The 283,010-nt window shown below is 40.4% G+C and overlaps 20 protein-coding genes, 1 long non-coding RNA gene, 1 other non-coding gene and 2 pseudogenes across 54 annotated transcripts in view; 15 read left to right on the forward strand and 9 right to left on the reverse strand.

Moving 5' to 3' along the window:
• The window catches only part of fbxo41 (F-box protein 41), a 71,616-nt gene extending 57,693 nt beyond the window's left edge, over nt 1-13,923 (forward strand). For all 3 annotated transcript variants that reach the window (XM_086295593.1, XM_086295595.1, XM_086295594.1), the window contains exons 6-14: nt 1,628-2,004; nt 4,743-4,981; nt 5,094-5,209; nt 6,121-6,273; nt 6,443-6,538; nt 6,632-6,750; nt 7,003-7,161; nt 7,330-7,445; nt 9,329-13,923. In XM_086295593.1, coding sequence (XP_086151719.1) covers nt 1,628-2,004; nt 4,743-4,981; nt 5,094-5,209; nt 6,121-6,273; nt 6,443-6,538; nt 6,632-6,750; nt 7,003-7,161; nt 7,330-7,445; nt 9,329-9,391 — 1,438 coding nt within the window. In that variant the 3' untranslated portion in view covers nt 9,392-13,923. The remainder of the gene's footprint in view (nt 1-1,627; nt 2,005-4,742; nt 4,982-5,093; nt 5,210-6,120; nt 6,274-6,442; nt 6,539-6,631; nt 6,751-7,002; nt 7,162-7,329; nt 7,446-9,328) is intronic.
• Nucleotides 13,924-22,678: 8,755 nt separating this feature from the next.
• On the reverse strand, nt 22,679-39,196 carry smox (spermine oxidase). Its single transcript, XM_086295589.1, has 7 exons — nt 39,081-39,196; nt 31,958-32,192; nt 29,871-30,097; nt 27,442-27,615; nt 25,545-26,265; nt 24,054-24,214; nt 22,679-23,267 (listed from the first exon to the last, which is right to left on the reverse strand). Exons 2-7 carry the CDS (start codon nt 32,163-32,165, stop codon nt 23,115-23,117), a joined length of 1,644 nt encoding a protein of 547 aa, XP_086151715.1. The 5' UTR covers nt 32,166-32,192; nt 39,081-39,196; the 3' UTR covers nt 22,679-23,114.
• A 21,207-nt stretch (nt 39,197-60,403) lies between these two features.
• trnas-cga (transfer RNA serine (anticodon CGA)) lies at nt 60,404-60,485 on the forward strand. The gene has a single exon. It is a non-coding gene; the product is annotated as a tRNA-Ser (tRNA).
• An 8,836-nt stretch (nt 60,486-69,321) lies between these two features.
• rnf24 (ring finger protein 24) lies at nt 69,322-100,769 on the forward strand. Of its 3 annotated transcripts, XM_086295592.1 has the most exons (7): nt 79,089-79,193; nt 79,391-79,433; nt 81,197-81,346; nt 87,703-87,745; nt 88,315-88,356; nt 93,486-93,565; nt 96,831-100,768. In XM_086295592.1, exons 3-7 carry the CDS (start codon nt 81,204-81,206, stop codon nt 96,970-96,972), a joined length of 450 nt encoding a protein of 149 aa, XP_086151718.1. In that variant the 5' UTR covers nt 79,089-79,193; nt 79,391-79,433; nt 81,197-81,203; the 3' UTR covers nt 96,973-100,768. The 3 variants fall into 3 exon arrangements, with proteins under 3 accessions (XP_086151717.1, XP_086151718.1, XP_086151716.1); XM_086295591.1 differs by lacking the exons at nt 79,089-79,193; nt 79,391-79,433 and adding an exon at nt 69,322-69,823 and having other exon boundaries at nt 96,831-100,767; XM_086295590.1 differs by lacking the exon at nt 79,391-79,433 and having other exon boundaries at nt 79,090-79,193; nt 96,831-100,769.
• Nucleotides 100,770-105,646: 4,877 nt separating this feature from the next.
• ccdc86 (coiled-coil domain containing 86) lies at nt 105,647-107,140 on the reverse strand. Its single transcript, XM_086295597.1, has 4 exons — nt 106,450-107,140; nt 106,132-106,261; nt 105,957-106,031; nt 105,647-105,824 (listed from the first exon to the last, which is right to left on the reverse strand). Exons 1-4 carry the CDS (start codon nt 106,977-106,979, stop codon nt 105,675-105,677), a joined length of 885 nt encoding a protein of 294 aa, XP_086151723.1. The 5' UTR covers nt 106,980-107,140; the 3' UTR covers nt 105,647-105,674.
• A 3,108-nt stretch (nt 107,141-110,248) lies between these two features.
• glb1 (galactosidase, beta 1) lies at nt 110,249-129,327 on the forward strand. Its single transcript, XM_086295596.1, has 16 exons — nt 110,249-110,467; nt 112,524-112,693; nt 113,035-113,185; nt 115,079-115,139; nt 115,225-115,319; nt 115,411-115,591; nt 115,753-115,811; nt 115,892-116,013; nt 116,868-116,908; nt 117,010-117,122; nt 117,301-117,375; nt 119,427-119,516; nt 119,601-119,714; nt 127,581-127,712; nt 128,013-128,252; nt 128,607-129,327. The coding sequence occupies exons 1-16, from the start codon at nt 110,411-110,413 to the stop codon at nt 128,835-128,837; spliced, it is 1,932 nt and encodes a 643-aa protein (XP_086151722.1). The 5' UTR covers nt 110,249-110,410; the 3' UTR covers nt 128,838-129,327.
• A 2,448-nt stretch (nt 129,328-131,775) lies between these two features.
• On the forward strand, nt 131,776-135,959 carry LOC147327733 (ecto-ADP-ribosyltransferase 5-like). The gene is made up of 5 exons (XM_086295618.1): nt 131,776-131,945; nt 132,103-132,198; nt 132,296-133,014; nt 133,478-133,525; nt 133,619-135,959. Exons 2-5 carry the CDS (start codon nt 132,139-132,141, stop codon nt 133,695-133,697), a joined length of 906 nt encoding a protein of 301 aa, XP_086151744.1. The 5' UTR covers nt 131,776-131,945; nt 132,103-132,138; the 3' UTR covers nt 133,698-135,959.
• Nucleotides 135,960-138,764: 2,805 nt separating this feature from the next.
• On the forward strand, nt 138,765-142,029 carry LOC147327734 (ecto-ADP-ribosyltransferase 5-like). 2 transcript variants are annotated; one of them, XM_086295616.1, is made up of 6 exons: nt 138,765-139,019; nt 139,147-139,232; nt 139,356-140,074; nt 140,931-140,978; nt 141,066-141,095; nt 141,215-142,029. In XM_086295616.1, exons 2-6 carry the CDS (start codon nt 139,170-139,172, stop codon nt 141,291-141,293), a joined length of 939 nt encoding a protein of 312 aa, XP_086151742.1. In that variant the 5' UTR covers nt 138,765-139,019; nt 139,147-139,169; the 3' UTR covers nt 141,294-142,029. The 2 variants fall into 2 exon arrangements, with proteins under 2 accessions (XP_086151742.1, XP_086151741.1); XM_086295615.1 differs by having other exon boundaries at nt 138,769-139,019; nt 139,134-139,232.
• Nucleotides 142,030-143,481: 1,452 nt separating this feature from the next.
• On the forward strand, nt 143,482-147,359 carry LOC147327735 (ecto-ADP-ribosyltransferase 5-like). 7 transcript variants are annotated; one of them, XM_086295598.1, is made up of 11 exons: nt 143,482-143,591; nt 144,381-144,457; nt 144,551-145,269; nt 145,547-145,594; nt 145,677-145,724; nt 145,819-145,866; nt 145,946-145,993; nt 146,085-146,132; nt 146,221-146,268; nt 146,375-146,422; nt 146,527-147,359. In XM_086295598.1, exons 2-11 carry the CDS (start codon nt 144,398-144,400, stop codon nt 146,603-146,605), a joined length of 1,194 nt encoding a protein of 397 aa, XP_086151724.1. In that variant the 5' UTR covers nt 143,482-143,591; nt 144,381-144,397; the 3' UTR covers nt 146,606-147,359. The 7 variants fall into 7 exon arrangements, with proteins under 7 accessions (XP_086151724.1, XP_086151725.1, XP_086151726.1 ...); XM_086295599.1 differs by lacking the exon at nt 146,221-146,268; XM_086295600.1 differs by lacking the exons at nt 146,085-146,132; nt 146,221-146,268.
• A 5,338-nt stretch (nt 147,360-152,697) lies between these two features.
• On the forward strand, nt 152,698-156,463 carry LOC147327736 (ecto-ADP-ribosyltransferase 5-like). 2 transcript variants are annotated; one of them, XM_086295614.1, is made up of 4 exons: nt 152,698-152,834; nt 153,979-154,077; nt 154,172-154,896; nt 155,176-156,463. In XM_086295614.1, the coding sequence occupies exons 1-4, from the start codon at nt 152,829-152,831 to the stop codon at nt 155,255-155,257; spliced, it is 912 nt and encodes a 303-aa protein (XP_086151740.1). In that variant the 5' UTR covers nt 152,698-152,828; the 3' UTR covers nt 155,258-156,463. The 2 variants fall into 2 exon arrangements, with proteins under 2 accessions (XP_086151740.1, XP_086151739.1); XM_086295613.1 differs by having other exon boundaries at nt 153,992-154,077; nt 155,176-156,461.
• A 757-nt stretch (nt 156,464-157,220) lies between these two features.
• LOC147327737 (ecto-ADP-ribosyltransferase 4-like) lies at nt 157,221-161,329 on the forward strand. The gene is made up of 5 exons (XM_086295619.1): nt 157,221-158,266; nt 158,430-158,515; nt 158,610-159,328; nt 159,879-159,926; nt 160,042-161,329. The coding sequence occupies exons 2-5, from the start codon at nt 158,456-158,458 to the stop codon at nt 160,118-160,120; spliced, it is 906 nt and encodes a 301-aa protein (XP_086151745.1). The 5' UTR covers nt 157,221-158,266; nt 158,430-158,455; the 3' UTR covers nt 160,121-161,329.
• Nucleotides 159,974-166,985, reverse strand: LOC147327738 (uncharacterized). 2 transcript variants are annotated; one of them, XR_015129880.1, is made up of 3 exons: nt 166,842-166,985; nt 165,259-165,377; nt 159,974-160,497 (listed from the first exon to the last, which is right to left on the reverse strand). It is a non-coding gene; the product is annotated as an uncharacterized LOC147327738 (long non-coding RNA). The 2 variants fall into 2 exon arrangements; XR_015129881.1 differs by lacking the exon at nt 159,974-160,497 and adding an exon at nt 160,522-161,568.
• Nucleotides 161,377-163,397, forward strand: LOC147327739 (ecto-ADP-ribosyltransferase 5-like). Its single transcript, XM_086295617.1, has 4 exons — nt 161,377-161,452; nt 161,555-161,650; nt 161,739-162,457; nt 162,695-163,397. The coding sequence occupies exons 1-4, from the start codon at nt 161,423-161,425 to the stop codon at nt 162,762-162,764; spliced, it is 915 nt and encodes a 304-aa protein (XP_086151743.1). The 5' UTR covers nt 161,377-161,422; the 3' UTR covers nt 162,765-163,397.
• On the forward strand, nt 165,298-169,974 carry cldnd1b (claudin domain containing 1b). Its single transcript, XM_086295620.1, has 5 exons — nt 165,298-165,443; nt 165,767-166,221; nt 166,534-166,635; nt 166,862-166,999; nt 168,591-169,974. Exons 2-5 carry the CDS (start codon nt 165,996-165,998, stop codon nt 168,809-168,811), a joined length of 687 nt encoding a protein of 228 aa, XP_086151746.1. The 5' UTR covers nt 165,298-165,443; nt 165,767-165,995; the 3' UTR covers nt 168,812-169,974.
• An 888-nt stretch (nt 169,975-170,862) lies between these two features.
• Nucleotides 170,863-183,066, reverse strand: LOC147327741 (N-acyl-aromatic-L-amino acid amidohydrolase (carboxylate-forming) B-like). 6 transcript variants are annotated; one of them, XM_086295606.1, is made up of 9 exons: nt 182,634-183,066; nt 176,431-177,232; nt 175,903-176,045; nt 174,803-175,029; nt 174,458-174,650; nt 173,229-173,322; nt 173,043-173,150; nt 172,114-172,226; nt 170,863-171,738 (listed from the first exon to the last, which is right to left on the reverse strand). In XM_086295606.1, the coding sequence occupies exons 3-9, from the start codon at nt 176,011-176,013 to the stop codon at nt 171,547-171,549; spliced, it is 1,038 nt and encodes a 345-aa protein (XP_086151732.1). In that variant the 5' UTR covers nt 176,014-176,045; nt 176,431-177,232; nt 182,634-183,066; the 3' UTR covers nt 170,863-171,546. The 6 variants fall into 6 exon arrangements, with proteins under 6 accessions (XP_086151732.1, XP_086151734.1, XP_086151737.1 ...); XM_086295608.1 differs by lacking the exons at nt 176,431-177,232; nt 182,634-183,066 and adding exons at nt 175,122-175,220; nt 175,669-175,770 and having other exon boundaries at nt 175,843-176,039; XM_086295611.1 differs by lacking the exon at nt 175,903-176,045 and having other exon boundaries at nt 182,634-183,064.
• On the forward strand, nt 182,457-192,390 carry LOC147327742 (inositol polyphosphate-4-phosphatase type I A-like). Of its 3 annotated transcripts, none has more exons than XM_086295625.1 (5): nt 182,457-182,892; nt 182,958-183,168; nt 184,211-190,485; nt 191,582-191,626; nt 192,185-192,390. In XM_086295625.1, the coding sequence occupies exons 1-2, from the start codon at nt 182,680-182,682 to the stop codon at nt 183,009-183,011; spliced, it is 267 nt and encodes an 88-aa protein (XP_086151751.1). In that variant the 5' UTR covers nt 182,457-182,679; the 3' UTR covers nt 183,012-183,168; nt 184,211-190,485; nt 191,582-191,626; nt 192,185-192,390. The 3 variants fall into 3 exon arrangements, 2 of the variants coding, with proteins under 2 accessions (XP_086151751.1, XP_086151750.1); XR_015129879.1 differs by having other exon boundaries at nt 182,752-183,168; nt 184,211-189,666; nt 190,386-190,485; XM_086295624.1 differs by having other exon boundaries at nt 182,756-183,168.
• Nucleotides 192,391-201,263: 8,873 nt separating this feature from the next.
• LOC147327743 (uncharacterized) lies at nt 201,264-204,716 on the reverse strand. The gene is made up of 4 exons (XM_086297405.1): nt 204,674-204,716; nt 202,927-203,927; nt 202,669-202,835; nt 201,264-202,444 (listed from the first exon to the last, which is right to left on the reverse strand). The coding sequence occupies exons 1-2, from the start codon at nt 204,714-204,716 to the stop codon at nt 203,152-203,154; spliced, it is 819 nt and encodes a 272-aa protein (XP_086153531.1). The 3' UTR covers nt 201,264-202,444; nt 202,669-202,835; nt 202,927-203,151.
• A 2,342-nt stretch (nt 204,717-207,058) lies between these two features.
• LOC147327744 (uncharacterized) lies at nt 207,059-209,920 on the reverse strand (annotated as a pseudogene).
• Nucleotides 209,921-222,465: 12,545 nt separating this feature from the next.
• Nucleotides 222,466-237,644, reverse strand: LOC147327745 (inositol polyphosphate-4-phosphatase type I A-like). Of its 3 annotated transcripts, XM_086295623.1 has the most exons (7): nt 236,614-237,644; nt 236,156-236,241; nt 233,718-233,901; nt 233,442-233,652; nt 226,026-232,374; nt 224,882-224,926; nt 222,466-224,323 (listed from the first exon to the last, which is right to left on the reverse strand). In XM_086295623.1, exons 1-4 carry the CDS (start codon nt 236,734-236,736, stop codon nt 233,599-233,601), a joined length of 447 nt encoding a protein of 148 aa, XP_086151749.1. In that variant the 5' UTR covers nt 236,737-237,644; the 3' UTR covers nt 222,466-224,323; nt 224,882-224,926; nt 226,026-232,374; nt 233,442-233,598. The 3 variants fall into 3 exon arrangements, 2 of the variants coding, with proteins under 2 accessions (XP_086151749.1, XP_086151748.1); XR_015129878.1 differs by lacking the exon at nt 236,156-236,241 and having other exon boundaries at nt 226,026-226,125; nt 226,845-232,374; nt 233,442-233,901; nt 236,614-237,642; XM_086295622.1 differs by having other exon boundaries at nt 233,442-233,901.
• A 632-nt stretch (nt 237,645-238,276) lies between these two features.
• LOC147327746 (uncharacterized) lies at nt 238,277-259,685 on the forward strand. 5 transcript variants are annotated; one of them, XM_086295628.1, is made up of 9 exons: nt 238,717-239,133; nt 240,181-246,067; nt 247,165-247,209; nt 252,941-253,030; nt 253,251-253,477; nt 255,171-255,266; nt 255,523-255,618; nt 255,695-255,723; nt 258,224-259,685. In XM_086295628.1, exons 5-9 carry the CDS (start codon nt 253,417-253,419, stop codon nt 258,263-258,265), a joined length of 324 nt encoding a protein of 107 aa, XP_086151754.1. In that variant the 5' UTR covers nt 238,717-239,133; nt 240,181-246,067; nt 247,165-247,209; nt 252,941-253,030; nt 253,251-253,416; the 3' UTR covers nt 258,266-259,685. The 5 variants fall into 5 exon arrangements, 1 of the variants encoding a protein (XP_086151754.1); XR_015129884.1 differs by lacking the exons at nt 252,941-253,030; nt 253,251-253,477; nt 255,171-255,266; ... (1 more) ...; nt 255,695-255,723; nt 258,224-259,685 and adding an exon at nt 247,671-247,876 and having other exon boundaries at nt 238,277-238,857; nt 238,923-239,133; XR_015129885.1 differs by lacking the exons at nt 252,941-253,030; nt 253,251-253,477; nt 255,171-255,266; ... (1 more) ...; nt 255,695-255,723; nt 258,224-259,685 and adding an exon at nt 247,671-247,876 and having other exon boundaries at nt 240,181-245,248; nt 245,968-246,067.
• Nucleotides 259,686-262,059: 2,374 nt separating this feature from the next.
• Nucleotides 262,060-264,921, forward strand: LOC147327747 (uncharacterized; annotated as a pseudogene).
• A 1,984-nt stretch (nt 264,922-266,905) lies between these two features.
• LOC147327748 (uncharacterized) lies at nt 266,906-269,311 on the forward strand. Of its 3 annotated transcripts, XR_015130037.1 has the most exons (4): nt 266,906-267,305; nt 268,073-268,957; nt 269,047-269,073; nt 269,165-269,311. XR_015130037.1 is itself a non-coding variant. In XM_086297578.1 (2 exons), the coding sequence occupies exons 1-2, from the start codon at nt 267,263-267,265 to the stop codon at nt 268,846-268,848; spliced, it is 819 nt and encodes a 272-aa protein (XP_086153704.1). In that variant the 5' UTR covers nt 266,906-267,262; the 3' UTR covers nt 268,849-269,311. The 3 variants fall into 3 exon arrangements, 1 of the variants encoding a protein (XP_086153704.1); XR_015130036.1 differs by having other exon boundaries at nt 268,073-269,073; XM_086297578.1 differs by having other exon boundaries at nt 268,073-269,311.
• A 534-nt stretch (nt 269,312-269,845) lies between these two features.
• Nucleotides 269,846-272,931, reverse strand: LOC147327749 (uncharacterized). 2 transcript variants are annotated; one of them, XR_015130038.1, is made up of 2 exons: nt 272,248-272,931; nt 269,846-271,696 (listed from the first exon to the last, which is right to left on the reverse strand). XR_015130038.1 is itself a non-coding variant. In XM_086297579.1 (2 exons), the coding sequence occupies exons 1-2, from the start codon at nt 272,548-272,550 to the stop codon at nt 271,469-271,471; spliced, it is 462 nt and encodes a 153-aa protein (XP_086153705.1). In that variant the 5' UTR covers nt 272,551-272,931; the 3' UTR covers nt 269,846-271,468. The 2 variants fall into 2 exon arrangements, 1 of the variants encoding a protein (XP_086153705.1); XM_086297579.1 differs by having other exon boundaries at nt 269,846-271,627.
• Nucleotides 272,932-279,631: 6,700 nt separating this feature from the next.
• The window catches only part of LOC147327750 (inositol polyphosphate-4-phosphatase type I A-like), a 12,669-nt gene continuing 9,290 nt past the window's right edge, over nt 279,632-283,010 (reverse strand). For 3 of the 4 annotated variants that reach the window (XR_015129882.1, XM_086295626.1, XM_086295627.1), the window contains 3 exons: nt 281,537-283,010; nt 280,396-280,440; nt 279,632-279,837 (listed from right to left, as the gene is read on the reverse strand). The exon at nt 281,537-283,010 is cut by the window's right edge and continues 4,817 nt beyond it. The gene's annotated coding sequence lies outside the window, so the exon portion shown is untranslated. The remainder of the gene's footprint in view (nt 279,838-280,395; nt 280,441-281,536) is intronic. The other variant, XR_015129883.1, reaches the window with a different exon arrangement.

Raw genomic sequence — 283,010 nt, forward strand, 5'->3', positions numbered from 1 at the left:
TGGGAATCACCATACATCCCACGATACGATATTACCACAATACTTAACGCACGATACGATATTATTGCGATTTTTTTTTTAAATATTTTGCAATATTCAGATTCTGTACATCAAGGTAAACTTTATCAATATTCATTTTCTCTAATATCAAAGTCTCGCACTCAGTCTTTCTCTCATTTCAGTCAGTTTTATTGTTGACAAACTGAACGGTTTGTATTACAGTCTAGTCCAACTTAACTGAATGCAACCATCTGGTACAATTATAGCTATTCTGAACTTTGAAATTTATGAAAACTATGCAGCCCATTCAGCAACTGAAGAATTGGAAAGTAAAGTAAAACAAAATATAATTTTACATTAAATAAAAAGTTTTAACCTTAATTAAAATAAAACATGTCTTAAATTAAAACAAGTAAACTGTCATGTTTATTGCTGCCAAAAAAAAGTTAAACACATTTGGACAGTGAAGGAATGTCAGGATTCTTGCTCAGAAAAAGGATGCTCTGAAGTCAGAGTTCCAGTCCACAAAAACCTTTTTTGTAACAAAATATCAATTTCTGCTGTCCCTGTATCGATACATTATTAGCAAACAAAATATCACGATACTACACAGTATCGATTTTTTCCACCACCCCTACTATTTATGCTGTCATGGTATCTTAGTTGTTTTGCAAATTTGTTACACTTACATGCAAAGTTTAATATTATACAAAGATAACCTGAATGAATGCAAAATCCAGTTTTTAGATTGTGATTTCATTTATTTAGGGAAATAAATGTTATCCAAGCCTACCTGTCTGAAAAGGTCATTGCTTTCTAAATAACTGGCTGTGCCATCTTTGGCAGCAAGAACTACAATCAAGGGTTTGTGATAACTGGCAATGAGTCTTTCACACGGCTGTGGAGGAATTTTGGCCCACTCTTGTTTGCAGAATTGTTGTAATTCAGCCACAGTGGAGCATTTTTGCACATGAGCGGCCTGTTTCAGGTCATACCAAAGCATCTCAATCAGATTTAAGTCCAAACTTCGGCGAGGCTGCTCCAGAACCTGCTGGTATGTTTTGGATCATTGTCCTGCTTCATAACCCAAGTGTTTCTTGAGCTTCACGGTGTGACCTGATGGCCGGGCATTTTGGTCAGTAGTGCACGGATGCCATTTTTGCCCAGCCTCTTTCTTATTGTTAAATCGTGAACTCTGACCTTAAGTGAGACAAGTGAGGACTGTACTTCTTTAGTTTTTGTCTGATGATCTGAAACATGTGTGACAAATGTGCAAAAAAACTAAGACTGAACTAACTTACTCCTTCAAATAGCTCCCGTAAAAAACAACCAAAAGACTCCCACAACTTGTCATATTTATGTTGCATTTCAAGTGTAAGCTTTTTTTGTAGACACTGTTAGTTACTTTTGGACCAATTGGTCTCTAGCTTCATTTTTAACAGATTGGTTTGATAATTAGGTCTCTGCATGAAAGCCAGCAAAGCTATTTTCTAATGTATAATTTTTGTTCAAAATTATTACCACAGTAAGTCTTGTTTTTAGATGTAAGATGGGTCATCTATATGTTAGACAATTCAATAAAAACAAACTCATGTAGATTACCCTCCCTTGTATTTTTTTTCTGCAGAGCATCAGGGAGGATCAAGTCTGTCTCGCAAGGCTCTGGAGGTTACGACAGTGATAGCGTTGAGATGCATCCCATGGAGGACTGTCCTGAAGCTCAGTACTATCACATGCAGTGCCGGTTGAATGAGGGGGGTTACGAACGCTCACCCGGATGCGGCTCGAGAAACTGGGGTCTTCGTAAACAGGCTATCCAGAACTGGCAGCGGCGACCTTACAGGAACAGCACTGAAGGCGAGGAGGGAGACGTATCTGATGTGGGTTCCCGAACCACCGAGTCTGAAGTGGAGATGTGGGAGCAAGAGAGGAGGGCTGTGGCGGAAGTCCAGCAGTCTGCTGCGCCCTATTCTCACAGCAGAGCAGCATACCGCCCCAACGCCGGTAAGGGCTCTTTGGAAAGTTGTTAATCTAAACAGATGGGTAACAGATGGGCGTAGCCACGGTGACAGGTCACCCATCGATTTCGATCGGATAGATATTTTACATTAAAAGTCTAAGGGGATTAACTCACTGTAGGACCTGCATTTTTTAGTACTTTGTTGGCTTGATTTTCAGGTCCCAGGTGTTGGTGCTTGTTTGTCAAGTGCAGGAAAATTAGTAGAAATCTCCATCCTGTAAATCCGACACTCCCTACAATTTAATATCTGGGAGCCAGGATTCAGAGTCGAGGCCTTGAAATGAGTCCCATAATAGAAATGACAGATGTAGATCTGGGTCAGCTTGCTGTAATGTAATATTGCAGGAGCTGCATCAGTGGCCGAAGCTCGTTCTACAAACTGATTGGGGTTTATCACTGAGGCCTTTTATCTGCTGCAGGTCTCGTGTGATATTCATGCAAGACAAGGAAAAAATCTATACCATCTGAGAAAACAAAGTTAAAGAAATTGTATTTAAATCAATAAATAACATGAAAATAGGTACAAATGATTAAAAATTCTAATATTGGACCACACATATGCTTATTGTGTTTGCGGTGCAGGTACACAGCTTCAGTTCAGTTGCGGTGCATCAGGGGTCATCAGGAAGATGGCTCCATCTGCAGTGTTGGAGCTAAATGCAGCTTCTTTACGTTTGCTTCCGATAAACAAAATAAATGAAGCAACGAGGGACAAGAAAAACGCACAAAGTTTAGGGTCTATAAATATTTCTAGCAGGCTCACAGGCTAATGTTATCCAACACAATTTAAAATCTCGAGTCCTTTTTAATGAGATGTTTTGCCACCGTTTCTGTTGTAGATGCTGAGAAAATCAAGTCAAACATTGCTGCAGGTGACTCTGCTGTTCTTCCTCTGTGTGCCTTTGTGCGTTGCGATATTTGTCTGTCATATTGTCTCAGTTCCTCTCCTCATACTAGGTTTTGTGCTCAGCAAAGCTAGGCAGCTGGTCTTTCCTGCACAACTTAAATCCACCACAGATTGTGCATTTCTCTCTTAACTTCTTGTAATGCCAAGATCTTTGAACTCACTGCTGTGGCCCCTCCATCTTTTCCACCTGCTGTTGCGATTTTAAATACCAGTTGGACTGGGGCGGTCTGCGAAGAAGCAAAACTGGGCCAAATCTCTGACGAATTCGTGTAAACTGCTATAACGGCCCCATTAACACAAAAGATTCCTCTCATCATGTTACTGGCATCCCTCTGCTCTGACGTAGTCCCTCTTATCGGGAGAGTCTCTGCCAGGTTGTGATGGAGGTTTATGTATCTACAAGCAAAGACAGAGTTGTTTTCCCAGCATGCAACACACAGTTTGGCTTCTTTTTTTTAGTTCACTTGGCAATCTTGAGCGTAGGTGGTGTGTGTGTGTGTGTGTGCGTGCGTGTGTGTGTGTGTGTGAGAGAGAGAGACAAAGAGAGAGTGAACGAAGAACAGTGAGAGTGTAAGCAATGGTTCGTAGCCCTGTTGGTTTCGAGCGGACACCTTCCAAGGCCAAAGACGAAATGAGTCATCTCGGAGCAATCTTGCTAAGAGGAATGGACACATGATGTCAGCCGATAGATAAAAATCCACAGAATGAAAAGATGAGAAGGTGAAAAAAGAGCAATGTTAATTAGTGTCCTTCAGAAAGTTGGCGCCACCGTGTGACAGAATGTTTTTTTTCTTTTTTAAAGAGGATTTAAAGTATTTTGTAAGAGTCTCAACTCACCCATCATTTCTTTTACATTTTGCTAGAAAAATGGGAAACAGTTGCAGTGATTTATTGAAATGTGCAAACATACATGGAAATAAGCATGCAGGGCAAAAACACAGTGTGTGTAACTTTACTGACCTTGAAAGTCAGAGTTTAACCTGGCCGCCTTTATTTTTCAACCTAAGAAGGTTCAGGCTGTGTTGAAATAGTGTTTAAAAAAATTAGGAATAGTTCTTCAGGCTTCTTAAAAGACATTCAAAGCGCTTCTTTGAAGGTAAAGTATTGTCAAAAATCAAAATGGTTCCTTGTCTGTGTTCATAATTCCCTCGGTTCTGACAAAACCCCACAGTGTAAATGTAGCCTGAAACAAGATTTCTGACAATGCTTCAGTGAACTGTCAGCTGGATTTCTTCCCTATATCTTAAGGATTTGACTTTCAGATACTGTTAATTGTTAATCTATGCTAAATAGTTATTTCCTCCACATGTCCAGCTTCCTCATTATGTTTTGAAAGTACACCATATTCCAATATGTTCCAAATTTTTGGCTAAAAGATCTTTGGGAGTCACCTTGTTGTTGCAAAAATAATATTTGATGCTTGTCAAAGTGTTAACTTTGGTATTTTTCTTAGATTCAACTAAAGAAATGGGTGCTTTACTAAGTTGCAAACACAGCACGGTTCCTCCCTTGACTAGCGTGCTTTCGTATGCTTGACTGATTCATAGGTCAGTGCTAAGTGGTTTAACACACAAACCCCCCCCCAAACATTCCTCTGAAAGAGTGAGTGAACGAGCAGATGTTTAGAAAGCTATTGAACTATTGTTTAAGACTACTTTCTTTAAAAAAAAAAAAAGACAAAGTCTGGCTCCTTCAAAGCAAAATATAAAGAAATGAGTGTTGGCTCAAGATTTTTGCACAGTACTGTATTTGCACAATAATTTTGTTAATCTAGTTAGATTAGGAACTGGATTAAAGACTCTTCTATTCCCACAGGTCGGTCTGAAGGCGTCTACAGCAAGCCATGCAGACATGAAAAGAGTCCTTCCAAATCCAATGAGGTGATCAGTCCAGAGATCCTGAAGATACGTGCTGCCCTCTTTTGTATCTTCACCTACCTGGATACTAAGACCCTGCTGAGAGCTGCCGAGGTCTGCCGCAATTGGAAGTTTGTGGCCCGCCACCCAGCCGTGTGGACCAGAGTGCTGCTAGAGAACGCTCGCATCTCTTCCAAGGTGCTTAGTGAACATGAAGATATTGTGATATATGTAACAGTCAAGATAACCATGTGCTTACTGTTATTATTTAAGGTGTATTTTCTTATGTACATGTATTTTTTTTTCTCAGTTTCTTAGCACAATGTCTCAGTGGTGCACTCAGACGCACTCTCTGATCCTGCAAAACCTTAAACCAAGACAGCGGGGCAAGAAGGAAACCAAGGAGGATTACCTGAAAAGCACACGGTGAGGCACACATCCAACATATAGCTGCCAAAGACTGCATGTAAAATATGGTCACTCCCACCACAGTGTCTTCCACTGCTTTGTGGATTCGCGTTTTGATGTTGTTGCTAACTTAGTTTCACCTTCAGACAAGAGGGTGGAATGCTAAGCTATCAGCTAATGTCAGCAAGCTATGGACTGTATGAAAAGCTCTCAGAGACGCAGTGGAGAGGTGCAGTTGAATGACTTGAACTGTCCGTGGTAAAATAATTCAAAGCTTTAAATCTTAACTCAAAAATGGATGAGTTGTTAAAAAAAAACTTCAGCTACAAAAACCAAAAATCTGACTTTTAGTATGCTTATTTTTCACTGTTGGACAGTTTAACATGAGAGCTCATGGTGACAACCTCAAGCAGGCCATGTGATAAAAAGCCCTGGAGCTCGCTGCTCGACCGATAAGCTCAGTTCCTCTTTTCAAATCCCTGCCTAGTGGCTCATTCACACCTGGTACTGCAGTGTGTGTTGTTTTGGCTTTATTAAGCATTGCTGTGCAAACTGTCAAACTAAGTGACATACCAAATGACTCCTCAAAGAGTGATTGATAAGCGGAAGCCACCAGGAGAAGGATAATTGATGAATACTGACATTTCCGTGCTGCCTGATTATGCTCGGCATGTAAAAGATCAGTTATGATTTCCTGGAAGTAGAAAAGCAGATATTTGATATGAGTGGACGAGTGGAACGTGGAGTGAAGGAAACGAATTAGAGTTAAGTAGGTGCTCCCAGGTTACGCTGATACAACTTGGATATGCTGCAAATGTTAGTGGACCCTTTTTTGTTATTTTCTATAAATGGTACTTTTGGAGTGTCAAAAGGAAAAAACATCACTTTCTGTCTTTTTCTGTTGACCTTCCCTTAAATCTCTGTCTAAGTGGCTGTCTGGAGGAGGGTCTAGAGGCGTTGTTAAAGGCCACAGGAAGTAACCTGCTGATACTGAAGATTTCACACTGCCCCAACCTGCTGACTGATCGCTCCCTTTGGCTGGCCAGCTGCTACTGCCGAGCCCTTCAGGCTGTAACATACAGGTAGACTCTCACACTGACATCCAGGTCCTGTCTTTTGTGAAATAACGTACACTCAGACCGCTCTATAAAAACAGATAGAAACTATCCTGCTTTTTATCCCGAAGTCATGCTCTAATCTGTATAATATTGCGTGCAATTTGGTTATTTGTGCATATTTATTCTGTTTCAGGAGTGCCACAGATCCAGTTGGTCAGGAGGTTATCTGGGCCCTTGGAGCTGGATGTAGAGACATTATATCCCTACAGGTGGCGCCATTACATCCATGGTAACACACTCCATCTCATACCCAGAAACTCTGTTAAAATATGGGATTGCAAACAAATGAATGAACATTTCAAACCCAGTCTTTTCCCTTCAGCCAACAACCCGCTCGCTTCAGTAACCGATGTCTGCAGACCATTGGAAGATGCTGGCCGCACCTCCGTGCTCTTGGTGTGGGCGGTGCTGGGTGTGGGATTCAGGGACTGGCCTCATTGGGTAAACTAGAATAATAATTCCACTCCTTAGCGATTACAAATTAGAGTTTGAGCTTAACTGATCTAATTACTTTGTGTATTTTCTTGTATTTGATGTTTTTATCCAAATGAGTCTTGTCCATTCTTTGTTGTCCTGACATTATTTAGTTTAAAAGACCTGCATTTCTGCTACAGCTCCTATAAATATAAGTGAGTCTTTGTGTCCTGCAGTAACCTCTGCTGTGTTTTATTTTGAAATCCTCCCTCTCTGCAGCGAGGAACTGCATGCGCCTGCAGGTGTTAGAGTTGGACCATGTGAGTGAAATCAACCAGGAGGTGGCAGCAGAGGTTTGCAGAGAGGGCTTGAAGGGCCTCGAGATGCTGGTGCTCACCTCCACACCAGTCACCCCGAAAGCCCTGCTCCACTTCAACAGTGAGTTTGAAAAAAAAAATAGATCAGGCTAAGTAGCTTTGCAGTTAACTAGTGTGGCTGTGTAGTCAATAATATTAAAGCAGAACTCTAAGCAGAGCCATGTTTTTGCTGTTACATTACTGCCGGTGTTGTTACTTATGTGTGTTAACGCTCCTTCCATTTATGTAGGTGTTTGCCGCAACCTCAAATCCATTGTGGTTCAGATCGGTATAGAAGATTACTTTGAGGACCCGAACAGCCCAGAAGCTAGAAAACTGTTTGATGAGATGGTTAACAAGCTCCAGGTAACAGCACCTTTGTGTCTCACAGTCCACCCACACTTCACATACATAGTTTGATACACCAGTTTTTCAACTGATGAGACATCCAGTACTGTTCAGACAAAATCAAGTTACAGGCATTCATTACTCAAGAGGAGGAAACCAACAGAAACCCAAACCTGCCTGCTAACCTCTCAGTTAAAATTAAATTTCCCATTTTTAGAAAATGCAGTGCATGATTGAGGTGACCTGTGGAAGTTCACACAGAGGTGATTTTAGTGACTTTAGATGCTGATCGCTGTTTGAGCCAGGCGAGCTGGTCTGAGTATTTCAGAAACTGCTTTTTTTACTCAAACATCCCCACACAACCATCTCTGCAGTTTACAGAGATGGTCTGGAAAATAGGAAATATCCAGTGAGCAGCAGCTCCTACAGTGAAGATACCTTGTTGATGTCAGAGGTTAGAGGAGAATGACCGGACTACTTTGAGCTGATAGGAAGGCAACCATGAGGTATGCAGAAGCGCAACTACAACAGCAGAACACCACACAGGGTGCCATCTCAAACTGGTTTCTTGAACGTAACATTGAGTTCACTGTAGTCAAATGACCTCCACAGTCAGCAGATCTCAATCCAGTAGAGGAACTTTAGGATGCAGTGGCAAAGGGGATTCACATCATGGACGTGCAGCTGACAAGTCTGCAGCAGCTGTGTGATGGTGTCATGTCAATATGGGCATATCATCACACCAGCACCTTGAAGAATTAAGGCAGTTTTGAAGGCCAAAGGAGGTCGAGCCTGCTACTGATGGAAACTTTATTCTGTGTTATTTCCTTCTAAAAACATGCAGCCAAACACAATGTGACTGTCAAACAAACCACGAGCACCAGAAAATGTGCCAAGATGGCGCCACCTTATCTCGCTGTTGTTTTGCATCTCTGTGTTCTTCTGCTGTTGTCGTTTTCCTCTCAGGCAAAGCTGACTATCACAGCTGACTTAGTGCTGTTCTGTCAAACATCCAGAATAAATAAAAAGTGTTTAGCCAATGAGAGAAAGACGTTTTTGTTTAAATAACTGTACAGTATCAGTTTGTATTATTGTTTGTTAGTGTAACTTTTATGTAGGAGTGAATATGATTTGTAATTTGGAAACATAACTCCTTATATACACCCCCCACTCTTTGTCAGCCCCCGTTATGAGTCTTCCTGAATGAGCTGTTACTATTTTACTAAAGTAACAGCCATTCATTCATCAAAGGTCGACTGTGCAATGTCAATGTCTGACATTGTAGTTACTGTATCTGGTAACAAAGGTCCTGTATACACATGACTAAGAGTTAGGTCAATAGTTGTTAAGTGGGTACAGTGCATCTATCTTTATCACAGTTGCATACCATTAGACCATGACTCAGTCCTCAAAGCCCCAGTGATGGTTTGTTGTGGATGTGCTGCTGCTATGCTGCCAAGATGCTCTGGCTGTTGTTGAAGCTTAACACACACACACACACACACACACACACACACACACACACACACACACACACACACACACACACACACACACACACACACAGCTGTAGAATCAAGAGATTTTTTTAGTTTGAGGTATTTTTTTCTTTTCTCTCCAAAAGGTGCAAACAGCTCTGATTCACTTTTATCCCTCCTTCCTCACGATTGCTGTGGAGAAAGAAACATCAAAGTGAATCATCTGTTCTGTCAAACAAGTCATGTAAAGGTGAAGCATAAAGGGCAAAAAAGGTGCATCTGTACGAAAATAAAAGAGCATGACGAGATGGAGATTTATAGAAGATAGACTATTTGGCTTGCAGGTATTTAGAGATAAGTCATACACACCGTGTGTCTCTACAGGAAACGAGATTATGATATCGCACTCTCTTTTACTTTCAGGCTCTAAAGAAGAGACCCGGCTTCTCCAAAATCCTCCACGTGAAAGCAGACAGTCTCTGCTAACGTCTTTTGTGCAGGTTCCTCAAGCCTTGGAGAGGGTGCCATCACGGCTCCAGTCAATCAAAAAGACCCAGCTGTTCCTGGAGTTGAATGCGTCTGCAGCATCGTGAAGTAGTATTGAGGGCTCAGTGTGCATTTTGCTAAAGTACAAATCTAAGACAGAAAAACTTGATACAGTTATCTCGTTAATATCGGTTAGCCAGTTTGACTTGCAGCGGCACTATGTATCAGAAAGGGGGGCTTGTTTTAAACCTGACAAACTCAAGAAACGCAACAGCTTACTCTAAATTTTCCTTTGCAGTAACCTTTTTGCTTTTTCCATTCAAAAAAGTGGTTTCTGTCATTGCACAGAGCAGATCCCTTTTATTGCAACCCTTGAAGCCACACGACAGCACTTTTTAGCTGTCCGCATCCACACAGTGCTCGATGTAGACTAACACCAACAGCTGACGGGCTGCAGACCATGATCACAGGCAAATGTGACTTCTCTTATTCAAGTTCACGTTGTGTTTGTGTCTGCGTGGATGACTTAAACACATAAATGGAAATTGTGACAAAGTACTGGATCAAGCCTGTACATTGAAACTGGACAATGGATGACTTTGAACACTTACTGCTTCCACCCAGAACAGAAATATGCTGCACCAGCTGCGGGTTCTGTGGACAGAGCGCAAAGGACAGCCACACACACACACACACAGACCTTCAGTCTTCTAAACACACAGTGATGCATTTTGCCTCCTCTTCTCTAACATCCTCTGTTTCCATATGTTTAAAACAAACAAAAACAAACAAGGTCACGAATCTTGTGTTTTTAAATATTTGGGCCTTTTCATCCCAGACAGCAGGATTTAATACCTGACGTTACCGGTGCCATTCGTAACAGTGTCCTCATTCCAGTGAGCGTTTTCTCCAATGTGCCATTAACGAGGGGGAAAGGGGGACCAAGTGTTTGATCACTAAAATCAAAAGCAGTGTTGACGTTTAATTTAAATGTGTGTGAATTTAAGGCGTTGTGTTTCATATGGGACAAAGTCTCCAGGTGTCGTAGAGTTTGGACGTCATCCGACTTTCTTCGTTTGCCACCTGAATCAGTGCCATTCCCGTTCACGGAGCTTCTCGTGGCCAAAGCTCTTGTGTGATCCCTCATTTGTATTCATTTAACATTAACGTCCTCTGCCTCCCTCTGCTGGTGATTCCATGCAGATGCAGCGCTGACGTGCAGCTGGCGTTACGTGACACTTTGTACCCTTTGCAGCATGGAACAAGGATCACCTTTTACTATTTTGCAGACATACGGGATCAGGTCTTCGGTGTCACCTTTAAAATTGGAAAAGCGACCTGACTACAGTTTAGCGTATGTTTTGGAAATCCTCAAGAAGTATGAGTAGCAATACCTGCAGTAGTTAAACTTACTGTGTTCACTTTCTGTGCTGCAAATAGCTTAAAAGGGAGGAGCTCCAGTGATTTTTATACAGCCAGATCACCCGTATACACACAGAGATACACACAGTAACACAGCCTGTGAAAACAGTATCTTAATATATGCCGAGGCTCTGCAGGAGCGTTGTCCTGTCTGAGAAAATAGAAATTGTGATCTGGTGGTTATCTCACATTTCTAACAGAAAACCTGGGATCTGAACTGTGGGTGTAAAAAGATGTAGGTGGTTACCAAAAAACTGTATTTCGGAGTGCTGCAATGGACTGTTTTATTTTTTATTTTTTTTATAGTTTTTGAAACTTGATGATTCTATGGACCAAAATTCTGCTGCACTGAATTTTAAATGTCTCTCTAATGAGTTCCCTGACTTTATGGAAGTGCAATACTAAATCTCTAAACGGAGCTCACAATCAGTTTTAAAGGGGACCTATTGTGCTCATTTCAATTCAATTTTATATAAATTCCCAAAAACATTCGCCTCAAGGCGCTTAATGTTGTGGAGTAAAGAAGAAACCACAATATTGGAAAGAAACCCCAACAATCATATGACACCCCCGCCTACCAGTGAGCAAGAACCTGGCAACAGTGGGAAGGAAAAACTCCCGTTTAAAGGGAAGAAACCTCCGGCAGAACCAGGCTCAGGGAGGGGCAGCCATCTGCTGCCACCGGTTGGGTGCTGAGGGTAAAGAGCGCCATATTTTTATTCTTGGGCTCTACTAGGTAGCTTTGCATGATTCACAGACAAAAGTAACTCCTTATTTTGCTTAATCTAAGCAAAATACGCCTTCAGAAAGATTCAGAAAGTCACGTGAGAGGTGGGTGGAGATTCTGAGCTCACAGTTATCTGCCTCAGATGACCGTATCAAGGATTTCCGCTCTCTCGGTGACATCATAAAAATGTCTTCTATAGCCTGATAAACTTTCAGAAACCAAACGTTTAGTTTGAAGCCTTAGCTTTTGGTTCACAGCGATTATGAGGAGCAGTATGAAAGGAAAGCATAGCAGGTCCCTCGCTATAAACAAATCACGAGCACAGTTCTGTAACAAGTTTCAAAATTAATCAAGAGACGTGCAGAACATGACTTCTTCTTCTACTCTGTCACTTTACACACCTTATTCGCCCGACGGCCCTGCCTCGCCACGCCAGGCTGCATCATTTGTGGGCGGAACAGCAGCAGAGCAGAGCAGGTTGACATTTTCAAGGAGCCCTGTGTGGGTGTCTGTCACGTGAGCTCTTTAAAATTCCCAGATAAACAAAGCTCTTAGCTGCTCTGCTTCACAGTCAGATATACGTACGCAGACTTGTATAACTGCAAATTGTTGTGACGACAATTCGGGAACAGTCGTGGATGTCCATTTCTCCGTGTTCTTCCAGTACCGCATATTTATTATCCCACACTGGTCACAGAATGTTTGCTGGGTGCAGGTGAAGGAAATGTGGAAATGTAAAGGTTTGCTGACACAATAGAGAAAACACAAAAGCACTTGTTGATTTTTTTCTCAGTTTTAGACAATCCTGCCTTGGTTATCAGCTACTCTGTACATAATGTTTGCTTAAAAAATGACCAACCTTTGATGTTATATAATATTAAGGTCATACTAACGAGTGGCAAAGTTGAAGTTTACAGGTGTTCACTCTGTAAGCGTTTTCTCTCCAAAGGTTGACGACAGACGAGCAGAGAGAATTATATTATGTATAACAGTAGTGTTGAAATTGCAGTTGTGTACTAGATACTTTATATTAAATGTGCATCAGAGTCATATAGAGATGGAAATTATTTAAGAAGAGGTTAAAGTTAATAATCAGCTATTTATTTCTATAAAAAAAGAGCGATGTGTAATACTGTTGGCATGTTTGTGTTCACGCATCAGTCATTGAGTTGCCTTCTTTACTGTTCTGCTACTGTGGCGAGAAAATTATTCGATGTTTAAAGAGCTTTGATTGCCTGCAGGTTAATAATCTTTATTTCAACCCGTCTGTTGTTGCACTAGTGAAAAACAAAACAGGATTTAAAAAAAAGAAGAAGATATTTCAGATGTTTATTATAAGAGTGTTGTTTTTAATGTTCAGCTATCTCGCAGTATTTTAACAGAAATATGATGCACTTTCCCCCCCTTTTATCGGCCGGCCGGTCGTCGGTTGTGTCGGGAGCGACGGCGGTCGGCCTGCCCGTCTGCGCCTTCTGATGGGCTACTAAAAAGGAACTCTTCGCTTACGTGTCGGTTTCATTGGGAAGGTGATTTCGGAAACACGATAAGCGATACTTTTACGATCTTCTATAAGTGAACAGACATACGGTTTCTCATCTGTCATACCTCTTCATGTTGGGAAGGGGAAAAGATCGACCCTGATTCAGCTACATTCAAGTGTTTTTTAGGTTACCGATATGACCTTACGCTCATCTATTTTGAAACGTTTTTAATTGATTTGCTTTAGTTTTGCTTTTATTTGCCGATTTCACGCGCGCACCCATCAGTACATCAGTTGCTTTATTTTGAAGTTGGCCTGCTGAGGTTGTTGCAGAGCCCTTTTGTTGCCCTCTAAACCTGCAGATTAGAGGTGCCAAGCGTGCTCCAGTGACTCCTTTTGGTTCGAGTTATGATCCTGTAGTTTTTTCATTGTTTTGAAAATGGAAGGTACTTCCTCATTCACTTTTGTTTTGTTTGTTTTATTTAAATCAAGTGTCCTCTGTTGCAGTTACCCCAGTTTATCATAGTGTGCAATAGAGAAATGGTGTCTGAGTGTTCATGTACCTCTCTGTACATATTTTATGTGTGATTGATTGTATTCTGCCCATTCATCTGAACAGTATTTTACACATTACCTCAACACTTAACTGGGCAATTAAGTGTGCCGTTTGTCTTTGTAATCTTTGTTTTCCTTTTATTTTTTGACCACCGGCTGATCCATGAACTTCATCCGATTTGCTTGAGACGAAATTAATTCTGTTGCTGGAAAAACAACAACAACAAAAAACCCAAATAACTTTCCCAAAACATGATCAGCCTTCTCTGATGACTGCAATAGATAAAAATGTTTTACTGCTCATTTTCACTCATTTTGTTGTCATCAATAAAAACTGCTTTAAATTGTACTGGCTCATTTTTTAAATAATTTTTTTGTCATTTTAGAATAAAATCATATCCTAGTAAGATTTTAAGATATGACTATGTAGTAGAAAATCCTTCAAAACAGAAAGATCACGGTTGGAAGACCTTACAGTACCTAGACCTAGACTCACAGGCCACTTTATTATCTACACCTTGCTAGAAACCAAAGGTGCTCTGTTGGATTGAGATGTGGGGACTGTGCAGGCCATTTGAGTACTGTGAACTCTTCATCATGTTAAAAAACGCAGTTTGAGATGATTTGAGCTTTGTGACACGGTGTGTTATCAGAAGATGACTACACTGTGGTCATGAAGGGATGGACATCAGCAGCAATACTCTCGTAGGCTGTAGTGTTTAAATGATGCTCAGTTGGTACATTTCTGGGCATGATGCACGTGACTGTATTAAATCCACCCCAAAATCAAATTTTACCATCTATTTTCTATAAAAATGTCATTCATTATTGTAAAATTAGAAATCTGTGACTTAAATTGATAAGGAACACCCGATGATGTGACTTGTCAACGTGTGCATACTAGGGCTGGGCCATATTATACCGTTCACGGTAATACCGGTATAATGTTAGGCAACGATAGGAAAATGAAATATCGCGATAGAATGGGAGTAAAACGCGCATGCGCGGTGCCTTTGTTTTCATACGCACATGGCCGATTGTTGAGTGAAACAGATGATCCAGAATTGGTTTGTAAAAATGGTGCAACTTCCGTGATGTGGAACTGGTTTGGTGTTTGTCCGTCAGATACACAACAAAGCACATTTTTTTGCAGAACATGCAAGCGGCCGTTGTTATTGTCGTATTTGTCGGACTAAGATGCTCTTAAATCTGGGAGTAATCTGGGTCCTAAACTCCGTATGCTTCAGGTCAAACAACACTGCAGCATCACTTAGAGTTAAAAACTGTCTAAATTCTTTCATCTTTAACCCTTGGTAGTACCTACGGCCATTTATCATCCACAGCGTTTTTTAATATTAGGCCATTTTCACTGTGTTGAATAGAATATAGCCAAACCTTCCAACCCTTTTTTTTTTCATTTTTCTTTAGAATTGCCGTCTCCGTTTATTCGATTAGCTTAAGGTGGCTAAGCTAAAAACCGCCATCCACATGAGGTCCTAGAGCCATAAATCGCCCCATTGAAACCCTTTATAAACGCTATTTTTCGCTATTTTTCACTGCACAATTATTACCGTTAATATCTGTGTGATGGCTTAGGTTTCGTTTTCATTCTGGACTCAAGGCCTTAGAATTGTAATTTTTTTATTTGGCCACCGGGTGGCTCCCTTGCTTCACATTTGACCCGGGGCTCGAAATCAGCGAGCCGCCGTAAAACACTACCCGGAAATCAGGATTCGATCGCGGCTTGGAAAACAGGATTCCCCCGCCGATCGTCTGGAGCGATGTCTCAGTCCCAGGGTCACTCAAGCGGGAATTTTTTTTTTGACTCAACCGGAAATGACGTATTTGTTGTCACGTGGTATCGACGTGTGTGCTGGTGAAAGGCGTCCGACGAAACATGACCGGAGCAATCGTCTGCACGTTACCCGGGAGGAGGCATGGATCCCGGGTTAGACAACGACGAGGGACCGCCTGGAGGACATAATTCGCTTCGGAAAAGAAAATTGTAAGTTGATCGAAATTAATTTTGGTGCTGATCTTTAGTCCATCTAAAGGCCTAATTATAATAACAATTGAATATTACCTCAAATGTTTTTTTTGGAAAATATTCAAGTTTTATGTTTTTTGGGGCAAAAAAGCAGTGCGCTCATGTGACGAAACCGGGATATAAAGGGTTAAAATCCGCGAAATGTAATTAAAACTTGACATGAATATTTCAAGGAGAAGTAGGTCTAAAAGATTGGCTAATTTAAAGTGGAATAAAATATTAATATATAAATTTTTTATAGCACTTTTTTGGGCGTGGTCGATTGGGACCGATAGTGTGTGCATTTTATGAAATGCGCTCCTGCAAAAAAAATAAAAGGCGATCGAAATGACTGTTGGTATCAATCTTTGGTCCACCCAAAGGCCTAATTAAAAGTACAATAAAATATAACTTTCAAATGTATTTTATGGAAAATATTTCATTTTTTCATTTTTTTCGCCAAAAACGGCCGTGCGCTCATGTGACAAAACCGGGATATAAAGGGTTAAAATCCGCGAAATGTAATTCAAACTTGACATGAATATTTCAAGGAGAAGTAGGTCTGAAAGATTGGCTAATTTAAAGTGGAATAAAATATTAATGTATAATCTTTTTATAGCACTTTTTATGGCGTGGTCGATTTTTGGCTCTAGGACCTCATAAGGGGTACTTTTTTTTAGACTTACCAAGGGTTAATAAAACGATCAGCATTGCTGCTTTACGAGGTGTAACTATAAAGTTTAACTTCCAGGCATCCATGAAAACAAAAGTTATTACATTTAACGGAGTTAGAAGTTAGCAGGAAGCTAGCGGAAGTTAGCTCGCTAGTTTCGCTAGTTACCTAAGCATGATATTGCATGTTCTGACTGAGAGATTTCTGAAAAAAATCAAACGTACAGCTCTGCTATCACTTCCAGCATAAATGAAGACAGGAAACTAAACAGCAGTGACGTTTGTAGGGTTACTGAAGTTGGGTTAGCTGGTATATAATCATGTGCTACGTGATCGCTAGCGACACAGCTATGTTAGCATAACATAAACAGTGAAGCTGGAGGACGAACACTAACACTTTTCCACTTATAAAAGTTAACGTGAAGGTTCTTCATGGTTAGAGACAAATGCAATCGCATGGCAGGATGCTGTAAACGGACCAAACTTCAGTCAGGAGAACAACTGAGATAATCCATCCACAATACGAGGTTAGTCATTAATATACTGCAACAACATGGGAATAGAGCAGCTGCCAGAGAATTCAACATTAAGGAATCAATGGTACAGAAGTGGAGGAAGCAAGAAGAATGAGTTTAATAAAGTTTGATTTATCTGACTGCTTTGTTTCGCTTAATGTGCCTTATAATCCCGTGCACCTTATGGTCCGAAAAATACGTACTGCACACTGCAGTTTAATGTTGCAAAGCACCTCTTTTTAACTTCAGTGGATATTATACATGGTTATGCTCAGGATATGTCAGCCCATTTCTACTGGAAATGCCTTTTGGTTAAACTTTCAGCAAGGAATTTGCATTTGCACTGTTAAATTTTTATAAAGCTTTAATGTACATAAAAACCAGCTTCTTGTTTAAGTGAAAATAAATGGAAGGTTGTCTTTTTGCGCTAGTAATGTTGTGGAGTTGTATTTTGTCTCGCATCAATTATATCGTCGGTTATATCGTTATCGCAAATTTTCAAATATATATCGTGATAAATATTTTTGGCCATATCGCCCTGCTCTAGTGCATACTTTTGAAAAGAAAAAAAGAAATGAAATAAAAGCACCGTCCCCACATGTAATGAGCCACTCAAAACAGCAGAGCAGATCACTTTAGCCTTGGCCTGGAAAGATGTAGCTGAATGGTTAAATCCTCTCTCTCTTCAGCCTCACGTGTTCCCTGCTGGACCGGGACTCCTGCCAGAACTTTGTCCCCATGTTTCCTCTCTGCTTTCTTACAGTCTGAATGAAGGAGGAGGAGGCTGAGTACGCTGCACACGGAGAACAAAGTTTCAGCTTTGCTGCCTCTTACACACAAACAATTTCCCAGCACAGACTTTTTTTCTTTTTTCTCTTTAGCTTTTGATTTTATTACTATAGTATGGTATAATCTCATATTTCAGAAGGTTAAGGAAAACATAAAAACAACAGACAATAATAATAATTTAAGGATATTTTATTGAAAGTGAAAATGGTACAAATATTCTGGAACCGTTCCTACAACAGCTAAATCATAATGATATATTATTTCTTAAAGAAAATAATGAAAATGGAACAATCACAACTTCTTATTGAAAGGTTATTGAAGCATGCAAAGCAGTGGCAGGAAACTTTGTGTGTGTGGGACTTGCATGCATTTCCCACGCTTACTGAAATGGCAGCGCAGGTGCTTTAACGCTCTCATGAGCCCCGAAACATCTCTCTTTTAACCCCTGTTTTAGTAAAAAAACAATTTAAAAACACCACAATCTACTATAATAAAAACAAGAAACTGAAAGGTCAACAAACATGAAAATCAAAACTTCGAACACCACAATAACAGTAAAATTGCCACAGAAACCATTATGTAAACAAACTGAGGACAAAAACTAAGGATATTTGTGTTTGGTTTTTATTTCTTTGTTGTCCCAAAGCTTCTTGCAATAAATCCTATACCGTTGGAAAGCCTGTTTACTTCCACTAAATGTTACCACATTTGTAAGCAAAATGCATTTGTGGGTTGAGCCCATGAAAAGCTCCCCAAATCTTCTCTGCCAATGCTGAACAGCTTATTCATGCTTGGTGTCCGTATTTATTGGAGGATTGGAAGTCTAAAGTAACAAGAGGGTACTGGCAATTTAACAGTTTATTCATTTAACACAGAGAGGCCTCAACAGCATGTGGAAGACACAACTGTCTGCCACCTCCTTGTCACCACCTTGGTCACACACTGCTGTGGGATGGGATCCCATTCTTCTTCCCCCATTTGCCGCAAGTCAGCCAGTGTGGTTGTACTGGTAACTCTAGCCCAAACTGCATGCCCACCCTAATCCAACAAGTGTTAGTGAGGTTGAGATCAGGACTGCAGGCAGTCATCTGTCTTCTCTACTCCCAAACTTAACGTAGTCTCTGATAAACCCCACTCTGTGGGGCGAGCATTGTTCAGTCATAGTGTGTTGAGATATGGGACTGCTGCTGGTTGCAGAATCTCATCAATATCTCTGCATTGAGGTTGGCTTCAATGATGACGAGCCTTGCTTTTCCATCACGGTAAAAGCTGTTAGCATATCAGTGAAGCAATCAGCATAGTGCTCTCCGAGCCTTCTCCACACACAAACACACAAAATCCCCCAGCTCATGCTTTGTGTATTTTCATCCATTTTCTTCCACTTATCCTTATCAGGGTCAGAGGTGCAGCTGGAGCCTATCCCAGCTACCGCAGGGCGAGAGGCGGGGTACAACCTAGACAGATCCAGGTCTGTTGCAGGGCTAACAGACAGACACTCGCATTTACACCTATGGTCAGTTTAGAATCACCACTGAACCTAACCCCACTAACTGCATGTGTTTGGACTGTGGGAGGAAGCTGGAAGTGAACCCACGCAGACAAAGGAAGAACATGCAAACTCCACACAGGCCAGATGGTGAATTTGAACCTTGTTCTTTCTTGCTGTGAGACAGCAGTGCTAACCACCGCGCTGCTCTTTATGTATTGTACTTCTAGTTTCAATTCTGTTAAGTGGAAGAAGTGAAAGCAATTACTAACATCCTGTTGCAAAGGGAAGCAGAGAACAGCAGGCAGTGGAGTTGACACAGGCATATGTGTTTTTCAAAAGTTTAGTCTCTGCTAGAGTGCCTGATGATCCAGCCCAAACTATAAGCGTTCAAGCCTAATCCTAAAAGCAGAGAGCACGTCTACTTTTGCCACAGCATTCTGGATGAATGTTTTTCAGGGAGCTTTTACAGCAACGTGATATAATAATGAATAACAGTAGTCAAGCCTAGAAGTAATACAAGCATGAACTAACCTTTCAATATGAGGAAGTGTGTTTCTATTTTAGCGGTATTTCCCAAATATAAGGTGTTGGTCTCTACATGCTATTGTGGCACACATTCCCAACTGTCAGCTAGAATACCACATAACAGCTCCACAAGTAGGGAGGAAGGAAAGCACAATATACATGCATGTAATATAAATTAAGCTAACAGGTGATAAAAAAGTAGATATATTGGTAATCTTTAAATGTATTTACTTACAAATCCTAGCTTTAGCTGATCTATTAAGTGCCCCACGTACAGGTAAATATACAGTTAATTGCATAATATTGAAAAAGGAAGAAGGGTTTCACTCATTTTTAATTACAAACCCACTCAGGGGTTTTCCACCTCTGCTTAGATGGGCTGAAAGTTGCCCAGAGGCTTGGTGCCGATTCACAAAAGATCAAGGTTGAATATTTATTCTGCCTCTTGCTCAAATTAAAAGACGATAGGAACAGGAGGAACTCATTTTCTCACACCGAGCCATCCATCGATCCAGCACATACATCAGACATCATTCACAAGCGACGCTTCGAGCTCAGTGCAGAAAAACACAGGTGTATAATGTATAAACCATTACTGCCTTTCTCTGAGGGATTGTCCTGACATTGTGTGCCTGCATGCTCACAGAGAGGCATTGAAGTGAGTCATTGTTAATGCTTTTAATGGTTTTCCTGCAGTTACAAGCAGAAAGTCTGTTGTGAAGGCCAAACCGCTGATGACTTCTGAAACGTGTTCTGGGAACTGCAGCTGAGCAGCAGGTCACCTTTGTTCAAATTCAAATACATTTAAGCAGCAAACGTGCACAAATATCAACACTATTATTAGATACCAGGAATTACGACTATCTAGTTTTATATATGGGCCTTTCGACTTTGTAATTTTACTGCTTTTACATTTTTCCAAGATTTGGGGAATGCATTGAAATGTTGTTTTGAATGTGTGCGTGATGGTCTTTGTGGATTGCACTGAGTGAGAACAGAATGCACCCCATGCTAGAGAACAGACATCTTTTCTCAGTCGTGAATTAAAGCTCCCTTTTTTTTCTGTGTGGCAGTACGAATTGTTCCACCTTGAAAGGAGCAATAACAGCGACTTCAGTCAGGCTCTGTCTGCACTTGCCCACACAGTAATGAGACGAGGTCTAATCAGACAAAGTGAAAACACCTGTGTGGGTGGCCCGTGACCATTTAGAGGCTTTAGTTCCCAAACAGTTTAAACACAAAATTAAAGAGCCTACACGGGTCGTCTGTTCATCTTCGGGGGGCGCGCCGTGTCCCTCAGCACTGACACGTCATTCTCACGTTTGAACTTGAGTCTATTCTCCTTCTCGTTCACCATCTGACGCTGCTTGATTTTCATATCTGGCAGCAAGTTTACATCACGAAGATGGATCTGTGTCCTTGCTGCTTATGTGGTCGTCAGTCTGTGCTTCAGCTGTTTCCCATAAGAGCCGAGCTGCCTGTAGGGTGCAGATTCGCAACCCTCAAATTATCTCGTCTCTGTGCTTTAACCCTGTAATGCCAAATGTTTGATGCATGGATTTCTGTGAGTTTTTGAGACTAAGAAGTTTTGGGGCATATAGGAAAATAAAAAAGAAGTGTCTGGGTTGAAAAAGAGGCATTGAGGCAAAAATCTGAAACACATACTGTTTGCAATACTTTGGAAATCAGGTAAAAGTCTCTGTGCAGAACTGATATGTAGTACTGTAGGCTTCTTTCGGCTGCTTCCTTAATGTGGCTTAAATAAAGCTGACCACAACTACAGATCTGCAGCCTAAGTAGATTTTAATTGGAAACTTCCAACCAAACATGTGATCAGTAATGGATTCTGGGTAACCATTCGTGACATGGTGCTTGTCAGGGTGCACCGATTTATCCTTAAAGCACAGAGGGGCAATTTTGAGTTACTTTCCTCTGCAGTTATTTTTTGTGCCGGTCTTGGAGTTCTCTAATTATATGTGAATGTTTTAATAAAATAAAACACTTTTCTGAACCATTTATCAATTCTGTGAGATTAATTCTGAACAATCTACAAGCAACTGAAACAAATAATGCACTGAACTGACATCTGCCTGCCAGACTCCACATAAGTTATTTTCTTCCATGCTCTATAAAGTCCAACAGTTAGCGTGTTTGTTGACATGGCTAGCATAAATTGGTGAAAGTCAATGTTGTGAACTTTTCCCCTTAAAGCTTCCCATATTCAGTGTTGGAAAAGCCACTTACTCTTTCCCCTAATGAAAAATAGCCTAAATGTTAAAAAACTTTTTTTTAAATGAAAAATTTAGTCATTTTAGCTCTCCTGATGTGATGAAACTTTTGTCGCTGACACATCCCATTTCTCAGTCTTTTAATATCCAATTTTGGTCAGCATGTGTGAATCGGTCTTCTGCTGCTTGTGGTGCATCTTGAGATGCTCTGCTGCATACCTCAGTTCTAACCAGTAGTTATTTGAGTTAATATTACCCCCCACTTAACATTAAAGCAGTCTGGCCATTCTCCTCTTACATTAATAAGGCACTTTTCCTCAGAACTGCCTCTCACTGGACATTTTCTTTTTCAGAGCATTCTTTGTAATACTTTAAAACATTTTTTTAAGTAGTTCCCTTAAATTTTTGAGTAAAATTCTAGCTGCTCATCAGTTTCTAAAATACTCAGACCTGCCTATTTGGCACCAACAATCGCGACAGATTCAGACCTACCATGCCTGAATCATGCAGTTGCTGTCATGCGATTAGCTGGTTAGATTTGTGTGTTAACAAGCGGTGAGGGTTTGTAGTTAAAGAGGGCTTGTTTTCATACGACCACCTGACTCTGGAAAATGATGATTGGTGGGGCGTAAACACAGAATTTAAAACCTGTTTTCATTTGTTGTTAATTGAAACCTTCCCTGGTCTTTTCCGTCTCTGATTAAGAGGATTGACAGTGTTGTCCAACAGAAGTGGAGGCTGGGCTGAGGCCTGTTCTAACACCATCTGTCACTTTGGAGCCTTTTTCCTCTTCTTTCCACGTGCACCACTTTGTGCTCCCTCTCACTCAAAATAATGAGAACATCTGCACATCCACTGGTGTGTTTAATAAATTTAATGAATCAAGAAAACAAAACAAAACCGTATTAAATGATGATAAAACTTTTATTTTGTTAAAACCTTCGATTTTTTTTGTTTAGTATTTTCATTATTTTCGAAATAACATAGCATTACGTACAGAAGGCACTTACAAAAACAAGTTAAATTACAGATGCTGTTATTATAAACATTAAATTACTGATTAAAAAAAGAATGATAAAGAAATGAAATGACAGCACCATTGGCAACTTCTGAACAGTACATCTCAAATAAAAATTTAGCATGATTCAAATCTACAGTACAATAGAAACAAAAGTCATTTGTTACAGGTGTAATAATGCCCGAGCTATGCTTTTAAGTATAACTTAATCATCAGGATGAAAAGCTTCAACTCAACAGGTTTGTATTTTTTTCACTAGTCAGAGGTTCATTTATTTTTATATATTAGGCTTCGTGGTTTCCGCGCTGTTCAAGTCCTGGTAAATCTCCATCAGGCGAGTGGCCTCTCTCTGCCCTGATAGCAAAGCACCATGGGTAGTGGAATAGTATTTTCTGTGGGTGGCCTCTCCAGCAAACAGGACCTGTAAGGGCTGAGCAAAGAGGGGAGGAGAGGAAACCAGAGAGGGAACAAAAATGAGATTCAATCACGATCCATCAATGTCATCATGTTGGTTTTTTCTGTTTCTCCTGAGGCACTCGCTCCTATTTCACTCCCTTGTTAGTGCTCCACATGTAGGAGGCTACAGAAACTTTCCTGAGGGCTCGGGATTTCACTTTGCCAGGGTTGTACACTTCAGCAGAAGGGGGTCATGCCGTTCCTTCAGCAGTGTCAAGTGAACACACGGATCCTCCACCCCCACACTCCTAGCCCCTTCTCCCTTTCACCCAGAATGCATCGAGTTTCATGGTCTAGACTTTTGGCCTGCAATCAGCACTTCGGACCCTCCTGACACCAGCTGTATTCACTCTGCACCAGCTGGGCTCTGACATGTATGTGATGACGGGGCCACACTGGGCACATGATCTCTGAGTGTGGCCGAAGGTTGTAAACAAACCATGAGGGCAAAAACACTGCCATCCCAAACGTCTACACTCAGAACAGTTCAGCTTCTAAGTAAAAAATATAAGATTTCAAACTATAAAATAATCAGTAAAACATTTTCTAGAAAGGGAACTGTGGAAATAATTATAAAGAAAAAGTGTAAAGTCAACATACAGTATATGGATAAAAGTGGTAAAATGGTCAATAGACTGGCACTTACATGGCACTGTTCTACTCAAAGAGTTTGTGTAGTGCATTAAAAAAAAAAAAGGATGTCTACTAATCAATAAATGACAACTAAATATCTAGCAACTGTAATGTAAGCAGTTCTTACTGGAGCCTTGGTGCTATTGGCATAAGGTAGTGGCATGGCCAGCTTTTCACAGTCCGCACCACTGGATCCGACTCTGGTGAAGGAGTAGGAGCCTCGGATGTACGGGTTGCTGCCCCATGAGGAGCGCAGGATGCGCCGGGGCTTTGGAATGTCGGGGTTCCCTGGAGATGGACGAAAGGGTGGAAAGACAAAGGAGTCAGCTGAGATAAAAAGACAATGACAGTCAGCAAGTCGACAATAGCTGCTCTTATTATCCGTCTCAGCTCTCACTGTGGCAGATCCAACATGTTTAGGAGCTACCATGTCAGTGGGTTAGGATGCTAAGATTTAAAAACCATCCCTAAATCAACAAAAGCAGAGAACGATAACTGATGGTTGACATTTCATGAGCCACCATCATCATCAGGTGTGAAAGAAAGAAATGTCTGTACAACAATTTCAAAGCAACTCCAAGTTGTTGAGATGTTTTTCAGATACCTCTAAAATGGTAAAATTATATGAAAGACCAGCAGCTAACCTGGACTAGCTTTTACACTTGGATGTTTAATCTGCCAACACAAATCAACTTGTGACTGTGTGCGAGCAGAGAGGCACCAGTGAGTGATGCAATTAAGCAAACAGCTGAAGGGATTAAACCACGCTGACCTAAATGAGGAGTGACTGTATGTGTTTGGCTTCTCTGTGCAAATTACAGTCCACTGACCTTATCATGAAGTGACAGTAAGTGTCTCTGTGACCTACTTCTGAGGTAGAATATAATCCGAGACCTTTCCTCTCTGCACTTCTTACCTTATGCAAGTTGCCAAACAGTAGTCCGTGTTACATTTTAGCTTCCAGTCACTTTGAAGCAGTTAGTCAGCCTTCTGTTTTTTCCCCCAGTTGCGCAAGATGTGACGTGCATCATGTAACTGGTAGCAGCAAGTACTGGATTGTTTGTGTATGTATAAAAGAAGGGATGGTTAAAAATCCCAGTGACAATAAATGACTCTCTGCCTTGTGCAACATCAGCTCTCTGAGCGGTGACACGAGACTGGTAAGCTGCTGTTCACCGAACACAAAGAAGGCACCAGAGTCATTCAGCGGTATTATCTCTCAGCCTTTCTTTGCAGAAAAAAAAAGGTGCTTACATCACAGCTGAAAGGTGACATCATTTCCTTTCTATGAAGTACAATGACCCAACCTCAATCATAGTACAAATGAGTCACTGAACTCACAGCCTCAGACTGAACCGTGTTAGTTTTAGATGACTGATTCTTAGTGAAGGCTTCACTAGAATTAAAGAAGGAGGTTACAGCTGAATTTGCCTGGTTTATTAAATCCACAGAAGTGAAGATTATAAAAGTAGAGATCTTTTATTTGTCCTCAATAGTTCTTTGTTAGTTAAACTAGATCCTATTTTAAATGCAGTTTTAAAAAGTCATAAGAATAGCATATCTTGTTATGAGTGTAAAACTGTCCAAGCTCTATACATCTGCGTCTACATGCCCTCACCTGTAAAGCGCCTCAGCAGCTCAGTGCAGGTCTCGGCCACCGTTTCGTCATCGCAGCGCTCCATGTACAGCGCCTCCTGCCCACAGATCCAGCCGCTCAGCATGTAGCCGTAGCGCTCAGGTGGATAGAGGACATCAAAGCTACAGATTTTTTTGTACCACAGCTCCTCGGGGTAGGCCAGCTGCTCCAGTTGGGCCTCGTCCTCCCACACAAATTGGATGCTGTTACACTCGGGGCTCCAGAAGGGCTCCTCAAACTCCAAGAATATCTTGTCGGTGGTGCTGATGCCCAACTTCTCGATGGCGAGGACCTTGTCCTCGGGAAGAGAGGGCGAGAACATGGCTTCGTGGTTTTGCTTCAGCACGCCCAGAGAGGTCGTCACGATCACGTGGTCGGCCATGATCCACTCCTCATCCTCGCACTCCACGCTGACAGGGTGACCCCGCATCACAGGCTGGCTGCTGTGGTTGTTTTCATTGTGGTTGTCGTCGCTGCTCTTAGTGATCACCTCCTGATGCTGGGCTGAGTAGTTCCAGTGGATGCAGCGCACCGGCTTGCGAAGGCAGATGGTGTGGGAGGGGATGTCCTGGGCCAGGAGCTCCATGATCTTCATAAAACCTTCAGGGATGACATAATGTGCCCCGGGGATCTCCGTCCACTCACCAAACTCACTCAGGGACACCTCGTCCATACTGGGAGAACTGCTTTCACAACTTTCCACCTGAAACATGATGCAACATCAACATAGAGGATCGGGTGTCACTAAAGTAGCAATGCTAACATTCAAAATCAAACCTCTGCAGCCATTAAAGTATTTACTGCGTGTCAGCAAGTCATCTCTGCAGCTACTGCACTCAACAAATCAGCATGAATTAACTAGTTTAAACATACTGGGAATACACAGGGTTTAGAGGACAGCTACACCTGCTTCTGGCTCATTAGCTGGTGAACCAGTATGGCAGCAGTTACCTAATGTTTGCCATTTGCTTCCCTGCTGCGTTTCTCCACATGCACTCACTTTATATTCACTTTGAAATATAAAGTTATACAGGCTATAACTTCAGTTCTATGAGGATGTACCTAGGCCACTAATGAGCTAGGTTAGCATAGCTTTGCTTGTACTACTTGCAGGGTTGATAGAAAATTAATGTTTTCAACAACTATGTGAGGCGACAGTCAATCAAGATCTATTTGTCTATCTAGTTGTGGTCAAGTAAATCTCCCTAGGGGACACATGACACACTGGGACTGTTATGCCATGTTATTGACTTCATCCCTTTATGAGCTAATTGGCGACAGAAGAGGATGGTAACAAAAGAGGAAGATGGAGGCAGAGGATCTGCTACTGCGATGCGACCGTTAATGGCAGCAGGTTAAAGTAACAGTCCCAGATTCTCATGTAGTCTCTAGGAAAATGAATCGCTCAGCCCAATTAAAACAATCCAGGGTGATCACTAAGCAGTATCCTGAGAGGTGGACTATGCAGGCTCACATTAAACTGGAAAATGTGATCATTGCTGTGACTTGTCACCCCAATTTAACTGATTAAAGTGAATTACAGGCAGCTAGCCCATGCTAAATGCTAACCACAGCAATGTTAGCCTACTTTATGAATGAAAGATTAGGGTTGCTATGGCAATCATACCAGACAGATGCCCCATTCCCATGTAAATGACGTATGTTAGCAAGATTGTTTTTATTTATCTGCAAGTTGTACTTACGCCGCTCACTGTGCCTTTTTTTTTTTTAATTTATAATATTTATTTGTCCATTGATAGCTACATGGATTATAGGCAGCGATAAGGAAACAAACCAAAGCTTCGGGGTTCATGAGTATCAGTTATTTTCTAGGACTCCAAATTTACAAATGTTTGTCTTCAAACGAAACAACGCACACCTTGAGGTACTGCTGTAGCATGGACAGTTTGACTTTCTTGGTGCTGTCAGAGTCATCAGGATCCAACATGATCTTCTTGCGGACCACGTCTCGTGTAAAAACGCCAACGCTGTTCTGGCTCTCAGCACAGACGGGTTTCCCGTTCTTGAAGAACTCCTGAGTCAGCTCGTACACCTAAACGAGAGCAAAAGGCAAGGAACGATGTAAAGAAAGCAGGGCATTGTGAAATGAGGAACTAAAAGAAACCCGTTTATTTCAGTCCAGGCCAGATTTCTGTACTTGCAGGACTAAACACTGGCATCATGGCGAAACACTACAGACAGAACAAGTTACAACACATTACAGGCCGGTAAAAAGCAGAACAAAGACAGCGGTAAAGGACACTATGAAGAAATGCTGGTGTGCTGACAAAATGTGCTTCCACAATGTTGATTATGAACCATTTCCTAGAAAGAACAGCCAGTAAGGACCACATCAGTTATGCATCAACATGTATTGAGTCAAAACATAACAGCGCAAAGCTGTTGTCTCGACTTCCAGTTAATGAATCCCTGACTTTCCGAATGCAGCCCATGTACTGGAGTTTAGACATTTCAGGTTGAATGTTACGCTTGGGCCTAAGTACAAATGGTTCCAACTGACTTCCTGACTCTACCTCAACTTCCCAACCCCCAAATTCCCCTTGTGCCTGATGGTTTCTTGCTTGATTGCATGTGTGTTGGTCATTTTCTTAGCTCTGATCTCTCTCCCAGCTCTGTTTTAAATCAGCATGTGCACAATGCTGAGCTATTTGCTGACTGTTACAAACTACTTTTCGTTTCACTCAAGGAATAATCACTGAACCACACCCGTTTTCACACCTTGGCTCATGTGATTAGGTAGAGGATCATCAGGGGGTCCCTTTTGTCCCTCTTTTTTTTTTTTGGGGGGGGGGGGGGGGGGGGGGATACTCCCACAGGGTTTAAAGGTAGAAAAGCCAAATGGCTGCTCTCTGGGACTCTAAGTTTAAATCTGGGACTCTCCACCATTTGACCCTAGAACTAAAGAAGCTTCTCGGATGAGAGGCGAAACATCTTCAAGCAACCTAAAGAAGTCCAGACGCTTTTCTTTCCAAGCTCCTTAAATCACTGAAGTTATTTTTGTTTTCATTGCTTGTGACATTTTTCTTTTTTGCTGGCTGCAGGTGCTGTGAGTGTAAACTGACAGGAGCACTGATCTGAATTTGGCTTTTATTAAATTCTGATTTTTGACATTTCATAGTGATTTTCTAGTGAAAAATGAAGGTTGATTTAACTTGATATACAATAAAAAAAACCTTTTAGATTGCTGCATAAATATATTACAAGTGAATGAATAAGACCTAACAGCTAATAGAGAGAGAATAATTAAACTATACCACATAAATATTAAACATATTCAACTTTATTCATTAAGGAAACAACTCAATATTACACATGTGAAAGGGACAGTAACCAATGCTGAACCTCAAGGAGAAACCCAGCACAGGGCATAAGAAGCAACCTTCATATGACACGGACCATAATCATTAAGGGTGACAGAGTGTTCACCCCTGTCCACATCACTCCTCAGCCTGGGCTGGATGATATCACAGTACACCGTGTGGTAAAAGGGAAGTGATCCTGTGCAACTTTGCGGGCCGCAAAGTTGCACAGGATCACTTCCCTTTCAAAGTCAAACCAATTTTTTATACGCATCACAAATACCAAGAGAGCTTGTGCAATCAAATGTGCATCAAAGCATGCACTATATTCACAAGAGCTGGAAAACTGGAGTGATTTGAACAGCATAGACTCATTTCACTGTAAGAGGACAATTCACCACAAATCTTCAGGTTTTAAAATAATGTAAAGCTCTTTTTTCTGCTCATATCTGCGAAGCTGTAAAATTCAGATTCGTCACTGCACAGATGCTGAAAAGAAAAATGTGTGTGTGCTGCTATACCTTCTCTCTGTAAGTGCTTTTCCAGATGTGACCTACTTAAACAACAACTTACACAACAGTAAAAAAAAAGAAAAAGAAAAAGTAATGAGCGTGAGAAGACTTGCTACAGTAAAATCACCTTGCTCACTACAATAATTTATTGAAGCTGTTCCAGCCTGTTTTTCCATGTCTGCACAAATGCGTTGCTCTTGTGCATCACTTAATCCACATTCTTATTAATCCAGCCTAACATATTCTGGATTTAAAATCATGGATTACAGCTAGAACAAAGTGAGCCTGCACAGTGAGTTTTTTCAATGGTTACTGCTGACCTTATATAATCTGGCTACTGCCGACAATATGTGGCAAAATTTCACTTGCATATTGAGTTGTTATGCAGGTTGAACATCCAGCATCTCTGTTCGTGCACACTTCCATTTTTGCATGCTGATGTGTGCATCCAATTGTGCCCAAATGTGTCCCCTCACCTCATTGTACAGGTCACTGAACTCTTCCACCAGGTCCTTGGGGATCCTCTTCCCGACATTGGTCTGGTAGTGAGCCACACCGTTCTTGGTGTACAGGCTGATGCGTCCCACACTCCTCTCCCCATCTGTGGTGTGTTCAAGCAGCCCGTTGTCCTCCGCCAGGTGGTATACTGGGTTCCCATTGGCACCATGGATCCAGGTAGCGCCAAGCTCCAAAGTTGCTTTTCCTGTAGTACAGAAAAATCAATAGAGATTAATTTAAAGAACACAGGGTCTCCTAAGTGCCCCTGAGTGATGCAGTATATACGGTCTTCTTGGCTCAAGCACAATCACTCTGGAGTTTTGGGTAATTATAGAGTTCAAAAGTAGGTCAACGCAATTAAAATACCAAAGCTAAAGCCCCAGTGGAATACCATGAATTTTCTTTTCTGAGGATAATAGCATCAAACCCACTGTATGCGTTCACTTTTTGATAAAACGACAGAAGTAACCACACGCACTCAAGCACACAAACACAGCACCTAACATATAGACTTACGTGTAACCGAATGCGTGCATGTTTTTTACATGTGGCTCCTTTTATGCGCACAGAGCCAGGCTCTTTTTATTAACCGCTCGTTTGTTCTTGCCAGTTAGAAGAATTCATCATGGTGGAAATCAGTGGAAGGCTAAATTTTTCTTGCCTAAGACTCACAGTTCAGTTGATTTTGTAAGATAATCACAACAACGTCACTAAAATATGTAGAAATGCATTTGAGGAAATGCGGTTTTTGGCATATTCAGGAAATCCTGATTGTGCGACTGTATGACTGATTAACAGCACAGTTTAACTGAAACTAACCAATCAAAGTTAAAAACTGACCATATGTCAAATATTGTCTTCTTGGGAAAACCTCAGCAGATTTTAAACTGTTACCTGGAAATTTTTTTTACCTAAATAGGGCAAAATTATTAACTTAGTTTTTCTGGCATAAAATTCAAAACCTTTTCTGTACAGTTATTGGGTTCATAAGGGGCCTTATGCAGGTCTGTATGTTTAAAATAAGATCAATAAGACGCTGCTAAGACGAACATGGCTAGGTCAGTTTACCTAATTAGCACATTTTGTTTAACAGTGAAGTGAAGTGGCTTCCTAAAGCTAGTAGCTAGCTACCTACAGAAACCATTTTGCAAGTTTTTGTGTTTTATTCATTCATCAAATTTTTTTTAAGCTTTTGGGCTTCATCCATAAAGATGGACGTAGCTTCCAGGTATGACAGGTGAAGTCAGTGCTGAAGTGCCTTATGGCATTTACACGGTCATCAGGCAAGGACCTTTGAGCAAACAGCCGCGTAACTACAGGGGCTGTTTGGCTATTGGCTCAGTTACTAGCTTCAGATTACATATAATAAAACATTTTGTAAATTATTTTCATTCTAAATGCCTTCTTGGGTCAGGACTGTGTGCATTTAGTGAACAATAAGACGGCAGCAGCGAAAATGCTCAGCTCACCATAACAGGACTTCATTTACGTGTGAGTGACGAGATGGTGGCTACGCCCAACTATTTTATTCACCGTTTATGTGAAGTTAAGCTAGATGCCCTCATATTTTAGCTAACAGATAAAACTGAAATCCATTTAAAAGTGCAACATGTAGCAATTTTCATATATTAAAACAGTTTGTAATGATCTGTTAGCTAATGCTAATTTAGTTGCTCATGCTGATAAACAGCCAGCTTTCTAATGTTGTCTTGAGTGGATAAAGTTGATTCAATCACACTCTCGGGGCTGATAAATTGCTGTTTTCCAATATCTTTAACAGCCAACTTAGACTCTTAATCACACTCGTGTGGGTAATGTGACTTCTTATTAACCAAACAAAATCAAAACAGAGAAGCTTTCCAAACGACTTAACCAGTGACCTCGTCCATGATCCATTCAAATGATTGCCAGTAAGCACAATGGTTTTCTAGAGACTTTGCCCCATCGTATAATATAACTTGACATAGAACTTCATGATTTAATCAACTGGAGATCTCCATTCTACCCGTTAACCCAATTAGTGTGTGATGCTAATTTTTGGGTTAAGACAGAAAAATCCTCCCACCGTGCTGAACGCTCTGAACTCTCCCGCCGATGTGGTCCGATGCCTCTAGGACAGAGACATCAGTGAAGCCGTTTTTCAGTAGGATCTTAGTTGCGGCCAGGCCAGCCAAGCCAGCTCCAATCACTACTATTCGAGGCTGCCGATGAATACGTAGGCCGCTACTAAGAGGATCATCAGTGCTGTCTGAGGAAATTTCACAACTTTGCATGCCGTCCAAACTCCTCTGCAATGAAGGCTGGGGACAGAGCAAAGAACAAGAACCAAGTTACAAATGATGACACTGACAGGAGGGTGACAAATACACATGTAAAACTCAGAAACTCCACATTATGTAGTTTTGCTATGTATAGGAAAGGTTAGGGAAACTACTGAGAGTGCATTTTTTACTTGACACTGGAACCTTTAGAGCAAAACTACCCAAGAGGACAATAAAGTCTAAAGCTATTTAACTCAAATTTGCTATGTACATGTAAAACAAGTGTAACAGCAACACAACATGTGTATATCTGTGCGTGCGTGTGTTCGTAAAGTGCCAATTTGCTCAGAGGTTCTACATCAAGAAAGATCAGCTTTAAGTCTGTCAAACTCTTAGCTTCCAAAACCCTGTTTTTAGAGCCTGTGGCGACTATCCATGTGATGATTTCAGTTTGAGGACTTTTCGAAACCCAAAACATTTACAGGTGTGCCCTGCACATCTGTGCTGTTGGCTGCCTGACAAACGTATTGCCTGGGCATGACTTCACCACCCTCAGGACGATGACAGAAGAAAAGTGGCAGGGTTTGTTAAAGGCAGTTACCTTGGAGAGGAATTGATGATAAATATAAAAAAAGACATATAAAAAGAATGGAATTTAAATTCTCTCTCACCAGTTTCACCTACAGAATAACAAGAATAACAAGGACGTGGTGAAAATAAGATAATAAAATGATCTTGTTCAGCGAATGTAGCATACACAAGACGATGATTTATTCACACTACCCAACCAAACCAGAACTTTTTGACCAGTAGACCTCAAACCAGAGTCAAATCTGGGCCTCTTTGGTGCTCTGCTTGTTGGTCTAAGTATGTTCTTGTTTTAACACAAAAATAAAGCCACACACAACCTATTTTACAACTGGTAAGTCCTGCTTATTGGCATTCCTGTGAATATAACCAACATTTACAGCTGTGTTTATACCTGTGATTAACTTAATGCCATGCGGCTAATGTTCTGCCTTCCCATAGTGTGTCTGTTTATTATTAAGCACAAGGCCAAATTAGAAGCGATGAGACAACCCTGTTATTTCCATCAGAGAATAGACTATACAAAGGCACAAAAGCAAACCCTTGCTCATTTCTTGCCAGAGTCCCTCTAATTTAACTGAAACTGCTCAGAGACACCGTGACTGTGAAGACATAACACACAGACGACCTTGTTGTTCAGCCACACAAGGCTGTTCGCTATCGATGTATGGACAGCTGTGGATGAGTGTGGGAAACAGCACGGAGGACATTCCTGAACGTCACTACAAACTAACACTGTAGTTCCTTATGGGAGATATATCGGTCAAAAGTTATCACCATTATATGATAACGTTTAGGTCTGTTTTCCTACTCCTGACTTGTACAAGCATCAGCATAATGTCTTCTGAGGTAACCCATATCCTGCCTGCCCCCCCCCACACACACACACACAAAACTCCCTGCTTTGTTACCACAGCAACACCGGAGAGAGTTCAGTACATAATATACTGTTTAGAAAATAGACAGAGTTTCGTTTAGCTTGAGGCCACCCAGCTGAAAGATGTACACGCACTCTACAGACCGCAAAAAGACATAACTGTGACACACAATAGGCCTCTGCACAGATATTAAACTTTGACTTGATTTTGGAGGGTTTTTTTGAGGAACTGTGTTGTAAGAAAGTTGTGAGCAGTGATAGTTCAGTTGCAAGATCAGCTGATCAAAGAACAAAAAGGCTGTCAGAGAGGAAACCACAAGCTTTGACAGAACATCTGTACGAGAAACGCTCGTATCCGACGGCTGAAACAGATGTGCGTTAAACCCTCAAATCTGCCCGTCAGTACATGACATGTGGCCTGACTTCATGATCCTCCTCGTGAATACAGGTCAGACTTCCTGGATTTGTAGAACAGGGGCTTCTTCCAATATTTACTATGTTTGAGGGGTTCTTTTTTCAGCAATGTTTCAAATCACGGAGCAACACTGTGAATAAAATAATTTTCTTCTTATTTTCCTCTCCCCCGTGGATGATGTTTATTTGTTTTGCTGGAATTTACAGATTTAGACTATAAACTGTATATAAAGACGGATGCAGCTGCCACGACATCACCCACTGACACCGTCCTGCCTAGAAGCTGAGCTTTTGCCCGCTGCTATCTGGGGTTTTTTTTTTTTTTTTTGAAAATGGGTGTGATTGGCATAGCAAACTGAGATACACCCCACAATCTTATGACAGCGACTTCTAAATCACAAGATAAGCTCGCCATAACGCTTATGCTTCTTTATTGTCCTTTGAGATGCTGGAGACCATAAAGCAATTAGAAAAGTACAGGGTGTATCAAAAAGAAACATCTGATTTCAAAGTGCTTTAATTCTGCAGTCGTTCACTGGTAACAATCGAAATACGTACTGTTAGAAAAACAGGATTTGGGATTTTCACGTGTTTTGAAATCAGATGATTGTCACACTCACAATTCCCAATCTGACGAGTGCAGGTTCGAGGCACATTTACATTGGTTTTACTTTTCAGACCAAGAAGCTATGTCTATCTTTTCTATACACTCTGTAAACTGGAACAATATTGTATATCCATTAGGGCTGCCACGATTTGTCGACTAGTCACGATTACGTCGACTATCAAAATCGTCGACGACTGATTTAATAGTCGACGTGTCGTTTGAAGCTTTGTAAGATCGCAAAAGACGCAGGAATAATAGCAGGATTTAAGAGTGTAATAACGGACTGAAACAGAAGATGGCAGCACAGCATGTACAAGGATGCCAGCTGCCGTTAAACCCCGAAGAAGAAGAAGCAGCTGTGTCCCAGAATTCATAGCGCGGCCCAGCTTAGTTTCCAACAATGGCGGTAGCTAGTTAGTTTTAATATTACTCTTATTATTCTTTCTGGGTCACAAAATAAACGTTTAACATATTTTCAGGCGAGAATGTAGCTGTGTAAACCTCAAATATCGGCTCAGTTTATCAGGACACCACATATTTTCAAAAGCGCTCCGACGTTTTCGGAGACGTCTGTTACCCACTAGCTCGATAGCTAGCCGGGGGCTAGGTCACTAGCGCCGTGAGAACACCGGACTCCCGGCAAATTGTTTTCAAACCCACCGCCGTCTTTCGCGACTCAGGTTAAATATATATGAGTCACTTAGATAAATTAAAAATGTTGTTGTTTGGCTTTTTTTTTTTTTTTTTTTTTTAGTATTTTATTTGTTCCTGAGTAAATCGGTTTGGCTGAGATTAAAGTTATAGTTTTTACACAGCTGAATAAACATCAAGCAGACAGCTGATCATCAGAAGTGTGAGATGCTGGAGAATATACTCCGGTGTCCTGTTATATTTTAGATAGCAAGGAGTTTATTAAACTTTACCGAAACAATCTGCAAATTTCATTAAAATTGAATAAACTATCATCTTGTCTTTATTTTTAGTTAGCACCTTAAAAGCTTAAAGCTGTAAGCTAATGATAGTTATATAAGAGCAGATGCTGCTGGTGCAATAAGCTGTAGTTTTACGTCCAGTGGATGATGATCTGATTAGTCGACTAATCGCATAAATAATCGGTGACTAGTCGACTATCAAAATAATCATTTGTGGCAGCCCTAGTATCCATGGACACATAATCTATTGATTTTCTCAAACTGTATTATTACTAACATATAAGAATATTAAGCGGTTAATCCATGCACAACGCTCGACTGACTCCATTCTCCATTAGCACTTGTGAACAAGCTACCAATTAAAACACTGAATCGCATCTTTGTAAGTATTAAATGAGTTTCAGTTTTGCCTTTTTCTCTGAAACTAATCCCAGCCATGAATGCTTTGAGCTGAGAAATGTTCCATTTACTCTCTGCACACAGAAACAACAACAACAAGAAAACAGTTTTAACAATGACACCAATCATCAGTTACATTCCCAGAATCTAAAATTGAAATATGAATTCAGCATCAACATGAATGGACTCATTCACAGGCTTTAAAAGAGGTTGGTGTTAGTCTGCTCTATGTATTTCTGGAACAATAATATATTCATGAAGGACTCAAAAATGTTTTTTTTTTTGGTTTTTTCGGTTTTTTAAAACCCAGTCGGGAACTACCATGTCTCTTTGCTCTGCTGCTTCAAAGGCAGTTTGTTTAAGAATGTGGTGTACAAATGCGTTTTTGTGGCATTATGTGATTTTGATTTTTTTTAAATTCTGCAGCTGTTAAGTTTGAACATCACACAGGAAACTGATTTGTGGCAGAAAACAAAACACAATGACAACAACAGAAAAGAGAAAAGGATGCTGGTGAGCTATTAGTTGGGTACCTTTTGGTTTATATCCTTCAGCCCATTGCCTCTGATCATATGTATGTATGTATGTGCAAAACCTTTTAAGCTAAATTCTTTATTTCACATGATGCAAATGTGTATGATGTTAAACTAGTTTCTACGGATGAATTACGCAAGCGTTTCCTCAGACACAGTCCACAGAAAACACAAGTAACTACGTGAATCATCTCCAGCAACCAATAAAGACCCACCTTCATGTGTGACTTGTACTTACTGTTTACATTATGATAAATGCCTCAGCTTCTCTGACCACCACTTTGGAGGAGACGCACATTAACACGCTGACCTTGTGTCAGCACTTTCCAATGTTGTATATGACAACATTGTGACAGTCCCAGTTGTTAATTTTTCAGAAATGCTTTCTATCTACCCTCTATATTCCAGAACTGGGACTTTACAGGCTTGGTCTCCCCCCTCCCCACTTCTCCACACACTCGGACTAAGACACTCAGACGTGGGGGAACTTGTGCCTAAAACAAGATCCCAAACCAGGTTTAGGCCATGTTGGAAATCATGTAAGGTTCATTTTCTTCTTTGTGCTGAAATGTAAGTGCAACATACCCATCTAGAATAACTCTGATGAAATCTGGCTTGACCTACAAAAGAAATCCTATTTCACTGTTAAAATTCACCTGAACGGATGATGATCTAATTGATGGAAAGCATTTAATCTCTCTCTCTCTCTCACACACACACACACACACACACACACACACACACACACACACACACACACACACACACACACACACACACACACACACACACACACACACACACACACACTGAACTGACAGATTGCGCATCACTCCGTGGTAGCATGTAATTCTATGGCTGGGTAATACACTCGCCACATGTCACCGCACCAGGCTTTACACCACTAGAGCAGATTAATGTGTGGCTTGGCCTTGGGTAGATAGACGGCTGAGGGTGGGGTGGAGTGAGGAGAATAGACGGGGAGGGGAGGGGGTAGGGCTACCATTGACCTAGAAATAGCAATCTACAGTACAGTGTGCGTGCTGGTGGACTTGTCAAGTTGCAGGGCGAGTCTTGGGCTGGAATGTCTTAAATCACGGAGTCTGAGCTCATTCGTGGCTCTCATCTTTACTGCTTTCCTCTCCGCTTTAATTGTGAACACAGCCCTTTCCAGCTGTGTCCACACTCACATCTGCATTTCCTCTTTTGGTCCCATGCGAGTAGTAGCATGGAAATGGACATTTCTAAATCCTTACATGAAAAAAGATGGGGGAAGAAAAATGCAGGGTAGTCGGGCGGGGGGTGTTGCCAAAGGCCAGACATTCCACACTTCTCTCCCATCTCTACATTTCCCAAGCTGGGAGGAAGGACCGGAGGCACCCCGCTCACAAAGACATAAACACTCCACCGACGTGCCCCTTTATACACCACACTGTTCTTCTCCAAATGCAGATAAAGAGGAGAGCCGTGCCCTAAGATGCTGCTGCATCCAATAATTAATGAAATCAATTAGAGATGCACAAAGAGGGTATACAAATGACCACTGATAGAGTCAAAGCATAAAATTCACAAATCAGAAAACATGTAAAGCGAGAAAACCAATTAAAGGTATTTTAAGCTATATTTGTAGGAAATCACGACAGAGGTTAACAACAGGTTTTGTTTTTGGGGTTGTCGAGCTGTAAAAATCCCCTTGATTTACATATAACATTTTTACCTGCAAGGACAACTTTATTTATTAAATCATTTTCATGGATTCATTGATAATTTTTTTTTTTTTTTTTTAAAAAAAGAAGGGGAGTACGAGAAAGTGAGAAGCTGATAAAATAGAACTCATCAATAAGTAAATGATTAAGAATAAAATTAATTAGGTCTAGAAAAAAATCCGATAAACTGAAGATAACGAGTTCAAAGATCATTAGAAAAGCAGCAGAGCAGAGAGAAGGTAAAAAATCTGTGGAAATCAGACTGTTTGATTCCCTGGTGGATATCCTGCTTGGATCAGCTGGAGTACAAGCCTCCCCCTGCCACGTATAGCTCAGCTGTGATGCCAAAGTGGCAGCAGTTTGAAACAAAGCAAACTCCGTTACTGCGTTACTTTAACTAATTATCTATGAAAGACAACACGTGATGGTGAGAACAACAACAAACATACAACACCTGAAGGCACCTCAAAGCGGACATTTAGCGAGAAGCAAAAACCCACCTTATTCCAGCCTGAGCACTTTGTCCCGACACACACACACACACACACACACACACACACACACAGAGAGAGAGAGAGAAAGACCTGCGATACATCAACTAACATCTGATGTGCTCGTCCACCGGCGAGCTTAAACACAGGCAGCAGTGCCCGTTCATATTTTCTCAACACAAACAAGTGGGTCACGTTTTGTGTGTACGGTTGCCTTCAGGACCCCCTGAGCTGTCACAGTGTTTCCACAGATAACAGAGCCTCTTTCCACCCCCTTACGTTAACAATTAAAATCACGGCGGTCCTCTTTACCGTCCCGCTGCTGAATAATAACTTGTCAAATATGTCAGTTTTTTCCCTTTAGTAGAAGAGCTGGTTACCTGACTCTCTTGGTCTTTAGCTGTAAAACCTCAGAGCGCTCCGTTTTCCTTTGTGCCGTTTTTTCCTCAGACCGGCTGCGCTTTGTATTTATGCCTGGAAACCAGAAGGAGCCAGTTTTTCCGTGGCGCTGCCTCCTCATTAATAATGCAGCAGGAGCGATGACGACAGACCTGCCCCCCGCTCCGCCTGTGCCCATAGAGCTGTGGGCTGTACAGACAGCACACACATGCTCATCTATTCAGACAGACATTCGGGTAACGTTGCGTTCCGCGTCATTTTACTTGGTTCATGTGTGTTATTTTTGACCGTGTAGTAGTCGTCTTTTTTACTAAGACCTCCGTAAATCACGTTGTGATTGGTTTCTTGTCTTAAAGAGAGCTATATAAATAGATTTTACTTACATGCATCTGATGGATAGTGTATGATTTCAATCATCAGGATCTGCACAGCCCTGTTATAATGGAAGTTTTTTTGTGATGTAAAAAAAGACACCAATATCTATCTATACTGTCAGGATATGACTGTGTTCAAAATAAACAATCAGATTCAAATTCATGTTAAATAGTAGTCAGAACACACCTGCCACCAGTGTGGCTGATTAAAGTCAAAGATCAGCTGTCCTGAGACTTTTCTGACTTTACTTGGTTGCATCTTACAAAGAGCTTACAAAGCATTGCTGAAAGATATGGTATCAGTCAGGAGAAGGGTGCAAATGATATTCTAAGGCATTAGATACGGTATACTGTGTGAGATAGTGAAGACAGTCGTCTAAAAGTGGAGAAAATATGGTGTAACAGTGAAAATAATCATTAAAACATGAACAGTTTGCCCCAGAGTCACATAATCAGACCTGGGCTTTGCACGGCCCCTGGGTCACATCCAGCCCTTTGGTTATTGTACCCTAGACACCTTAGTTACTCATATTTGTATGTGGGTTAACAAATGAGTTTGAGATTATGGAGTTGGCACCAATGCACTCACTGAAAGGTTCCTGGAGATAACTGCATGCTTGAACAGACAGGGACAAATGGGTAGATGTTACAACCGATGGCTATCCAAATCTGACAGAGAAAATTTGAGCCAAAATTGGTTTTGGTGTTCTACACCAGGATTTGTTGCATTTTGCTGTTGATGAAATTTTGTCATAAACATATGAGTTAACTTCATGGGGGTCAGAGCACCAAGTCACAGTGTGTTGGACTTTGGAGGGGCATGAGACTGAACACAGTGACATAGGCCACCACACAGCTACCATAACAGTGGTATTTATCCACATGTGTCTGATCAATTGTCTGTCTCGCGTCAGCTGTGTTACATGTGATTTCTTTCGCCACGTGTCTGATGACCTGTGTTACATGTGATTTTTTTTTTTATCTAAATCTTTTAAATGTTGGCTGAACTGCAATTTTAAAAAAGTTATTCGTAAAGAGGGAAGTCTTACATAAAGGATGCTGAATGACCTTCAGCACAACAATCCAAAGCATGCTTTCAAATCATGAAAAGAATGGCGTCACCAGAACAAGGCTAACACCAAGACCTGGATCCAGTAGAAATATCTGTGAGGCTGTGAGAAGAGGGCTGTGCACAGGAGATGCCCTCACAGTCTGACAGATCTGGAGCGCTTTTAACACGGGAGAGTGGGCAAGTGTGGCTAAATGAAGACAGTCTGAATGCTCTATTAAAATGAAATAGTACTTCAACAGTATTAGTTTAAGGATGTGCCCATCGACATAACCAGGCTGTTGTAGTTTTAACTCATAGAAAAATTATTTTATTTTTGTAGTTTTAATCACAGCTTGGCTGATGAGGCTTTGATGGATGTGTTTATTGAGACTAATTTTGTGCCCTCCATGTAATAAAATGCTGAGAGCATCAGTACAAATTTTCAATTTGTATTCAGGTCTGGGCCTTTAGTTGAACCAGGCCTGAAGGTTCAGTGTAAAAATTTACTGTTATCTGTAAGTGTTCATAACTTTGGCTTTTTTTTTTTTAATATATTGTATATTTTTCACAGAGCTGGATTCATTGTACATAATGAACAACCCAGAGTAGGAATAGCAGTTTAAAATTTATTTGAGATTTTGCACCGTGTGTGTACAAAAGGCCAGCCAGTTCGCAGAACTCATGAACGGAGCCACATCTGCGGAGTAAGATATCAGCATACTGCTGCCGTTTAGCCAATGAGCGGTGAGGCAACCCATTCTCTTCGCCAATCAGAAGACACAATTCTACCTCATCACTACGCACACGTCGACGCAGAGAGTTCGGTCGGAGCTGCAGGTGGGAAGAGTCAGCAGAGTTTACTCACCGTGTGGATTTTCGTTCCTTCTAATGCTGTTAGCGGTGTGCGTCCATGAGACTAAACCACACCATCACTCACCACATGGCATATAGCATTTTACAGTCTGTTAAATCCCCTCACTCACATTATGGATGTGTGCTTCGGATTCTTGCTAAATAAATGAGTGAACGACAGATACCTGAGTGGCAGTGGATTTTGTGGATATGCCATCTGTTCTTATCGGACAACCCTGTTGAGATTGTGGATTCTTAGAGTCAGCACCTTATCATCTACATCAGTCATAGTCAGGAGGTCAAGTCCATCCCACTTACAGTGACCTCCTCCATTACATGGTCCTTCGAGCCGGATTTACAGTTTCACAGGCAAGATGGCTTTCTCATCCACTCCTCGTCCTCGTCGCGATGGTCATCGGCCTCGTTACCTCGATGACTTCTTGGTGCAGTTGCCGAGGAGATCACTACCACAGGTGCATGTGTCGCACAACCAGTCCCCTGATGACCATGGGGCACATCCCAACACCTCAGCCACTCCAGCTGACCAGACTTCTCAGCATGGCACCTCAGACGTGGTATTATCAGTACTGAGAGAAATGCAGGAAGATAATAATCAGCTCAGACGAGAGGTTCAGACTCTGCTTGGTGCCCTCTCTCTCCGGTCCTCAGCCCTCCAGACGTCACCAGCTCCCCAACCTTCTGCATTAGGCCCCCGTACCCAGGACCAGAGGCAGTCCTTGTGGACTGATTCCATGCCTCAGTCTCCTCATCCTGACCATGCCTCCAGACACTACCCACACACGGTACGTTCCTTTCACATACCAGAGGATGACATACAGGATTTACCTTGGCCAGAGGCATCACTTCCACTTGATCCTCAGAGTGCTGAGCCATTCCCTGTTCCACCACCTCCGGTATCAGAAATTCCTGCTAGTGCAGCAGCCTCAGGTCCTTTCAGATGTACGTCACCTTATCAGTACAGTCAACTTCCTGTGACTGAACAGGTCGGGAAAATTAACGTGAAGGACGAGTATGGGCCTGGAGCATGTGTGAAGAGGCAGGTCACCCCTGAATATGCAGAGCCATACACTTTTCAGCGCCAACAACCAGAAAGCTTCTGGGAGATGACTGGGGACCCGCCTCGCTGGCCGCCAACTGATTCCAAAGCCTGGAGGAAATATGGTCAGCACGAACCTCTACCAAGTACAGAGACCGTGTACCGGGGACCAACACCACACATTCCATACTTCACGTCTGATGACCCCAGCCAGTTCGCTCGTTTGCGAATGGCCCTTGACAATATCCTGCCTCACGATGCAACTGAACGTTTCAAGTACCAGATCCTAGTCAATCACCTCAAGTTGGAAGACGCCCTCCTTATTGCCGATTCCTACAGCAATAGTCGCTATCCATACAGCCAGACCATGTCATCCCTGATAGAGCTGTATGGTCAACCTCACAAACTTGCCCTGCAGCGGATCACTGACGTGTTGTCAGAGTCTCCGGTGCGAAGTGGTGACAGCCGAGCGTTCCGTCTTTTCGCCCTGAAAGTGAGGGCTCTTGTGGGAATGTTAGAACAGCTTGGGAAAGAGGGGAGAGCAGAACTAGAGTGTGGGTCACACGTCACCAGACTGCTGTCCAAACTGCCACACAGTCTTCGAGCGCAGTTTAAGCGGTTCATCAATCCTCTTCAGACACCCATCCCAACCTTAGCAGATTTGGCAGAGTGGCTTGAATATGAAGTCCGCATCCAAGATGATGATGTGTATTTCCATCATCATCAGCAACCTCGAGAGCCACGTGTGGATCGTGGGAAGGGTGCCAGACCCAAGCAGAGATCTGCAGCGGCAACCACAACCGTCTTATTGGGCTACGACCCTCCTGCTAAAGGCCCAGAGCCTCCAAAACAGGCATCACGTCCAGTTTCCAAATTGGGGAAGCCAAAGAAATTCTGCCCCTTCTGTAATAATCTTCAGCACTATTTCAATCAGTGCACAGATTTCAAGAAGCTCAATATAGAGCAGAAGTTGTCTTGGATTCAGACAGGCAAGCGGTGCTGGAGATGTGGAAGGGACCATCCAGAGGCGCAATGCTACCTGAAAGCTAGATGCCAGCAATGCAATCAGGTGCATTTGGAGACACTCCATGAGATTAATGCATCGCGATCCACTAGTTCTGACAGACCGGCGGAGGAAGCTGTCCAACCCGTCACGTACTACGTTGATCCAACATGGGGGACCAGCTGTGTGCTACTGAAAATGGTCAGGGTGTGCCTCTATAATGGCAAAATGAAGCTAGAGACATATGCCATCCTAGATGATGGGTCAGAGCGCACAATCCTTCTTCACAGTGCTGCCCAAGAGCTGGGCCTTCAGGGAAAGAGGGAGGAGTTGGCGCTCCGAACCATCCGACAAGATATTAGAATGGTGGAAGGACATTCCGTTTCCTTCTCTATAGCCTCCGCCACTGACCCTCGGAGACGGTTCCGGATCCAAAGAGCATTCACTGCCACTGAGCTTGGGCTTGCCAAACACTCACATCCAGCTGATGCACTGCAAAGGTCCTACCGCCACCTGCGAAGTCTTCCACTTCATTCGTTCCACCAAGCTCAACCATTATTGCTGATTGGCTCTGACTACCCACATCTCCTGACTCCAATAGAGCCTGTCCATCTGGGTCCACGGGGAGGACCAGCTGCACTCAAGACACGGCTGGGTTGGACTCTGCAGGGTCCAGCCAAGGTTCTTCTACATCAAGCCTCCACTCCTCAGTGTCTACTCACAAGCACCCTGACTCCCAGTGCTGAACTTCTCAGTAATGTAGCCAAGCTCTGGCAGATGGATGTTCTCCCATACCAGAATGAGAAGGTGGCCACACGTTCAAAACAGGATACCATGGCTGTCAAGATGCTAGAGGAGAAGACCATTAGAGTGGAGGTGGATGGTATCAACCGGTATGCCACCCCGTTGCTGTGGAAAGAGGAACCAGTCCCGCTTCATTCCACTAAGGACTCTGTCTTGGGTCACCTGCGAGCTACGGAGAAGCGCCTCCTGAAGACGCCTGTACAAGCAGCCACCTATAACCAGGAAATTCAGAAGCTGGTGGATGCAAGCTATGTGAGTAAACTGACCATCGCAGACATGGAGATGGATGGTAGCACCTGGTACATACCACACCACATGGTTCAGCATAATGGCAAGGATCGCGTTGTCTTCAACTGTTCTTTCGTGCACAATGGTAACAGCCTGAATCAGCATCTCCTACCTGGTCCTACCCTGGGCTCGACGCTCCTGGGTGTGTTACTTCGCTTCCGGGAGTATCCCATTGCAGTGAGCAGTGACATCAAGGGGATGTTTCATCAGGTCCGCCTCTTGACTCAGGACAAGCCCTTCCTCCGGTTCCTCTGGAGAGATATGGATCGCACGAGGCAACCAGAGGTTTACGAATGGCAAGTGTTGCCTTTCGGGACGACATGCAGTCCCTGCTGTGCCACCTATGCTCTGCAGCGGCACGTTCTGGATCACAGCAGCCCCAGCGAGGATACCCGTCACACAGTGGAGAAATGTTTCTATGTTGACAATCTCCTCCAGAGCTTCGCATCATTTCCCGAAGCCCAGCAACTGGTTAACAAAATCCAGCAGTTGCTTCTCACCGGTGGCTTCGAATTACGACAGTGGGCTTCCAACTACCCAGAACTCATCAGTCATATGCCACCTGGATCAGTCTCACAGAGCAGTGAACTGTGGTTTTCCCCCGATGGGACTGATGTACCAGAGCGGACTCTGGGCCTGCAATGGCACTGTCAGTCTGACGAGCTCAGATATCAGATTCGGCACACTGAGCAGTTGGTGGAGCCCACAATGCGCAACATCTATCGGGTTCTGGCCAAGCAGTATGATCCGCTTGGCCTTCTCATTCCTTACACCACTCGGGCCAAAATCCTGGTGCAGCATCTCTGGAGGAAAAGGAGAGACTGGGATGATCCAAATCTGCCAATCGACCTGCTGCAGCTGTGGCATGCATGGGAAAGTGAATTGATTCAGCTCCCTGATGTCTCCCTGCCACGCTGTTACGTGCAGCCAGAGACAGACCCATCCCTTTGCAAGCAGAGCATCCACATCTTCTCCGATGCATCTGAGAAGGCATATGGAGCTGTAGCCTACCTTCAGACAGAAGATCATATGGGGGGAATCCAGGTAGCCTTCCTAGCTGCCCGATCTCGAGTTGCTCCCGTCCGTCAACAGTCCATTCCGAGGTTGGAGCTCTGTGCTGCTCATGTGGGAGCCCAGCTTGCTGCCGTCCTCAAGAGGGAACTCACCCTTCATATCTCAAGCATTGTCTATTGGACCGACTCCACTACAGTCCTGAACTGGCTCCAGTCCCAATCCTGCCGCTACAAGATCTTTGTGGGCTCTAGAGTTGCAGATATTCAAGAGCTAACTGAAGGGAGCCTGTGGAGATATGTCAGATCAGGCGAAAATCCTGCCGACGACATCACTCGAGGATTACGGCTCTCACAGCTCACCTCTCATCATCGGTGGCGCCGGGGCCCACCTTTTCTCTGGCAGGCGGCATCATACTGCCCGGAGCTCCCGAACCACGTTTCCCTTGATGATTCATCAGAGCTGCGGAAGGAGAGCTTCTGTGGGAACATCACCAGAATACCTGATCCACATCTACCTGATGTTGGTTCTTTCAGTGGCTACCAGACCTTGCTGGAAGCTTACGTTCGAGCTGTCCATGGGACAGCTGCTGACTCGACACCCACGGCAGAGGATTACAGGCAAGCGGAGTTAGCACTCCTCCGGAAGGTACAGGAAGACAGTTTCCCTGAAGATTTTGTTCGGCTGTCATCTCACAAACCGGTAGCTGCCAGCAGTCGCCTACTTGCCTTAGCTCCTGAGTATGACCCAGAGGCTCAACTGATTCGGGTAGGGGGGCGGCTTCGCAGATGTGAAACCCTCAGTCAAGACATCTTGCATCCTGTCGTTCTTGACCCTCAGCATCCTATCACAAAGCTCATCGTCCAGGATTGCGATCGCCAGCTTGCTCACCCGGGCTCCGAGAGGGTCTTTGCTGAGCTCCGGCGCAGATTCTGGATACTTCGAGGACGAGAGGCCGTCCGGAAGCACCAGTACAACTGTCCTGAATGCAGGAGGTGGCGCAGCCAGCCGGTCATTCCCAAGATGGCTGACCTTCCATTATCCAGTTTAAGACTTCATCGCCCAGCCTTCTATTCAACTGGGGTGGATTGCTTTGGCCCATACCTTGTCAAGATGGGGCGGCGTACAGAGAAACGGTGGGGGATCATCTTCAAATGCCTAACGACCCACGCAGTCTACCTTGATCTGCTTGCCAGCATGGACACTGACTCATTCCTGATGGGACTGCGTCGTTTCATCTCGAGACATGGGAAGCCCTTCGAACTGCTGTCGGATCAAGGTACCAACTTCAGAGGTGGTAGCTCTGAACTCCAGGAGGCTTTCAACGCACTCGGCCCAGCTCTGAAGTCACAGTTGGCCAGCCAGCAGATTCATTTTCGTTTCAACCCTCCAAAGGCTCTACATTTCGGTGGTTCCTGGGAACGGGAGATTCGTTCCATCAAGTCTGCGCTGCATACTATTCTCGGCTCGCAGCATGTCACCGAGGAAGTCTTTAGGACGATACTCAGCGAGGTAGAGAGCATCATCAACTCTAAGCCGCTAGGTTATGTCTCCTCAGACGTAGCAGACATTGATCCGATCACTCCCAACATGTTGTTGATGGGGCGGCCTGATTCCGGTATGCCACAGGTCGTCTACCCAGAAGCAGAACTCCTGAGCCGTCGTAGGTGGAGACAATGTCAAGCCTTGGCGGATCAATTCTGGATCCACTACATCCGGAATTATCTACCTTCACTCCAGATGCGGCACAAATGGCAGCAGGAAAGAGATGAGTTGACTGTTGGCACTATCGTTCTCATTGTGGACCAGCAGCTCCCTCGTGCCCTATGGCCAGTTGGTAAGGTCAGCCAAGTAATCCCTGGAGCAGATGGCAGGGTTCGAACCGTTCAGATAAAGGTTGGAGACAAGACATATACACGATCAGTGGCACGACTTATCAGACTTCCAGCTCTTCCACCAGAGTCTACTGCCTGACCTTCCTAGTGAAGTGCACCTTTGCTCCGCAAAGTTGGGGGCGGCTGTACAAAAGGCCAGCCAGTTCGCAGAACTCATGAACGGAGCCACATCTGCGGAGTAAGATATCAGCATACTGCTGCCGTTTAGCCAATGAGCGGTGAGGCAACCCATTCTCTTCGCCAATCAGAAGACACAATTCTACCTCATCACTACGCACACGTCGACGCAGAGAGTTCGGTCGGAGCTGCAGGTGGGAAGAGTCAGCAGAGTTTACTCACCGTGTGGATTTTCGTTCCTTCTAATGCTGTTAGCGGTGTGCGTCCATGAGACTAAACCACACCATCACTCATCACACGGCATATAGCATTTTACAGTCTGTTAAATCCCCTCACTCACATTATGGATGTGTGCTTCGGATTCTTGCTAAATAAATGAGTGAACGACAGATACCTGAGTGGCAGTGGATTTTGTGGATATGCCATCTGTTCTTATCGGACAACCCTGTTGAGATTGTGGATTCTTAGAGTCAGCACCTTATCATCTACATCAGTCATAGTCAGGAGGTCAAGTCCATCCCACTTACAGTGACCTCCTCCATTACAGTGTGTGTGTGTTTTAAAGATTATTGCCTGACCTGTGTGCAAACAAAAAGATGTTGTATAGTTCTGAGTAAATCCAGGGTAAGTGGCTATTAAGGAGGGTGAATTATAACATCTGTTGGTACATGATAGGAGATTAGACAGATAAATAGGGTGTTTATCCAGCATGGTTTTATAATTAAAACAGATTAATTTGTTTTGATAGGACCAGGATCATTAAGTACACAATAATGTGTGGTGCACAAAGAACTGGTCATAAAAATAGTCAAAACAAACAACTGCAGAGTAGAGGTGCATTATTACCCTTTAACATCATTTTTCCATTGCACTCCCTCTTAAGGTGTGAATAGGAGCATGTAAAACATTAAAAATAAGAAAAAAGTATCAAACAACAAACAGATTTAACACAGTTAAGGGGTTAATGTAACCTTTAAAAAATCTACACAATGCCCACAGGTTGAGTCTAGTCTACAGCATCTTACATTTCATAAGAAAGATTTAATGAACCTAAAACCAGTTTGGTCAGGGTTTGAGTAGCATAAAGAAAATCAAAGTTTATATAACAACTGGGAAGTTTACTGTAGTTACCACGAGTAAATACTAAAAGATATCAGAGGTTTAAATACCACAGAGGGACCAGTTCGTCTTGTTTGTAGGGAGGTGAAATATTGAACCAGTGATAAAACAATGATGAGATCAAAAAAGAATTTAGGAACTGAAGGGCAGCAGGGTAGTATTTGTCAATAATCAATACAAGGTCAGTAAGTATTTGTATCAATCAGAGTGATGTGGAAATATAAGCTATAACCAAAATTTGGCATATCTCAGTGTGTGGTGTACAGCGTGGCCTTAGAAACATTTGAGGAAACTGGACAAGTGCAGGACAAAAAAAGAAGTGGCAGGCCTAGAAAATTATATCCAGCAGATGAACAGTATCTGAAAGTCCTGTCCTTCAGAAATAGGAAAAATCCAAACAAAGACCTGACACACGACCTGGATGATGCATCTGAACCTTCAGATGATCCATTTACTGTTCACTGAAGCCTCATCAGAAATGGTCTCAGTGGAAGGTTGGCTGTCAAGAAGCCATTCTTAAGGACAGGAAACAGGGAGAAAAGGCTGAGGTATAGCAAATTACACTAGAACTGGGTGGAAAATCAGTAGAAACACTTGTTATGGAGTGATAAATCCAAAATTTGGCTCAAATTGTTATCAGTACGTACACAAGGGGGAGAAGAGAGAGGTTTACAGACATCCGTTAAACACAGTGGAGACTGTCTTCTCCGTGACAAGACACAGTATATAAATCAATGTCCCCGCAGTGGACTTGTTTCATGTGGAGGAGGAAATTCCATGGGAAGCAGGAGCTGTTTGTTTAATGGATTGACCCTTAGTTTAACTTCTAGACCACCCCTGACTGTTTTGTCCACAAGTCCAAACCCAAAAGTCAACAGGAAGTTATCCTGATGATTCAGTTGTGCACCTCTCGGATGTCTTCGGCGTTTGTTCTCAGGCTGATAATTTTAGACGTTGATCTTGCACGATGCCACCCTTCCTGTGACGGAAGTTTGAATCTTTTGAATAATCAGCAGATTATTCATAATGTGCTGATTTAGTATTTCAGGCACATTGTCCCAGTCCAAAAAAATATCAGCTGACTCTTAGGACATTATTGAAACAAGTGGAGATATAATTCAAAAATATGTTGGTAAATAAATCTGACATAGTTTAACACCACATGACTAATTCCTGTGTGTAAATCACCATTAGTAAATGGCTCAGTAGAACCTCAATAAATAAACTATAAAGCATGATCATGCTGCTGAAAAAATGGAAACTGCTTCTCTGTGCATGACAGCGAGGTATTTCTCTTAACAATGCTCCAAGTTACCAAGTCTGAAATGGATTACACAGACTCAGAAATGTTTCCAGCAATATTTTTTGTGCCAGTGAAACAATGACAGTTTGGTGAAAGTGTAACTAGTCTGACTGGAGTTGTGCGCTAATCATTAAATTGGTTTACTTGCTCTTTCCTGTTGAGGTTTAAGGCTTTACTTTACTTTGTTCCCTGAATCTCACCTTGAAACCTTCAGTTTAGATGCTTTGTGGAATTATCAGCAGGCACCTCCAACAGTCTTGGCTTAGTTTCTTTTAGGTATTTCCTTTTTCTGAAGAACTGAAATGACTGAATCATGCCAGAAACCACCCGACCCCAGCCTAGCCTTTCACTGAAGGTTTACATTGAAGCAGCAATGACAAAACTGTTTGTGTGTGTTCCCTCTTGTACACCTAAAATTGATAAAACTCTGCTGTTGTTCACATATTTCAAACAATGTTCTGTGTTAAATGTGTGAGTATATGACCTGTGCTCTCTTTAACTGTTAGAGTTCAGAAAACTCTGTATAGCTCACCAGTCACAGTGTGAAGTAATAAAGGAAATATACATGCACTCATCATGGGCATGAATGTTATTGTGTAAGCATACACTGACTTAAATCTTTAAATAAGCGCTGATGAAGGTTTTACAGTATCTTTAAACCAGGTCGAGGCCTGTTTATTTCATTGGTGATCATGATTGACTAGTAGAAATTGGTATTTTCTCTTTCATAGCATAAAAATAATTTTCGTGCCAGCACTCATTGGATTGACCGATACTCAGAGCAATGGGAAAGTCCAAGGAACTCAGTGAAGATCTAAGAAGGAGAAGTGTAGATTTATAATTCAGGTCTTTTGGCGCTATTTCTAAACAACTGCAGATTCCAAAAAATGTACATAAGTACAAGTTATTGTACTAACGGACTGACACCTGAGAAGGCATGAGTTAGGAACGACCCAGGAACCACCAAGAGCTGCCCCAAAAATGAAGCCCCTGCTCCAAAGTCGACATCTTCAAGCTCAACTGAAAATCGGAGTTGTCCACATGGACAGGCCAAATGCCTTCTGGAGAAAGGTTTAATGGTCAGATGGTCAAAATGATCCCAAACAAAAAATCAAAACTGCTTTTTGAAAGATAAAGCAGGCTAACGTCAAACTTCTGGAATGGCCTTCCCAAAGCGCCGACCTGAAAATACTGAAAATTTGTGGACTATGCTTAAGGACTGAGTTTGTGCCAACCAAGTTTAATGAAACTTTACAAATTCTTTCAAGAAGCGTGTTCAAATATCCAGTCACGATTATACTGGAGTCTCATTGATGCCTATAGGAAGCATCTGGTTCAGGTGCAACTTTCTGAGGGACATTAAAACAAATAATAATGGGGATGTTTATATTTGCAGATAGGATTATAGGCATATATTTTTTTACCCTGTGTTGATAAGAGAAACCCCCCCCCCCCCCCCCCCCCCCCGAAGTTTTACAAAATTAAAACTTGTGCAACAATTTCTTCCACTAGAAGTCTACTGGAATGATGCAGCTTGTGCCATCAAAGCTATATTCCCACAAAGCACTGCAACTCAGCTGAGTCTTCAGAAACTTGTGAAGCAGAAAGCTTCAAGAGCTCCACTGTGTGAATGCCTTCAATTTAAGAGGCTTTGCATATAAATGGTACTATTAAATTTCAGGGCAAAGTGTTGCTACTTCATGCTGTCATCCTGCAGAATATCAAGCTAACAAAACATTTTGTCTTTGTTTTTCTAACTGGGTGCGAGCCCAGAAAATAAAATCCAATAAAAGATCAAGTATCAGCCACAACACTACTCTGCTTTTTCTGCTGAACAAGCCTTTCTGTGCTGCTGTGTGCTGGGGTTCCAGCAGGGTTTTTTGAGCATGAGCAAATCTAAGGGTTCGTTTATTTTTATTATGTTATTATTTATTTCAGTCATGTAGCAAACATCTTGGACAGAGGGATGCAGTAAAAGTTCATTTCTGTTCCTACAGACAATAATCTATTCTCTGTGGCTAATTATTGTACATCAAGGCAAACAAAACTTCAAAACCGGTGCTTCAATTTTTATTTATATCATTTTAACATATTTCTATGTTACAGTGAAGAATGATCATATGTATGTCTTAAGTTTCATGGGTGCCCAAGTTTTTAAATGGTTAATTTGTTGTAAAAATCCTTACACTGATCACAAAGGCACAAGTAACTTCAAAAGCAGTACCTTAACAGATGCCACACCAATGATGAGCTGTTTTACCATTAAGTTATAAAGTAAGGTGCTTTATATTCTATTGTATGAAAGGAGAATAGAAGCATCTCACTGAATTGTCCTCTAACTTTACTGAAAATAGCAGCCTGTGCAAGAAAATCAGTCTAGTGGAATATTATATGGAAGGATGCCCTGTGTGTATCATGCATACATATGTTCCTGTGTAATATACTAAGCAGCCTTTGCTTAATTTGTCTGTACAGCATCTTCCAGCGTTATTGAAATTTAGGTTTTTCGCACAAAACTCACAGTATAAATGCAAAGTGCAAATAATTTGTAGTTTAATAAACAGCAGTTTAGGTAAATGGACGTTATGTTGCACACTTTCTTGAATACGGGGGCTGATGAGATCACTGTTTTGCTATTTTAGCTCATTGAAGGACACAGCAGGAAACCCTTTGGTCACAGCAAAACATATCAACACAGAACAATCAGCCTGCTTTGACTGACAGTATTATATAAGCGCCAAACAATTAATGTCCTTTCTTTGTGCTGATCCACTTTGATCACATGTTCCTCTGCTGTCTTAATTACTTTACAGGGTGTCTCTGCTGAGGTGACGTGATTAGCACGTGAATATGCATGTGCTTGCTGCGTAATTAAAGTGCACAGAAATGCTGGCGTGGGATTGGAGAAGCAGTTGGATCACGAGAAAGGCCTCTCTGTGTGTTGGTCCACCAGGGCACAGAGACCTCACATTGTGTGTCAGGCCAGCGCTGGGTTACTGTATTGTCCGTTGCTTTTCCACCTCCCTTTCTCTCTCCTGCGTAGCCACGCACCAGAGAAGAGGAAGAAAGTGGCTTTTCATTCATGGGTAACTTGGAGCATGCACAGGAACTCAATGAAGAGGGGAGCCAGTCAGCTGGCTACAACTGCCTTTTATGATCTTGAGCCATTTCCCAGCAACAAGCAACTTGCATGAACACTACAGAGTGACTCCAGGAAGCAGTGACCAGGGTGCAAAAGACCAATCAGAGTGCAATCTTTACTAGCAGGCTTTATTGCTGTAGTGTAACTTTTCTTTGGTCAGACTTCAAGGTCTACTTTGAGTTCAAACGAGCATTCGCTACTGAGTCTCGGGGCATTCAGTGCAGAACATTTTGAAAAGCAAGTTTCCTTACTTATGTAAGAGGCCCGAATGTTTTCTGGAATAAATGAAAAGTCGGCCTTTATAAAAGCTGTATTTTATTTATTAGCACATTTATTAGCATTGGGAGACTTAATTCAACATTCAGATTGATCATTAATAGGCAACAGTGTAATAACGACAGTAGCTGAGGATTCTCCGGGTCCAATTGTAATTTACCTTGTCACAAGCCCTACCCACCTCAACTACTGTTGCTTTTATTAGATATGTAAGATAAGCTTGAAGACACTATATCCAGCTCACATTTGCTATTAAAGCCCCCTAAAAGAGTTCTGGCTGCAAGGTCTAAGGCGCTGCGTTTAGCCTGCAGTCTCCCCTAGAGGTGTGGCTTCAAAACCCCCTTCTGACAACACATTTCTTGCAAGAAAATGCTTACATATTTTCCTTAGGGATTAATGAAGTATTCTGATTCTCATTGCTTCCATTAGCAGTTAAGAAGCTAAATAACAGCTGATCTTACTAAAATAGACTTTATTAACAAATCATCAGCAAGTGTGTGTCTGTAAAAGACCAAGAATGGTCAGTTTGCTGGTCTGGAGCATTCAGGTGTGTGTCATCACATTGCCACAGTCTTCCTGACAGTGGAGGTCCCAGCAAATTCACCCCAAGATCAGACTGAGCAATGCTCAGAGAAACTGTAAAAACCCCATAAGCTACATCTCAGACTCTACAGACCTCAGTTAGCGTGTCAAACATTAAAGTTCAAGTACAATTAGAAAAGAATGGAACAAGTGTAGATTATTTGGAAGGACTGCCAGGAGAAAACCTCTTCTCTCTGAAAGAGCACTTAGCATGGTGTAGTTTTGTAACGTTATGTTGCATGATATATAACAATATGAATGTCACAGAACATTAGGGTGTAATTTAATGTGAGCCACTCAATAAAGTGCCTTTTTTTGGTAAATGTAAGTATTTCCAAATTACTAATTAATTGATATTTCATTTGTGTTATCGCGTCAGATCATATCAGCATTCAAGATCGGCCTGCATCCGAGCCAAGAATGGCAGAAAAAAACAGTTGAAATGACATCTGCAGAGGTGTGACCTGACTCCAAGTAGCCCCATCTGTTTGGAAGCATTCAGCAACATTTCCCACCTGGACCGCTGCCTGCACAGATTATGCTTCCGCTGCATTTACGAGTGGTCCAAGAACAAAGCAGAGCATCCGCTGTGTCTTACCACAGTATAAAATTAGACACGTTCACACAATGAATGACCCTCTTTGCATACATTTACACAACTTAAAGTGACATCTGAAGATTTTAGATAGATATTTTTCATGTCATGACTAGGCTGAGTTAAGTAATATCGTATAATCACACCACAGCATGTTAAAGCATCTATGGGAATGTATAAGTTTTAAGTGCTAATCACGGCAGGCGTTAATTCTCCAGAGACTTCACTGTCAGCTCCATTTTCCTTTGTATCCTTTCATCCCTGCTTCCCCTTACTCTCCCTTTTGTGTATACTATCACACCACCGGTTATGCAACAGGTCTTGGCCAGAGGTCTGAGTTTTCTGTTGTTGTAGTGTAACAAGGAGCCCTGTGACGAAGTGTTTCGGCCAGATCTTTCCCTGCTCGCTGAAACTGATGCTTCCCTCCTCCTCAGCTCTCTCTAGTCTCAAGTTGCCTTATATCAAACATGTTAACTATTAAACTGCCTGTTGAGAAGGTCCAAAAGAATAACACAGCTCAGTTTAGACTATTATACCAGAGCTGTAAAAATCTATCCTGGCCTCCCTCCCTCTTACTTTTTATTTCATAAGAAAAACATAAAGCAAGGACATGTGCTTAGTAGGATATAGGAAGTGAAAGACGTGTTACTAAAAGAAGTCTTTATAGTGAACATGAATCCGAAAGGGGTGATTAAATTACCCAATTTAGAACTGTGTTTTCAATAAATGCACATCAGGGCTTCTAAACATCAGCTAAACTATGAGTGAAAGGGTGGGAGATTCTTATTTGTTATTTCTCAGTTTCTTTTATTTCTTTTTATTTCTTCTACAGTTAACCTGTTTTCATCAGGTTTGTGGCTGTCTCCAGATCCATGCTTTTGGAAATAAAGACTTCCCATTAGATGTACCGCTTTGCTTTTCTGAACTACGTCTGTGCTAAGATTATTTTCTCCGCATGATCTCGATGTGCTAATTTAATTTAGCTTTAGAGGCCACGGTGTTCCCATTTTAAGTCGCTGTCAAGCAAAGAAAACCATGGCCAAAAACAAACAAAGGCATGGCAGCCATGAACATCTCTGAATCACAGCTTCAGGTTATTGCAGGTTTGATTATAGAATAAAGACGGTATATGCGACAATACTAAAAACTATACATTTACAAAGAGCCTATGAATCTATGAAGCTGCAGGATTGAAGGAGTCTACACTGAACCAGTAATGATCTCCCCTGCAATTAAAACAAAAGGAGTTTTGGAGGAAAGCATTGTTGAAAAGTGACAATGTCATATTACATGTGAGGGAACACACATGTAACAAAAATATAAGAGACAAAACTAAATGGCTCTTATGAGGGGAAATTTCAAACTTCATCCTACATGATCAGGAGTTTAGCAAACAAAATCCCTGAAGGTTTTTATCTATATCAGATATTATGGCTACTTTGTGTTTCTTACCAACAATACTTTAGTATTTATATGCACCCCTACAATAAAATAATAACAATACCACTCGTTTTTTTAAAAATTGCATAGTGAAAAAAATCTACATCTACATAAGGATATTTTTGACATTTTTGATATAATGCCAGCAGAGATTTGCACCAAATGAACAGCTGCAATCTCTTATACAGTGTTGTATGTGGTTTGTCTCACTCTATTTTTTGTTTGTTTGTTTCTCTTTGGTCTAATCTGGTAGTTCCAGTCTAACAGCTGGTGGCTTTTTTAAAGGCTTCTGTTTTTGCGCTCCAGAAAATCAAGCATAGAAGCATGGATGGATTTCTCTAAATACATCGTGCACTGTGGTAACACTGAGCTGCTCACTTTGTCAGTGTCTGTTCACTTGGATGTTTGTTTCTACTCAGCATATTCAATTCCTTGGCCCATTTTTACTTCTCCAGCTGAATCAGCGGAACATGCTGCAATGATGCATTTTTTAAGCTAAAGATGTCTGTTGACCCAAACTAAAAAGCAAACAGGATAAAGGAAAATGCTGAGGGAAGAGGAACACATCCAGCCTAGCTTTTTGTTTTTTATTCATCTGAAACAACAGAATGGTTCATTCGGTTTGTGCCTATAATGGATTGTTTGTGAGTGGAAATCTTTTCTCTTTACATTCCCATTATTCCAACTGCTGTCATGTAATTCATTTCTTTCTTTGTGTCTTCCTTTTAGCTTTAGGAATGGAAAAAAGCCAAAACCAAAACAGAACATTTATCATAAATTCCTAATTATTTAAAAAAATAAAACATCTAATGAATGGGACCGTTTTTAGCATCACTCCTGTATTCTGGAGGATGATTTTGTCACATTTTTACTCCAACTAAGCAATCAAAAGGCACTTTTCCATTTATGTTAACCCAGCTAAAAGCTGCTGTACTGATTAAGGAAGATATAGCTTTCAGAGACGGTGTGTGCTTGAATGTGATCACGAAATGGAAAAAAAAGAAGATAAAACTTCCCAGCAATTTCCACTTCATTGAACAGTTTGTACTACTCTCTTCACAGGACAGCACAAACTGGCTCGAACCAGAATAGAAAGTAAAGTGGGAGGTGCTGCACAAATCTGAGAACAGAGACAATATGTCAGAGTCTATAGAGAAACAAATACTCTGGAGCTCCTCAAATATTAGCCTAATAACAGCCATAGCAGCACACCGGTGACAATGTTAGAAATAAAGACGATGCTGCTTCTTTGCAGAGCTGTAAAAGTCTTCTTTACAAGAAGGGTAAAACAGGGTTGCTTTCACAACAGTCACAGTTTGGTGCATTTGTCTAAAAAGAAGATTTGAGACAAAAGTAAAGCCTGATAACTGACCCAATGACCCAAGGCAAACATCTAAACCACGCAAGAACTATTCAGTCAACTGGACTGTCTATGCCGGATTTTATGGGATCCCACGTAGCAGCTTGACAGAATGATAAGGGTGACCAGTCCCTCCTTTAGGCAGCAAGGACTCAAATGTCTGCAGCTTACTCAACGTATTGGCAGGTAAAATCCCTTAAGAGTTCCGGTGGTGCAATTGCTGAAGTGTGAAGAACAAAATGATTATTTTGTGCTTCTTAACCTTATAACCACAACTTTCTGTAACTCTTTATCTCTTTGAATCTCTGAAAAAGAAATTCTAGAGCAGAGATGTCAAACTCATTTTACATCGAGGGCCATATTAAACCCCGTCTAAACCTAAGTGGGCGCAACCAGCGAAACTCCCTTTCTGTGGTGTAAAGATGTTTAATTACACATTCAATTGCAGTTAGTAAAAGAAAAGCAGGAGGGGGAGATACAGGAGAGGTGGAGGAAGATCTCAGCCTGGGCGTTTACTGTCTTATGTAGTCTGGAAGATGAGTGGATGGTGGGGTGGGTGCAGTTTTCTCTGTGGTGGGGTTGGGTGGACTGTCCCGGGCTCTGTGGGGCCGGAAGGCGCTGCTGCACTGGGCCCCGGTCTGGATGGGCCTGGGCCCCCTTTCCCTGGCGGGTCGCGGAGTGTGGGAGTGCCTACTGGGGTCAGTGGGGGAGCCACCACAACCACCCACACATGCAGGGCCTTGGAGTAGGGGTATGTCACCAGGGTGCAGAGGAGGCTACCCCCCCCCCCCCCCCCCCCCTCTGTCCCCTTCTGGCTGCCTCTGCCTCAATTTTATCCCACAACTTAGACATTCACATTATTCACACTCTCATTACACATACATATAGGATCTTGGGGGTGGGCACAATCACGGAGTCCAAATTACCATCAGGGTGTACACCTCACCCCTGGCGTCGTTGCCCACCTCTCAATTTTAAATACACGTAGACATTGAGGGCTAGCAGGAGGGACTATGCGCTTACCTGCTGCTCTCTGGCAGGTAGCTCCATGCCCTCCTGGGTTTTAATTGCACCTTAGAACACACATGCATCAACACTACAATGAGCGGGTGGAGGGAGGTTTGGAGTCTTCTCCCACCCCCATTCTCTGCGGCCTGCTGGAGCGGGAGGGCTGGGTGGAGTTGGCCGTCCGACTGCGGTCTGGAGTGTGGGGCTTCCCTGCTGCTACGGAGTCGGGGTGGTCTGCCTCTCCCCACCGCAGGGAAAAGGGTAACACCACCTGGGTCTGGGTGCAGTTCCCCCTTCCAGGGGCAAGGGTACCTAGACCCGGTTTGTAGAGTACGCTTGGGGAGTGTGATCGTGTGTACAGCGTCTCTTTATATCTGTCTCCACGTTGGTTGAGTGTGGAGTAAGTGTATATGAGAGCATGAGGGTGGGAATGGATGTTTGTGTCTGTGTGTGCCTGTATGTCTGTGTCTATATGTCAGGCTGGGTATCAGACGCCACCTCTCTGGGGACATCTCAGGCCCTCCAAGGTTTGGAGGCCTATCTCCACCCACCACCACTTCCCCTGCCGGTGGCGGACTCCCTCAGGTGTCGGTGCGTTGGTGGTTCTTTGTGTCTGGGGGTGGGCGTCCGGGTACACACCGGCTCACTCCTTGGCGGCCGCTTATCGGGGCCTGGAGCCTGGGGCTCACTCGGGCCCCTTCGGGGGTGGGGTGCCCCCGGCCTCTCGGCCTGGGGCTCGGTCACTCAGGCACAGCTGGCGGCCGGCGGAGCTCATGGGCGCGTCACTGCAACTCCCCCTGGCTTCTGCTCCGCGGCTGCTGAGTGAGCCCTCATCTGGGACTCTCCTCAGCTCTTACTGGAACAGTGGCGCGGCTGCCCCTCTGTTGGTCTTCCTTGGTCTCTTGTGTTCTGGGGGCCTCTGGATGTCTGGAGTTTTGATCTCCTCCATACCTGCTTCACACCCTGGAGGACGGGGCTGTGGCCCCCCCACACTCCCTAGCAGATCGTTACATGGAGAAGCCTTTGGAATACAAGCGCGCTGATCCACACAGGTATGCACACGGGTGTTCACTGCTCGTAGACCCAAATTACACCTTTCTTGGCTGCTACTTCGAAGCACATCTGTCCTGCGTGCTGCACAACAACATTGAATATTTAGTATTTACTGCTGTTTACACTTAGCTAGATTAATGCAATGGTGTTGTGTTTAGTATGTTGCTTTGTTTTTTTTTTGTCTTTTTTTGCTTGTTTTCTATTCTTCTCTCAACAGGTGATCCAGGAGATTTTTTTTTCTCCCCCCCTTTCTCACTGTCCCTCTCCCCTTCTGTTTTTCCTTTCTTTCCTCTTTCTTTCTCCCTTTCCTATCCCTCACTCATGTCTGTCCCGTCTGTAACATCTGAAAATAAAATATAATAAATAATAAAAACAAAGATCGACCAAATGGACCAATACGGCAATGCCACGATGATCCATTTGGCAAAGTAAATCCATTGGGTATGGGACAGGGGGAAAAAAAAAAAAAAGTAAAAGAAAAGCAGGTGCTGTATCTACGAATAAACACATGTAAAGTTACAGAAAATGTTCTGCAACATTTTGTATTGTAAATTACCCAGACAGTCTACATAAATTGAACAATGAAATTACCCCCTTTGAGAAACAGCTTTGGCGGCCGTGGAAAGGAAAAACTCCCTCTTAACAGGAAGAAACCTCCATCAGAACCAGGCTCGGGGCAGGGCAGCCACCTGCAAGCAGATGGGGATGATGGGAGCAAAGACAGGGCAAAAAACATGTTGTGGAAGAGAGCCAGATAGAAATAAAAACTACTGATTAAATGAAGAGGTTTGTAAGCGCATAGTGAATGAAAAAAGGTGAGTGAACAGGAAACACTCGGTGCATCATGGGAAGCCCCAACAGTACTTTATTGTAGTGATATGGCACTATGAGCGCTTCAAGACAAGATTTGGCCTTATTATTTAAAACCTCATTATTTAAGACCTTGTATGTGAGGGGAAGGGTGCTGGCTTGCAGCTGTGATGGCCGAGTGGTTAAGGCGTTGGACTCGAAATCCAATGGGGATTCCCTGCGCAGGTTCAAATCCTGCTCACAGCGTCGTTCTCAACTTCACAGCTGTCATATTGCTCTCACAAACCAGTCAGCCTAACCTAAAGCATCTACTAATCAGGTAGTGGATTGATTCCTGGCTCCAGTATGGATGCCTTGGGCAAGATACTGACACCCATTGGAATATGAACAGGTGTGACTGTTAGATAAAAGCTCTTAAGCATAGAAAAATGTTAATATATACATGATGTTTTGAATCCTCTGGGAGAGTAGAAAAATGCTATATAATAATTCCTCCCAACATTTAAATTAAACAGGGTGCCAATGAAGAGATGCCAGAAAGACTTCTAATTTCTTTGGTGTGGTATGAATAACAGGAGAGGTCTTTAATAGTAGGAAAAGCTGTAAAATTTATCAAAATACAGTTAAAAGTAAAAAAATCTGTACCTTCACAATTTCCAAAGACACCCAGCGGGGCAGATTGGACTTTTTGCTGGGCCGATTCTAGCCCCTGGGCTTTATGTTTGACACCCCTGTTGTCAAACAACAGGGCTTGCAGCCTATGAAGTTGGCATGGCTTATAAAATCAAAACATCTACATTATAGCAAATACAGCAAACTGAAGAAACTAAGATCGTGCTATAAGGCTTGCTTTTTGAGTAACGTTGTACAAATTTATTTGTACTCTAAATATAAAGCAACTGGCACTAGGTAGTCCAAAGATTATTGCTGCATCCTTCTGCTAACACCTCTATAAATTAATTTATTAAAACAATAGCTCTTGTTTACTTAATCAGTAGAAAAAAACAGCATAAATCAAGGTGAAAAAAGCGGTTCCTGATACAATCACTTCAATGGGTCGCTACATAAAGATAAAATAAGCACTAAGATGGATGTTGAGTTTCAGGAGGTAGGAAGTAGACAAAGATAGACATGTAGAGTGACGGGAATGATAGTGAATACAATTTCCTGCTTTATCTTTAGCCTGAAGAACAAAAAAATGACGCATGATAATCACATTAGCATCCAGGCTCTTTGCAGTCAGTCATCCGGTGCTCCTACAGGGCAGGGGGAAGCTAGCGGTAACCTGCTGACCTGGCATGTACACATGTTGAGGTTATTTTAGAAGTCCAGGAAAAGGATGAGTGACCAACACCCAGATGCAGTGTTTCACTGAAGTGCAGCTGTGAACCCATTTCCAAATAAGAAGGATTTAAAATATAATTACTGTATTTTTCCCCTTAAAGCAGTTATTTTTGGTGCTCTGTCATGGAAAAATACCAAGGTAATAAACTATATGTGAACCTACAATGCTCAGTAGCGGGGAAAACTTCCATGTTTAACCTTTTGAATATATCTATATCTCTACCCATGTAAAAGACAAGAGTGTATAGAGCTAATTAACTAACTCATTTTTTCTTTTTTGCAGCTCAACTTACGACAATGTCTAGAAGAATAATGTCTTCATTTTCCATCCTGCCAGCATGTCTCTGACTGGAAGTGATTAAATGTAGAGTTTATCTGAAGAAGCAGTGACCTGCTGCATTTGGAATCCAGTGAAACAGAACAATTGCTATAAAGCCTAAAAAAGTGGTATGATGTGCTGCATCTAAAATTATGACACAAATTATTTATGGAACAGTAAACAACCTACTTCCTCATAATGTCATCCTTTTGTTGTCCAAAAGAGATGGTGGATACAATTTAAGGGGGGAATTAAATTTACCACACTCAAAAGTTAAATGAAGCCAAGGAACAGGCTCAGTGAGGAAACTGAGTGTTCTGACATATGTGTGTGTATGGACATGTATGTGTATGTATATGTGTGTGCATACTTTTGTATGTGATTATATATTTGTTTATCTCTTGGCATGTTACTTGGAATTAAAGCCAAATAAATGTAACAAATTGAAAAGAAGGATTTGTGATAGGATAGGGCATAAACAAGGAAACAAATGTAATGATTAGTAGTTACTGAATTGTAGAAAGTTGGTGGGATTAAATAAGCACATGTTGCTTCCTACTCCTTTTTGAACTTATTAAATTTATTATTGTAATTATTGTTGTTGTTATTGTATTTTAACATGTTCAAAATGAAGCCATGCAAAAACTAGATTGCAGGCTCTGAATTAGATTTAACTCATAGCTACAAATGCCGGTTAGCATTGTCGCCTCACAGCAAGAAGGTGCTGCATTTGAATCCATGGCCAGCTGGGGCTTTTCTGTGTGGAGGCTGCATGTTCTCTCCATGCCTGTGTGGGCTCTCTCTGGGCTTTCTGGCTCCCTCCCACAATCCATGCATGAGTTAACTGGCAATTCTAAATTGGCCGTAGGTGTGAATGATTGCCTGTCTCTATCTGTTAGCCCTGCTACAGGCTGTTCTGTACCCTGTCTTTCGTCCTATGACAGCTGGGATAGTCTTCAGCCCCCCTCCCGAGCCTGAATTGGTTAAGCAAGAGAAAATGGACAGAAGGATTACAGCTACAGTTGTGCATCGCTAGTACTCGCCCTCCTTCATTCTTTGATCCACGTGAGGTCAACAAACACACTGTTGTTTTCATCTGGGCTGTGTTTGCTGTGTTTGTCACTGGATATGCTGCCTCGTTACAAGCCACTCTGCTATGTGTATCCCACTGGGAGTCACAGTTATTTGACTGTAGGCCTCTCTTGTTACAAAACACGCACTGCAGCTGAACAACCTTGCTGATTCTAAATGTCACAGAAACTGCAGGAGATGCTGACTCTCTCACATGCTGCATGTTCTTCAAGTTTTTAATCACAGCTCGTCGGCTTTGTAAACAAAGTCTTGAACATGGGTGATCTGCACAGCAGCACAAACTTTTAATGAAAAGAAGGTGGACTCCTAAGAGGTTAAAGTTGGACAATAACAGCGTTATTAAAGAGCCACAACACATTTTAAAACCTCATATAAAATAGGATTATATAGCGGCATCTCAATGCATTTGACCATGTAGACGTAGTCAAGGCAACCTGCTGATGTTCAAACTGAGCATGAGAATGAGAAACAAAGGTGATTTAAGTGACTTTGAATGTGGCATGGTGTATGGTGTAAACACACCATTTCAGAAACTGCTGGTCTACTAGGATTTTCCCACACAACCATCTCTATGGTTTACACGGAATAGCCTGGAAAAAAATAGAAATTATCCAGTGAGCCGCAGTTCTAATGGGTAAAAATGCCTCATCGATGCCAGAGGTCAAATGTGAATGGTCAACTGCTTGGAGCTGATCACGTCCATCCCTTCAGGACCACAGTTTACCCATCTTCTGCTGGCTGCTTCCAGTATGATAAGTACTCAGATGTCCTCCACTGTCACCAAATCACAGTCCATTAGGGCAAGTTTGGGATGCTGAAAAAGAAGGCACAGTTTTCATCCTATCATAGTTTAAGTTCAGTTGCTCCCCAGGCATCCTTTATTTTATTTCATTTTTTAAAACACCGTCCTGCTTGCTGGCACAGCAAAATGCGTTGCTGTGCCAAACACATTGGTTTTCCCAATAGGAGCACTATACACTCTCTGTGGGCTCCTCTTGTTAATCTTTTCTATTTTATTTATTTACGGCCAGTGGGGAGTGGCAGGAATGGGAATCCCCCCACCCTAGCCTCAGGCATCCTTAATGACAGCTGGTGAGACTCGATTCACTTGTTTTGTGAGGTAGCTGACAGCCCAGCAACTAACATACAGTATACTATCAATGATGCCAGTGATGGTAAAGCACAACTGACACTGCTGAAAACCTTTAATACAACTACAAACCGTCTATTTTCACTAGATAAATCATTTATGGAAAGAAGATATCAAATTTTTACCATATTTATTTACATCAAAGTAGCAGGAATGCAATTTTTTTTGGTGAAATTCTGAGTTCAAATGAATTATGTTTGTTTTGCTTAAGAAATACCAAAGTATTATTATTAACATCTTGAGACTATATCCCATTAAAATACAGCAACATTCATTTTCCTGTTGCTACCATGGACAATATGCTACATAAATACAGGCATCTGTTTATATTCTGCACATTTTTTAAACTGCATGTATAAATTAACTATTTTATTGCTGCTCTAAGTTTTGCATTTTAATATCTACGCATGTAAACGACAAGACTGTATAGTGCTAACACACCCAAGCGGGCAGGGCAACTGTACTTGCACAAGTACAAGAACAACTTGTCTCTGAAATGTAAACACGGAGTGACAGCAGCACCTTTGAATGAATACATCACACCCACTTTCATCCTCTAAAAGGATACATGCAGCAAGTTATAATGTCAGAGGGCAAGGGCAACAGTATGTAACATATAACACGTGGCTGTTTTAACTGAAGCATTTTAGGATACAAAAATTATATTTTTTTTATTAGTATTTCAGTTTGAGGACAGAAAATATGGTCTGTCCTCAAACACAGAAATATAGAAATACTGCATTAATGTTCTCAAAAATATTTTAGATCCAACATAAACTAAATCCTTCAGGTTTCCCATTTTTTGAGTGCAGCACAGCCTAAAAACCACAACTCTGCCCTCTACAGGCAAAGTTCAGCATTGCTGTGGATAAATCCGTCCAATAACTTTAACATTTCTTTCATGTTTCCTACTGATGTTTTCTAACCTTCCTTCTGGTATGTTTGAGATGACTTTCTCTGTGTAAAAGTCCCAGCTTCCCTTGTGTTAAAGTGTCACTGGCACTGTAATTGCTGGTAAGAATAAAAGCACAATGAAGTGACATCATACTGAACTTTGGCTTTTTATTAATTTAACACAGTTAGTTTGCCCCATTCTTTTCTCACATTGACTTTAAATGTCTTAAATGTTTTTGGTTTATACAGTAAAGCACAGCACCAATCGTGCTGATCTGTTATGAAGCATAACATGTGGACGGGTCTGCTTACTTTCTCTAAGAGTCAAAACTACACATTAAGTTTTTAATGCACTGTATCTGGGATACAACTGGGCCTTACGGCTTATCTGTTTACTGTTGCTTTTAATCCGCTATCAACCAGTGCTGCCTTACTTTAAACGGTCTTTTTTTATCATATATCATATATGCTATATGATAAACCCTTGAAATTTAATTAGCCTGTGTTTTTACAGTTTGTCTTGATCCCTTTCTGAAAGGTGGTATTATGTCAGATAATAATTGGTGTTTTCCTGTTTGTATTTTTCTCACGTACAGTCAGCATGACAGTCTTTCTGTGCAGTGGATGTACAGCGTCTTCACATGTGAAATATGTTGGGTCCTGTGTAATTCACCATCATCTCCACTGGAGGGAAGCAAATATGCATTAATAAGACTGCCATGAGGACCAGTCACAAGTTACACCAAGCAAAGGTATGTTTCTCTGCCCTGGACTGGACTTGTGGATTGTGATAGATTCCTGTAACCTCAAGAAATAAAACAGGATGAAAACCTTTGAAAAATATATAAAGGCTTCACGTACTGTAATAAATCTGTTTTGTTTTTTGTTGATACTTAACTCTGGTTTTCATTCTTAATTATCCAAAAAGCTGTGGCAATCTGCAAACTCCATAATATGTCATAGTTCCCGCTGCTACAGTAGATTTGAGATTTGCTATGATTTTCTGCACACCAAGTAGACCTGAAGATACTGAATCCATCAGAGTGAGAGTGTGAATGTTAGACAAAGTGCTTAGGCACATATAAAAGTGCTGCATGAAACATGCGTGTGGCTGGGTGAATGACACTTGTAGTAAAAAGTACTTTGAGTGCTCAGTTTGACTAGAAAGGCACTATATAAATGGCAGACCATTAACCATTAGTTACTATATTATTTACTATACTATTATTTCCTCTATGCAAGCTTTCGTTTTACAAACACTACCAGGATCATTAGACATAGTAAACCATGGTAAATGTACTTTTTCACAAAAAATATATCAAACTTCAGGCATGTTTTACAAGTCATTAAACATACATATCAGTTTATGGTGATTGAACAAAGTGATTTTATGGCTAAAAGTAGACTTACAGGAGTGTCACAGTTACTTAAGCCCTTGGTACAGGGTGGATGTATGCAAGTGTATGTGCATGGCTCACATTATGGGCCATTTACTGCTGAAAATACGTTAACACAACAGTCTTTTCTATGCTGGTGAAGCACACAAGACAGTAGTGTATATGCAGATCTGGGCATAATGGTCATCGACATACTGGAGGAAGTGTAATACGGTGATAATAAACCTCCTCTCTCCAATTCTTCCGAAATAATCCCACCATTCAGGCAGTACCAAGCAGCAGCCTCCTCCTGCTGTCCCATGGAAGGGAAGGAGGACCAGTGCCAGACTTGTACCTAGTCTGCAATCCTTCAATGGGCTTTTGTGGATGCTGCCATCCTCCTCCCCCAGCCAACCCCCGGCAGCCCATTCAGGAGTGTCACATGGCACTCCCACTCTGCTCCTATCTCACAATGCGGCCCTGTCATTGGCACCTCATTGACATGCGCTCATGGTGATGTGCATCGGGGAATGGTCGTGCTCTTCCACTAGTTTCAAAGGAAATGAAGTGCCGGGCTGGGTGGCCAAAGTGTGGCTTCCTGGATACGGTGTTCATATTTCTTGGAAGGAAGTGCTGAAATGTGTGTCAGGAGCTGGCAACGAGTTTCAGCAGAAGTAACATGCCAACCTCCCACAACCTTTAACTCCGTTACTACTGTGAATGAATGGCAAATTGCAATGACGATAACGATAGTCTTGTTAATACCATAAGAGTGTAGAATGAGTTACAGTTAAAGTTTTCAAAGTAACAAATTTTCTTTTGCTGTGTTTAAATTTCATTTTTCTGCCAATGACAGCATTTTGTCACCTGTGGGTGGATAAATAATTCTTAGCCTGCAAATACATATACTTTTATATGTAAAAAACAAACAAACAAACCTTAAATTTGACATATTTTGTTTAGTTTTATGTGCTCAAGTTTAATAATCAAATCTGGTATTTGCCATAAAATGAAAAAAAAAAAATCAATTTGAACAAACAGAACAGAGATATGTAGATAAAACTCATAAACTGACTTCATAAACCAGGGTAAGAGGAACAAGATAAAAACTGAACATCTGCAATATGCTAAATATAGAAGGAAACACAAACATAGACTAACTGCTAAAAAGAATCTTTTAAAAAGTAGTTTTCAAAGATGATCTTATCTGAGGACCTCAGGCCGAACATTGGCTGATAAGAAAGGATGAGACTTGCTATAAAAATAAATGAACAAAGAAAGAAGAGCCCTTGCAGCAAGTTTTGCTTGTCAGTGCTTTAGCAGCAAAGGAAATCAAGAGGTTAGTAATCTGATGAAGCATGAATCACCTACCAAAATGTCTCTAAAGCTCTGTCATGTATTATTATCATTTTAGATTTCATTAAAATAAAACTGATTTCAGAGAAAATCCCCACTTGCCTTTCTGTGCGGTAAAAATGAACCTAAAATTAGGCACTGATCTCCAAATTAGGTGATTTTAAGATATTACTGCCAGTTACGGCTCTGCTTCTCTGCCCTCACTAAAAAAAAAGGACAAGAACCACATTTATTTTTAAATCTGAGAAAAACCCGAGCATGCAGTTCACTACTGCAGACATGATGACTAATAATAGTTGTTTCTTTTAGATATTTAGAGATAGATTACAAACAATTGTAGGTTTGAATAACATTAAATAATACTGAAGGGTGTCTGCTTCTTTAACATGGTAACAGTTGAGTCACTATAGTTAAACATGTTAGTAGCATGTAAATTAATGGATTTTCACTCAGTAACTTTGTATGCTTTTAATGAAATATGTTAAGTATATACGCTATGACTCATACCCTCATCTGTAGTGATGAGCATTTATTTAGCTCTCACTTTAAGGTACTTAAATACTTCAAAAATCTGTGAGCCAGCTGTGCTCAGTAAATAAAATGCAGGCTAGTAAGCTTCAGTTTCATCCCTGTAAGAGTAAAACGCTGAAAGAACTAATCGACGATCAGATTATAAAGACTGATCATATGAGGCCATGTGGACATTTTTACTTTAAATTCTTTTAAGTCTAACCCTACCTTGAGGATCTGAGCACAACCTCCACAACCAAATCAAAGTAAAACACACATAATAATATCACCTGTGGGCACTAAAACAGCAAAAGGAAATAAATATGTTGTAGCTAAAAGCAAATGTGCACTATAATACGGTTCATTAGTTATTTAAAATTCAGGCTAACATGTAAAGAGATATATAATTCATGTAAGGTCTTTCCAATGTTTTGTGACCTAGTAAGCTTTGAAAGTTGTTACATGCAGTATATAATGAACTACAATGCATATAATACTCAGTATAAAATAAACCAAAGCCAATAAATAATAATTTAAAATAAGTGTAGGTTTACTTTTTTGTCATTATGGTTACAGAATGTACAGAAATGGAGATATTATTGCTTGACCGGAGCTAAAACAATTTTGTAATATGTATTTGAAGTTTACTCAACCATTACAAGTTTTGTTACAAAACTCAAAGTGTTGTTATTACAACTGAATTTAGTAATTCACCAAGAACACCGAGAGAACCAAGAAAAACTGTATTAAAGTTTTCAAGTAATTGTTTGCTCTTTGGGAATAGAAATACTTTAAAACATTAAAACAGAACTTAGTTGGAGACGATATTCTGTTTTTACAAGAAAATATTTAGAAAACATAAAACCTAGCTAATTCAGAAGATATTTATGTCGATAAATCAGGAAATGACTGTGAACATTTAGAGAACTAGCATCGGTTCTGACTCCAACCATTATTTGTGAGTGCAGCTTTGCAATCAGCTACGTGACCATCATGTGCAGCATCCCCCCTCCCTCCATCCCTAGCATCACTCCCCTCGTACAGGCTGTCCTCAAAACCTCCAGTGGCGTTGCCCGTCTCGGTCTGTGCACACTGATCCGACTAGCAGGAGGAGGTGGGATCTATATGCTAGTTGTGGTAGTGGGCTAACAAACGACTACGTGCGAACCGTGCAGACTGCCAAGCTCGGTTACCACTCCCATAAGCGCTCTTTTTCTCTGGAAAAAAACTAAGACCGCCCGCCTCTGAGACAGTTATTCGCCACTGCAAGCTGCTCTCTTACTCATCGCTGATTTTGAATCAAATGAATCAAGAATCGTGATAACCACAACAGCCAGGAGTCGTGAACACCGCAGGCCGGGGGGGTTGTGTGATGAGATCGTCGCCCTACAGCGGGGATTTGGTAACGCAGAGATAAGACGGCTCTTTGCTGCCAGGACGAGTTTCGGTTTGGATCGACTTGTCGCCTTTTCTTTAAAGCCTATTAGAAGAAGCACGTTGTAGAAAAGCACGGCTACTACTGGGGCTGCTGGGGGGATCGCTGGTGAGTTGATAGTACTTTCTTTTTATTTTAATTAACCTGTTATCTGTAGCTGCTAGCTTACTGTCAACTGTTAACATCCAATGAGCCCAACTTGGTAAAAAGCACTGATGCTCCCAATTTAAGTTCAAAACCAGCCAAAACTAACAGTATTGCACTAAATTACTCTTCAAGTTATTATAAAACAACTTAAAATGTTTCAGGGAAATGACTGAATGTTCATGAATTTGTGTAAGTGAACTTAAATGGTTTTTCAGTAGTAAAAGAAAGGGGGTGGAGGGGGGCTGCTCACGTTAAGTAATGCTATGTCATTTGAAGCTAAGGTTAGCCTGACGGCTACTAGCTTGGGAGCCCACGCCCAACTGGTCTCCTGTTCTTTAATGAGCAACAACCATATCATGAATGGCTTAGTTACACCACAGAGATGTAACAGAAACTACTTCAAAGAAAATGAAACGACAGTGGGAAATACAGTTTTTCTTCAATTTCACACAGAGGAAAATGTGGCCTGAAGTGACACATAAATGATCAAAATCATCAGATATGGCTTTAAAAAAGCACAACGATTGATGGGTGCATCCCTGCTGAGCTCCAGTGATGATCAGCAGACAGAAAAGCAGCTGAAAATACAGACAATGCACATAATATAAAGAGTATGAGACAATAAGAGCAAACTTCAACTCCCCCTTTTATTGTTTTTACTCATCAAGAGAGTTGGATAAGTAGCTTTCAGATGTAATTTATTTTGCCTTTAGGTGCATATCTGGCATCCTGCAGAGTATATGTATTTTTATTTTTAAGTTCAGTATGAAAATATCAGTCTACCTGGCAGCACGGCCCCACACAAACACAAATTTTTTTGGTATCTGGTCACCCACATATGACTCTACATTTTGATTATAACTGAGGAAAAATAGTGTGAATTTCCAAGACGTTAAGGCAATGATTTGTTTATCTACATATTCCAAAAAGATTAATGAGCAATATATTATACTTTATTTTAATATTAAACAATATTTTTAACTTTTTTCTGCTCTTACAGTGTGTTTAACATGGGTTACGTAAATGGTTCAGCATCTCATAGGTGATTGTGGCCAAAAAAAAAGTGTTATGCTGTCTTTGTGCTGAACTCGTTTGTGAACTCTAGATGCAATGTTGCAGTATTGCACTGACTCTTGCAAACCTGACTTGCAGCTGTGGTCTCAGCTGTGAAGTAGACAATTCGAGACAATGTAAAGTGTAATCACACATTCAACGCTGTAATCACCCACTCATTCTAGGAAAAGAAAACATGCAGTCGCAGCATTGAACAGTTTATATTTCAACTGTTCCCTGACATTCAGGGGTCTAAGAATAGAGTCCTTGTGCACGCTGTATGAACTGTTGCTTTGTGACTTTGGGCTATGAAGTAATTAAATGGCTTGTTCCAAAAGTTTAGACGTTATGCACCAGTACTAATGACAGGTTGGTGCATGTGACTGAATGATACGTACAAAACTGAGTAAAAATGGCTTGGCAGTCTCCCCCCCCCCAATTTTTTCTTTCCTCTACAAGTAAGGCAAGCAGGGATATTTAATTTGTACAATGTAATAATTGGGTTACGTATGTATAATGCCTATATCTAGCGTATTGATAAAGATAGTAGCATTAGCAATCACTCAGTCTTCAAGTGGATTGGTTGTACATTAACACTAACCTGCTCATAAATGTGAAATCCATTTAATAAAGCTTATTTTAACAGCCTTCAAGCATTCGAAGTAGCATGTTTGATTCTGTGCAGTTTCAGCCATCAAAAAGAAAAGAAAACATTGTAACAAAAGTTTACTACCAAAAAATGTAAGTGAATATTCAGTGAGAGCAGGCAGCGAACAGTCCATGATGGTAATAGCTTGTAAGTCTATGAAAAATAGTGTTAGTTAGAGGAAATGAATTGATGGTGCAACCGATTACACAGAAATTTTCCATGAGGGAAGGAGTGAAGTCCATGCCTGTTTACTTAAAAAGTGGGCTGTTTTTTTTCCTCAAGGGCACCTGGTGATGCAACACTGGATGTCTGTAACAGTAAGGGGTTGGGCTTCCTCTTACTTCACTGTCTGACAGAGCATCAATAATGGCCGTTCTGCTTTTTTAATGCCTTCTTTGAAGACTTGTTAGATACTCAGAAAAACTAGGCAAAGCTGTGTCACAGATACAAAAACATCCACCTGTGATCTCTTAGTTACGCTGCAATAGGTCTAGGCTGCTGGAGGATTCCCATGATGCCTTTAGTACTTCTTCTTCAGTCACCTTTTTCACCTACTATGTGTCTACACACATCTGCATTTAATTGATTGTTAATATTAATCTCTGCCTTTCTTCCATGCCTTTGTCCTGTCTTCATCCGCTCATCCTCGACCGGTAGCGGCAGATGGCGCCTCTTCCTGAGCCTGGTTTTGCTCGAGGTTTCTTCCTGTTAAAGGGGAGTTTTTCCATCCCACTTTCACCAAAGCACTTGCTTGTAGGGAGTCATATGATTGTTGGGGTTTTCTTTGTATTTTTGTAGAGTCTCTACCTCAAAATACAAAGCACTTTGAAGCAACTGTTGGGGTGACATGGTGCTATACAAATAGAATTGAATTGAATTGAAGCAAGTAGTTATACTCCAGTCAACTTGCTAAATGCTTCCTTACAGTGTGTTAATGCTTCTTGTGTAATTGTCCTGGAAATGAGCATTGTCATATTAAGCTGGGAAGGCCCCCCCCCCACACACACACACACATACACACACACACACATCCCACAAGTGCTCTAATGCTTAAGGGAAAGGTTAAATAGACTAGTGACTTAACAAATTCATGGTGTATGCTTAAAGCCTGTCCAACATGTTCCAAATATTCTCTGATCTGGAAATACAAGCTTGATGGCTGCAGCACTTGAGATGTAATTGATCCACAAATCCTTGTGTACGCTCCTGTGCTCATATGTATCTGTATCACAATAAGCCTTCACAAATGATAACCAATTTAATTATAGTAAATAAACCAAAATATAGGGTTTCTATTAGTGAGTATATGGTGAAGAGAGATACTTATGATCCCCTTTGAAAATCATCTAAAGCTTAGATTTCACCCACTGATCATTCACTTGTGGCTCTTGGCCTCAACTAAGTACTTAAGTGCTAAGTACTAAATTCACTTATGTATGGACTCACTGATACTAACTATGGGTTAACTGACTAGTTTTACAGCTTGTTTTCTTTACAAAAGTTGCACTTGACATAGGCTGGTTGTTGATTCCCTGTGGGTCAATAGCAGATTACGCTAAGAATTGATATGACTTCAGCTTGTTTTCATGTTTCTACTTGACTTACTCACCCTCACATGACTACAGGTTATTTATACTAGCTGTGACCCTGCACTTTGCACATCCAAGGGTCCCATTTCCCTAAAGTAGGTAGTTGTAAAAGGACGCTGCTTGCTACAATTTAACCACGAGCCTGTTCAGCGATCATGCTGCTTTTTAGAAGGCAAATAAACAGCCGAGAAGTTGCAAATAAAATGAAGAGCAGAAAAGAAAGTAAAACTTTGACAGTCAAATGGAAACTGGTTAATGAGGTGGCAGGGAGTGCTGAAAGGAGGGTGAAAAAAGAAACTGCAGAGAAGCACAGGGGCAAGAGTGCTATGAGGCAGCTGTGTGTGTCAGTTTTCTCGTATTTGTGTCGTCTTGTGTTACTGTGAAAGTCCACTGAGGAACGATGATGAGCTCATGGAGACGGAGACAGACAAAAATGGTTAAAAAGGAAGAGAAATCAATCAAATGTTCAAGTATGGCTTGAATATAGCCTCAAAAAACATACTCTAAAAGTTAGCATGAAGTAGGCAGCAGATTTTCTCATTTAGAAGCAACACTATCGAGACTAAACCGAGTGAAAAATAACAACTTATCACCGCACGCAAAACACCATAGAGAAAAAAACCATAAAGGTAAACTCTAATCTTTGCGATTACAGGAGTGAATTACAGCGTGGTAGACTAGTGAAAGTGAAAGAACGCTCAAAGAAACTTGTAAACAAGTGAGCCTTTGGGGTTTGAACATTAAGCCAAAGCACAAGTGCCAAAACATGCCAAGCTTCAAATGGCCATTTGTTGCTGGTGCCAAAAGGGAGTCAATCCCTATAGACTACAGACGCCCATGTACAGCCTGGTACACAAGTGGTTTTGCTCTCTGTAGGTTATTTCCCCGCTCATGACACCTCTACTATGAGCCTTTGTCTCACTTGTGGCTTGAAGTTATAGTTAAATTTGGTTTTCTTGTAACAAATTGTCAAGGCCTTTTAATTTTGCTGTTTATATTTCAGCACTGACAGCCGCTTGGTTCAGTTTAAGATGTGACAAACGATGAGGTGGGAGTGACCACTCTGATTCACTCGTGCTTTGACCCAGTGTTTCAGGAGCAAAGATTTCCAAGGCCACCTTGTACCTGACTGAGCCACTAGCTTTGACAAATATGCAGTAATTAATGCTGGCGGGATGGGAACAGGCTGTACTGACATCATAAAACTCTAATTAGCCTACTGCAAATACAGCCCTTCCGTATACTACACCAGTGGTTCTAAAGCTGTGGTGTGGAGGCAAGGCAGGTAGAGTACAGACAAGCAGGGAAAAAATATGAATATGAAAGTCGAGTGAATACGAGGTTGTTGATGCTGGAGACTTTTTTTCTTTTTGGTTAATGATGGTTAAAAGTTGTGGTTTGTAAACGTTTTGGCTTTTGAACTGGGACATGCCAGAAAATCCTCAAAATCCTGTACTACTGCATTCATGTTTCATCTATTATTAAGTAATCACACCAGTCCCCAGTGTCTCTTTAATGACTTCCTTTTATAAAACTGTTCCTGGCTTTCTGTCTCTGTTGCAGGGAGATAAAATTAATAAAGAGTGATTTATTTTGAGGAGTCTACAAATGACTGGTTACCTATTGTAAAAACGCCCTCCTCACTGATTCACATGTGTTGAGTCGGTAAATATGCACAAGTAGATTAAAAAGTAAGGCTAACACCGTATCGAACAGCCGATCAGCAAATGAGGGGCGGCGTCTTTGCTAGTGACAAAGTATACTCAACATTTCCGGCACTAGAAAAGGAGCCTTACAGTTAACACGTTCTAGGGAAACTTAATGATGACGAAGACTGCTTGTTATATGTGTGGATTTCATGCATGTTTCTGAATGTATAAGTGCGCATGCAGTTCTGTTAGGTGTCATCAGTTGCTATGAGCTCGCCCCCGTTGACAACCCTGTCTCCCACGTCTCCATAACTAGATTTACAGCTACAGTGACCTACTTATTGTAGAACCTGGTCCAACTTTGGAAAAGCAAGCGTTTGTGGGCACTGCTAGCCAAAAGTAAATAGTGAGATGCACAACCATGTCTTTATCTGCTGCATGCAAAACATAATCCATCTTTTTCATTGAATTACTGTTTAAAAGCTTTCTTCTCTCACGCTGAGGCTTGTATCATACTCTTGTCTTAAGGCATAAGGATCAGCTGTGTTTAGATTCAGTTATCTGAACATTAAACTGCTGAAAATATGATATGTAAGTGAAGTGTCATGTGAGTGCAGACATTTCACTTTTCGCTGCCAGCACATTTTAAAGAGCCCCTTACTCTGCCTGTGAGGCCCTGGTGTTTGTTGCTGCCCTTTGGCATATTAAGTTTCAGATGTGCAAACCTCATGGCCGTTCATGGCTGCTAGTGGAAATTTCCACTTCTCTTCATACAGCATCTTGTGTATTATAATGCTGAGGGCTGATAATAAGAAACTGTACAACAGATTTAAAAGTTTAGGCGTTGTTTTAAAAGCAGTTTGGTGTTTATTTATATAGGTAACGTTTTTTTTAAATTTGTTAAGGTTTTAACTACTTCTTCCTCTTTGGAACCCAGTAGCAGTAAAACTCACCAGCTGCTGGACAAAAGAAAGTAGAAACATAGAGGGATCATGTGGTACTCGTTCAAAAAGGTTCAGCTTCTATTGATCAGAAGTTCAAGGCAGGATTGTGGGTGGTGGAGGCGGGGTGTGTCCTTTACGTTTAAGGTTTACAAACAGTGAGTTATATCATTAATAAGTTACACAATGCTCATCAGGAGGTGTGGTAATGAGCGAATGGAAAGGGAAGGTTCCTATCCTGGGTTGTTCATTGAAAACATTAGGTCTGTATCCAAGGGTGACCCTTTTTAACGTTCTTATAAGGACTTTATTCTGTAGTGGCTACATTGTCATCTAGTTTGTTTTAGTGGGTTTAACGTACGTGTAGATTTTTCTATCAGGCTGACCTATCAGACTCAAGTAGATGTGAATGTTTTACAGTGTGAAACAACTGCATAACATTGTTTTGCTTTCAGTCTGTTGCACAGATAAATCATGAGTCACTGGCTTACTGGAAAAGTTTCTTCATGGGCTGCAGTCGGTTAAAAAAAATCCCAAAAAAGTTATGAAATAGTTTAAAAGTTGAAACTGCCTGCCAGCAGAGATGAAAAAGTGCAGTCTGAGACATTGTCTTTGCTCCTCTCTTAGTTAGGAAGTTGATGTTATCCCCAGGAGAAGCACAGTGTTCCGACAAATGGGAAGCAACAGCTCTCCCATTATTTTTTCCGGCTTGTTTTTGTCTCGGGTCTAAGGAGAGCTGTTGCTTCAAATTAAACGGAGTTGAAAGTTTGTGATCAAATCAGAATCAGGCTCAGTTGTAGGTAGGAACAAAACAAACACAGACTACAAATGTACACAAATATCTGAAGTTTCATTGATTTTTTTTTTTTTTTTCACGTGTCCTTATGATGACTTGCTTTTGTAGAAAATTGATTGGAGACTTCCCAGTAAGTTAGGCAACACATGTTTATCTTCATTATATAAAACTGTGGAAACAATCTGAGTTACGTTTTTCAGTTTTCTCTGGTTAGGGAAATGTTCTGCACGTGCTGGCTGGCTTTATCAGTGCTCGCTTTATAATTTTACTATGTTTGTATAACCATAACACAATGTAAAAAACAAACAAACCATGGACTCGATTGTAGTTACATTTATTGGGAGGTGCACACCAGGTTACGTAGAAGGTTGCGGCGTAGGGTTAGGTGGGGTTGCACTTATGGTGTAAGTTACGACGTAGATCTGACGCACAAGTTTAATTTGCGTGTAATTGTTCCTCTTGTCACGTATTACATGGTTGTTGTTTTTACAGTCTGCTGCTGACATTCGTGATGTTATGTGCCCTGTGTATTGTGTTTAAGTACATCCTGCTGACACAAAAACAACAAATTCTGCAGATACACCCCGATAATGTTGTTGTTTTGTTTGTTTTTTTAATCCCATGATTCGGCAGGCAAAATGTATCCTTTGTGTCCTTTAGTCATTGTGCTGCGGCACTGTACTTTGGGCATTGTGCAGTCAGTTACGCTAAAATAGTCGTGTATGTAACCGCTTGACGATAGCGATGCGTGATTCTGCTGCTTGTGACACGCGTCACAAGCTTACGTGTGTTCAGCATTAACGCAAAATACTGGACATTTCAGTGTTCAGTTGTGAACATTTTATGAGGAATTCCTTTGCTTGTCATGCCTCTTCCTGTGTGTATTCATCCCCAAGATGTGACATTAAACTGAAGAATTGTGGTTGGTCGTGTGGATCATGCAACTTCTTGAAATAAACTCTGTGCAAGAATATGCTGTTATCATTAGGAAACCCACATATAGGAGCTCAGTGTGGAGTAACTCTTTCTAGTCCCATCGCACATGAATCTGGACAATAAAATATCAGAGGTCAGACAAAAGGTGAACATCAAAAGTCATGTTTTCCTCATTTGTACTTTGCACGAATTCCTTTCTATTTTACTCTTGATGAAAATAGAATAATTACTTTTGCTTTGTTTTTCTTCAATCATGTCTCACAAAGCCATGCACAAGGAATGTGAAGATTTTCCCACTCATCTTCATTTCCAATGCATCTGCAGTGTGCATAGCCTTGTTGCTGGTTACGTAATAGGGTGAGGCCGTGTAAAAATGTCTGAGGGAGACAGGCAGGTGGTGAAAGAAAGGGAGGAATGAGGAGAGCAGATACATTTAATACAAAAAGAATAATTTATATCACCCAGTTCACACTGGCTCCTTTTCTAATACTCTCCTGTGTTTGACAACGTGATGCCGCTCCCCCTCACGCGCACACACACACACACACAAACAAAATTGGAGGTATGTAAGTTGTTGACTGCAAGGGGGTTATATTTCAAGATCTTGATGTACCCACGACCCTGTCAGTCAGCGAATCTTGATACTGAAGGGATGCTGCACAGAGTGAAAGACACAGCCTCATGGTTTAGGGCAAAAGACTTCTTAAACCTATCTTTCAGTGTGATCGTATTAGCCGTGACCAGCATACCTAATAGACACATCCCAGTAACCAGATCCCTGACCTACGTGTCTCTCATATAGCAAGCTATAAAACCATATCTGTGCTGGATTTCAGAGAAACAGAGTTAAAGTTCAGCGCTTGGGTCACATGTCAGTTTATGTGCTTTTGTTTACTTTGCGATATTTAAGAACTGTGGAACTGTGGAAACTCATTATTGTATTTAAACTGTTCCCCATTGACAAAATGCCACTCTTTATGAATGACATTTAAAAACTTAATAATAAAAAATAATACTAGACATATAAAAATATATAATACGACTAAATACTAGTTTTCCAAACTGTAGTGTTTTAGTTTTATTCCAATTTTCCAGCGTCTGTTTTTCCAGATTGTGCTGAAGACCTCTGTCCTAATTATCTACTGTGAGGAACAGGTTTGTCAGTGTGTCGCACTCAGATTTCTCCAGAGGTGTTTGCGCAGCATGTTTCTGTGGTTAGTTAAGCTCGGGTATGATGCTGCGGCTGTGTTGGTTGGACAATGTTGACCAATATTGGCCTGATATGTCAGACAGAAGCTTTTTTTTTTTCTTTGAACTTGAATGCAGATAAAGGAACTGTGTCTTACAGTAGTTACAGTAGTTTGCCAACTTTGGCTCCTTTGTTTACAAGAGTCTCACAAATAACAGAGCATGCGTCACAATGCGGTTTGGAGTTGAGCCGTGTCTCCAACCTTCCATCTCTACAGTTTGTAAGTCGGAATTGGCCCCAAAACTTCAGTTTCGGCTCAGCTCTTGTTAATACAGAGAAGCCAAAAAGAGTCGGAGAGCAGAGAGGGGCTCGAGTTTGGCAGGGAGCCTTTATGAACAGGGCGCAGATATGATCCAAACAGATGCACTCAGTGAAAAGGCTCTCAAGGACACAGCATGGCACTTTGTAAAGGCCTGTGTTACAGATAGATGCACACTTTTCTGCTCTTCAGCATGAAAGCACCAATAGGGTATGTATATGTGAGTTTCTTTATTCTATATTTAACAAAAATATAAGTGATGCAGTCTGGAGATAATTTCATTAACATGTAGTTGTGTAACTTGGTAGCTTGAACTACTCGAAGAAATTATTCTAACTGTGTGAACTGACGCAAGATTGCAACAGAGGACTAATCTTGTAAATGAAAGTGTGTGTTTTGTTTTCAAGTTTTGGAGGTGTTTCTGGAGGTGCTTCTCACATTGTGTCAAAGGTACGCAGCACAGAGGCATGTTTGTTATCGGATAACAAGAGCATAGTTGCCTGGACTTTGTTTGTGAAGAAGACAGTTGAGCTTGGGGCTTGAGTTTTGCACATGCGAGGCTACCAAGCTTCAGTTAGCTGGCAAAATTCTAAACTGAAATGTCTTTTTTGCTGCTCGTTCATGAATGATTAAACTCACGGGGCCACTGGGAGCCCTATGAGTTTAGGATATTTGAAATTGAATATAATAGACTTTCCCTGATGTTCATGTAATACTCTGATCTCTACATGCACCACAATGTTTTGTAGGCCAGCAGAGGAAACTGTTGTTAAAGTCACAAGAATTTCATTTCTATTCTGAGTCAGCAATTGTCTTTTCAAAGTGTCTTTGGAGGAAAAAACAAACAAAAAACTCAGTTAGCTTTTGAGTTCAATAGCCTCTCTTCTGAAGACAGCACGCTAGCTTCATTCCTTATCTAAGCTATGCTTATCTTAAACGCCGGATTCCATCCTCTGGGATGTGATACTTACACATACAATTTGGGCTCAGTTTCCTCTGAGATACTACTCAAGCTTGACCTGGCTGTTGTGCCTAATATTTGGGACATTTTTCCCGTTTCACCCCCCTTTAAACTGGTGACTCCATGTGCTCAGTTCACTCAGAGCTCTTTATATTTAAGGGATAAATCTCGGTCCTCGTAGCTTTTACAGTCTTTTTGTAATCTGAAAGTCATGCTGAGCCACTGAAACATTTGTTAGGAGAACATCAGGTCCTTTACTTCTCCTGTATCATAAACCATGTGCCTTGCATTGCTCTTGTGTAAAGCTAGAAAGAGACGCTGTGCCAACCACGTTTATGTATGGATGACTTGCAGCTCTGGAGCAAGGCAGCTATCATGATTGCTAATACCAGCTGGAGTAATGTCATGTAGAAGCGCCTCGAAATAAAGCTAAGAAAGTGCCCACCATATGGAGGTGACTCTGTTAATGGCCTCAGTAAAACCTCCAAAACTTTCCACTCGGGAAGTGTACAGGAATGAAGCCTTTAGGGAAGAGGGAGGAGCACAAGACACGGGTCCAAAAGGAGCAAAAGTTATTCCGGTCCCCCCTCCTCATCTTCTGTGGGTAGGCTCAGACATGCCCAGTCTTGTCCTTTTTCATAAGTTGAGTAAGAGCACTTGGCCAGTTTATCCTTGTTAGTGTTCCTTGGATTTGATGGATTAAGTTTATCAGAAGTACAAACATGGAAGAAAATATTAAACAAAAGTTGCCTGCACATGTGTTTACACTCTTTTTAAATGATATAAATTACATAAATAAACAATTTTCTCTGTTCTCTTGCCTTGTTTTGGTAGAAACAAAGCTTTAGTGGTTCGATACCAAGAGGTCGTGAATGCTATAATGTCACAGTTGTGCTTTCTGAGTTGCCCTTTATTACTCGTTGCATCATTGCCCTGCTGTTTGTTTTCATTGCAGATTCTGAGGTTTAAGTTTACCTTCATGCAGGATGGTTTTTGTCTTTGGACAACAAGTCCCAGTTAACCCGTGTTTTATCATTACATTGTATTTTACATCACTTCATCAAGGTTAACTAATTGTAACACTTGTAGATATATGGTATTACAGTTAAGCAGCACTTCTAAAATGATGACATGCCCTCAGCTCCAGCTCCTTAGAGTCATTTAGTTTTCTTACTGGTACAAAGGGGTTTTCTTTCTGTGGACTGTGTTGGTGTCTGGAAGTACTTATGTCCATTTGTGTCTTTCCATCCAGGCTATCCATGAGCTCCGATTTCCCACACTACAGTTTCAGGATGCCAAATATAGGGTTCCAGAACCTTCCCCTTAACATCTACATTGTGGTGTTTGGGACAGCCATCTTTGTCTTCATCCTCAGCCTCCTCTTCTGCTGCTACTTAATAAGGTAAGAGTCATGCAGACTTTAGCTTGGGATCAGCGGAGGATTGGAATTTTTATAATGTGTCTGTGTGTGAGAGAGAAATGGTTGCTTTGCCATGCGGGTTTGTGGCATAAAGTGTCATACAGGCAACATTAGTGTGTGCATAAGATTAATCTGGTGCTAGTACCGCATGTGGTCTCTGAAAAGCTAGGATGGAAGATACAAACATTTATTAATCATTTAAAGAGACACATTGTTGTATTTTTTTTAATACATTCATTATTTATTGATTTTTGTGTTGGTATTTGTAAATCAGTTAACCTGAGAAGGCTCCCAGATTTGCCTATACAAATTCATTTACATGTGCAAATTAGGAAGCAAATTCCAATCATTACTCTCCCATTCCTGTAAATCAGCCCCAGCAGGCTTGGAATTTGCGCGCACATTTGTAATTCACACAGCTCTGTCCAGAAGAGGTTGTGTGAAGCTTGTTTTCGAAGACGATGGTGATTTAGAACACAGCGTACCACTTGACCACCAAACCATCAGCGCCAGTGCTCATCTGACACTTGAAAACTGTCATTATGCAACGGCACGATAGCTCTTTCTCTAGGTCTGTTTGCCTCACATTCATTCAGAATTCCCCTTGTACTGTTTCACTTTAGCTCTGTCCATATTTTTGCATAATGTGAGGAGATGTTGAGTACTGAAAATGGCTTAATGTTAATGAGTTCTTTATAACTAGTAATTCAGAAACATGGAAATGCTTGTGCATACGTGCGAGCTGGTTACATAACATGACCTTGTAGCCTTTAACAACATACTGTATGGCACTTGTCACTGCCGCTTTAGGCTGAGATTTTGTGGGGAAAGAAAAAAGCTCTTGTTTTCTTCCTTTTTTTGAGAAATGTGTGTTAATAAGCATTTGCTAATAGTTTTCTCACAAGTGGGGAAAAATGTTTCAACAGCACAGTTTGGAGAAAGTTTCTCTGATATACATATATAACAATTTGATATCTTAAAAAATATTTAAAAATGGCTGATATCCAAAGTGGTTTTTTGATACATTATGATGATCATGGCACTACATGTCAAAGAAACTAGTAATAACTTTTTTTATTCATTTATTTATTTGCTGCTTTATTGCCACTTAACCTAACCTAAACCTTTAGGATATGCATTAAACTTCCACTGGTGTTTAAACATGTTGCTTGTAACTAATCTTTTTTTTAAGCCCCTTTGTAAGCACAGCATCTTTAGTGTAATTATTTCCTTTAAAGGAAAATTCAGAGATTGCTACTTACCAGCTACATCTACACTAATACGTTTTCATTTTGATACGCTGCTTTTGACAAAAAACCATCCCTAAACAGATGAACACTCATCTGTTTAGTAACGTTACGAAAACCATCTCTGGACTTACTGAAATGGTTAAAAGCGTACATCGCATAACTGTTTGTGTTGACAGAAGTGGCGTGAACGTGTTGTGATTCATAATCCATGTTGAAGTGTCCAGTTAGCCAGGGCTGATGTCTTTTTGTTCTCTAGAGAAGGTCATGAGGTAGAGGACAGCAAATACTAACTGCTTCCAAATGCGTGTCTGGCTGTCCAGATGAGGCCAATTCTTACTATAGCATTTAGTACCAAAATTTAGATACTCGTTTGCAATCATCCTAATGGTGCGATCTTCACGGACATGCAGCCACAGCAACGCAACAGACTTGGCAAAGCAGCTGAGACACTGACAAGTATCCAACTGTTAACGTACATATTAACCAGGCCAGTGCACACAGTTAAATGTTACCACACAGCCACATGTCTTTTCCGTTAAGTTATCATTGAGTTAGCGGCTGTAGCTAGTTAATAGAAAGATAGCAGTAATGTTGGAGCATGGCAAGTCCCGCTTGTCTGTAATGTGAAGAGACAGCGTAATGTTCATTTAACAGAAGAACAAAACAGGATGTTTCTTTTGGGGAGTTTAAAACATCCCCAGCAAGGGCTGTGCGATATGACCAAAATCTCATATCCCGATATATAAGAATTTTATCGTCCAGATAACGATATAAATCACAAAAATGTAACATTTTCTGTAAATTCTGTGAATCTCGGGCAGCTCGACTTGCGGGAAGTGTTTCCAGCTGCGCGTCCTTTACCCGGAGTCGAGTGTTTTAACCGATGCATGAAACGATACATTTTTAGACATAAGTTGTACCGGCCGCCGTTTTCTTTGTATTTATTACACGGCGTGCTGCGGGTTGCCTGTTCTAACGTTTGAGTCTAAGGTTTATTTTTTAGCACCTGCTGGCTCTTTTTTACTTCTCATCCGTAAATAATCTGCTCTTTCACGTGATTCAGTTTATTTTGAAAAGTCTCAACAGGATCTTGAGCTTTATTGTGAAAGGTTTATGTGGAACATAAACAAGCGGACACGCGATGGTTTTACCATCGTTGTTGCTAACGACAACGCATAAAAACAGGCGCTTGTCCGTCCGTAGTGTGGTTATATACAGTGTTGGGAAGGTTACTTTTAAAATGTATTCCACTACAGATTACAGAATACATGCCCCAAAATGTATTTTGTAATGTATTCCGTTACGTTACTCAATGAGAGTAACGTATTCTGCATACTTAGGATTACTTTGGATATATTATCATGCTTTTTACAACTGCATGAATGTACTGTTGCTGTGTGATTTATTACTATTACTGAAGGTCCGTGGCTCCGAACCGTAGTAAAGGGACCTCTGGCTAATACGTTGGTTCCGTGTCGGGCTCGTAGCCGAAAAATAGAGACAGAGAGAGGCGTTGAAAGGCTGCTCCAACGGAACTTATTGTTTCGGAGGAAAACACGAACACGGTGTACAGTCGAGTCTTAATAGTTAACTTACAACTGGGCTCGTCAGGCACTCTTCTTGGCTGAAGTGGTTATTATTGTTTCTGCTCGGTGACAGCTCGTACTTTTCCACTCACATTTTTCTCCCTCCTCGCGCTCACAGACACATAACTGGTATGGCAGTCCATTCTCCCTGCAGCACGGACTACACTGCCATAAGGCTACATTCATTAGGCCTATTAGCTTAGCACAACAACAACAACAACAAAAAAGCGCTCTCTCACCCAGGAAACACACAGTTGCAGAGAGACTGCGTCACCATGGCAACCGTAACGCTGCCGCCTGGAACAACAGAACATAGCTGTCAAACAAAACCCAAACAGTCCTGACCCGCCACAATATGAAACAGGAAAATACCGCCGTGTAATCCATTTATTTCAACAAAGTAACTGTATTCTGAATACCACCTTTTTAAACGGTAACTGTAACGGAATACAGTTACTCATATTCTGTATTTTAAATACGTAATGGCGGTACATTTATTCCGTTACTCCCCAACACTGGTTATATAAAATATAAGAGAAAGAGAGAACTTTAAGAAATTAATATAGCCACTACAGTGACCATCAAAACGATAAAAAAATATTGCCATAAACAGTTTATTTTGCGACACCACGAAACAAACGATAGCGTAAAATGAAACGATAGACGTTTTTATATCGTCATCCGATATATATCGTTATATCGAACAGCCCTATCCCACACACTAAGCTATTCTAGGAATGACCTAGCAGGGCCGTTAGCTAAAAGATCCTAATTAGCTGGACTTGACATTAAACTGTGTTTGATCTGCGGCGCTCCTAGTTTGAATAATAAAAAAGCACAAGCTAAGATGTGTCCAGCAGCATTTTCAGAACTTTGCTGTAGGAGTCAGGGCCATGTGGACACTAGCTATAAACATCCAGAAAGTTTTGCTTTTTAAAATGAAAACGTATTAGTGTGGACATGATTTCATTCCCTTGCTAGCTCCTTTTGTAAGCCGACTGGCCTAATCAAATTGTCCCGGCTGCTGTTGCAACACGGGTTTTATCCTAGCAGCAGCAGACTGAACACAAATAATGCCCAGCGTTTTTTATCTAAAACAGTGAGAAGCAGCAGTTGCTCAAAAATTTCTCCCCTCGCCGTCTTGTCATGTCCTGTCTTGCAGGGCAAATGGTAAGTAGATTAACTCCTCTTGTGTCCTTACAATTCCTCATCTAACTGTAAAGAGACACTTAATGACTTTGATGCAGTCCCATGATTCAGTACTAAAAGCTGACATTGCCAGGTTCACTCTCTAAATGCAAATGAGCGATTTTGGCTCCATAAAAAGACTTCTAAAGATGCAGTCTCCCAAAGGGTGAATCAGTTATGAGTATATGTATAAATTTTCTCATGGTGTCCGATAATTTAAAAAAAATGACACGATTGCTCCATATTTGGGAAATACTTTGTGGAGCTCTGTGGACACGGCTCACACCACCATGAAGGGGGAATCTTAAGGTTTCTGTGCAGTAAAGCATCACCAGCAGGGGCGAGAAAGGAGAGATGAAGTAACACGTTAGAGTTCACTCGCAAGATTCCAGCAGACATATACTCGCAGATACATTTTGACAGAAGGCAGACTCTCACAGAGAAACGCAACCACATCTCTCAGCGAGTCTCTAATCCATACACACACAGGTGCAAAATATGCAGTTCAGTTTGCACAAACATTCAAAGAGTCTTAAGTATTGGGTGTTTCTGTAACGTGGAAAAGGAGCACTGAACAAATGCGGCAAGTATATTTGAATCTGTTAGTCATCACTGCAGTTTATAATATTCATTACGTGCTCATGATACCACAGGGCAGATGATACATGTTTTTATGTAGGTGGCACTGACTGCAGCGTAATTCTATCCTATTTGGCACCTGGTTCTCATATTAAGTATTCTCCCACTTTTGCCCACTTTTACATTGTACTTGTGGGTTAATGAGCACCCCCCCCTCCCTCCCCCCCATCAGTCACCTATGACCCACCCTCCCATGATCTTGTCCCCTACCCCTGGGAGTCTCTGCACCTTTACCTGCTGACCTCTTTCAAAATGTCAGTTTCTCTCCTAGACTGTGCTGCTTGTTTTACAGATCCCTCTCACTCTGCTGCGAGAGGTTAAGGTTACTTGTAATGGAGGTAAATCTTACAAACCTATGAATTTTTCCTATCTCTTTTGCTCTTTTTTTCCTTCCCTAATTTTTTATTTCATTTATTTATTTGTTTGTTTGTTTTTGCATATGCTATTCTGCCTCTCAGTACCTAGAACCTCTTATCCAGTGTTCTTCCTGTTGTCTGAATGTTTTTTGTAGCTTAAACTCGGGTTGTATCGACCGGTACTCTTGTTGTGCTTTTATAGAGTGCCTCAGGAACCTGCAGTAATGCTTTTAATGTATGATCCGCTGTGTTTTTGGTGATGTGAGTTGATATTTTACCTTAGTTTCAGTGCTTGTTTTGACAGGAAACCAAGAGTATCTGTTAATATGTAATTTGCTTACTACTGCGTTCTCCTTCAACGTCTTCTTTCTTTCCTTTCGGCTGCTCCCTTTAGGGGTCGCCACAGCGACTCGTCTGCCTCCATCAACCCTCTGCATGTCCTCTGTTGCTCATCCATGAACTTCTGTGATCTTCCTCTTTTCCTCCTGCCTGGCAGCTCCATCTTCAACACCCTTTTATGAATATATCCATTAGCCCTCCTTTGCAACAAACCATCTCGGCTTTGCTGCTTCAACTTTGTGTCCAAACTCTGATGTACCCGTTTCTAATCCCTGCTGGTCATTCCCAGTGAAAAACTTAGCATCTTCAGCTTAGCCTCCTGTCTTTTTGTCCGTGCCACCGTCTCTAAATCATACATCATAGTAGGTCTCACTACATCTCCGTGTCTGCACTCTCTTCTTCACCTCTCTTATCCATTGTCTGTTTCTTTGGATGGTTGACCCCATGTATTTAAACTCATCGACCTTCACTGCCTTTCATCCTTGCATGGTCTCCTTTCCTGCACTTGCCCTCTCATTCACACACGTGTATTCTGTCTCGCTTCTGCTGCCTTTACTCTTTCTCCTCTCCATTGCATACCTCCAGCTCTCCAGGCTCTCTTCCCTGCTCTCAGCTTCTGCATTGCTAGTCAAAAAGATTTAAAAACATGTTGCTTTAGAAATATTTTACTTACCCTGTGTGAGGGGGTGAAGCTTGCCAGAAGCAGGACTCGTGCACTCACGAGAAAAATGCACAACCCAAACATATCTTATGGTTGCGCACTGCTCTGTCTCTTAGCGAAATAATTTCTGAACTAGTTATGTACACCAAGTTATGACAGTGTTTATCATTTTAATTAAACTAGATAAACTGATAAACTAGAGTAGACTGACTCTAGGAAAAAAAATTTTCAGGACATGTGGATTGTTTCTGTGTTATAGCGTCAAGTGAAGGAGGCCAATTATTAATCAAAAAGGTGTTTTGTCTTTACTTCTCCCCAGGTTACGGCACCAGGCGCACAAAGAGCTATATGCTTACAAACAAGTAAGAAAAAGCGCGCACACACACACACACACACACACACACACACACACACACACACACACACACACACACACACACACACACACTTCAGAGATAGGAAATCATCTGTAGCTAAATGCACCGCAGAAATGAAGTATCATTGCAGTGTCTAGTTTATATCAGCTGTGCATTGGCCATCATTTAAAATTCCCATTGCTGACTCCTTAGGCAGCAGCAAGAATTTTAAAGGGTTTGTGTTTTTTGTAAGCACGCGTGCACGTCCAGCACTTCCGGAAAAGTCACGGTTATGTGAAAGATGTGAGCAGATAATAGTGTGTAAAGAAAGAAAGAGAGATGGAAGGTGTTAACAAACTTACATTATGTAATACTGCGTATTACCAGCATGCAAAAAGCATCCAAACATGGCATCACAGAATATAAACACATGTTTTGTGCGTTGTGTCTCTCTGATTGTTAATCACACATTTTAGTGTATAATATTGTGATGTTTCTGTTCAGGAACTGGTTATAATTATTCTCATACAGTGTTAATCTAACTAATGGTTCTTCTTCTGTTGTTGCACCTTTAGGTCATTCAGAAGGAAAAAGTCAAAGAGCTAAATTTGCATGAGGTAAGTGCTTTTCTGTTTCGTTGGCTAATATCAGGCATCACTGTCAAGGCTTGCTGCGTCTACTGCAACAGTTTGTCACGCAGTATCAGCAGCAGACACTTTTCTCTGTCAATTTTAAACCTGTCAGTCACAAACGTCTTAGCTGTAGCCCCACCGTGTGTTTTTATTCAGGTTTTTAAATCTCATCCTCTTAGTTTTGTACTTGCATAGGAGATGTCCTGGGTCGTCATTTAATTTAAAACAAAGTCCAGAGCTCTGGGCCTGTGAAGCAACAATTTAATGTTACAAAAAAAGTTTAGAGCAGAGGTATCAAACATAAGATCCAGGGGCTAGAATTGGCCTGGCAAAGACTCCAATCTGGCCAACTGGATGGCTTTGGAACAAGTGAAGGAGGGCAGAGATTTTAGTCTTTTAACTAAAACTTTATCTGTAATTTCAAACATTTATTTTTTTATCGTGTAGAGAAACTGACACATGCTGTTGGAATTGCATGTCTTTTTTATATTAAGATATCTCTGGGATTAACATCAAAGTGATCCCTATGTGGCCCACAATGTAAAACGAGTGCGACGTCCGCAAAGATGTTATGCAATAAACATCGCGAACAGACGTTCACCGTGTTTGAACAGGGTTTGTTAAGATTTGGTTTGACAACAGTGATGACTGATACGCACTGTTTGTCATCCAACATTCAACATGTGTCTTCACTCATTGTCATGTGAAAAGGTGTAGTTAAGGCATTAACGTCCTCCCTGTTATTATTACGTAATGCTCGGTGTCAGCTCAGTGTGGTTGGAAAATTACAAACGCAGAAGTAAAGCTGCATCGCTTCTTGCGGACAGCCTTTTAACAGAGCAGCGAAAATGAAATGTCAACAAATAGCATCTTCGTGTGTGCTTTGGCACAGGCATGGCCATATTTTCTCATCAGCCGTGCTGGAATTTCCTGCTGTCCCATCAGGCTTCGGGGTTTTATTTATGTTATTAGGAATCGAGGGAGAAAGCATCACAAAGTGTCGTGTGAATGAAGCGCGTGACAGAGTAACCAAGCTGTGTTTAAGGACAATAATATATATGCACACAAGGCTGACCCAGTTCCAGGCTCACAGGATTACCCGGTGGAAATGAGCACAGCCTAAGCTACGTGGATTTGGTCTTTTATATATATAGCATAGCAGTGTAATATGGAACCCACTGAGTGTTTATATAAGTCTGTAACTTGAACAGCACCATCCTAAGCTGGTGCTGTTTTTAGCATGGCTTTGATCCCAGTCTTACATGTTATGTCGGTTTTATGTAAAGAGTGGCTGTCGTAATAGCATCACATGAAGTTCATGCTTCTGTGTCTTCTCAGACTTTTTTTTTTGTGTGTGTGTGTATTTGTAGTTATAAACAAGTGCACACATCTAAAAATATACCAGATGCTTGGAAACCCTCCCCCAACTCCCAAGTGTATCGTGTTGTTTTTGGGACGTTTTTAAAATAGGAAAAGCTGCACAAACACATCAGTGCTGAATGACTTTGATTAAAAAAAAACTAAAAGTCACGCTTTGAGACCTGCATGAAATATGCCTGTCATGTTCCAGCAGTGCAATACATAACACTGTGTCTATTTGCTGTGGTTGCATTTTCCTATCTATGTAGGGCAGAGGTAATGATTTCATATCTTTATCTTTCATTCATCTTATCTAGTGCTGTGTAATTTGCTTTATCAGTTTGATATGGTTGTTGGTCATATGTTGAGAGTTATTGATGTTGAGCTGGATGAATAGCCTGGGAATATGTATGCAAGAATACAGTTAGCAAGTGGCAGCAACTGCCTATTGTAAACATTCAGTTGTTTTAACCGTGTAAAAGCCCAGAAAAGTAAAATTATTTGAAACTAGAGTGTTTATTGAAGTTTCTGACAAATACGAAATTAATTAATTTGTGTTATTTGGAATTTGGGCAAGTTATTGTTTACATTGTATCTTTAAAAAAATAGAATTAGATTGATAATATGGAGGTATCATAAACTCATGTAGCAAATATTTGGCATTGTAAGGGTTCGTTTTGCTTTGTGAGGAGTTTATTTTGCTTTTTTTTTTCTTTTCTTTTAGAGATGTTTGCTGCATTAAATTCAAAGAATACATCTAATACATTATAGCGTCATTTTGTTTGTCACTGATGGGTTTTGGCGAGTGTTTTGTTTCTTTTACACATTGGTGGAGCTTTTTAAAAAAAATCTTTTTTAACTGTATGTTACATGTTGTGTGTTCCTGTTAAAAAATGATGGCTAAAGGTTAGTAACCTGATTTTAATGTAAGTGCATCATCATAAACTTCAGCTTCCTCTAAACTTTTAATTTTAAAAAGTGTACATGCAGAGATTGAAATGAAAGTAAACGTCTGCAGATGGGGAAACTGTGAAACTCTTGGTATTAATGTTCCTCTTAGTACCTCTTTACACAGTAGAAAGTGGTAAGACTGTGGGTGGTAATTACAGTTTGTGGTCCCAGCGTGCTAGGCAACATGTTCTCATCACTAGAGATGAGGAGATCGGAGTCCTTCACACGTCTGCTCTTTCTCACAATTTCGTTTTAAGCATTACGCTGATCCTCGGATGGTCTTTTTCTCTACCTGTTAATTTGATCTCTTTCTGTTGCTTGGCTGAGTTGAATGAAGAACGCTCTTTGTCTGGTAAATTTGTACGTGCAGAGCATTGCTTGGCATTCATGTACTGTTCTTGCTTCAATAAAATCAACAAGAGGGTAGAGTGTCTTTTGGGGTTTTTTTGTACAGTTTTTGGAAGCTTGCAGGATTAATCCACTTAACAGTGAAAAAATAGGTTCTGTCAAAAGTTGGCCGACAGTGTCACATCTAAGCCGTGAGGGTGACGCCACAGAAAAAGGCACTGAGAAAAACAAGAACACTGATCTATTCACCAATCAAGAGACCAAAGCAGACATCTTAACAGAGAAGTGTTGTGTGTCCAAAACTCCTCAGGAGTGGAAGCTAAAGCCCCCCATACTGTTCTTTTCATCCACAGTCATCCATTCAGCACTTGTAAAATAGAAGTTAGAGAGAAAATGTCGTCGAGTTTGAATAGCCAGTGAGCCCCTCATTAAAAGCTTCTACTGTAAAGGCTGCATGAAAATTGGCTTCATAGACCAACAGTTTATCTATTTCAGAGTTCACAATACTTCCCTAGACTTTACCTCCACTGTGAAATCATCCCAGCTGGCCATTGATGGCATGGATAGGTAGTAAGATTTGCTGCAAGTTATAGGAACGGTTGGGAACGATGACTCTTGCAGGATACTTCTCATTTTAATTTGTTTCAAGCAACATTAAATTGAGAGAGCACTCTTCTTACTGGAAGAGAAATCCATCTGCATCTGAATTGATCAAATGTAGCCAGCATGCCTGAAATAAGTAGCACGTCAAATAGCGCTTAGTGTGCCGTGTGGTTCTTGGGTGTTTGTGAACTGTATAATTTGCCCCACCATAGATTCGCGTCAGCATCTCCATCATAATAAGACCTGCGTCACCGACGGTCATGCACAGGCATCGCTCAATGCTTGCACTTCTGCACAAATTTAAAATGAGCGTGCGTGTCAGTCAGCTACATTGATCAAACACAAAAAAGAGAGAAAATAGACAGAAGCTAATGTGATTTCAGAGTCTAGTTTTCTATTTCTGGAGTAATATACTTATGTCTGTTCCCTTCCATATGTATGAAATGAAGCAAAAAAGAGATGGGTGAAGTGAAGAAAACCTGTTACTCTAAGTGCAGAAAAGTCGTAATCCATGTAAAACAGTTGGGGAGTAATGGCAACCGTTTTTAAATTAGTCTGGCCACATTACCAAGACTACCAAGAAGGCTAGGAAGCTCTCCTAGCCTTCCCAAGCAGTTGTAATGAAGATAAATCTGGGTTTAACAATGCTTTCTTGAGTTGCCAGTTAATTTAAACTCAGTATTGTATGGGGGAAAACTAATTGCCTGCCTTCCACCCTATGACAGATGGGATAGGCTATAGTAACTCTGCAACTTTGAATCGGATTGGTGGAAGAAAATGTATAGATGGATGGATGCTGTAGGTCCAGCAGAGAACGTTATTTCTAAAACTCCTACAGTGTAGGAGTTTTAGAAATAACGTTCTCTGCTGGGTCTCTCATAGGGGAATTTTGATGAGCGCTGAATTCCAGCGACTACATGAAAGGGCTGCATTGTTTCTTTGATGAAAGGCCTGCAGTTACTCAAAGTCAGGGGGAAGGGGATGATTGAGCCAGTGTTGCTCATAATAGGCTATCATAATATTACTGCAATCGATTGTGACAACATTACGAACCCAGGATCTATTCTTAACCCAGTTAAAGGCCAAGGGCTCATCATCACGCTCATCTAAAGCCACCAAAATAGAATTTGCAGGCGGTGGAGGGGTGAACGGATCAGTGGAATATTATTTTTTCCATCCCCACATGTTTCACTTCCTAATTTCCAAGAATTCCACACAACCACAACAGTTAGCTAAAACTATAAGGTGACCTGTTACGCTAGTTGAAAGTGTTTTTGTTTAAACCAAAATGGCATCCACATCCTGCTCATCGGGAATTTCTCAATGACCCTGACAAGGACTTTTTTTTCAGGGAACTTGAGCTGAACTGCCCAGAAATGGTTACTGTCTTACAATCGAGTTTAAAGTCTTGAATTGTAGTCATAGTGTGGGCTTTAGTATGCTTTCTTGTTTCATTCAAACCAGATCTGAAGATCTCTCAGCTTTTCTAACTTACGACTCCAGAAATGAACTGATAATCTCTCACCATCTGCATTACAGTGTTGATTGCTTTCCTGTTGAAAAGGGGAAAACCAAAACTACTGTAATGTGTGGCCTCTTGGCCGCGAACGGAACAAGTCCCCATGAGTGTTGCATCAGAGTTATACAACAGGCATAGTTGGTCAGTTGGACTTTTTTCCGTGGTTTTGGGGTTTTTTTCAGGCTGTTCTGGGGTGGGTTTTTGTTAAGTTTTTGGTGTTGTTGGTAAAAGTTTTTTTTTGTGTGTGTGTGTTTGTTCTTTTCACTAACACAAAGCTAAAATGATGCATGGCTTTATACAGAAAGCACCTCCTAACTCCCCTGATCTCTTTCAGATTTGTGCAGTGTGCTTGGAGGAGTTCAAACAGAAAGATGAGCTGGGGATTTGTCCATGCAAACACGCCTTTCATAGGAAGTAAGTACACGGTCTTATTGACATGCACAAGCACACACAGACACACACGTTTGTACACATCCAGTCAAGGACAAACAAGTCATTAAAGATTTCTTTATCTGGATGGTGTATTTCCATTGATTTTCCCACTTTTTAGGTATAGTAAATACAAATCGCTAGATGTTCTGCAATTTCAGAGACTTAGGGTGAACAATTATTGTCAAGCTTGTTGCGTTTGTGTGGAAGCCAACAATAACAAATGCCTCAGAGTTGCATGTTTTTGGGACACTAAACTAAAGCCCAGTGTTTATGAATTGGGAACTGCAGATGACATGTTGGATTGCTTCAGCCTGTTTGTCCCACACCTCCCTCCATGGCCTCCTACTTCAACTGAGTTCATTATAACAGCACGATGCCTCCCTTGGCCTAGTTTTTCTCTGCAGTTGCTGCAAGAGTAGTGACCTCTCACCTCTATATATACACACTGCTCTGCTCTAGTGCAAGGTAAGGAAAGGCATGCCGCTGTGCAGAGGAAAAGGTTTATTGAGGAGGGTATTGCTGGGTAGATCTTTTTACAAATGATGAGAAGAGAGGCAAATTATACAAGAAAAATAGGGTTCCAGTGAATGTTTGGTTAATGAAAAAGAAATAAAATAAAAGAAGTGCTAGTGAGTCATGCAAGTGCAGAATTATTTGTGAATTTAGAGATATGTTTGTCTTGATCCTTGCATGTAATCAAAATCTGTATCAAGATTTGTGGATGTGTACATACAGTTGTAGATGTTGTTTGTGGTTATTAACGGCTTAAAGTGTTGCACTCTGAGAGCTGGAAATAAATCTCCTCTCACCTGGCTGTCTCTTTATGAGGATTTTGGCTACACTTGGGTCTGAGCGGCTCTAGGAATAGATGTGCGACGGTTTGCAAATGTATGTGTTGTTTTTTTTGCTGGTTAATGAGCTGATATATGTTTCATATTTTCCTCTTGAACACAGCCACTGGAAGACAGAAAGCCAAACCTCTGGTGATCTACATTTGACCACTTAATTATTATTATGAGCTCTGGGTAATGACCAAAAGACTGAGAAACAAAACACGTATTTACTTATGAGATGAAACTTGTGGCAAAGAACGCTTTTAAAAGGGCGCCCCCATTAGGCCAGGTGGAAATAAAACTCCTATCCGGTTGTTCAGTGATGACGCGACGAATCCTACTTCCGGGTCTAAAGTAGCCTGCGTTTAATATGGCTTTTGTGTTGTTAACATGTTTAATGTTATGTATTTTCTTCTATTTAATCTCAAAAAACTCCTAAAACAGTCAGTGATCACTGTTGACCTCCCTCGGCTTTTATTACCACTAATCATTTATTTAAGCTCAGTTTTTAAAACCTTAGGATGTAACTACAGCCCAGCCCATGCAGCAGTATATGAATGACTAACCTCGTATTGTGGATGGATTATCTCAGTTGTTCTCCTGGCTGAAGTTTGGTCCTTTTACAGCATCCTGCCATGCGATTACATTTGTTCCTGACCACTGAGAACACTCACGTTAACTTTTATCGAGTGGAAAAAAAGTTAGCTTGTTTATATTATGCTAACATAGCTGTGTCGCTAGCACATCATTATATACCAGCTAGCCCAACTTCAGTAACCCTACAAACGTCACTGCTGTTTAGTTTTCCGTCTTCATTTATGCTGGAAGTGATAGCAGAGCTGTACGTTTTAATTTGTTTCCAAAACCCCGCAGTCAGGACATGCTATATTGTATTTAGATAGAAGCTAGCGAGCTAACTCCCTGCTAACTTCTAACTCCGTTAAATGTCATAAATTCCGTTTTCATGGATGCCTGGATGTTAAACTCAATTGTTACACCTGGTAGAGCAGAACGCTGATCATTTTATTAAAGATGAAAGACTTTAGACAGTTTTTCAACTCTCAGTAATGCCACAGTGATCGTTTGATATATGGACCTGCAGCGGAGTTTAGGTCCAGACACTGCTAGTGACGTCAGACTGAACAACCGGATAGAAAGCCGCGCAAGCATGTGGAGAACATGCAGACACAAATATTTTAGGATAAACCCAGAAAAAAAAGTTGTCTTTGGTATATGAGGTTTATATTTATTTGCCCCCTTTATTTTCCACTCTGCGTGGGTTTTTTTTGTTTGTTTGTTTGTTTTTTTAAAATTTGGGATAGATTTTATACCAGATGGTCTTCCAGATGTAATTTATCATGTAAAACATCACTAACTTGTGACCCCTCCTGAGACTCATGTGCAAGTCTTTAATTCATACTTAGTTTTAGTCATAATTTAGGCATCTAAATTCTTGTAGTTTTGGTCTAGTTTTAGGTTTTAAAAAATGGGGGGGCTGATCAAACGTGTGCGTCTAACCTTACTGCAGGAGATTAATTCTGATTGGATCTCGTCTCTCCAGAGAAATTTTGTCTTGTTTTTATTTGTTTACAAAAGTGTCAGTGCATTTCTTCATAGTTCTTCATACTTCGTTACCATCTCGTTTCCATCAAAGGGGTCTGTGGTTATGACGTACCCTATGGGGTAGATTTAATAAAGAAGTGTAACCCCCGTAAAGCAGCGGTCCCCAACCCCCAGGCCTCGGACCGGTACCGGGCCGCGAGAGTTGAGGCTCAGGTGTGAAATGTGTGGTTTTCAGGGTTTTTATCGGTTTTCAGCGTTATTTTGTTATCGTTTTTATCGTTAACTCTGTTTTCCTGGATCTTTTCATGTGTGTTATGAATAAATCTTCTTTTTTTCGGTACCGGTTCTAGTTTTATTTTGTTGTATTTATCCGTGACACCTTAAAGGCCTGTCCGTGAAAATATTGTCGGGCATAAACCAGTCCGTGGCGCAAAAAAGGTTGGGGACCGCTGCCGTAAAGCGAATGTTTTAACGGCTACATCATGCGATTTATTAGCGCCCACTGGTGGAAAAACTGTCATGGCACATTCTCTAAATTGATTTAAACATACCACATTTTGTTTATTCCATAATTTATTACAACATTGTGGCACCACTGCACATGTAAATATAAATATGCCATACGTATTGCTGTTGTCAGTTATCAATTCCGTTACGTACATTGAGAGCTAAGAGCTAACCGGAGCCCATCTCCGTGTATGTGAACCCATAATAATCAATAAAGCTGATTCTGATTTTGATGCTTTTTCCTGCTTACAAGCTGCTATCCTATATTTCCTGTACCCTCTGAATCACTCGCTTCTTTCATCCCTGCCTTTAACTATAAGCGCTGTGCTTTTTCTTTCCTTCAGGTGCCTCATTAAGTGGCTGGAGGTGAGGAAAGTGTGCCCGCTGTGCAACATGCCCGTCTTGCAGCTCGCCCAGCAGGCCGGCAGCACAGACCCTCCTGTGCAGATAGAGCAGCCTTTGCCTGGTATTGAGAACTTGGTGTAGCAGACTGACGGCCTCCTTCACAGTACACTACAAACACACGCATCCCGACACTCATGCTCTTACCTGTACAGGTACACTTTTGGTATGAGTGCGTGGACAGACTGGAGAAACTGGAGCTAATGCTCAGATCTACACAAAAGCTGCGAATCTGCCGCCATCGCCACCTCTCGTATCTTTTTGCATCGGTTCACAAAAGGATTTCCTGACATCTGCTCTAACTGAGAGTCATGTGTTTTCATGTATTTTTATTTTCACGGACAATGAAGAAGAGCTGATAACGAAGAAGTTTTCCTTTTCGACCGAGACGGTCGATAACTTTTTCACAACCAAAGCACTTTTCTGGGGACACCAGCGAAAGACCAGGAGGAAGAAGGAAAAGACAAAAGAACTACAGTACACTAAAATCTCAATAGTTTTTCTTTTATTTAACAAGCACTTTATGAGAAAGGCAAACCTGAATTTGCATGTGGCTCGTAGTCCCAAGGTCAATATATTTTATCATTAACGCTCATTTCCATGTACAGTACAAATAAACCAGGGTTAGGTCATTTTGGATTTTTTTTTTGTTAACAAACAAAATGTACATACACATCAGAAAGGGAAAATTTGGAAAGTTTGTTTAGTTTGTGCTGCACACACACACAAGAAACCGAAGTCAAAGTATCCTCGACTTTATGTCTGACTGAATGTGAAAGGTTTTTACACGCACACAACCCACACGCACACAATTCAGATGAAACATGAAGAATTTGTTCCCACATCATTACTCATTCATAATGTTACAGTTCTCCTTTTTTGTAAGGATTCAAACACATAAAGATGATGCAGTGAACAAATTATAGCATCAGCCATGTGTGGATACTGTCAGCCCTCCACAATCCAGGCATTACTCACAGTTGGGATCAGTCACAGGAAATCAACATTTCACAGTGCCCACTGTTTTAACCTCAAATTGTGTTGGTGTGTATGCACTGATGCTTAATCTTTAAACAGTTAAACAGACCCAACGGAAGTAATCAAGCACTCAGACGTTTCCCAACTAACACAGATGTTGCGCTTTGCTTCGCAGCGTTTTTATTTCATTGAAGCCGAGCTGCGCGGGTGCCGCAGAGACTCGTCTTCGCAAACATTTCACAGAAACAAAGTGTCATACGGTCGAGTCGGCGTCACTCGAAATATCACCGCACGTCCCTCTGAATCTGAATCTGAATGACTTCTGAGTTTAAGCACGCTGCTTTTACCGCTGAATTTGTTTTTGCTTCCGCTCTAGTATTTATGCTTTTTTAAAATATATATATATATATATATATATTTATTGTGATATCTCGGTACAGCTTCATAGAGAGAACGAGTTAGTGGACTCAGCATAGCTTTCAGGCAACATTTCCACACATACATTGGGAGGGGCTCGAGCCGCGAACCCCCCTCTGGCCCCCACCCACAGAGGTAGCAGTCAGCAGGTTGTAATGAAGCAGCAGTTTCATTCACACACGCGCACACAGGTTCAGCTTTTTGGCCGTGGTATTCTGGCGCTTTCGCCCTCGCCTCTCTCTGTATAGTACAAGGTGCTTTTGTTTCGTGCCACACATACATTAACCCTGAACCCCTGACCTTTGTGTTTTTGTTTTTGTCTCCTGTTAATATGTTGTTGGGCTAAAAGAAAAAAGCTTCATCACTCTGAGATGAATTAGAGATAGTCATTTTATCAATGATGTGTGATATTCAGTAACAGCTGTGTGTTACCTTTTTTAGAAGCACAAACAACAGCAACAAAAAATGAGCCCCCACTACAAAAAGTGAGCTTTCTGTCAGGGCTAACATGCTAACTGATTGTTCTGTTTTCTGGCTGCTTTCTTTCTCAATTATTACACAAAGGTTGAGGTTCACAATACGTGGACGATGCTTCTTCCATTGTTGCTTTGATCTGAATGTCAGGCCACACACACCGCAGTGTTGACCTCTGTGGACATTAAATAAGAACAAAAACAGGGTTATTTTTCTGTCTTGTGTGACGGTCACTCCTCCTGCATGGAAGCAGCACGGTGCTACATAAAAATGTTAAGGCTGATTGAAACGTATTGGCCAATCCCAAACAGACTTATTAGGACACTAGGTGAGCAGGGCGTGTATCAGACAACATCTCCACTTCAAAAGAGTTTTATGTTGAACAAATGAAGCAGCATCAAATCCTGCAGCGTGTGACGGGCAGAATTTGTTGCCTTCTCTCTTCTCGGTTTCGGTTACAAAAAGGCTGTGACTGTTTTTCTGCACTTCTATTAATCCCAGATCTTCACTTTATCTTTCTTCCATTGTCCCCCGATAGACGCTGGTAATAACACAAGTCTTAATGCTTTGTTCCTGCTAGTGGATTTGTCTTTGAATGTATGTTTCAGGAGAAAAAGGAGAGATTTAATGTGAAAATGTGCTATTTTGCGTAGTCAAGTTGCCACTTTGTTTCACCACTGTTAGATGTATGTAGATGCTAGTAACGTAAATAGTGTATTTACACACGGTGCACAAAGAAGAAAAAGCTCCTTCCTGTAAACTGAACGGCAGCTGACACTTCCCCGCAGTCTGCTCTATCTTAAATGTTGCTCGATTGTAAAACACCTTCCACCTGATTTTTTTTTTCCTTCCCGCGTGCCGTCCCGATCCCGCTAAAAGAGAGCGCGCCAACCCACGGTGAATCAGATTGATCGAGCAAAGAGATGCGAGGGAGTTTCTGTGAGGCTGTGAGCAGAAGAGGCTGGAAGCTGAGCCAGTCATGAATATAGTAATGAACGACTTCCCACCGCTGAAATCACCGTTGACGTCAGCGCCGCTCCTGAGTTACCTCGGGCTATAAATAGACGACAGTCAGGAGCACAGTTTTACACCGAGAATCTACTCGTATTGTGAGTGGAGAGCTTCCGAATGACGGCCTCACAAGCCACTTTTATTATTGTCCCTTTAGGGCAAGGCGTTTGATGGGGGAATGTGACAGACTCAGTTTTATTCATAAAAGAGTCAAGTTGTTACCTTTTCCTTTCAGATGAGGGTTGCGTTACATTTCCGTGGTTGATTTTAGCGACCAGGCCATTTAATTTTATTTTGAAATCTCTATCACTGACGCCCTGAAGTGAACTTTCTTCTTGTTTGTATGGTGTGCTATTTATTTCACCACTGCTCCAGTAGTGACCTCCTTACCCACCAATACTCCCCCCCTCCCCCCGTTTTTATTTTAAATGTCCAAACAAATCCTCCCACCTCCCAGCTTGAGCAGCGTACCTGAACACACCCTCTTGCCTCTTTTTTTGTTAACACTGATTACGTTTGTGGACTTTCACAGACATTTGTTTGTAAAACTAAGAATTCTGCAGCCAGAATATTTTTGGAGACAGTCAGTATTTGTAAGCTCTATTTTTGTATATTGTTATTTTGGAGAAAATAATATGCTTTTTTTTTTTCTTGTTTTTTGCTAATTTCATGGGTATTCATTTCAAGAAAATGTTGCATGTGACTTGAGTTGAACTGTAAATAAAGTTTCCAAGTTTTGGAAGGATGTTTGTTGTGTTTTGTCTTTTCCTCTTCCAGATGTAGTCAAAATGTATCACTAAATTGACAACTCAGGAAAAATAATGTTTGTATGTCCTGTCTCAAGATGCATTCAGTACCTCTTGGCTGGACTGATGTAACTCAGTATTAGCAGGGTGTTCTAAAAGTTCCCTGAAAGCCTTCTGTTGATCCAAAACTATACTGTGACACTAGAAATTCTCTGTATTGGCTTCCTGTTAAATCCACAAACTTGCTCATGCTTAGTTGTCTAAATTTTTCTCCAGAATATTTTAGAGATTTTTACCCCACAGTTTAAACCACCTTGAAGCGACTGTTATTGTGATTTGATGCTATATAAATAAACCTGATTTGAATTAAATCAAAATTATACATATAAATAAAAATTATGTTCCACTGTTATCCTGGTGACTGACAATGGCTTCAGAAAATTAAGGCCACCTCTGCTTAAGTCTTTGGGGTTTTTTTTTCTTCACTGATATCATTTACTCCTTGTTGGGACTGTTTGCCAGTAAATATGATGCACCAGCGCCACCTTCTGGTTAAATACTCAAATGTTTAAACTGCATTTTCAGTTACAATATAATAATTTTTTGCTGACTGCATACTTCCTGGTATTGCAGGTGGATGCGGTCCTGGTTGTTGAGCAGGACAGACGAGAGGCAACTGTAACACTTTTATTTTCTCCAAAAAGAAATAAACTAGAATCATAATGATAATAATAATAATAATAATAATAATAATAATAATGGATACTTTATTGATCCCCATGGGGAAATTACTTGTTTTTCTCTGCATTTGACCCATTCACTCAGTGAAGCAGTGGGCAGCCCACTAAGCAGGCGCCCGGGGAGCAGTGTGTAGGGACGGTACCTTGCTCAGGGGCATGCCCAGTAGGATTCTTCCTGCATATGAAAGGAAGCAGGACAATTTTAATAACAAGTTTTGACAAAATTGATACATTTTTTTGATGTAGCTGCAAACATTTTTCTTCCACACACGGGTACTACACACCGGGCCACAAAGGGATGGACATGGTCAATACTCAGGTAGTCTGTGGTGTTTAAATGATGCTCAGCTGGTGCCAAGAAAATATCCCCCGCATCACTAAACCAACACCAGCCTGAACCATTGACACAAGGTAAGCTGGATCCATGCTTTTATGTTGTTTACACCAAATTCTAACCCTGCCATCCAAATGTTTCAGCAGTTATCGAGAGTCATCAGACCAGACAACATTTTTCCAATTTTCTGTTGCCCAATTTTGGTGAGCCCGTGTGAATGGTAGCTTCAGTTTCCTGTCCTTAGTTGTGGCACCCGGTATGTCCATCTGCTTCAAGGATCAACGTGTTTTGCATTCAGAGATGCTTCTAGGCATATCCAATTAAGTTATTGGAGTTACTGTTGCTTGTGAGAATCTTCTCTGTGAATCCTAGAGATGGTTGTGCAGGAAAATCCCAGCACATCATTGGTTTCTGAAATACTCAGATTACTACAATAATCAGACTACAAATACTCTGGCCCCAGCATTATGCCACATTCAAGGTCACTTAAATCCCCTTTCTTCCTCATTCTCATGCTCAGATTGAACATCAGCAGGTCACCTAGACCATGTCTATATGCCTAAATGCACGGAGTCACTGCCACATGACTGGCTGATGAGATATTTGGGTTTATGAGCAGCTGAACAGGTTTACCTAATATAGTGGCCTTCAGTCTATCTAAAATATTAATTTCAATATTGATTTGCATGGTTTTTAAAAGTGGTTTGAGTGCATAAGACTTGGACTTACAGTACCCTTCGTAGGTGTCCTTTTATTTGAAATACAGTGGAAAATGTTCCCAACCACTGTTACAGCCAGGGACACTCTAACAGTCTCACTTTGTGCTTTAAATTGAATATTTTTACCTGTCAGTAAGAATATATGCATTTATTGCATCAAGGGATGATGTCAAAATTCAATTAACCTGTCCCCAGCCTCTCGTCCTCAGGACTCATCCACTGTTGTCGTGGCTACTATAAGGTTGTTTCTACTTAAACAAATGGGAGCACTCAGTAACATCTGGCCACACGGCATTTCGACACAGCAGCTGGTTTTAACTCATGTTAGAAACCCTTCATCAGGGCACAGCACACTCAGTCTGTTTTGTGTCTGTTTCAGTAAACAGTGGCTCATACACATGTTAATAACTGACAGAGAGAACAGGCTGAGAAAGTACTGGTGTGGCTTGTTTTTGTCACCCTGTAAAATGGTCTCAAGTTTGAGGACATTGTTATCCTAATGCTAGTGTAATGCTACTTTACTTCAACACCAATCACTTTTATGTCAGCATTCCTATTTCAGCCTCTCCCTTTTATCTGACTGTGAACTCATGTCTTGTGTGCACATTTTAGTGAGCGTTTGAATTTGTGTCATACGACATACAAACTAGCACCCACAAACTTAAAATCTATAAATATTAGTTAGCACTTTATAATGATGTCACGCTATTAAGCACTAGTAATATATTAGTAAAGTGCTAGTAAGAGCTTCATTCATCATTTATGATGACATTTATAAATACAGATACATCATTATGATTATATATTTATAAATGACACACTAAGGAGGAGTAATGCTCTGTAAAAGATGAACTAAGCACTTGCTAATACCTTATTTAATACTTAATAGTGTGACATTATTATAAAGTGCTAGCAAATATTTTATATTGTTTTTAAGAAGAGAAACCATCAGAATATCTGTGAAAACTCCAATAGACGACTCATTTGATCTGACCCATGATGGGAAACTGGTCCAGTGTCTAAAAATGCTTTTTCGTAAAATGCAGTTTATCAGTATAATATCAGTATTTTATTTAACAAGGGGCTGTCCTGACATAGATTATGATGTATTACTTGATAGATAGATGTTTGTTTGTCTTTTTTAATTATCAACCCTAAAACTGACAAGTTAGCATAGATACATCAGCCCACTCATGTGAAATCGAGGACTAGGTCTGGTCCTCTCAGCCACCTCAGACCAAAATCAATTAAATGCTGAACGTCCAGTGTTGCTTTGGCAACAGTTTGAAATGGTTTGCAATTACTCTCTGTTGAATTTTAAAGCGATAAGATGGCCCACTTTACCTCATGTCCCGGTTTTGTTGGGATCACACTATTGATCGGTCTTCCACTGTCTATCCTGTTTTTAAAATCTGCTTCAAAAGACTCCATGATCTGATTTATTTTCTTCTTGAATTCAGATAATCGAAGGTAGACTTCCTTACTTTATGTCAATTACATAAAAATCGATTTTCAGAATTATTTCAGGAAATAATAAGATTTTTTATTACAGTGTTATAACTCCATCTGAGTCAAAGTGATCAAAAAGGTCATTTCAACATATATTTAAAGTAAGGAAGAGAAAAGAACAACAAACTTTCGGTTTGATCACTTTTATTAAAACGTGACCACTTTGCATCACCTAGATCTTAAAACCTGTCAACAGAAGTGCTTCATGTCATGATTACACTGTTTGATATTTAAGGATACATTGTGTGCGATGCCTCTCTGTGAATAACAAAGATCAGATGAAGGCAACACAAGAAGAAGCTAAACAGGAAGGAGGCGCTTAAAGAGTGAGACAGTGAAGTAGCACACAGCCAGACTGCTCATGAACATGATCCCAGTGGGAGAGGCCACCGCGGCGTTGCTTGAAGTGCTGTTAGATGTTGTTGCAGTGTTGTTCGCAGTAGCGGTGCTGATTGTGCTTGTCATGTTTGTTGCAGTCGTGGCAGTGGCAAAGGTGGGAGCGGTTGAATTTACAGTGGAATTTGTCTGGGCATTTGCTGATGCTGCTGATTGATGAGTAAAACATCCGTATGAGACAGAAAGAGAATAAATGAGAAACTGTGTTTTACTCGCCGATGATCAGGATCTGTATCAGAATGGTCAGAAGCATTTTTGATCTCTGTAATGCCTGAAAACCAAAAGGAAAATTGTAATATTTTGACTTTAAACATTACTGTCTAACAAGCAAACGGTCTAAAAGAGAAAGCTGAACAACCTATTAAAAGTGTGTTACTTACAACACTCCTGTATTTTAATTTCTCTCAGCTCAGTTGCGAACTTGTCTCAGTGCCGAGTCTTCTTGCACCTCAGATGAGCAACTTCGCCTCAAGCTGTGAGTTCTTCCCGTCTTTTATACTGTGAATGGCAGACATGAGGAATGACATGAAAGAGACACCTTTGAAGGATGGCCATTCCTTTCACAGCAGTCACCTAAGTTTAACAAACTGCTTTGTTCATGCGTGCATCTCCAGGATTGTGAGATTATTGACAGATTACAAAGGAATCGGGTTGGTCGCAGGTGAAGAGAAGCAGGGCGTGTGTTCAACATGCTAAAGCCATGTCTTGTGTATGCATACTTACTGGTGACGTTAACGTGTCACGACCAAGGTTAGAAGAAAAGTCCCACAGACTCATCCAGTGGACATCATCTCTTACAGCAGGATGATTCTGCTTTATTCATATAATCATTTTTTAACTGCACTTAAACAACTTCTATTTTTCTTAGGCTGTCTGGAGAAAAACATGTTAGATCTTCTTCCTCCAGAACAAAAACTCCAGACACAAAGAAAAATCTTTTGATTGAATTGGACTCTTTTAAAAAAAAATAAAAAAAAACTACAGTGCACCTATCTTCAGATGGCTGCGTCCCACAGGACATGACAGTGATATGGACCAAAATCTCTGACGAAATGTTTCAAGCAGCTTGTTGAATCTACGCCATGAATTAAAACAGCTCTGAAGGCAAAAAGGGGGTCAAACTCAGTACTAGCAAGACTTTAAATCTTAAGAACGCGATGCTTTTATAGTTCAAAAATGTACTTTTGGAGGACAATCTGCTCATAAATGATCTCAGACTCCCATTTCTGAAGTTCTGAATAAACCATCAGTTCACAGCCCATTAATCATCAAACACAGTTTCACAAATATAAAACCAGCATTATTATAGTTGCACTGAAATGAGTTTGTAGTGATATAAAAATACTGTCAGCCACCAGTGCTCCCCCTCAGCCTCAGTGAAGTTTTAATAAATAAATGAGTGGAAGACAAGAATGAGTCAAAATCCAGAACAGATAAATTTTATCACATTTATTTCTGGACTTTAAGTTAAATCTTGGTCAGAGTTCTTCTGTTTCTTTGTGGGTTTGCCGCTCTGCTTCTGTGACTTCTGCAGCAGAGCCAGCGTGTCTCGCTTCTCAATCTTTCTGAGATGTTTCTTCTTCATCCTCTTGATCTTTGACGTATTCCGGATCTGAGAAACAAATGAGACATAAAAGTCAAATATGAGCTGATTGGAATATTACAATAAACCGAGAAAGCATTGACACACGAGGGACTGAAGAATATGCCAGTATTTCTTTTAGCTGGAGACAAGTCGACATACCACTTGAACAATCTCAGCTTTGCGTTCGTTCTCTTCTCGACGTTTTAAGTTTTCTTCTCTTCTTTTCCTCTTTTCCTATTAAAACAGGCAAAAACACAAAAACAAGTGAGGTGCAAAGCGTTGACAACACAATGGTCAAGCAGACCTGCATCACTCACACAGCCTGCCTCCTTACCTCCTTCTGCCGAGCTTTCTCATCCTTAAGCTGCAAAGAATACTGCTTCACCAGTGCCTTCTCCCGCTTGGCCTCCATCTTCTTTTCCCAAGAGGAGCACAATTGTTTGTCTCTCACTAAAGCTGAAAACCTTAGAAGACAAAAAAGGTTCACACTAAAGTTTTACCAACAAACTTTAGGGCGATCTGTACAAGACATCTCATTATAAACGAAACCTTATTACCAAGAACTCTCATCACCATCCTCATTAACTGCCATGTACGTACTTTTCATTCACATACAGTACTTTATAATAATAATAATAATAATCGTCCTCACCTCGCCTTGCTCCGGTCCTTCCACACTCTTCCAGATTTCGGTTTTCCCAGAGGAATGGCCGGGCGGGGCTTCTCACTGGGAGCTAGGTGAGGCTTCTTCGGGACCGGCTCTGCTGGAACAGGTCTGGACAGAGGAGCGTCTCCGCTGCCGTTAACTGTGGATTTGTTTTCTGTATCCGCCGCTGGAGTCACTGTCTGTGGCTCAGCTGGTTCCGGTGTCGGCTGCTCTGCCCCGGGACAGGGCTCTGGTTCCGCTGGCATGCTGGACCTGTCCTCGGCCGGACTCACAGGTTTCTCCTCTGTATTTGTTTCCTCCACCTCTACCGGTAGCTCCTGGAGGACTGACCTCCTGCTCCTCCGGCTGGGAGTCCTCACCGGGGCTTCAGAGCCGAGCACCGGTGCTGGAGTCCGGAACGTGCGGCCGCTGCGGGTCCGTCTGCCCTCCGCCGGTGGTTCCTGGACCTGCTCCGCTCCCGGTTCCGCCTCATCGGCGGCTTTCTCTTCTGACACGGGTTTTCCTCTTTTTGGCATATTTTTAAATAAAGTAACAGCTCATTACTAAACCGTACTTCTGTTTCCACGTGTGAGCTCTCCCAGCGTTGTGTACGTCGCGTTATTTCCGGTGTCGACGATAAACAACATGGCTTCACATTACCGCCACCTCCAGTTCTGGAGGGCAAACTACAAATTTGAACTTCCTCTAAGGAGCGCCATTGTTTGGCTTTAGCTTTTATCATGAAAACTGTGGTGTTTGCTCTTTGTAATAATGCTCATATAAATGTGACACCATCAATGTGTAGCTTAGTTAGCTCCATCAGTGAGTCAGTCTCAGAGATACCTCTAGAGTTAGATAGTGAGTGAATTTAGCTTGTCACAGTTCACATATACACTAATTAAACACACTTGGATTTTGGGTGTCTTCTTTCTTTACAGCCACAATCAAATTTGAGAAGTCAGTGTCTTTGGTTGCATGTCTTATTAAGGCGAGGTTGCTGGAAGTGAACCACAGAACACAGAGAGAAAGATCCTGAAATGACGCTAAAATACAAACAAGAGGAAAGTGGTCAAAGTATTTGATGAAGGCTGAAGAACCTCATAGGCCGACTTCATATGTAAACTTTAATTTGTTTCATATTTTACTAAATTTAAAACAGGGGGATTTCAAATCAAATGTCATGTAAACCTCAGTAATGTAAGTAGCTGCTGTGAGGCCTTTTTGAGCTTTTTGGGTTGAGGCCAAAAAGACCAGTAGAGGTCCTTAAAGATTTGAACCCTCAGAATCAGTTTGCGCTTCACTGATCTCAACCTGATCCCGATTTACAAACTTATTACTGATTTAATTTTCAGAAATGCAACTGAATAAGTTAAATAAGCTAACAATTTTACACTTTTTTTCCCTTAAGGGCAGCAAATTTAGTTTAAAAAGAAGGAATAGGGCTTTGTTTGGATTCATCACATCACACCCATGCAAGTAGTAAAGCTTGCAACCCCCTTTTTTGATTTGTTGTATTTTTATATTTCATAGTGCAGTTATGACAGGTATAAATACCAGAAGTTATTAGAAGCAGATATTAAAACTGAGACCTCAGTCATGCCATTTAACCTTAGCCGAGCCTTAACTGTGGGAGATGTGAAAACATTTTTTCTTAACTAAAAATCCTCTTCCTTCATTGATGTGATTACATTTAGTCACCCTTCAGACCCTGATGGAAGAGTCTGACTTTAATGCCAGAGTGACTTCATCACTATCCTGGCAAAGTGTGTTAGTGTTTAGGTGTTACCCAAGATCCACAGTGACGGGAGACAGCTGAACCATTTAACAGGTTTCAGTGAACAGTTTCAGGAATGTGCAACAGCACACAATGTTCACAAGCAGTTTTCCAAGGACCAGGACTTCCCTCAGGTAAGTGTTACCAAAACATGGATTCAGACAAGTATTTCCATAGGAACTGGGAGGGTAAGGCTTGCAGTTAACCTTCCAGAACAGAGGAGTCTCCGATGAGACTGAGGAATTGGGACAGGAAAGTGCTGTCAGTAAGTGGATATGCGAAACAGGTTTGCCTGCTTGAGTCTTCCCTCGACCACACCGACTCCTGGAAAAGAACATGCATGCAACTTATAGAGCTAGACAACAGAACTGCACCTGGAGGACAGGAAACTATGACATGATTTGACCTTTCACCTTTTTAGACCTTCCCAAAGCTTCCTTTCTGTCTAATCCAACCATAAAGGGCATGTTAATCGATTATTAACCAGGTACTGACAGGAACACTGAGACAGGTTTGCTTGTTGTAATTTAATTTGCTGTTGTAATTGTAATTTAATTTAATAATTGTATTTGATCCAAGTCTCTGGTACACTAACTGTCAGTATTTTTCAGCATAAGGATGCATCACCTGAAAAAAGCATATTAGAAGTTGCCACTCCAAGCCCCGGGCATCAATAAAGTCAATCCACGTCAAAGCGTACCAAAGCCTTCTTAAATAGCACAGCTCTGCCCCCTCTCACTTCTATCTGCTGTAAATTTGAAAGCTTTTTATTTTTTATTTTTTTTTGCAAGGTCCCAGAAGATAGACTGTTGCACATGTTACTGCTCACAGCAGAAAACAGGCCAAGTGTTTTCAAGTGTTCATGGGTGTTGTTTTGTAGGGGAATCTTGCCCATCACAGGGGAACCTGAACTTGTTTTCCCTCCACACACATGGCCATCCCACCGCTCATAGGCTCATCAGCCTTCTGTATAATTATATTGCTTATAAAGAATTCAATATTTTGTTTTAACTGCGATAAGATCGAAGCTTTAAGTAGAATTAGACTGTGCCTGACCAATTGGTGTAAAAACTTTAGGGCCAAGAACTCGTGACTGTACTGCCTGACTTTGTTCTAAAGTTTTTCAGGGTGGGATCTCACCTGTCAGAGGTGAACCTCCACTGTTTTTATTTTTTAACAAAATTCTCAAAAACTTGCACAAAGTCTTTATCTCCACATTCTTATCTCTAGTTAAACCACATCCAAACAGTTTTCTCACACAGTGTCCCTGCTCACACCGAGGACAAGGCCAAGTATCTGTAGGCCACCCCACAGTGTCCCTCATAGGTTCATCTGCTTGGGTTTTACTTAGTAGAGAAAAATGCAGGTAACTAAAAGACACACACACACACACACGCACGCACGCACGCACACGCACACGCACACACACACACACACACACACACACACACACACACACACACACACACACACAGTCCAAATGAAACAGCTTACTTGACACACCTTTTAAAGTAAAATGTTACATTGTAAATATTTAAAAAAAAAAAAAAAAACGTCTTCAGTGCCTTAAATAAAAGGCCCAACACTGCCACCTGCTGGCTTAAAAGCGTCCATACGCCACCATACGGCACAATAATAATAATATTTTAAAAAATAATAATAAAAATAAATAAATAAAACTAGGACGTCCTCTTTTCCTCCTGCCTGGCAGCTCCTTATTCAACATCCTTCATCCAGTATATTCATTGTCCCTCCTCCGCACAGGTCCAGACCATCTGTTCCTCACCTCTCTCATGATTTCCAGACATAAAAATATTGCGGATTTAATACATTGTCGTTCTCTTACCCATATTTCCTTCTGCTGTATATTGTATTTTTACTCTATACTGTCAGATTGTACATTTAAAAAAAAGGCTTCTATCCCATAGTTCAAAACAGTGACTGTCATTATTTCAAACCCTTTGAATAAAAAGCTCAACACTGCCCTCTGCTGATGTAAAAGCGTCCACACTGCACCAGCATATCACATGATTTCACTTCCGCGAGCCCAAATGAAACGACTCACGCGCAGTAGATCCAGGGACGTAAGGTCTGTCGCCGACCGTGTTCAGATAAATTCTGCATGTTTTGGTAACTTTGGATGCGCTCCGAGCCTGAAACAGAGCAGCAGGACTCCTGAGAAGACTCGTAATCATGTTGGTGCTCAAAACTGGCAGCGTGCTGCTTCTGCTGATGCTCTTTGGACGATCAGTGAGTAGACTACGCTTTTAAAGATAAAGTTTTAAACTTGTCTGGTGCATACTCTGCAGCCTCATTACACGAACATGAAATTGGGTGCTGTGATGTGAGATCATAAAGGTTTTTAACATCAGTAGTGTCAGGCTCATGTATCGGTTGTTGTTTGTCAGAGTTTTAGACTATAAAGATGAATGGTCGATAGGTTACACTGGAATGTCTAGCAGAGCTGAAACATTTAAAACCATGTTGGGATAACTACAGGATCTTAATGAGACATCTTTTACTGAGACATCCTGAGATCACCTGAGATGTCAGCCCTGTGCCATAAAAACACGAACTTGCTAAATTATGACCACTGCAATATACAGTGCTAAGAAACAGCGCTTCCTGGTTTGCTTATATTTTGGCATATTTGTCACACGTACATGTTTCAGATCATTAAACACATTTGTAATGTTAGACAAAGATAAGCTGAGTAAATACAAAATGTAGTTTTTAACTGATCATTTCATTTTTTAACAAACAAACAAAAGTTATCCACATGTACCTGGCACTATGTGAAAAAGTTAATGTCCTTCGTTCTCAAATTATGAATATACACAGACTCATTAGCCACACTTAAGCCTGATTACTGCCAGGCCTGCTGATTCAAGAAATCACTTAAACAGAACCAGTCTGACAATCTCCAAAAGTAACACATCATGGGACAATCTAAAGAAACACATAAACTCCAGTGAAGCACTGTGAGAGCCTTTATTCACAAAAGGAGAAAACGTGGAACAGTGGTGAACTTTCCCAGGAGTGTACGGCCTCGCATCAGCAGCTCATGAAGGGGGTCGCAGAAGAACCCAGAACAAGATCAAATGAACTGCAGGTCTCACTTTCCTCAGTGAAGTTCATGATTCAAGAATAAGAAATAAAATGGCCTGTATTTGTATAGCGCTTTAATAGTCCCTAAGGACCCCAAAGTGCTTTACACATTCAATCATCCACACATTCACGCACTGGTGATGGCAAGCTACACAGCCACCCTGGGGTGCACTGACAGAGGCGAGGCTGCCGAACACTGGCGCCACTGAGCACCACCAGTAAGCAACGGGTGAAGTGTCTTGCCCAAGGACACAACGACCAAGACTGTCCAAGCCGGGGCTCGAACTGACAACCTTCCGATTACAAGGCGAACTCCCAACTCTTGAGCCACGATCGCCCCATAAATAAGAAAGAGACTGGGCAAAAATGGCATCCATGGGAGAGTTCAAGGAGAAAACCACCAACACATAGAACACAAAGGCACACATTTGAAAAACCATGTTGATGATCCCCGAGACTTTGGGGGAAATATTCTGTGGATTGATGACACAAAATCTGAACTTTTTGGAAGGTCTGCATAAAAAGAACATAATACCAGCAGTCAAACATGGTGGTGTTATTGTTATGTTCTGGGGCTGATTTGCTGCTTCAGACCCTGAACAACTTGCTGTAATTGACAGAAACATGAATTCTGCTCTCAACCAGCAAATTCTGAAGGAGAATATCTGAAGCTCGAGCTCACCGGAGTTACATAGCAGAACAGTGATCTGAAACACACCAGTAATTCTGAATGGCTCAACAAAAAGAAATGAAGGTTTCTTTTGTTGAGCTAAGTCAAAGTTTGGACTTCAGTCCGACTGAGAGTCTTTGGCACAACCCTAAACAGGCTGTTCATGCTCGAAAATCCTCCAGTGTGTGTGATTTAAAACAATTTTGTAAAGGAGAGCGGGCCGAATTCCTCCACAGTGATGTTGCCAGGTATCGCAAATGCTTGATTATAGCTGTTAGTGCTAAGATTGGCCCAACCAGTTATTATGTTTAGGGAGCAATAGCTTTTTTCACACAGCGCCAGGTAGGTTTAGATGACTTTTTTCCCTTAAGAAATTAAATGATCATTTAAAATGAATATTTTGTATGTGGCTGGGTTATCCATGTCTAATTGTAAAATGATATGAAACATCTAAGTGTGACAAATATGAAAAAAAAAAGGGGAAAAAAGATTCAGATGTGAATCTGTTGTGTTGTGATCTGTCTGCAGCTCGGGGAATCTCCTTCATTCACTGTGGACTACCAGCATGACTGCTTCCGTAAAGATGGGGAGAAGTTTCAATACATATCAGGAAGTATCCATTATAACAGGATACCCAGAGTCTACTGGAAAGATCGGCTGCTCAAGATGTACATGGCAGGCCTGAACGCCATCCAGACGTAGGCTTACTTCCTCTCACTCTCTGTAATCTTCACATATCTGTGGAACTGATGTGGAAACTGAAGCGAATGAACTCAGCTTATAAGTTAATAACTGTGGCAGTTTTGCTCTGTTGATGCAAACAAACACATAATCTTAGCACTATGATGCTCTATAAACTAAACTGTAAATAGATTACATGTTAGTGAATCCAAATTAATTTATGGCGCAATCATGACAAAATAGTTATAGAACTAAGGATGTATGATTTGATTTAAAGCTTCATGTTAATGAAAGCACAAACACATCTGACAGGTTTCCTGTTTGTTTGGATGACACTGACGTTTCAGTCACTTTGCAGGTACATTCCCTGGAACTACCATGAAGCGCTTCCAGGCTTGTACAACTTCAGTGGAGACAGAGATTTGGAGCATTTCCTTAAGCTGGCGCAGGACATCGGTTTGCTGGTCATCCTCCGGCCAGGACCGTACATATGTGCAGAGTGGGACATGGTGAGTGAAAGTGTTTGTTGACTGTGTTTTTATAATAAACTATTACAGGACACTTAAAACATGCACTTGCCTTTTATTAATAATGTGGAGAGTCTAATCCCTCCATCAGCCTTAACCGCTTCTTACCTGGTCATCTACACAGTCGTTTCCAAAAAAGCTGGGACGCCGTGTATCCGGTCGTTAAGTGATGACGTGACGAATCCTACTTCCGGGCCTAAAGTAGTCTGCGTTTAATATGCCTTTTGTGTTGTTAACATGTTTAATGTTATGTATTTTCTTCTATTTGATCTCAAAAAGCTCCTAAAACAGTCAGTGATCACTGTTGACCTCCCTCGGCTTTTATTACCACTAATCATTTATTTAAGCTCAGTTTTTAAAACCTTAGGAAGTAACTACAGCCCAGCCCATGCAGCAGTATATGAATGACTAACCTCGTATTGTGGATGGATTATCTCAGTTGTTCTCCTGGCTGAAGTTTGGTCCTTTTACAGCATCCTGCCATGCGATTACATTTGTTCCTGACCACCGTGAACACTCACGTTAACTTTTATCGAGTGGAAAAAAAGTTAGCTTGTTTATATTATGCTAACATAGCTGTGTCGCTAGCGGTCACGTAGCACATCATTATATACCAGCTAGCCCAACTTCAGTAACCCTACAAACGTCACTGCTGTTTCGTTTTCTGTCTTCATTTATGTTGGAAGTGATAACAGAGCTGTACGTTTTAATTTGTTTCCAAAACCCCGCAGTCAGGACATGCTATATTGTATTTAGATAGAAGCTAGCGAGCTAACTCCCTGCTAACTTCTAACTCCGTTAAATGTCATAAATTCCGTTTTCATGGATGCCTGGATGTTAAACTCAATTGTTACACCTGGTAGAGCAGAACGCTGATCATTTTATTAAAGATGAAAGACTTTAGACAGTTTTTCAACTCTCAGTAATGCCATAGTGATCGTTTGATATATGGACCTGCAGCGGAGTTTAGGTCCAGACACTGCTAGTGACGTCAGACTTAACAACCGGATAGTGCAGTGATTTGGTGATGTTTTTATTCACAGTTGAGCACAAAAAAGGTAATTTTGGATTTGAAGGTTATCAATATGCCTCAAAAAGGTTGTGGATGGGCCATGTTTACCACTCTGTAGCATCCCTTGTTCTTTTAACTACAGTCTCTAAACATGTGGGAACTGATGTGACCAACTTTAGGGAGAGGACTATTGTCCTGCTCTTGTTTCATATCAGATCTAGCTGCTCAACAGCCCTGGGGGTCTTCTTTGCAGTATTTTTGGTTTACTAAAGCTAAATGCTTTTAGATGGTGAGAAGTCTGGAAGGCAGTCAAGCCTGTTCATCATCCAGGCTGCAAAGTCATGCTGTTATAACAGAAGCACTGTGCAGTTTAGTATCATCTTCATCTGAAATCTGCAGAAATTTATGAATCAGATAGCAGTGATTTTCTTTTTATTTAAATGTTTGGTCAGAAACTGTTGATGAATAATTGATGGATAAAAGGATAAGTAACAAATTTCAAGTGTTGAGTTGATCCTCTCGGGACCCGGAACACCGCTGTAAAATTTTATATTTCCCTCTGGATGAACCGAATTGCAAAGCTTCCCAACCTTTGGTGCAAAGCATCATAACATTCCCAGAAACCCATCACGCCTCATAATTAACCTCTACTGCAATACATACTCTGTGGTCCCCATAGTAATTGTCTTTTTTAGCAACGAATAGAAACTGAGTTTCTATGCTATGCCATGCCTCAAAGCTTTAAACATGCATTTAGCAAAAATTTCTTAATATTAGTATGAATTGCAAGTTATATTTCTGCTGTTTAAGTTTCACTGGACTTTATTTCACGTTATCTATTTTTGTGTATTTCTGCCAACCAGGGTGGTCTGCCTGCCTGGCTTCTCAAAAAGAAAGACATCGTACTGCGCTCTACAGATTCAGGTGAGAAACAAAAGCAAATGGTAATGTAACCAGTAGAAATTGTATATACAGCACAATTCGCAACAGAGTCATTTGTGTATTCCAGACTACATCGCAGCAGTGGATAAATGGATGGGGAAGTTGCTGCCTATGATAAAGCCGTATCTCTATCAGAATGGTGGTCCGATCATCACTGTTCAGGTGAGTCCAGGACTTTCCTGGTGTTTGGATTTGTACCTGCTTTAGCTGCTGTTGTTATGTTTTACATCATCATTACATACCTGTTTGATAGGTGGAGAATGAATACGGCAGTTACTTTGCCTGTGACTACAACTACATGCGTCACCTGTCCAAGCTGTTCCGCTCTTACCTGGGTGATGAGGTGGTGCTGTTCACTACAGATGGGGCTGGGCTGGGCTACCTCAAGTGTGGCTCAATACAAGACCTCTATGCCACTGTGGATTTTGGGCCGGGTAGGTATCTGTCAACGGTAAAATGCAGAGTGAGGTGAACACTCTAAGCTGAAAACTTCTTGTTTTTTTTCTGCACTGACTCCTTGTCACATTTCATTAGTCATTCACAGGGAAGTAGCAAAAACAAATGCATGATTATTATTGTCTCTTCCTTTTGCTAGGTGCTAATGTTACTGCTGCCTTTAAAGCACAGAGACAAGTTCAACCTCACGGGCCTTTGGTAAGGGTCGCCCTCACAATGTTCTCACAGCATGGTACGTTTTCTCTTTAGGTGCTCACGGTGCTGTTTTTAATTCACAGGTGAACTCTGAATTTTACACTGGATGGCTGGACCACTGGGGATCACATCACTCGGTTGTGTCGCCCACTCGAGTGGCTAAGGTCCTCAGCGAGATGCTGCTCATGGGAGCAAACGTCAACTTGTGAGTTTATGGATCTCAGAGACTGATTGTTAGAGACAGTGAAGGGCTGTATCATCTAAAGCTAGAAATGTATTGGTGAAGTGATGCCTCCAGGGATCAATCCACTGCTACAACTGCCACCTAATACAGTGATTGGCCAAACATGGTGCACAGGTAAATGATAGAAGGTTCTTATCTATCAGACATTATGGCAGCATCATGTTGCTTAGCAGCCACTTAGCAAGATGCTAAAATGATTTATGCACTGGTATTGTATCGTTTTAATTTTACAACTGCCACACAAACATTAAATTAGCTGTTCCTAGCAACAACCTTGCAACAGGCTTAAGTGACAAAAATCTTTGGTACCGATCTACCACCCCATCCCATAATGCACTTTGCATTTCTCCTTCATTTACCTTTTTCATTCTCTTGTGTTTATACACCATTCTACATTTCCACAGTGTGTCAGGGTGGTGTGATCAAAAAGTTTCAGCCAAATGTTTCTTCTACAATAAAAAAAAAAAGACCTCTCCTTTGACAACACAGTTGTGAATAACGGTAACAAAGAGGCATATGAGCTTCTTAGGTGACATCTACAGGGAGCAGGTGAAAAGAAGCAGATCTGTAAAACATTATTACTCTGTGTAGTGTGTGATTAATAATGAGTCTGATCTTAAATCCACACTTGAACATTTCCATCTTGAGTTTGCAACTATGGCAAACAGTGATTGAAATGGGCTAAATTATTGTAAGAATATACACATTGCTATGTAAAATAATTGGATACTAGCTAATTGCTCTACATTTGCAAATACAGCAGGTGCATATTTTAGCTTATATACCGGTACTCACCTTCCTTCCTCCTCACACAGGTACATGTTCATAGGAGGAACCAACTTTGGATACTGGAATGGTGAGTCCACTTTGACAAACTGATCTGCTGAGATGATGATTGTTTCACATGACTTCTGACAAAACACTGCCTTTTGTCTGACTGTCACTTAATACCCTCAGGGGCCAATATGCCATATGCTGCACAGCCTACAAGCTATGACTACGATGCTCCGCTCACAGAAGCCGGAGACCTCACAGAGAAATATTTTGCCATCCGAGAGGTGATCAAAATGGTACGAACAAGCGTAAGCTTCTACTTTTACAGTGTCTAATATCTGTGAAGGTAATAAAACACTGTGGCAGCATTTCATTAGCATACGCTAACTGTAGTTACAATAAGTAATTCATTGTTTCTTTTGAGTATGGTTTTCTTGTATAAGCCATTTTGACAAACTTGCATTTTTCCAACAGTACAGTAAGGTACCAGAAGGGCCGATACCACCAACAACTCCAAAGTATGCGTATGGTGCCGTAACAATGAAGAAGGTGGGTGATACTCATCACCTTTAATAAAGTCATTAAAACAGTGTTATAGAGTTTTTACTAGGGCTGAACGATATATCGCATTTGCGATAATATCGCGACATGATCAAGTGCAATTTTCTAACCGCAAAGGCTGCGATTATACTGCGATTATATTATACAATTCATGGGCTGCATCCTCCTGAGGCCGCATTTGTAGACCGATTACGTCACAGCGACGCGCCGAAGGCTGTCCAAATTACTACCATATCCCAGAATTCATAGCGCGGCCCAGCCAAACTCCAGTTTCCAGCAATGGCGGCCGCTACTAAGTTTTAAAATTACTCATACTAATCTTTCTGGGTCACAAAATAAACTTTTAACATATTTTCAGGCGAGAAAGTAGTTGTGTAAACATCAAATATCTGCTCGGTTTATCAAGATATCCCATATTTGCAAAAGTGCTTCGACGTTTTCAGAGGCGTCTGCTACCCACCAGCTCGACAGCTAGCCGGGAGCTCGAGGGTTACTGATGCGGCCGAGAACGGCACAACTCCCGGCACATCATTTTCAGATCACCGCGGAGTTTCGCTGCTCGGGTTAAACGTAATATATAAGTCACTTAGACAACCTAAAAATGTTATTGTTGGGCTTTTTTCAGTGTTTTGTTTGTTCGTGAGTAAATCGGTTTGGCTGAGATTAAAGTTATTAGATTAGATAAAATAAAACTTTATTAATCCCCCGGGTGGGTTCCTCCTTGGTTTTCACACAGCTGACTAAACGTCAAACAGAAAACTTATTAAACAGAAGTATGAGACAGTCGAGAATTTACACCAGTGTCTGGTTATATTTTAGATAGCAAGAAGCAGACGGCCGAGTTTATTAAACTCCACCGAGACAGCGGTGACGCTAATCAGAACTAGCCTTCTGATTAGCTAATCAGAAGGCTAGACCGTCCAATTTCACGCCTTTAAACTTTAAAGGCGTGTTTGTGTGTGTGTTTATACAATTGCTATTATGTTTGCACTTTATGTGTAATGTTACTGACTGCAGAGATCAGTAAGATGTGTGTATTTTTTATTTATTAGTTTTATTTATTTAATATTATTTTTTTAATTGAATGACTGTCTAGTAGTTCACAGATGTCGAAAAACTGAGTGTGGTAAAGCCACTGATTTTTTTTATGTATATTTCTGCAATCTGCACATTGTACTGACTTTCATTTTAATGTTTACACCAGGGTTCCTTGTCAGCACTTTATGCTCAGATGTTTGTAAGCTAAAAATAAACTATTGTGTATGTTCAAATATACTGTTGTGATTGAAGAAGTTAAATAAAAATGTCAGTCATCAATTCATGCATCACCTCATGTCATCATAACAGAGGTCTGTCTTCCAGGAAAGAACAGTTTAAAATTAATGTAATATAGTATTGGCCATACTATATGATGTATTGCTTGTCTTTGTTTAATAATACAGAAGACAAATACCTTAAAAAATAATCGCATATCGCATCGCAATCGCAATATTGGGGCAAAAAATCGCAATTAGATTATTTTCCATAATCGTTCAGCCCTAGTTTTTACTGTTTTATTGGATTATGCTTCAAATGTTATGTTATACTTATGTTCACATATTTCACCAGACACAATGTACCAACTCTGCAGAAACAGGAAGCTCACCCTGTGACATTATTAGCACACACACTTTGTGACACACACACACACACACACACACACACACACACACACAGCTTACACACAGACAGCATCAGGACCTGCGTAACAGGAAATGTGATTATATTTGCATATTGACGATGTAACCTATAAAAATAAACGAATGCTGCAGTTCGTGGTGTCGCTCTGTCTGAGATTCACCCGTGCAGCACGTTAACTATCTCGAGTGTCTCAGTGTTGTTTATTCACCTGACTGTTTGTTAACTGTAAATCTCTGACAAACAGCTACTTTTTTAGCACTTTAATAATGATTTTCACATTGCTTTATTAAAAAATGGATAATGAAGCTTATGGACTGATGAAAATTAAAGATTAAAGTTTGACCTTGTGCCACCTGCAGCTCCAGACCGTGTCGGATGCCCTAGACGTACTGTCTCTCTCTGGCCCTGTCAGAAGCATCCATCCTCAGACTTTCATCGACTTGAATCAGGTACCAGTAATTGTTCCGTTTTTCCCGTTTTATCAGCAATAATAACTTTGTACTGTCATTAACGAGTCTCTTATGCTCCTCTAGGCTTTTGGTTTTATGCTCTATAGGACCATCCTGCCCATGGACTGCACCACACCAACTCCACTGTCATCTCCACTGAATGGGGTCCATGACAGAGCATACGTGTCAGTGGACGGGGTGAGTATCAGATGTTAGGTGGAGGTTCTTCTTCATATGAAGCCAGACTTTATCACAGTTCGCTCAGTCAGTTCAAGTTTAGACTAGCTGTTGTTCTTAAATATTTCGGTGGAAGCCAAACGTATGCATCATTAAACTTACACAACTTTTGCTTTCATTAAGTTGTTGTCTTGTTTTTTTTTATTAGGCTCCTGTGTTCATGTTTAGTAAGTCACTTATTTATTCATTAACAAACTTCGATGTCTTTTGCATCAAAACCCATAATTTTTTTTGCAGTAACCGCTGTGGATAAAACAAGAAAAAAAATCATAATAAAATCATTAAAGATGCAGCTGGATATGTTACAAAAGATGAAAACAGAAATGAAACACTGAAAAAAACTGATCTGCAATAAGCACAAAGTACAACCGCATACAATGACACGACAAGGACGGCACACTTTACTGCCAAACAACAGCAGGATAAATAAAAAAGAGATATTCCACAATTAAGGTAGAACTAATAAAGTCATTTCGTCTTTATTAGTTCAGTTTATTAACTGAACTTTATATATATATATATATATATATATATATATATATATATATATATATATATATATATATATATATTATATATATATTATATATATATTATATATATATATTATATATATATATATATATATTATATATATATATTATATATATTATATATTATATATATATATATATATATATATATTATATATATATACACATACACACAGTGGGGCAAAAAAGTATTTAGTCAGCCACCGATTGTGCAAGTTCCCCCACCTAAAATGATGACGGAGGTCAGTAATTTGTACCAGAGGTACACTTCAACTGTGAGAGACAGAATGTGGAAAAAAAAATCCATGAATCCACATGGTAGGATTTGTAAAGAATTTATTCGTAAATCAGGGTGGAAAATAAGTATTTGGTCAATAACAAAAATACAACTCAATACTTTGTAACATAACCTTTGTTGGCAATAACAGAGGTCAAACGTTTACTATAGGTCTTTACCAGGTTTGCACACACAGTAGCTGGTATTTTGGCCCATTCCTCCATGCAGATCTTCTCGAGAGCAGTGATGTTTTGGGGCTGTCGCCGAGCAACACGGACTTTCAACTCCCGCCACAGATTTTCTATGGGGTTGAGGTCTGGAGACTGGCTAGGCCACTCCAGGACTTTCAAATGCTTCTTACGGAGCCACTCCTTTGTTGCCCGGGCGGTGTGTTTTGGATCATTGTCATGTTGGAAGACCCAGCCTCGTTTCATCTTCAAAGTTCTCACTGATGGAAGGAGGTTTTGGCTCAAAATCTCACGATACATGGCCCCATTCATTCTGTCCTTAACACGGATCAGTCGTCCTGTCCCCTTGGCAGAAAAACAGCCCCATAGCATGATGTTTCCACCCCCATGCTTCACAGTAGGTATGGTGTTCTTGGGATGCAACTCAGTATTCTTCTTCCTCCAAACACGACGAGTTGAGTTTATACCAAAAAGTTCTACTTTGGTTTCATCTGACCACATGACATTCTCCCAATCCTCTGCTGTATCATCCATGTGCTCTCTGGCAAACTTCAGACGGGCCTGGACATGCACTGGCTTCATGTTGGTCAGTCACAGGAGCTCGTTCAGTGAGAGACTGAGATTACCGAAAAGCACCACTGAACGACACAGGAAATCATTCCTGCCTGTGGCCATCTCCCTGTACAACGCATCCACTTAACACACTGTTTGCTGCTACAACTACACATGTTTCTTTTCCAAATATTTATTATAAGTGACTTATGTATGTATGTATGTATATATATGTATATATTGTACTATTCTTAGTTAGCGTATTGTCTGTCTTGTCTTAATGTTGGTTTAAAATGGAGCACTGTAACAAAAAATAATTTCCCCCAGGGATCAATAAAGTATTCTGATTTTGATTCTGATTCAGCAGCGGAACACGTCTGGCACTGCGGGATTTGATTCCCTGCCGTTGTAGTGTGTTACTGATGGTGACCTTTGTTACTTTGGTCCCAGCTCTCTGCAGGTCATTCACCAGGTCCCCCCGTGTGGTTCTGGGATCTTTGCTCACCGTTCTCATGATCATTTTGACCCCACGGGATGAGATCTTGCGTGGAGCCCCAGATCGAGGGACATTATCAGTGGTCTTGTATGTCTTCCATTTTCTGATGATTGCTCCCACAGTTGATTTTTTCACACCAAGCTGCTTGCCTATTGTAGATTTACTCTTCCCAGTCTGGTGCAGGTCTACAATACTTTTCCTGGTGTCCTTCGAAAGCTCTTTGGTCTTGGCCATGGCAGAGTTTGGAGTCTGACTGTTTGAGGCTGTGGACAGGTGTCTTTTATACAGATGATGAGTTCAAACAGGTGCCATTCATACAGGTAACGAGTGGGGGACAGAAAAGCGTCTTACAGAAGACGTTACAGGTCTGTGAGAGCCAGAGATTTTCCATGTTTGAGGTGACCAAATACTTATTTTCCACCCTGATTTACGAATAAATTCTTTACAAATCCTACCATGTGAATTCATGGATTTTTTTTTTCACATTCTGTCTCTCACAGTTGAAGCACCCAGCACGCCCCTGCGGGCGGTTTATCCTTCAAGCTCGGGTCCTCCACCAGAGGCCTGGGAGCTTGAGGGTCCTGCGCAGTATCTTAGCTGTTCCCAGGACTGCGCTCTTCTGGACAGAGATCTCCGATGTTATTCCCGGGATCTGCTGGAGCCACTCGCCTAGCTTGGGAGTCACCGCACCTAGTGCTCCGATTACCACGGGGACCACCGTTACCTTCACCCTCCACATCCTCTCGAGCTCTTCTCTGAGCCCTTGGTATTTCTCCAGCTTCTCGTGTTCCTTCTTCCTGATGTTGCTGTCATTTGGAACCGCTACATCGATCACTACGGCTGTCTTCTTCTGTTTGTCTACCACCACTATGTCCGGTTGGTTAGCCACCACCATTTTGTCCGTCTGTATCTGGAAGTCCCACAGGATCTTAGCTCGGTCATTCTCCACCACCCTTGGGGGCATCTCCCATTTTGACCTCGGGACTTCCAGGTTATACTCGGCACAGATGTTCCTGTACACTATGCCGGCCACTTGGTTATGGCGTTCCATGTATGCCTTGCCTGCTAGCATCTTGCACCCTGCTGTTATGTGCTGGATTGTCTCTGGGGCATCTTTACACAGCCTGCACCTGGGGTCTTGCCTGGTGTGATAGACCCCAGCCTCTATGGATCTTGTACTCAGAGCTTGTTCTTGTGCTGCCATGATTAGTGCCTCTGTGCTGTCTTTCAGTCCAGCTTTGTCCAGCCACTGGTAGGATTTCTGGATATCAGCCACCTCCTCTATCTGCCGGTGGTACATACCGTGCAGGGGCCTGTCCTTCCATGATGGTTCCTTGTCTCCCTCCTCTTTCTTGGGTTTCTGCTGCCTGAGGTATTCACTGAGCACTCGGTCAGTTGGGGCCATCTTCCCAATGTATTCTTGGATGTTCGTTGTCTCATCCTGGACTGTGGTGCTGACACTCACCAGTCCCCGGCCCCCTTCCTTCCGCTTAGCGTACAGCCTCAGGGTGCTGGACTTGGGGTGAAACCCTCCATGCATGGTAAGGAGCTTTCTTGTCTTTATGTCAGTGGCTTCTATCTCCTCCTTTGGCCAGCCTATTACCCCAGCAGGGTACCTGATCACGGGCAGGGCGTACGTGTTGATGGCCCGGATCTTGTTCTTACCATTCAGCTGACTCCTCAGGACTTGCCTGACCCTCTGCAGGTACTTGGTGGTTGCAGCTTTTCTAGTGGCCTCTTCATGGTTCCCATTTGCCTGCGGGATCCCCAGGTACTTGTAACTGTCCTCTATGTCTGCAATGTTGCCTTCTGGTAGTTCAATCCCCTCAGTTATGACTACCTTCCCTCTCTTTGTTACCATCCGACTACACTTCTCCAGTCCGAATGACATTCCAATGTCATTGCTGTATAGCCTGGTAGTGTGGATCAGTGAATCGATGTCTCGTTCACTCTTGGCGTACAGCTTGATGTCATCCATGTACAGGAGGTGGCTGACAACTGCTCCGTTCCGTAGTCGGTATCCGTAGCCAGTCTTGTTAATGATCTCACTGAGGGGGTTCAGGCCTATGCAGAACAGCAGTGGGGACAGAGCATCTCCTTGGTAGATCCCGCACTTGATGGTGACTTGTACTATGGGCTTGGAGTTGGCCTCTAGTGTTGTACGCCACATCCCCATTGAGTTCCTGATAAAGGCTCTTAGAATTGTACAAGATCAATGGGACCCTAAGCATTCCAGTATCCAGCTGTGGTGCATTGAGTCATAGGTCTTCTTGTAATCAATCCAGGCAGTGCACAGGTTGGTCAGTCTGGTCTTGCAGTCTCGGCTGACTGTTCTGTCTACCAGTAGCTAGTGTTTTGCGCCTCTGGTATTCTTGCCAATCCCTTTCTGTGTCCCGCTCATGTATTGACCCATGTGCCTGTTCATCTTAGCCGATATGATGCCTGACAGGAGCTTCCATGTAGTACTGAGGCAGGTTATTGGTCGGTAGTTGGAGGGGACCGGTCCCTTCTTGGGGTCCTTGGGGATCAGGACCGTCCGACCTTCGGTTAGCCATTCCGGGTGTCTCCCGTTAACTAGCAGCTGGTTCATTTGTGCTGCCAGACGCTCGTGGAGTGCAGTCAGCTTCTTTAGCCAGTAGGCGTGAACCATGTCGGGCCCTGGTGCTGTCCAACTCTTCATACTGGAGACCCTTTCTTGGATATCTGCCACTGTGATGGTTACTGGACCCTGTTCAGGGAGGTCGCTGTGGTCTGCCCTCAGATCCACTAGCCACTGAGCATTGCCGTTATGGGTAGCGTCCTTCTTCCATATGCTCTTCCAGTATTGCTCCGTCTCCAGCCTTGGTGGTGCTGTTCTCTTATTATTATTATTGTTCCCTTGCCACTGAGAGTACACCTTTGCTGGTTCTGTGGAGAACAGCTGGTTTATTCTCCTGCCTTCTATCTCTCTGGTGTACCTCCTCAAGCGGCTGGCCAAGGCTGTGAGTCTTTGCTTGGCAGTTTCCAAGGCCTCAGGTATGGACAGCTTGCTGTATTTCTTATGCACCTTCTGTGTCGCACCTTTCTGCAACTCCATTAGTTGGCTAACCTCCCTCCTACTTTGATCTTGCCCTCTAGCCTCCTTCTCCATGGAGGGTACTGCCCCTTGTGGCTGTTCAACTTGTAGCCAAGCATCTCACTGATCACTGCTGCCGTATTGTAGATCAGCTTGTTAGTGTCGGTAATCGTGGTTGTAGGTATCGTCCGTAGTGCTGCATTAACATCATCTAGCAGACCTTCTGAGGGTACTTCACGTAATCTTGGTAACCGACTACGGGGGATACAGGTTTCAAGCAGCTGGATAGCGTAGTGGTTAGACTACACGCCTTTGGAACAGAGGATCGCAAGTTCGATTCCTGCCTGGGGCGTCTGTATCCAGTAAGGGTCCTAAGGCTAGACCCCCTATGCTAAGCAAGCCTACCGCAGACATGAGCGAGACAGACGTCGCCCGGATCATACATATGTGTGTGTGTGTATGTATATATATATATATATATATATATATATATATATATATATATATATATATATATATATATATATATATATATATATATTAGGGGTGCAACGATACACAAAATTCACGGTTCGGTTTGATACTTTGGTGTCACGGTTCGATATTTTTTCGATACAAAAAAAATGTTCATGCATTTTTAATTTGTCATTTATTAAAATTATAAATATATATTTTAACTCAAAAGTACAGTTTTTAAATTTAACCCTAACCCTTGTGCGTGTTTTTTATTTTGACAGCGAATGCGCACCTGCGGACCACTTATGTGGAGCCCTGGTTATTTAGCTCGTCATATTGCAGCCACAGAAATTCTTTTGTCCATGAAACCATAAAGCTGCACTTTCTTTTTGCCTTATAGTCTGATTTGTCATAACTTCTCCGTTTTGTGGTAAGCTTTTCTTTGGCTGTCACTTCTTCACCCTGACCTGTCTTATTTGGCTCAGCAGAACTAAAATATATATCTGTCTGTGAAGGTTCTCAGTCATCCAGGTCATCGTAGTCAAATATATATCCTGCTGCTTTTACACACGCACTCACATAAGCTCAGCGATTCTCTGCGCGATCAACCTCTCACATGTTTAAGCTTGCTGCGGGAGATTTCACTTGTCATGTTTGCATAGTAAGCTAACAATTAATAAGACGATGTCAGAGGAATTGGTGCACAAATTATCATCACTCACAGATCAGTGCTGTCGCTCTCTATACACAGTTCGCACGATTGCAAAGTGAAAGCAAAAAAACAAGCGCAAATTCAAACGCGATTTCAATATGTCACATATTGACAGTGGCTCACCGATGCCAATGACATAATTACCCAGCTACATTTCCGAAAGAATGCAAAAGCATTGACATATATTTTTCCTACAATAGCCCGACGGGCAGGGAAGAGATAGATTTTGGTAGCCCGACTGAAAAGATCGCTAGCCCCGGGACGTCGGGCTAGCGATATTGCAAGCCCTGTATCTGATTGAGGAATCACTCATCTTTGGAAAAGAGAGTTTATTACAGAGAAATGGCTCTTTCCAAAATAAAAGCTATACTATCCGCTTCTTCTGGGCTATATTCTCAGCAGCATATTAAACACATAAGGAGAATCATGTGCCAACAGCTGTCTAAATGACTCGGCTAAAGTTAGTAGCATGCTTGCTTGTTTTTTTCTGCTTCCACTTGTCTTTGCACTAGGATGATGTCGGCGTAAATGTGGAGTCATATTCGTTGTGTTCCCACTAGTGCTTTCAGGTTAATCTCGTTGAAATGACCTTAACGCCACAACACGGCAAATCTCCGTTAACGAGCTACCGCCGATCGCCCCGTGCATGGGGCTAGATGGCCAACATGTTAACGAGCTAACTGCGCTAACACACTAGCTCCCACCCATGTAATTGAGCATTGCATGGCAAACATACTGTTTTACTTTAGTCCATGACTCGCTTACCTTCAGGGTCATACGTCACATGAAAACCAAAATAATTCCAAACGCCAGATCTGAATGCCCTGCGCTCTTCCTTCTGACGATGCTGTCTGTGTTGAGCGCTCAGTGAATCTGCGTTCGACTACTCCGCCTAGGCTGCACTGTCGAGCCTAGGCGGAGTAGTCGAACGCAGATTCACTGAGCGCTCAACACAGACAGCATCGTCAGAAGGAAAGTTGATAAAATAAATCAAAAATTTTGTATTGTTCGATACATATGCGTACCGAACCGAAAGCACTGTATCGAACGGTTCAATATCGATACGAATATCGTTGCACCCCTAATATATATATTAGACCTTTAAATCATTCTCTCCTTTTTCACTGAGTAGGTTTTATTTTTTTATTTATTTTTTTTGCATCTGGATTCTTCTTCCTTCATCTCAAAAGAACTGAAATTAAAAGAAAAGAAAAAGGAGCTCTAGATGTTTAGTTTTCCCTCAAATTTCCTTTAAAATCTTTTTCAGATGTGATACTTGGTGTGGGGTTTTTTGTTATTATTATTTTGAAAATAATATTTTAAAAGTGCCATTTCCGTTACCTCCTCGTGGTTCTTAATCTTTCTTACATTTTCATTTAAGTCTAAAACTACAGGTAGTATAATAAGATAGATTAGTAAACAAAACAGGTTAAGCTTTTAAACTTGATATAATCTCCACTTTTTCCCCAAAAACTGCTTTGCACTGATCAAGAAAATGTGATTATTTCTGCTATAATCTGGATTTTTTTTACAGATTTTTTTTTTATTTCTTCTCAAGCTGGCTGTAGGAATTCTTGAAAGGGATAAAGTCTTAAGCATCAATGTAACCGGGAAGGCTCGAAGTCAGGTGGACATACTAGTGGAGAACATGGGCCGAGTAAACTACGGAAAACAGATCAACGATTTCAAGGTTTGTTTCTGTGCTACAACATGTCGTGCTGATGTTTGTCCTTTGGACATTTTAGTGTTTGTGTAAGTATCCCAGGTCTATGGTCATGCGGAATTTGGTCACTTTTGTAAAAATTGTCCAGAGGTTCATGTAGGGTTTTTTTTGGTTCTTCAGAGTTTCATCAATCAGAGCTCAGATAATAAAACATAATAATTGACACACAAACAAAACTATTTTCTGTTTATCTATTATTATTATTATTATTATTGTTAGCTGTTTAAAAAAAACAGTCCCGTGAGATCTTCTCTTCTCTTATCACAGGGCTTGGTGTCTAATCTGACCCTGGGGGCGGACCTTCTCACCGACTGGACCATGTACAGTCTCAGTATTGATGAAGCAGTCATGAAGGGCCTCCTCGGAGAAAAAGAGCCTGCACTTTTTGATCCACCTCAGCCAGCTGATCTCTCCCCTCCAGCTTTCTACGGGGGAAGCTTCGTGATACCCGACGGCATCCCAGACCTCCCTCAGGACACCTACATCAAGCTGAGCAGTTGGAGAAAGGCATGTGACATGTTTTATAGCACGCACTGGTGCTAACTTGTCAAAAGACAGGTTTTGCTTTTCTCTGCTGAATGTTCTTATGCATTTAATATTTTTGGTTTTAGAGGGTCTGCTGGATAGAAGGTGACAGTTTGACCTCAAAGTACATGTGACTGTATACAGACTGAATATTCATTTTTAGTTGCATCCTGGTAAATGAAATTATTGTGTACAATTTTTTAGGACCAGGTGGTGTATTAGACCTTTGACATCTAGATAGATACACAAGATATTTTTAATTTTTGTTAATTATTTAATTTTATTTTGATGAAAAATGGGCTAAGTAGCTTGTCTTTGTGATTTTGTGTTTTTCAGGGACAGATCTGGATAAACGGCTTTAATGTAGGACGTTACTGGCCGACTCGAGGGCCTCAGATGACACTTTTTGTCCCTGCTAACATCCTCAGTACAGCTGCACCAAACAATGTGACCGTCCTGGAGCTTGAAGGGGCTCTCTGCGGCTCTAAAGCGTGCACTGTGGAGTTCACCAACACCCCCATCCTCAATGCAACAGTCCAGTCTGACTACAAACAGCACAGTTGTTAAAGAGGATTTACTGTGACGATAAGAAAACTCTCCGCTGCACAAAAGGGATCTATTTGCACATTTAGACTCATTGATTTAGCACTTGTTGGGTCACCTCAACAATCTTTCTTTTTTTTTTTAAACTATGAAAAGTGGTTAAATTTGGGAAATAATATCAATGATGTGTGTTTTTGTGCATTTTGCTGAATTATTTTAGCCTGTTTTTTATCAGCACATTAACTTCGGGTTTCTCTACCTCACTGATTCCACATGATTCCAAATTCACAGACTTTTTTTCCTCTTCAAAAAGGGAATGAAGTGAAAGCCACTGAAAGCTGTTTTTTTTTTTTTTTTCTTTGTTGTTCAAAACTCAGATCAGGGAATTATTGTATTTTTAAATTACTGCGGGATTGCTGCTTTTATTCTTTTACATTACATTACATGCACTCTGAGTTTGATTTACCTTTATACACCTTTCAAATAAAAACCAAATAATTTGGAATTTCAGAAATCCCCTTTGTCTTGTCTTTGTATGAAAAGATACCAGTCCGCCTGGCTGCTGTGGTGGTACAGTGGTTGGAAGGGTTGGGATCTGCTGCCGAGGCTTGTCTGTGTCCAAAAACATGGCTGTAGGTTCTTCTGAAGTGGCCTTGGGTGAGGCTGCACTTAAGTGCACAAAAACATGTAGTCCTCTCTATAAAAGGTAAGCGTTGTTTGTGGTGGGAAATACTGGGTGTGATGTATCCATCACCATAAGGCGAACAAAGCCATTATGGCCACTTTATTAGATATACTTAGCTTGTTAATACAAATGTCTAATAATCCAATCACATGGCACCAACTCAAAGCATTTAGATATGTAGTCATGGTGAAAACAACCTGATAAAGTCCAAGTGACTGAACGTGGTCTGAATATTGCAGATAGTGCTGGTCTGCTGGGATTTTCCTGCACAAAACTGTGTAACCCAGTGAGCAGCGGTTCTCTGAGTGAAAGTGTTTTGAGGTCAGATGAGAATAGCCAGACTGTCTCCAGCTGATAGGAAGGCAACAATAAGTAGATTGGGTAGTATTTTACAATCTCTGGCTCTCTTCCACAGCATGACTTTGTCCTGTCTTCCTTCTCTGACCCCATCCAGTCGCGGTAGATGGCCGCCCCTCCCTGAGACTGGTTCTGCTGGAGGTTTCTTCCTGTTAAAAAGGGAGTTTTTCCTTCTCACTGTCGCCAAAGTGCTTAATCATAGGGGTCATATGATTGTTGGGATTTTGTCTGTATGTATTATTGTAGGGTCTAACTTACAATATAAATCATCTTGAGGTGGCTGTTGTTGTGATTCGGCGCTGTATAAAATTGAATTGAATTGAAAAACATTGCCTGCTCTAACAAATCTTGATTTCTGGTGCAACATTTGGATGCTAGGGTCAGAATTGGATATAAAACAATGGATTCATCCATCCTTGTGTCAGGATGCAGGACCTGCACGACTTGATGGATGAATGAATTCTGCTCTCTACCAAAAAGTTCTGAAGAAGCATGACCGGCCATCAGTTTATGCCCTGACGTTCAAGAGCTCAGGTTATGCAGCAGTGCAATGATTGGAAACATACTAGCAAGTCCATCTCTGAATGGCTCATCAAAACAGGGTTTGGAGTGGCCAAGTCAATATCTGGACTTGAAATAAGCCGAGACACTTTGGAACGTCCTAAAAAGTCTGTTCATGATTTGAAATTGTCAAATGTGACTGAATTAAAACAATTTTGCAAAAAAGAGTGGGATAAAATTCATCCATAAAGATGTGAAGGCCTCATTGCCAAATGCTTGTGTGCAGCTCTTGCTGCCAGGGGTGTCACAACCAGTTATTAGCTTTAGGGAGCAATAACCTTTTTTACACAGTAGGCTGGATAACTTTGCTTTTCTTTTCTTTTATATGGAATCATTGTTTCAAAACAAAACCACCATTAAATGCAAAACCCCCAGACTGAGAAACGGCTTCATTCCAGAAGCTGTGAGACATCTCAATACATAATGGACAAGAAACTGCTACTGTGGTGTAATCACTACAGATACTTTGCTGCTAAAATACTTATACCTACACTTCTATACTTTATACTGTTACTCAGGTTGTTGCACTTTACTTAATTTGTATTATTCTATTACTTATCTGTATTATTTATTACTTATTTGTATTATTTTATTACTATTTGGTACTATTTTATTACCTGTCATTCTGTTGTTTTTATGGAAAACCTGTGGAAAACCTGTGGGTATGTAATTTCGTTCCATCTCATGTAAACATGCGATGAGAATGACAATAAAGCTTCCTTGAATCCTTGAAAACAGAATTGTTAAAAGTTATTTGATGATCTGAAACATGTAAGTGTGAGAAAAAGACACACACACACAGAAGAAAAACTCAGGAAAGGGAAGATACTTTTTCACAGCGCTGTGGCGATTTCTCTGGTTATAAAACAAATCTGAACAAGGTTACAGGAACTCAGTGGATAAAGCAGGATGACTGGGTATCAGGTATTCCAGTGAGAAGTTACTTCCTAACACAGGAAAGACTAAAGAACTGCATAGTAAGATAATGTATTTCATTTCTGTCCCGATTCTTTTATGATGGGCTGAGAATAAACAACAAATACTCAGAGCAGGTCCGGTCAACAACAATTATTTATTAAGCACATATATGTGGTAGATCCACACGACACCACCCAAAGCGCAGTCCGGTAGATCTCAAATTGGAAGCACACAGGCTTCACTATTTTAAAGGGCTGAACACGCACTGTCTGCATAAGCAAAGTATGTTATCATGCAACAGTGACAGTTAACTTCATCCCCCTCTAAGGCAGTAATGTTCACACCTCACTTACAGTCTCAACGCTCTTTCACTCTGTTTTGTTTCCTGTTGCTCTCGTTATGAGGCCCATGATCATGAGTTTCACATCCTGTTCAAACTTTACCGTATGCAGTTACAAGCAATTTATTAACTTCTGGATTACTATGACACTTACTGCTGCATAATATATATTTTCCAAATTTCCTGGAGCCTGCTGTGCTTGTGGCTTCCCTGCAGTTTGTTGCACCCTTTTTTGTGAGGTGCTAAGGGAAGTTTACTCTCCTTGTTTCAGGTATGTGCCTTTCAGCCTTTTCAACATTAACACTTTGAAGTTGTCATATTCAAAGGAAACTAAACAAATAATTGATCATTCACATCTTGTCAGTTCCATGTTTCTGGACTGTGTAAAGTGTTAAAGAACTTTTTTCTATCCGCATTTGATCCTGCAGTGGTTTCTTGCAGTCTGTAGACGAAGAGGCAGAAAAATGGGGCAGAAAAGAAGAATGCTTCTTGCTGCAATAATTTTTATAGCTGTCTATTACAAAGTAAGAATCATAATTCAAACAAATATTAGAAGGTTAAAAAATTATACATTTAAAAATGTCTTTTTAAATGTCTTTTTAAATGTGATATATCAATTAGGTGACCGCGAAGGAAACAAGACTACTGGATGTCCAAAAGACCACAAATGTTGTGGATGATCTGTACTATGGATGCCGTGAAGAGGCCATGAAGAAGTTCATCGAGTCAGACGTGTTAAAACAAGAACTAAATAACAGTGAAGGATTTCAGAAAGCATGGAATAAAAGTATTGAGTGTTCAAAGCAGATCCCTCAAGGACGAAAAGAGCATAGTGCTGCACTTTCAGTCTATATTAATGAGGATAAATCGTTCATACAAACACTGAACAAAGCAATAGAGACAATGGGTGGAAATGTTAGCATCTATGAAGACCACTTCAACCTCAAGTCTCTTCATTTCCTGCTGATGGACTCCATGAGGCTGCTGAAGCCAAAGGAGTGCAAGAACTTTTATGTTTTTCAAGATGGTAAAAACCAACCACAGAAAGGCTCCACAGTGAGATTTACAAGTTTCACTTTAGCTTATTCAGACTATGAAGAGCTAAAGAGACCTAAACATGTCAATGAGAGTACTATTTTACATCTCACTTCTTGCTTCTTTGTCAACCTGAAAGACTATGTGTGCGGTCAAGAACAGGATGAAATACTCTTATCTCCAGCAGAAGTTTTCACTGTGGAACAAGTGGAAACAAAAACTACATCGGATGGTGACGAATACCTTGAGATTGATTTGAAACAGTCGGGACTGAAAAGCTCACACAACTGTTACATCTTTTCACGGTAAGATTCATATTCTCTCAAGTAAAGTGAATTTTTTTTTATTAGTTCTACAGAAATTAAACTTAGAACTACAAATGTATCTTTCAGTGTGATGTTAAATATATAAATATGTTTTTTATGTATTTGAAAAAAAAAAGTTCTAGTTGCATATACTAAAATACTTAAGCCCCATAAATCAAAAGAGGGAAATATTGGTGTCTGAAACAGTCTGTTACTCTGTTATAACTTAGTGGTTGTTATTGCTGTAAGTACACAGTAATAACTGGGGAATACTCAGCTTATCAAAGCTTTTATAAACTCTGGAAAGCATGATGTAAAATTAAGTGATGTGAAAAGTAGCAAAAAGAGGATTTTAAAATGTGAGGATTGCTCTCCACATCTCCACTGGGGTTGAGTGTGGTTTAAATAAAACCACGTGTCAGTAGATTTTACTTAAAGTATTTTCTCTCCTTTATCAATCCAGGATGTCAGTAGGTCAGGAGACTACCACAGCTGTTGCAGAGCGAGACAGGTAAACTATTATTATTAATGATTATTTTTGTAATAATAATAATAATAATAATAATAATAATAATAATAATATGCTTTTTTCCCATGTCTTCAGGTCTCCTCCAGCTGTTGTTGCCACCCTGTGGCTTGTATCAGTGCTTGCAGCCTTATCTTCTGTTTCTTTAGCTGTTTAGCAAAAACAGTTATCATTCAGAGTTTTCTGGGTTTTATAATCTGCAATATTGCTTTGATTATTCATACACCTTTTTTTAGGTCTTTATTTGGCAGATTGTGGTGAATTGCAGTATTGCAGTATTGTGTCAAAATATAGTCAAATACAGTTTTCTGCTTCTGTCATATATTATGAATTATAAACTCAGTTTTTATTTTCTTTATGCACGCTAGAAAAATGTACAGCATACTTGAAATATATATACAGTATGTGTTTATTATTTCTTGTTAGGGTTTGCATGCCTTTAAAATGATTATAGGAAATGAGTGATGGGAATGAAAAAAGCCGATATGTGTCGATAAGGTCAGAATAAAGGTTTGGTACAGTTGCTTCTGGTGTACCTCCAAGTATTCAACAATGGAAATACAATAATTCTTTAATGCAATTCTGGAAAATGATTGTATATTATATTTAATATATGTATATTACAACATAAACGACTTTCAGGAAAACTTTAATGTATGATTCACAGGACTAAACTAAATACGCCCTTACTGATTAGGGTAAGTGGCATTCAGTAGTGATGTGCGATACCACTGATTTTCTTTCCGACCCGATACCAAGTATAATTCAGGGTGGTATCGGCGATACTGATCCGATACGATACTCTGTACAAAAACTTTTTTTTTTTACTGTATCTTTTATTGTATCTCAAATTATAGCTTCATAATGATTACAGGACGTCAGATTACTTGTTCTTATCACTTAATAATGCAGAATTATCATACAGAAAACTGAAGTTGTGCGCCATTTGAGCATGTTGCCTGCCTGCAGCACTAAAGGACTCCTCGAGAGTCGTCTGTCTCGCCCTAGCAGCACCTGTCCCCCTCCTCGTCTTTAGTTCGCCTCAACATACGCTTGTCATATTCTGTGATATGATTTACTCTGAGGTGTTTGACGAGGTAAATGGTGTCGCCACAACACCTCACTTTCTTGCCACATGTATCACAAACCGCATCTTGGCGGCAGGCAGGCAAAAATATTGCCGTTCAATGCCTTCGTAACTTGAATTTTTCGTGAAACGGGGTATTCGTAAGTCAGGGTTCCACTGTATTAAACTTTAGGACAATTAGAAAAACTCTGAACAGGTATGAAGGTTGTTTGAAGGTTTTGCCAGGATAAAGCTTCTTCTATCTAAAAACATCATGAAGCACAGCTTAGATTTGTAAAGCTGCTTTGGCTTGTTTTGTAGTCACAGGACCTGGGAACCTTGCTGTACAAAAGGCCCCGTAGTTATGGTTTTATTCTGTTCAGTTGTTAGTTCACCTGTAGTTTTTAGAGTGGCCAGTAGAGGTCACCCCACCGCTTTGTATGAGAGACTATGTCCAGGGAGAAACGTGGGCAAAGCACCTGAGCTTTTCTGCTCCAGATTACCGGCAGAGAATTGGTTATTCCGTGAGAAGTGTGCGTTAATGAGCAACAGACCACACACACACACCCATGCCCACGCACCTAAACCTGTATGCAATACCTGCTCCTCTGACAATCCCTGTTACCTTCAACTGTGTGAAGTCAATATAAGAGTCTGCACTATCCTCGGTGTCTTCATTGTCTCCCTTCTGAACATTCATCCGGGCCTTGAGCAGTGTTCTGGCCGACACTCCGGGGAGTGGTAGCTGCAAACCTGAACAAGCACCTTACAGTCCTTCCAGTACAAGCTATCTACCCAACACTTGCAGTCACTGAGTGGACTTTGAACTCATCTGTATACTAAAATATTCCAGAGTCAAATGTGAGGCCATCTGCCTGACATTTAAAGTTTGACTCAAACTTGCTCATGCAACAGGACAATGATCTCAAGCACAGCAGCAAATCTGCAACATAATGGCTGAGTAAGAAAGGAATGAAGGTGTTGCACTGAGACCAGTCACAGTCCAGACCACAATCTACCTGAAATGCTGAGCTGTTAAGAGAGCTGTGCATGAACAAATTTTTGCAAACCTCAAGAAACTGAAGCAACTTCCAAAATTTCTCCACAATGATGTGACAGACTGACAAAGTCATACAGAGAATGATTATATCAAGCTACTGCTGCTAAAGGGGTTTGTACAAGCTACTGAATCATGGGCATACTTAGGTTTTTGGTTTTGTTTAGTCTTTATTAATTGGTATTATTGTAGGGATTTTTCTTACAATATAAAGCAACGTGTTGTGGTTTGGTGCCATATAAATAACATTTTATTCAAACTGAATTCGTTTTTCGTGTGTCCCAGAGTATGAATGAACTGCCATTGTTAAAGTTTCATATATATCCTGTGTTAATAAATTCGCTTTCACTGGAGATTTTACAAAACTGAAACTTCTCACGTGATCATTTTGTTTGTTTACACAAATAAGCCCACTTCGTTCATGTTACTAAACCGAATAACTAAAAATAATAATTATGTATAATTTGTTACAAATATTCAGACTTATAAACTTAAATTACATTCATGCAAATTAATTGTTGCTGTGGGTCAAATATTTGTGCATGTTTGTTGAGGTATTTCCTCACTTTGCTGTGATCAGTGTTACTCAAAAAAGTAATTACTGCACATATTACCCAGAACACTTTTCTCAAAACTAAAGCTGTACGTTACTTAATTACTGCCAGGAAAAAGTAATTCATTTTACTACTCATTACGTTACTTTCCTGTTACTCTGTAAAACAGCTGAAACCCACTGACTCATAATCACCATTTAACAATATAACCTGAGGCTAAGGTTATACACACCAACACAAATACCTAATGAGGACACACGTCTCTAACATCTTTCTCGTAGTAGAATACAAAGCTGACCACACACCAAAAGAAAAAGAAGACCAACACCAAAAAGGGCCACAGGGATTTTGATTAGAAACATAAACAGGTAGAAAGTGAAGCTGCAGCTTAACTGCTCATCTTCTTGTTACCTGTCAAGGTTCAGGGTCTGGCAGCTGGGGTCGGCATTCACTCAGCTTTCACTCTGGGTTCTTGGCTAGCTTAGCATTAGCATGCTATCTTGGCTGATGCTTGCAAAGTACTGAAGTTAGTGTCAGCAGCATAATGCGGTTATTTCTGTCCTGGATGCAGTTTTGCACTTTGCCATTTATCTTGTCTTTTTGTGCAATAAAAATAAATTAAATGTCCATGTCCACACTAGACGGTGTTACTTTTTTCTTCCTCTGACATGTGAACTGATATCGGTTGATTGTAGTGCGAGTGCAAGAACCAATAAGCCTGATCGATAGGCAGGTGAACAATTCCAAGGAATTGGACTACTGGGAACCAGTTTTCTAGAAGAACTGGTTCTCGATTTCCATCCCTAATTAAGACAGTAATATTGACAGAAAATTGTACTTGCCATAGCTTTTTTGATTTATTAGACAATCTGGATTAATTGGTAGGGTCATTCTTGCTTTTTTTTTGATAATTAATTACTTGCTAATTAAATATCGATTGATGCCAACCACCCAGCCAGACATCACTTAACCGAGAGAATCTAGGCTAACACGAAACCTGTGCATGTTTGATTCTTGAGCAGGTTGTGAACATTTCTGTGGACGTCATTGAAAAACATGCAACAAAGAAGCTGCTGAACTGAATAAAAGACAATGCTCGGATATTGTGAGACTTCCTGAGCCTGACAGGAAGCCAGACCTCATTCTTTTTCATTTAACACTGCAGGATGTGTTTGTCCTGTCTTCTTCTCTGCAATGGTGGACCACAGCTCTGGTCACTGACTGTAGTGTGGCTGTTTAAACATATTTCACTAAACCACTGTGTCAACTTTCTGTTTTATAAAGATTTGAGGGTTTGCTTAAGACCTTTGCAACTGCACTTCCTCTCTCTCTCTCTCTCTCTCTCTCTCTCTCTCTCTCTCTCTCTCTCCAGTAGATGGGAAGAAAACAGAGTATGCAAACCCAATACTAAAAACAGAATCTCCTTGGTTTAAAAAAATAGAAATCAGGAAGGCAGTAAATGCATAGCACCATATATCTGTTGCAGAAGGTGCAACCTGAAAGGCAGAGGAGACTGGAAGGTGGTGTCGGGGGAGAATGTGGCTAGGCTGTGGATGGTAGGCTGTCACATGGCTTTAGAAATCAAGAAATGGAAACAAGTGAAGGCTGAGCCAAGGATTAAATGGTGAATGTTGAGGAAGTAAGAATGTCACACAGAGTTCATGAAGGAGTTGCGACAGCCTCTGAGGAGTAGCGAAGAGTTAGCAGATGACAGCTGCAGGGCTGAGGGAAACTGGCAGCAAGATGTTTGGTGCTCTACAAAGAAAAATATTCAAAGAACAAAGGTTAACAAAGAAAAAGCGGGATAGTGAGGGAGATGAAGAAAGTAGACAGGAGTACTGGGAAACTAGGTGTAGAGCAAAGATGGCAGACAATGGCAAAGGTTGTATTCAGTGTTGGGGTCATTACTCAAAATAGTAATCTATTATACAACATGAGTTAGTGAAATCATACTTCAGAATCAGTTTTAGTAGCAAGGAAGTTATTGCTCTTTTAACGCGTAAACACAGTGTGGTAATGAGTATAAGGGCATCCAGGAAATTGTGCAATGAACAGATGCAAGAATACTGATGTTTACACCCTTGTGCAATAAGGACGATGTATGTTGTATCTGAATACACAATAACACAGCTGATCAAGTTGTTTCACTAACTGATCTACACAAGGAAATTTGTTGCGGGTATAGGAATTGTGTCAGTTGTTTGAATTGAAACAATAACTGTAATCTGCCCATTTCAACTTTAATCTCAAAATGAACTTTTTTTTAAATGTGCTGCTCTTACTCCTTCCTACATTACGTACATAAAGTTAAGGTGCACCCCAGTGTGGACAGCAGTTCTGTTATACAACAGCTTGTTTTCATACAGTTTCATTCCTGTAACTTTAATATGCCCTCATTTGTCCAAGTAGGGCTGCTAGAGTCTCTTGTTTACTTTAGATAAAATCTGCATGGAACAAGGACTGTGGTATTTGGTCCCATCAGTTATACTGAAATAATGTGAGAACAGGGATGTAAAGGCAATTTGGTGCTTTGGTTGGGCTTAAAAGAGCTAAGTTATGTAGACATTACTTGACAAATCTAAACAAGGTTGCAGAAACTCAGTAGCTCCAGAAGGACAAATAACAGGAAAAATCAGTGGAAAACAAATCCCCCGGTGCCATGTTACTTCCTCCACAGGAAAGACTAAGAAGTTCTATGGTAAGATAACTTGCTTCACTTCTCCAGACCCTATTGGGTGTCCCGGCTGTTTGATGGACCCTTTGCTGTGAGTTGCTAGCACAAGTTTACTTTCCTTGCTTCTGGTAAGTGCCTTTTAGTTTTTTTTAGTCTTCTACTTATATATTTTTTCCACATCAAAGTTTCTGGACCATGTAAAGTGTTAAAGAACTTTTTTCTATCCACATGTGATCCTGCAGTACTTTCTTTCAGTCTGTAGAAGAAGAGGAAAAAAAATGGAGTACAAAAAAAGAGTGCTTCTTGCTACAATATTTTTTTTCACAGCTGTCTGCTACAAAGTAAGAATTATGTTTCATACAAACAAATATAAGAAGATTTGAAAAATTATCCTCCTAAAAATGCTTTTAAAAATGATATATCTCTATTAATGTCTTTTTAAATGTGATACACCTCAATTAAAGGTGGCCGCAAAGGATACAAGATTACTGGATGTCCAAAAGACCACAGATGTTGTAGATGACCAGTACAAAGGATGTCGTGAAGAGGCCATGAAGAAGTTCATCGAGTCAGACGTGTTAAAAAAAGAACTAAGCAACAGTGAAGGATTTCAGAAAGCGTGGAATAAAAGTAACGAGTGTTCAAAGCAGATCCCTGGAGGAAGAAAAGAGCATACTGCTGCACTTTCAGTCTATCTTAAAGGAGATCGGCCTTTCATACAAACACTGAACAAAGCAATAGAGACAATGGGTGGAAATGTTAGCATCTATGAAAACCACTTCAACTTCAAGTCTCTTCATTTCCTGCTGATGGACTCCATGAGGCTGCTGAAGCCAAAGGAGTGCAAGAACGTTTATGTTTTTCAAGATGGTCAAAACCAACCACAGAAAGGCTCCACAGTGAGATTTACAAGTTTCACTTTAGCTTATTCAAACTATGAAGAGCTAAAGAGACTTGAAGATGTCAATGAGAATACTATTTTAAATCTCACTTCATGCTTCTTTGTCAACCTGAAAGACTATGTGTGCGGTCAAGAACAGGATGAAATACTCTTGTCTCCAGCAGAAGTTTTCACTGTGCAACGAGTGAAAACAAAAACTACATCGGATGATGACGAATACCTTGAGATTGTTTTGAAACAGTCAGGACTGCAAAGCTCACACAACTGTTACATCTTTTCACGGTAAGATTCATATTCTCTCAATTAAAGTGAAATATTTTTCTATTAAACTTGGAACTGCAAAGTTAACTTTTAATGTGATGTTTATCATGTGAGTGTTAACATATTCGAAGGAGATACAAACATTTTACGTAGTCTAAGTGCATATAATAAAAACATGATAAAAATACTTCATAAGCCCCATACATTCTGTATTTCTATATAACATATATATATTAGGGGCGCAACGATACTCCTATCGATATTGAACCGTTCGATACAGTGCTTTCGGTTCAGTGCGCATATGTATCGAACAATACAACATTTTTTATTTATTTCATCAACTTTTCTTCTGACGATGCTGTCTGTGTTGAGCGCTCAGTGGATCTGCGTTCGACTACTCCGCCTAGGCTGCACTGTCGAGCGCAGATCCACTGAGCGCAGCGCAAGCTAGCAAGACAGAAGCTAAGCTCGTTGCAACATGGCAACTTCCTCAATGCTACCCGAAATTGAACCTCCCCCACCCTCATTCAGATCTGGCGTTTGGAACTATCTTGGTTTTCATGTGAAGTGAACTGAACCGTGAACTTTGTGTATCGTTGCACCCCTAATATATATATATAATATAACAAAAATATTAGTAACACATATTTATTTATCTCAATAAATGTGCATACACCTAAACAATGAAAACTACTAAGAAAAATCATAGGTGTTGTCAGGAAAGCATGAAGTGAGTGGAAGTGGCATGAAAAGTGGCAAAAACGGGATTTTAAAAGTGAGGTTTATCTCTCCACATGTCCAGTGTTGAGGTTGGGTGTGGTTTGAAAATGTGTCAGCACATTTACTTCAATTACTGTTTTTGGCTTATCCAATTCAGCACTTCAAGAGGGCATGAGACTACCACAGCTGTCATAGAGCGATCCAGGTGACTATTATTGCTATTTTTATTGTTATCATTACTATTATTATTATTATTATTATCCGTTAATTTATTTCGTCTTTTCTAATTCAGTGTTCCAGGAGTTGTCACAGACCGAAACAGGTAAATTATTATTATTATTATTATTATTATTATTACAACAAACAACAACAACAACAACAACAACAACAACAACAACAGTAATCTCTTCCTGTCTCTCTGCTTTGTTTCCATGTCTTCAGGTCTCCTCCAGCTGTTGTCTCCACCCTGTGGCTTGTATCAGTGCTTGCGGCCTTATCTTTGTTTTCTTTAGCTGTTTAGCAAAAACAGTTTTCATTCAGAGTTTCAGAGTTTTATCATCTACAGTATTGCTGTGATTCTTCATACAATTGTTTTACATGTTATCTGACTGATTGTGTTGAATTAGTTGTCTTAGCAGCAATTTTCTGTTTCTGTCATATGTTATGAATTATAGACTTCATGACTTCAGAATATTTGATAAAGATTTTAAAGGGATGCAGAAAATTGGTGTAAAACACAGTGGGTTCAAATTTCAGGCTCATGTGCAGCTGCTGTCAAGACCAACTAGAAATAATCTGCAATCATGAGATGCTTTTATTTGTTCTTATGGTCACATAGATCGATAGATATATATTGATAGGTTTTATAGACTTTATTAAGCCTGCACAGTTCATTTGTTCTAGCGGCACAGGGGTCAGCAAGAAAAAAGGTGAATTTGATATAGATTAGAAAAGAAATAAGAAAAAATGTATACAGATTAAAAAAACAACAAAATACTATAGAAAAGTGTATGTTACTGTAGTAAAATACACTGCAAGACATGTCACAGAGATTATGTTATATGTATATAAAGTGCAGTGGGACCGATAACATATACACGTATGTATTTTAGTAGGTATCTGTGATGTGTGCGCATTGTACTGTCTGACTGATTTGAAGGACTTACGACAGCGCTCTGTCCTAAACAGTCGCTGATGCTCTTCCTGCCAAACTGCTTCTGTTTCCCTGTCAAATAAACAACATGCAAAATATAAAAGGCTTTGCAATGAATTTAGCCTGATCACACAAACATTTTACCCACAAATATGTTTTTTTTCCCTTCTTACATCATGTCATTTCATCTGCTCAGTCATCCCGGGGAATATTGTTTTTCTTTTTATTGATTTATTGATTTATTTCTTTTTTGTATTGTTTGATTTTTATTGTTACATTTGTATGTTTTTTTAGTGCTCACACCTGTGGAGTTTATGGCCATGAAGGACACTGGCATCAGACAATTAGGACAGGCCTCTTTCAGCCAGAGGACTAAAAGGGGTTTGGTGGGAGGGATGAGAGACAAAGGGAGCTGCTGGAGAGAGAGTGGAGAGGCAGGGCAGGCTATGCCTGTGTCCCAGCCTTTGTAATGCTATAGACGGAAGTTTGAAACAGCTGGCAGTTCCAGCGAGTACTGCTCCACTAAAGTAAATCAAGTGACTGTCAGTTGTTTTCCAAGGTTGGGGGTGCAGCACTTGGCGAGGTGGCAAGTAGAGTGGTGTGTTTCTACTGTACATGAGCACTCAAAACACTTTAAAGAACAGGCTTCATGGAAATATGAAGGATGTTGTTTCCACAGAAATATAAGTATATGATTTTTTACGAATGCCTTGAATCTTCCCAGTAGTACCCACTTCCTCATACTCAAGCTGAAAAGTTTTGAAATAAAAAGTACCGTCACACAAGTTCACTGGAAACCTACGTTAGGAGGCACGTTTCCTCCAAGCTGAATCAGGGCATGATTCAACATTTCCAAGTTTCCCAAAAATGAGAACTTCAAAAGTGGATAGATCATGACATCTCTCAATATGAAAGTGTTGTCAGCTGAGTTAATTTGTTACTGCCTAGTGTGGTGAACTGTTCTGTGAGACCAGATTATTCACATTGTTTGGTGACTTTTCATTCCTTAAATTTTAAGATACCCAGATTTTCCAACTACGATGCGTCCGGTTAACTTTAGTAAAGAGAAGCACTGAGGTATTTGAAATGGTAAATGGCCTATATTTGTATAGCGCTTTTACTAGTCCCCCCTAGAGACCCCAAAGCGCTTTACACATCTAGTCATCCACCCATTCACACACACATTCACACACTGGTGGAGGCAGCTACAGTTGTAGCCAGAGCTGCCCTGGGGCAGACTGACAGAAGCGAGGCTGCCATATCGCACCATCGGCCCTTCTGGCCAACACCAGGCGGTAGGTGAAGTGTCTTGCCAAGGACACAACGACTGATACTGTCCAAGCTGGGGCTCGAACCGGCAACCTTCTGACTCCCAACTCTTGAGCCACGATCATACTAAATAAATACATACATAAATCATGTTAGAACAGAGATACAAGGATAAGTTATCTCTGGGCTGGGCTTAAAATGGGCTTAATGATGTAAGTATTACTCATCATTGTGAAACAAATCTGAGCAAGCTTTCGAGAACTAGACTAAGACTAAGGAGTTCATTGTAAAATATCTTGTTTCACTTCCCAGAGACTGTTGTTCTCATTGCTTCCCAGCAGTTTAATCGACTCTTTTCGCTAAGTTGTTAATACAAGTTCAATCTCCTTGCTTCAGGTATGTACCTTTTGGTCTTTTCAACATTTAAATTTTTTAACTTGCCAAATTCCAAGAAGTAGAAAAGATAATTGTTATTTTAAATCTTGCCAGATTCAAATTTCAATGTCAATGTTAATTTTAATGTTATTTATATGGCATATTTCTATAGCAAAATCAATAAAGACAATACAATATATTATATATGCAAACAATTACAATATTATGTGACTAAAAACAAACTGAAATAAAGAGACCACAACATAAAAAACCCTTGATAAGACTCAACATGAACTTAGATTCAAAGCCAAGGTAAAAAAATGTGGTTTTAAGACAGGATTTAAAGACTACATAGACTCTGCAGTAGGAATATCAAATGACCTGTTATATGAGAGTCTAGTGGATTCAACTCTCTATGCTTAAATCGAGATCTCGGCTGCACTAAAACATCTGGGCAGATGATCTTGGTGCTCTTCTCGGATCATGTAAGTTTAGCAGTTTGGTTTAAAAGTTGGCACCATAACATTTGAAGATTTGAAAGCAAGTAAAAGAATCTTCAAATCAATATAAAAATGGACAAGCATCCAATGTAAACTTGCTAAAAACTGGAGTGACGTAATCGTCCCTTTAATATCGGTTAAATGACTTGCAGCAACATTTTGAATTTTGAATGCAATGAAGAGATGAGTGTTCAAGACCCAAATACAGAGAACTGTAGTATCCAGTCCAGACTTAGTGTATGTCCTTCGTATGTAAAATGTCACAGAGCTGTTTTTTGACTACATTTGATTCTGCAGTGCTTTCTTTCAGCCTGTAGAAGACAAAAAATGGAGTGCAGAAGAAAAGTCCTTCTTGCTGCAATAATTTTCACAGTTGCCTGCAACAAAGTAAGAATTAAGTTTTGTACAAACAAGTATTAGAAGGTTAAAACATTCTTCACTTAAAAATGTGTTTTTAAATGTGATCAATCTCAATTAAAGGTGACCGCACAGGATACAAGAGTACTGGATGTCCAAAAGACCATAGATGTTGTAGATGACCAGTACAAAGGATGCCGTGATGAGGCCATGAAGAAGTTCATTGAGTCAGACGTGTTAAAACAAGAACTAAACAACAGTGAAGGATTTCAGAAAGCGTGGAATAAAAGTATTGAGTGTTCAAAACCGATTCCAGGAGGAAGAAAAGAGCATACTGCTGCACTTTCAGTCTATCTTAAAGGAGATCGGCCTTTCATAAACACACTGAACAAAGCAATAGAGACAATGGGTGGAAATGTTAGCATCTATGAAAACCACTTCCACTTCAAGTCTCTTCATTTCCTGCTGATGGACTCCATGAGGCTGCTGAAGCCAAAGGAGTGCAAGAACTTTTATGTTTTTCAAGATGGTCAAAACCAACCACAGAAAGGCTCCACAGTGAGATTTACAAGTTTCACTTTAGCTTATTCAGACTATGAAGAGCTAAAGAGTCTTGAAGATGTCAATGAGAATACTATTTTACATCTCACTTCTTGCTTCTTTGTCAACCTGAAAGACTATGTGTGCGGTCAAGAACAGGATGAAATACTCTTATCTCCAGCAGAAGTTTTCACTGTGCAACGAGTGAAAACAAAAACTACATCGGATGGTGACGAATACCTTGAGATAGATTTAAGCCACTCAGGACTGAACAGCTCACACAACTGTTACATCTTTCCACGGTAAGATTCATATTGTCTCAATTAAAGTGAAATTTTTTTTTATCTTACAAATATTAAACTTGAAACTGCAAAGTTAACTTTCAATGTAATGTTAAATATATAAATATGTTTTTTATGTTGGTTTTTATGGAGTAAGTACACAGTAATAACTGGGGGAAAAGTGGCAAAAACAGGGACGATACTTCTCCAGTGGAGTTGGGTGTGGTTTGAATAGTTTGGCCTGATAATGTGTCAGCACATTTTACTTAAAGTATTTTCTTCTGCTTATCCAATTCAGGAGGTCAGGAGGGCAAGAGACTACCACAGCTGTCACAGAGCAATTCAGGTAAACTACTATTATTATTGTTGTTGTTATTATTATGATTGCTGTTATTATCCGTTGATTTATTTCTTCTTTTCCAATGTAGTCTTCCAGGAGGGCAGAAAACTACCACAACTGTCACACAGCAAGTCAGGTAAATTATTATTATTATTATTATTATTATTATTATTATTATTATTATTATTATTATCATCATCAGTTGATTTATTTCGTCTTTTCTAATTCAGTGTTCCAGGAGTGCATGAGACTACCACAGTTGTCACAGACCGAAACAGGTAAATTATTATTATTATTATTATTATTATTATTATTATTATTATCATCAGTTGATTTATTTCGTCTTTTCTAATTCAGTGTTCCAGGAGTGCATGAGACTACCACAGTTGTCACAGACCGAAACAGGTAAATTATTATTATTATTATTATTATTATTATTATTATTATTATTATTATTATTATCATCAGTTGATTTATTTCGTCTTTTCTAATTCAGTGTTCCAGGAGTGCATGAGACTACCACAGTTGCCACAGACCGAAACAGGTAAATTATTATTATTATTATTATTATTATTATTATTATTATTATTATTATTATCATCAGTTGATTTATTTCGTCTTTTCTAATTCAGTGTTCCAGGAGTGCATGAGACTACCACAGTTGCCACAGACCGAAACAGGTAAATTATTATTATTATTATTATTATTATTATTATTATTATTATTATTATTATTATTATTATTATTATTATTATCAGTTGATTTATTTCGTCTTTTCTAATTCAGTGTTCCAGGAGTGCATGAGACTACCACAGTTGTCACAGACCGAAACAGGTAAATTATTATTATTATTATTATTATTATTACAACAAACAACAACAACAACAACAACAACAGTAATCTCTTCCTGTCTCTCTGCGTTGTTTCCATGTCTTCAGGTCTCCTCCAGCTGTTGTCTCCACCCTGTGGCTTGTATCAGTGCTTGCGGCCTTATCTTTGTTTTCTTTAGCTGTTTAGCAAAAACAGTTTTCATTCAGAGTTTCAGAGTTTTATCATCTACAATATTGCTGTGATTCTTCATACAATTGTTTTACATGTTATCTGACACACTGTGTTGAATTAGTTGTCTTAGCAGCAATTTTCTGCTTCTGTCATATGTTATGAATTATAGACTTCATGACTTCAGAATATTTGATAAAGATTTTAAAGGGATGCAGAATGTTAGTAAATGGCCTGTATTTGTATAGCGCTTTTTCTAGTCCCTAAGGACCCCAAAGCGCTTTACACGTTTAGTAATCCACCCATCCACACAAACATTCACACACTGGTGATGGCAAGCTACATTGTAGCCAAAGCCGCCCTGCGCCCTGGGGCGCACTGACAGAGGCGAGGCTGCCGAACACTGGCGCCACCGGGCCCTCTAACCACCACCAGTAGGCAACGGGTGAAGTGTCTTGCCCACGGACACAACGACCGAGACTGTCCGAGCCGGTTAGTGTGAAATACACTGCGTTTCAGGCTCACGTGCAGCTACAGTCTTTAGTGTACAATTCAAAAACGAAAATACTATAGAAAAGTATTTTTTACTATATATGGTTTTTATTTTGCCTGTTTTTTTTTTACTATATATGTTGCTACAGTAAACTACACTTGACTGACAGTTTGACTGATTTGAAGGACCTACAACAGCGCTCTGTCCTAAACAGTCGCTGATGCTCTTCCTGCCAAACTGCTTCTGTTTCCCTGTCAAATAAAAAACATGCAAAATATAAAAGGCTTTGCAATGAATTTAATCTGATCACACAAACATTTTACCCACAAATATGTTTTTTTTTTCCTTTTTCTAATGTTACATTTAAAAATTCCAACAGATTCTCCAAACTAAATAACAGAATACATCACTGGTCCCGTAGCAGGGCGATAATTACTAACACTCATCACTAGACTTCACATTATTGGTATTAAAGATGATCTCACACACACACACACACACACACACACACACACACACACACACACACACCAACATTCACTGTAAAGGCTAAATGACATTTGTATTTGTCTGCGAGACAGCAACAAATTTTTTAAATATAATACCTAAATACTGTTAATACACAAATATACAGAAAAAAAATCACACAGTTCACACGGTACATGCAGCTAACAGTAACTACATCAGCAAGCACACTTGAATTTACATGTACAAACATGAAACACAGGTAACATATTAACACCTTCAACAACAGTGTCACTAAAATGTCATTTAAAGACATTAAAATCAGTAAATTACTTTTGACACTGAAGTTAATCACAGCCCCTGAGAAACAGTGAACCTCACTACATATAGAGCGTGTTTGTGTGAGTAAACAAAGACATGAACATTTTAGTCCTGTCAATAGATTAAAAGAATAACTAATTAATCGCACAATTTTCTGTAATTAATTTTGATTAATCACAATTACTTGATCAATATCCTGGTTGCAATTACTTTTTTTTTCAACTTTATATTTAAGCTTGTAACTGACATTCATGCAATATAATGGAGTAAATGCAGAATAAACACAAAGAATGTATGCTTACATTCAAAGAGAATTTGAATAGTTTTCTTCAGTCTTTTAACACAGGTTCTTTCCAGTGAAATAAAACATAAAAAAACCTATATACTAATAGGTAAGTATATCATATATATTAGTGCTGTCAAACAATTAAAGTGTTTAATCAGGTTCATCACAGGGTTACTGTGGATTAATTTTGATTAATCACGATTAAATACCATTAATTTCTATTCTACATTAATCGCATTTCATTTTGCATGAGCAAACAGACTCGAGAAAAAGGGAAAATATACACACTTAACATGTTTATTGAACATCTTGAACATTCATGTTAACAAAAAAACTGAAACATTTATCGACTCTCTCTCTGTCATTCTTGGGGAGGCACTTCAAGTCAGTGGCGTGTCTAGAAAATTTTTGTTGGGGGGGCCAGGTAGGGGCACAGATTTGGAGAAGGGTGGCAGATTTAATTGGCAGATAATGTTTTAAAAAAAAATTCTACCAACCCTTAACCATAATTCAATAATCCTATAAACCTAATAACCAAATGCACTTTTAACTCTTATTAGAATGAGATTTTAACCACTACGGTGCAAAGTTTTTAGATACTGCGTTGATAAAGTACAAGAGATACAATCAGTGCTTTGTCAGTGTTTACTCAGCATTCAAGGACATCAATATTTGCATAGTATTTTTACTGACATATAGTGCACATATGTTTTGGGCAAAAACATTTTTGAAAATTAAAATACGAACATTTGTAACAAACAATTGACAAATTAGCCAATGCCAATGCAAAACTTTATCTGCCTGTTAAAAAAAGAAGATAATCTTCTCACAAACTGGTGTTTGATTTTGAAACAGGAAAAAAGTGGGGAAACAACTGAAAAGACTAACATTTGAATGAAACCTGAAAGCAAGTAAATACTTTCTATGCTGCCTTATCGTAAACTTTGGTAATATTGATAAAGAACAACACTGGCTGATGATAAAATACAGTCAGCTGGCATGGTGACACTGCCAGTATTAACCTGCAGGGCTGGACTGGGACAAAAAAATTGGGCATTTTTACTACAGACCGACCCACCAGGTAGTAAAGCCATAAAGACTTTGACTGAAAACAAACCCTGTTGTGACAGTGATGTACAGTCTTGTTGGTATATGTATGATTTCTATACATTTTACGTCAGATAAAAACTTTGGTTGTAAGATTTAGATAATTATTTAATAAAAACTAGGTATTTTAAATGAGAATAAGAAAGAAAAGTATTTCTTTGTGCCCACCTTTCCCTGTTAATGCCCTACCTGGCCCCCTGGCAAAACTTTGCTAGACCCGCCCCTGCACAGTTACCAGCTGTCTGCTACATAAAAAAGGATCCTGGTGTTATTTGTCTCTCAGAAACAGTTCATAACTTCCCTTCAACTCATTCATGTCACCTAAAAGGTAAACCTGTTTCTCCATCACCTGTTCAGCTCTGATGGTTCAGTAAGGACATCTCCTGGTTTCATCTTCATGTTTCCCTCTCACCACATATCTAAACAGACATCATGACCAGCAGCTTTACAGCTGTGGCTCCAGCAAACATCAGCTGATACTAGAAATTAATATTAAATACATTCTAACAACAGCTGATCAAGCTTAAACGTGCTGCTGTTGTTTAGCGCAACATCTGCTGGTTTCCTCTTTCTGGCGCAAAGTGGGCGATAAACAAGAGAGAAAAGCCGATCAGCTGATCATTGATCAGTTTCATGATTGAAGTAGCAACAGGAGAGGGAGGGGGAGAGAATGAGAGAAGAGGCAGCTGTGCAGCATAAAGACAGAATAAATCCAGCTTTGTGTCTTTTTTCCATTCTAGCTAAAGTTCGGGACAAACTGCGTCTCTTCTCAGCTCAATACGAAACGTGTAATATTTTCTCTGAATGAGGGACCATTCCATTTTTTTAAGGAGCCGTTGGCAACTCTACTAACTAACCTTATGAATAAAATAAAGTTCACTATCAGTAACATCATAGCACCCACCCAGCTGTATAAAAACTCCGTCAAACTGGCTAGAACGCAGTATGAGTTATTGCAACTGACAGTAAAAAGTCAGCAACATGAAAATAAACTCCACCTAAACTTGGTTTATATCTGACCCAGATAGACTGCAGGTCATAACTTCTTACCTGAAGTTCAGTTCACCTGACACTCGGACTGGTGGCTGCTTCGGGTCTCTCCTCCTGCCTCCCCTTCCCTCATCCACCTGTTGCCTCTGTGGAAGCCCCGTCATAGCCACCACCAAACAACGGAGTTATTTCTACACATCGACCTGCATCTGGCCAATCCACCACCTCTCATTGTTCATGCCATTACAAAAAAAATAAAAAATAAGTCACTGGGGATATGCCCGGTATGCCCGATGGCCAGTCCAGCTATGTTAACCTGCAACCAAATCTGCAGCTCCATACAGCAATGTTACACTTAGATTATATCTTATAACTCATAACTCTTATGTTAGCTGCCCTCAGTAGCCTACTGTCAGAAATATTCCACAGCTGCAATAATTCTTTAAGTGTTATTTTTTTCCTTGGTATTCTAATTTCACCGAAGTTTACTAAACTCAACAAACTTGATATTACTTACCGGGACATTTATTCTGTCCTCATTTTCTTTCACCGAAAAATTGTTTCCTGCAGTGCCATCTTTCGCGCTTGGCTCTCCTACCTTTGCTAACGTGATGCGCATAGCGCAGAAGCGATGCTGCATTCACTTACACTCGGATATCTGAGCGTCACCGTGAAAACATAATCGGACATTTGATATTTGATTGAATTTTATTGTTTTGCCTTTGGGGTGGCACCTGGGGTGGCCAGTCTGGTTTGGGGGGTGGCCTGTGCCCCCCCAGGCCACCCCGCTGGACACGCCATTGCTTCAAGTCCTTGAAAAGAGGAACCAAAGCTGCGTCAAGCGCGTGTTCTCAACGATATTAATAGCATTGCAGTTTGTTGCAATCCACTTGACAATTGTGTCAGTCAACGTGTTGCAGCATCCCCGACTAACGTATGCTTCGCGGCAATGTGATATTTTCAGCTGAAAGTGCTTCAGTGAAAAGGAAAATCCTTCTTGCACAATGTGCATAATACTTTGTCTGTCGACTGTTCCGCCTTGTTATTGTTTTTAACACACAAATTTCCCATCAAGAGGGCCAATGTGCGTTTATCATCTTCCATATTGAGTTGATTTGTTCAGCTGCCCGTCACTACCAGATCAACTGCCCATTTGCGCATGTGCGAAGGTAACTCTACTTGGACAAACTGCCCGAAATGCGTTGAAAGAGAAATTTCAGGGATTTTGAGTCATTCTTCACTCCAGATGCGTTAATTGCGTTAAAAATCTTAATCGCGTTTACTGCGATGGTGGCTTAATTTGCGTTAACGCATTCATTTTGACAGCACTACAAAATTTACAAGTAGAGCCAGAATAAACTGATGAAATTTAATATCCCTGATGCTTTGTGCAAGAGCTGCCTGTTTACTTTATTCAATACTGCAAATATGTGTATAATCTTTTATATACAATTCTGAAAAATCTATTGTACTCACAACAGTTGGGAAAAGACAGTCTTCACAAAACAACTGCTTTCTTTTTACTACCAAGATGGGAGAGAGCACAGGAGATTAATAGTGCAGACTAGAATTAAGAGTGAGACACCAAACATGAGGAAAGATGAAGGACAGGTGAGCATCCAAAAGACAAAAACACAGTTTATTACAGTTTAAAAAGAAGCTACGAGTCCACAGTTCGAAAAGTTTAACAGTAGAGCTAAATGCTGTCAGCATACGATCTTGCATATGACTTCAAGGTTTTATTCCTTATGGTTAAAGTAAAAATAATAATGAATGTTTATAGGATACTTCTGTGACAGACAGACACACCTGACAATGTGCAACAATTCTCCTATAAAATACAGTAAACACCTTTAAAAACATTTATGCAAAGACATTTTTTCCATTAGACTGTGACTATTGTAATGAAGTCTTTAACAAAGTCCCATTTTAAAGCACCATATATGCTGCGTAATAAAAGCCCACTACCTATGTGTTACTAAAAAAAGACAACTTATAACGCTTGCACAATTTCTTACAAATATTCAGACTTATGACCAGAAACATCCTTATCTTGATCTAATGATAAACAAATAAAACTCTACAAAATAGCATTTAATGTCTAAATATAAAGTATCAAATGTCTTCAAATGTGTTGGTAAGACTGTAGGATAGACTGGTTTGTAACCTGTAGCTGAGCCAGCAGATGATGATATTGCCAACAACAGCACTGTCGGGGAAGTCTTCTTATTGATTTATTGTTTGTTTGTTTTTTGTATTGCATGAGTTCATCTTTAACTGTTGTGAATTTTATTGCATGCTTTCATTGCAAATTTGTTGATTTTTTAGTGCTCACACCTGTGTGAGCTCATGGCCTTGAAGGACACTGGCATCAACCAATCAGGACAGACGTCTATCAGCCAGAGGACTAAAAAGGGTTTAGTGGGCGGGATGAGAGACACTGGGAGACACCGGAGAGTGAGTGGAGAGGCAGAGTAGGATTTGAATGTGTACCAGCCTTTGTAATGCTACAGACAGAAGTGTGAAACAACTGGTAGTTCCAGAAAATCAGCTGCAATCGGAGTATAGACCTCTGCTGGATGTCTGTGAGTACTCTCCACTAAAGAAATTAAATCAAGATTTGGTGCTTGACTGTCAGTCATTTTTCAAGGTCAGGGTGGAGCAGGGTGAAATATAAAGTGCACTGAAAAAGTGTCAGTGGGCATGTTTCATCCAAGCTGAATCAGGGCATGTTTCAACATTTCCAAGTTTCTAGTTTAGCTCTTCAGGTGGGCAAAACAGAAAAATGTAGAAGTGGACAGATATTTCAACATCAGAGTGTTTTCAGTTAAGTTAATTTGTTACTGCCCAGTGGGGTGAACAGTTCTGTGAGACCAGATTATTCACATTGTTTGGTGCATTTTCATTCCTTCAATTTCAAGATACCCAGATTTTCCAACTATGATTGCTGGTGCCTCCTGTTTACTTTAGGCAAAAACTGCACTGAAGAAGCACTGAGGTATTTAAAATCATGTTAGAACAGAGATACAAAGATATGCTATCACTGGGCTGGGCTTAAAGTGGCTAAATTATCTAAGTGTTACTCTGGTTATAAATCATTGTGCAACAAATCTGAACAAGCTTTTGGGAACTAGACTGAGACTAAGGAATTCATTGTAAAATAACTTGTCTCACTTCCCAGGCTGTTGTTCTTATTGGTTCCCAGCAGTTGCTAATATGAGTTCAATCTCCTTGCTTCAAGTATGTACCCAGTCTTTTCAACATTTAAATTTTTTAACTTGCTGAATTCCAGGAGGTAGAAAAGAAATTGTTAATTTAAATCTTGCCAGATTCAAATTTACTGGACTGTGTCAATGTCAATTTTAATATTATTTGGATGGCACATTTCAATAGTAAAACCAATAAAATGAAGACAATGAATTAAAACTCAAAACAAAGTAAAACTAAGGCATCACAACATAAAATAACCCCCGATGGGACTCAAACTGAACTTAAAAGCCAAGGTAAAAAATTAAGCTATGTAATCAAGACTACGTACATGAGTGACGTAATCGTCCCTTTAATACCTGTTAAATGACTTGCAGCAACATTTTGAATTTTGAATGCAATGGAGAGATGAGTGTTCAAGACCCAAATACAGAGAACTGTAGTATCCAGTCCAGACTTGGTGTATGTCCTTCGTATGTAAAATGTCACAGAGCTGTTTTTTGACCACATTTGATCCTGCAGTGCTTTCTTTCAGTTGGTAGAAGAACAAGAAGACAAAAAATGGAGAACAGAAGAAAAGTGCTTGTTGTTGCAATAATTTTCACAGTTGCCTGCAACAAAGTAAGAATTAAGTTTTGTACAAACAAATATTAGAAGGTTAAAACATTCTTCACTTAAAAATGTGTTTTTTTAATGTGATAAATCTCAATTAAAGGTGACCGCACAGGAAACAAGGCTACTGGATTTTCTAAATAACACAAATGTTGTAGATGACCAGTACAAAGGATGTGGTGAAGAGGCCATGAAGAGGTTCATCGAGTCAGATGTGTTAAAACGAGAGCTAAATAACAGTGAAGGATTTCAGAAAGCGTGGAATAAAAGTATCGAGTGTTCAAAGAGGATTCCTGGAGGAAGAAAAGAGCATAGTGCTGCACTTTCACTCTATGTTAATGGGGATCACAATTTATTACAAAGACTGAACAAAGCAATAGAGACAATGGGTGGAAATGTTAGCATCTATGAAAACCACTTCCACTTCAAGTCTCTTCATTTCCTGCTGATGGACTCCATGAGGCTGCTGAAGCCAAAGGAGTGCAAGAACTTTTATGTTCTGCTAAGTGGTCAAAACCAACCACAGAAAGGCTCCACAGTGAGATTTCCAAGTTTCACCTCAGCTTATTCAGATTATGAAGAGCTAAAAAGTGAAACTGATCTGTATGAGGAGGTCGTTTTAAATCTCACTTCTTGCTTCTTTGTCAACCTGAAAGACTATGTGTGCGGTCTAGAACAGGATGAAATACTCTTATCTCCAGCAGAAGTTTTCACTGTGGAGGACATAAATAGCAAAGTTGTGGAGGCAGATGATGATTCTCAATATGTAGAAATTGTTTTGAAACATTCGGGGCTTAAAAGCTCTCACAACTGCTACATCTTTTCACGGTAAGAGTCACAGTCTCTCAATTAAAGTGGAAAAAGTTTGACAATTTCCATGTTAGTTTTACAAATGTTTAGTATCGAAATGCAAAGTCAAACTTCAAAATATTTTTAAAGATATAAATATTTAAAAAAAAATTAATTTTAGATGTAAGTGCATATAATAAAATGTTTGTCGCATCTGTTATAACTTGTGCTTGTAATATTCATACATACACACAGAAAATGTGTGCATGTATGAATATTACAATAATTCCCCTCTCTGCTTTGTTTCCATGTCCTTAGGTCTCCTCCGGCTGTTGTCTCCACCCTGTGGCTTGTATCAGTGCTTTTGGCCTTATCTTTGTTTTGTTTTTTAGCTGTTTAGCAAAAACGGTTATCATTCAGAGTTTTCTGGGTTTTATCATCTATAATATTGCTGCAATTATTCATACAATGTCAAAATGATTCACGTCATACTTATCTGAAAGATCTTTTACTGTTTGTATGAATCAAGTGATCCAAATCAACAGTTTTGTTTTGTGGGGTGCCTCAGGGATCTGTCCTGGGTCCAATTCTCTTTTTGCTTTATATCTATTCCACCTAGGCCAAATTAAATTGGAGCTGCAATAATATGTCCTATCATCTCTACGCAGATTACATTCAGTTATACTGTTCTTTTAAAGTCTCTGAGCTTTATAATTTGTCTAGTTTAAGTAATTGCCTGACAGAAATCAAGCAATGGTTAAACGACAACTTACTCCGGCTAAACTGTGATAAAACAAACTTTAATTATTGCTCCAAACAATATGATTTCAGAAATTAGGCAGCATATCAGCTTAGAGCCTTCTGCTAAATTGAGCCTTAGAAACCTTGGTGCCATATTTGACAGCTCCATTTCCCTTGAGCAACATTCCAAACAGCGGGTCCAGAACTGTTTTTATCATCCAAGGAATGTTTCAAAACTCAGACTAATGGTGTCAAAGGCTGAACTTGAGATGATTATTCATGCTTTTTTTCCCCCTTCCCATTTGGATTATTGCAGTGGTCTTTTTACTTGTTTTAAGAAATCAGCTTTAAATAGTCTTCAGACTGTGAAGAATGCTGCAGGAAGACTCTTAACAGGCACCAACAAAAGATCTCATATTACTCCAGTTTTAGCCTCCCTTCACTGATTGCCTGTAAGGTTTACATTTCTTTTAAAAATTTTAGTTCTAATCTTTAGGGCCCTACATGTTCAAGAGCCCCAGTACATATTTGACCTGCTGAAACCACATTCCGGTTCCCGATCTCTAAGGTCATCAGGTCAGAGACTGGATGTGGAGGTCCTGGGCTGGTGTGGTTACACGAGGTCTGCGGTTGTGAGGCCGGTTGGATGTGCTGCCATATTCTCTGAAACGCCTGTGGAGACGGCTTATGGTTGAGAAATGAACATTCAATGCACGGGCGACAGATCTGGTTGACATTCCTGCTGTCAGCATGCCAATTGCACGCTCCCTCATTGCTTGTGGCATTTTGCTGTGAGACAAAACTGCACATTCCAGGGTGGCCTTTTGTTGTGGGCAGTCTGAGGTACATCTGTGCACTACTCATGATGTCAGATCAGCATCCTGATGTGGCACACCTGTGAGGTGGGATGGATTATCTCAATATAGCAGATGTGCCCACTACCACACATTTGGACTGATTTGTGACCACTGTTTGGGAGGGATGGTTATATTGTGTATCTGGAATGAATTTTAGGTCTCTACGTCCATCCCATGGGGAATGGGAGCAGTAACAAAGGTGTTGCGTTTATATTTTTGTTGAGTGTATTTACAATTCTACTTTGATTATTCATATAATTGTTTGGCACTTTATTTGCCAAATTGTGGTATGTGCCAAATATGGTGTTACAACAGGCTGCCAAAGTATTGTGCAATTTTGTTTTTTGCTTCTATCATATGTTATGAATTATAGACTCAATTTACATCTTGTTTTTATGCATGTTAGAAAAATATATTGCAAACTTTATTTCTTGTCAAGTATTGTGCGCCTTTAAAAGGATGATAAGAAATGAGAGATGGGAATAACTTGCAGCAAATGTTCCTGCTTCTAAAGACACCAGGAATTTCTGTTTCCCGGTCAAATAAACAACATGGAAAATTGAAATAGCTTTGCAATTAATATAATCTGATCACACAAATAGACAAATACATTTGTTTTTCCTTGTGTTACATTTACAAAGTCCAACAGGTTTGTAGCAGGGCAGTAATGACTGCCTAAATGTAACACTTATAATTAAGTGATACAAAAGCCTCTCTCTCACAGACACACAACACACACAGACAGACACAGGTTTCCACCTCATGCGGGGAGCAACTGTTTGATTATCACTTGTTGGGACCTTTTTAAAAGCTCTGGAGGCATGTTAAATCGAGTACACCAAACATGTCTTTGTTTGCTTATTCACAACTTTAAACATCTGAATTGAAGTCCTGTCTGGACCACCAATCCTGAAATCACTTTACTTTGTTTTATTATAGCTATAGAAACAGCTTTTTTTTTTTTTTAATTTTTTTTTTTTTAGCTTTAGTCTAATTTTAGTTTACTAAGATTACAGTAGGTTTAGTCAGCTGAACCTCCCTCCCCACCCTGGGTGGATCAAAATGTTTTTGTCTAAATTTACTACACAAGGACTTCCAAACTCATCCTGCCTTTCTACACAACTTCATTAGTTATAATAGGATCTTATCTCTCCAGAACAATTTTATTTAATTTTTAAGTGTCATTACATTTCATCATAGTTTTTGTCCTCGTGAATTAGTTTTAATTTAGTTATCATCTTTTCATCATTACTAATACTATTATTCAACAAAATTACCATTCACTGACTGTCTTCTAAACCTGACATTGCGTGAATCTACCTAATAGTAGCCCAAATTGTAGAGTTTAGTAATAAAAAGTGCTGTCAAAGTGCTCTGCCAACCTGAGCTTTAGCTTTAGCAAACAGTAACAAATGCAATTTTGTAGTTAACCCCTTTCTTTGGGAAAAAGTACAAAATTTAAAAGTGGGCATGGAACTGCTTGAGTTTTTTTTTTTTTTTTTTTTTTTTCAATTTTAGAAAAAGTCTACATTGAAGAAGTACTGTGGGACTTGGCCTCACCAGTTATGCCAAAAAAAAAAAAAAAAAAAAAGGAGCTTACAGGAACTCAGTATCTGAGGCAGAGCCAATAAGGGGACACCATTTCCCACAGTGACAAGTTACAATCTTCTACAGGAAAAACTGTAGAGCTGCATTGTAGGATAACTTATTTTACTCCCCAGAGTGTGTTGTGCTCATCGCTGCTCAGAAATTGGATAGACTCTTTTCTGTGAGTTGCTAAGACAAGTTTTTTTTTTTGGTTCTTGCTCCAGGTATGTGATTTTCTGTCTTTTCAACATTTACATTTTTAAGTTGACATATTCCAAGAAAACCAAACAAATATTAGATTATTTACATCTTTCCAAATCCAAGTTGACTGTGAAAAGTGTTGAACTCTTTTCTACCCACATTTGATCCTGCAATGCTTTCTTTTAGTCTCTAGAAAAAGAAGTGGATAAAAAATGGAGTACAGAAGAAAAGTGCTTCTTGCTACAATAATTTTCAGAGCTGTCTGCTACAAAGTAAGAAATGTGTTTCATACAAATTTTTTTTTAGAAGGTTAGAAAAATTATTCACTAAATAATGAGTTTTTAATGTGATACACCTCAATTAAAGGTGACCGCACAGGATACAAGAGTACTGGATGTCCAAAAGACCATAGATGTTGTGGATGACCAGTACAAAGGATGCCGTGATGAGGCCATGAAGAAGTTCATTGAGTCAGACGTGTTAAAACAAGAACTAAACAACAGTGAAGGATTTCAGAAAGCGTGGAATAAAAGTATTGAGTGTTCAAAACCGATTCCAGGAGGAAGAAAAGAGCATACTGCTGCACTTTCAGTCTATCTTAAAGGAGATCGGCCTTTCATAAACACACTGAACAAAGCAATAGAGACAATGGGTGGAAATGTTAGCATCTATGAAAACCACTTCCACTTCAAGTCTCTTCATTTCCTGCTGATGGACTCCATGAGGCTGCTGAAGCCAAAGGAGTGCAAGAACTTTTATGTTCTGCTAAGTGGTCAAAACCAACCACAGAAAGGCTCCACAGTGAGATTTCCAAGTTTCACCTTAGCTCATTCAAACTATGAAGAGCCAAACAATTATTATGATCTGTTTGAGGACATCATTTTAAATATCAAATCTTGTTTCTTTGTCAGTCTGGAAGAACACACTTGCACTAAAGCAGGGGATACATTTCTCTTATCTCCAGCAGAGGTTTTCACTGTGGATGGTGTAAATAGCAAAACTGTGGAGGATGGTGAAGAATATGTTGAGATTGTTTTGAAACATTCAGGACTGAAAAGCTCACACAACTGTTTTATCTTTCCGAGGTAAGACACATATTATCTCAATTAAAGTGAAATATTTTGTAGGTTCATTTCCCAAACATTAAACTTTGAAGCGCTTAAATAATTTTCATTGTGGTGTTAAACACACAAAGGAGATACAAACATTTAACTTGTCCAAAGTACATATAAGAAAAATACTTCACAAGACACACAAGAAAATTGTAAAATATACCTATTTGTCTCAATAGGTATTTAATTTTTTTTTTTTTAAATGTAGCTGAACACTTCTAACAAGCGGGGAAAATAATTGGTGTTGTATAAAACAGCCTGTTGCTCCGTTACAGGATGTAACAAATGCTGGAAATACAAAGAAATGACTGGATTATACTCGAGGTTTTGATAAACTTAAAGATTTCCCAGCTGGAAAGCATGAGGTGACATAAAAAGTGAAAAAACCCAAACAGGATTATGAAACCCTGGTAGGGTTTTGGATGTGGTTTGAATAGTTTGGCCTGATAATGCTGACAGCATTAGTAAACGAACGCACACATCAGCACATCGCTTAAAGTATTATATTCTGCTTATAATTCAGGGTCTCAGGAGAACTGGAACCTTTCATAACTGTCACAGAGAGAGATAGGTAAATTATTATTATTACAGTTTTATTTCCATATCTACAGGCCGGACAAGTGGCAGAAAATGGATGGATGGCTGTTACAATAATCTCTTTCTCTACTTTGTTTCCATGTCTTCAGGTCTCCTCCAGCTGTTGTTTCCACCCTGTGGCTTGCGTCAGTGCTTGCGGCCTTATCTTTGTTTTCTTTAACTGTTTAGCAAAAACAGTTATCATTCAGAATTTTATCATCTACAATGCTGCTTGGTTTATTCTTCCAGTTTGTTGGTACTTTGTCTGGCAGATTGTGCTATCTGCCAAATAAGGTGTTGCATTAGGCTACCAAAATATAATCAAATATTGTTTTCTTTTTCTGTCATATGTTAAAATTATAGGCTGAATTCATGGATAATATGCGTTATAATTTCAATGATTCTTGTTAAGCATTGTGTGCCTTTAAAAGGATGATAAGAAACGAGAGATGGGAATAACTTGCAGCTTTTCCCAGCTGGATTCAGACTGGGTATTCTGGAGTTTATGGTGGCACCTTTAACTCCCACAGCCGGAGTGTTTCCAGGATTTTGTCAATGGGCTGGCACTAGAAGACCAAGAACAAGGCAGAGTGGCACATAGAAAATCAGAACGTTTATTAAAAATTTATAAAGGGGTGCAGAAAATTGGCATAAAATACACTGGGTTCAATTTTCAGGCTCCTGAGCATAGCCAATGCCGCCTATCAATGAACTGTGACTGTGATAGAAAAACTGAAATTTTCTATCCATAAAACTAAATTCAACATCAATTTCTTTATTGAACTTTCTCTCAACATTAGTGAACTTCTTCACTTTTTACATTTTCCTCAGTGACGATTTTTCAGGGAGCGGATTTTTACGATAAACATGCCGTCAGTGTGTTTCCTGAGTTAGTGATTATCTTCCTGCTTCTAAAGAAACCACACCTTGATGTATCTTTCCATTTCTCTGACAAATAAAGAGCATATAAAATGTAAAATGCTTTGCAATGAATTTAATCTTATCACACAGACATTTCAGACATCAGTAAGTTTTTTTTCTTATGTTACATTTGAAAACATATTACATCGCTGGTCCAGCAGCAGGGCGATAACTACTGTCTAAATGTAAGACTCATCATTAAGCTACACATCAATGAAATAAAAGCTGATTGCGTACACACACACACACATTCGCTGTAAAGGCTAAATGTTATTTATATTCATCTGTGAGGCTCCAGTTCATTTTTTATAAAGTCTGCATTGAAGAGGTACTGAGGTATTTGCCCCCATGAGCTATACTGAAGCCATGCTAGATCAGAGCTATAAAGGTAATTTATGGTCGAGCTTAAAGGGGCTAAACCTGAACCAGCTTACAGGAACACAGTAATGTTCCTCACTAAAGCAGAAAGCAGAAAAAGTTACTTTCTTACACAGGAAAGACTAAAGGGCTGCGCTGTATGATAACTTGTTCCAGTTCCTCAAACCCTCGCTTTCGCTTTCCTGCAGTTTGATGGGCCCCTTGCTGTTCTCCCTGCTTCAGGTAAGTTTTTAGTCTTTTCAGTCTTTTAGATTTTGTCACTTCCAAGTTTCTGGACCATGTAAAGTGTTACCGAACTTTCTCTATCCATATTTGATGTTTCAGGGCTTTCTTGCACTCTGTAGAAGACAAAGAGGCCAAAAAATGGAGAACAGAAGAAAAGTGCTTGCTGCAATAATTTTCACAGCTGCCTGCAGCAAAGTAAGAATCATGATTCAAACAAATATTAGAAAGTAAGAAAAATTATCAATTTAAAAATGGGTTTTTAAATGTGATATATCAATTAAAGGTGGCCGCAAAGGATACAAGATTACTGGATGTCCAAGAGACCACAGATGTTGTAGATGATCAGTACAAAGGATGTCGTGAAGAGGCCATGAAGAAGTTCATCGAGTCAGACGTGTTAAAACAAGAACTAAGCAACAGTGAAGGATTTCAGAAAGCGTGGAATAAAAGTAACGAGTGTTCAAAGCAGATCCCTGGAGGAAGAAAAGAGCATACTGCTGCACTTTCAGTCTATCTTAAAGGAGACCAGCCTTTCATACTAACACTGAACAAAGCAATAGAGACAATGGGTGGAAATGTTAGCATCTATAAAAACCGCTTCCACTTCAAGTCTCTTCATTTCCTGCTGATGGACTCCATGAGGCTGCTGAAGCCAAAGGAGTGCAAGAACTTTTATGTTTTTCGAGATGGTAAAAACAAACCACAGAAAGGCTCTACAGTGAGATTTCCAAGTTTCACTTTAGCTTATTCAGACTATGAAGAGCTAAAGAGACTTGAAGATGTCAATGAGAATACTATTTTACATCTCACTTCTTGTTTCTTTGTCAACCTGAAAGACTATGTGTGCGGTCAAGAACAGGATGAAATACTCTTATCTCCAGCAGAAGTTTTCACTGTGCAACGAGTAGAGACAAAAACTACATGGGATGATGACGAATACCTTGAGATTGTTTTAAACCACTCAGGACTGAACAGCTCACACAACTGTTACATGTTTTCACGGTAAGATTCATATTCTCTCAATTAAAGTGAGTTTTTTTGTATATTCATTCTTCAAATATTAAGCTTAGAACTGTTAGTTCAACTAGTATTTAAATATTTAAAGGAGATACAAACATGTCCCATGTGCCAATTCGATATAATAAAAATATAATAAAAATACTTCACACACAAAAAAGTAAATTATTATTATTAGTAGTAGTAATAATCTGTCTCTCTGCTTTGCTTCCATGTCTTCAGGTCTCCTCAAGCTGTTGTCTCCACCTTGTGGCTTGTATTAGTGTTTGCAGCCTTATCCTTATCTGTTTAGTAAAAACAGTTATTGTTTTCTACAATACTGCTTTGCTTATTTGTGTAATTGTTTTGCATAGTTTATATGGCAGAATGTGGTATCTGTGAAATATAATCAAATATTGTTTCCTGGTTCTGTTGTATTATGAAGTCATGTGATTGTATGTCAACAATGGTGATTGGATGTCTAAAGATAAAAGTGAAAGAGGGGAGATGCAAATGGGTAAATGAGTATGAAAAGCGAGCTTTTCTCCTGTTAAATTGCTCTAATAAAATATCCAGCATTCAAAAAGTCTAAATTGTGGACATTCTTTTTTTTTTTTTTTTTTTTAAAGTAAAGATAAGTAAAGTAGGATACCGGACCTGCAAGGCTACCTAGCGCCAGATACTTTATCAGAGTAGGCAGGATAGATAGGCAGAACTGGGTGAATACTTTCACCCTTTGGCTCCATCCTAGCTCTGCACTGCCTTCTGGGTAGTATCGATGGGATCAGAGACTAGACTTTTTAAACAGAGAGCCAGTCCAGATTTTAAGTACTGGGTTCCACAGATCAACACAATGATGTGACAGACAGATAACATCATACAGAAAATAATTACTTCAAGTTATTACTGCTAAAGGTGGCTTATTTGTTTTTGCATGTAATTGTGCCCAAATATCAGTAAAATAAATACCATTGGTAAAGTTCCACATATACTGAGTATTAAAGAATCTGCTCTCACTGGTTAGTTGAAATAATTTTTAGTTCAAACCTCTCACAGGATCACATCGTTTTTTTGTTTACACAAATAAGCTCACTAGTTTCAAGTTACTAAACAAAACAACTAGGATATAAACTTTGTACAATTTGTTGCAAATATTCAGACTTTTGGTGTTTTAAGAAAACATTTAAAACTCTCAGAAAGCATTAATGTAAAAATATAATGTGTTAGATATAACCCGATAAAAAATGATGCCTTTTATTGGGTCTCTGTGCAGCTTGATGTGAAGGGTCACGTTTAATCTTTAGGAGAAGGCATTATGCGTCATTCCTGTTAGAAGTTCATAAAGACACCACCACTACATGTTAGAGTGCAAACTTAATCTTCAACCAGGTAACTTAAAGCAGTTTGGTAAAGCAGGAAAAATATCTCCCATGAGGCTCCTTGCTTGTTATCAGGCCGCTTGTCCCAGGCTGCACGCATGTGTTTTGATGTAGCCTGTTTTAAATGATAGCCCTCCTTGAGACAAGCACCTTGGACTTTTCGACTGATTTTACCTCTTTTGCCACCAGGGATCTGGAGTCCCATGAAAAATATATCACTTTCGACCCGCCACTTTAATACTGCAAACATGGATCAATTTTCTGTTTAGAAAGAAGATGAGAAGATGTTTAGAAGATTGATGAGATATGTGTTATCCATTTATAGTGTTATTAGATTTTCTTTTTACATTGACTGGTACATATGTGTATACTTTTTGGTAAGTAAATTTAAATTCTCATCTATTAAATGGTGTAAAAGAAAAGAAAAACTTGTATTTTTATATAAAGTATTGGCAAATATAACTTAAATAATCATTTGGATATTAATTTTCTAACAAAGTCTAGCAAAATAAAATATGTTTCTGATTTGAGACCTAGTGAAGCTCAAATAGCTTTTAAACTGATTTAGCTTACTGAAAGATCTCACCACCTGCAACAGTCACAGTGTGCAAAATATATGCAGTTGCACTTACACTGCTCTTTTTATGTGGCTTATAATGACAATGTATTATTATTACAAAAGACAACTCCCCTACTTTAGGTATCAGTGGGGCTGGCTCATGTCAGGACTATGGGATTAGGAACAGCTAAGACTGAGCCAGTGGTTTGGTCTGGCAGCAGGTCAGATGATGGAGGAAAAAGTGATTTACTATTCATATGTACAAAGGGTCTGCCAGCACCAGTTACATGTTGGGTTAAATAACACACAAACACACTATCTTCTGTTCAGCATGTTGAAGCAAGACTAGAAAAGGTTTTGTGTGTGTGTTAAAGTTTTTTAGGAGTAAAATTGAGGTTTTACCAACTGCATACATATCTGTGACTATTCCTGAACCTAAACAGTTTGTGTCAAGGCAGTGTTGGTTGGGAGCACCTTGAGATGACTGTTCTTGTGACTTGGTGCCATACAAATCACATTTAATTGAACTAAGCATAAATTGAATAATGTCTGGTCTCCTATATGTGATGCAATATCTACCATAACCACGACAATTAAAAGATTACATTTATAAATAAGTGTAGTTTCAAATGTATTATGTAATATTTATAATTGTTATAGTTTGTAGGCACTTCGCTTGGTTATGGTTTCTACATTCAGTTTCCAACGCTCTATCTTGCGTTAGTCAGATTCATTCATAATTAAAACATATTTTATACTATGAATTATGATTTTTTTTTTTAAATTATGACGGAATCTGGCTGATTACTATTAAAGCGTCACCCTTTCCACAGATATCGCGACAATACTGTTATTGCGAACTCTCTTACCTGGGATTATCATCAGATTTCGCGACACCTCTCCTCCGAAGCAGAAGGTGGCCATAATGCACAAACTCATTCCATCAAACGAAGAAGAAAAAACAGGCGAAGAAGAAGGCGGTGGTCAGCTACAAATTGATAGAGCAGAGAAGATAAGATAAGGCTATAACTGGAAGGTTTTGGCCAATAATGAGGTAAAAAAAAAAAAAAAAAAAAAAAAAAAAAGAGCTCGAGTGAAATCTGTAACGTTCAGGTGTCTGTTAAATAACTCGATAATGTCGCACTCTGCTGCAAGAAGCTATGTTTAGCGTTAGCTGGCAAGTAGGATGCTAACTTCCTGACAATAACACTTTGTTATTGTTAGCAATGTGAAGCAGAGTTAACGTTAATAACATTAATTATGGGTACAAAGCAGTTATGATCACTAATTACTGGCTAATTAAGCTACAAACGACGCTAACCACCTCGTATTGCGTACTTGTTGCTTATGTATTTTTTATGTTGGATTCCTCGGCAGGCTGTGAACGCTTCTGTGGACCTAATCGAAACTGCAGCAAACATGCAGCTTAACTGAAGAAAGCACAATGCTCGGATACTGTGACACTTCCAGTGCCTACTGACCACATGCCGTGGAGCCAAAGCAACAAGCCGACAACTAATTGTTAGCCTTCCATCTCAGGAAGCCAAACCTCATTTGACACTGCAGACTGTGTTTGTTCTCCTAAGGAGCTGTCTTCTTCTCTACCATGGTGGATAACCGGTACGCCACAGCTCTGGTTATCGGCTCCGTGCTGAGCCTGCTGGCCACAGTGTACCTCTCCGTGGCTGTGGGGACTCAGCACTGGTATGAGTACAATACCCCAGAAGTTAATAATACAACGCACAGCGAACCCGTATACCCCAACGGCACTCGGGCACTATGGTGGAGGTGTATCCTGGTAGCCAGCCCCTCATACTGGTTCAAATCTCCAGGTATTACTCACAGTGGCACACCTGTTCAGCGTCCTCACTGACCAATACTTTGTTTGATGATAGTGCTGCCTTCTAAATTTAAGAAGAAAATCTGGAACAAGATTTGTCTGTTAAACTCTATTTTTAACTTTAAGGAATTTTATTTAGATTAATTCTGCACATTGATTTACGTCACTGACTGTTCTGCACTCAGCATTGGTTTAACCAGTGCACTTGATTGTTATAATGCCCAGTCCCATGTTAAATGCTTTACATTGTTAATTAATGAGAAGACTTAGTTGGATTTGTGTTCTCTGACTTTTTTGGCTTTAGATCGGAAGATGGAAACCCGCTGTTCAAGCTTTAGTCTTTCTGATCAGTTAGGTACAAAGTATAAACCTGGAAATGAGGAAGAAGAAGACCTGCTAAGAACATGTGAGTGTATCCTTACTCTCCCTCAATCTATCCAGGGAGACCTGTAGTTCATAAAATATGTTTTGTTTTGTTTTTGTTTTTTCATTTTACTAAACGATTCTTACATTTTTTTTTAACCCATCTTGGTCACATCTGCTCCCTTCACTGTCTTTACTCGCACATCATTTGTTAAACATTAGAAATTATTGACAGAGTTTGAGTTTAACCTGCAATGATTGTTGTGCAGACTTGTGGAGGTGCCAGTTTCTGCTGCCCTTGGTGTCTCTGGCACTGGTGTTCCTCAGTGTTCTCGTTGGGGTCTGTGCCTGCTTGTGCCGCAGCTTTACCCCGACCTTCTGTGTGGGAGTGCTCCATCTTCTTGCAGGTGAAAGAAACACACACATTTATGAGCATAAAAACTATAATATCTTGCATTTTTCTGAACTGACAGTTTAATTTCTTACTATTTTTACTGCATGAGTAATGTTGACAAAAACGAGTGGCACAATCAGTTCTAGGTCAAGCAGACTGAATGGTTGGTCCTTATCTGCTGCTGAATGTCATTTACACAGCTGGACTTGCAGCTACTGGCATGCAGTTTTGAACTTACAAGTTACAGGTGCATTCAATACAATTAGTGTCTCTTTGATCAGGCAACAAAAAGTGATTAAAAGGTGATTTCCAAATGCCCTTTATACACATGACTCCACATGACTTTGAGACAGTGTTTTAACTGACCATAGTGAGAAACCTTTAATGTTTCACTGCATCCAGTTTAAAGTTTTAGAGTTGGAGCTATAAGGTAGAAATAAACACAGAGCAGCAAGTGTTAATATCCTCTTTTCCCCACCATATTGTTACATTTACGTCCCTGTTATCCGTTTCTCTGATAACATCTCCGATTGATTCAGCCAATCCATTTTGAACAGGAGTCCAATGATGTGTCAAATGACCTTTTTTATGTGAGAACCTGAAGCACAAAGCCCGGTTGAACAAAGATGGTCAATGCCCACCAGTGTGATACCTATTATCTCTGAGTGGACCTTTAACTTTTGTGAAGCTAGCTTACACAAAGTAATCCTGGCTATGAACATACTTGGTAGTACACCCCTCTGTAGTGACTTTCGGCTTCAGCTGTGCATGGCTTACTAGGGCTATAGATACCCAGAACCCTATAAAATCCTACACCATAACGTACAGCTTAACCTGATGTGCACCTTCCTAGAAATGTAACTACACGCCTGGTTCACACAGCCTGCAACCACTGTGATTGTCCTGTTTAGTGCCATCGATTCCTCCTGTGAATTTCCAGCTACTTATTTACTTAATTTATCAGTGAGAGAAAACAATCATAGCATCGGTATGATTGTCACCAAGTTCCTGGAGGGAGTTTGTTGAAACTATTGGAATTGACATGAGGGGAGAAGTGGAAAAAGTTGAGGGACAAATATGTTTGCCCCATAAAAAACTGACCATAACAACGAGTGGGGACCCAGGAGGGGAAAAAAAGTCTCAGAATTCTGTTTGTTTTGATCTTGGCTGGCAGTGCGTGTAAAACCCTCGGACACGACCACACGGCAATTAACAAATAATGCACTTGCCCCGAGATAAATGTCAGCACCAATGTCAGCCAGGTTACATCGCAGTCTCTACAAAGATTCACAACAGAAGTCAAAATGTATGCAAATCATCCAAAACCAGCGGTGCTTATTCCTGAGGCTTTGAGACTGACGACCTTTGAGGGTCCCCAGAACCCACTTTGAAAACCACTGCACAGAACATTTGTTCAACAAAAAACTTCCCTCTGCTTTCATTCATTTACTTTGGTCTTAGCCAGAGTACAACGAAGGTGGAGTTCATCTGCTAGATTTGTTTCTGCTTTGCATTAGAAGCTTAGTCCTTTTTCCAAATGACCACAAACATAAACGTTTACATGATCTCATCCCGTTCCTTCATCACTGCTTTTGACTCCTCAGGTCTGTGTTCTCTGGGCACCGTCTGCTGTTTCCTGGCCGGGGTGGATTTGGTCCACCAGAATTTCCCTCTGCCTGATGGGGTGGAGGGCACTTTGGGCTGGTCTCTTTACCTTGCCCTCATATCCTTCCCTCTGCAGATGATGGCAGCTGCTCTGTTCCTGTGGGCGGCCAAAAGTCACCGCAAAAATTACACTCGCATGACCGCTTACAGGGTAGCGTAAAAGAGAGACTGACAATCATACAGTTTAAGACAGCTTACGGGTTTCATTACATCCTCAGAAAATGGTTTCCTGTTAGGAGAGGATGTAACTAGGATAAAGGGTGCTTTTCACTTCATCTGTAACAGAATTTTCATACTTAAAAAAAGGAAAAAAAAAATTTACAGTATCTCAGACCTGTAGAAAGGAGTGTTGGTTGAATACCATTTGAGTTATTTAACCAGTGCTTTTTCTTGCATTTCTAACCTGTGTTTTACCCAAAGCATGTTCTTAATGGTTTTAATCTTTAAGGGTTGCAGATCACTTACTATTTCTGGTGTAAACCATGTTTTTTTGTGCATTATTTTATTGCCTTCTTTTTGGTTGCCATTTTCTTCTGAAGCTGCTCACCACATTGCCCTTAACTTCACACCTGGAGTTATCCAGGACATGGTAGCTTTCTCTGTGCATGAAAAAATATTAAACAAGAGTTTATTTTATTTTATTTGTTTTACTTTTTTTTTTTTCCTGCAGTTCTGTTTTTACATAATTTAAAATATCCAGCCTGTGCATGCCTTTTCATCATCGTCTGTGGTGATTGTTCATTTCAGCCTGTGGTATTTTCTAAGTGTCATCACAAATGTGACCACTCATCTGTCGCCTGTGTTTGTAGATGTATTAATTTAGTTAGTTTGAATATTTAAAAAGACAAACAAAAAAGCTAAAGTGATGCCACACAAACCTGTGACCTTAAGCCCCAAATGATCTGCTATACTGCCATTTTACACAGGGTTTGCTGCTCAACACCACCTAAATGTTTGCAGGCTGGAGTTTAAGTCGGTTCTCCCATCCTTTCAAACAGTTACTTGTCTGACGGCTTTGGTAAGCTTTCAGATGTTTACTGTTGATACAGTATGTCAGCGTTTCAGTGTGACTTTTTAAAATAACAATCAAATTTTCCAAAAAGTTCAAATCCTCTTGAATCTGTGACCACTTACACATTTTTGTGTGTACAAAAGTCCAAAATGAGTAATATGTCAGCACTGAACAAAACAAACTGTAATGTTTTGTGTCAGAATGATTTGTTACATGTCTGACGTGTATACACTCTGGCTTTTTGTAAATGTTTTTATGTATCCAGAAGCACACTGTACTGATTATGTCTTAATAAATTTGGCATTTGCTGACTTTTATCTTTGTTTCATGTAATCCCTTTTAACCTCCTAGGACCTGGCGTTCACATATGTGGTCATCACATTTTGGGTTGTCTAGACCAAAATACTAAATTTTGCTCTACAAGGGCCTGATATCCACTTACGAGGACATACTGCCACTGTTCTATCGAAATTTAAAATGAATGACCTCTTATGTGGATCTAATTTTTCTCAAACAAAAATCAGGTAAAAGAAAAAAAAAAAAGATCAGGTAATTCTGTTTTTACATTCATCAGATCCCAATCAGCAAACAGAAATTAAAAATGCATGCCATGAAAGAGTTTGGGTCTTAGGAGGTTAAAGGAGACGAGTAAAGATGATGAGTTCTTACTTACAAGCTTACAATGTCTTGTCTTGTCTTACACATCTTCAGGAAGAACAATGGCAATTTGATATATTTTGTGAAAACAACAAAAGAAAATTTGAAAAAGAAAAATGCACTCCTATAGAGTGTGAAAAAGAAGGGTTTTTCAAGATCCAATTGATCTCAGGTCAGCAGGCAGCTTGCTCCAAAGAACAGGACCTACAGCTAATCCTGCAGTGTCAGATTTTAGTGTAAGTAGTTAAAAAAGTGTTTGCACATTTGGAACTGATTGTAGAAATATTTAAGATATTGCTGATGATCTGAGAGGTGTCGGTCATCTGTTTCGTCCACAGTTGACAAGAATCACTTCTCATCCCAGAGTTTTAGTCAGATTTCACTCAAAGTTGTACACCGTGACCACTTAATGGGTCTTCATCTGAACTGTGCTCAAGGTCAAAGTAAAATTCTTTGTTTTATGGGCTTTTTTGATCATTACTTTAAAACAAAGGCTTCTCAATTGCAGCTGTGCACTGTGTTAAGAACCACTTACTACATGCTTGTATTATACAATTAACTTTATTTATAACAAATTTTCATTAACACAGTTATAAAGTGTCTGTTGAAAGATTTAAAAACGTGTGTAAGGTATACAGAGACAACTGAAATCATCAAAGTCTTTTTTAAGCACAGTAGATAAATATGATAGATTTCTTTTGCATCTTTCATTGATCATTTCATCACTCACAGTGTAACGTTAGGACAAACCAATGTTGTAAAGTGTACTTGATAAACACACTGGAGCATGTAGTTGCTCTGACCAATGAGCATATTCCTGCTGATAATTGAGCTGATCCATTTATTTTATGTAAACCCAAATCAAATACACAATGCTAAGAAGATTATAGTTAAAATTCATTCATGTTCATTTATTCAGTCATTCATTCAAAAAGGATTTCTGCACGTTAAATTTAGCTTTAAAAAACATAAAATGCGTGGACTCCAACTCTAGAGCCTGTGCAACACACCACTCAGATAAAGCTCGAATAAGCTTCATTTTACATATTAACAGAGGGACTAGCAGAGCTCCTGTACTGCACTGGAGGATGGAGTTATGTTTTAGACACCTTATATTTGTCAGTCATGACATCACGTTTGTTCATTTGCATATTTCAAATGATCAGAATAATTCTCATTTCCTACTTTATTATAATTTAAAATTGGGATATTTAAATTTAGCACTCTCAGCCTGTCACTTTTATGGGTGGGAGTGTCAACTTTATCTTTCGAGCTAAATGAAAAGCGATCTTCTTCTCGTAGTAGGCGCACTCATTGACAAAGAAAGGGTAGAGGTCCTCGCCATCATACTTCACTGTCTCCCCGGAAAATGACATGAATATCGGATTGCCCCGCTGCAGAAGCTTGAAGTCATTATCCTGGAGAAAGACATGCAAATACGACATTTACTGCTTGACAGTCTTTGAATTCATGAATGTAAATGTTCAGATGAAACCAGGTTAGGAAGGCTTGTTTAAGGCCAAACCTTTAGACAACCTCTCAAGGATACTTGAGGGTGTGAGGGATTCTGCCAAAGGACTCAGTATTTATTTTGTGGACACTGGACATGTCTAATGGGCAGGAGACCCGAGGATAAGGATAAGCTAGACGGATAGACTGGAGAGGTTTTAAGTCTCTCAGCTAGCTTGGAAGCACCTAGGTGCTTCTAAAACTGCTGCAACTGTGACCTAGACTCAGATAATGAAAAGTGTGAAAGCTTAGACTATAAAACGTGCACCCATCTTGTACTGTACCTGTAACTGGGAGTGTATGGCAGCAGTGATTTCCCCAGTAACTGGATTCCTCGGGTAATCTATGCTTTTCACCAAGGTGTATGCTTCCACTTCACCCCCTTCAAATGTGCTTCCTGATGAGGATAAAAGTTGCAGAGTTAATGGAGTCATTTCACAAAGAGCTATGGTTTGATTTTGCCACTGTAGGTCCACCTGATGTTGTTGTTTGCCATTGCATAATTGTTCACGGTTAACCCCACTGTCTGATTTACTGATTTGTGATGACTTAAAGCTTCTCCAGTGAAGCTACCCCTCTGAAAATGAGGGAACTGTGTTGAAAAACGACTGTAATACCTCAAAAGTTAATGCAATGCTTTTGATAAACTTCTTCAATAAAAGTAAAAAGTCTGCACTTTATTCATGTGATGACTGTTTGAACCAACTGTTGTAGCATACAGCAGCAAAATGACAAAAAACATGTGCCATTAACCAAATATTTATATATAGCAAATTGCAGAGGCCACTTTAGGCCCTGCTCCCATTGAAACATCAGGTGAGGTGAAGCTCCAGCCACAGGATGTATTCTATAATTAATTGGTTAATTACACAGTACATTACACATGTGGGGAAGCATATGCATCCGATATGTTTCACCTCGTTATTTTGTTTGTTTGTGTAATGGGAAACATTCTTGTTTATTCTCATATTTAGATTTGTGACCTGGTGTAGCCTGCTCAACTATGTTATCTGCTGACTATATGAATCTCTGTGTGATACGTGATAGCTCTCCTGCATGCAGCAATTAAAAGCTTGGCCACAGCTGAAGATATTGCCATGGCAATTGTAAAAAAATGCAGCTAACTGAACAACTGCAGACTACAAAATTATTTAAATAAATATTTCAACCAAAGCTTATAAGAAGGGGCATTTTAAAAGCGGTAGCATCTTACCAGAATTAAATTCCTGAAGCCAACTGAATATATGATCCACTGCCTCTTTCACCATGTTATGGATATCTGCTCTGACCACACCATTGGGCTGTGGGCCGGCCTCTATTGCTGCAAAGAACAAGGGGAACAATCATCTAAATATTTAATAAGCTCAGCTTTGCAAAAGATGCACACAGACACACTTACCAAAGCCATGCTTGCCGACCGATTCTAAAGAATAAGCCTCAGCGATCGGTATGTCCAGCTGGATTGCTCTAACTTCCACAGAAGCCATTTTACTCTGAAAATCAAATATGTTTACTGTCGACTGCACACTGTGCTTAGGTACGATAGGCTGAGCTTTAAAATAAACTACATGTTTATCCCGGATTTTGATTATAGCTTTATAACCTGATTTTATTGAGTTAAGAACATAATTGCATGAGTGATGTACAAGCAACACAGACATACTTTTAATTTTTTTGATTGGAAAATACTACTACCCAGTAGAAACATTAAAACAAAGACTAAGAAAAATTCCTCAGACAGTTTAGTTAAAATTGGTGCTTGAAGACAACACATTATACAGCTTAATGGGGTTAACTTTGGTGTTTGGGAGGATTACTGACAGGATTGTATTTGTATCTGTTATTGTCTGTGCTATTAATGACATGATAACACATGGCAACAATACACATTTAGGCACGTAGAGATGTCAAGTTCAAATTGAGCATCAGAATAGGGTAATGACTTTGAATATATTATGGTTGTTGGCGCCAGACAGGCTTATCTGAATATTTCAGAAACTGCTGATCTAGTGAGAATTTCTCATACAGTCATCTCTAAGGTTTACAGAGAATGGCCTGAATGAGAGAAAATATCCAGTGAGCAGCATTTTACTGGATGGAAATGTCTTGTTGATGCTAGAGGTCAGCAGAGAATAACCAGACTTCTTCAATTTGACAAGATGGCTACAGTTACCCAAATAACTATGTGTTACAACCAAGGTATGCAGAACAGCATCTCTGCAGTGTGGTCTTCTGCTGCCATCAGCTAAGACTGGAAAACTGCGGCTACAATTCATATGGGTTTACCAAAATTGCACAACAGAAGATTTAAAAAAATGTTGTCTGGTCTGATGAGTCTTGATTTCTGATGCAACATATTGATAGTAGGGTCAGACTTTGGTTCAAACAACATAAAGGCATGGATCCACCTTGCCTTGTGCATTCTTGCTTTTGAAAACAGCTGCTGCTATCTCACCATACCATCACTGCGAAGATTAACCTGACTTTTAGCAAAATTTAAGTTATTTGAACTTGAAGATATGAGACCTCTAGTAGTTCACAGTTTATGCATATTTTCTTTATCAGAAACATTATAGGTGCAAATTCCAAGTGCATGACTCGAAATATCTGTTTGTAGTACTCTTGTACCTGTAGGTACTTGAGAATGTGCAGGGTGAACCAGTCTATGGAGTAAAAGATGAAGCAGAGGCCCATGTTGGAAGTGGTGTTGTGGATGTCTATGATCAGGTCCATGGCCTCTTTGCTTCCTTTGGGCCCAATTTGAGCGTTCAGCTCCTGAGCTCGCCTCAGTTCATAGGGTGATGAATCTGTTACAGGGGAACTAGAATCGGGAAAATAAAACAAAGACGTCTCTCACACATGGCAGATTTGAAAAGTTTTACTTTGCTCTCACAGTGTAGCGCAGTTAGCCAAAACCTTTAAAACTTCATTACCTACATAAAGCTTTGGCATCAGTTTCGTTTTTGAACTTACTTTAGCAAGGCTTCTGTGAAACAGCGGTTAAGGTCGGTTTCTACGTATCTCCTGCAAATCTCCACAGCCCGTGGGTTTGTCAGGACAGTGGAGACAGAAACAGATCCAATTTTATCTATCTTCTCTTTCTGCAAATGTCTCACCATGTAAACCCCTGTCATCTCATTTCCATGAGTGCCACCACAAACGGCAACCCTGGACAGCGGTGGGAAAGACACAGACTCCATCTGTTTCCACGAGAAAAAAAAGAGGGTGCTAGGTTAATGTTGGATTCTCTTTTTCTGTTGTATAAACAAACAAACAAACCAAAAAAAAGTACCGATGATGTCCTGGCAGTCATTCATTGACTAAAGGGAGTGTAACCTTTGAGCTTTTTGAGGTGCAGCTTAAGGAAAGCTAGAACAGAATCAAGGTGTTCCTAGTGGAACAAATGATGAATTCAGGTTCACCTCCAACAAAAAAATAAATAAATAACAGCAGAAATATACATGTAAAGATTGAAACTCAAACACACACACACACACACACACACCATCTCAATGCTGCAGTGTCATTATACTCATTATACTCCAGGTTTTGGATCACAGATATGATCCCAGCTGAAGAACTGGATCTGCTATTTACAATGTAAGTGATGGCAGAAATATAAATAGGAGCACACTGTGCTGTCATACAATCATATTACAATGTGACTGTAAGCACTAGTAAGTGCATAGTTACATCTACTACAACAGCAGCAGCAGTAAATGAGAAAAATAAAGTAGTAAAATCTGAGAAACTGGTTTTTAAGACTTTGGCAGCTTGCCTCTGTCAATACAGCCAATAAAATAAGCATAAAACTACATTAAATTGACTCCACGTCTTACCTTTCACGTCAAAATTCAACCTTGTTTAGCATTCACTGGATTCATCAACCTTTGAACCCAGAGGGGAAGTTGTGTCGGGGCAGAAGTGTGCTATTTCATAACCTAAAAAAAACACTTTTCAGCCCACAGCAGCTGCTTAGCTATTCACAATTCACACAGTACAAACCAACCCACATGCAAGTACAGACTGCTTCGATTGACTGCGCCCGCCTTCAAGCTTCCTTATGTTTGTACCTTCTTACAGCTGCCCTCCTCTATCTGTTTCTTCAGCTCAAATTTCATTTTTGTGATGTAACAGGAAGTCACTCGGTTGTTTTCTGCTAAACCAGCAGGAGCCGCTCTCATTGCTCTTTGGCCTGTGGTGCAACTTTGAGGTGCTGCAACAACAACAACAACAAGTAAATGGCACATAAGATGTTTCACTTCAGAGGAACCCAAACCTCGGCAGATGCTTTATTGCAGCTGTATCAAAACACTCCAAGCATTTCCACCACCACTGCTAACTATAAATAAATATATATATCTGATAATTTATTAGTAAACAAACAGTAAAAGCATGGGTGCTTTTGGGAAAAAGTCTGCTTAATTTTTTAGTTTATTGCCTAAAGAAAGGTGAAGCAGTCTAAAGTGATATAGGTAGGATTTAATTACAGTAGTTTTCTAGCAGCAGCAGTTCTTGGACATCTATTTCATCAATATCATACGAATCATTCAAATGAATGAATCTAGTTGATGAATCTGTAGTCTAAAAATGTTAATTACCTCACAACTTTGCAATCTTTCTTCTCCATACCACCGTACGTTTTCTCACACCCTGCAACTCTCGAAAGAAGACCTAAGCTCCATTTAGAGATGTAATCCTCTTTGATCCGTCGCTTGATGATAAGCTGCTTCCTCTCACTCGTTCACTCTGTCGCTCTCTCTTTCTCGTTCTCCGCCTCTGTCTGTCAGTTCAATTCAATTCACTTGATTTTATCTTTTGCTTTTACCCCGCAGGCTTTGCTGGCTAATGGTGCTCTGATTTCCTGTATTTATGAAGATATTTCTTCCTTTTTTCCTTGTTTTTATGTTGTTGGTTGTTTTTGGTTGTGTGAATGTGTGCTTTCTTTTTTAATTTTTATATCTATTTGTCAGGAAGTAGCTCACAAAGTGGCTCCATTGAATAGTGGTTTACTCATTTTTCTAATATTGTGGCTCAAGAGTTGGGAGTTCGCCTTGTAATCGGAAGGTTGACGGTTCGAGCCCCGGCTTGGACAGTCTCGGTCGTTGTGTCCTTGGGCAAGACGCTTCACCCGTTGCCTACTGGTGGTGGTCAGAGGGCCCAGTGTCCGGCAGCCTCGCCTCTGTCAGTGCGCCCCAGGGTGGCTGTGGCTACAATGTAGCTTGCCATCACCAGTGTGTGAATGGGTGGATGACTGGATGTGAAGCGCTTTGGGGTCCTTAGGGACTAGAAAAGCGCTATACAAATACTGTACATATATGTATACAAATACATTTAATAAGTGAAAGATCCCTGGTTTGATTCCAGGAGCAGACACAAGTCTCTTTGGGTCAGGAAGGGCATCTGGAAAACAAATAAATAAATAAATAAAATATGCAGAACTACCTGTCTTGTTGATAAGAAAACAGCTGAAAGAAGATCTATATGTCTGAATTAGACACACCATATTAAGGTATGTTCTGTGGTAAAACTGTGCATCTGTGTATACTGTGAAATCTGGCAAACACAACCTGTACTTTGGTGTCTGCAACTGTCCCATCACATGACATTTTGTGGAGACGCAAACTAAAACTAAAGCTGGAGAGTCACCCTACATGTAGATGAGCAAATGCAAGTCGATATGGGAGTGATCTAAACATGGCTGGAAGTGTTGCCAGAAGTACAAAATGTATATTTAAATCAGCTAAGTGAATAAATAGTAATGTTGCTCTTGTTGCTACCAATGAGGCCTTGCCCTTTAGGACCCTGTGTATGGTGCAGGTCCTTTGAGCTCTAGCCTCTGTGAAGTGCATGCTGACAATGCTTCAACAATAATAAACCAGGCATTGTGTAGATATGCATAGATATTAAAGCAAAAGCTTTTCAAATGTTGTACAGTGTGTTTGCTGTTTTAAAGTAAAGGAGATATAGGCCAAATTCATGCTGTGTCAGTGTCTCTGAAAAAGGAGACACTTCAGATTTGGTCCAAAGGGCAAAAGTTAATCTCTGATGAACGAGGTCAGAATAAAAATTAACAATATTACTTTCCAAGAACACTAAAAGTTTTTTCTCTTAACTTAAAGTAAATAATTAAACTCTCTTCTAAACTAGGGTATTTTCAACAACAAACATGGGTAACATTGTTCACAGTGACAAAAAACTAGGCTGGAATAGTGTGGTTTGGAAAAAAATGCACATGTGCTGCCCGACTCATTGTTAGCTATATTAGCATAAAGTTAAAAAACAAAACAAAAAACAAACACGAACGACTGAGCAATATTCATCCATTAATTAACAGAGTCAAACACAGATCTTGGGTTCACCCTCTCACACAGCATTACCATACTCAGTCACCTTTGTAGTTACCTAACTTATATAACAGATGTTTTAAATCTTTTTTAACATACTGCGGTGCTAAATGAGGCCTGTACGTTGGCCTGTCAGTAGTTTACACGCGCTACGTTGCTGAATCTTTCAGTTACTAGTTTCGCGCTTCTGACGTGGCAAGGGTGGAGTACACTGAGGCCTAACAAAAGGACCAGACCATCATGTGTGACAGCCAGTGGCGTGTCTAGAAAATTTTTGTTGGGGGGGCCAGGTAGGGGCACAGATTTGGAGAAGGGTGGCAGATTTAATTGGCAGATAATGTTTTAAAAAAAAATTCTACCAACCCTTAACCATAATTCAATAATCCTATAAACCTAATAACCAAATGCACTTTTAACTCTTATTAGAATGAGATTTTAACCACTACGGTGCAAAGTTTTTAGATACTGCGTTGATAAAGTACAAGAGATACAATCAGTGCTTTGTCAGTGTTTACTCAGCAGTCAAGGACAACAATATTTGCATAGTATTTTTACTGACATATAGTGCACATATGTTTTGGGCAAAAACATTTTTGAAAATTAAAATACGAACATTTGTAACAAACAATTGACAAATTAGCCAATGCCAATGCAAAACTTTATCTGCCTGTTAAAAAAAGAAGATAATCTTCTCACAAACTGGTGTTTGATTTTGAAACAGGAAAAAAGTGGGGAAACAACTGAAAAGACTAACATTTGAATGAAACCTGAAAGCAAGTAAATACTTTCTATGCTGCCTTATGGTAAACTTTGGTAATATTGATAAAGAACAACACTGGCTGATGATAAAATACAGTCAGCTGGCATGGTGACACTGCCAGTATTAACCTGCAGGGCTGGACTGGGACAAAAAAATTGGGCATTTTTACTACAGACCGACCCACCAGGTAGTAAAGCCATAAAGACTTTGACTGAAAACAAACCCTGTTGTGACAGTGATGTACAGTCTTGTTGGTATATGTATGATTTCTATACATTTTACGTCAGATAAAAACTTTGGTTGTAAGATTTAGATAATTATTTAATAAAAACTAGGTATTTTAAATGAGAATAAGAAAGAAAAGTATTTCTTTGTGCCCACCTTTCCCTGTTAATGCCCTACCTGGCCCCCTGGCAAAACTTTGCTAGACCCGCCCCTGCACAGTTACCAGCTGTCTGCTACATAAAAAAGGATCCTGGTGTTATTTGTCTCTCAGAAACAGTTCATAACTTCCCTTCAACTCATTCATGTCACCTAAAAGGTAAACCTGTTTCTCCATCACCTGTTCAGCTCTGATGGTTCAGTAAGGACATCTCCTGGTTTCATCTTCATGTTTCCCTCTCACCACATATCTAAACAGACATCATGACCAGCAGCTTTACAGCTGTGGCTCCAGCAAACATCAGCTGATACTAGAAATTAATATTAAATACATTCTAACAACAGCCGATCAAGCTTAAACGTGCTGCTGTTGTTTAGCGCAACATCTGCTGGTTTCCTCTTTCTGGCGCAAAGTGGGCGATAAACAAGAGAGAAAAGCCGATCAGCTGATCATTGATCAGTTTCATGATTGAAGTAGCAACAGGAGAGGGAGGGGGAGAGAATGAGAGAAGAGGCAGCTGTGCAGCATAAAGACAGAATAAATCCAGCTTTGTGTCTTTTTTCCATTCTAGCTAAAGTCCGGGACAAACTGCGTCTCTTCTCAGCTCAATACGAAACGTGTAATATTTTCTCTGAATGAGGGACCATTCCATTTTTTTAAGGAGCCGTTGGCAACTCTACTAACCTTATGAATAAAATAAAGTTCACTATCAGTAACATCATAGCACCCACCCAGCTGTATAAAAACTCCGTCAAACTGGCTAGAACGCAGTATGAGTTATTGCAACTGACAGTAAAAAGTCAGCAACATGAAAATAAACTCCACCTAAACTTGGTTTATATCTGACCCAGATAGACTGCAGGTCATAACTTCTTACCTGAAGTTCAGTTCACCTGACACTCGGACTGGTGGCTGCTTCGGGTCTCTCCTCCTGCCTCCCCTTCCCTCATTCACCTGTTGCCTCTGTGGAAGCCCCGTCATAGCCACCACCAAACAACGGAGTTATTTCTACACATCGACCTGCATCTGGCCAATCCACCACCTCTCATTGTTCATGCCGTTACAAAAAAAATAAAAAATAAGTCACTGGGGATATGCCCGATGGCCAGTCCAGCTATGTTAACCTGCAACCAAATCTGCAGCTCCATACAGCAATGTTACGACTTAGATTATATCTTATAACGCATAACTCTTATGTTAGCTGCCCTCAGTAGCATACTGTCTGAAATATTCCACAGCTGCAATAATTCTTTAAGTGTTATTTTTTTCCTTGGTATTCTAATTTCACCGAAGTTTACTAAACTCAACAAACTTGATATTACTTACCGGGACATTTATTCTGTCCTCATTTTCTTTCACCGAAAAATTGTTTCCTGCAGTGCCATCTTTCGTGCTTGGCTCTCCTACCTTTGCTAACGTGATGCGCATAGCGCAGAAGCGATGCTGCATTCACTTACACTCGGATATCTGAGCGTCACCGTGAAAACATAATCGGACATTTGATATTTGATTGAATTTTATTGTTTTGCCTTTCGGGTGGCACCTGGGGTGGCCAGTCTGGTTTGGGGGGTGGCCTGTGCCCCCCCAGGCCACCCCGCTGGACACGCCATTGTTACCGGGGCACGATCACCGGGGACCCGTTTTTCCAGCACACACGCCCGATACCACGTGACAACAAATACGTCATTTCCTGTTGACTAAAAAAAAAAAAAAAAAGCACCCTCTCACGGTCCTAGGGACCAAAAAATTGTCCCGCCCGATCAGCGGGCGAAGCCGCTGCTGCACGCCGGAAATGAGGCTTCATTTCCCGCAGGTCTATCTAAGCAGCCCGCTGTTTTCCAGCCCGGGGTCAAATGTGGAGCAAGGGCGCCACCCGGTGGACAAATAAAAAAATTACAACTCTAAGGCCCGTCCTGCAAAATGAAAATGAACGCTAAACATCAATGATCCCTTTGACCGTAATTAATTTGCAGTGAAAAATAGCGTTTATAATGGGTTTCAATGGGGCACAAATCGACCACTAAGCACAATAGTGTAAGTTTGTCTGTAGCTTAGCCACTGAAGCTAATTGAAGGAAGTCAGACTTGAATTTTGAAATAAAATCATATCAAACTTTTTTTTTGGAGAATTTGGCTATAGTCCATTCAACACTGTGCAAATGGCATGTAATCAAAATTTGAAAATAGCCACAAATCGACCCAAGACCCTCCAGGGGTTTTAAGTACACGCAATATTTTCACTCTCACATTTTACTCTGTACTGGAAGACTTGTTCATTTTCAAGATTCATTCATCCATCCATTTTCTTCCACTTTATCCGAAGCCGGGTCGCGTGGGCAGCAGCCCAAGCAGAGAAGCCCAGACCTCTCTCTCCCCAGCTACCTCCTCCAGCTTATCCGGGGGAACACCAAGGCGTTCCCAGGCCAGCCGAGAGATATAATCTCTCCAGCGTGTCCTGGGTCTGCCCGGAAAACCTCGCCCAGGAGGTATCCAGGGGGCATCCTTGTCAGTTGCCCGAACCACCTCATCTGGCTCCTTTCGATGTGGAGGAGCAGCAGCTCTTCAAGATTCTCTCAAATAATTTTTCACCATATAAACTAAGGTTTTTTTATTTAGGCGTCATAGTTCTGAAGAGAGATATGTGTTTTTTAATAGGTGGACATTTCTGCCAGCAGGTTGGGGATTAAAAAGGTCGATCATGCTTGGCTAATTTGAGCAACTGTGCCAACTTTACAAAACTATACGTTTTTATACCACAACTCCCCGTTCAGCCTTAAATGCCAGAAGAAGAAGACTAGTCTCCCTAAATCTGACTCTGTTTATTACCGGAATCTGGAAAATACTGTAAGAAAGCTACATAAAGTATCAGCATTGAGTAACAATTTAAATTCACGTCCTCAGCAACAGCATTTAACAGTATTTCCATGTACTTCTTACCTTTGCAATTAACTGCAGGTTAAACGGCCCGGTGACTTGCAGCCACGATTAGGCTCATTGAGAGCAGGCATGTGCATGCAGACAGTGTTTGTTTTTACATCTGGTGGGTAACGTCCCTCCCTATATTTTTGGAACAGTACCTCTGAAGCTTGATTTAGATTTTTGCAGGAAATTTACGTTCTAACTTCAGATGTAACACCTCTTAACACTAAACCGGTCCATCATGCTGTTGTTTCCAGTTACAGCGTATATTTCCTGCTGAAGCATATTTCAGGCATAAGACAGAAACATTACAAAAATATACACCTGCAGGCCACTCTATTGTCTTTATTTGACTAAATGCACTAAATTGCTGCCACAAGCTTTTGAACACATGTACCTAATAAAGTGGCTGGTGAGTGTCCTCAGTCCCAGCTCGGATACAGATGTGTCGGTGTGTCTTTGTTCCCTGCAGTAGTGCCCTCTCCAGCTCAGTCATCATCCACATACCCCAGGACACTGTCCGAGCCAAAGAGATCATCGCCTACGTCAACACGCTGAAGACTCAGGTCAGCTATTACGCAGAGAGGCTGTCTCAAGCTGCCAAAGACCAATCGGCCAGCGGACTGGAGTGGACGCTCGCCAGTCTGGTTGACAAGGTACTAAAAGTGTTTGACGTTACGTGGGGACGCTTCATATTTCATTCATACCCTCTTCCTTTCAGACCCGTCAGCTGGTGGCAGTGTGCGGCTGCAAGCTGCTAGCTTCAGCTATTTAGGCCCTGAACGCAGTACGAGTACATCGCAACCAAAGCTTCTCCTTCCGCTGAGTCTGAACAAGTAGTGCTCCGCAATGACCAGGATACGCTGAGAGCAAAGTACAGCGGTCACAACAGCCAGTCGTCACTGCACGTGGACTGGCACGAAGAGGAGTGGGTGAGTTGATCAGCAGTTATTGGCTGTTTTCTGATTCCAGATTTTTTATTTCTTTAGCATGACAACAGACAAGCTTAGTTTCTTGGCACACATTGTGGATACAGCTTGATATCTTAACTACACTCTGAACTCTGTTTTTCTTTTCTTGTTGCTTCTTCTTCTTCTTGAGTCATCCCTCTCATGTTGATTTCCAGCTCAGGTCACTCCTTACTTTTAAGAAGTTGGAGGATTCGTGAGCAGATTTTTCCTTCACCATATCAGCCGACTTTATTCTATGAGAAAATACTCTTAAATGACTCGTCTTTAAAAAGTGTTCAGTGTTTTATGTCTGGTCTGTGTGTCATCTTTGTCTTTACAATGTTGCAGCAATACTTTAGTAATGATATGATATGATATGATATACCTTTATTAGTCCCACAAGGGGAAATTTAAATGTTGGTTTAGTGTAAGCTCAGCTTTTTAACTAATGTAAGAAGTGTTATGACTGACTCGTTTTTAATACCTAAATCTGGCCTCAGTGCACAAACCTAAATGAATCGGTACATATGAAAGCGCCCAAGTCACGAGCTGTGTTCAAGGACATGGATAAAACAAAAAGGTTCAAATTTGTGCCCAAAAACCCCACAAATCAGTGTCACTGTTTTAAAATCTGCTGCGAGACCGCTCTAAATGTCAGCTTTTTCTTTACGTAAAGACTGGGGTCTGTAACATATCAGCTCGTTTCTTATTTATTAAAGAACATGCCTGACACCAGGCTTTTGAGTTAACGGCTCCATTCGATCTCTGCAAGTATTTTTAAGTATTTTTAGGATCTTTCCAGCAGGATTTGTGGCTAGTTCTGGAGCTTGACCCTAAAAGATTTCAGTGTGTCGGTGCTTCTGCTTTCCCTGTTGTCCTTCTCTTCCGTCTTTATTTCTGTTTCTGTCAAATTTAAAAACAACTGCACTCTGAAATACACACTCTTTGCAAGATGTTGTCTAAACTAGTGGTTGGAAGGCATATTTGTGTTTGGTCTCTGATGGTTTATTTACACTTTTTGCAGGCCACGCCCACGGACTACAGCGCCATGATGAGCAACAAAGCCAAGAAGTCTATTGACTTCCTTCTGATGCAGGACACCGCCCCGACGATAGCCACGGACGTGTCACTGCAGTACCGCCTCGACATCGTCTTCTGCCAAACGGTCACCTACACATATTTTAATTATTGTATGTCTGAGCTGATGCGTTTATCCTGGAGTGACTCAGAGTGAAGGAGAAGGCCAAGAAGAAGTGTAAATATCATAGAAGCAAGGAGTTCAGAGCTCTACGACTTAGTGTCTTTATGGTATTTATGTGTGTAATGGAGACCAGGGGTTCCATTACCCTTACTTGTATTTTTATTAATTGACTGACTGATTTGTATTTAAAAACCGTAATGAAGAAAAACACACACTGGTTGATTGTGATTCTTTATTAGGCTTTTTGGGTTGTTAATTAAGTGACTCGTTAAAGGTGAAGAGACAGGGGGACTGGCCATCCTACCTGTGTCAGGAAAAGAACCTGTGTTAGAGCTGTTCACATTTAATCATTTGTCTGTAACCTAAATTAGTTGTATATGTAAAAAGAGAAGTGTTAACAGTACTCACTTTGTAAAGAGTAAAAGCAGCTCAATCACCTGCTTATGAGCTCCTGGAGAAAACCAATGTGCCAGGCTAGGGGAGTGTGTGTTGGAGTGATTTTGTTAAAAGTTGTCATTATTGTGCTTGGACCTTGTCTTGAACTGTATGTTCAGATATTTTCTGTTCCTCCCCCACATGTAGGATGTTGGGGATGTTACTAGCTATAGTTTTCAACTGCAGGCACAATCTATATAAGATTCTGGTTTCCTTATTTGGTAAGGAATGTTCACTTCCTGCCCTTTATGGGCTCACCATGTAAATGGTGGACTGTTAGAGAGGTTAAGCCATATACGAGGTTGAGGGGAGATGACCCTTTTATGACTAGAGATGCGGTTAAAACGTTTGTAAGCAGGAAGTCACGTATACAGACACACATACACTCTCTCTCACTCACACACACACACAGACACACACACACAGTGCCTTAGCTTTTACCACACAACATATGGGGTTTACAATGGGCGGTTGTGTAACTGTTTTCATTCAATAAAAGGCTGCGAGTGGAGGCTGGAGTTGGAGTTGTCTGAGTTTGGGTGTAGAGCTTGCAACTCTGAGAATCCGACCAGGCTTCCCCTGCACAAGTAAAAACCAATCGAACTCTGATTGTCTTACTTTGTTCTGAGTCAGCGAGGGCTGAAACCTAACTGTGGTTAAGGTGTTTTAATGCAGCGGTCCCCAACCGCCGGGCCACGGACCGTCGTTTGGTCGAGAGATGAGGCTCGGGTGTGAAATGTATGGTTTTCAGAGTTTTTATCGTTTTTTATCGTTATTTTGTTATCGTTTTTATCGTTAACTCTGTTTTCCTGGGTCTTTCACGTGTGTTATGAATAAATCTTCTTTTTTTCCGGTACCGGTACTAGTTTTATTTTGTTGTATTTATCTGTGACACCTTAAAGGCCGGTCCGTGAAAATATTGTCGGGCATAAACCGGTCCGTGGCGCAAAAAAGGTTGGGGACCGCTGTTTTAATGTATATAGAAGAGACTGAAGTTTATATGTTATGGAGTTATTTATAGGACTTGTTACAAATCTTCATATGTCTATGATGTGCGAGGCGTAACATGTCGACGTTTTGTCACGTCCCGCGGCGTTCCTGAGGAACGTGAAAGGAGACCTTCGGCGTTCTTATGGTACGCGGCGGGCTATGGCTGGAATCCAGTTCAATGACGCTCCCGCGGTAATAGACGTTCCAGCCCTGTATTCCAGCCCTAAACCTAACCTTATCCCTAGCCCTGACCATAACCTTATTCCTGACCTTAACCAGGACTTTAATGATGTTAAATAGCGTGTTTCTAAGCGATTTGAAGAAAAAGAGCAAACATGTGTAGATTCAGTCCAGACAGTTCTCATATTTCCTCTTTTTTCCGAGGTCGTCATTCAGGAACGTGGTGGGTAGCCAAAAACGTAATATGGTGACGATTTGTCACCTAGCGTAAAATGTTACGCTTTGGGAGTGAGAACGTGTTGGTTATATTGTAGTGGTTTTCTTATGGGGAGGGTTTTGTTTCCCTTTGGTTTGCTGACCCCCAGACTTGGTCTATTCCAGATGCTCACCTGAATCAGGTAGAGTATAACAGGAAGCCATTTGCTTTTCAGAAGGGTTGGATTCTTTGCTGTATCACCATGTGTTCTCATTAATAAAGTACATTTTACTCCAGTCTCGTGCTATTTTAGTGGAAGTGACCCATGACCGTCGGCCAAAACTGACAATATGACTATTAAAAGTCTGAGTAATACTGTAATTTTCTGCTGCTCATTCCTGTGCAATATCCCATCTGACCTCCCGTCATATTTCTTTTCAAGATTTTCTTATTTAATCACTAGTGTACATATATTTATAGATACATATATATATATATTTTTTTAGTCATCTTTTCTCTTTTACCACGTCTTTCAAATATTTTGCTCTTTACTATTTTTCTATTTTTTATTTTATTTTATTATATTTTCTTATATTTTCTTCTACTGTACCATGCTGCTGAGTGACTGCTGCTCGTCAAACACATTTCATTGCAATGTTGACCCTGTGCTAACTTGCATATGACAAATAAAACTGAAAACAGTAAAGGCAAAGGGAACACATCAAGTAAGGATTTCACACTCCCACTCACAACGGCACTTTCAAAGCATAAAGCCAAATATTTCAAAATTTCATTTTGAGGCATTTTAAAAATGAATGTGTTTGAGTTTCATTGCTCCAAAGTAATGTTTTCATATAAGCAAGATAACCAGTTTGCAACCATGTAAGTACAGTCCTCTATTGTGAACAGACGTGTTGGCAATCTGTCTGCGTTTATAAATTAGACAACAGTTATTTGCAGATCTTCATCAATCTGCCTGAGAGTGATTGCAGTCGGTCAGGTTGCCTCCAAGGAGGCAGTTTATTATTTTCCTTTCCTAGTTGGACAGATGGCTGTTGTTTTGTTTTTACTGTAGTGTGCTGGGCCATTAATGGCTCAGGGGCTGCAGCGTATCTGCGCCAACACCTAAGGCCAACGTGGAATCACCGGTCAGACTAACATAAAGAAAGAATCTGTTAAATTACACATTTGTATTCATTAAGTCACAGACAATGAAAACAAGCAGAAATCAAGATGTAATATTTTTATAATTTTATTGATGTTAAATTAAAGTCCCAGCTTAGTTATGTTATCAGTGCAAGTCACTTCAATCTGTATAGCACCAAAGGAAACAATGGTGTTTTCAAGGTGCTTCACACTGTAAGGTAACAACTTACAGTATTAAAAAGAAAACCCCAAAAGAACAAACCCCTCTGAGCAAGCACGAGGCGACAGTGGGAAGGAAAAACTCCCTTTTAAGAGGAAGAAACCTTCGACAGAACCAGGCTCAGGGCGGGGTGGCCATCTGCCGCGACCATTCCTGGGGATTTCAAAAATGACTTGATCTGATCTAAATGTAAAACTAGCTCATTTAAAGTGTCCAGTGAGTTTTAGAAAATATTTTGCTGTTGATATCACGATGTCACTATAAAGTGGAAACTTTGTTTCTTCCCTTACACCTCCCAAAAAATGCCCGCACCGATGAGAAGCACTTAGATATGCAACTTGGTTCTGTGAATATCTTTCTTTTGAAAGTTTTAACAATATCTTCATCAAGATTTTGGAAGTTTAATTGCCAGAATGTCACCAAAGATGCATGCTTCCATCTTTTACAGAGGGATTTGAAAACCCTCTCGCTGAGTTTCTTGAACTTCTCTGGTGGGATTTTGTCGTATCTGGCCCTGATTTCAGTCCAGATTTTCATGGTAAGCCGGTTGGAGATAGCTTCAGCACTTTCAATGCTGAGGACTGTGCCTGATTTTTTTGAAACCTGGGAAATCAGTCCTTCCACAAAGATTTCCACTGAAAATCTGCATCTTTCTTTCTTTTCATATGATTCCAGTCTATCAGTAACTGTTACTGCCAACAGGTGTTCTTGGAATACTGAAGTAGTTATGATATTAAATATTGGTTGTTCCATTAAATTCATTGAATCCTCCTCCCCACTCCTCCCCATTTCCAATGATATTAGTGACAATTTATGTAATTTGTCACAAATATCAGTGAAAATCGCATTAGCAATGCAGTCAAAATAATTCTGCACTTTTCGGTCTAAATGCAAATCCATCCCCTTGAATTTGTCCAAGAGTAGATCCAACAAACGTTTTTGGTGAGAATGAGGGCACTTTAAAAGTTTACCAAGCTTTGAAAGCACAGCCTGAATTAATGTCTCTAACCATCTTTCAAAGTCTGTTTTTTCAGGTGGCTCACAGTCTACAGAAGATCTGTGATGCTGTATCTTTTTATATGACTCCGTTTGACTTACGTTTGTTAACGGTGGGATGCTGGCTTCATGTTCAACACAGGATTTCTGCTGCTGGGGATCTGGAATTGGATTGTTTTCTGGTTTTGCAGCACTGTGTTGGTCAGCATTTTGACAGCTTTCTTCTGTGTTAGCTGTTTCTTGGCTGTTAGCATCTATACTCTGTGCTGTATCAAACTCCTGCTCAGCAGAATCGTCCAAAAATTTCACACGTGACAAAACCGTTTTGGGTTTTGCAGCACTGTGTTGGTCAGCATTTTGACAGCTTTCTTCTGTGTTAGCTGTTTCTTGGCTGTTAGCATCTATATTCTGTGCTGTATCAAACTCCTGCTCAGCAGAATCGTCCAAAAATTTCACACGTGACAAAACCGTTTTGCCAGTAGTGGTGTGGACAGAACAGTTTTCATGTACAGGGGAGTTCTGGGAAGACCTCAGCGGTGATACTGCTAGTGACTGTTCACACAGGTCCATTACGTCCTCTACAAAACCTACAAGCCGCTTAGCGGTGACGCAATCCGGATAGCCTGCGGTAAGCTCTAACAACTGCTTGTTCGAAAAACTACTGACCAAGTTATCCAAGAGGGATACCAAAGCATGTACTGTAGAATTATCCCCATTGGTCTGAACTGTTTCATCATTTGTCATTGTGTTACAGTTCGAGCTTGCCATTTCACTTTTTTGTTTTTTATGTCTAAAATGTTGTTTTGTGTTAAACTCCGTGTTTGAACGTTTAAAGCGCTGCTGTCCCGCTGTGTGAATGCGTTTCAACTGAACAGCCAGGTCTATATATAAGGTCGGTTTAAGGTTTCTTTGTAACGTCACCTGACGTTTCTTTGTAACGTCACCAGTCAAAGGACTGGCCCGCCCCGTCATAACGAAAGGGGCGGGACAAATCTGTTGCTTAGCAACTGAAAAAAAGGCACACCGCGCTGAATGCTACATCCGGCCTGCGACGGTACACCGCCTCCGCACCACCGTTTAAACATGAAGTGTGGATGTTAGAAGATCCCAAATATGGTGAGCTACTGGGAAATTACTCACGTTTTTGTTCTTGAGAGTGAGCGATAATAAGCGACATTTTATTGAGAAATTACAGTAGTCTGTCTACAAAAACTACAAAAATGACCTAAATAAGACAGAAGTACACATTCATTTTTATCGTTTTGTCAACAACAGGGCGCATGAGGTTTGTTCAGTATTTGTTGTGTCTACAAGGCTCAGGCGCCCCCATGAAGTGTCTTATTTGTATAGTTGAAAGCATTATAAAGGAACGCAAAACTAAATTACATATAATTATAATTCTTGGCACTTTCTGGTGTGTGTGAGTTAGTGTTTCTCTTTTATGATTTGTGGGTCCAGCATCAAATTTAGAATCCTTCCCATCACACATGAGGTCTTGAATAATCATCTTATTTTAAAGACCTCGTAGTTTGATAGTTTGCTCTCAGACTGTGGGCTTCCTTGTGGTTTTTAGAATATTTAGAAGTAGAAGGGGATCATCCTTCTGTGGAACCAGCTCCCAGTTTGAATGCAGGAGACGGACACTATCTCTACTTTTAAGATTAAGTTTCAAAGTTACCTTTTTGCCAACGCATATAGCTAGGGCTGAATCAGGTGACCATGAATCCTCCCTTAGTTACCCTGGGACTACCCTGCTGGGGGATTCCCACCATGTGTTTATACACCTCTCTGCATTCAATAATTAGTTCTTGTTCATCTCTGGCTCTCGTCCACAGTGTGTCTTTTGTCCCCTTTTTCGTCTCCTCATCCCCAAAGGGTCGCAGCGGGCTGCCCCTCCCTGACCGTGGTTCTGCCAGAGGGTGCTTCCTGTTAAAAGTGAGTTGTTCCTTCCCACTGTATTGAGGTTTTTTCTTTTTAATTGTAGACTTTCTACCTTACAATCTATACCACCTCGAGGAGACTGTTGTTGTGATTCAGCTCTGCATAAATACAATTAAATCGAATTAAGTGGGTTCAGCTGTTTTGTGAAATAAATGTGAGTGACATGGTAAGTAATAGCCTGCATGTAACTCATGGTAAGAAGAGCAATATCGCCCCCTCCTGGTTCAACCTTTTTTTCTTTGCAGTAATCTTTCCAATAATAATACATATGCACTAACCTCATGCTTGCTGTTAACAATAGCCTAAAGACACAAAATCAAGTTTAGTTTTTTCCTTAAGTTTATGTTTTTTTTTATATGGTTGGCATTTATTTTGTTTCTTTTTAATAATTATATTGATTCTATTGATTGTTTGCCAAGCACTGAGGTCTCTGCTTAGACTGTGCTACTGGGATCACTGATTTAAAAATGAGGCAAAAGCACCAAAGTTGTGCTCAAAAATAGTACAGTGAGCTACAACCTGTTGCTGTAGTAATTCTAACACACTTATTGTTTTTAAATACATACATGTTTAGTTCTTTTAAATCTAATTATATATATATTTTTTTGCAAAAGTGTCACCTAAACACCCAAATATACGTAATTCAAAACTTACTTTAATTATTACCCATTTGGCTGGTAACATGGACCCAGTCTGATGGATAGTTACTGAACAGATAGTCTTTTCTTTAAAGGCTGCATTCAGAGCAAATCATTGTAAAAACAAGACAAGTCAATAAAAAACAAGTAATAACTATAATACTAAACTACAATAGAGAGAAAATCCAGTAAATATAATTATATTATGTAAAAAATATACAAATATTTACCTCTAATTTAAAAAGACATTACAAGGGTACTAGTTTCATTTTAATCTAAACATAATCTAAATTGACACTAAATCAGTTTAAATATTACAGCTGAAGGTGATTTTAATAAATGTACTGCTGCTTGACTTTGTTTTACTACTGCAGTATAATTTATCATGTACAAAAGCTCCAAATGTTGTTTCTCTGACTTAATGTTCTGATGACGTTTGTGTTACTTTGCAGGAAATAGTCAGGACCCAGATGAACCTGTGCTGGAATTCAGTGTGGGTGAGTAATATGAGCATTTATGAAGGCTGTCCATGACCTGTAATTAAATTTAGCGTCATTAGTGCCACTCATTGCAAGTGACAGTGCACATGCTTTCAGCATGGAGTCTGCTCTTATGGTAGCAAAATAAATTCAGAAAATCTCCATCAAAAAGCAGCTCAGCAGCAGAAATATATATGGTCAGCTGGTTGTGAGTTAATGAGCATGTGAAATCAGTGTGAACATTTTGAAACAACAACTCTCCAACCTCGTAATTGTAAGACTGCCTGTGCAGCCACAGGAGCCTTCAGAGAGTCTTCCTGCTTGTCTCTTGGGTTGATTTGCTCATGTTTTCTCACCCAGTCAATGACTGTAAAAGGGCTGGACTAATTGGAGGCAGGTGTAATTGATTGCACTGATATGCTAGTCTACTTATAGCCCACATTACAAACACTGCTGTGTTATTTTGTCTCTCAGTGCAGGTATGTAATGTGACAAAACCTCTAATGATCTGATATGTTTGGGATGGATGGGCTGTGAATTATATAGTGAATTGTCTTATTTTGTCGCTCTGTGCAGGCTTTCTACTTACAGGGTGGTGGGTCTCAGAGGACAATTGCTACCCCTGTTGAAGTGAACAACGTGTGGAGTGCAACTGGCTTTGTGGCATAGCTGGCTCTGGCCTTGGACTGTGTGTTTTTACTTTGTACCTAAATGGGACACTGGACTTTTAACTACTATTCATTGTGTTTATAAATAAAATTTTAGAATTTTATTGACTGTCATCTTTTTGCCCACGGTTGGTCAGACCTAGAATCTGTGTGTGTGTGTGTGTGTGTGTGTGTGTGTGTGTCATCAGCAGGGTTTTGCATAAAAGAGTGTGAGCAGGTCAAAAGGTCAATTCATTTATTGTAGTTTTATGGCAGCACCCTCTAGTGGCCTTGAAGCAAACAGTCTCCTAACTAAGCCATGGCATCTCTGGTCTCTCCTACTTTTGTGTGCTCTGCTGGAGGAGCAGCATTGGATCTAGTGATACTGAGTAAGCTGATTAGGACAGGCCTGGAGAAATGTGGTTTGCATGAAGTATCAGGAAAAAAACAACCTTGTATTGTAAAATAATAATACACGAATAATAAATACTTTTCATGACATTCAGATTTCTGGACTCACGAGTTCATAGAACATTAATGTTACGAAACATTGAGAAGTCTTAAAACTACATTGTATACTTATTATTTATTTACTTTAATCAGATTTGACTGGTATTTTTAAACATTACGTTTTTGTTCCTTCAACTATTGTATTTAAGCTTATGACTCACTCACAGTATGTTTATTTAACTGCCTAAAAAACGGTGAGGATGTGGCCGCAGTGGCTGAGAAGCAAGAACTTTGCTTTTTCTTTTTTTTTAAATTGGGAAGCATAAATGAACATACCAGAAAACCCTGCACGAAGGAGCCATATTTGTTTTTTGTGTGTGCATAAGATGACGCTTTAGTATTATTACACATATGATAAGGATGTTAGCATGCAACACACAAACTCAAGTGGTGTTGCCAAGATAGTTGCTGACTGGCAAGAAACTTCTAGAAGAAATCTGGTGACAGTCCAAAGCACAAATTAGATATTCACTGAGATATTCAACATCTCTTTATCTCAGTCGGTGATCCCCACATGCTTCAAAGAGTCCATCATTGTTCCTGTCCCGAAGAAACCCCACCCTGCTTCTCTCAATGACTATCGCCCTGTAGCCCTCACCTCAGTAGTGATGAAGTGCTTTGAACGCCTGGTCAGAGACTTCATCATTTCTTCACTACCAGACACACTGGACCCACTACAGTTCGCTTACCGTCCAAATCGTTCCACAGACGATGCCATCTCTCATCTCCTCCACACATCACTCACTCACTTGGACACTAGAAGGGGGAATTATGTTAAAATGCTCTTCATAGACTACAGCTCTGCATTTAACACCATAATTCCCTCCACACTCACCACCAAGCTGGAGCATCTGGGACTCAGCTCATCTATGTGTCAGTGGATCTCCAACTTCCTAACTGGCAGACCACAGGCAGTAAGGATGGGCGGACATGTCTCAGCCTCCACCACTCTCAGCACTGGAGCCCCCCAGGGGTGTGTTCTGAGCCCCCTGCTGTACTCTTTGTACACATATGACTGTGTGGCCACTACCAGCTCCACCACCATCATCAAGTTTGCTGACGACACCGTCGTGGTGGGCCTGATCTCTGATAACAACGAGACGGCCTACCTGAAGGAGATTAGGAATCTGGAGAACTGGTGCCAGAGGAACAACCTCCTTCTAAACGTCAGTAAGACAAAGGAGCTGATAGTGGACTTCAGCACTAAGCAGGAGAGGAACTACCAGACCCCCGTCATCAACGAGTGCCCAGTGGAGAGAGTGGACAGCTTCAAATACCTCGGAGTTCACATCACGCAGGACCTGTCATGGTCCTGTCACATCAACACAGTGGTGAAAAAGGCCCGACAGCGTCTCTACCACCTCAGACGCTTGAGAGACTTCCAACTGCCCTCCAAGGTGCTCAGGAACTTTTACTCGTGCACCATAGAGAGCATCCTGGCGGGAAACATCTTAACCTGGTTCGGGAACAGCACCATGCAGGACAGACGAGCTCTACAGAGGGTTGTGCGGTCAGCTGAGCGCACCATCCGCTCCGAGCTCCCTGACCTGCACTCAATCTACAGCAGGCGGTGCTGGACCAAGGCCAGGAAGATGGTGAAGGACCTCAGCCATCCCAACAACAGACTGTTCTCTCTGTTGAGGTCAGGAAAGCGATTCCGCTCCCTGAAGACCAACACAGAGAGACTGAGGAGGAGCTTCTTCCCGCAGGCGATACGGTCTCTCAATCACACCACCACACAGTACTGACCCACACATGTGGTTCTTACACACACACTGGACTTTCTGGACTTTGGTTTTGCACAACACTGGTCACTATATTCTTCATTTCCGGTTAATACTTGTACAGCTGCTGTTATTGTGTATATATTTATTTATATTTAGATTTCTTCATACATTCTTATATAGTTCTATATTGTGTATTGTGTATTTTGTTGTACAGTTATTTTATTTTCAACTTTAATTTATATACACTCAACAAAAATATAAACGCAACACCTTTGTTACTGCTCCCATTCCCCATGGGATGGACGTAGAGACCTAAAATTCATTCCAGATACACAATATAACCATCCCTCCCAAACAGTGGTCACAAATCAGTCCAAATGTGTGGTAGTGGGCACATCTGCTATATTGAGATAATCCACCCCACCTCGCAGGTGTGCCACATCAGGATGCTGATCTGACATCATGAGTAGTGCACAGGTGTACCTCAGACTGCCCACAACAAAAGGCCACCCTGGAATGTGCAGTTTTTTGCGCTATTGGGGGTCTGGGGACCCAGAACCGGTCAGTATCTGGTGTGACCACCATTTGCCTCATGCAGTGCAACACATCGTCGCATGGAGTCTATCAGATTGTCAATTGTGGCCTGTGGAATGTTGGTCCACTCCACTTCAATGGCTGTGCGAGGTTGTTGGATATTCGTGGGAACTGGTACACGCTGTCGTATACGCCGGTCAAGCACATCCCGAACATGCTCAATGGGTGACATGTCCGGTGAGTATGCTGGCCATGCAAGAACTGGGACATTCTCAGCTGCCATCTGCCCTGAACAATGTGAACCATGATTCATCCGTGAAGCGCACACCTCTCCAACGTGCCAGACGCCATCGAATGTGAGCATTTGCCCACACAAGTCTGCTACGGCGACGAGCTGGAGTCAGGTCAAGACCCCGATGAGGACGACGGGCATGCAGTTGAGCGTCCCTGAGACGGTTTCTGACAGTTTGTGCAGAAATTGTTTGGTTGTGCAAACCAATTGTTCCAGCAGCTGTCTGGGTGGCTGGTCTCAGACGATCTTCGAGGTGAACCTGCTGGATGTGGAGGTCCTGGGCTGGTGTGGTTACACGAGGTCTGCGGTTGTGAGGCCGGTTGGATGTGCTGCCATATTCTCTGAAACGCCTGTGGAGACGGCTTATGGTTGAGAAATGAACATTCAATGCACGGGCGACAGATCTGGTTGACATTCCTGCTGTCAGCATGCCAATTGCACGCTCCCTCATTGCTTGTGGCATCTGTGGCATTTTGCTGTGAGACAAAACTGCACATTCCAGGGTGGCCTTTTGTTGTGGGCAGTCTGAGGTACACCTGTGCACTACTCATGATGTCAGATCAGCATCCTGATGTGGCACACCTGTGAGGTGGGATGGATTATCTCAATATAGCAGATGTGCCCACTACCACACATTTGGACTGATTTGTGACCACTGTTTGGGAGGGATGGTTATATTGTGTATCTGGAATGAATTTTAGGTCTCTACGTCCATCCCATGGGGAATAGGAGCAAAAAAAAAAGTGTTGCGTTTATATTTTTGTTCAGTGTATGAAGACGTGGATTCTCCTTTTCACATGTTAGCATGTTGTTTGGCTAGCTGTGGCTTACATTACCACAGCTGTGATAAAATTATCAGGAGTACTTCTATGTCTATGAGGGGAAAGCTTTCCTTGTTTACATATAATATAATAATGATACAGATAATGAAAGTCAGACAAAGTGGATCATGTCTTTTACAAAGTGCATAAATAAATCAAGCAGATTTTTTTTCGGTTGTGGTTTCTGAGTTGTGAAATGTCTGCAGCTCCGGAGTGGACTGTATTTGATTTGTCACATTGAAAGAGGGCCAGAAAATTACATAATCAGTGAAGCCAAATGTTAGGTATTTTAGTACCATGGTAGCATTTACTGGATATTGTTTTATAGTGACATTATGCAGGAAAACTCTGTCATTCAATAAGGCCCCTTTGTTTTAGTTATTTTTCTCTTTGACCCAAGAATTGATGTGTGAGAATCACAGGCTGGTACAAGGTTGAAATACCACAGAGATCACTCCCTCAGCTACATTAGTTTCTTAATCTTTTAGACGCCTGTTGAAGGCCAAATGGTTTGTTTCAGATTTCACTAATGTAAGAACTCTTCGTTTTGTGCCTTGAAAATATGTCGCTGAGATAATCACAATTGTAGCTGAACTAATAAACTACACAAAGGATGCTTCTTCACCCAAGGGCAGGAAGACGCTGCCTTATCTTGGTCTGTACTGGTTTAAACTGATAAATCTGCTGTCTCATGAATTTTACCCTCTATATAAACTGTTGTACTTGTGAATAAAGTTGAGTCACTTTGGGAAGACAATCTAAAGCAGTCTCTGTTTTCTTGTTCTCCCAAGCTGCTCCCGAGCTGCTCGTACTAACACGCTGAATGGCATGCTTGAATATTACTTGAGAATATATTTGACTGTGTTACAGACTAAGGGACATTCTCTGCTGATAGGTGAAGGTACATTCTCTGCTGATAGACAATACCTAACACCAAACACATGTCTCTTTCCTAATATGGGCAATGTCTTTAGTAAAACTCAGCTGTAAGCATGTCTCCAGGCTCTGAATTGAAGGATTTTAGCACACAATGTTATGTGTTTTCAAACTCACAAAATCATATTTTACGTTCTTGAAGCAATAACCACGTGAAACTGAAGTTTAAATACTTTTCTTCCCTACATCCTGTGTGCAAGAGTCAATTATAGCATCATTTGGAGAGTTATATTTCATTTAGCATGTTATCGCATATCTGAAGGGGACCTAAAATAAAGCACAGTTCAGTCAGAGGGTCTCTTATTGATTGAAATCAACTTTTCCTGCTTTTAGGAGATAACTGAAAGTATACATGAAAGTGCCTTATCTTTTATAACCACAGGTTTTTTTTTATAATGGGTGTTTGTGTAAACTGTGTGTCACAGAAATAAAAGGCTGCTGTGGCGTGATGGTTCTTCGTAGTGGTCTGACACCGAGGGCAGAGGGGCTGCTCTGAGATCCTTCCCTTGCTAGCATGTGAAAAACCGGTTGAGCTGTTCGTCTTGTTTCATTAACGGGAATAAGTCTCTAAAGCAGCGGGGCCTGTGGAAGCGCAGACCCAACACTTTCCAGTAGCATAAGATTTTTTGCCAAGAAGTGCGACAGCAAAGAACTGATTGTCCAAATATAAGTTTCCTTACTTTTTCTATGAAGTTTATATGTTTGTAAAAATAAAGTAAACCATCTGCTCTAAACAGGTTTACATAGACTCAAGATTCATTTTATCATTTTCTTGAAAATGTGTTTTTGGGGTGTTTTGCAAAACTAACTTTCCTCAGTCACACACTTTTTTCCTTCAGTTAAAAAACTTGTAGATCTGGCATATTGATCGATCACAGGTTTGATAGCTTATCTCTGGACAGTCAGCTTAAAGAAGAATTTGCAAAGTTCATTGTATTTATTTAAGATCATTTTTGACAGCCACAGCTGTGACACATCAATGATTTTTATAAGATATTTATCACAGACTGACAGAACTACGAGAAACACCTTTTAGTTATCGTCCTTTTTAGTCGTCTGAAAAGTTCATATAAAAGCAGAGGTTTCTCTGTTTTAAAGACACAGAACATTTTTAAGACACAATCACACAAGTAGATATTTCAAGAAGACAGTGTAAACAAACATTTAGGGGCTGTGGTTTCACATGTTGCTCCACCTATCATGCGTTAGAGTCACCTTCCAGTAAGTTTCCAGGTCACTTACCCAGTATATGTACTCAGACTGGAACCAGTATGTTTGAGATTCATACAACCAGAAAACTGTCTCCTCTGTTTATTATGTGAATTCACACTATTGAGATCCTGTTTCTCTTTAAACTTTATTCTACCTTATTCTAGTTGCTCCGACCTTTGCTGGTTAACTACTCCCTCCGTTTTCAGCTGATTTCCACCATTTAAACTTGAATCTGTTCTGCTCCCTGTGCTAATGCCAGCTGTATCTTTTGGTGGTCATACCTTTCATACTTTTTGAGATATTACAGTTTTTGCCCGTTGCTTGAACACTACAAACCCATGCTTAGACTAAAGTAACACAACTTGAAGCTTTTGTTACCATACCTCAAACACATGTACCCCTACCTTAAACAAAAGCGCTGCTTTGCACCCTAGTTGCAATTATGCAACACACTTACTCCTTTATGCAACACACATGGTCCTGCATGCTACACTCTATTTCATACATAAGACACTTTGTTCACAAAATGAAATTTCAGGGTGCCATTTGGAAAACACATGTACCCAAAATACAAAACACATCAGGTAATTGCAACCACTCAAATACACACCTGAAGGCACTTACTTGTAAAAATGAACACCAATTAGCCAACTACAAAAAGCCCTCAGTTTAGCCAATTCAAGAACTTTGCAAGCATAGATGGAGGGAGAGCAAGAGGAGGAGGAGGAGGAGGAAGAGGAGGAGGAGGAGGAGGTCGAGGTCGAGGTCGAAGTCGAAGAGGCCATGCACGGACCCATATTTCTGATGATATAAGAGCAACTTTGGTGGACCATGTCATCAACCATGGCCTGACTATGAGGGAAGCTGGGCAGAGAGTCCACCCACATCTAAGCCGCTTCACAGTGGCATCTGTAATACGAACATTCCGACTAGAAAACAGGTCTGTCTTCACCTCTCTACCTTCTACTCCACTCAGATGGTTTTTATAGCACTGTTCTACAGTATATACCATTACCATATCAAGTGTACAGGGTATTGCAGGGTGCTAATGCTCCTTTTGCAGCCAAAGTGGTAGTTTCTGTGAAACATAGCATGATTACTTATATTGAAGTACAGTGGATGACACAGTACATACAGTAAAGTACTGTAAGAAAAATAAGCAAAGCGATGACAATATGTGGTTGTATTTCTCTAGACTGACTCGAAGACCTTCTGGGGGAGGACGCCAACGCCTGTTCACACAACAGCAGGAACTTGCCGTTGTGGACCTAGTGAGGGCAGACAATGCCATCCGTCTCCACCAGCTACGAAAACAAATACTTGCAGACAGGCAAGTGTTCAACAGCATAAACCATGTGAGCATCACCACCATCAGACGCATCTTGGGAAAACACAGCATCACCATGAAGCAGCTCTACAGAGTCCCATTCGAGAGGAACAGTGACAGGGTCAAAGGACTTCGAGCTGAATATGTACGGGTAAGTGTAACTGTCCTTTAAATGTACAATACAGTATTGGTGAAATCCAGTAGCAGCTGAATATGTACCATATCAGTACCACATGGATCCATTCTGAGAGCTACACAGGTACCTGTGTGATGGGGTTCTGTATGTGTAGCACTGTAGTACAGTAATATGTTCTCTTGGCCATGGATGGAGTTGCACAGCCTCATGAATTCATTTTCATTGATGAAGCTGGATTCGACCTGTGCAAAACAAGACGACGGGGTCGTAATGTCATTGGTCAAAGGCAATTGTGCACGTCCCAGGGCAGCGCAGGGGAAATGTCACATTGTGTGCCGCCATAAGCCTTCGAGGGCTTCTGCATCATCATGCAAAACTAGGTCCATACAATAGCCAACATATACTCACATTTCTAGATGCTCTCCATGACATAGTTGTACAGAACAGACCAGATCAGCCCAGGTTTGTTTCCATCAGGCTGCTCTGGTCCAGGCCTGGTTCTCCAACCACAACCAACTTGAAGTGGTATACTTGCCCCTTACTCACCATTTTTGAACCCTATAGAGGAATTTTTTTCGGCTTGGAGATGGCGAGTATATGACCGCCAACCACATGCCCGCATGCCTCTTCTGCAGGCAATGGAACAGGCCTGCGGCGACATTCAGGTGACAGCAATCCATGGATGGTTTCGACATGCAAGAGGATATTTTCCCCGGTGCCTAGCGAGAGAAGACATTGCTTGCGATGTCGATGAGGTCCTGTGGCCAGACCCCAACAGACGGCGGGATCCATGAGCCCACGTATGCACAATTGTCATGATTTTTTGTGTTTACAGTATGGTGTTTTTTCTATTACTGTATTATGGTGTTTTTTGGGTTTTTTTTTTGCTTTCTCTGAATTCATGGTAAATGGCCTGCATTTGTATAGCGCTTTACTCAGTCCCTAAGGACCCCAAAGTGCTTTACACTACATTCAGTCATTCACCCATTCTCATGGTACTGCAATGTACAATACTGAGTAGGCCTATTTGTTGTTTTGGTTGTTTGAAAATGTGTCTCCTGAAAATATGCCTTCTGAATAAACAATGAAAGACTGCAGTGTTTTATATAAAGTAGACTAGTGTGCTCCCCCTGATCTGTAAGTGTTTGCATATGATGCAAGTATGTGTCATTTTGTCAACAGTTACATTTTGACAAAGGAATGTTAGGTTTTGACAGCAGAGTTTAGGTTTTGAGAGTTTCAATTTGGCACAGATGTGAATGGTATATTTCCCAGTGTTGTGTCGTGTGTACCCAGAGGTTGCCCTTTGTTACAAATTAAAGTCTACAAATCAATGACATCACACTGGCCTATGTTTATTCAGTCTATGATTACATGTCAGTGAGATTTTGGAGCTGCCAGCATGCAAAGCTGCAGCTTTAGAATTTAGGCTCTAATCCTTTTTTCCACCATTTTTTTTATTTTTCTTCTTCCTTTGTTTCTCAGACATGTATGTTTTTTTTTTTTTCTCCCATCATTTCCTCTTATTGTCCCTTTACATACTCTTTGCCTCGCTCCAGTCTACTGCCAGAGTTTCAGTATTTTATTCACTTAATAGCAGGACAGAATACCACGTGACTGTGGCCTTGTGTTATACCCTCTCTGCTGCAGTGATGCTGCAGACAAACACAAACATCGTGATCAGACATTTAAGAAAAGCCTCTTACAGATGAAGGTCTGTGTCTCTTGACCTAAACACATAATCAAGTTAAATCTAATTTATGTTCATCAGTGCCCCTCACACTGTAACTTAAAGTAATACATTTGTTACTGGTTAATTACAGAAGCACGTTTGTGAGCATAAAGATGTAAGCCTTGGACCATCGGGATGAAATGTGGTTGGGAAACTTAACAAGCATTGATAAAGCTTCATCAGTAGTTCGAACAATGCCTCAAAACCTTCGCTCACCACAGGTGGTTAGCAGACTGTGGTTGTACCATGCAGCCTAATAACATGCAGTAAATTGCAGGTTAAAGCAGTCTGCTTACACATTGTTAAACGAGGGAAGGGAACTAATGTGGCTGTCACATGACCCTTTTGTCCCATTTCATCCCAGCATTTGATTAAATTGCTGCTCACTACTTAAAACTGATCACATAAAACTATTTTTCTTCATCTTTTAATGATTACCAAAGTCTGTGAATCCCCAAATTGTTCAGTTGTTCTTTTTGCTCCCTATGAGGTCACTTTTACCATGTGACAAAAACAACACCCCACTGTACACACTTGAGCCACCAGCAACTTTATAAATCCCCAATAAAAAGCTGACAGGTTGCAATGATGTTCCAAATAACTTATTAAGAAAACAACTAAATACACAGAAAATATTATGAAAACTGGTTTATTTTATATCTCCTAGTTTGAAGTGAAGCAATAAAAACGTATAAAACATCACAAACTGTAATATTATACAAATGCTTACGTCCTGCTGATGCAATGGAGACATCTTCCAGTGACAGTCTTCATCCGTGTGAGTGTGAGGAGGCTCCTAAACCCACCGACACAGAAGTGCATGTTCACAACTCCCTCTGTGCAGGTGGGGTCAGGGCCCTCCTCACCCTGGGTGAAGAGGGGTGGTGCTGTGGCCAGTCAGGTATGAAGTGCTGAGAGTGGATCTTTGGTCCTCTGTGCAGCTCTGTCCACTCTCAGCTGCCCTGCAAAGCAATAACACGAGAAAGACGTCATTTTAACACAAAACAGCATTTCCATTGTTGGTAGCTGCAGCATGTTGTTAAAATGCAATTTTAAACTCAACATATACACACAATAACTATAACTAAACTTAAACCTACAGTACTGTAGGACGATGATTTACACCAGCTATTGGAAGGATTTAGTCTTCAAGACAGTTTGTAGCCAATGTGAGGTGATAACTTACATAGCTGGAACACAGCACCACTCTCCAGTTTGTCATTTGGTCATCCATCCTTCTCATCGGGTTGGGGTAAGGCTGTCTTCTGGGTGGAGTATCTCTCTGTGTTAGCTCGGTCCTGGGCGTTGAGTGTCTGAAGTGCTGAATGCTGGGAGAGGACAAGTGTAAAGCACCTGAAGACAAAAAGACAAAGAGAAAAGCATGAATTCACAGATCACAGAGTTGTTCACTTTACTTTTCTTCTGTTATGTGTTTTTACCTTACCTCTGATCCCTGAGCCACAGGCTATACCTTATGTAAAAACAAGAGACTACAGTCAGTTCACGACATCATTTTAAACCTTTTCTACTTATTTGTGTTGACATTAAGTACGGACTTACCTTTGTCCTGCATGGTGAGCTAGAGCTTGAGAAAAAAATGTTAGTCATTTACAAACACTGCAAAGGCCAACTTAAACATTTAAAGCTTAAAAACAAGTTCTAACATAATCTAGTCAGAGTCGCTGTCATCAAGTGAAAGGTTAAAAGGCCTTTCCCAGAAGCGTCTGACACCAACAGAACCCGAGGATGTTGAAGGGCCATAAAACGTGTCATCACTTACCTTGCACCTCTTTGCACTTACCTCATCAGTGCAGGTGTCGTCTCCGCTTCTCTTTGCTGAGGAGGTGAGAGCTGAGGTTGAAGGAGAAGCTGAGAGAGTAGCGGAAGAAGGAGCAGGAGAGGAAGGAGCTGAGGGAGCAGGGGAGGAAGCAGCTAAGGGAGCAGGAGAGGAAGCAGCTGAGGGAGGAGCAGAGGAAGCAGGAGAAGCTAAAGGATCACCAACCGGGAAGAGTGGGGCGTTGGCCTGGCCGAAAGGCGGCATGGCGAACGGGGCAGCACCTGGAGCAATAGGATGTTGCCAATCGTGCCAAAACGGCTCTGGAGGGAGCTCCTGGATGAGAGGGGAATCAGCTCTCTCATCCATGGTGTCATACCCCGAGTCGTCACTAGGCCAATCGGCCCACTCTTCTGAGTTGTTCCAGTCAGAGGAATTGTCAGTGTCTTCACTCACCTCTTCGACGTCCTCAGGTATGTAGGGAGGGTACTCACCTTCCTCTTCACTGTCATCAGGATCCTGTGCTTCAGGAGAAGAGGGTGAGGATGGGAGAGGGATATACTCACCATACTCACCTTCACTGACACGCTCGGTATCAGAGTCATCCAGGATCCTGATGACCTCTGGAAGGCCTTCTTCTGCAGGACGCTCAACCACGTAGTCGAGACGACCTGTGAGGAAACAAGTTTAAAATAACATTAAGAATGTAATAAACATCAAGTGCTAAAGGAACAGAGCTACATCTGTTAGTTTGAGCAGACGATGAGAGAAAAGCATTTTAGGCTACATTTATGTCAGACTGAATGACACTTCTACTTGTTCATGCAAGCAAAAAACAGCTAAGTCAACTAAGTTCACATCATTAACTGCTATATAATAAGATATAGTAGTGGCATAACATAAGGATACCATTATTACTACTGTACTATGATTACTGTTTTCATATTCTTTTTTATATTCATTTATTTTTGTTATTTTTTATTATCATGTTTTGTAGCAGGGGAAAAGTTATAGTTTATTTCAATAAAGCCTTTGATCCAAGAAGAACAGGATGTTAGGAGGGGACCTGTGTGTTCTGACGTCATGACATGCTGAAGATGCTGTTACCACAGAGACTGATTTTGGGGCATTTTACAAATTTTAGTCCGTTAAGCTATTTTTAACCAAATCATTAAAAAAGTGTCAAATTTGAAGCCTTCAAATCAAAGTAACACCTTTTTTTTCAAATTCATACACCAGTCGTTAATAATTTCTACACCTCTCCCGGAAAATTTAAAGCATACAAACAATTTACGGGGAAAAATATTGGAATAAGCATATTTTGATAACATTAAAACTTGATATTCACACTGGAACTTATTAAATTATTACAGTCATTTAGTAGCTCTTAAAATAACTGAAGAAATGTTAAAAGTACCTGCAGCTAAGTCCAGGGGGCTGTCGAGTCCACGACGAGCCATCTTCAGGCTTTGCTGTATGAAAAACAAGTACAAACAATCCAAAGATGAAGTACTTGTTGTGGCGAGCAAGTCAAATCCGCTTTCAGTAAATATTTTCCCGAAAACTTAACTTTCCACAGGCTGAGGTTGGAGCAGGTCAAAACAAGTCCAATAGCAAGTGTAAAGGGACGAATGGAACCTTGTGCAGCATTTATATACCCTCCGCAGGCCATGGTTACGGTTGCCAACATTTTTCTTTTAAAAGCTAACAATAACTTAGCGTTCTCGCTACTCACTATGCTGTTAAACAGCTATATGTTAGCAATGACAACATTTAACAATGCTAGCCGTGCTGATTAGCCTTAGGATTGCTTGAGGTTGTTTCCAGCTCTAGTGGTCATAAGCGAACTTAGTTCTGTGCCAGCTTTTAGCACGAAAATCAATCTTGTAAAGCTCACTATTAAACTGACAAAGCCTTAGAGCCTAGAAACTATGATACTTACAACTGTGCTATGTTTGTCTCATAGCATATAGCAAGACCCCATAACTGACCTTTGACCTCTTCTCAAGATTAGATAATGCTATATAGAGCTATTTTAACACTATGTTTCTTACTGCCATTGTTTGACAACATATAAGCATAAAGGAAATGATATATGGAGATTCTAAATATCAGGTTATTATGACTTTATTATAAACTTTACAGTAACAGTTCAGAACTATTAAGCAAGCTTAGTTTTGGAAAAATCCCATTTGTGATCAAAACTTTTTACTTCATATTTATTACTAAATAATTCAATAAATTATACTCAAGTACTGAATAGTCACAAAAAATAGTAATTATGCTGAAAATTATGTTAAAGTGGTTTTCGACTGAGCATATAAACAAAAGCCTGGGAAAAAGTTCTGTTGAACAACACACATATGTTACCAATATTGTAGCCGGTGTTATTTAATAATTTGTTTTATTTTTGATACAATTTCAAACTTTATTAACCTTTTCAATAAAACAAAGTCTCAGATTTAATTATTCTGAAACTAAGTTTAAGCTTCCCAGAACGTTTTGTTGCAAGTTACATTACTGATATAAGAAATATAAAATGTTTGTATTGTTCACCCACAAGTGCAGTCTCTGGCTCAAACACAGAAGCTTGATATGTTTGGTTGTCAGTCCAGACATTCCTAAAGAAAGTTGTCCTTCTTCAGCTCCAGACCTTTCTAGATAAAAATGGCATTAGTGAAGTATTTCAGTCTGGTTTTAAAAACGCACCACAACACTGAAACTGCTCTTGTAAAAGTTTTTAATGACCTTTTAACTTTTCTGACTTGGGAGATTTTGCCATTTTAATACTGTTAGACCTCAGTGCTGCATTTGATGGGATTCTTATCGCTCGGCTTGAGCACTGTGTCAGAATCAAAGGGACTGCTTTGGAGTGGTTTAAATCTTACCTGTCCAACCAAAGTTTTTCTGTTAGATTGGGGGAAACATCGTCCTCAGAAGCCTCACTTTCTTGTGGGGTCCTCAAGGAGTCCAATCTTGGTCCAGTTCTCTTTTCTATTTATATGCTCCCCATGGGTTCAATTTTTTGAAAAACATGGGATCTCATTCCATTGCTATGCAGACAACTCACAGATTTACCTGCCACTGAAACGTGAATCTGTGAGTCGTCTGAAGGGTTTGCTAGATTGTTTGGAGGATGTTGAGGATGGCATGGATGGCTTTTAACTTCCTTAACCTAAATGAACAGAAAACAGAGGTGATTGTGTTTGGTCCCTGTGACCGCTGTGACTTTGGCCCTTTAGGAATTCATAATAATAATAATAAAAACCTTTGCAAGGAACCTAGGAGTGTTTTTTTTTACTCTAATCTAATGTTTGATAAACAGATTAATGCTGCCTTTGCTGTAACTGCTCCTAAGCTCCCTTCACGTCAGGACTTCCCCAACATTGGACACTTTTAACTGACCATTCATCCTCCTCTTTCTCTCATTTTTTACATTCATCAGGTCCTCAGAGTACTCGTTCCATCTTCCCAACACACTCTTTTCACTGTTTAGCACATTTCCATCTTTATCCATCTTACTCCACAAATAGTCTTTTCCTTCGGGGCCGACAAACTGACAACTTTCAACATAATCCATTTGATTTCCAGCTTCAAACTCGTGATAATGACGGACACTCTCTTCACCCTGAAACAGCATTCATGAAATCTTCCTTCAAGATTACAACTACTTGATTTACAGTGGAGTGAAAAAGTCTTTGGCTTCTTCCTTATTTCCTTTTTTTGTATGTTTTTCACATGTGAAAGTTTCAGATCAATAAACAAATTTAAATATGAGGCTATTTAAAAAAAAACAAACATCAATCATCCAAACAATTTATTCAAAAAATGGAATTTTGAAACAAGTGAGCTGTAAATACAAAATTGCAGTTGCACTAAAACACATTTTTGCATTGTCCAACTTTCTTATCTCTCGTCTGCTCTCACAGTGAGTCACACACATTTGTATTTACAGAGCACACTTTGACAAGTAGTCTAAACTCTGGGTGAAGTGTGTGATCACACCGAGTCCCAGCTGGTTTGAGGAGCAGACTGAGTCTCTGCAGGGTTTAAACTCAGTCCCTGGAAAACAGACACAGTCCAGTTATATCTGGATGAAAACTGTCTCTGTGAAGGCAGTTTTGTTTTTGTTAACACTCCCTCAGAGAGGGACAGCTGGTTCATGTTTATTTAATCCCATTATCCAAAGACACTTCTACATCATCATCCACAGTTATGGGTCAATGACAATATCAAATAACAAGATCAGAATAACAACCTTAGGATTATTGAGATTTGTACTTACTGTGGTTTCATCCATCTGAGTTTTGTTCCCTAAAATGAGAGAAGAAAGTCAATTTCAGTTTTGTTTTAAAATTCAAAATCATTCAATCTTAAATGTACCTTTATGTCTTGTCCTTATATTGACTGTTGCAGCAGTTATTAAAAGCGCTGCTAATCCCACAGAGACAACAATGAACCTCAAAGAAACAAAAAATCTGTCAAACACAAAAAATGTGATTATTAAAATTATTTGGTTGCAGTTTTCTGTTCCGTGTAAATTCCTTTCTTTTAAAAATGTAACAGCATTTTATTAATAAATGTGCAAATTTCTGTGATATGATTTGTATTTAAAAGTATTTATATACAAAGTTAAAGTGAGTTTTCATTTGCATATCATTTCAAAAGCTCAAATAAATTTAAAATAAACAGATATTTATGCAACCAGCTTAATCTTCAGTCCTGCTTTTGAAGGACTCTTCATTGTTGGGGTTGTTTCTGATTTTGTGCTTATTTCAGTTTTTCTGGCTGGATTCTTTGTTGTTTTTGTGTCACCTGAATAAATGAAAAAGTAAAAGCACAAAAGTTTTTCATGTTTCTCATCTGATGTAAACATGAGAAACAATATTCTACTTTCACACTTGAAATATTTAAGTAAATGTTTGATGTGATTTTACTTATATTAACAGCTGATCCTGATCTCACCTGTTTCCTCACCTGATGGCTGACGGTCGAAAGTAAACAGCTGCACTCTTCTTGTGTTAGTGTCAGTCACTTCACATTTCAATATTTTATGACGTGATGAGTATAAATAATTATTCTTCAGAAAAGACACAGTGGCAGCGCAGTGAGTCTGTGAAGTCACTATTTCTTTGTTCTCTTTGTCCACATCTCGACCTTCAAGCAGCCACTTCACTGTGTGATGACACTGTTCATATGTCAGCACAGAGCAGCTTAACGTCACCGTATCAGTGTCCTTATGTTCAGTCACTGGTGAACATAATGTAACAAAGTGAGACAAACAGAGCGGAAATTAGTCAAGTTATCTTAATCAGTTTCAGTATGATTATTGAGCATTTTATGTCCTGAAAATGTCATGATTCGGCCGTGTGGCAGGCAGGATGAGGACCCAAATTGCAAACTCACAGACACGGGGGATAAACTCAAAATGCAGCTTTATTGCTGACAGGTGATAAACAATAACGATGATACAAAAGCAATGCAAAACTACACTAAACTGGGAAAAGCTAAAGTAACATATACCGGAAGACACGGGGAGAACCACACACGGCACGAGGGAGAACGCGACGCCGAACAGAGGGAGACTCAGACAGAAATACACAGAGGGTAAACGAGGAAAGTGGGCACACACGGGGAACACAGGTGACACTGATAATCATAACGAGACAGGGCGGGGTGAACTGAACATGACATGTACAGGCACAGAGGTTCAGACAGGAGGAGAGAGAGCACGGGGAAAACACAGACATAACGGGCTGGGGAAACATGAAACAACCACAAAGGGAGACGAGGGCTCATAAATACATAGAGGGCACACAGGGGGGAGAGAGAGCACGGGGAGAACTTAGACATAATGGGCAGGGGAAACATGGAATAAAACATAAGGAGAGACGAGGGCTCACAGATACACAGAGGGGCACACAGGGGGTAAAAGCCATGAAGGGAAAACACTTAGGGAACAACACAACAGGGCAACTCAGAAAACATGGCCTAAATAAGGAACGAAATACAAAAATACAAGGAACTAAGAATACTGGGCCCTCATGGCCCAGGACCATGACAGAAAAGATTTGAACTGAAAATATTTTGATGTAAATACTCACAGGTAATAACAGAGAGATCAACCAAAGACTGATGAACCAGAGTATGTGTAGATTGTATTTTGTCTAATTTGTATTGTCGACAATAATAACAACCAACATCCCCGACTGTGAGCTTCTTTATGAGCAGAGAACAGTTCACTGTAACTCAGTCTGTCTGATTTAGTTTTAGCTTGTTCACCAATCTGTCCAAGTGTGATCAGCTCTACGTAGTCCCATCACAGTTATTCTGCTCATCTATCACATTCACACAAGGCAGAGTGACGTCATCTCCAACTTTAATAAACATGGAGGCTTCAGTTACAGATACTGTTGAGAAGATTGAAGAGAAATATGATAGACATTAGAATACAGCACTTTTACAGTTAGAGTGAAGATATTTTAGACACAAGTTCATAAACAGAGCATGCTCAGCTCTCTTATTTACTGTAAAGGTTGTTGACTGTAATAATATGAACAATATTTAGTTTGACTGCTATTTAAGTGTTTCCTGTATTCTTACCTGCGATCTGAATCATGAGCATCAGACATGAAAACATTTGAATCCATCTGAATTCATCCATCGTGCTTCTCTGTCTCACTTCTTTCTTGTTCTTGATCTCGACTGTCACACCCTCTGAACTGATGACTCTGTAAGACTGTTTGTACTTCCTGTCATCAGTGAGATGTCACTTCCTCATCACAGCTTTAGGGATCCAGTTGTTATTTTTGCTGATGATAATGTTTCATAGGTTGAGTATGTCAGCTTTTCATGTGTCTGAAATTCATGATTTTTATAAACATAATTTATTGTAATGAGAAATCACATTCAGCAGGTGCACTTTGTGTCTATTCCCACAGAGCATTTGTGACAGACTGACAGTGATTTAAATACTGATTGTTAGGATGAATTGAAGATGATTAACTGATAAACAGAATCCAGTCAAGCTATTTGGTGATTGGACTCTGATGGCCTTCACGGCTGATTGGATTCCAGCTGATGAAAGAATTTAGGCAGGACCCCCCACAGTCCAGACATGGTGGTGGTTAAGATGGAGAATTGGATGGAGCGCTGAGTAACATGTCTGGAAGGGAGATTGAAAGATGAGCAGGGAGATTTAAAGTACATGAAGTGGAGGCTGATTGTCTTGAAGAAGGCCGGGAGAAAGACGATTGGACTTGACCAGTGATGTCAGCAATCAGCTGGACAGTGTTCGAAAGTGGAAGTGATGAAAAGCTCTGGCCACTAAACACCCAGGAAGTAGACAGAAGTGTGATTATAAGTCTTCCTCATTGTACTCGTGAAGGCTGAACTTAAGCTTCATGTGTTTCACTCCCTGAAAATAAACAGACGACTGAGGAAGTTGAGTGTGTGAAGTTTAAGATAAATGTTTCTATTAATGCAGCTTCTCTTTCTTTAAAATGTAAGAAAATGAAAGCACATAACAAGGTTCTGTTGAAGGGTCAAACACCTCCGCCACCACAGTTGGACTTTTGACGTCTAATAGATCATTTGATTACACAGCTGCAGCTACAGAACATAAAGCAGGTCTGAGACGCTCCTCTTCCTCATTGTTGAACTGAAGACGTTTCTGAGAACTGAAAGTGTTTTGGTGAGAGTGTGGCTACAACAGCAGCAGAGCTCATGAGGTTTGACTTTATAATAACGGACAGTTAAACATCAGAAACACAAACTATTATCACAATTGTTGAACGCTGACAGTATGAAATCGGTTTAAGGGTTTAGAGAGTTTGTGTTCAGTCTTTCACAGTTGTGTGAGGAGAGCAGGAAGGAGGCAGGACAGACTCAAACTATCTGTTGGTGTTTTATTGATATATTTAAAACAGAAATTGTGACCAAGCAAGCAGAAGATGTGTACCAGGGTTGTGAAGCAAAAGTTTCTGGACACATCTGTGCATCCTTGATTATAACTCCTGCAGCAAGTCTCCTCTCCTCTCTTTCCTCTGAGTTAAAACATCCTTTAACATGGTTTACTTGGTTTACTGAAAATGATTTGCAGCTCATGAGCAGGAGGACACAGGAGATGAGGAGGCACAAAATTGAAAATTGAGACAAGTCTTGGGAGTGGTGTCATTAAAGCTGCTGGTAGAGTGCTCAAAGCCTGCGCCGACCAGCTGGCTCCTGTGTTCACCAGACTATTCAACCTCTCCCTGACACATGCCTCTGTCCCTCACTGCCTGAAATTGTCAACAATAGTCCCAGTCCCCAAGTCCACCACCATCAGTAGCCTCAGTGACTACAGACCCATCGCACTGACTCCAGTGGTTGCAAAGTGCTTTGAGAAGCTCGTCCTAAAACACATAAAGGACTGCCTCCCACCCAGCTTTGACCCCCACCAGTTTGCCTACAAGGCAAATAGGTCCACAGAGGATGCAATTTCCACTGCTCTCCACTCCGCTCTGCATCACCTGGAGAATCCTGGGACATCAGTAAGGATGCTCTTCGTTGATTTCAGCTCAATACTATCATCCAAGACATTCTTATAGACAAGCTGGTAAACTTGGACTCCCCCCCTCCACATGTGCATGGATCAAAAACTTCCTCACAGACCGTTCACAGTCAGTCAAGGTTGGCAACCAGCGATCATCCACCCTGACACTGCTGTTGATCATCTATGTGCAATATCTCAGTCTTTCCATGTTCTGTGCAATATTTTTGGCTCATGTGCAATTATTTTGGTCCCAGTCTGTTTCAATGTTTCCTACACATACACCATGTATATAGTTCCACTCACATATGTATACATATACACTGTTTTTTATTTTATTCTATTTATTTAATTATTTATTTATTTTCCACCTTCGTTGTATATTGGTTTCTCTTCTTACTTTAGCACCTTTGTGGTTCAGCTACCCAATTTCGCTGTGCAAGAAACTGCACAATGACAATAAAAAGCTCTAAGTCTAAGTTTCTAAGTCTCTAACAGGTGACTGTGCAAATACTGGAAAACTGAGGACCTCTGGCGGATAAAAGGAATAATACACAAAAAAGTGCTCAGACATAAACTGTGAGAGTTTAAAATTTGTTCTGCAAAAATAGAATTTCACCAAATTAATAGAAATGCATATTTTCCAGATTACATTACTATAAAAAAGAATATCCAAGATATTGATTCAGATTCTATTTAATCATCATGAAAGACATGTTATAAAACTCATACTGGACTTTTGACACTGCACATATTTCACTTACACAAACTATAAAGGCATTAAAGGCATTTAACAACAGTCATATTATAAGAGAGGATTAAGACTTGAATACACATCTTCTATCAGATTAAAATAACAACAGCGTGAAACACAAAAACTATTAACATTGCTTTAAAGTTCTCATCTAGTTTATATTTACCTATAAAACCAGATGAGATGACATTGATAATATAACAGCAGTTTTCTCTGCTGAGTTGATGTTGCTGATCAGTGGCTGGATGACAAAAACAAAACATAATCAGAATCAGAAAAATGTATTAATCCCTAAAGAAATGATGTGGTTACACAATGATAATAACATCATAAATGTTGCTTTGGCTCATTGACCTCAGGTATTTGAATTTCTCCACCTATATTACCTCTACTCCCTGCAGCATCTCTGTTAAACCTGTCTCCCTCTCATTCACACAACTTCTCTCCAGAACACTCCTCCACCGCTACAGGCCGTCTTTCACCTGTTTCTTAATGTTGTCCACAAACATAATAGACCAGAGACTCCTGCCTGACCTCAACTGTCAACCTACCCATCATCATAAAAATGAGAACAAAATAAAGAGCATAGATTCCTTTCAATACTTTGGATTTCTTTTCTTTTGACAGAGGAAAAATTCAAAATAAGATGAACAGTAAAAACAGGTAATAAATAATAAAAATAGAAGCTAAGGAAGATCTTCAGAACACAAATTTGAAACTCAAATACAACTCAAAACTCTAGGACCATGGCACTGAATCCTGTGTGCTGTTCAATAGTCTAGCAATAGCAATAGTTTTAGTTGTATGTTTTCTATCCAGCCTTCTCTTAGAGCAACTGCTCATATCCATAGCAAAGAACTCCTGGTACCAATTATATTTTCATTTAAAAAAAGGAAAAATAAGTGTATTATAATGTAGCTGGGCACTGTCCCAAAAACTGGTGTTTCTTTAAATCTGTTGGACCCATAAACAATATTCAAGAATTGTCTTTCCATTAAATGCAAATTCATTTTTTTCAACAGCTTGAACTATGTTATTTTAAAATTGACACTAGAGCAGAAGTCACTGCATCATTTCATCATCAACACGACCTGAAAAAAGCTGTCTGATATATAGATAAAATAATAACAAACAAACAAACATATCACTAAACAAAACACCTTATCTTGGTTTTCTAGGTGTTGCTGATGGTGACATAGGAAACTTCAGGATCCACCTAAACAATGAAGAGAAAAACATGCTGACTCCTCAGTAATATCCATCCATCCACTTATCCTTTTTAGTGTCGCGGGGTTGCTGGAGCCTATCCCAGCTGTCATAAGGCGAGAGGTGGGGTTCACCCTGGACAGGTCGCCAGTCTGTCGCAGGGCCAACACACAGAGACAGACAACCATTCGCACTCACAACGCAAAACATGCTAGGTGTGTTTTATCATGATTCATATAATACTGATGATGGATTTTTAGGCTAATAGTTAGGCTAACACATATACCACTCATCTTTTCTTTCCTCACAAAACCGATAAATCCTCCACTTCTTTTAAGTGTCTCCCAGCGCAATTCTTAGCATATTTGGTTCCTGCAACTGGTCCGTCGGGTTATTGTCTCCCCAGAAACACGTTGTGCTTTTGGAAATCAGTTTTTTCCTATTTCCGTTGTCGTTTTTCCTCTTTTCGTTGTGTTTTGTGTGCTTTTGCAGCATTTTTCTTATTGCTGGTGTTTTCTTAAGTTGCAGTGGCCTCTCAGGGCCACCGTACAACTGAGTTGCTAGTCTCCACTATGGCCTAATCTCCTCATGTGTATTTAAAGCCCCAGTTTGCTTCTGTTCTTTGTTATGTTCTATGTTCCTTAGAGGCTAGTTTGTGACTTCCAGGTTTTTAGTGTTGCCTGAATTATTTTGTGTTTTGCATTTTGGCCTGCTAAGGTCAGCAATAAAGCTGCTTTTTGAGTTTAACATGGATTTGAGTTCTGCACTTGGATCCTACTTTGCCAACAGCTATCCTTGAAAATATGTCTCACTGTAATGCAACATAAACAACTCTTCATTCATCACTTTAATTTCTCAGAAATGATGTCTCAAGATATTGCATTTGTGTTTTGACCTCTTACTTCAGGTTTTACGATTCATGGTGTGGTCTACTGATTTTATTTTTGGCCTAACTTTCTTATCTTTTGGATGCTTTTTACAGTTTTCAAACTTGGCTTTTTCAGTTTTTTCAGGCATTCATTTAGAGCAAAACTAGTTGTGGGCAGATAACAAATGAATAGAAAAACATTTTATCTCCAGATGACATTATTGTAAGCAATAAAAAGGAAGAAACTGATACAGATTTAATGGTATTTAACGGTCAATAAACTCATGCTACAAAACCCATAACGGTCATTTAGAAATCTAAAACAAACAAAAGCCGAGCGCTACCCCCAACTCACTAATTGAATAAACAAGAAAAAAATGATAGAAAATAATAAGGCAGTTCTCTCTTTCTGCTTCAGTGCTTAGTTAAAAGTCAAAGTATCAACACACTAAATACAAAACTTGGCAGTTCTCTGAAATCACACACCCAGATCTGTCATAGATGGTTTGGAGGCCAAGGACGGGCCTGCTGCTGCTGTCAGCTACTGCCGGGGAGACTGCTGGAGAGGATTTTTAAAACAGCCACTTGATGATGGAACCAATCAGCAGCTGCCAGCAAAATCCAGCCACTGTGATTCAAAAGATGGCCAGAGCCGTAACAATAGGATTAAATCTATTAAACTAGATAAGATTATACTGATAATACAACAGCAGTTTTTTTCTGCTGAGCTGATGTTGTGGATCAGTGGTATCTGACAGAAACACCAGAGCCTCCAGTGCTTTCATACTTTATTGAAACATCAACTTTATCATAATGTACCTGTGAAAAACAAGCAAAAAACCCAAAACCAAATGTATCAGATTGTGAGACAAATAAATTGGCATTGTGTTTATTATTACCTGTGGTTTCAGTTATATTCTTTCCATTAGTTCTTAGTTTTCTTTTCTTTTGTGTTTTTGAGTGTTAGGTTGAAATTGTTAAATGTTACCATTATTGTACTGCCAAGGTCTCCCCTTCCTAGCAAGTAAAAACCCGGTTAAAGCTGTTCGTCTTGCTTTGTTCACGGGAACAAGTCTGAACTAGCGGGCCTGCTGAAGCGCAGACCCAACATTGAGTGTTTCTTTTCTCTCTTTATTTTACTGAGAGGAGAAAATGCACCACAATGACGTCCAACAAAACAAACGATATAATCTGAGGTTTTTTATGCAGTTATTTTCACTTTTATTTTGAAGGTTTGTCACATGGCTTTTTGTGTTATTGCTTCCTACTTTAACTGACCTTATCTGTGCTTTTCATCTTTCTCCCTGTTTTGTAAATATTCCAGAGTTTTCCTTGTCCCTTTCTCCTGCTGGATTTACTGGATTTTGTATTGTGTCTGTGTTTTTTACTTTTCTCTGTGTTTGCATGCGAGATAAACATAACTTCACCGTTAATTTATAAGCAGTGTTAATTTAATTTTCCAAAACTCTCACGTATGGTTTTTCATATCCTCCCAGTTGTAGACATCTGACTCTCGATTATCTGCTGAACCACTTAAACTCAGGAAATCCAAAATAATCTCATGAACATCATCTGCAGTTATTAGAAAATAACAAGGATGAGAAAAACAACCAAAAGACTTTTAACTTGCTGAGTTACTTACTGTGGTTTGATCCATCTGTGTTTTCTGACCTAAAATGAGATAAGACATTTTTTCTGTTTCAAATCAAACTTAAAAATCATTCAAATTCCTCAATATTAAATTTACCTTTAGTTCTGCTCCATGTGTTGACTGTCACAGCAGTGATTAAAAGTGCTGCTAAACCCACTGAGACAATAATGAACCTCGAAGATACAGAAACATCTGAATAAAAGAAAACATCCAAACTTGGCATTACATAATAAAAAAATCAATAACTTTATATCAAACAAATATTTTAAAATAAATGTGATTATATCTCATGAAACATTTTCATTTTTTCTTCTTATGTCGTCCTTATTTAGGTTCTTCATTTATTTAATCGGGCACATTTAAATCGAAATTATTATGTTCCACTAAATATTATCATTAAAAAGGATTACAAGAGTTTACATGACATAAGGATGTGTTATGTAAGTACCTTGTGAATCATCCTTCATTGTTGTTGTGGTTGCTTCTGCTTCAGTTGTGTATCTCTTGGTTTTTCTTGTTGGTTTCTGTGTTGTTTTTTTGTCATCTGAATAAATGAAAAAAGAACAATCAAAAGTTTTTTCACATTGTTCGCGTGTTAGAAATACATCCATCCATTCGCTTCCGCTTATCCTTCTTAGGGTCGCGGGGGGTGCTGGAGCCTCTCCCAGCTGTCATAGGGCGAGAGGCGGGGTACACCCTGGACAGGTTGCCAGTCTGTCGCAGGGCCAACACACAAAGACATCATTCGCGCTCACATTCACTCCCGCATTCACACCTATGGGCACTTTGGATTAACCTATCCCCACAAGCTGACAGAGGCGAGGCTGCCGGACACTGGCGCCACCGGGCCCTCTGACCACCACCAGTAGGCAACAGGTGAAGTGTCTTGCCCAAGGACACAACGACCGAGACTGACGGAGCCGGGGCTCGAACCGGCAACCTTCCGATTACAAGACAAACTGCCAACTCTTGAGCCACGATCGCCCCAAAATTATAAACACAACAAAAGCTATTTTGCCCAAACACCTGAAATACATCTAATTAATATTTTAGCTATTTTTAGTTGTTTTAAACAGCTGATCGTGAGCTCACCTGTTTCCTCATCTGAGGTCTGACAGCTAAAGGTAAACAGCTGCACACTTCCTGTGTTAGCATCAGTCACGTCACACTTCATTTTCTCATATCTTGATGGATAGATATAGTGAGACTTCCAAAGGGTCACAGTAGTGGAGCAGTCAGTCTGTGAGGTCAGTATTTCTTTGTCATCTTTGTTCATATCTTGACGTTTAATCAGCCAATTCACGGTGTGATGACACTGTCCATATGTCACCACAGAGCAGTTTACAGTTTTTATCAGTTGCTTTGGTGCATTTCTCACAACAAAATTGATCTCTGCACCACTACTAAGGCTCTTCTCAAAACAATTGGTGCAAACTGCAAAACATGGTGGATAACTCGCAAAAGTGAGTCACCTCATCAAAAAGAAAAGTCAGTTGCTCAAAATAAGTAGTCAATGCTTCAAAAGCAAGTCCCTTAATCAAAACAGATAATATATTCATCAAAAGCAAGTACTTATATCAAAGTGTCAGGGCTGTCACAATTACAAGTCATTACACCAGCACCTTTGGTCACAAAATCAAATGGTTTGAACAGGTTCTCATTGTGACGGATTTCTTTGTAGGTGCTTCCCAATGACTAATAATAAAAAGATTAACCTGAGACAGATGAACCAGAGCGTTTAGAGTTTGTATTTCTCCTAATTTGTACTGTAGGCATGAATAAAGACCAACTTCCTCAAATGTGAGCTTCTTAATAACCAGAGAACAGTTCGCTGTAACACTCAGTCTGTCTGATTTGACTTTGTCTGTCCAAGTGTGATCAGCTCTACTGTTGTTTTGTGTCTTGAAACAAAGGTCCATTCAGTACTGTCACAGTTATTCTGCTCATCTATCACATTTAGACAAGGCAGAGTGACGTCATCTCCAACTTTCATAAAAATGGATATTTCAGTTTCAGATACTGTTGAGAAGATTGATGAGAAATATGAAAGATAAATTAGAATGCAGCAGTTTTACAATCAGAGCGAAGATTTTAGACTCGGGTCTGTAAACATGTCCCATATTTCCCTAAAACAACAGTACATGCTCAGCTTTCTTATTTACTGTAAAGTTTATTGACCATAGTAATACTGATAATATTTAGTTTTGTTGCTAATAAAATGTTTCCTGTATCCTTACCTGGAATCAGAATCATCAGCATCAGAGATAAAAACATTTGAATCCATCTGAATTCATCCATCGTGCTTCTCTGCCTCACGTCTTTCTTGTTGTCGATCTCAACCATCACAGTCTCTGAACTGATGACTCTTTTTACTTCCTGTCATTAGTCAGATCTCACTTCCTCACTGCAACTTTAGTCATTTGTAGTTCTTTCTTCTTGTTGGTATTGAGTATGTGAGCTTTCTCTGAAATTGATGAATACATTTAAATATTAAACAAAGATGACACAAATAAACACAAAATGCAATTCCTAAATGAAGTTGTTTATTATTAAGAGGGGAAAAACCTATATGGCCCTGTGTTAGACCAAGTTAAATGTGCGACAGTGTCAAAGTGCTATAGACAAGGATGCAGGGATCAGGTCTCCAGGGAATCTGCAGGGAAAAGCAGGGGGAACACACTCACTCTCCTTCTGTCTCTCTTGGCGTCTCACCAGTCTCTCACTCCTCTCTCGTACCAGAATTTCTGTAAGGAACAAGGGCAGGTCCAGGGTGTCTGTACACAGGGAAACGACGTGTTAGCACAAGATTCAAAATCCAAGAGAACTAGATTACTAGTGTCCTAGCCAGGACTTCACTAACATGAGTCAAGCAACAATCCAGCAAAGAGCAGTCTAACTTCTTCCCGTAAGTAGAGGCTGGTTAATGAGACGCAGGTGTTCACCATCTCCCAGGTATGTAGGCCAAAGGCGGGAGCCCACAATGGCCTCCACCCAGGCGATAGAGGGAGAGAAAAACAATACCAAAGCCCACTTGTAGCAGAATATTTCTCAGGCAGACGGTGACACTATAGTTTTTAAACATAACAAAAATCAGACGACGACTGGTTTGATTTAACTGTGGTGATGTTTAGATTGCTCGAGTTGAAAAACGTGTTGCCGTCCAGTTTGTGTGAAGTCAGCATTACAAAGCAAATGCAACAACCTATTAACAAAAAGTCCTTATATTTACTGTGATAGTTGACCTGCTGCACTCTTGGTCTTAAAGCAAATTAGTGTTGTTTTAAGCTTTAGAAAATGAGAAACAGTAATGTTAAATATATATGTATCACAATGGAGTGGACTTTGAGAGATAGTTTTATCTACTCTGCAGCATAAGCTGAAAAACCAAGGCAGGATCCATGAAGCTGAAACACGTCAGCAGAAGGAGGAAAAGGTGGTGAGGCAGGAAAAAGAGACTAAGAAGGTACCTCAGGCCACCAGGGTGGAGAGAGACTCACGGTTGAATTATGAGGTACAGTAAGCCTGAAAAGACAGGAGTGCTTCAGCTCGCTGTGTCGTTGTCAAAGAATGACAAAGAAAGAATCTAGTTGTCGTCCTGCAGAGGCAGCCCTCTCCGCCCATCCCAACCTTGCAGAAAAAGCTGGCAAATCTTGCGCCATCTAGGCCCTCCTCTGTTTTTAGCCAGCGCTCGTCTAGAACTCTGAGTAACTCATTGCAAAGACTGCAAATTTTTTCACATTTTGCCCTGTATGACAACTCTATAAATAAATAAAAATGCATTCACAGAATTGCTCAGTGTCAGCACCAAACCACCCACCACCCAATGAAATTCCCAGCCAGCAGGGTAAGATTTGTGCAAATTATAAACCTTTATTTTCCTGATCCCTGCCCTGCCTTCAGTCCCCTGTCGTGCTTCAGATGATCAACAGGAAGTGTTCAGTTTGCTGTCAGCCTTACGTTGGTGTCTGAGGAAAGAGCGGTGACAACTGGAGGTTCAGATGGGTTGCACAGATTCACACGAGACCCACTACAATCTGGTAAACAGGTATTGCAGTCAGGCACCACTGAACAGCAGGGTAATGTGTGCAGGAATAAGATGCCAGAACAACAGGGATTTCTATCTTTTGTGCCAGGCTTAGAATCAGTCATTTAGAGACGCTGCTATGTTGAATTGAACCCAGTTAACCCCCAGATGTGGTGAGGCAAAGACACGATACTAACTCTGGGCTGTTAACGTGTGATCTTAATTTGATATTCGTAGTGAAGAATGTATTCAGTACAATGTTTTACAAGACATTTATTCATCTGTGCTTGTATTCAAGTTTACAGCAAATCATCTGAGAAATGCCTTTGAACTGGTGCCTGTTTCTGGGCTTTTCTTTTGTCACAAACTGCTCACAAAGAAGGACGAATGCTTTAGGAAACAAAAGCTTTGGAATGTATTCTGCAAGTACAGGTCAAACGTAATAGCCTCATTGTTTTATAGCAATGCTGAATTAACTTATGTCACTGCAGGACAGTGCAGCCAGTGGGGCTGATTGTTATAGTCACTGTGCACGACAAGAAAGCACTTGACATGGTGAACTGCTGCCACGGTTTTAGAGAGACGTCTGTTTGTTATTAGAAGTAGTTGTTCTGTTTAATTTGGGGTTTTTCTCCTTTGCTTCTTCGTAGAAGACGACCAATCTGCACATCGAGAAGCTGTCCTGTCTTCAGCTAGGAGTCCTTCTCCAGCTGCTGCACATGCTAACAGGCAAAACATCAGGGAGTAATACAAGCTTTTAATGCTTATGTGAACCACAGGCGTGCTTATAATGTATCAACCTGCAGTGAGACTGTAAAAGCAAAATCTTTCTTGATTTAATTTTCATTGCACAAATAATAACAGATTCAGGAATGTATTCAAGGAAGAGACTGGCAAAGAAAGAGTGGGATAGTCAGGGAGCTGAAGGAAGGAGTACTAAAAGGCTAGGTGCACAGCAAAGAGAGAGGTGTCACTGGCACAGGAAAAGGCTTGTAGTGAGTTGTATGTGAGGCTGGACACTAAGGAGAAAATGATTTTTAATGAATGGCAAGGCACATAAATTGTGCTGGAAGAGAGTAACCAAGTATAGAGATGGAAATGTGCTAATGTGAAGAAAGTGTGTTGAGAAGGGAGAAGGAGTACTTTGGACGAAAATTGAATTAGAGAAGGAAGTGAGGCAACTCTGAAGAGGATGGAGACGGGAGGCATAGAGAGGGTAGGAGTGAAGGCTATGATAAGGTGCGAAGAGAGTAACTGTGGTGCTGCATAAGAAAGTCCTGAGGGGCAGAGAAGTATGTGATGGGTTGAGATTACATCAGAGAGAGGCTCTGAGCCCCTTCTTGTTTGCACTGGTGATGGAGAGGCTGACAGATGAGATCAGGCAAGAGTCTCCGTGGATGATGTTTTCAGACAACCACAGAAAGGATTTGTGGATGTAGTGAAGGTGGACATGCAGGGGGTTGGTGTGACTGAGGAGGATGCTAGAAATAGAGAGATGGAGGCGGATGATCCACTGTAGCGACCTCTAAAGGGAGCAGCCGAAAGAAGAAGAAGCACAAATAATTCTAATCATGCTTTTCTTTTATTCTCAGTACTAAGCTATGTAAAGGAAGTCAAGGTTGTTTCCTCCTACAATCACTTTGGTCATGCTGTTCTTACAAGTGTGGAGGTGCCAGATGGTTTAGACTTGTTTAGATTGGTGCTCTGTCTCCCTTTATCCAAACTAAAACTTTGATGAGGTTTTTTATCTTCACTAAACACTTTTTTGCTTTGTGTTTATTATTGTGCTACTGCAAGTATTTCATATATTAGTCAGTTGATTGTTACTGTAGGGCAGCTCTAGGACAATCCCTGATGTGATGTAGCTTGCTTTTATCCAGCAGATACGACATCTCATGAGGAGGTTCGAACCCTGTACCCTGACCCTCCTGCTGACGCACAAAGTCTGGACATCCAGCAGCAGGCCCTTCTACGTGAACAACAGCACAACAGTTTCTATTTCTTTTAATATTGGAAGTCAGTTATTCATTAATGAATACAAATGGTGACTGAAGTTATTTAGACAGGACATTAAACAATAAACTTCCAATAAATTATGAACAATGTGTGACTGAATGTGTTCAGTGAAAGACTTTGAAAATATCGCAGCATAAAACCAGTGTAAAAGTACTCAGACTACTTTTGGGGGTATTTATTTGATGATGCAACCAGAAAATGTGCAGGTTGTGAGTTTAACATTTTCAACACTGGAGAAGAAGTACATGTACACAGACTAGCTAATGACAAACATTTTTTTTTAAATTAACCTTTATTTAAACAGGTTGTTCATTTTTCTGAGCTTATCTGGTGTCCAGTTTCGGTGGCAGTAGCATAAGCAGAGAAGACCCAGACCTTACTCTCCCGAGCCAGCTCCTCCATTATTTGGGGGACACTGAGGCATTCTCTGCTGAGTGCTGTGATCTCCCCAACATGTCCTGGGTGTGTCCTGTCTGTCCTGGTGGGACATGCCTGGAACATCTCACCCAGGAGGCGTTCAAGAGGCACCCTTGTCAGATGCCTGAACCTCCTCAACTGGCTCGTTTAGATGTAGAGGAGTAGCAGTTAACTCGGAATGAGACAGACAGCACCTACTGCTGGGGTGGGCCTACAGGAGGGAGAGCTCATGTCGTCTCTTCAGGACACATCACTGGACCCCAAGAAGCTCTCCCCGGAGCTCCCTTTGGCTGCTGGGGTCGGCATACGTTCAACTTTAAAATCACTCTTGGTTCTTGGCTAGCTTTGTGTTAGCATCCTTTGTGTACTGATGCTTGCAAGAAGCTAAAGTTGCTTTGGCAGAATTTTCTTTCTCATATATGCACACATAAGGAGAGAGATGTTTTATAAGCTTTAGTCATCACCGTGCACTTTTCCTGATTCACACAAAATACAGCAATCTGGCACCTTCCCACAGGGTCTTGCACGAGTATTAAACATGTTCATTTGTGCTTTGGACTGTCACCAGATTTCTTCTAGAAGTTTCTTGCCAGTCAGCAACTATCTTGGCAACACCACTTGAGTTTGTGTGTTGCATGCTAACATCCTTATCATATGTGTAATAATACTAAAGCTTCATCTTATGCACACACAAAAAACAAATATGGCTCCTTCGTGCAGGGTTTTCTGGTATGTTCATTTATGCTTCCCAATTTAAAAAAAAAAAAAAAAAGACAAAGCAAAGTTCTTGCTTCTCAGCCACTGCGGCCACATCCTCACCGTTTTTTAGGCAGTTATATAAACATACTGTGAGTGAGTCATAAGCTTAAATACAATAGTTGAAGGAACAAAAACGTAATGTTTAAAAATACCAGTCAAATCTGATTAAAGTAAATAAATAATAAGTATACAATGTAGTTTTAAGACTTCTCAATGTTTCGTAACATTAATGTTCTATGAACTCGTGAGTCCAGAAATCTGAATGTCATGAAAAGTATTTATTATTCGTGTATTATTATTTTACAATACAAGGTTGTTTTTTTCCTGATACTTCATGCAAACCACATTTCTCCAGGCCTGTCCTAATCAGCTTACTCAGTATCACTAGATCCAATGCTGCTCCTCCAGCAGAGCACACAAAAGTAGGAGAGACCAGAGATGCCATGGCTTAGTTAGGAGACTGTTTGCTTCAAGGCCACTAGAGGGTGCTGCCATAAAACTACAATAAATGAATTGACCTTTTGACCTGCTCACACTCTTTTATGCAAAACCCTGCTGATGACACACACACACACACACACACACACACACACAGATTCTAGGTCTGACCAACCGTCTCCACCGTGGGCAAAAAGATGACAGTCAATAAAATTCTAAAATTTTATTTATAAACACAATGAATAGTAGTTAAAAGTCCAGTGTCCCATTTAGGTACAAAGTAAAAACACACAGTCCAAGGCCAGAGCCAGCTATGCCACAAAGCCAGTTGCACTCCACACGTTGTTCACTTCAACAGGGGTAGCAATTGTCCTCTGAGACCCACCACCCTGTAAGTAGAAAGCCTGCACAGAGCGACAAAATAAGACAATTCACTATATAATTCACAGCCCATCCATCCCAAACATATCAGATCATTAGAGGTTTTGTCACATTACATACCTGCACTGAGAGACAAAATAACACAGCAGTGTTTGTAATGTGGGCTATAAGTAGACTAGCATATCAGTGCAATCAATTACACCTGCCTCCAATTAGTCCAGCCCTTTTACAGTCATTGACTGGGTGAGAAAACATGAGCAAATCAACCCAAGAGACAAGCAGGAAGACTCTCTGAAGGCTCCTGTGGCTGCACAGGCAGTCTTACAATTACGAGGTTGGAGAGTTGTTGTTTCAAAATGTTCACACTGATTTCACATGCTCATTAACTCACAACCAGCTGACCATATATATTTCTGCTGCTGAGCTGCTTTTTGATGGAGATTTTCTGAATTTATTTTGCTACCATAAGAGCAGACTCCATGCTGAAAGCATGTGCACTGTCACTTGCAATGAGTGGCACTAATGACGCTAAATTTAATTACAGGTCATGGACAGCCTTCATAAATGCTCATATTACTCACCCACACTGAATTCCAGCACAGGTTCATCTGGGTCCTGACTATTTCCTGCAAAGTAACACAAACGTCATCAGAACATTAAGTCAGAGAAACAACATTTGGAGCTTTTGTACATGATAAATTATACTGCAGTAGTAAAACAAAGTCAAGCAGCAGTACATTTATTAAAATCACCTTCAGCTGTAATATTTAAACTGATTTAGTGTCAATTTAGATTATGTTTAGATTAAAATGAAACTAGTACCCTTGTAATGTCTTTTTAAATTAGAGGTAAATATTTGTATATTTTTTACATAATATAATTATATTTACTGGATTTTCTCTCTATTGTAGTTTAGTATTATAGTTATTACTTGTTTTTTATTGACTTGTCTTGTTTTTACAATGATTTGCTCTGAATGCAGCCTTTAAAGAAAAGACTATCTGTTCAGTAACTATCCATCAGACTGGGTCCATGTTACCAGCCAAATGGGTAATAATTAAAGTAAGTTTTGAATTACGTATATTTGGGTGTTTAGGTGACACTTTTGCAAAAAATATATATATATATAATTAGGTTTAAAAGAACTAAACATGTATGTATTTAAAAACAATAAGTGTGTTAGAATTACTACAGCAACAGGTTGTAGCTCACTGTACTATTTTTGAGCACAACTTTGGTGCTTTTGCCTCATTTTTAAATCAGTGATCCCAGTAGCACAGTCTAAGCAGAGACCTCAGTGCTTGGCAAACAATCAATAGAATCAATATAATTATTAAAAAGAAACAAAATAAATGCCAACCATATAAAAAAAAACATAAACTTAAGGAAAAAACTAAACTTGATTTTGTGTCTTTAGGCTATTGTTAACAGCAAGCATGAGGTTAGTGCATATGTATTATTATTGGAAAGATTACTGCAAAGAAAAAAAGGTTGAACCAGGAGGGGGCGATATTGCTCTTCTTACCATGAGTTACATGCAGGCTATTACTTACCATGTCACTCACATTTATTTCACAAAACAGCTGAACCCACTTAATTCGATTTAATTGTATTTATGCAGAGCTGAATCACAACAACAGTCTCCTCGAGGTGGTATAGATTGTAAGGTAGAAAGTCTACAATTAAAAAGAAAAAACCTCAATACAGTGGGAAGGAACAACTCACTTTTAACAGGAAGCACCCTCTGGCAGAACCACGGTCAGGGAGGGGCAGCCCGCTGCGACCCTTTGGGGATGAGGAGACGAAAAAGGGGACAAAAGACACACTGTGGACGAGAGCCAGAGATGAACAAGAACTAATTATTGAATGCAGAGAGGTGTATAAACACATGGTGGGAATCCCCCAGCAGGGTAGTCCCAGGGTAACTAAGGGAGGATTCATGGTCACCTGATTCAGCCCTAGCTATATGCGTTGGCAAAAAGGTAACTTTGAAACTTAATCTTAAAAGTAGAGATAGTGTCCGTCTCCTGCATTCAAACTGGGAGCTGGTTCCACAGAAGGATGATCCCCTTCTACTTCTAAATATTCTAAAAACCACAAGGAAGCCCACAGTCTGAGAGCAAACTATCAAACTACGAGGTCTTTAAAATAAGATGATTATTCAAGACCTCATGTGTGATGGGAAGGATTCTAAATTTGATGCTGGACCCACAAATCATAAAAGAGAAACACTAACTCACACACACCAGAAAGTGCCAAGAATTATAATTATATGTAATTTAGTTTTGCGTTCCTTTATAATGCTTTCAACTATACAAATAAGACACTTCATGGGGGCGCCTGAGCCTTGTAGACACAACAAATACTGAACAAACCTCATGCGCCCTGTTGTTGACAAAACGATAAAAATGAATGTGTACTTCTGTCTTATTTAGGTCATTTTTGTAGTTTTTGTAGACAGACTACTGTAATTTCTCAATAAAATGTCGCTTATTATCGCTCACTCTCAAGAACAAAAACGTGAGTAATTTCCCAGTAGCTCACCATATTTGGGATCTTCTAACATCCACACTTCATGTTTAAACGGTGGTGCGGAGGCGGTGTACCGTCGCAGGCCGGATGTAGCATTCAGCGCGGTGTGCCTTTTTTTCAGTTGCTAAGCAACAGATTTGTCCCGCCCCTTTCGTTATGACGGGGCGGGCCAGTCCTTTGACTGGTGACGTTACAAAGAAACGTCAGGTGACGTTACAAAGAAACCTTAAACCGACCTTATATATAGACCTGGCTGTTCAGTTGAAACGCATTCACACAGCGGGACAGCAGCGCTTTAAACGTTCAAACACGGAGTTTAACACAAAACAACATTTTAGACATAAAAAACAAAAAAGTGAAATGGCAAGCTCGAACTGTAACACAATGACAAATGATGAAACAGTTCAGACCAATGGGGATAATTCTACAGTACATGCTTTGGTATCCCTCTTGAATAACTTGTTCAGTAGTTTTTCGATCAAGCAGTGGGGAGAGCTTATCTCAGGCTATCCGGATTGCTTCACCGCTAAGCGGCTTGTAGGTTTTGTAGAGGACGTAATGGACCTGTGTGCACAGTCAGTAGCAGTATCACCACTGAGGTCTTCCCAGAACTCCCGTGTACATGAAAACTGTTCTGTCCACACCACTACTGGCAAAACGGTTTTGTCACGTGTGAAATTTTTGGACGATTCTGCTGAGCAGGAGTTTGATACAGCACAGAATATAGATGCTAACAGCCAAGAAACAGCTAACACAGAAGAAAGCTGTCAAAATGCTGACCAACACAGTGCTGCAAAACCCAAAACGGTTTTGTCACGTGTGAAATTTTTGGACGATTCTGCTGAGCAGGAGTTTGATACAGCACAGAATATAGATGCTAACAGCCAAGAAACAGCTAACACAGAAGAAAGCTGTCAAAATGCTGACCAACACAGTGCTGCAAAACCAGAAAACAATCCAATTCCAGATCCCCAGCAGCAGAAATCCTGTGTTGAACATGAAGCCAGCATCCCACCGTTAACAAACGTAAGTCAAACGGAGTCATATAAAAAGATACAGCATCACAGATCTTCTGTAGACTGTGAGCCACCTGAAAAAACCTTAGACTTTGAAAGATGGTTAGAGACATTAATTCAGGCTGTGCTTTCAAAGCTTGGTAAACTTTTAAAGTGCCCTCATTCTCACCAAAAACGTTTGTTGGATCTACTCTTGGACAAATTCAAGGGGATGGATTTGCATTTAGACCGAAAAGTGCAGAATTATTTTGACTGCATTGCTAATGCGATTTTCACTGATATTTGTGACAAATTACATAAATTGTCACTAATATCATTGGAAATGGGGAGGAGTGGGGAGGAGGATTCAATGAATTTAATGGAACAACCAATATTTAATATCATAACTACTTCAGTATTCCAAGAACACCTGTTGGCAGTAACAGTTACTGATAGACTGGAATCATATGAAAAGAAAGAAAGATGCAGATTTTCAGTGGAACTCTTTGTGGAAGGACTGATTTCCCAGGTTGCAAAAAAATCAGGCACAGTCTTCAGCATTGAAAGTGCTGAAGCTATCTCCAACCGGCTTACCATGAAAATCTGGACTGAAATCAGGGCCAGATACGACAAAATCCCACCAGAGAAGTTCAAGAAACTCAGCGAGAGGGTTTTCAAATCCCTCTGTAAAAGATGGAAGCATGCATCTTTGGTGACATTCTGGCAATTAAACTTCCAAAATCTTGATGAAGATATTGTTAAAACTTTCAAAAGAAAGATATTCACAGAACCAAGTTGCATATCTAAGTGCTTCTCATCGGTGCGTGCATTTTTTGGGAGGTGTAAGGGAAGAAACAAAGTTTCCACTTTATAGTGACATCGTGATATCAACAGCAAAATATTTTCTAAAACTCACTGGACACTTTAAATGAGCTAGTTTTACATTTAGATCAGATCAAGTCATTTTTGAAATCCCCAGGAATGGTCGCGGCAGATGGCCACCCCGCCCTGAGCCTGGTTCTGTCGAAGGTTTCTTCCTCTTAAAAGGGAGTTTTTCCTTCCCACTGTCGCCTCGTGCTTGCTCAGAGGGGTTTGTTCTTTTGGGGTTTTCTTTTTAATACTGTAAGTTGTTACCTTACAGTGTGAAGCACCTTGAAAACACCATTGTTTCCTTTGGTGCTATACAGATTGAAGTGACTTGCACTGATAACATAACTAAGCTGGGACTTTAATTTAACATCAATAAAATTATAAAAATATTACATCTTGATTTCTGCTTGTTTTCATTGTCTGTGACTTAATGAATACAAATGTGTAATTTAACAGATTCTTTCTTTATGTTAGTCTGACCGGTGATTCCACGTTGGCCTTAGGTGTTGGCGCGGATACGCTGCAGCCCCTGAGCCATTAATGGCCCAGCACACTACAGTAAAAACAAAACAACAGCCATCTGTCCAACTAGGAAAGGAAAATAATAAACTGCCTCCTTGGAGGCAACCTGACTCAAAACAGTTGCAGTCCAACTCAGACCGACTGCAATCACTCTCAGGCAGATTGATGAAGATCTGCAAATAACTGTTGTCTAATTTATAAACGCAGACAGATTGCCAACACGTCTGTTCACAATAGAGGACTGTACTTACATGGTTGCAAACTGGTTGTTATCTTGCTTATATGAAAACATTGCTTTGGAGCAATGAAACTCAAACACATTCATTTTTAAAATGCTTCAAAATGAAATTTTGAAGCATTTGGCTTTATGCTTTGAAAGTGCCGTTGTGAGTGGGAGTGTGAAATCCTTACTTGATGTGTTCCCTTTGCCTTTACTGTTTTCAGTTTTATTTGTCATATGCAAGTTAGCACAGGGTCAACATTGCAATGAAATGTGTTTGACGAGCAGCAGTCACTCAGCAGCATGGTACAGTAGAAGAAAATATAATAAAATATAATAAAATAAAATAAAAAATAGAAAAATAGTAAAGAGCAAAATATTTGAAAGACGTGGTAAAAGAGAAAAGATGACTAAATATATATATATATGTATCTATAAATATATGTACACTAGTGATTAAATAAGAAAATCTTGAAAAGAAATATGACGGGAGGTCAGATGGGATATTGCACAGGAATGAGCAGCAGAAAATTACAGTATTACTCAGACTTTTAATAGTCATATTGTCAGTTTTGGCCGACGGTCATGGGTCACTTCCACTAAAATAGCACGAGACTGGAGTAAAATGTACTTTATTAATGAGAACACATGGTGATACAGCAAAGAATCCAACCCTTCTGAAAAGCAAATGGCTTCCTGTTATACTCTACCTGATTCAGGTGAGCATCTGGAATAGACCAAGTCTGGGGGTCAGCAAACCAAAGGGAAACAAAACCCTCCCCATAAGAAAACCACTACAATATAACCAACACGTTCTCACTCCCAAAGCGTAACATTTTACGCTAGGTGACAAATCGTCACCATATTACGTTTTTGGCTACCCACCACGTTCCTGAATGACGACCTCGGAAAAAAGAGGAAATATGAGAACCGTCTGGACTGAACCTACACATGTTCGCTCTTTTTCTTCAAATCGCTTAGAAACACGCTATTTAACATCATTAAAGTCCTGGTTAAGGTCAGGAATAAGGTTATGGTCAGGGCTAGGGATAAGGTTAGGTTTAGGGCTGGAATACAGGGCTGGAACGTCTATTACCGCGGGAGCGTCATTGAACTGGATTCCAGCCATAGCCCGCCGCGTACCATAAGAACGCCGAAGGTCTCCTTTCACATTCCTCAGGAACGCCGCGGGACGTGACAAAACGTCGACATGTTACGCCTCGGGAGTGAGAACGGGCTGATATAACACATCATAGACATATGAAGATTTGTAACAAGTCCTATAAATAATTCCATAACATATAAACTTCAGTCTCTTCTATATACATTAAAACAGCGGTCCCCAACCTTTTTTGCGCCACGGACCGGTTTATGCCCGACAATATTTTCACGGACCGGCCTTTAAGGTGTCACAGATAAATACAACAAAATAAAACTAGTACCGGTACCGGAAAAAAAGAAGATTTATTCATAACACACGTGAAAGACCCAGGAAAACAGAGTTAACGATAAAAACGATAACAAAATAACGATAAAAAACGATAAAAACTCTGAAAACCATACATTTCACACCCGAGCCTCATCTCTCGACCAAACGACGGTCCGTGGCCCGGCGGTTGGGGACCGCTGCATTAAAACACCTTAACCACAGTTAGGTTTCAGCCCTCGCTGACTCAGAACAAAGTAAGACAATCAGAGTTCGATTGGTTTTTACTTGTGCAGGGGAAGCCTGGTCGGATTCTCAGAGTTGCAAGCTCTACACCCAAACTCAGACAACTCCAACTCCAGCCTCCACTCGCAGCCTTTTATTGAATGAAAACAGTTACACAACCGCCCATTGTAAACCCCATATGTTGTGTGGTAAAAGCTAAGGCACTGTGTGTGTGTGTGTGTGTGTGTGTGTGTGTGTGTGTGTGTGTGTGTGTGAGTGAGAGAGAGTGTATGTGTGTCTGTATACGTGACTTCCTGCTTACAAACATTTTAACCGCATCTCTAGTCATAAAAGGGTCATCTCCCCTCAACCTCGTATATGGCTTAACCTCTCTAACAGTCCACCATTTACATGGTGAGCCCATAAAGGGCAGGAAGTGAACATTCCTTACCAAATAAGGAAACCAGAATCTTATATAGATTGTGCCTGCAGTTGAAAACTATAGCTAGTAACATCCCCAACATCCTACATGTGGGGGAGGAACAGAAAATATCTGAACATACAGTTCAAGACAAGGTCCAAGCACAATAATGACAACTTTTAACAAAATCACTCCAACACACACTCCCCTAGCCTGGCACATTGGTTTTCTCCAGGAGCTCATAAGCAGGTGATTGAGCTGCTTTTACTCTTTACAAAGTGAGTACTGTTAACACTTCTCTTTTTACATATACAACTAATTTAGGTTACAGACAAATGATTAAATGTGAACAGCTCTAACACAGGTTCTTTTCCTGACACAGGTAGGATGGCCAGTCCCCCTGTCTCTTCACCTTTAACAAGTCACTTAAATAACAACCCAAAAAGCCTAATAAAGAATCACAATCAACCAGTGTGTGTTTTTCTTCATTACGGTTTTTAAATACAAATCAGTCAGTCAATTAATAAAAATACAAGTAAGGGTAATGGAACCCCTGGTCTCCATTACACACATAAATACCATAAAGACACTAAGTCGTAGAGCTCTGAACTCCTTGCTTCTATGATATTTACACTTCTTCTTGGCCTTCTCCTTCACTCTGAGTCACTCCAGGATAAACGCATCAGCTCAGACATACAATAATTAAAATATGTGTAGGTGACCGTTTGGCAGAAGACGATGTCGAGGCGGTACTGCAGTGACACGTCCGTGGCTATCGTCGGGGCGGTGTCCTGCATCAGAAGGAAGTCAATAGACTTCTTGGCTTTGTTGCTCATCATGGCGCTGTAGTCTGTGGGCGTGGCCTGCAAAAAGTGTAAATAAACCATCAGAGACCAAACACAAATATGCCTTCCAACCACTAGTTTAGACAACATCTTGCAAAGAGTGTGTATTTCAGAGTGCAGTTGTTTTTAAATTTGACAGAAACAGAAATAAAGACGGAAGAGAAGGACAACAGGGAAAGCAGAAGCACCGACACACTGAAATCTTTTAGGGTCAAGCTCCAGAACTAGCCACAAATCCTGCTGGAAAGAACCTAAAAATACTTAAAAATACTTGCAGAGATCGAATGGAGCCGTTAACTCAAAAGCCTGGTGTCAGGCATGTTCTTTAATAAATAAGAAACGAGCTGATATGTTACAGACCCCAGTCTTTACGTAAAGAAAAAGCTGACATTTAGAGCGGTCTCGCAGCAGATTTTAAAACAGTGACACTGATTTGTGGGGTTTTTGGGCACAAATTTGAACCTTTTTGTTTTATCCATGTCCTTGAACACAGCTCGTGACTTGGGCGCTTTCATATGTACCGATTCATTTAGGTTTGTGCACTGAGGCCAGATTTAGGTATTAAAAACGAGTCAGTCATAACACTTCTTACATTAGTTAAAAAGCTGAGCTTACACTAAACCAACATTTAAATTTCCCCTTGTGGGACTAATAAAGGTATATCATATCATATCATATCATATCATATCATATCATATCATATCATTACTAAAGTATTGCTGCAACATTGTAAAGACAAAGATGACACACAGACCAGACATAAAACACTGAACACTTTTTAAAGACGAGTCATTTAAGAGTATTTTCTCATAGAATAAAGTCGGCTGATATGGTGAAGGAAAAATCTGCTCACGAATCCTCCAACTTCTTAAAAGTAAGGAGTGACCTGAGCTGGAAATCAACATGAGAGGGATGACTCAAGAAGAAGAAGAAGCAACAAGAAAAGAAAAACAGAGTTCAGAGTGTAGTTAAGATATCAAGCTGTATCCACAATGTGTGCCAAGAAACTAAGCTTGTCTGTTGTCATGCTAAAGAAATAAAAAATCTGGAATCAGAAAACAGCCAATAACTGCTGATCAACTCACCCACTCCTCTTCGTGCCAGTCCACGTGCAGTGACGACTGGCTGTTGTGATCGCTGTACTTTGCTCTCAGCGTATCCTGGTCATTGCGGAGCACTACTTGTTCAGACTCAGCGGAAGGAGAAGCTTTGGTTGCGATGTACTCGTACTGCGTTCAGGGCCTAAATAGCTGAAGCTAGCAGCTTGCAGCCGCACACTGCCACCAGCTGACGGGTCTGAAAGGAAGAGGGTATGAATGAAATATGAAGCGTCCCCACGTAACGTCAAACACTTTTAGTACCTTGTCAACCAGACTGGCGAGCGTCCACTCCAGTCCGCTGGCCGATTGGTCTTTGGCAGCTTGAGACAGCCTCTCTGCGTAATAGCTGACCTGAGTCTTCAGCGTGTTGACGTAGGCGATGATCTCTTTGGCTCGGACAGTGTCCTGGGGTATGTGGATGATGACTGAGCTGGAGAGGGCACTACTGCAGGGAACAAAGACACACCGACACATCTGTATCCGAGCTGGGACTGAGGACACTCACCAGCCACTTTATTAGGTACATGTGTTCAAAAGCTTGTGGCAGCAATTTAGTGCATTTAGTCAAATAAAGACAATAGAGTGGCCTGCAGGTGTATATTTTTGTAATGTTTCTGTCTTATGCCTGAAATATGCTTCAGCAGGAAATATACGCTGTAACTGGAAACAACAGCATGATGGACCGGTTTAGTGTTAAGAGGTGTTACATCTGAAGTTAGAACGTAAATTTCCTGCAGAAATCTAAATCAAGCTTCAGAGGTACTGTTCCAAAAATATAGGGAGGGACGTTACCCACCAGATGTAAAAACAAACACTGTCTGCATGCACATGCCTGCTCTCAATGAGCCTAATCGTGGCTTAGAAAAAACAACGAGGAGCCGACTTCGATAAATGCGATACCACTCGCTTCACAAATTCAGACCATCTGTGTACAGTGGCGTGTCTAGAAAATTTTTGTTGGGGGGGCCAGGTAGGGGCACAGATTTGGAGAAGGGTGGCAGATTTAATTGGCAGATAATGTTTTAAAAAAAAATTCTACCAACCCTTAACCATAATTCAATAATCCTATAAACCTAATAACCAAATGCACTTTTAACTCTTATTAGAATGAGATTTTAACCACTACGGTGCAAAGTTTTTAGATACTGCGTTGATAAAGTACAAGAGATACAATCAGTGCTTTGTCAGTGTTTACTCAGCAGTCAAGGACAACAATATTTGCATAGTATTTTTACTGACATATAGTGCACATATGTTTTGGGCAAAAACATTTTTGAAAATTAAAATACGAACATTTGTAACAAACAATTGACAAATTAGCCAATGCCAATGCAAAACTTTATCTGCCTGTTAAAAAAAGAAGATAATCTTCTCACAAACTGGTGTTTGATTTTGAAACAGGAAAAAAGTGGGGAAACAACTGAAAAGACTAACATTTGAATGAAACCTGAAAGCAAGTAAATACTTTCTATGCTGCCTTATGGTAAACTTTGGTAATATTGATAAAGAACAACACTGGCTGATGATAAAATACAGTCAGCTGGCATGGTGACACTGCCAGTATTAACCTGCAGGGCTGGACTGGGACAAAAAAATTGGGCATTTTTACTACAGACCGACCCACCAGGTAGTAAAGCCATAAAGACTTTGACTGAAAACAAACCCTGTTGTGACAGTGATGTACAGTCTTGTTGGTATATGTATGATTTCTATACATTTTACGTCAGATAAAAACTTTGGTTGTAAGATTTAGATAATTATTTAATAAAAACTAGGTATTTTAAATGAGAATAAGAAAGAAAAGTATTTCTTTGTGCCCACCTTTCCCTGTTAATGCCCTACCTGGCCCCCTGGCAAAACTTTGCTAGACCCGCCCCTGCACAGTTACCAGCTGTCTGCTACATAAAAAAGGATCCTGGTGTTATTTGTCTCTCAGAAACAGTTCATAACTTCCCTTCAACTCATTCATGTCACCTAAAAGGTAAACCTGTTTCTCCATCACCTGTTCAGCTCTGATGGTTCAGTAAGGACATCTCCTGGTTTCATCTTCATGTTTCCCTCTCACCACATATCTAAACAGACATCATGACCAGCAGCTTTACAGCTGTGGCTCCAGCAAACATCAGCTGATACTAGAAATTAATATTAAATACATTCTAACAACAGCCGATCAAGCTTAAACGTGCTGCTGTTGTTTAGCGCAACATCTGCTGGTTTCCTCTTTCTGGCGCAAAGTGGGCGATAAACAAGAGAGAAAAGCCGATCAGCTGATCATTGATCAGTTTCATGATTGAAGTAGCAACAGGAGAGGGAGGGGGAGAGAATGAGAGAAGAGGCAGCTGTGCAGCATAAAGACAGAATAAATCCAGCTTTGTGTCTTTTTTCCATTCTAGCTAAAGTCCGGGACAAACTGCGTCTCTTCTCAGCTCAATACGAAACGTGTAATATTTTCTCTGAATGAGGGACCATTCCATTTTTTTAAGGAGCCGTTGGCAACTCTACTAACCTTATGAATAAAATAAAGTTCACTATCAGTAACATCATAGCACCCACCCAGCTGTATAAAAACTCCGTCAAACTGGCTAGAACGCAGTATGAGTTATTGCAACTGACAGTAAAAAGTCAGCAACATGAAAATAAACTCCACCTAAACTTGGTTTATATCTGACCCAGATAGACTGCAGGTCATAACTTCTTACCTGAAGTTCAGTTCACCTGACACTCGGACTGGTGGCTGCTTCGGGTCTCTCCTCCTGCCTCCCCTTCCCTCATCCACCTGTTGCCTCTGTGGAAGCCCCGTCATAGTCACCACCAAACAACGGAGTTATTTCTACACATCGACCTGCATCTGGCCAATCCACCACCTCTCATTGTTCATGCCATTACAAAAAAAATAAAAAATAAGTCACTGGGGATATCCCCGGTATGCCCGATGGCCAGTCCAGCTATGTTAACCTGCAACCAAATTTGCAGCTCCATACAGCAATGTTACAACTTAGATTATATCTTATAACGCATAACTCTTATGTTAGCTGCCCTCAGTAGCATACTGTCTGAAATATTCCACAGCTGCAATAATTCTTTAAGTGTTATTTTTTTCCTTGGTATTCTAATTTCACCGAAGTTTACTAAACTCAACAAACTTGATATTACTTACCGGGACATTTATTCTGTCCTCATTTTCTTTCACCGAAAAATTGTTTCCTGCAGTGCCATCTTTCGCGCTTGGCTCTCCTACCTTTGCTAACGTGATGCGCATAGCGCAGAAGCGATGCTGCATTCACTTACACTCGGATATCTGAGCGTCACCGTGAAAACATAATCGGACATTTGATATTTGATTGAATTTTATTGTTTTGCCTTTGGGGTGGCACCTGGGGTGGCCAGTCTGGTTTGGGGGGTGGCCTGTGCCCCCCCAGGCCACCCCGCTGGACACGCCATTGTTACCGGGGCACGATCACCGGGGACCCGTTTTTCCAGCACACACGCTCGATACCACGTGACAACAAATACGTCATTTCCTGTTGACTAAAAAAAAAAAAAGCACCCTCTCACGGTCCTAGGGACCAAAAAATTGTCCCGCCCGATCAGCGGGCGAAGCCGCTGCTGCACGCCGGAAATGAGGCTTCATTTCCCGCAGGTCTATCTAAGCAGCCCGCTGTTTTCCAGCCCGGGGTCAAATGTGGAGCAAGGGCGCCACCCGGTGGACAAATAAAAAAATTACAACTCTAAGGCCCGTCCTGCAAAATGAAAATGAACGCTAAACATCAACGATCCCTTTGACCGTAATTAATTTGCAGTGAAAAATAGCGTTTATAATGGGTTTCAATGGGGCACAAATCGACCACTAAGCACAATAGTGTAAGTTTGTCTGTAGCTTAGCCACTGAAGCTAATTGAAGGAAGTCAGACTTGAATTTTGAAATAAAATCATATCAAACTTTTTTTTTGGAGAATTTGGCTATAGTCCATTCAACACTGTGCAAATGGCATGTAATCAAAATTTGAAAATAGCCACAAATCGACCCAAGACCCTCCAGGGGTTTTAAGTACACGCAATATTTTCACTCTCACATTTTACTCTGTACTGGAAGACTTGTTCATTTTCAAGATTCATTCATCCATCCATTTTCTTCCACTTTATCCGGAGCCGGGTCGCGGGGGCAGCAGCCCAAGCAGAGAAGCCCAGACCTCTCTCTCCCCAGCTACCTCCTCCAGCTTATCCGGGGGAACACCAAGGCGTTCCCAGGCCAGCCGAGAGATATAATCTCTCCAGCGTGTCCCGGGTCTGCCCGGAAAACCTCGCCCAGGAGGTATCCAGGGGGCATCCTTGTCAGTTGCCCGAACCACCTCATCTGGCTCCTTTCGATGTGGAGGAGCAGCAGCTCTTCAAGATTCTCTCAAATAATTTTTCACCATATAAACTAAGGTTTTTTTATTTAGGCGTCATAGTTCTGAAGAGAGATATGTGTTTTTTAATAGGTGGACATTTCTGCCAGCAGGTTGGGGATTAAAAAGGTCGATCATGCTTGGCTAATTTGAGCAACTGTGCCAACTTTACAAAACTATACGTTTTTATACCACAACTCCCCGTTCAGCCTTAAATGCCAGAAGAAGAAGACTAGTCTCCCTAAATCTGACTCTGTTTATTACCGGAATCTGGAAAATACTGTAAGAAAGCTACATAAAGTATCAGCATTGAGTAACAATTTAAATTCACGTCCTCAGCAACAGCATTTAACAGTATTTCCATGTACTTCTTACCTTTGCAATTAACTGCAGGTTAAACGGCCCGGTGACTTGCAGCCACGATTAGGCTCATTGAGAGCAGGCATGTGCATGCAGACAGTGTTTGTTTTTACATCTGGTGGGTAACGTCCCTCCCTATATTTTTGGAACAGTACCTCTGAAGCTTGATTTAGATTTCTGCAGGAAATTTACGTTCTAACTTCAGATGTAACACCTCTTAACACTAAACCGGTCCATCATGCTGTTGTTTCCAGTTACAGCGTATATTTCCTGCTGAAGCATATTTCAGGCATAAGACAGAAACATTACAAAAATATACACCTGCAGGCCACTCTATTGTCTTTATTTGACTAAATGCACTAAATTGCTGCCACAAGCTTTTGAACACATGTACCTAATAAAGTGGCTGGTGAGTGTCCTCAGTCCCAGCTCGGATACAGATGTGTCGGTGTGTCTTTGTTCCCTGCAGTAGTGCCCTCTCCAGCTCAGTCATCATCCACATACCCCAGGACACTGTCCGAGCCAAAGAGATCATCGCCTACGTCAACACGCTGAAGACTCAGGTCAGCTATTACGCAGAGAGGCTGTCTCAAGCTGCCAAAGACCAATCGGCCAGCGGACTGGAGTGGACGCTCGCCAGTCTGGTTGACAAGGTACTAAAAGTGTTTGACGTTACGTGGGGACGCTTCATATTTCATTCATACCCTCTTCCTTTCAGACCCGTCAGCTGGTGGCAGTGTGCGGCTGCAAGCTGCTAGCTTCAGCTATTTAGGCCCTGAACGCAGTACGAGTACATCGCAACCAAAGCTTCTCCTTCCGCTGAGTCTGAACAAGTAGTGCTCCGCAATGACCAGGATACGCTGAGAGCAAAGTACAGCGGTCACAACAGCCAGTCGTCACTGCACGTGGACTGGCACGAAGAGGAGTGGGTGAGTTGATCAGCAGTTATTGGCTGTTTTCTGATTCCAGATTTTTTATTTCTTTAGCATGACAACAGACAAGCTTAGTTTCTTGGCACACATTGTGGATACAGCTTGATATCTTAACTACACTCTGAACTCTGTTTTTCTTTTCTTGTTGCTTCTTCTTCTTCTTGAGTCATCCCTCTCATGTTGATTTCCAGCTCAGGTCACTCCTTACTTTTAAGAAGTTGGAGGATTCGTGAGCAGATTTTTCCTTCACCATATCAGCCGACTTTATTCTATGAGAAAATACTCTTAAATGACTCGTCTTTAAAAAGTGTTCAGTGTTTTATGTCTGGTCTGTGTGTCATCTTTGTCTTTACAATGTTGCAGCAATACTTTAGTAATGATATGATATGATATGATATGATATACCTTTATTAGTCCCACAAGGGGAAATTTAAATGTTGGTTTAGTGTAAGCTCAGCTTTTTAACTAATGTAAGAAGTGTTATGACTGACTCGTTTTTAATACCTAAATCTGGCCTCAGTGCACAAACCTAAATGAATCGGTACATATGAAAGCGCCCAAGTCACGAGCTGTGTTCAAGGACATGGATAAAACAAAAAGGTTCAAATTTGTGCCCAAAAACCCCACAAATCAGTGTCACTGTTTTAAAATCTGCTGCGAGACCGCTCTAAATGTCAGCTTTTTCTTTACGTAAAGACTGGGGTCTGTAACATATCAGCTCGTTTCTTATTTATTAAAGAACATGCCTGACACCAGGCTTTTGAGTTAACGGCTCCATTCGATCTCTGCAAGTATTTTTAAGTATTTTTAGGTTCTTTCCAGCAGGATTTGTGGCTAGTTCTGGAGCTTGACCCTAAAAGATTTCAGTGTGTCGGTGCTTCTGCTTTCCCTGTTGTCCTTCTCTTCCGTCTTTATTTCTGTTTCTGTCAAATTTAAAAACAACTGCACTCTGAAATACACACTCTTTGCAAGATGTTGTCTAAACTAGTGGTTGGAAGGCATATTTGTGTTTGGTCTCTGATGGTTTATTTACACTTTTTGCAGGCCACGCCCACGGACTACAGCGCCATGATGAGCAACAAAGCCAAGAAGTCTATTGACTTCCTTCTGATGCAGGACACCGCCCCGACGATAGCCACGGACGTGTCACTGCAGTACCGCCTCGACATCGTCTTCTGCCAAACGGTCACCTACACATATTTTAATTATTGTATGTCTGAGCTGATGCGTTTATCCTGGAGTGACTCAGAGTGAAGGAGAAGGCCAAGAAGAAGTGTAAATATCATAGAAGCAAGGAGTTCAGAGCTCTACGACTTAGTGTCTTTATGGTATTTATGTGTGTAATGGAGACCAGGGGTTCCATTACCCTTACTTGTATTTTTATTAATTGACTGACTGATTTGTATTTAAAAACCGTAATGAAGAAAAACACACACTGGTTGATTGTGATTCTTTATTAGGCTTTTTGGGTTGTTATTTAAGTGACTCGTTAAAGGTGAAGAGACAGGGGGACTGGCCATCCTACCTGTGTCAGGAAAAGAACCTGTGTTAGAGCTGTTCACATTTAATCATTTGTCTGTAACCTAAATTAGTTGTATATGTAAAAAGAGAAGTGTTAACAGTACTCACTTTGTAAAGAGTAAAAGCAGCTCAATCACCTGCTTATGAGCTCCTGGAGAAAACCAATGTGCCAGGCTAGGGGAGTGTGTGTTGGAGTGATTTTGTTAAAAGTTGTCATTATTGTGCTTGGACCTTGTCTTGAACTGTATGTTCAGATATTTTCTGTTCCTCCCCCACATGTAGGATGTTGGGGATGTTACTAGCTATAGTTTTCAACTGCAGGCACAATCTATGTAAGATTCTGGTTTCCTTATTTGGTAAGGAATGTTCACTTCCTGCCCTTTATGGGCTCACCATGTAAATGGTGGACTGTTAGAGAGGTTAAGCCATATACGAGGTTGAGGGGAGATGACCCTTTTATGACTAGAGATGCGGTTAAAACGTTTGTAAGCAGGAAGTCACGTATACAGACACACATACACTCTCTCTCTCTCACTCACACACACACACACACACACACACACACACACACACACACACACACACACAGTGCCTTAGCTTTTACCACACAACATATGGGGTTTACAATGGGCGGTTGTGTAACTGTTTTCATTCAATAAAAGGCTGCGAGTGGAGGCTGGAGTTGGAGTTGTCTGAGTTTGGGTGTAGAGCTTGCAACTCTGAGAATCCGACCAGGCTTCCCCTGCACAAGTAAAAACCAATCGAACTCTGATTGTCTTACTTTGTTCTGAGTCAGCGAGGGCTGAAACCTAACTGTGGTTAAGGTGTTTTAATGCAGCGGTCCCCAACCGCCGGGCCACGGACCGTCGTTTGGTCGAGAGATGAGGCTCGGGTGTGAAATGTATGGTTTTCAGAGTTTTTATCGTTTTTTATCGTTATTTTGTTATCGTTTTTATCGTTAACTCTGTTTTCCTGGGTCTTTCACGTGTGTTATGAATAAATCTTCTTTTTTTCCGGTACCGGTACTAGTTTTATTTTGTTGTATTTATCTGTGACACCTTAAAGGCCGGTCCGTGAAAATATTGTCGGGCATAAACCGGTCCGTGGCGCAAAAAAAGTTGGGGACCGCTGTTTTAATGTATATAGAAGAGACTGAAGTTTATATGTTATGGAGTTATTTATAGGACTTGTTACAAATCTTCATATGTCTATGATGTTGGTTATATTGTAGTGGTTTTCTTATGGGGAGGGTTTTGTTTCCCTTTGGTTTGCTGACCCCCAGACTTGGTCTATTCCAGATGCTCACCTGAATCAGGTAGAGTATAACAGGAAGCCATTTGCTTTTCAGAAGGGTTGGATTCTTTGCTGTATCACCATGTGTTCTCATTAATAAAGTACATTTTACTCCAGTCTCGTGCTATTTTAGTGGAAGTGACCCATGACCGTCGGCCAAAACTGACAATATGACTATTAAAAGTCTGAGTAATACTGTAATTTTCTGCTGCTCATTCCTGTGCAATATCCCATCTGACCTCCCGTCATATTTCTTTTCAAGATTTTCTTATTTAATCACTAGTGTACATATATTTATAGATACATATATATATATATATTTTTAGTCATCTTTTCTCTTTTACCACGTCTTTCTAATATTTTGCTCTTTACTATTTTTCTATTTTTTATTTTATTTTATTATATTTTATTATATTTTCTTCTACTGTACCATGCTGCTGAGTGACTGCTGCTCGTCAAACACATTTCATTGCAATGTTGACCCTGTGCTAACTTGCATATGACAAATAAAACTGAAAACAGTAAAGGCAAAGGGAACACATCAAGTAAGGATTTCACACTCCCACTCACAACGGCACTTTCAAAGCATAAAGCCAAATATTTCAAAATTTCATTTTGAGGCATTTTAAAAATGAATGTGTTTGAGTTTCATTGCTCCAAAGTAATGTTTTCATATAAGCAAGATAACCAGTTTGCAACCATGTAAGTACAGTCCTCTATTGTGAACAGACGTGTTGGCAATCTGTCTGCGTTTATAAATTAGACAACAGTTATTTGCAGATCTTCATCAATCTGCCTGAGAGTGATTGCAGTCGGTCAGGTTGCCTCCAAGGAGGCAGTTTATTATTTTCCTTTCCTAGTTGGACAGATGGCTGTTGTTTTGTTTTTACTGTAGTGTGCTGGGCCATTAATGGCTCAGGGGCTGCAGCGTATCTGCGCCAACACCTAAGGCCAACGTGGAATCACCGGTCAGACTAACATAAAGAAAGAATCTGTTAAATTACACATTTGTATTCATTAAGTCACAGACAATGAAAACAAGCAGAAATCAAGATGTAATATTTTTATAATTTTATTGATGTTAAATTAAAGTCCCAGCTTAGTTATGTTATCAGTGCAAGTCACTTCAATCTGTATAGCACCAAAGGAAACAATGGTGTTTTCAAGGTGCTTCACACTGTAAGGTAACAACTTACAGTATTAAAAAGAAAACCCCAAAAGAACAAACCCCTCTGAGCAAGCACGAGGCGACAGTGGGAAGGAAAAACTCCCTTTTAAGAGGAAGAAACCTTCGACAGAACCAGGCTCAGGGCGGGGTGGCCATCTGCCGCGACCATTCCTGGGGATTTCAAAAATGACTTGATCTGATCTAAATGTAAAACTAGCTCATTTAAAGTGTCCAGTGAGTTTTAGAAAATATTTTGCTGTTGATATCACGATGTCACTATAAAGTGGAAACTTTGTTTCTTCCCTTACACCTCCCAAAAAATGCACGCACCGATGAGAAGCACTTAGATATGCAACTTGGTTCTGTGAATATCTTTCTTTTGAAAGTTTTAACAATATCTTCATCAAGATTTTGGAAGTTTAATTGCCAGAATGTCACCAAAGATGCATGCTTCCATCTTTTACAGAGGGATTTGAAAACCCTCTCGCTGAGTTTCTTGAACTTCTCTGGTGGGATTTTGTCGTATCTGGCCCTGATTTCAGTCCAGATTTTCATGGTAAGCCGGTTGGAGATAGCTTCAGCACTTTCAATGCTCAAGACTGTGCCTGATTTTTTTGAAACCTGGGAAATCAGTCCTTCCACAAAGATTTCCACTGAAAATCTGCATCTTTCTTTCTTTTCATATGATTCCAGTCTATCAGTAACTGTTACTGCCAACAGGTGTTCTTGGAATACTGAAGTAGTTATGATATTAAATATTGGTTGTTCCATTAAATTCATTGAATCCTCCTCCCCACTCCTCCCCATTTCCAATGATATTAGTGACAATTTATGTAATTTGTCACAAATATCAGTGAAAATCGCATTAGCAATGCAGTCAAAATAATTCTGCACTTTTCGGTCTAAATGCAAATCCATCCCCTTGAATTTGTCCAAGAGTAGATCCAACAAACGTTTTTGGTGAGAATGAGGGCACTTTAAAAGTTTACCAAGCTTTGAAAGCACAGCCTGAATTAATGTCTCTAACCATCTTTCAAAGTCTGTTTTTTCAGGTGGCTCACAGTCTACAGAAGATCTGTGATGCTGTATCTTTTTATATGACTCCGTTTGACTTACGTTTGTTAACGGTGGGATGCTGGCTTCATGTTCAACACAGGATTTCTGCTGCTGGGGATCTGGAATTGGATTGTTTTCTGGTTTTGCAGCACTGTGTTGGTCAGCATTTTGACAGCTTTCTTCTGTGTTAGCTGTTTCTTGGCTGTTAGCATCTATATTCTGTGCTGTATCAAACTCCTGCTCAGCAGAATCGTCCAAAAATTTCACACGTGACAAAACCGTTTTGGGTTTTGCAGCACTGTGTTGGTCAGCATTTTGACAGCTTTCTTCTGTGTTAGCTGTTTCTTGGCTGTTAGCATCTATATTCTGTGCTGTATCAAACTCCTGCTCAGCAGAATCGTCCAAAAATTTCACACGTGACAAAACCGTTTTGCCAGTAGTGGTGTGGACAGAACAGTTTTCATGTACAGGGGAGTTCTGGGAAGACCTCAGCGGTGATACTGCTAGTGACTGTTCACACAGGTCCATTACGTCCTCTACAAAACCTACAAGCCGCTTAGCGGTGACGCAATCCGGATAGCCTGCGGTAAGCTCTAACAACTGCTTGTTCGAAAAACTACTGACCAAGTTATCCAAGAGGGATACCAAAGCATGTACTGTAGAATTATCCCCATTGGTCTGAACTGTTTCATCATTTGTCATTGTGTTACAGTTCGAGCTTGCCATTTCACTTTTTTGTTTTTTATGTCTAAAATGTTGTTTTGTGTTAAACTCCGTGTTTGAACGTTTAAAGCGCTGCTGTCCCGCTGTGTGAATGCGTTTCAACTGAACAGCCAGGTCTATATATAAGGTCGGTTTAAGGTTTCTTTGTAACGTCACCTGACGTTTCTTTGTAACGTCACCAGTCAAAGGACTGGCCCGCCCCGTCATAACGAAAGGGGCGGGACAAATCTGTTGCTTAGCAACTGAAAAAAAGGCACACCGCGCTGAATGCTACATCCGGCCTGCGACGGTACACCGCCTCCGCACCACCGTTTAAACATGAAGTGTGGATGTTAGAAGATCCCAAATATGGTGAGCTACTGGGAAATTACTCACGTTTTTGTTCTTGAGAGTGAGCGATAATAAGCGACATTTTATTGAGAAATTACAGTAGTCTGTCTACAAAAACTACAAAAATGACCTAAATAAGACAGAAGTACACATTCATTTTTATCGTTTTGTCAACAACAGGGCGCATGAGGTTTGTTCAGTATTTGTTGTGTCTACAAGGCTCAGGCGCCCCCATGAAGTGTCTTATTTGTATAGTTGAAAGCATTATAAAGGAACGCAAAACTAAATTACATATAATTATAATTCTTGGCACTTTCTGGTGTGTGTGAGTTAGTGTTTCTCTTTTATGATTTGTGGGTCCAGCATCAAATTTAGAATCCTTCCCATCACACATGAGGTCTTGAATAATCATCTTATTTTAAAGACCTCGTAGTTTGATAGTTTGCTCTCAGACTGTGGGCTTCCTTGTGGTTTTTAGAATATTTAGAAGTAGAAGGGGATCATCCTTCTGTGGAACCAGCTCCCAGTTTGAATGCAGGAGACGGACACTATCTCTACTTTTAAGATTAAGTTTCAAAGTTACCTTTTTGCCAACGCATATAGCTAGGGCTGAATCAGGTGACCATGAATCCTCCCTTAGTTACCCTGGGACTACCCTGCTGGGGGATTCCCACCATGTGTTTATACACCTCTCTGCATTCAATAATTAGTTCTTGTTCATCTCTGGCTCTCGTCCACAGTGTGTCTTTTGTCCCCTTTTTCGTCTCCTCATCCCCAAAGGGTCGCAGCGGGCTGCCCCTCCCTGACCGTGGTTCTGCCAGAGGGTGCTTCCTGTTAAAAGTGAGTTGTTCCTTCCCACTGTATTGAGGTTTTTTCTTTTTAATTGTAGACTTTCTACCTTACAATCTATACCACCTCGAGGAGACTGTTGTTGTGATTCAGCTCTGCATAAATACAATTAAATCGAATTAAGTGGGTTCAGCTGTTTTGTGAAATAAATGTGAGTGACATGGTAAGTAATAGCCTGCATGTAACTCATGGTAAGAAGAGCAATATCGCCCCCTCCTGGTTCAACCTTTTTTTCTTTGCAGTAATCTTTCCAATAATAATACATATGCACTAACCTCATGCTTGCTGTTAACAATAGCCTAAAGACACAAAATCAAGTTTAGTTTTTTCCTTAAGTTTATGTTTTTTTTATATGGTTGGCATTTATTTTGTTTCTTTTTAATAATTATATTGATTCTATTGATTGTTTGCCAAGCACTGAGGTCTCTGCTTAGACTGTGCTACTGGGATCACTGATTTAAAAATGAGGCAAAAGCACCAAAGTTGTGCTCAAAAATAGTACAGTGAGCTACGACCTGTTGCTGTAGTAATTCTAACACACTTATTGTTTTTAAATACATACATGTTTAGTTCTTTTAAACCTAATTATATATATATATTTTTTTGCAAAAGTGTCACCTAAACACCCAAATATACGTAATTCAAAACTTACTTTAATTATTACCCATTTGGCTGGTAACATGGACCCAGTCTGATGGATAGTTACTGAACAGATAGTCTTTTCTTTAAAGGCTGCATTCAGAGCAAATCATTGTAAAAACAAGACAAGTCAATAAAAAACAAGTAATAACTATAATACTAAACTACAATAGAGAGAAAATCCAGTAAATATAATTATATTATGTAAAAAATATACAAATATTTACCTCTAATTTAAAAAGACATTACAAGGGTACTAGTTTCATTTTAATCTAAACATAATCTAAATTGACACTAAATCAGTTTAAATATTACAGCTGAAGGTGATTTTAATAAATGTACTGCTGCTTGACTTTGTTTTACTACTGCAGTATAATTTATCATGTACAAAAGCTCCAAATGTTGTTTCTCTGACTTAATGTTCTGATGACGTTTGTGTTACTTTGCAGGAAATAGTCAGGACCCAGATGAACCTGTGCTGGAATTCAGTGTGGGTGAGTAATATGAGCATTTATGAAGGCTGTCCATGACCTGTAATTAAATTTAGCGTCATTAGTGCCACTCATTGCAAGTGACAGTGCACATGCTTTCAGCATGGAGTCTGCTCTTATGGTAGCAAAATAAATTCAGAAAATCTCCATCAAAAAGCAGCTCAGCAGCAGAAATATATATGGTCAGCTGGTTGTGAGTTAATGAGCATGTGAAATCAGTGTGAACATTTTGAAACAACAACTCTCCAACCTCGTAATTGTAAGACTGCCTGTGCAGCCACAGGAGCCTTCAGAGAGTCTTCCTGCTTGTCTCTTGGGTTGATTTGCTCATGTTTTCTCACCCAGTCAATGACTGTAAAAGGGCTGGACTAATTGGAGGCAGGTGTAATTGATTGCACTGATATGCTAGTCTACTTATAGCCCACATTACAAACACTGCTGTGTTATTTTGTCGCTCTGTGCAGGCTTTCTACTTACAGGGTGGTGGGTCTCAGAGGACAATTGCTACCCCTGTTGAAGTGAACAACGTGTGGAGTGCAACTGGCTTTGTGGCATAGCTGGCTCTGGCCTTGGACTGTGTGTTTTTACTTTGTACCTAAATGGGACACTGGACTTTTAACTACTATTCATTGTGTTTATAAATAAAATTTTAGAATTTTATTGACTGTCATCTTTTTGCCCACGGTGGAGACGGTTGGTCAGACCTAGAATCTGTGTGTGTGTGTGTGTCATCAGCAGGGTTTTGCATAAAAGAGTGTGAGCAGGTCAAAAGGTCAATTCATTTATTGTCGTTTTATGGCAGCACCCTCTAGTGGCCTTGAAGCAAACAGTCTCCTAACTAAGCCATGGCATCTCTGGTCTCTCCTACTTTTGTGTGCTCTGCTGGAGGAGCAGCATTGGATCTAGTGATACTGAGTAAGCTGATTAGGACAGGCCTGGAGAAATGTGGTTTGCATGAAGTATCAGGAAAAAAACAACCTTGTATTGTAAAATAATAATACACGAATAATAAATACTTTTCATGACATTCAGATTTCTGGACTCACGAGTTCATAGAACATTAATGTTACGAAACATTGAGAAGTCTTAAAACTACATTGTATACTTATTATTTATTTACTTTAATCAGATTTGACTGGTATTTTTAAACATTACGTTTTTGTTCCTTCAACTATTGTATTTAAGCTTATGACTCACTCACAGTATGTTTATATAACTGCCTAAAAAACGGTGAGGATGTGGCCGCAGTGGCTGAGAAGCAAGAACTTTGCTTTTTCTTTTTTTTTTTTCTTTTTTTAATTGGGAAGCATAAATGAACATACCAGAAAACCCTGCACGAAGGAGCCATATTTGTTTTTTGTGTGTGCATAAGATGAAGCTTTAGTATTATTACACATATGATAAGGATGTTAGCATGCAACACACAAACTCAAGTGGTGTTGCCAAGATAGTTGCTGACTGGCAAGAAACTTCTAGAAGAAATCTGGTGACAGTCCAAAGCACAAATGAACATGTTTAATACTCGTGCAAGACCCTGTGGGAAGGTGCCAGATTGCTGTATTTTGTGTGAATCAGGAAAAGTGCACGGTGATGACTAAAGCTTATAAAACATCTCTCTCCTTATGTGTGCATATATGAGAAAGAAAATTCTGCCAAAGCAACTTTAGCTTCTTGCAAGCATCAGTACACAAAGGATGCTAACACAAAGCTAGCCAAGAACCAAGAGTGATTTTAAAGTTGAACGTATGCCGACCCCAGCAGCCAAAGGGAGCTCCGGGGAGAGCTTCTTGGGGTCCAGTGATGTGTCCTGAAGAGACGACATGAGCTCTCCCTCCTGTAGGCCCACCCCAGCAGTAGGTGCTGTCTGTCTCATTCCGAGTTAACTGCTACTCCTCTACATCTAAACGAGCCAGTTGAGGAGGTTCAGGCATCTGACAAGGGTGCCTCTTGAACGCCTCCTGGGTGAGATGTTCCAGGCATGTCCCACCAGGACAGACAGGACACACCCAGGACATGTTGGGGAGATCACAGCACTCAGCAGAGAATGCCTCAGTGTCCCCCAAATAATGGAGGAGCTGGCTCGGGAGAGTAAGGTCTGGGTCTTCTCTGCTTATGCTACTGCCACCGAAACTGGACACCAGATAAGCTCAGAAAAATGAACAACCTGTTTAAATAAAGGTTAATTTAAAAAAAAATGTTTGTCATTAGCTAGTCTGTGTACATGTACTTCTTCTCCAGTGTTGAAATTGTTAAACTCACAACCTGCACATTTTCTGGTTGCATCATCAAATAAATACCCCCAAAAGTAGTCTGAGTACTTTTACACTGGTTTTATGCTGCGATATTTTCAAAGTCTTTCACTGAACACATTCAGTCACACATTGTTCATAATTTATTGGAAGTTTATTGTTTAATGTCCTGTCTAAATAACTTCAGTCACCATTTGTATTCATTAATGAATAACTGACTTCCAATATTAAAAGAAATAGAAACTGTTGTGCTGTTGTTCACGTAGAAGGGCCTGCTGCTGGATGTCCAGACTTTGTGCGTCAGCAGGAGGGTCAGGGTACAGGGTTCGAACCTCCTCATGAGATGTCGTATCTGCTGGATAAAAGCAAGCTACATCACATCAGGGATTGTCCTAGAGCTGCCCTACAGTAACAATCAACTGATTAATATATGAAATACTTGCAGTAGCACAATAATAAACACAAAGCAAAAAAGTGTTTAGTGAAGATAAAAAACCTCATCAAAGTTTTAGTTTGGATAAAGGGAGACAGAGCACCAATCTAAACAAGTCTAAACCATCTGGCACCTCCACACTTGTAAGAACAGCATGACCAAAGTGATTGTAGGAGGAAACAACCTTGACTTCCTTTACATAGCTTAGTACTGAGAATAAAAGAAAAGCATGATTAGAATTATTTGTGCTTCTTCTTCTTTCGGCTGCTCCCTTTAGAGGTCGCTACAGTGGATCATCCGCCTCCATCTCTCTATTTCTAGCATCCTCCTCAGTCACACCAACCCCCTGCATGTCCACCTTCACTACATCCACAAATCCTTTCTGTGGTTGTCTGAAAACATCATCCACGGAGACTCTTGCCTGATCTCATCTGTCAGCCTCTCCATCACCAGTGCAAACAAGAAGGGGCTCAGAGCCTCTCTCTGATGTAATCTCAACCCATCACATACTTCTCTGCCCCTCAGGACTTTCTTATGCAGCACCACAGTTACTCTCTTCGCACCTTATCATAGCCTTCACTCCTACCCTCTCTATGCCTCCCGTCTCCATCCTCTTCAGAGTTGCCTCACTTCCTTCTCTAATTCAATTTTCGTCCAAAGTACTCCTTCTCCCTTCTCAACACACTTTCTTCACATTAGCACATTTCCATCTCTATACTTGGTTACTCTCTTCCAGCACAATTTATGTGCCTTGCCATTCATTAAAAATCATTTTCTCCTTAGTGTCCAGCCTCACATACAACTCACTACAAGCCTTTTCCTGTGCCAGTGACACCTCTCTCTTTGCTGTGCACCTAGCCTTTTAGTACTCCTTCCTTCAGCTCCCTGACTATCCCACTCTTTCTTTGCCAGTCTCTTCCTTGAATACATTCCTGAATCTGTTATTATTTGTGCAATGAAAATTAAATCAAGAAAGATTTTGCTTTTACAGTCTCACTGCAGGTTGATACATTATAAGCACGCCTGTGGTTCACATAAGCATTAAAAGCTTGTATTACTCCCTGATGTTTTGCCTGTTAGCATGTGCAGCAGCTGGAGAAGGACTCCTAGCTGAAGACAGGACAGCTTCTCGATGTGCAGATTGGTCGTCTTCTACGAAGAAGCAAAGGAGAAAAACCCCAAATTAAACAGAACAACTACTTCTAATAACAAACAGACGTCTCTCTAAAACCGTGGCAGCAGTTCACCATGTCAAATGCTTTCTTGTCGTGCACAGTGACTATAACAATCAGCCCCACTGGCTGCACTGTCCTGCAGTGACATAAGTTAATTCAGCATTGCTATAAAACAATGAGGCTATTACGTTTGACCTGTACTTGCAGAATACATTCCAAAGCTTTTGTTTCCTAAAGCATTCGTCCTTCTTTGTGAGCAGTTTGTGACAAAAGAAAAGCCCAGAAACAGGCACCAGTTCAAATGCATTTCTCAGATGATTTGCTGTAAACTTGAATACAAGCACAGATGAATAAATGTCTTGTAAAACATTGTACTGAATACATTCTTCACTACGAATATCAAATTAAGATCACACGTTAACAGCCCAGAGTTAGTATCGTGTCTTTGCCTCACCACATCTGGGGGTTAACTGGGTTAAATTCAACATAGCAGCGTCTCTAAATGACTGATTCTAAGCCTGGCACAAAAGATAGAAATCCCTGTTGTTCTGGCATCTTATTCCTGCACACATTACCCTGCTGTTCAGTGGTGCCTGACTGCAATACCTGTTTACCAGATTGTAGTGGGTCTCGTGTGAATCTGTGCAACCCATCTGAACCTCCAGTTGTCACCGCTCTTTCCTCAGACACCAACGTAAGGCTGACAGCAAACTGAACACTTCCTGTTGATCATCTGAAGCACGACAGGGGACTGAAGGCAGGGCAGGGATCAGGAAAATAAAGGTTTATAATTTGCACAAATCTTACCCTGCTGGCTGGGAATTTCATTGGGTGGTGGGTGGTTTGGTGCTGACACTGAGCAATTCTGTGAATGCATTTTTATTTATTTATAGAGTTGTCATACAGGGCAAAATGTGAAAAAATTTGCAGTCTTTGCAATGAGTTACTCAGAGTTCTAGACGAGCGCTGGCTAAAAACAGAGGAGGGCCTAGATGGCGCAAGATTTGCCAGCTTTTTCTGCAAGGTTGGGATGGGCGGAGAGGGCTGCCTCTGCAGGACGACAACTAGATTCTTTCTTTGTCATTCTTTGACAACGACACAGCGAGCTGAAGCACTCCTGTCTTTTCAGGCTTACTGTACCTCATAATTCAACCGTGAGTCTCTCTCCACCCTGGTGGCCTGAGGTACCTTCTTAGTCTCTTTTTCCTGCCTCACCACCTTTTCCTCCTTCTGCTGACGTGTTTCAGCTTCATGGATCCTGCCTTGGTTTTTCAGCTTATGCTGCAGAGTAGATAAAACTATCTCTCAAAGTCCACTCCATTGTGATACATATATATTTAACATTACTGTTTCTCATTTTCTAAAGCTTAAAACAACACTAATTTGCTTTAAGACCAAGAGTGCAGCAGGTCAACTATCACAGTAAATATAAGGACTTTTTGTTAATAGGTTGTTGCATTTGCTTTGTAATGCTGACTTCACACAAACTGGACGGCAACACGTTTTTCAACTCGAGCAATCTAAACATCACCACAGTTAAATCAAACCAGTCGTCGTCTGATTTTTGTTATGTTTAAAAACTATAGTGTCACCGTCTGCCTGAGAAATATTCTGCTACAAGTGGGCTTTGGTATTGTTTTTCTCTCCCTCTATCGCCTGGGCGGAGGCCATTGTGGGCTCCCGCCTTTGGCCTACATACCTGGGAGATGGTGAACACCTGCGTCTCATTAACCAGCCTCTACTTACGGGAAGAAGTTAGACTGCTCTTTGCTGGATTGTTGCTTGACTCATGTTAGTGAAGTCCTGGCTAGGACACTAGTAATCTAGTTCTCTTGGATTTTGAATCTTGTGCTAACACGTCGTTTCCCTGTGTACAGACACCCTGGACCTGCCCTTGTTCCTTACAGAAATTCTGGTACGAGAGAGGAGTGAGAGACTGGTGAGACGCCAAGAGAGACAGAAGGAGAGTGAGTGTGTTCCCCTTGCTTTTCCCTGCAGATTCCCTGGAGACCTGATCCCTGCATCCTTGTCTATAGCACTTTGACACTGTCGCACATTTAACTTGGTCTAACACAGGGCCATATAGGTTTTTCCCCTCTTAATAATAAACAACTTCATTTAGGAATTGCATTTTGTGTTTATTTGTGTCATCTTTGTTTAATATTTAAATGTATTCATCAATGTCAGAGAAAGCTCACATACTCAATACCAACAAGAAGAAAGAACTACAAATGACTAAAGTTGCAGTGAGGAAGTGAGATCTGACTAATGACAGGAAGTAAAAAGAGTCATCAGTTCAGAGACTGTGACGGTTGAGATCGACAACAAGAAAGACGTGAGGCAGAGAAGCACGATGGATGAATTCAGATGGATTCAAATGTTTTTATCTCTGATGTTGATGATTCTGATTCCAGGTAAGGATACAGGAAACATTTTATTAGCAACAAAACTAAATATTATCAGTATTACTATGGTCAATAAACTTTACAGTAAATAAGAAAGCTGAGCATGTACTGTTGTTTTAGGGAAATATGGGACATGTTTACAGACCCGAGTCTAAAATCTTCGCTCTGATTGTAAAACTGCTGCATTCTAATTTATCTTTCATATTTCTCATCAATCTTCTCAACAGTATCTGAAACTGAAATATCCATTTTTATGAAAGTTGGAGATGACGTCACTCTGCCTTGTCTAAATGTGATAGATGAGCAGAATAACTGTGACAGTACTGAATGGACCTTTGTTTCAAGACACAAAACAACAGTAGAGCTGATCACACTTGGACAGACAAAGTCAAATCAGACAGACTGAGTGTTACAGCGAACTGTTCTCTGGTTATTAAGAAGCTCACATTTGAGGAAGTTGGTCTTTATTCATGCCTACAGTACAAATTAGGAGAAATACAAACTCTAAACGCTCTGGTTCATCTGTCTCAGGTTAATCTTTTTATTATTAGTCATTGGGAAGCACCTACAAAGAAATCCGTCACAATGAGAACCTGTTCAAACCATTTGATTTTGTGACCAAAGGTGCTGGTGTAATGACTTGTAATTGTGACAGCCCTGACACTTTGATATAAGTACTTGCTTTTGATGAATATATTATCTGTTTTGATTAAGGGACTTGCTTTTGAAGCATTGACTACTTATTTTGAGCAACTGACTTTTCTTTTTGATGAGGTGACTCACTTTTGCGAGTTATCCACCATGTTTTGCAGTTTGCACCAATTGTTTTGAGAAGAGCCTTAGTAGTGGTGCAGAGATCAATTTTGTTGTGAGAAATGCACCAAAGCAACTGATAAAAACTGTAAACTGCTCTGTGGTGACATATGGACAGTGTCATCACACCGTGAATTGGCTGATTAAACGTCAAGATATGAACAAAGATGACAAAGAAATACTGACCTCACAGACTGACTGCTCCACTACTGTGACCCTTTGGAAGTCTCACTATATCTATCCATCAAGATATGAGAAAATGAAGTGTGACGTGACTGATGCTAACACAGGAAGTGTGCAGCTGTTTACCTTTAGCTGTCAGACCTCAGATGAGGAAACAGGTGAGCTCACGATCAGCTGTTTAAAACAACTAAAAATAGCTAAAATATTAATTAGATGTATTTCAGGTGTTTGGGCAAAATAGCTTTTGTTGTGTTTATAATTTTGGGGCGATCATGGCTCAAGAGTTGGCAGTTTGTCTTGTAATCGGAAGGTTGCCGGTTCGAGCCCCGGCTCCGTCAGTCTCGGTCGTTGTGTCCTTGGGCAAGACACTTCACCTGTTGCCTACTGGTGGTGGTCAGAGGGCCCGGTGGTGCCAGTGTCCGGCAGCCTCGCCTCTGTCAGCTTGTGGGGATAGGTTAATCCAAAGTGCCCATAGGTGTGAATGCGGGAGTGAATGTGAGCGCGAATGATGTCTTTGTGTGTTGGCCCTGCAACAGACTGGCAACCTGTCCAGGGTGTACCCCGCCTCTCGCCCTATGACAGCTGGGAGAGGCTCCAGCACCCCCCGCGACCCTAAGAAGGATAAGCGGAAGCGAATGGATGGATGTATTTCTAACACGCGAACAATGTGAAAAAACTTTTGATTGTTCTTTTTTCATTTATTCAGATGACAAAAAAACAACACAGAAACCAACAAGAAAAACCAAGAGATACACAACTGAAGCAGAAGCAACCACAACAACAATGAAGGATGATTCACAAGGTACTTACATAACACATCCTTATGTCATGTAAACTCTTGTAATCCTTTTTAATGATAATATTTAGTGGAACATAATAATTTCGATTTAAATGTGCCCGATTAAATAAATGAAGAACTTAAATAAGGACGACATAAGAAGAAAAAATGAAAATGTTTCATGAGATATAATCACATTTATTTTAAAATATTTGTTTGATATAAAGTTATTGATTTTTTTATTATGTAATGCCAAGTTTGGATGTTTTCTTTTATTCAGATGTTTCTGTATCTTCGAGGTTCATTATTGTCTCAGTGGGTTTAGCAGCACTTTTAATCACTGCTGTGACAGTCAACACATGGAGCAGAACTAAAGGTAAATTTAATATTGAGGAATTTGAATGATTTTTAAGTTTGATTTGAAACAGAAAAAATGTCTTATCTCATTTTAGGTCAGAAAACACAGATGGATCAAACCACAGTAAGTAACTCAGCAAGTTAAAAGTCTTTTGGTTGTTTTTCTCATCCTTGTTATTTTCTAATAACTGCAGATGATGTTCATGAGATTATTTTGGATTTCCTGAGTTTAAGTGGTTCAGCAGATAATCGAGAGTCAGATGTCTACAACTGGGAGGATATGAAAAACCATACGTGAGAGTTTTGGAAAATTAAATTAACACTGCTTATAAATTAACGGTGAAGTTATGTTTATCTCGCATGCAAACACAGAGAAAAGTAAAAAACACAGACACAATACAAAATCCAGTAAATCCAGCAGGAGAAAGGGACAAGGAAAACTCTGGAATATTTACAAAACAGGGAGAAAGATGAAAAGCACAGATAAGGTCAGTTAAAGTAGGAAGCAATAACACAAAAAGCCATGTGACAAACCTTCAAAATAAAAGTGAAAATAACTGCATAAAAAACCTCAGATTATATCGTTTGTTTTGTTGGACGTCATTGTGGTGCATTTTCTCCTCTCAGTAAAATAAAGAGAGAAAAGAAACACTCAATGTTGGGTCTGCGCTTCAGCAGGCCCGCTAGTTCAGACTTGTTCCCGTGAACAAAGCAAGACGAACAGCTTTAACCGGGTTTTTACTTGCTAGGAAGGGGAGACCTTGGCAGTACAATAATGGTAACATTTAACAATTTCAACCTAACACTCAAAAACACAAAAGAAAAGAAAACTAAGAACTAATGGAAAGAATATAACTGAAACCACAGGTAATAATAAACACAATGCCAATTTATTTGTCTCACAATCTGATACATTTGGTTTTGGGTTTTTTGCTTGTTTTTCACAGGTACATTATGATAAAGTTGATGTTTCAATAAAGTATGAAAGCACTGGAGGCTCTGGTGTTTCTGTCAGATACCACTGATCCACAACATCAGCTCAGCAGAAAAAAACTGCTGTTGTATTATCAGTATAATCTTATCTAGTTTAATAGATTTAATCCTATTGTTACGGCTCTGGCCATCTTTTGAATCACAGTGGCTGGATTTTGCTGGCAGCTGCTGATTGGTTCCATCATCAAGTGGCTGTTTTAAAAATCCTCTCCAGCAGTCTCCCCGGCAGTAGCTGACAGCAGCAGCAGGCCCGTCCTTGGCCTCCAAACCATCTATGACAGATCTGGGTGTGTGATTTCAGAGAACTGCCAAGTTTTGTATTTAGTGTGTTGATACTTTGACTTTTAACTAAGCACTGAAGCAGAAAGAGAGAACTGCCTTATTATTTTCTATCATTTTTTTCTTGTTTATTCAATTAGTGAGTTGGGGGTAGCGCTCGGCTTTTGTTTGTTTTAGATTTCTAAATGACCGTTATGGGTTTTGTAGCATGAGTTTATTGACCGTTAAATACCATTAAATCTGTATCAGTTTCTTCCTTTTTATTGCTTACAATAATGTCATCTGGAGATAAAATGTTTTTCTATTCATTTGTTATCTGCCCACAACTAGTTTTGCTCTAAATGAATGCCTGAAAAAACTGAAAAAGCCAAGTTTGAAAACTGTAAAAAGCATCCAAAAGATAAGAAAGTTAGGCCAAAAATAAAATCAGTAGACCACACCATGAATCGTAAAACCTGAAGTAAGAGGTCAAAACACAAATGCAATATCTTGAGACATCATTTCTGAGAAATTAAAGTGATGAATGAAGAGTTGTTTATGTTGCATTACAGTGAGACATATTTTCAAGGATAGCTGTTGGCAAAGTAGGATCCAAGTGCAGAACTCAAATCCATGTTAAACTCAAAAAGCAGCTTTATTGCTGACCTTAGCAGGCCAAAATGCAAAACACAAAATAATTCAGGCAACACTAAAAACCTGGAAGTCACAAACTAGCCTCTAAGGAACATAGAACATAACAAAGAACAGAAGCAAACTGGGGCTTTAAATACACATGAGGAGATTAGGCCATAGTGGAGACTAGCAACTCAGTTGTACGGTGGCCCTGAGAGGCCACTGCAACTTAAGAAAACACCAGCAATAAGAAAAATGCTGCAAAAGCACACAAAACACAACGAAAAGAGGAAAAACGACAACGGAAATAGGAAAAAACTGATTTCCAAAAGCACAACGTGTTTCTGGGGAGACAATAACCCGACGGACCAGTTGCAGGAACCAAATATGCTAAGAATTGCGCTGGGAGACACTTAAAAGAAGTGGAGGATTTATCGGTTTTGTGAGGAAAGAAAAGATGAGTGGTATATGTGTTAGCCTAACTATTAGCCTAAAAATCCATCATCAGTATTATATGAATCATGATAAAACACACCTAGCATGTTTTGCGTTGTGAGTGCGAATGGTTGTCTGTCTCTGTGTGTTGGCCCTGCGACAGACTGGCGACCTGTCCAGGGTGAACCCCACCTCTCGCCTTATGACAGCTGGGATAGGCTCCAGCAACCCCGCGACACTAAAAAGGATAAGTGGATGGATGGATATTACTGAGGAGTCAGCATGTTTTTCTCTTCATTGTTTAGGTGGATCCTGAAGTTTCCTATGTCACCATCAGCAACACCTAGAAAACCAAGATAAGGTGTTTTGTTTAGTGATATGTTTGTTTGTTTGTTATTATTTTATCTATATATCAGACAGCTTTTTTCAGGTCGTGTTGATGATGAAATGATGCAGTGACTTCTGCTCTAGTGTCAATTTTAAAATAACATAGTTCAAGCTGTTGAAAAAAATGAATTTGCATTTAATGGAAAGACAATTCTTGAATATTGTTTATGGGTCCAACAGATTTAAAGAAACACCAGTTTTTGGGACAGTGCCCAGCTACATTATAATACACTTATTTTTCCTTTTTTTAAATGAAAATATAATTGGTACCAGGAGTTCTTTGCTATGGATATGAGCAGTTGCTCTAAGAGAAGGCTGGATAGAAAACATACAACTAAAACTATTGCTATTGCTAGACTATTGAACAGCACACAGGATTCAGTGCCATGGTCCTAGAGTTTTGAGTTGTATTTGAGTTTCAAATTTGTGTTCTGAAGATCTTCCTTAGCTTCTATTTTTATTATTTATTACCTGTTTTTACTGTTCATCTTATTTTGAATTTTTCCTCTGTCAAAAGAAAAGAAATCCAAAGTATTGAAAGGAATCTATGCTCTTTATTTTGTTCTCATTTTTATGATGATGGGTAGGTTGACAGTTGAGGTCAGGCAGGAGTCTCTGGTCTATTATGTTTGTGGACAACATTAAGAAACAGGTGAAAGACGGCCTGTAGCGGTGGAGGAGTGTTCTGGAGAGAAGTTGTGTGAATGAGAGGGAGACAGGTTTAACAGAGATGCTGCAGGGAGTAGAGGTAATATAGGTGGAGAAATTCAAATACCTGAGGTCAATGAGCCAAAGCAACATTTATGATGTTATTATCATTGTGTAACCACATCATTTCTTTAGGGATTAATACATTTTTCTGATTCTGATTATGTTTTGTTTTTGTCATCCAGCCACTGATCAGCAACATCAACTCAGCAGAGAAAACTGCTGTTATATTATCAATGTCATCTCATCTGGTTTTATAGGTAAATATAAACTAGATGAGAACTTTAAAGCAATGTTAATAGTTTTTGTGTTTCACGCTGTTGTTATTTTAATCTGATAGAAGATGTGTATTCAAGTCTTAATCCTCTCTTATAATATGACTGTTGTTAAATGCCTTTAATGCCTTTATAGTTTGTGTAAGTGAAATATGTGCAGTGTCAAAAGTCCAGTATGAGTTTTATAACATGTCTTTCATGATGATTAAATAGAATCTGAATCAATATCTTGAATATTCTTTTTTATAGTAATGTAATCTGGAAAATATGCATTTCTATTAATTTGGTGAAATTCTATTTTTGCAGAACAAATTTTAAACTCTCACAGTTTATGTCTGAGCACTTTTTTGTGTATTATTCCTTTTATCCGCCAGAGGTCCTCAGTTTTCCAGTATTTGCACAGTCACCTGTTAGAGACTTAGAAACTTAGACTTAGAGCTTTTTATTGTCATTGTGCAGTTTCTTGCACAGCGAAATTGGGTAGCTGAACCACAAAGGTGCTAAAGTAAGAAGAGAAACCAATATACAACGAAGGCGGAAAATAAATAAATAATTAAATAAATAGAATAAAATAAAAAACAGTGTATATGTATACATATGTGAGTGGAACTATATACATGGTGTATGTGTAGGAAACATTGAAACAGACTGGGACCAAAATAATTGCACATGAGCCAAAAATATTGCACAGAACATGGAAAGACTGAGATATTGCACATAGATGATCAACAGCAGTGTCAGGGTGGATGATCGCTGGTTGCCAACCTTGACTGACTGTGAACGGTCTGTGAGGAAGTTTTTGATCCATGCACATGTGGAGGGGGGGAGTCCAAGTTTACCAGCTTGTCTATAAGAATGTCTTGGATGATAGTATTGAGCTGAAATCAACGAAGAGCATCCTTACTGATGTCCCAGGATTCTCCAGGTGATGCAGAGCGGAGTGGAGAGCAGTGGAAATTGCATCCTCTGTGGACCTATTTGCCTTGTAGGCAAACTGGTGGGGGTCAAAGCTGGGTGGGAGGCAGTCCTTTATGTGTTTTAGGACGAGCTTCTCAAAGCACTTTGCAACCACTGGAGTCAGTGCGATGGGTCTGTAGTCACTGAGGCTACTGATGGTGGTGGACTTGGGGACTGGGACTATTGTTGACAATTTCAGGCAGTGAGGGACAGAGGCATGTGTCAGGGAGAGGTTGAATAGTCTGGTGAACACAGGAGCCAGCTGGTCGGCGCAGGCTTTGAGCACTCTACCAGCAGCTTTAATGACACCACTCCCAAGACTTGTCTCAATTTTCAATTTTGTGCCTCCTCATCTCCTGTGTCCTCCTGCTCATGAGCTGCAAATCATTTTCAGTAAACCAAGTAAACCATGTTAAAGGATGTTTTAACTCAGAGGAAAGAGAGGAGAGGAGACTTGCTGCAGGAGTTATAATCAAGGATGCACAGATGTGTCCAGAAACTTTTGCTTCACAACCCTGGTACACATCTTCTGCTTGCTTGGTCACAATTTCTGTTTTAAATATATCAATAAAACACCAACAGATAGTTTGAGTCTGTCCTGCCTCCTTCCTGCTCTCCTCACACAACTGTGAAAGACTGAACACAAACTCTCTAAACCCTTAAACCGATTTCATACTGTCAGCGTTCAACAATTGTGATAATAGTTTGTGTTTCTGATGTTTAACTGTCCGTTATTATAAAGTCAAACCTCATGAGCTCTGCTGCTGTTGTAGCCACACTCTCACCAAAACACTTTCAGTTCTCAGAAACGTCTTCAGTTCAACAATGAGGAAGAGGAGCGTCTCAGACCTGCTTTATGTTCTGTAGCTGCAGCTGTGTAATCAAATGATCTATTAGACGTCAAAAGTCCAACTGTGGTGGCGGAGGTGTTTGACCCTTCAACAGAACCTTGTTATGTGCTTTCATTTTCTTACATTTTAAAGAAAGAGAAGCTGCATTAATAGAAACATTTATCTTAAACTTCACACACTCAACTTCCTCAGTCGTCTGTTTATTTTCAGGGAGTGAAACACATGAAGCTTAAGTTCAGCCTTCACGAGTACAATGAGGAAGACTTATAATCACACTTCTGTCTACTTCCTGGGTGTTTAGTGGCCAGAGCTTTTCATCACTTCCACTTTCGAACACTGTCCAGCTGATTGCTGACATCACTGGTCAAGTCCAATCGTCTTTCTCCCGGCCTTCTTCAAGACAATCAGCCTCCACTTCATGTACTTTAAATCTCCCTGCTCATCTTTCAATCTCCCTTCCAGACATGTTACTCAGCGCTCCATCCAATTCTCCATCTTAACCACCACCATGTCTGGACTGTGGGGGGTCCTGCCTAAATTCTTTCATCAGCTGGAATCCAATCAGCCGTGAAGGCCATCAGAGTCCAATCACCAAATAGCTTGACTGGATTCTGTTTATCAGTTAATCATCTTCAATTCATCCTAACAATCAGTATTTAAATCACTGTCAGTCTGTCACAAATGCTCTGTGGGAATAGACACAAAGTGCACCTGCTGAATGTGATTTCTCATTACAATAAATTATGTTTATAAAAATCATGAATTTCAGACACATGAAAAGCTGACATACTCAACCTATGAAACATTATCATCAGCAAAAATAACAACTGGATCCCTAAAGCTGTGATGAGGAAGTGACATCTCACTGATGACAGGAAGTACAAACAGTCTTACAGAGTCATCAGTTCAGAGGGTGTGACAGTCGAGATCAAGAACAAGAAAGAAGTGAGACAGAGAAGCACGATGGATGAATTCAGATGGATTCAAATGTTTTCATGTCTGATGCTCATGATTCAGATCGCAGGTAAGAATACAGGAAACACTTAAATAGCAGTCAAACTAAATATTGTTCATATTATTACAGTCAACAACCTTTACAGTAAATAAGAGAGCTGAGCATGCTCTGTTTATGAACTTGTGTCTAAAATATCTTCACTCTAACTGTAAAAGTGCTGTATTCTAATGTCTATCATATTTCTCTTCAATCTTCTCAACAGTATCTGTAACTGAAGCCTCCATGTTTATTAAAGTTGGAGATGACGTCACTCTGCCTTGTGTGAATGTGATAGATGAGCAGAATAACTGTGATGGGACTACGTAGAGCTGATCACACTTGGACAGATTGGTGAACAAGCTAAAACTAAATCAGACAGACTGAGTTACAGTGAACTGTTCTCTGCTCATAAAGAAGCTCACAGTCGGGGATGTTGGTTGTTATTATTGTCGACAATACAAATTAGACAAAATACAATCTACACATACTCTGGTTCATCAGTCTTTGGTTGATCTCTCTGTTATTACCTGTGAGTATTTACATCAAAATATTTTCAGTTCAAATCTTTTCTGTCATGGTCCTGGGCCATGAGGGCCCAGTATTCTTAGTTCCTTGTATTTTTGTATTTCGTTCCTTATTTAGGCCATGTTTTCTGAGTTGCCCTGTTGTGTTGTTCCCTAAGTGTTTTCCCTTCATGGCTTTTACCCCCTGTGTGCCCCTCTGTGTATCTGTGAGCCCTCGTCTCTCCTTATGTTTTATTCCATGTTTCCCCTGCCCATTATGTCTAAGTTCTCCCCGTGCTCTCTCTCCCCCCTGTGTGCCCTCTATGTATTTATGAGCCCTCGTCTCCCTTTGTGGTTGTTTCATGTTTCCCCAGCCCGTTATGTCTGTGTTTTCCCCGTGCTCTCTCTCCTCCTGTCTGAACCTCTGTGCCTGTACATGTCATGTTCAGTTCACCCCGCCCTGTCTCGTTATGATTATCAGTGTCACCTGTGTTCCCCGTGTGTGCCCACTTTCCTCGTTTACCCTCTGTGTATTTCTGTCTGAGTCTCCCTCTGTTCGGCGTCGCGTTCTCCCTCGTGCCGTGTGTGGTTCTCCCCGTGTCTTCCGGTATATGTTACTTTAGCTTTTCCCAGTTTAGTGTAGTTTTGCATTGCTTTTGTATCATCGTTATTGTTTATCACCTGTCAGCAATAAAGCTGCATTTTGAGTTTATCCCCCGTGTCTGTGAGTTTGCAATTTGGGTCCTCATCCTGCCTGCCACACGGCCGAATCATGACATTTTCAGGACATAAAATGCTCAATAATCATACTGAAACTGATTAAGATAACTTGACTAATTTCCGCTCTGTTTGTCTCACTTTGTTACATTATGTTCACCAGTGACTGAACATAAGGACACTGATACGGTGACGTTAAGCTGCTCTGTGCTGACATATGAACAGTGTCATCACACAGTGAAGTGGCTGCTTGAAGGTCGAGATGTGGACAAAGAGAACAAAGAAATAGTGACTTCACAGACTCACTGCGCTGCCACTGTGTCTTTTCTGAAGAATAATTATTTATACTCATCACGTCATAAAATATTGAAATGTGAAGTGACTGACACTAACACAAGAAGAGTGCAGCTGTTTACTTTCGACCGTCAGCCATCAGGTGAGGAAACAGGTGAGATCAGGATCAGCTGTTAATATAAGTAAAATCACATCAAACATTTACTTAAATATTTCAAGTGTGAAAGTAGAATATTGTTTCTCATGTTTACATCAGATGAGAAACATGAAAAACTTTTGTGCTTTTACTTTTTCATTTATTCAGGTGACACAAAAACAACAAAGAATCCAGCCAGAAAAACTGAAATAAGCACAAAATCAGAAACAACCCCAACAATGAAGAGTCCTTCAAAAGCAGGACTGAAGATTAAGCTGGTTGCATAAATATCTGTTTATTTTAAATTTATTTGAGCTTTTGAAATGATATGCAAATGAAAACTCACTTTAACTTTGTATATAAATACTTTTAAATACAAATCATATCACAGAAATTTGCACATTTATTAATAAAATGCTGTTACATTTTTAAAAGAAAGGAATTTACACGGAACAGAAAACTGCAACCAAATAATTTTAATAATCACATTTTTTGTGTTTGACAGATTTTTTGTTTCTTTGAGGTTCATTGTTGTCTCTGTGGGATTAGCAGCGCTTTTAATAACTGCTGCAACAGTCAATATAAGGACAAGACATAAAGGTACATTTAAGATTGAATGATTTTGAATTTTAAAACAAAACTGAAATTGACTTTCTTCTCTCATTTTAGGGAACAAAACTCAGATGGATGAAACCACAGTAAGTACAAATCTCAATAATCCTAAGGTTGTTATTCTGATCTTGTTATTTGATATTGTCATTGACCCATAACTGTGGATGATGATGTAGAAGTGTCTTTGGATAATGGGATTAAATAAACATGAACCAGCTGTCCCTCTCTGAGGGAGTGTTAACAAAAACAAAACTGCCTTCACAGAGACAGTTTTCATCCAGATATAACTGGACTGTGTCTGTTTTCCAGGGACTGAGTTTAAACCCTGCAGAGACTCAGTCTGCTCCTCAAACCAGCTGGGACTCGGTGTGATCACACACTTCACCCAGAGTTTAGACTACTTGTCAAAGTGTGCTCTGTAAATACAAATGTGTGTGACTCACTGTGAGAGCAGACGAGAGATAAGAAAGTTGGACAATGCAAAAATGTGTTTTAGTGCAACTGCAATTTTGTATTTACAGCTCACTTGTTTCAAAATTCCATTTTTTGAATAAATTGTTTGGATGATTGATGTTTGTTTTTTTTAAATAGCCTCATATTTAAATTTGTTTATTGATCTGAAACTTTCACATGTGAAAAACATACAAAAAAAGGAAATAAGGAAGAAGCCAAAGACTTTTTCACTCCACTGTAAATCAAGTAGTTGTAATCTTGAAGGAAGATTTCATGAATGCTGTTTCAGGGTGAAGAGAGTGTCCGTCATTATCACGAGTTTGAAGCTGGAAATCAAATGGATTATGTTGAAAGTTGTCAGTTTGTCGGCCCCGAAGGAAAAGACTATTTGTGGAGTAAGATGGATAAAGATGGAAATGTGCTAAACAGTGAAAAGAGTGTGTTGGGAAGATGGAACGAGTACTCTGAGGACCTGATGAATGTAAAAAATGAGAGAAAGAGGAGGATGAATGGTCAGTTAAAAGTGTCCAATGTTGGGGAAGTCCTGACGTGAAGGGAGCTTAGGAGCAGTTACAGCAAAGGCAGCATTAATCTGTTTATCAAACATTAGATTAGAGTAAAAAAAAACACTCCTAGGTTCCTTGCAAAGGTTTTTATTATTATTATTATGAATTCCTAAAGGGCCAAAGTCACAGCGGTCACAGGGACCAAACACAATCACCTCTGTTTTCTGTTCATTTAGGTTAAGGAAGTTAAAAGCCATCCATGCCGTCCTCAACATCCTCCAAACAATCTAGCAAACCCTTCAGACGACTCACAGATTCACGTTTCAGTGGCAGGTAAATCTGTGAGTTGTCTGCATAGCAATGGAATGAGATCCCATGTTTTTCAAAAAATTGAACCCATGGGGAGCATATAAATAGAAAAGAGAACTGGACCAAGATTGGACTCCTTGAGGACCCCACAAGAAAGTGAGGCTTCTGAGGACGATGTTTCCCCCAATCTAACAGAAAAACTTTGGTTGGACAGGTAAGATTTAAACCACTCCAAAGCAGTCCCTTTGATTCTGACACAGTGCTCAAGCCGAGCGATAAGAATCCCATCAAATGCAGCACTGAGGTCTAACAGTATTAAAATGGCAAAATCTCCCAAGTCAGAAAAGTTAAAAGGTCATTAAAAACTTTTACAAGAGCAGTTTCAGTGTTGTGGTGCGTTTTTAAAACCAGACTGAAATACTTCACTAATGCCATTTTTATCTAGAAAGGTCTGGAGCTGAAGAAGGACAACTTTCTTTAGGAATGTCTGGACTGACAACCAAACATATCAAGCTTCTGTGTTTGAGCCAGAGACTGCACTTGTGGGTGAACAATACAAACATTTTATATTTCTTATATCAGTAATGTAACTTGCAACAAAACGTTCTGGGAAGCTTAAACTTAGTTTCAGAATAATTAAATCTGAGACTTTGTTTTATTGAAAAGGTTAATAAAGTTTGAAATTGTATCAAAAATAAAACAAATCATTAAATAACACCGGCTACAATATTGGTAACATATGTGTGTTGTTCAACAGAACTTTTTCCCAGGCTTTTGTTTATATGCTCAGTCGAAAACCACTTTAACATAATTTTCAGCATAATTACTATTTTTTGTGACTATTCAGTACTTGAGTATAATTTATTGAATTATTTAGTAATAAATATGAAGTAAAAAGTTTTGATCACAAATGGGATTTTTCCAAAACTAAGCTTGCTTAATAGTTCTGAACTGTTACTGTAAAGTTTATAATAAAGTCATAATAACCTGATATTTAGAATCTCCATATATCATTTCCTTTATGCTTATATGTTGTCAAACAATGGCAGTAAGAAACATAGTGTTAAAATAGCTCTATATAGCATTATCTAATCTTGAGAAGAGGTCAAAGGTCAGTTATGGGGTCTTGCTATATGCTAAGAGACAAACATAGCACAGTTGTAAGTATCATAGTTTCTAGGCTCTAAGGCTTTGTCAGTTTAATAGTGAGCTTTACAAGATTGATTTTCGTGCTAAAAGCTGGCACAGAACTAAGTTCGCTTATGACCACTAGAGCTGGAAACAACCTCAAGCAATCCTAAGGCTAATCAGCACGGCTAGCATTGTTAAATGTTGTCATTGCTAACATATAGCTGTTTAACAGCATAGTGAGTAGCGAGAACGCTAAGTTATTGTTAGCTTTTAAAAGAAAAATGTTGGCAACCGTAACCATGGCCTGCGGAGGGTATATAAATGCTGCACAAGGTTCCATTCGTCCCTTTACACTTGCTATTGGACTTGTTTTGACCTGCTCCAACCTCAGCCTGTGGAAAGTTAAGTTTTCGGGAAAATATTTACTGAAAGCGGATTTGACTTGCTCGCCACAACAAGTACTTCATCTTTGGATTGTTTGTACTTGTTTTTCATACAGCAAAGCCTGAAGATGGCTCGTCGTGGACTCGACAGCCCCCTGGACTTCGCTGCAGGTACTTTTAACATTTCTTCAGTTATTTTAAGAGCTACTAAATGACTGTAATAATTTAATAAGTTCCAGTGTGAATATCAAGTTTTAATGTTATCAAAATATGCTTATTCCAATATTTTTCCCCGTAAATTGTTTGTATGCTTTAAATTTTCCGGGAGAGGTGTAGAAATTATTAACGACTGGTGTATGAATTTGAAAAAAAAGGTGTTACTTTGATTTGAAGGCTTCAAATTTGACACTTTTTTAATGATTTGGTTAAAAATAGCTTAACGGACTAAAATTTGTAAAATGCCCCAAAATCAGTCTCTGTGGTAACAGCATCTTCAGCATGTCATGACGTCAGAACACACAGGTGTAAACACACCAGATCCCGGTCCCTTCCTAACATCCTGTTCTTCTTGGATCAAAGGCTTTATTGAAATAAACTATAACTTTTCCCCTGCTACAAAACATGATAATAAAAAATAACAAAAATAAATGAATATAAAAAAGAATATGAAAACAGTAATCATAGTACAGTAGTAATAATGGTATCCTTATGTTATGCCACTACTATATCTTATTATATAGCAGTTAATGATGTGAACTTAGTTGACTTAGCTGTTTTTTGCTTGCATGAACAAGTAGAAGTGTCATTCAGTCTGACATAAATGTAGCCTAAAATGCTTTTCTCTCATCGTCTGCTCAAACTAACAGATGTAGCTCTGTTCCTTTAGCACTTGATGTTTATTACATTCTTAATGTTATTTTAAACTTGTTTCCTCACAGGTCGTCTCGACTACGTGGTTGAGCGTCCTGCAGAAGAAGGCCTTCCAGAGGTCATCAGGATCCTGGATGACTCTGATACCGAGCGTGTCAGTGAAGGTGAGTATGGTGAGTATATCCCTCTCCCATCCTCACCCTCTTCTCCTGAAGCACAGGATCCTGATGACAGTGAAGAGGAAGGTGAGTACCCTCCCTACATACCTGAGGACGTCGAAGAGGTGAGTGAAGACACTGACAATTCCTCTGACTGGAACAACTCAGAAGAGTGGGCCGATTGGCCTAGTGACGACTCGGGGTATGACACCATGGATGAGAGAGCTGATTCCCCTCTCATCCAGGAGCTCCCTCCAGAGCCGTTTTGGCACGATTGGCAACATCCTATTGCTCCAGGTGCTGCCCCGTTCGCCATGCCGCCTTTCGGCCAGGCCAACGCCCCACTCTTCCCGGTTGGTGATCCTTTAGCTTCTCCTGCTTCCTCTGCTCCTCCCTCAGCTGCTTCCTCTCCTGCTCCCTTAGCTGCTTCCTCCCCTGCTCCCTCAGCTCCTTCCTCTCCTGCTCCTTCTTCCGCTACTCTCTCAGCTTCTCCTTCAACCTCAGCTCTCACCTCCTCAGCAAAGAGAAGCGGAGACGACACCTGCACTGATGAGGTAAGTGCAAAGAGGTGCAAGGTAAGTGATGACACGTTTTATGGCCCTTCAACATCCTCGGGTTCTGTTGGTGTCAGACGCTTCTGGGAAAGGCCTTTTAACCTTTCACTTGATGACAGCGACTCTGACTAGATTATGTTAGAACTTGTTTTTAAGCTTTAAATGTTTAAGTTGGCCTTTGCAGTGTTTGTAAATGACTAACATTTTTTTCTCAAGCTCTAGCTCACCATGCAGGACAAAGGTAAGTCCGTACTTAATGTCAACACAAATAAGTAGAAAAGGTTTAAAATGATGTCGTGAACTGACTGTAGTCTCTTGTTTTTACATAAGGTATAGCCTGTGGCTCAGGGATCAGAGGTAAGGTAAAAACACATAACAGAAGAAAAGTAAAGTGAACAACTCTGTGATCTGTGAATTCATGCTTTTCTCTTTGTCTTTTTGTCTTCAGGTGCTTTACACTTGTCCTCTCCCAGCATTCAGCACTTCAGACACTCAACGCCCAGGACCGAGCTAACACAGAGAGATACTCCACCCAGAAGACAGCCTTACCCCAACCCGATGAGAAGGATGGATGACCAAATGACAAACTGGAGAGTGGTGCTGTGTTCCAGCTATGTAAGTTATCACCTCACATTGGCTACAAACTGTCTTGAAGACTAAATCCTTCCAATAGCTGGTGTAAATCATCGTCCTACAGTACTGTAGGTTTAAGTTTAGTTATAGTTATTGTGTGTATATGTTGAGTTTAAAATTGCATTTTAACAACATGCTGCAGCTACCAACAATGGAAATGCTGTTTTGTGTTAAAATGACGTCTTTCTCGTGTTATTGCTTTGCAGGGCAGCTGAGAGTGGACAGAGCTGCACAGAGGACCAAAGATCCACTCTCAGCATTTCATACCTGACTGGCCACAGCACCACCCCTCTTCACCCAGGGTGAGGAGGGCCCTGACCCCACCTGCACAGAGGGAGTTGTGAACATGCACTTCTGTGTCGGTGGGTTTAGGAGCCTCCTCACACTCACACGGATGAAGACTGTCACTGGAAGATGTCTCCATTGCATCAGCAGGACGTAAGCATTTGTATAATATTACAGTTTGTGATGTTTTATACATGTTTTTATTGCTTCACTTCAAACTAGGAGATATAAAATAAACCAGTTTTCATAATATTTTCTGTGTATTTAGTTGTTTTCTTAATAAGTTATTTGGAACATCATTGCAACCTGTCAGCTTTTTATTGGGGATTTATAAAGTTGCTGGTGGCTCAAGTGTGTACAGTGGGGTGTTGTTTTTGTCACATGGTAAAAGTGACCTCATAGGGAGCAAAAAGAACAACTGAACAATTTGGGGATTCACAGACTTTGGTAATCATTAAAAGATGAAGAAAAATAGTTTTATGTGATCAGTTTTAAGTAGTGAGCAGCAATTTAATCAAATGCTGGGATGAAATGGGACAAAAGGGTCATGTGACAGCCACATTAGTTCCCTTCCCTCGTTTAACAATGTGTAAGCAGACTGCTTTAACCTGCAATTTACTGCATGTTATTAGGCTGCATGGTACAACCACAGTCTGCTAACCACCTGTGGTGAGCGAAGGTTTTGAGGCATTGTTCGAACTACTGATGAAGCTTTATCAATGCTTGTTAAGTTTCCCAACCACATTTCATCCCGATGGTCCAAGGCTTACATCTTTATGCTCACAAACGTGCTTCTGTAATTAACCAGTAACAAATGTATTACTTTAAGTTACAGTGTGAGGGGCACTGATGAACATAAATTAGATTTAACTTGATTATGTGTTTAGGTCAAGAGACACAGACCTTCATCTGTAAGAGGCTTTTCTTAAATGTCTGATCACGATGTTTGTGTTTGTCTGCAGCATCACTGCAGCAGAGAGGGTATAACACAAGGCCACAGTCACGTGGTATTCTGTCCTGCTATTAAGTGAATAAAATACTGAAACTCTGGCAGTAGACTGGAGCGAGGCAAAGAGTATGTAAAGGGACAATAAGAGGAAATGATGGGAGAAAAAAAAAACAAAAAAAAAAACATACATGTCTGAGAAACAAAGGAAGAAGAAAAATAAAAAAAATGGTGGAAAAAAGGATTAGAGCCTAAATTCTAAAGCTGCAGCTTTGCATGCTGGCAGCTCCAAGATCTCACTGACATGTAATCATAGACTGAATAAACATAGGCCAGTGTGATGTCATTGATTTGTAGACTTTAATTTGTAACAAAGGGCAACCTCTGGGTACACACGACACAACACTGGGAAATATACCATTCACATCTGTGCCAAATTGAAACTCTCAAAACCTAAACTCTGCTGTCAAAACCTAACATTCCTTTGTCAAAATGTAACTGTTGACAAAATGACACATACTTGCATCATATGCAAACACTTACAGATCAGGGGGAGCACACTAGTCTACTTTATATAAAACACTGCAGTCTTTCATTGTTTATTCAGAAGGCATATTTTCAGGAGACACATTTTCAAACAACCAAAACAACAAATAGGCCTACTCAGTATTGTACATTGCAGTACCATGAGAATGGGTGAATGACTGAATGTAGTGTAAAGCACTTTGGGGTCCTTAGGGACTGAGTAAAGCGCTATACAAATGCAGGCCATTTACCATGAATTCAGAGAAAGCAAAAAAAAAAAACCCAAAAAACACCATAATACAGTAATAGAAAAAACACCATACTGTAAACACAAAAAATCATGACAATTGTGCATACGTGGGCTCATGGATCCCGCCGTCTGTTGGCGTCTGGCCACAGGACCTCATCGACATCGCAAGCAATGTCTTCTCTCGCTAGGCACCGGGGAAAATATCCTCTTGCATGTCGAAACCATCCATGGATTGCTGTCACCTGAATGTCGCCGCAGGCCTGTTCCATTGCCTGCAGAAGAGGCATGCGGGCATGTGGTTGGCGGTCATATACACGCCATCTCCAAGCCGAAAAAAATTCCTGTATAGGGTTTAAAAATGGTGAGTAAGGGGCAAGTATACCACTTCAAGTTGGTTGTGGTTGGAGAACCAGGCCTGGACCAGAGCAGCCTGATGGAAACAAACCTGGGCTGATCTGGTCTGTTCTGTACAACTATGTTATGGAGAGCATCTAGAAATGTGAGTATGTGTTGGCTATTGTATGGACCTAGTTTTGCATGATGATGCAGAAGCCCTCGAAGGCTTATGGCGGCACACAATGTGACATTTCCCCTGCGCTGCCCTGGGACGTGCACAATTGCCTTTGACCAATGACATTACGACCCCGTCGTCTTGTTTTGCACAGGTCGAATCCAGCTTCATCAATGAAAATGAATTCATGAGGCTGTGCAACTCCATCCATGGCCAAGAGAACATATTACTGTACTACAGTGCTACACATACAGAACCCCATCACACAGGTACCTGTGTAGCTCTCAGAATGGATCCATGTGGTACTGATATGGTACATATTCAGCTGCTACTGGATTTCACCAATACTGTATTGTACATTTAAAGGACAGTTACACTTACCCGTACATATTCAGCTCGAAGTCCTTTGACCCTGTCACTGTTCCTCTCGAATGGGACTCTGTAGAGCTGCTTCATGGTGATGCTGTGTTTTCCCAAGATGCGTCTGATGGTGGTGATGCTCACATGGTTTATGCTGTTGAACACTTGCCTGTCTGCAAGTATTTGTTTTCGTAGCTGGTGGAGACGGATGGCATTGTCTGCCCTCACTAGGTCCACAACGGCAAGTTCCTGCTGTTGTGTGAACAGGCGTTGGCGTCCTCCCCCAGAAGGTCTTCGAGTCAGTCTAGAGAAATACAACCACATATTGTCATCGCTTTGCTTATTTTTCTTACAGTACTTTACTGTATGTACTGTGTCATCCACTGTACTTCAATATAAGTAATCATGCTATGTTTCACAGAAACTACCACTTTGGCTGCAAAAGGAGCATTAGCACCCTGCAATACCCTGTACACTTGATATGGTAATGGTATATACTGTAGAACAGTGCTATAAAAACCATCTGAGTGGAGTAGAAGGTAGAGAGGTGAAGACAGACCTGTTTTCTAGTCGGAATGTTCTTATTACAGATGCCACTGTGAAGCGGCTTAGATGTGGGTGGACTCTCTGCCCAGCTTCCCTCATAGTCAGGCCATGGTTGATGACATGGTCCACCAAAGTTGCTCTTATATCATCAGAAATATGGGTCCGTGCATGGCCTCTTCGACTTCGACTTCGACCTCGACCTCCTCCTCCTCCTCCTCCTCCTCCTCCTCCTCTTCCTCCTCCTCCTCCTCCTCTTGCTCTCCCTCCATCTATGCTTGCAAAGTTCTTGAATTGGCTAAACTGAGGGCTTTTTGTAGTTGGCTAATTGGTGTTCATTTTTACAAGTAAGTGCCTTCAGGTGTGTATTTGAGTGGTTGCAATTACCTGATGTGTTTTGTATTTTGGGTACATGTGTTTTCCAAATGGCACCCTGAAATTTCATTTTGTGAACAAAGTGTCTTATGTATGAAATAGAGTGTAGCATGCAGGACCATGTGTGTTGCATAAAGGAGTAAGTGTGTTGCATAATTGCAACTAGGGTGCAAAGCAGCGCTTTTGTTTAAGGTAGGGGTACATGTGTTTGAGGTATGGTAACAAAAGCTTCAAGTTGTGTTACTTTAGTCTAAGCATGGGTTTGTAGTGTTCAAGCAACGGGCAAAAACTGTAATATCTCAAAAAGTATGAAAGGTATGACCACCAAAAGATACAGCTGGCATTAGCACAGGGAGCAGAACAGATTCAAGTTTAAATGGTGGAAATCAGCTGAAAACGGAGGGAGTAGTTAACCAGCAAAGGTCGGAGCAACTAGAATAAGGTAGAATAAAGTTTAAAGAGAAACAGGATCTCAATAGTGTGAATTCACATAATAAACAGAGGAGACAGTTTTCTGGTTGTATGAATCTCAAACATACTGGTTCCAGTCTGAGTACATATACTGGGTAAGTGACCTGGAAACTTACTGGAAGGTGACTCTAACGCATGATAGGTGGAGCAACATGTGAAACCACAGCCCCTAAATGTTTGTTTACACTGTCTTCTTGAAATATCTACTTGTGTGATTGTGTCTTAAAAATGTTCTGTGTCTTTAAAACAGAGAAACCTCTGCTTTTATATGAACTTTTCAGACGACTAAAAAGGACGATAACTAAAAGGTGTTTCTCGTAGTTCTGTCAGTCTGTGATAAATATCTTATAAAAATCATTGATGTGTCACAGCTGTGGCTGTCAAAAATGATCTTAAATAAATACAATGAACTTTGCAAATTCTTCTTTAAGCTGACTGTCCAGAGATAAGCTATCAAACCTGTGATCGATCAATATGCCAGATCTACAAGTTTTTTAACTGAAGGAAAAAAGTGTGTGACTGAGGAAAGTTAGTTTTGCAAAACACCCCAAAAACACATTTTCAAGAAAATGATAAAATGAATCTTGAGTCTATGTAAACCTGTTTAGAGCAGATGGTTTACTTTATTTTTACAAACATATAAACTTCATAGAAAAAGTAAGGAAACTTATATTTGGACAATCAGTTCTTTGCTGTCGCACTTCTTGGCAAAAAATCTTATGCTACTGGAAAGTGTTGGGTCTGCGCTTCCACAGGCCCCGCTGCTTTAGAGACTTATTCCCGTTAATGAAACAAGACGAACAGCTCAACCGGTTTTTCACATGCTAGCAAGGGAAGGATCTCAGAGCAGCCCCTCTGCCCTCGGTGTCAGACCACTACGAAGAACCATCACGCCACAGCAGCCTTTTATTTCTGTGACACACAGTTTACACAAACACCCATTATAAAAAAAAACCTGTGGTTATAAAAGATAAGGCACTTTCATGTATACTTTCAGTTATCTCCTAAAAGCAGGAAAAGTTGATTTCAATCAATAAGAGACCCTCTGACTGAACTGTGCTTTATTTTAGGTCCCCTTCAGATATGCGATAACATGCTAAATGAAATATAACTCTCCAAATGATGCTATAATTGACTCTTGCACACAGGATGTAGGGAAGAAAAGTATTTAAACTTCAGTTTCACGTGGTTATTGCTTCAAGAACGTAAAATATGATTTTGTGAGTTTGAAAACACATAACATTGTGTGCTAAAATCCTTCAATTCAGAGCCTGGAGACATGCTTACAGCTGAGTTTTACTAAAGACATTGCCCATATTAGGAAAGAGACATGTGTTTGGTGTTAGGTATTGTCTATCAGCAGAGAATGTACCTTCACCTATCAGCAGAGAATGTCCCTTAGTCTGTAACACAGTCAAATATATTCTCAAGTAATATTCAAGCATGCCATTCAGCGTGTTAGTACGAGCAGCTCGGGAGCAGCTTGGGAGAACAAGAAAACAGAGACTGCTTTAGATTGTCTTCCCAAAGTGACTCAACTTTATTCACAAGTACAACAGTTTATATAGAGGGTAAAATTCATGAGACAGCAGATTTATCAGTTTAAACCAGTACAGACCAAGATAAGGCAGCGTCTTCCTGCCCTTGGGTGAAGAAGCATCCTTTGTGTAGTTTATTAGTTCAGCTACAATTGTGATTATCTCAGCGACATATTTTCAAGGCACAAAACGAAGAGTTCTTACATTAGTGAAATCTGAAACAAACCATTTGGCCTTCAACAGGCGTCTAAAAGATTAAGAAACTAATGTAGCTGAGGGAGTGATCTCTGTGGTATTTCAACCTTGTACCAGCCTGTGATTCTCACACATCAATTCTTGGGTCAAAGAGAAAAATAACTAAAACAAAGGGGCCTTATTGAATGACAGAGTTTTCCTGCATAATGTCACTATAAAACAATATCCAGTAAATGCTACCATGGTACTAAAATACCTAACATTTGGCTTCACTGATTATGTAATTTTCTGGCCCTCTTTCAATGTGACAAATCAAATACAGTCCACTCCGGAGCTGCAGACATTTCACAACTCAGAAACCACAACCGAAAAAAAATCTGCTTGATTTATTTATGCACTTTGTAAAAGACATGATCCACTTTGTCTGACTTTCATTATCTGTATCATTATTATATTATATGTAAACAAGGAAAGCTTTCCCCTCATAGACATAGAAGTACTCCTGATAATTTTATCACAGCTGTGGTAATGTAAGCCACAGCTAGCCAAACAACATGCTAACATGTGAAAAGGAGAATCCACGTCTTCATACACTGAACAAAAATATAAACGCAACACTTTTTTTTTTGCTCCTATTCCCCATGGGATGGACGTAGAGACCTAAAATTCATTCCAGATACACAATATAACCATCCCTCCCAAACAGTGGTCACAAATCAGTCCAAATGTGTGGTAGTGGGCACATCTGCTATATTGAGATAATCCATCCCACCTCACAGGTGTGCCACATCAGGATGCTGATCTGACATCATGAGTAGTGCACAGGTGTACCTCAGACTGCCCACAACAAAAGGCCACCCTGGAATGTGCAGTTTTGTCTCACAGCAAAATGCCACAGATGCCACAAGCAATGAGGGAGCGTGCAATTGGCATGCTGACAGCAGGAATGTCAACCAGATCTGTCGCCCGTGCATTGAATGTTCATTTCTCAACCATAAGCCGTCTCCACAGGCGTTTCAGAGAATATGGCAGCACATCCAACCGGCCTCACAACCGCAGACCTCGTGTAACCACACCAGCCCAGGACCTCCACATCCAGCAGGTTCACCTCGAAGATCGTCTGAGACCAGCCACCCAGACAGCTGCTGGAACAATTGGTTTGCACAACCAAACAATTTCTGCACAAACTGTCAGAAACCGTCTCAGGGACGCTCAACTGCATGCCCGTCGTCCTCATCGGGGTCTTGACCTGACTCCAGCTCGTCGCCGTAACAGACTTGTGTGGGCAAATGCTCACATTCGATGGCGTCTGGCACGTTGGAGAGGTGTGCGCTTCACGGATGAATCATGGTTCACATTGTTCAGGGCAGATGGCAGCTGAGAATGTCCCAGTTCTTGCATGGCCAGCATACTCACCGGACATGTCACCCATTGAGCATGTTCGGGATGTGCTTGACCGGCGTATACGACAGCGTGTACCAGTTCCCACGAATATCCAACAACCTCGCACAGCCATTGAAGTGGAGTGGACCAACATTCCACAGGCCACAATTGACAATCTGATAGACTCCATGCGACGATGTGTTGCACTGCATGAGGCAAATGGTGGTCACACCAGATACTGACCGGTTCTGGGTCCCCAGACCCCCAATAGCGCAAAAAACTGCACATTCCAGGGTGGCCTTTTGTTGTGGGCAGTCTGAGGTACACCTGTGCACTACTCATGATGTCAGATCAGCATCCTGATGTGGCACACCTGCGAGGTGGGGTGGATTATCTCAATATAGCAGATGTGCCCACTACCACACATTTGGACTGATTTGTGACCACTGTTTGGGAGGGATGGTTATATTGTGTATCTGGAATGAATTTTAGGTCTCTACGTCCATCCCATGGGGAATGGGAGCAGTAACAAAGGTGTTGCGTTTATATTTTTGTTGAGTGTATATAAATTAAAGTTGAAAATAAAATAACTGTACAACAAAATACACAATACACAATATAGAACTATATAAGAATGTATGAAGAAATCTAAATATAAATAAATATATACACAATAACAGCAGCTGTACAAGTATTAACCGGAAATGAAGAATATAGTGACCAGTGTTGTGCAAAACCAAAGTCCAGAAAGTCCAGTGTGTGTGTAAGAACCACATGTGTGGGTCAGTACTGTGTGGTGGTGTGATTGAGAGACCGTATCGCCTGCGGGAAGAAGCTCCTCCTCAGTCTCTCTGTGTTGGTCTTCAGGGAGCGGAATCGCTTTCCTGACCTCAACAGAGAGAACAGTCTGTTGTTGGGATGGCTGAGGTCCTTCACCATCTTCCTGGCCTTGGTCCAGCACCGCCTGCTGTAGATTGAGTGCAGGTCAGGGAGCTCGGAGCGGATGGTGCGCTCAGCTGACCGCACAACCCTTTGTAGAGCTCGTCTGTCCTGCATGGTGCTGTTCCCGAACCAGGTTAAGATGTTTCCCGCCAGGATGCTCTCTATGGTGCACGAGTAAAAGTTCCTGAGCACCTTGGAGGGCAGTTGGAAGTCTCTCAAGCGTCTGAGGTGGTAGAGACGCTGTCGGGCCTTTTTCACCACGGTGTTGATGTGACAGGACCATGACAGGTCCTGCGTGATGTGAACTCCGAGGTATTTGAAGCTGTCCACTCTCTCCACTGGGCACTCGTTGATGACGGGGGTCTGGTAGTTCCTCTCCTGCTTAGTGCTGAAGTCCACTATCAGCTCCTTTGTCTTACTGACGTTTAGAAGGAGGTTGTTCCTCTGGCACCAGTTCTCCAGATTCCTAATCTCCTTCAGGTAGGCCGTCTCGTTGTTATCAGAGATCAGGCCCACCACGACGGTGTCGTCAGCAAACTTGATGATGGTGGTGGAGCTGGTAGTGGCCACACAGTCATATGTGTACAAAGAGTACAGCAGGGGGCTCAGAACACACCCCTGGGGGGCTCCAGTGCTGAGAGTGGTGGAGGCTGAGACATGTCCGCCCATCCTTACTGCCTGTGGTCTGCCAGTTAGGAAGTTGGAGATCCACTGACACATAGATGAGCTGAGTCCCAGATGCTCCAGCTTGGTGGTGAGTGTGGAGGGAATTATGGTGTTAAATGCAGAGCTGTAGTCTATGAAGAGCATTTTAACATAATTCCCCCTTCTAGTGTCCAAGTGAGTGAGTGATGTGTGGAGGAGATGAGAGATGGCATCGTCTGTGGAACGATTTGGACGGTAAGCGAACTGTAGTGGGTCCAGTGTGTCTGGTAGTGAAGAAATGATGAAGTCTCTGACCAGGCGTTCAAAGCACTTCATCACTACTGAGGTGAGGGCTACAGGGCGATAGTCATTGAGAGAAGCAGGGTGGGGTTTCTTCGGGACAGGAACAATGATGGACTCTTTGAAGCATGTGGGGATCACCGACTGAGATAAAGAGATGTTGAATATCTCAGTGAATATCTAATTTGTGCTTTGGACTGTCACCAGATTTCTTCTAGAAGTTTCTTGCCAGTCAGCAACTATCTTGGCAACACCACTTGAGTTTGTGTGTTGCATGCTAACATCCTTATCATATGTGTAATAATACTAAAGCGTCATCTTATGCACACACAAAAAACAAATATGGCTCCTTCGTGCAGGGTTTTCTGGTATGTTCATTTATGCTTCCCAATTTAAAAAAAAAGAAAAAGCAAAGTTCTTGCTTCTCAGCCACTGCGGCCACATCCTCACCGTTTTTTAGGCAGTTAAATAAACATACTGTGAGTGAGTCATAAGCTTAAATACAATAGTTGAAGGAACAAAAACGTAATGTTTAAAAATACCAGTCAAATCTGATTAAAGTAAATAAATAATAAGTATACAATGTAGTTTTAAGACTTCTCAATGTTTCGTAACATTAATGTTCTATGAACTCGTGAGTCCAGAAATCTGAATGTCATGAAAAGTATTTATTATTCGTGTATTATTATTTTACAATACAAGGTTGTTTTTTTCCTGATACTTCATGCAAACCACATTTCTCCAGGCCTGTCCTAATCAGCTTACTCAGTATCACTAGATCCAATGCTGCTCCTCCAGCAGAGCACACAAAAGTAGGAGAGACCAGAGATGCCATGGCTTAGTTAGGAGACTGTTTGCTTCAAGGCCACTAGAGGGTGCTGCCATAAAACTACAATAAATGAATTGACCTTTTGACCTGCTCACACTCTTTTATGCAAAACCCTGCTGATGACACACACACACACACACACACACACACAGATTCTAGGTCTGACCAACCGTGGGCAAAAAGATGACAGTCAATAAAATTCTAAAATTTTATTTATAAACACAATGAATAGTAGTTAAAAGTCCAGTGTCCCATTTAGGTACAAAGTAAAAACACACAGTCCAAGGCCAGAGCCAGCTATGCCACAAAGCCAGTTGCACTCCACACGTTGTTCACTTCAACAGGGGTAGCAATTGTCCTCTGAGACCCACCACCCTGTAAGTAGAAAGCCTGCACAGAGCGACAAAATAAGACAATTCACTATATAATTCACAGCCCATCCATCCCAAACATATCAGATCATTAGAGGTTTTGTCACATTACATACCTGCACTGAGAGACAAAATAACACAGCAGTGTTTGTAATGTGGGCTATAAGTAGACTAGCATATCAGTGCAATCAATTACACCTGCCTCCAATTAGTCCAGCCCTTTTACAGTCATTGACTGGGTGAGAAAACATGAGCAAATCAACCCAAGAGACAAGCAGGAAGACTCTCTGAAGGCTCCTGTGGCTGCACAGGCAGTCTTACAATTACGAGGTTGGAGAGTTGTTGTTTCAAAATGTTCACACTGATTTCACATGCTCATTAACTCACAACCAGCTGACCATATATATTTCTGCTGCTGAGCTGCTTTTTGATGGAGATTTTCTGAATTTATTTTGCTACCATAAGAGCAGACTCCATGCTGAAAGCATGTGCACTGTCACTTGCAATGAGTGGCACTAATGACGCTAAATTTAATTACAGGTCATGGACAGCCTTCATAAATGCTCATATTACTCACCCACACTGAATTCCAGCACAGGTTCATCTGGGTCCTGACTATTTCCTGCAAAGTAACACAAACGTCATCAGAACATTAAGTCAGAGAAACAACATTTGGAGCTTTTGTACATGATAAATTATACTGCAGTAGTAAAACAAAGTCAAGCAGCAGTACATTTATTAAAATCACCTTCAGCTGTAATATTTAAACTGATTTAGTGTCAATTTAGATTATGTTTAGATTAAAATGAAACTAGTACCCTTGTAATGTCTTTTTAAATTAGAGGTAAATATTTGTATATTTTTTACATAATATAATTATATTTACTGGATTTTCTCTCTATTGTAGTTTAGTATTATAGTTATTACTTGTTTTTTATTGACTTGTCTTGTTTTTACAATGATTTGCTCTGAATGCAGCCTTTAAAGAAAAGACTATCTGTTCAGTAACTATCCATCAGACTGGGTCCATGTTACCAGCCAAATGGGTAATAATTAAAGTAAGTTTTGAATTACGTATATTTGGGTGTTTAGGTGACACTTTTGCAAAAAAAAAAATATATAATTAGATTTAAAAGAACTAAACATGTATGTATTTAAAAACAATAAGTGTGTTAGAATTACTACAGCAACAGCTTGTAGCTCACTGTACTATTTTTGAGCACAACTTTGGTGCTTTTGCCTCATTTTTAAATCAGTGATCCCAGTAGCACAGTCTAAGCAGAGACCTCAGTGCTTGGCAAACAATCAATAGAATCAATATAATTATTAAAAAGAAACAAAATAAATGCCAACCATATAAAAAAAAACATAAACTTAAGGAAAAAACTAAACTTGATTTTGTGTCTTTAGGCTATTGTTAACAGCAAGCATGAGGTTAGTGCATATGTATTATTATTGGAAAGATTACTGCAAAGAAAAAAAGGTTGAACCAGGAGGGGGCGATATTGCTCTTCTTACCATGAGTTACATGCAGGCTATTACTTACCATGTCACTCACATTTATTTCACAAAACAGCTGAACCCACTTAATTCGATTTAATTGTATTTATGCAGAGCTGAATCACAACAACAGTCTCCTCGAGGTGGTATAGATTGTAAGGTAGAAAGTCTACAATTAAAAAGAAAAAACCTCAATACAGTGGGAAGGAACAACTCACTTTTAACAGGAAGCACCCTCTGGCAGAACCACGGTCAGGGAGGGGCAGCCCGCTGCGACCCTTTGGGGATGAGGAGACGAAAAAGGGGACAAAAGACACACTGTGGACGAGAGCCAGAGATGAACAAGAACTAATTATTGAATGCAGAGAGGTGTATAAACACATGGTGGGAATCCCCCAGCAGGGTAGTCCCAGGGTAACTAAGGGAGGATTCATGGTCACCTGATTCAGCCCTAGCTATATGCGTTGGCAAAAAGGTAACTTTGAAACTTAATCTTAAAAGTAGAGATAGTGTCCGTCTCCTGCATTCAAACTGGGAGCTGGTTCCACAGAAGGATGATCCCCTTCTACTTCTAAATATTCTAAAAACCACAAGGAAGCCCACAGTCTGAGAGCAAACTATCAAACTACGAGGTCTTTAAAATAAGATGATTATTCAAGACCTCATGTGTGATGGGAAGGATTCTAAATTTGATGCTGGACCCACAAATCATAAAAGAGAAACACTAACTCACACACACCAGAAAGTGCCAAGAATTATAATTATATGTAATTTAGTTTTGCGTTCCTTTATAATGCTTTCAACTATACAAATAAGACACTTCATGGGGGCGCCTGAGCCTTGTAGACACAACAAATACTGAACAAACCTCATGCGCCCTGTTGTTGACAAAACGATAAAAATGAATGTGTACTTCTGTCTTATTTAGGTCATTTTTGTAGTTTTTGTAGACAGACTACTGTAATTTCTCAATAAAATGTCGCTTATTATCGCTCACTCTCAAGAACAAAAACGTGAGTAATTTCCCAGTAGCTCACCATATTTGGGATCTTCTAACATCCACACTTCATGTTTAAACGGTGGTGCGGAGGCGGTGTACCGTCGCAGGCCGGATGTAGCATTCAGCGCGGTGTGCCTTTTTTTCAGTTGCTAAGCAACAGATTTGTCCCGCCCCTTTCGTTATGACGGGGCGGGCCAGTCCTTTGACTGGTGACGTTTCTTTGTAACGTCACCTGACGTTACAAAGAAACCTTAAACCGACCTTATATATAGACCTGGCTGTTCAGTTGAAACGCATTCACACAGCGGGACAGCAGCGCTTTAAACGTTCAAACACGGAGTTTAACACAAAACAACATTTTAGACATAAAAAACAAAAAAGTGAAATGGCAAGCTCGAACTGTAACACAATGACAAATGATGAAACAGTTCAGACCAATGGGGATAATTCTACAGTACATGCTTTGGTATCCCTCTTGGATAACTTGGTCAGTAGTTTTTCGAACAAGCAGTTGTTAGAGCTTACCGCAGGCTATCCGGATTGCGTCACCGCTAAGCGGCTTGTAGGTTTTGTAGAGGACGTAATGGACCTGTGTGAACAGTCACTAGCAGTATCACCGCTGAGGTCTTCCCAGAACTCCCCTGTACATGAAAACTGTTCTGTCCACACCACTACTGGCAAAACGGTTTTGT

The sequence above is a fragment of the Aulonocara sp. 'chitande type north' Nkhata Bay genome, linkage group LG6 (assembly GCF_057382095.1).
Source record: "Aulonocara sp. 'chitande type north' Nkhata Bay isolate Kocher_YH1m ecotype deep benthic linkage group LG6, A_spYH_male_GT1.1, whole genome shotgun sequence".
Taxonomy (NCBI): Eukaryota; Metazoa; Chordata; class Actinopteri; order Cichliformes; family Cichlidae; genus Aulonocara; species Aulonocara sp. 'chitande type north' Nkhata Bay.

What these genes read in the sequence shown, in the direction of transcription:
- LOC147327742 (XM_086295624.1), top strand. Translation starts at nt 190,270, where the DNA reads ATGAATCCTCCCTTAGTTACCCTGGGACTACCCTGCTGGGGGATTCCC. An exon ending in GAGGGTGCTTCCTGTTAAAA is followed by an intron (nt 190,486 to 191,581) that starts GTGAGTTGTTCC and finishes GTTACTTTGCAG; the next exon opens with GAAATAGTCAGGACCCAGAT. An exon ending in TGTGCTGGAATTCAGTGTGG is followed by an intron (nt 191,627 to 192,184) that starts GTGAGTAATATG and finishes CGCTCTGTGCAG; the next exon opens with GCTTTCTACTTACAGGGTGG.
- glb1 (XM_086295596.1), top strand. Translation starts at nt 110,411, where the DNA reads ATGTTGGTGCTCAAAACTGGCAGCGTGCTGCTTCTGCTGATGCTCTTT. An exon ending in TCCGAGAGGTGATCAAAATG is followed by an intron (nt 117,123 to 117,300) that starts GTACGAACAAGC and finishes TTTTTCCAACAG; the next exon opens with TACAGTAAGGTACCAGAAGG. An exon ending in GTGCCGTAACAATGAAGAAG is followed by an intron (nt 117,376 to 119,426) that starts GTGGGTGATACT and finishes TGCCACCTGCAG; the next exon opens with CTCCAGACCGTGTCGGATGC.
- LOC147327746 (XM_086295628.1), top strand. Translation starts at nt 253,417, where the DNA reads ATGGATGAATTCAGATGGATTCAAATGTTTTTATCTCTGATGTTGATG. An exon ending in AATGAAGGATGATTCACAAG is followed by an intron (nt 255,267 to 255,522) that starts GTACTTACATAA and finishes TCTTTTATTCAG; the next exon opens with ATGTTTCTGTATCTTCGAGG. An exon ending in CACAGATGGATCAAACCACA is followed by an intron (nt 255,724 to 258,223) that starts GTAAGTAACTCA and finishes TTCATTGTTTAG; the next exon opens with GTGGATCCTGAAGTTTCCTA.
- LOC147327737 (XM_086295619.1), top strand. Translation starts at nt 158,456, where the DNA reads ATGGAGTACAGAAGAAAAGTGCTTCTTGCTACAATAATTTTCAGAGCT. An exon ending in TCAGAGCTGTCTGCTACAAA is followed by an intron (nt 158,516 to 158,609) that starts GTAAGAAATGTG and finishes CCTCAATTAAAG; the next exon opens with GTGACCGCACAGGATACAAG. An exon ending in ACTGTCACAGAGAGAGATAG is followed by an intron (nt 159,927 to 160,041) that starts GTAAATTATTAT and finishes CCATGTCTTCAG; the next exon opens with GTCTCCTCCAGCTGTTGTTT.
- LOC147327739 (XM_086295617.1), top strand. Translation starts at nt 161,423, where the DNA reads ATGGGCCCCTTGCTGTTCTCCCTGCTTCAG. An exon ending in TGCTGTTCTCCCTGCTTCAG is followed by an intron (nt 161,453 to 161,554) that starts GTAAGTTTTTAG and finishes TTGATGTTTCAG; the next exon opens with GGCTTTCTTGCACTCTGTAG. An exon ending in AACTGTTACATGTTTTCACG is followed by an intron (nt 162,458 to 162,694) that starts GTAAGATTCATA and finishes CCATGTCTTCAG; the next exon opens with GTCTCCTCAAGCTGTTGTCT.
- LOC147327749 (XM_086297579.1), bottom strand. Translation starts at nt 272,550, where the DNA reads ATGTGGTTGTATTTCTCTAGACTGACTCGAAGACCTTCTGGGGGAGGA. An exon ending in TTCGAGCTGAATATGTACGG is followed by an intron (nt 271,628 to 272,247) that starts GTAAGTGTAACT and finishes CCTCTTCTGCAG; the next exon opens with GCAATGGAACAGGCCTGCGG.
- LOC147327748 (XM_086297578.1), top strand. Translation starts at nt 267,263, where the DNA reads ATGGCTCGTCGTGGACTCGACAGCCCCCTGGACTTCGCTGCAG. An exon ending in CCCCCTGGACTTCGCTGCAG is followed by an intron (nt 267,306 to 268,072) that starts GTACTTTTAACA and finishes GTTTCCTCACAG; the next exon opens with GTCGTCTCGACTACGTGGTT.
- smox (XM_086295589.1), bottom strand. Translation starts at nt 32,165, where the DNA reads ATGCAAAGTTGTGAAATTTCCTCAGACAGCACTGATGATCCTCTTAGT. An exon ending in TCAGTGACCTGTACAATGAG is followed by an intron (nt 27,616 to 29,870) that starts GTGAGGGGACAC and finishes GCTCTCGTTTAG; the next exon opens with GTGTACGAGCTGACTCAGGA. An exon ending in TGCTACAGCAGTACCTCAAG is followed by an intron (nt 26,266 to 27,441) that starts GTGTGCGTTGTT and finishes ATCATGTTTCAG; the next exon opens with GTGGAAAGTTGTGAAAGCAG.
- LOC147327734 (XM_086295616.1), top strand. Translation starts at nt 139,170, where the DNA reads ATGGAGTACAAAAAAAGAGTGCTTCTTGCTACAATATTTTTTTTCACA. An exon ending in AACTGTTACATCTTTTCACG is followed by an intron (nt 140,075 to 140,930) that starts GTAAGATTCATA and finishes TATCCAATTCAG; the next exon opens with CACTTCAAGAGGGCATGAGA. An exon ending in GCTGTCATAGAGCGATCCAG is followed by an intron (nt 140,979 to 141,065) that starts GTGACTATTATT and finishes TTTCTAATTCAG; the next exon opens with TGTTCCAGGAGTTGTCACAG.
- ccdc86 (XM_086295597.1), bottom strand. Translation starts at nt 106,979, where the DNA reads ATGCCAAAAAGAGGAAAACCCGTGTCAGAAGAGAAAGCCGCCGATGAG. An exon ending in AAGGACCGGAGCAAGGCGAG is followed by an intron (nt 106,262 to 106,449) that starts GTGAGGACGATT and finishes TTGTCTTCTAAG; the next exon opens with GTTTTCAGCTTTAGTGAGAG. An exon ending in AAGCTGAGATTGTTCAAGTG is followed by an intron (nt 105,825 to 105,956) that starts GTATGTCGACTT and finishes TTTGTTTCTCAG; the next exon opens with ATCCGGAATACGTCAAAGAT.
- rnf24 (XM_086295590.1), top strand. Translation starts at nt 79,153, where the DNA reads ATGCACACTTTTCTGCTCTTCAGCATGAAAGCACCAATAGG. An exon ending in AGCTATATGCTTACAAACAA is followed by an intron (nt 87,746 to 88,314) that starts GTAAGAAAAAGC and finishes TTGCACCTTTAG; the next exon opens with GTCATTCAGAAGGAAAAAGT. An exon ending in AAACACGCCTTTCATAGGAA is followed by an intron (nt 93,566 to 96,830) that starts GTAAGTACACGG and finishes TCTTTCCTTCAG; the next exon opens with GTGCCTCATTAAGTGGCTGG.
- LOC147327741 (XM_086295606.1), bottom strand. Translation starts at nt 176,013, where the DNA reads ATGAGAGCGGCTCCTGCTGGTTTAGCAGAAAACAACCGAGTGACTTCC. An exon ending in GGTCGGCAAGCATGGCTTTG is followed by an intron (nt 173,151 to 173,228) that starts GTAAGTGTGTCT and finishes TGTTCTTTGCAG; the next exon opens with CAATAGAGGCCGGCCCACAG. An exon ending in GCTTCAGGAATTTAATTCTG is followed by an intron (nt 172,227 to 173,042) that starts GTAAGATGCTAC and finishes TATCCTCATCAG; the next exon opens with GAAGCACATTTGAAGGGGGT.
- LOC147327736 (XM_086295613.1), top strand. Translation starts at nt 152,735, where the DNA reads ATGTGTACCAGCCTTTGTAATGCTACAGACAGAAGTGTGAAACAACTG. An exon ending in TAGACCTCTGCTGGATGTCT is followed by an intron (nt 152,835 to 153,991) that starts GTGAGTACTCTC and finishes GCTTTCTTTCAG; the next exon opens with TTGGTAGAAGAACAAGAAGA. An exon ending in AACTGCTACATCTTTTCACG is followed by an intron (nt 154,897 to 155,175) that starts GTAAGAGTCACA and finishes CCATGTCCTTAG; the next exon opens with GTCTCCTCCGGCTGTTGTCT.
- LOC147327745 (XM_086295622.1), bottom strand. Translation starts at nt 236,736, where the DNA reads ATGCAGCATCGCTTCTGCGCTATGCGCATCACGTTAGCAAAGGTAGGA. An exon ending in AGGACAGAATAAATGTCCCG is followed by an intron (nt 236,242 to 236,613) that starts GTAAGTAATATC and finishes GGGCTTCCACAG; the next exon opens with AGGCAACAGGTGGATGAGGG. An exon ending in TCAGGTGAACTGAACTTCAG is followed by an intron (nt 233,902 to 236,155) that starts GTAAGAAGTTAT and finishes TGTTCCCTGCAG; the next exon opens with TAGTGCCCTCTCCAGCTCAG.
- LOC147327735 (XM_086295598.1), top strand. Translation starts at nt 144,398, where the DNA reads ATGGAGTGCAGAAGAAAAGTCCTTCTTGCTGCAATAATTTTCACAGTT. An exon ending in AACTGTTACATCTTTCCACG is followed by an intron (nt 145,270 to 145,546) that starts GTAAGATTCATA and finishes TATCCAATTCAG; the next exon opens with GAGGTCAGGAGGGCAAGAGA. An exon ending in GTTGTCACAGACCGAAACAG is followed by an intron (nt 145,994 to 146,084) that starts GTAAATTATTAT and finishes TTTCTAATTCAG; the next exon opens with TGTTCCAGGAGTGCATGAGA.
- cldnd1b (XM_086295620.1), top strand. Translation starts at nt 165,996, where the DNA reads ATGGTGGATAACCGGTACGCCACAGCTCTGGTTATCGGCTCCGTGCTG. An exon ending in AGAAGACCTGCTAAGAACAT is followed by an intron (nt 166,636 to 166,861) that starts GTGAGTGTATCC and finishes ATTGTTGTGCAG; the next exon opens with ACTTGTGGAGGTGCCAGTTT. An exon ending in AGTGCTCCATCTTCTTGCAG is followed by an intron (nt 167,000 to 168,590) that starts GTGAAAGAAACA and finishes TTGACTCCTCAG; the next exon opens with GTCTGTGTTCTCTGGGCACC.
- LOC147327733 (XM_086295618.1), top strand. Translation starts at nt 132,139, where the DNA reads ATGGGGCAGAAAAGAAGAATGCTTCTTGCTGCAATAATTTTTATAGCT. An exon ending in TTATAGCTGTCTATTACAAA is followed by an intron (nt 132,199 to 132,295) that starts GTAAGAATCATA and finishes TATATCAATTAG; the next exon opens with GTGACCGCGAAGGAAACAAG. An exon ending in AACTGTTACATCTTTTCACG is followed by an intron (nt 133,015 to 133,477) that starts GTAAGATTCATA and finishes TTATCAATCCAG; the next exon opens with GATGTCAGTAGGTCAGGAGA.
- LOC147327743 (XM_086297405.1), bottom strand. Translation starts at nt 204,716, where the DNA reads ATGGCTCGTCGTGGACTCGACAGCCCCCTGGACTTAGCTGCAG. An exon ending in CCCCCTGGACTTAGCTGCAG is followed by an intron (nt 203,928 to 204,673) that starts GTACTTTTAACA and finishes GTTTCCTCACAG; the next exon opens with GTCGTCTCGACTACGTGGTT.